Source organism: Schistocerca serialis, chromosome 8 (assembly GCF_023864345.2).
Source record: "Schistocerca serialis cubense isolate TAMUIC-IGC-003099 chromosome 8, iqSchSeri2.2, whole genome shotgun sequence".
NCBI classification, from domain to species: domain Eukaryota; kingdom Metazoa; phylum Arthropoda; class Insecta; order Orthoptera; family Acrididae; genus Schistocerca; species Schistocerca serialis.
In genome coordinates this window covers 595,605,010-595,893,367 of record NC_064645.1, presented here as the reverse complement: position 1 = coordinate 595,893,367, position 288,358 = coordinate 595,605,010, and the positions used below count along the sequence as shown (strand labels likewise).

Genomic DNA, 288,358 nt, shown 5'->3' with positions numbered 1-288,358 from the left:
TTCAACACTCCCAGCAAGACTTCAGCTCCATGATAAATTAGACTGATGGTCCTATGCTCTTCACATTTTTTAGTGTTTCTCTTGTTCTCTATTGGTATCAAAACTGTAGCAAGAAAGTCCTCAGGCCATTCCCTTTTGTCATATCTCTCGCTAAAGAGGTAGACTATTTCTTTTCTTGTCTTGTTTCCCAGACTCTTCAACGATTCTGCTGGCATATCATCAATTCTATCTCCTTCAGTGCGTTTTCTACCTCTGCTTCCAAGATGGTGAATCCCTTTCCATCTTCTGGCACATATTGCTCCTCTTCAGCCTTAATTTCGCTTTGTATTTCATCCCCCTAATACAGACATTCAATATATTTTTGCTATCTGTTCACGACTTCCCGTGATTCTTGTGCTAGAATACCATCCACTCTTACTATTTACATGTTATTCCTCTTTCTTTTACGTTCAAAACTATCTCACTAGCCATTCCATACATCGTATTTTCCTCTTTCTCTACTTTCTCTATCTCGTCGCATTTTTGTTTCATAAATTTTCCCTTGCGTCTTCAGTTTCTCCTCTTAATTTAATACTAAGTTCCCTGTACCTTTTCTTCCATTCTTGCATCTTTTTCAGCATGTTTTCTACTATCCATTCTTTCCTGGTAATTTGGCATGCCCTGACTCCTAGTACTTCTTTGGCAGAGTCCATGAGTCCTTCCGTCATTTTTATCTATTTGTCATTAACAGTTTCATCAACACTACCTGCTTCCCTTTTTTCCGTAAAATGTCACAATAACCCAAAAATGTATCCGAAATGTAGAAAAAAGCGCAAATTAATTTCCACATACACATCAATTCACCAGTTTAGTGCCCAAACTTGTAAAGTATGTCCTCCAATGCTAGATTTCCATGCCTAATAAAAACAAACATTTTAAAAAGTAAGCAATAGGATTTTATATTGCAAATCTAACCTGACCAGGCTTGTAACTACAGTCTGTATGTAATGCATTTGGCCTTCTCTTGATGTACGTAACAGTACACCGTCAAATTGAATATATCACATTTAAATTGTTACCAAACGCCATTTTAGCAGGACCAAGATACTGCATCATTCACTAGAAAAAATGTAATCGAGGCTACTGAGTACCAATCACTGCTGTTAGAACAAATGACGCAAACTCACCGAAGGATATTGACTATAAAAGCAGTTTTCAGTCAGCGTGAAGTGACAAGTCTTTCTAAAAGACTGTATTATTTTCCTTAACTTTGAAATCAAAATATTTCAAAAACGTGCAGAATACGCCGGCAACACGAGAATTGTGATGTTTATGGCGAGTATCTAGAACCCAATACAGGTTAATTACACGAAAAAACGGTCTAAGACTCAAATTAACATCTACAGTGCCTCAGTATTCTAAATCAGGTTGGAAAACGTACCAATAACTGTCGAAGTAACATTGTTATATACCATAAGATATTAATTGAAAAGTAAAATACAAAACTTCGAGAACATTCAGTGATAAATTCCGCGATTTGCCTGTGATAGACCGACTAACAGTGACAGACATACATAGCTGCTGACAATAGTCTGAAGAAGGATGTTTCGCCCACTGTTTCAATATAGCACTTCTGTGGCGTGGTTATCAGAGTCAGATTAGTTTATTATAGCCATACACAGATACAATATAGTTAATGGTGTACCAGCATGTCAGCAGACAAACAGTAGAAATGTTGTTCAGCATCACATAGCGACTGTTCTGTAAGTTATTCATTAATTGACAACACATGGGGGCTATTGGCACAAAGTAGTTGTACCCCTAGTGAGCACCCACCACCTACGCAAAGCCATAACTTAGTATTACCCGAACCATTGCAGCTCAAGGTGCATCCATTCCCATGCTAGCAGTACTGGCGAAGTCGCATCATACAAGTGTGGAAAACACATTAGCAGATTGGGTGCTCGAATATATTGTGTGTGGAAGAGAGAGAGAGAGAGACAGAGAGAGAGAAAGCGAGAGAGACAGAGCATCATCATTCACTATCTATTGTCTTGTACTTTGTATATATACATATCTTTAGCAAGCATACCAGCTTATGTCTCAGTAGAAGCATATGCTGGTATGGTGATGGAAACGCTGCTTGTTAACATGAATTTCTAAATATAAAGTCCATACCTTATAGTCGAAACATTGCTATATATGATTTAGACCTTCATTATAGGACTACTTCATATATATATAAAACACATCACAAATTGGTGGGTGGCATGATGAACTGCATATACCTATGTGCATGAAACTACTTAAAAAAAGACATTTAAAGTGCTTTAAAACAGTTACCTATTAAACTGTTAACTGTGAAATTTACATACTGCAAAAGGAAAAACGTATTTGCTGATACACTAACTGTACGTATACAGGGTGAGTCACCTAACGTTACCGATGAATATATTTCGTAAACCACATCAAATACTGACGAACCGATTCCACAGACCGAACGTGAGGAGAGGGGCTAGTGAATTGGTTAATACAAACCATAAAAAAAAATGCACGGAAGTATGTTTATTAACGCAAACCTACGTTTTTTTTAAATGGAACCCGTTAGTTTTGTTAGCACATCTGAACATATAAACAAATACGTAATCAGTGCCGTTTGTTCCATTGTAAAATGTTAATTACATCCGGAGATATTGTAACCTAAGGTTGACGCTTGAGTTCCACTCCTCCGCTGTTCGATCGTGTGTATCAGAGAGCACCCAATTACGTAGGGATCCAAAGGGAACGGTGATGGACCTTAGGTACAGAAGAGACTGGAACAGCACATTACGTCCACATGCTAACACCTTTTTATTGGTCTTTTTCACTGACGCACATGTACATTACCATGAGGGGTGAGGTACACGTACACACGTGGTTTCCGGTTTCAATTACGGTGTGGAATAGAGTGTGTCCCGACATGTCAGGCCAATAGATGTTCAATGTGGTGGCCATCATTTGCTGCACACAATTGCAATCTCTGGCGTAATGAATGTCGTACACGCCGCAGTACAACTGGTGTAATGTCGCCGCAGGCTGCCACAAAACGTTGTTTCATATCCTCTGGGGTTGTATGCACATCACGGTACACATTCTCCTTTAACGTATCCCACAGAAAGAAGTCCAGAGGTGTAAGATCAGGAGAACGGGCTGGCGAATTTATGCGTCCTTCATGTCCTATGAAACGCCCGTCGAACGTGTACCTCACCCCTCATGGTAATGTACATGTGCGTCAGTGAAAAAGACCAATAAAAAGGTGTTAGCATGTGGACGTAATGTGCTGTTCCAGTCTCTTCTGTACCTAAGGTCCATCACCGTTCCCTTTGGATCCCTACGCAATTCGGTCCTCTCCGATACACACGATCGAACAGCGGAGGAGTGGTACTCAAGCGTCAATTTTAAGTTACAATATCTCCGGATGTAATTAACATTTTACAATGCAACAAACGGCACTGATTACGTATTTGTTTATATGTTCAGATGTGCTAACAAAACTAACGGGGTTCCATGTAAAAAAACGTATGTTTGTGTTGAAAAACATACTTCCATGCATTTTTTATGGTTTGTATTAACCAATTACACTAGCCCCTCTCCTCACGTTCGGTCTGAGGAATCGATTCGTCAGTATTTGATGTGGTTTACGAAATATATCCAGCGGTAATGTTAGGTGGCTCACCCTGTATAGGCTCCCAACACACAACACACAAGAAAATGAAAAGTGTAAATTTACTACAAGTAGCAATGTAAAAACATGGATCGAATAGTGCACCCACCACATCTTCAAAGCAAATTTTACAGGGATGACCTTGTTGTTGATCACTAGCACCACTGCAGCTCCACTTTCCTGCTACAATGAATCGTTCACAGCACATGAGAACCGTATGAAAGCAGGCCAATGATGATACCCATCATTTGTATGACATACATGTCTTTATACATGACATCAATAATTACGGTTTCAGTTTCAAAACGCTGTGGAAGGAGAACCAATACTCAGAATGGAGTCAAATTTGAACAGCATATTATTGACGCAGGGGGAAACGCCATGGAAGAAAGAAAGAAACAAAAATTTTACCTATAAATGGTGGTATAAGTATCAGAATATTCACACCAACTGACGTGCAGCACATGGCTGTTCTTGCGACATGTTGGTGAAACTCTTTTACAACTACGGTGATAGTACACAAAGGTATGAAAAAAGGCATTGCTCCGATGGCTGCTAAGGGTCTGAAGAAAATAATTACAAAATTCGTAAAGATAGGTCCTTCTAAAATGTAATGTGGCAAGGGGATAAAACCAGTTGATCCAAGGTCTGTCAAAGTTGTGGGCACAGTATTGCAGGAGGGATCCAGATGCGGTTTGCAAACATGTGGTGCATAGGTAATTGTCTGAACGTTGGACATGCAGGCAAGCACAGTGCATAAAATCCTACAAGACATGCTGCAGTGCTATCCATACGAAATGACTCATGTTCAGGAGTTGCTTCCTGCTGACCTGCCAGCAAGAAAAACTTCCGTTCTGTAATTTTCTGTTAAAATGAAAGTGGACAATAAATGGCCATGACACACTCTGTGGACAGACGAAGCCAATTTCCATCTGCAAGGACATGCCAATACACAGAATCACAGAATATGGGCAACGAATCCGCACGGACGTCAACCAGTAACTTTTCATTCTGCAGGGGTGACTTTGTGGCGTGGATTAATGGCTTCGTTTATGGTAGGGTCACAATTTCATGCAGTATACATATGCCTACTATCCTGTAGATACCCAACAAGCGTGCAGAAGAGGCGCAATACGATGTGGCATGATCTCGACTATGTCTGAAGTAGTGCTGGATGGAATTGACACTAGGAATCCTGCAGCGATATATATATATATATATATATATATATATATATATATATATATATATATATATGCTGAAGCAAATGGCGCAGGCTGGAGGCCACTACAGAATGGATCGGTTAGTTGATCCCCATTTAAATACGTCCACATTGATGTGAATCTTGCTTTTCAACTACTCTGTTATGGAATATTACTATACTACATCGACAATTATAGATATTTCCCCACCAGTGTCATTTCTATAATCACATTATTTCGTCTCCGTTTTTCTGTGTATTACAACAATTGTATCATCGTCTCTGCAGACTGACACCTACAAAGTGATGAAGTACCATACCTCGTAATATTTCCCACCATTAAGTTTAGGCTTTTCTTAATTTAATATGAACGATGTGGCTGAGGACTTAATACTAAGTGTATGTTTCTGCTGAGGCAGCTTTAAGGTTAGTAGAATCACGAATATAATTTCCAATCGTGACTTATAAAATTTTTAGAACACGACAACTTCCATATCTACATCTCATTTGTATGTAATATAGAAAATCATCTTTTTAATACGTGCTGTGTGATTCGTTTAGTGTTAATATCAATGGAGAGTGTCATGCAATGTCTTGCTTTAGGTGCTGGGCGTGTTTCATCCCTCATTGTACTTGCGAAGTGTGAGGAATCTTACTAATAACACCACATTAGATTTAGGTCAAATTTTCATAGAGGTCTTGCTATATTATGATAAGCATGTATTTTAATGTTATACATGGAATGGACGTCAGTAATATTCAATTTTTGTAGCTTCATTACTTTTCAAAAGTGCGAGATGTCTCACGCTAAAGGGTAAGTAGTTTTATTCATTTCGGAGATACCGACTCTGACAATGTCTTTGGAAACGTTATTTCCCTCAGTGTTATCGTCTTTGGTCGTGTGTTTATAAACAGTTGCTTTCATTCTCTGTTTAGCACCTTCTTCTTTACTTCCCTCATAAGAAATCTCTGTTGTACATGTGCATGTGATGGTATAACTGAGAACAGGTATTTTTTTTATTAATTTCAGACCCATAGTTCCCCAAAATGCTGCTGCACAGATTTACTTAGAACATGAATTTAGATACTGTTGCAGCGTAAACATTACATTTTCTGAAGTATTTTAGAATATTCTGGTATTACAGTTGTTTATTGGGGTCTTACAGAGTCTACTAGGTCCGACATACTCGACTGCACTTTTCGTGTAGACGATGTATTTTGCACAAATCTTTGGTACATTGTGAGTACAAAGTTGTGGGAAATAACACAGCCTATAAAGCTATTAAGGTAAATATATGTATTTGAGGACAAGAAATGAAGCAAAGTAATAGTAATTTGTTGCACACTTTTATGGGATTACTATACTTCGCACTTTTCTCCTTCAATTCCATACTTAAGCAACTTCCCCACCCAGTCCACCTGCCCCATTTATATATGCATTTATGAAATGTTAGAGAATTTTTTTCTCTTCTTGAACAGGATTTTAAGATTTTGTTTAATTAAAAGTCATCAATGGTCAATAGATATTAAAATCTAATTTATGGAAACCAAGAGCAGTTATCCATACTGTCAGCAACAATGGACAACCTCAGGAACAATATTTAACTTCAGTAACAATGGTCAACTTGCATCTGTGAAATCAAATAAAATTAAACATTGATATGGCAACAGTTGTAACCTAGTTGTAACCTAGATTCAGTTGGTACTGGCATGTTATTAACAGTTCCTCTTTATCGACTATGTGCTGTCTTGTTGGCCATGTTAGTGTTTCACCAGAATGCATTTTTCGCAACAAAATGATGCTGAAGGTAAGGAAAGGGAAGTTGTGTGTACTTGCAGATGAATTCAAGAGTCAGTTTATCGAAACTGATGCCATCATTCTACATCTACATCTACATCTACATCCATATTCCGCAAGCCACCTAACGGTGTGTGGTGGAGTGTACCTTGAGTAACTCTATCGGTTCTCCCTTCTATTCCAGTCTCAAATTGTTTGCCTATGTGCCGTCTGTGAAGTAGACATTGCTGTCGACTACAAGCATCAAAGAAGCAGAATAAACAAGCAAATCCAGAACAACAAATGTTTAATGAACTTCGAACTTTGAAAGTCGAACCCAAGCAAATTACTCTAATAGATGTGCTTATTTCAGGATCTGAAAAGCAGTGGTCACTGAATGAGTTTACTGCAGACCTTGACATGATATTAATCCAGTCAGGAATTGTAATCCGCAAGATAAACAATCATGCATTTAAATCATTTCTTGAGAAGTACACACAAAGATAAATACCAGTGGAGAGCACTCTGACAAAAAGTTATATACGGAATATGTATGGTAACATCTTGGAGAAAATAAAAAAGGCGGTTGGCAAATAATCATTGTAAACATTGCGCTCTTTGCGCTGACTACTTATTTTGCAGACATTTTAAAATATTTATAATTCTGTTTTTTCCTTTTTTTTAACAGTGGAGCCATCTATTGGTGACAGTGACGAGTGCTCATGGTACAAAAAACTAACTCTCCACGTTTCCACAGTGACACTATATATTAGTGGTAGTAATCACCTCGAAGAAATCATTGTTGTTCTTTACAGAGCAGAGCAGCCACCTGATGGTGACAGAAGCGCTAGTTTTCCACAGTGCAGCCATCTGCTGGCGGCAGGAGCAACTGAGATGTGAAATGGGATTTCAGGTTTTGTGAGACAGTATTTACGGTAAAACTCACTTGCAACAAATACGAATTTCTAATTAATTATTTGCATTTTAGAAGCAAATGGTGATGTTTAATTATTTGTATAGAAATGTGGTATCTACTCATTCCATTATTCCATAGGGAATGATATATAGCTTTGAATGAATTTTATCAGTGTACCTTGTGAGGGGCTCCTCCTCTCCTCTGTTCCCTCTCCATACCCTTAGCATGTGTCCAGATGCGATGGTACTGATGTCATGATTTCCAGAATGACCTTGGAGATAAGTTAGTGCTGATGGTTCCCAGTCATTTCACTCTGTCCCACTCCTCCTCCAACTCCCGCTCCACTGCTTGGCCTTGGCACATTAAGGCCTTGGAGAAGAGGAAGAGCTGATGTAGCTGTCAGTGCAATATAACAAGCGCATTTGTCTCAGCTGTAATATGAAACCACAAATAATAAAGTACACACTTCAGCCAGAAAACAGATAAAAATAAAATTAATGAAGTGGAGGGTAATCCAGTCAAGTCAGTTGACAGTGGAGGTATAATAAAATAAAAAAAGAGAAATATAAAGATGGTAGTACGACATAGGTTTTGAAAGTAAACAGTGGAGAAAGAATTACGTTCAAAAATAAACATAGAACGCAGATGCACAGAATAAACGGTAGAGACAAGATGGAAACAAAATATTTTGAAATGTGGTGTTAGAGAAGAACGTTGACAATTAGGAGGCTTCATAGCACATCTAAGGAAGCAGTAAAAAGCCGGACTGAAGAAAAACTATGCAGCACAATAGTACTGTAATTAGAGATAAACTGATGCGACACATCCGGAAACATCAAAGAATTGTTGAATTGGAAGCAGATTTGTTTATCGAAGTGGATAATGATGATGATGTTTGGTTTCCGGGGCGCTCAACTGCGTGGTTATCAGCGCCTGTACAAATTCCCAACCTTTGCTCAGACCAAGCTCGCCACTTTCACGAATGATGATGAAATGATGATGACAACACAAACACCCAGTCATCTCGAGGCAGGTAAAATACGGAAGTGGTTAGGAAAGTTGAAATTGCAGAGACAAACGAGTAATTGTGTAAAATGAGTAGCTACAAATGTATAATAGTTGCAGATGAAGGAACGGGCTGAATTAAGACCTACATGAAACCAAATGCTATAGCAACTCTGGCTGCGTAGTCTGTGACCAGTCTCAGGTTAGATTTATCGATACTGTGTCGTTATTGTATAATATGAACAACGGTCGTATTAGTCTCCTCACGAATACTGGCTGTTACATCAATGACTAGATACAGTTCTAAAGGGAATAATGTGCTGCATCCTACCTTTCAGATGATTTTCGATTCTGTCGGAAATTTAACAACAATGTAGGGAAAGATAGATTGCTTCGTACCGTAAAGAAGACACGTTAAGTTTCAGACCGGTGTAATTAAAAGACCCGTGCCTGTCTGCAGCTTAACGTGTCTTCTTTACGATACTTAGCAATCTATCTTTCCCTACATTGTTGATATTCCTACGTGGAGATTCCACTGTCTGATTAAGTCGGAAATTTAGTTAGATGACCCATAGGAACGTGTTATCTTTAGGCGGCACTCGTGTGGTAGTGAATAAGAGCAATGTATGGGCCCATGCAGATCCTAGCCATTCTTCGAACTCCCTTGATGGCGTTTCTTACCAACAGCTTTCCTGGCGTCTAGCTGGAAGCAGCCTTGCGGCTGTTTGACAGTATTTGACCGCATGCCCGGCTCTCTGCGAGGTCTTGTCTTGCTGGCTGTTCTGGATGCAGGTAGGTGGTTTGGTAGCCGCGTTGTGGTTGTCGACAGTTTACTGGGACGAGTGGGAGTACGCCATTTGAAGAATGACGTCTCCCCTTTGCCTCTGTGGTTACGGGCTGCGTCTTACGAGTTGTCACAGTTCCAATTTCTGCTGCCCTGGTCGGTGGGTGTGGTCCCACCAGCAGTCCTTAATTCACAAAGGTCTGGCAATGGTGAGTACTTCGTTTCGCATGTGATTAAATGTTTGATGTAGTTAACAAAAACTTTGTTCTTTTGCTGAGCCATTGTCACTGAGATTTGTTTTCGGTTCTCATCAGTTGCTTTGTGTGACCTGAGCTAGTGGCCATTATTTTGGCCTCTGTTTCTAAAGTGTATCATTATCCTTGGTAATCGGAACAGCTGTAATAGGTTTCACACTTTGGTCGCTTCTAGTTCCATTACTACCTGATTAAGCACAGAGATTGATTCTTTAATACTGTGTTTGTGTCTTATTTTGAATGAGCTTGTATTCAGACGTTCATAAAATCTTTTGTATGTAATGCATTCGTATGTTGATTCTTTAAAACTGCATGTGCGTTTTATTCTGAATATTCAGGTGTTCAAATTATTTTGAAACATTGGTATCTTCTATTCTGTTTTCCTTCAAGCTCGAGCACGATAAATGCGCATAGCTCCTTTGGTTGAAGTTTATTATGCACAGGCCCGAGATCCGTGTGCGAACTATAAATTACTTCTGTTATACAATTTTAATGTCAATTTTGTGTTTTTTTTAAAGCGTTAGCTAAACCAAGGAACCGTGTGATGTGGAGGCAAAGCTCAGACGATAACGTTATGTTGCCTAACGCGTTCGTTCCAGCTGCATGAAATCTTGTTTCTAAACTTTTAAACAGTGCCCATATTTTTAGACCTTTTGTGAATATTCGTTTTAAACATTCATTCTCTTACTGACTACGCGAGTTGAAGGATTGTTTGAGTTAAACGTTATCGAATTTTTCAATTTTTTAAAGTGTTGTAATAAAATATTATTCTAAATAATTGTAAATTGTCTTCTGAGTGCCTCTGAGTCAAGATATTAAATGTACAAGGGCTATTCGGAAAGTAAGGAATGATTGGTCTTGGAATGGGAACCACAATGAAAATCAAAACTGTTTTATTTTCAGCTACTCCTATACATCGCCGCTCCGACTCAGACATTTATCGTAGTATTGCACCACCTTTCCAATACTCCCGTCATAGAAGGCAGCCTCCTGTGCTTTCTGATAATTTTCTACAGTAGACTGCAGCTTGTTGTCTGTGCCAAAATGGTGTCTTCATAACCACAGTTCATTTGAGCAGATACGGAAATCAGAGGGAGGCAAGTCCGTTGTTTATGCTGGATGATCAAACACTTCCGACTGGAAATGCTGCAGGAGCGTCCTCATTGCCCTGGAGAGTGCGGACGGGAAATGCCTTGAAGAAGGAGTTTTTTTTCCTTTATTAAATTTCGATTCCCCCGAAGGGTGTGGGCTGGCAGCAGCTTAGTATGCCGCTCTTCAGCTTACAGACTTTGTTTGAATAAGATGAAGAGAATAAATAATAAAAACAGGCGATAAAATCGGAGACTTAAATAGTAACAGGTATAAAAAATTGTGGAACTTAAAACAAAGAACAAAGGGGAGACGATGCTAATAAAATACATACGAAGCAGACAGGTAAAATAATAGACAGACAATTAAAAAAACACGGTGACAGTCTGGTTTCTGTTCGCAAAAGACCTAAAAGTCACACCCAGCGACAGCATGGTTTCTGCTCACTACACTAGAAAGACGAACAACACTGAATATTCACTGGAACACTGCACTAAAATGTTGGCAAATGTGACATACCACAGCTGAGAGCAGGTGGGTGGGGGTGGGGAGGAAACCGGACAGATGATGGAAAAGTAAAAAAAGGGGGGGGGGGGAAGGAGAGGAAAAGCGAAGGCGGTGGATAGGGGCAAGGAGCCGGTGGAGGATGAGGACCCATATGAGGGGTGAGGGGTACTGGGCAGACGAGACAGGGAGTGGGGAAGGCAGAGGAGGGGAATACAAAAGGACTCAGGGGGGGGGATGGAGGTAGGGAGAGGTTTGACGGGGTGAAAAACAGGATGGAAGGGGGGGGGGGGAAGAGGGAGCCCAGGGAAGGGACAGAGGAAAGGGAGGGGGTGAGAATCAGAGTTGATAGGAGGGATAGATGGAGGAAGAGAGCACATCATCTGGGAGGGGTAGTTGATGGAAGCCACCTTGGGAAAGGAGATGTAGGGTGTAGAGATGGAGGGTAGGGGGGACACAACAGTGGAGGAGTGTCAGGGGGCAGGAATGGAAGAGGAGAGGAGCAACCAGGGGGTGAGGGGGATCAAGGCGGCGGGAGGTGTAGAGTATGCAGATATGTTCGAGGAATAGGAGCAGATGGGGGAAAGGAATGAGGTCATAGAGGATCCGTGTGGGGGACAGGAGGTGTATACAGAATGTGAGGTAAAGTGCATGACACTCAAGGATCTGGAGGGACTTATAGAATTGGAGAGGTGGGGGGGGGGGGGGGCAGATTCCCAGGCCGGACTGGCATAACAGAGGATGGGACAGATTAAAGATTTGTAGGTGTGGAGGATGGTAGAGGGGTGCAACCCCCATGTCCAGCCAGAGAGGAGTTTGGGGAGTTTGAAGAAGGAAATGCATGACAGTTACGTTATGTGGGGTTGCACGAAGTCAAGCGAAATCTTTCGACAGCCACCGATACTTGCCAGGAGACACTATTTTCTAGGCGTCTTTATGCGCTCACTGTGCGCTCAGAACTGAGAAGAGTGACATGACGCCATCTACCAGCATACTAGAGACACTGCCGAATATATCTATGCAAAGCTTCATTGGATTCTCACTGTGGTTTTCATTTCGTGACCGGTCGTTGCTTACTTTCGGAATAGCCGTCGATGTCAGATGTAAGAATTCACATCTGCTAAAAATTGAAAATAAGGAAGAAATAAAGGTCTAAATTTTTGCATTTTGTGCACCCAGGACCTTACAATTTTCAGATCTGTGCTTCGTATCATTTCTGAATCAAATGCTTATTTAAACATCAGAAATGCGTGCACAGCTAGTTTACTGTATCTGTGGCCTGCAGATACGTGTGAATCGCCAGAGGTAGGTGTCGCATGATAGGAGCCCATACTAATTACTGAGAAGAAGGTTTGTAGCTCCTGGTAAAAAGGAATACAAGAATGAGTATTACGCAGTGTTCTGTCGAAAACAGGTGTATTACAGGACGGTATCTCTGTGCAACAATTATACTTTCCTTTCTGTAGATTGGTGTGACCTTTGTTCCTATCCCACGGAGCCTGCCGTTTCGGTAAAGACTTGGGTTAGCCTGAACATTGTCATTTCTGTCTTTTTTTTTTTTTCGTTTTAGCGAAATCTTCGTGTCTAATGTGAGGTGAGCCCCATAGCTGTTCGACAGTGCTTCAGATTCTGGCATCATCATCTGTTTGGGACATTCCTTGAGGGCTTATATGAGTATTTTGTAGCCTTCGGCAGTAACTAAAATAGCCTAGCCTTGATTGTCACGCTTTCCACTCGACTCAAAACCATACATCTAGAGTAATTTCTTGGAATAATGTTACTGACTGTGATCTTCAACGTAACACCACGAGCAAGTCTGGTTGTTATTACCTTGTGACAATCGTTGGAACGAACGAAGTATGTGTTCAGAACTAAGTCGGCTGGCCTAGTCTGTTACGAGGTGTGTAGTGATTTGCTGCTGCTACTATCCCCTGCTGTGAACTGCTGCTGCAACTATCTAATAAGCATACTGAATAAATTTTCCAAGCGTACATTCGCTGAGTGCATGTGACTCTCCGTCTCATTCCTTGCCATTTCTCTAAACGGCACCACCATTCGCTCTGCTTTCATCCACCATCCCGTCCCTATCTGCATCTGATTTGACCTGACAGAGAATTTAGACGGCTTTCTGACAACAGAAGTGTTTCGCAGTAGCTCAGGTTTGCAGTTAGTTTACAATTTACTAGCAGCACCGAAATGTATACAGGACTCTCCCATTAAACCACTTCTCTCACGCATAACATCTAGCCCTGTCACTAACATTACACTAACAGTCAAACGAGAAGGCATGCTGGAGACCAGTCGTGTTGGAGACCAGTTTACTGAACAGAGGAAACAGAATCTGCGGGAACATGCCGGTTACTGCGCTACATTATGGCTGCTTTCAAGCTACCCACGAATTTCAGCCAACATATTGCGAGTTCGGAAACGACATCGCAGTGTGGTTCAATTCTAATTGAATCCAAGGGGCAAATATCGCGAAACTGTACTAAACGAGGAAACTTAAGTAGAAACACTGACAGATAAAACCGAAAATTCAACAGCGAACAAAAAGCAGGATTTAGGTCAGAACGTGTGTTGTTAAGCACAAGTTATGCAGAATTGTTTTAGAGAAAGAAGCAATAAATGTTCAGGACGTCCTGATTGTAAATCCGTTCTACAAAATGTTATCATACTCTACATTTTTGTTACGACAATAAGTGTACAGGATTATAATAATATACAGTAATAATCAAAATAATTTTGTACTAGGGGAAACAATTTTTTGCAACAATATTCCACGCAATCATTTGTAAAGTACATAAATGGAGTTTAGAAGCATCGATTAAGGACGAAATATGTACACAGGACGTTCATAGACTATCGGAATATCACTACCTCCAGACACATTAGGAATAAATGAATATTCGAAACAAGATACTAATATCGAAATTGGTGAAATGCTCGAATACTGTATGCAATTGTATCTTCCAAAATTTTTAAAAATGAACAATATGTCTCTATATCCAACACATTGGTATACAGTCAAAAACTGATAACGAAGTGAAGTCATGGCCAGCACATTGTCACTGCATAAAGGAAATTCAGATGCACAATTTGAATACACACGTCAAAAATGTTTTGCATCACCTCGGTTCCGAGAGTTCTGGAACTTGCACAGAAAATTGGAATAGAGATCAACATAAACACAATTTCCACCCTTTTTAATGCTCATGATAACCACACATTGAATGTTGTACCACCATACAGCGAAACCTTCGGAGGTGGTCGTCCAGATTCCTGTACACATCAGTACCTCTAATGCCCAGTAGCACATCCTCTTGCATTGATGCATGCCTGTATTCGTCATGACATACTATCTACAAGTTCATCAAGGCACTGTTTGTACAGTTTGTCCCAATCGTCTACGGCGATTCTGCATAGATCCCTCAGAGTGGTTGGTGGGTCACGTCGTCCATAAACAGCCATTTCAATCTATCCCAGGCATGTTCGATGGGGTTCGAGTCTGGAGAACATGCTGGCCACTCCAGTCGAGCGATGTCGTTATCCTGAAAGAAATCATTCACAAGATGTGCACGATGGGGGCGAGAATTGTCGTCCATGAAGGCGAATGCTTCGCCAACATGCTACTGATATGGTTGCACTATCGGTCGGAGGATGGCATTCACGTATCGTAGAGCCGCTACAGCGCCTTCTATGACCACCAACGGCGTACGTCGGCCCCACATAATGCCACCCCAAAACAGCAACGAACCTTCATCTTTCTGCTCTCGCTGGACAGGTGTCTAAGGCGTTTAGCCTGACCGGGTTACCTCCAAATTCGTCTCCAACCATTGTCTGGTTGAAGGCATACGAGACAGTCATCGGTGAAGAGAACATGATGGCACTCCTGAGCGGTCCATTCGGCATGTTGTTGTGCCATTCTTTACCGCACTGCATGGTGTAGTGGTTGCAAAGATGGACCTCGCCAACGATGTCGGGAGTGAAGTAGCGCATCGTGCAGCCTATTGCACACAGTTTGAGTCGTAACACGACGTCCTGTGGCTGCACGAAAAGCATTACTCAACATGGTGACGTTGCTGTCAGGGTTCCTCCAAGCCAAAATCCTTAGGTAGCGGTCATGCACTGCAGTAGTAGCCCTTGGGCGGCCTGAGCGAGGCATGTCATCGACAGTTCCCGTCTCTCTGTATCTCCACCATGTCCGAACCACATCGCTTTGGTTCGCTCCGAGACTCCTGGACATTTCCTGGCACAAGGTAACAATGCAGACACGATCGAACCGTGGTACTGACTGTCTAGACATGGTTGAACTATAGACAACGAGCCGTGTATTTCTTTCCTGATGGAGTGACTGGAACTGATCGGTTGTCGGACCCCCTCCATCTCATAGGCGCTGCTCACGAATGGTTGTTTACATCTTTGGGCGGGATTAGTGACGTTTCTGAACAGTCAAAGGGACTGTATCTGTGATACAATATCCACATTCAACGTCTATTTTCAGGAGTTCTAGGAACCGGGGTGAAGCAAAACTTTTGTTAGTGTGTGTATATTTATTAATCAGTTTAACAACTTGCAGCTTTTACACAAGATAACACAAGCATGATATTCAGTGCCTAATTTCTCAAAATGTAGAAACTTAATTTCTAACACAATAAAGCACTAAAAAGAAAATATGCCCCTATGAATTTCAACAAATTTGTAATAATAGCGGGGAAACAAATATTATACGAAAAATACGAGGGCTATCCACAAAGTACATTACGTTTTGTAATTAAAAATAAATAAAGTATTGGAATTTTTTTATTATATACAGATGAAAGCCACACTTCAATACTACTTTTCTACATAGTTGCCATTTAAATTAAGGCACTCATCGTAGCGGTGGACGAGCTTGGAAATTCCTTCGTCGTAAAATTCGGCCGCCTGCGCCTTCAACCACGTGGTTACCTCTTCTTGAAGCTGTGCGCCGTCATCAAAACGCTGCATAGGCAACCACTTCTTCATTGCTGGGAATAAGTGGAAGTCGCTCGGTGCCAGGTCGGGACTGTACGGCGGATGAGGAAACAACTCCCACTTAAAAGATCCGAGAACTTCACGAGTGCCATTTGCCGTGTGGGCCCGCGCGTTGTCGTGAATCAGCAAGATCTTTGAGCCCAACTTTCCCCTGCGCTTGTTTTGTATTGCTCTTCTGAGGTTGTGCAGACTTTGGCAATACTTTTGAGAGTTTATTGTAGTGCCTCTTTCCAGGAAATCCACAAAAATCGTATTTCTACCGGGTTACTGATTAACCACGTGGTTGAAGGCGCAGGCGGCCGAATTTTACGACGAAGGAATTTCCAAGCTCGTCCATCGCTACGATAAGTGCCTTAATTTAAATGGCAACTATGTAGAAAAGTAGTATTGAAGTGTAGCTTTCATCTGTATATAATAACAAAAATTTCCAGTACTTTATCTATTTTTAATTCCAAAACGTAACGTACTTTGTGGATAGCCCTCGTAGTAACACAACGTTAAAGGAGAACAAAAGGAGTCATGTTAATCAATTTTAGCCTAAAAGACAATCTCCAAAAGCTGAATCCCTAACTAACACTAAACAAGCAGAGTGAAAACCAGTAACAGAATCAGTGGGATAGAGATATCATCTGGTTGGCACAATAAGTGAGGAAAACAAAACAGAGACTGCCGTCAAAAAGGAAAGATTAAAATATGACTGAACACAACCACAGTAAAATAATATTTTCCGTTTTTAGCACACTAGGTTCTACAGCTTCCTCACCGAAGCTGGTACTTAATTTGGCCAGCACTGATAGACTCGTCTGCCTCTTTTCCCGTCGTTACTGGAAACACACTGCAACTAACACCACTACATTCCTGTCCGTGGTGCATTCCCTGGATCTACGAAGGCTAGCTCTGTCCACTGCTGTCCATCAGAACAACGTCCTGTGTTGAAGCAAGCCACCATCTGCCCAGACCACCTTAGTGCAGTATTCCACGACTTCCTGCTTTGCTATGTTCAGCCGGCTGCAGTGGAAGTTGATAGCTATGTAGCCTTCTGGCCGACTAGCTTCCAGCTGCTTCCACTCAACGAAGGCTTCACTCTGACGTCAGCAGCTACCCTTTCCTACATGCAGGATGTTCATTTTAACTGAAGACATTGAAACATCTCGAAAACTACACATCGGATCAAAAACGATTGTAACTCCAATTTGTTTGTCTCGAAGGGGGACATCCAATAATACCATACTCGACACCCCACCCCAGCCGGTGCATGGTGGCCGGGGAGGGGGGGGGGGGGGGAGGGGCAACTTCGAAACCTTCAATCGGAAATTCCATTTTTTATTGCTGATTACCATTCTACGGCAAAATATTCATCCGTTTTGTTTGAAGCATTTTCGTCGTTTCACCACAGATGGCGTTGTAATTGGAGGAATAGAAATGGGAACACAATCTCAATTTACGACATTTTACTTAATGGCCCTTGAATATTCATCATCACGTGGGACCCCAACTTCTTCTTGCGAGGGTAGGACAGGCCATTATTTCATAGCTTTTGATTGGAAACCCATTCACAACACTGTATTTCTCCAAAATATTGAGCAGGGGACTACTCGAAGCGCCACTGCGGTCGTCGCTCGAGGTGAACGCTACTCTACTATTTCTTGTTCGAACGTAGTACCACCAATTTAGATACACTTTGTGATCCGCTACTCAAATGACCGTACACGGGACAGAGCATATCTGAGGGAATATGTCTTCACGATGTGTTGGTAAATGCAGGTACAATTTATCTTTTAAATATCCACACAGAAAGGAATTCAGCTAAGTCAATTCCGGCGACCCAGCAGCCAATCAATAGAGTCACCTCTGCCGATCCACTGACCAGTGTAAACACGGTCTAATACCTCCTGTGCTTCTATTGCGTAATGCACTGGGCTGACTAACCTCCAGGGCAACATCCTGCAGTAGTACCGGTAGCTCCTGTTCCAAAAACATTCGATATTTGCATTCATTCAAGGTACCGTCGATAAAATATGGACGAACGTATTTGTTCCCCGTGATTCCACACCGTGCGTCAACCCACCATGGACGCTGATGGTCAACTTGCCGTAACCAGTGGGAGTGTCTACACTCCAGTAACGCATGTTATGTGAGTTAGCGCTCCTATGGTTTGTGAATGTAAACAAATCGAAAACAGAACTTCGGCTAAGAATGTGGGGAACGTTTGCAATTGTTGTCACAAAACACTAACCAGTTATTGAAATCGGCGCCATGACGTTCTTGATGCTGAAACAAGTGGTATTCTTGGTACTTACGACGCTGCACTGATGTGCCAATACTACCTATGGACATATCAGATTTTCGGTGTAACTACCAGGCGCTTATCCATGAGCTGATGATGATGTTTGGTCTGTGGGGCACTCAACTGCGCGGTCATCAGCGCCCATACAAAGTCCCAATTTTCACACAGTCCAATTTTTTTAACATTACAATCAAGCCAGTGTCAGGAATGATGATGATGACGATGATGATGATGAAATGATGGGAACAACACAAACACCCAGTCCCAGGCAGAGAAAATCCCCAACATCACCAGGCATCGAACCTGGCACGTATGATCCGTCTAGATATACACGATTAATAATGCTGATGATTGTATAGTACGCCATCTTTCTCAAGCGAGCCTGGCAACTGATTTTGTGGTCAGCCAGAAAGAGACGGAGTACATATTGACCTTACTTTCCAGTCTACACGGCCAAATTTTGGTCCAGCCCACTGAAAGAAATGTTGCTTTTCTCTTTCTAATTAGAGGGATCAGCCTATGATCATAAATGAAGGTATAAAGTTGTAGTTAAAACATATATTGAGTAAAGTATCTCACTTAAGACACTTTAAAAGTTACTATATTCATTTGACAGTAAATCTTTCTATGTTAAACAGTACTTTTATCGGTTCACAGGCGACCTCTGTGGTACGTTCCTACTAGATTGTCTTTCGTCCTGACTACTAATACTGAAATAAATGTTCAAAATAAATGCTCGCCACAAAAGTGGAAATAATAGTCACTATTTGCCACGCGGATCTGTAATTATCACGGACGGCACAATAACAGTTACTTTAGCGAATTCTAAGCGATCCAGGACGGTGTGCAGTCCTCGCGAGTTCACTATCCGTTATACTCATTTTATCACAGTTGGTCTCTGACTTCATCCGAGGAACAGCGCGATCCGACGTTTAACAGACGTGTATCTTACAGCGGCTGAGTGCGAAGTGAACCTTTTTCCTGCCTCTCGGGCTGTATTTGTATATGTGCCGCAGCGGACGGCCGAGGGAATATCTGTTACCTACTGCCTTAACACACGGCAGCAGCCTCAGAACGACCAATTTCTCGGACACATACTCTTTAAATAACATAGTTCTGAATTAATTTAAAATCTTCTGAATTTTTACATGTATTTAGGTAAGTTGTTGAAAAGCACAGAAAAAGTTTCAGCCCGCTTGAATAAAATCTTTGCCTTCTAGAATTTTTATCGTGGTACTAATGGTAGATCATTACCTCTGACCTATACCTTTAGTAGAACTTGTATTGGATGTTATCAGTCTTACAGTTATAAATTTGGTACAGCTCTATTATTTAGTAGGATTTACGATGTGCTGAAACGAAAACTTTCTATCATTAAAATTGCACATACTTAATCTACTAAAAATGGGTACATTTTAGTTGCAAATTTGGTTTTCATTAAATTACTCAAAAACTATAAGAGGTAGCTCAAAGTGGTCTTTTAGTTATTATTTCTAGGGTGAACTGAAGAACAAAACAAATTTGTACGTTTCTAAGTCCAATTCTTAGCGCCTTCCATTTTTCTTAAAAACGTGGATTCCGGTTTTAATTTTCATTCTTTTACTTTGAAACTTGCAGCAGTTATTTATGAACTCCATAGGCACATTTTGACCAAATTCTGGCGTTCTAGCTTAATTATTTAGCGCCACTTACTTTCTTTCTTAAAACTGCATTTCTACGGAAATTATTAGTTTAATTGCAATAATGTATATGTTGACAAAGTTTTAAACGGAAATTTTGACTTTTAAATTTATACCTAATTATGGTGCAATACTTGTGCGCTATGCGCAAACGCGTCAAAGTGACATGGCGCTACTAGCAGTGAACTGGGTTGAGTCCCGGCACACTCCCTCGTCTCTGTATCTCACACACGATACAGCGCTTGTTTCGCTTCACTGGGACTCCGTGATCCAGAGGCAGTTACGCCAGCCACTAGACCACGAGCAGTGGATTATCTTTGGGTTGTGGTTCACTACCATCAGTTTAGTTATTTCATTAACTGCTCCTACAAAATGTTTGCTTGGTTTCCTTTTACTGCTCTGTACGCTGCCATCAAACATAAACCCATTCACAACCTTGCTAAAGAAAGAACGAGAGCTAATTTTCTCTGGAAAACAAGGGAACAGCAGCCTCAACATTTCTCCTACATTCTCCGTGAACCAGGGTCATTCCAGTTTTTTCTGCTGGGCTTGAAACATTCATCGCCAACTTGCACGTCTGCTCTCCAAATGGTATCTAGGTGTGCAGACAATAAACACTGCGCAAGTATTGTAATGTTTAGAGCCGCTATCTGTTCTACGTCTGCACGATGCGTGAGCTTCGATCGCAGTGTACTACCCGTTGCGATACGTCTTAGTTCGTTACACAGCTATGGTGGCGCGTCGAGTAATCCGTGATCGATATGTTGGAGGAATAAAACATTGTGATTGGGATTATAAGTTATGAAATACTGGCCTCTCCTACCCTCGCACCATGGAAGTGGTGTCCAACGTGCCATTCATACTCAAGGCTCAATTCGTAGCGTGTCGTAAATTGCGATTGTGTACCCATCTGTATTCCTCAGGTTACAGCGCCATCTGTGGTAAAACGGAGAAAATGCTTCAGACGAGACGTATTTAGATTTTGCTGTAGAATCGTAATTTACAATAAAAAACGTGGGTTCCCAATGCCAATGAAGAATTTGTCCACAACGTCACCCACACACTGGGTGGTGTGGTGGGTCGAGTGTGGTGGTATTGTTGGATGTCCCCCAACCCACCGTTGACACAAGAAATTTGTATGAGATGCGTAGTTTTGGAGATATTTCAATGTCTCCCTTTAAAATGAGCACGCTGCATATGGAGCCGCTGCCAAGGACAACTCCCTCAGCAGGCCATCTCGGGACATTAACCAGCCCGGCCAGCACACCATACATAGCCTGGCGCTAAACTTGAAGACTCTCCCGCAACTATCCTCAGCGCCTGATGCTGGTTTCAAGATGATGTTGCTTCGCGATAAAAAGGTGAGACCCTACTGCGCTTGCATTCGAAAATGATTCCCGCCGGTTTGACACCTTGGCAGACAAAAAGCAAATCACTGCCCTCATTTCCCCCTTGTTGCAGATCGACAATGGAGCTGTTGTATTTCACGGTCTGCTACACTACAACGGTTAACGCGGGAATAAGAGAGAAATGTTGTGTAGAATTGTTGCAGACGACGGACTTCAGCCCTTCGGCGAGAAATGCAAAAGTCCTTTTCTTTTTGAGTTCCCCTCGTAAAACAGACTGTAAAATAGAAGTCGTAACAGCAACAGAAGTCAAAATCACCCTTAGTAAATACAAAAAAAAAAGTTAGACGTAATACTGTCCGCTTGTACTTGTAGGACCACTGGACGTATATATTCACGAACTTGCTGACAGAATTTTGCAGAAACCTAACGATTGCACCGTCTAAGCGAGTGAAGGGGTTAGTGATAAATATGCAAAAAAGCTGGCGTGTTTGATAGCAAAGGGAGTAAGCCTGAAAATATGTGAAGAAAAGTGAGTTTGTTAACTTTAAGAGGCTGGGAAATCTGGTTGGGATTAATTTTACTGAAAGTGACAAACTATAGTAAATGAAGGAATAAATTTTAATATAATTCAAAAATTAGGCAATAACCATCAAAACTTTAATCACAAATACAAAAATCGGATTACAATTGGAACAATTGCCAATTTGCAAGCAAAATAAAATCACAGCCAAAAATGTAATTGTACATAATCAGGAAAAAATTGACAAAACTTTATAATATAGCTTAAATAATAATTAGAAGAAACTGCCTAAAGACATTAATAAGAAGTTGGAAAGAGAAGATTAAAAGGGAATTAAAGCTGAAAAAGGAAACAGTCTTGTAATTATCAGAGAGCAGACTGACTCCTATTTATGTGAGCTATGTGTTAGCTGTACTTTCTGTACCCTGTCTGCTAGGTTTAACTGGAACATATTATTATCTTCCAGATTTTCAGTACAATATTATGATCAGCAGTATCAAAATCCTTAGAAAGATCTAAAAATATGCCTATTACGCACCCATCTTTCTCAAGAGCATTAAGTACCACTTTTATGAATTCTACCATGCCTGACTCTGTATTTCAACCGCTTTGGAAGCCAAACTGTGATTCACTTAAAGGGTATTAATTATTGAAATAATTCATTAATATACATGTTATTAGTCTGTATTTCATAACTGATTCTATTATTTGTGAAAATAGTGACAACAGGAAAGTGGACCAGTAATTTCTTCATCATCTGCATTACTTTCTTTAGCAGAGATCCAAGTCTTACATGTTTTAAATGCTCTGGAAATGTTCCAGATGTGAATGATACATTTAACGGAGTCTGTGTACTCTGTATGTATTGTTACATTATATACAATCTAAGCCTACTGATAGTTAAATTTTTAGTTTTTATATGGTTTTTCTAACTTCATGCTCCGTGATTGGTAGTAACATCATTTTACTTAGTGCGTAATTATTTACAGGTGATAATTTGGGTACTGGGAATTTTTGTTATTTCTCTTCATATCTGTAAAATGCTCATTCTCATAGTTCTCTAGGTGGTGTGAATCGTTTATTAATTTAATGTGCCTCCCTTTTCTTTATGTTCTCCATCGATTTTTGCCTGATCCGTATTTTTAAAAGATAAGATACAGATTTTCGAAAATATTTATTCAGAGCTCTAAAACTTCTGTAGTTCTGTAATGCGTCCTATCAGTATAAAGGCTAATAGAAAAGTGAGAGAGATCCAAACAGGAAAACTTTTCACTTAGTTCCTAAAACAAAAAAGTAATACAATTGATCGAAATGGTCCACAGGCAGACTGCCATTATATCTTTGAAATACTATATTTGAAATAATAATTACTTTTCATAATAGTAATGTACGTAATTTATTTAGATTTGGAAGCATTTACAGTAAATAAACAATCAAGTGCACATTTTTGTGGTTTTAGTCGTTTTTACGACGTTAAATTTACATGAAATTTCATGGCTCTGTCCACGCAATGCTTCAAGAAGTTAAATTAGCCAAATCGCTTATAGGCTGAAAAACTAACGAGCCAGAATATAGATCTGTCCATGAATTCGAAGACAGTGCTGAAGATCCTTAGTTCACAGCTTTGGTGAGGCGGGACGCACAGAGCGTCTGATCATAAATTACTGCAATGACTACGTACAGGGTAGTAGCAGATCCTGGAAAGATCATGGGAGCAAGCCAACATGTTCGCTTTAACACCAGTTTATGGACAGGAACAGTGCACGTCGTAGGACAATATACTTAATTGGACAAATTAACAGGTTCTATTTATTAACAATTTCAGCACGACAAATTATTCGTGCTGGTATGGAGGTTACTATTTGCAGAAAGACAACAAATATGTTATGTGCACGACGAAGCACAGCACCATTTGATGAGACCAGTAGTTTTAATCAATGATGAATTGGTCGAGGTCGTCCCGTAGCAGGGTTTTGTTTCACCGGACGTAGATGCCGTACATTTCACACTAGTGGAGAATCTGAAGGCATTTGTGCTTTCCACGCTCATAGATAACGGTCAGAAATTGCAAGTGAGTGTCTCCCACACATGTGACCAAATCCGAAGGCCGCCAGGTATGCTTGCGTAAGTCGAGAAAGAGTTTGAGATGAAGGGCGAAAGGTTGTCAATGAACGCGCCGTAATCACATTGAGAAGAGCTACAGCTTCAAGAGAGAGATGTTTATCATTCATCAAAGGATACAATGACTAAAATTTTTAAAAATGGTTTCCAGACGTATTTACAGACTTTTTGCTGTTTTTAACCAATGCTATCTTCTTTTAAAATATAGGATTATTTCTTTAAATACCTTATACTACACAAAAGAGCAGTGACTACAAAAAATACAAATGATTGTGAAGATGAACCCAGTTAGACTATGTCCCATATGTTTTGTTTATGCCACGAAGAATGGCTTTATGTGGGATTAATAGAAAGAACGTGCTTATAAATGGTAATGCCTGTTATCCGCTTCGACTGTACTCGTGTGTAGATTAGATAGAGCAAAATATGAAGGAAATAGTGTCCCAAGAACATAAACTAGAAACTAGAACAGTATAGCACCACCACTGTTTTCCAAATTGGGAACGCCGTTACCGTCCATACACAACCTAACACCGGCTCCGACTGTTTGGTCATCGACACGTATGCCGCACGCTCGTCTATCCAAACAAATAATATACATATGGAGAAAAACCGTGCTTAAAATCTGTATAATTAAAAACATCATCTAGAACCGCTTCATCAATTAGTATCTAATCGACAAGACTGTCTTCGGCTTATTTGGTGAGGCTCAGGACATTTCGAACACAAATAATAAGTTTGTGTCGATAAGTGGCAGACAAAGAAGGAGCACATGACTATTTAAAGAAATAACCATCAGCATGCTGTGTTTTACGTAAGTCTTTATCGGCTATAAAGACCAATTCTCGAACCCCAAGCTCTCCAACAGTGTTGATAGAGAGCTTAAACCTAATGATATCTTGAGGTAGCTAAAGAATACATCATATTCGTTAGAGCATGATAACACAGAAATGAAGAAGAAACTGCTTCAGAAATGCTGCCTTTATGTCCCTAATCTACTTTCCAGCAGTGAAAAGAACGTGTCGGTAATGTGGAAAAAATTCCCCAAATAAAGTCAAAACATTTTTGCACGCGTGAAACGTAATGACTACTGTCGTTCTGGTTTTACGGGCTGCAGCTGTTAGGAAACTGATAGGCTTTAAGTGAGTCTCATTAAGCAAGGTTTTGGAAATGTTTGTTTAGAGATTTGGACCTCTTGCAGCTAAGTCTTGGGTCAAGTATTATCTCTCCGGTGAAATGCGCCACCTCACTAAACGGCGATTACATTTTCAGCGCTACAAGACAGTGCGCTACCAACCCAGTCTTACGAATTTGGTATGTGGCTTTGTTTCTGTTATCTGACCCGAAGAAGACTGGAAGGATTGAAATGTTTGTCGAATGGAGAGAGTATATATCCTGTAAAATAATAACTGGATTGAGATGAATGAAAGTAATGTTGAGATACAATTTTTAATTTTTGTACAATATATTATTTGATATGTGTTAGTAAACACATCAGCCCAAGGACGCTGTCAGAGAGGAAGTTAACTATTTAGGAAATAACCCACTTCCCTTAGCAGAATAAGAGATCATGCAAACCTTTACAACATTTTAAGTTCAGGATTATGTAAACGTATAGAAGGACGGAGTCAGTGGGATCAATAAAAGCACGACATATTCGGTTTTAAGAAGAACAGCTCTGAACTTCGTAACTTTCGATGTAAAAAGAATTTCTGTTGCTAAACATTACATAAAACTCATACATTTATGAACCGTGAATACAGTTACGATTATGTATATCCAGAAAATGAAAAATACTACTTCATTAGAAACTGCACTCAATATGATTAAAAACTTACGTGCGTCCCAGGCTTTCACGTCTTTTTGCGCGTGCGTTGTGGACATGGACATCGTAATTGCAGAAACATTGTCCTGAATTCTGAAAAATATGAAACATTCTAAAGTGAAATTATTATTTGGAATAATGTTCCTGCGATTGCGCAATACCTGAGGGAAGAATAACTACAAAAATATGCCTAATGATTTGGTATTAATGATAAAAATTAGTTAGCTGAATCTAGCCATTAGCAATGACGACAGCTGAGTTTCCTGACTGAGGTGCTAAAAAGCCAAATTTCTATTCTTATTTGTGGGTTATAGTTTCCTCCCCAAGAATTAGCCTAACAGAAATAGGATGATTCTTCAGTTGTGATGCAATATTTCGCAAATTAGAGGTCAGGTCCGTTATAAATGAAAGTGCATAACCAATTACATAGACTCAACTTCATTCACCATCAACCTGCTATTGCATTTCTAATGATCAAACCGAATCCATACCTTAGGCAGTGACCTCTTTCAGGTATCTGAAACTTCTGACATCCCACATTTTTGCCAATAATGGGATTCTAGCTAACTATCCGTCTTCGAACATCCAGGAGGGATCGAAAACGTGGCAGAAAATCGAGGTCTCGACTAGGAAACAGAAACATATTCAGAAGTTAAATATTATGTATTGGACAAAATCCATTTGCGTTTATTCTACAACAAATTGAACTCACACACTCGAGTAGCCGAAAAGGTTTCGAAATTGATAGAAGTGACGAGTTCGCGAATATACATTGAAATAAAAAGAGTCTTAACCTCAAGAAGGAATTGTGTGACGTAAACGCAAGTTGGTATACATGTTTCCACATCTGAAGGATGATGTCTGCTCGAATTTTGCGCCACGTCGCATAAGAGTGGCGCTAGTAGGATGCAATTCTGGTATGCGTTAGGTACATCCTTTAACGGTCGTGAGCTTCAGTTATCTTTGAGACTGGACGTGGTAAGTTGATGTTAATCAAGAACGCCTTTAAGGCGACAAGACGCCTTCATCAGCACCTCACTCAGCTTGAAGGAGGTCGTGTAAGAGGGTTACGAGAAGATGGATGTTCCATCTGCGATATTTCTGAAGTATTTGTCAGGAATGTAGCCACTGTACATAATTTTTGGCAGTGGTGGTCACCAGAATATACGGTCGCAAGAAAATCGGGCTCCGGATGGCCTCGTTGCACTACCGAGAGGGAAGACAATCGTGTTTGAAGTGTGGCTCTAGCGGATCGTACTGCATCTGCAACAGTAATTAGCACCACAGTGACACAAATCACTTGCTACAAGGACAGCTTGGAGCCAGATCCCATGCAAGGTGCATTCCACTGACTCCAAACTACAACCATTTGCGGCTTCAGTGGTGTCAAGCTAGAGCTCATTGGAGGGCAAGCTGAGGTCTGTGTTCTGATGAAAATTGGTTCTGCTTCGGTGCGGTGGCTGTGTGTTGGTTAGAAGGAGACCAGTTGAAGGCCTGTGAGCTACACACACTGGACCTACACCTGGAGTTATGGTCCCTGGCGCGATTTCATATGAGAGCAGTAGCACTCTCGTGGTTATCCCATGCAACCTGAGTGCAAATCTGTACATAAGTCTTGTGATTCGACCTGTTGTGCTGCCATTTGTGAACAGTATTCCAGGATGTGTTTTCCAACATGATAATGCTGGCCCATATAATGCTGTTGTAACCCAGCAACCTCTACAGAATGTCGACACATTGCATTGCCTGCTCGATCAGCATGGATCTGTCTCCAATGGAGTACATAATGGATGTTATCGGCAGCCAGCTCCAGCGTCATCCACAACCAGCAGCAACCGACCCTGTATTGACCAAGCAAGTTCAAAAGGCACGGAACTCCATCCCACAAATTGACATCCGGCACCTGTACAGGCATGCATTCAACATTCTAGGGGCTACAACGGTTATCAGCATTTCACATTTGCAATGGCTTATCTCACATATACTTTAACCTGTGAACTTTTGTAGTTTTAATCACTTATATATGATACCCCCGGAATTTCATTACACTACGTTAATAATTCTTTGGTTTGCGACTCTTTGAGTCAGTTGATATTTCCTGACGTGAAATGCTGCTACCAGCCAAATACTTGCATGCAAGTATTTAATAAAGAGGCATTGTATAATGCCCTGCCAGCATCTAGGTAATTAGAGATGAAGCTCTAATGGATAATAACGTGAGAGCTAATTACTGTAGAACACCTTCAAGAGAGAAAAGCCTTGTGAAGACTCATCTAGTTTTAGAAACTCTAAGAAGAATTATAATGAAGTGCGTAAAGGAAGCCAACAAGGAAAACAGTAATATTTGTTTCGTCGATAAAACCGCCGTTTCTTGCTGTAACTGTAATTTATTTCTCACGTACCCGTTTCACCTTTTTTTATACTAAGGCTTCTTCAATGGGACCTAGAACGATACAATGTTTTTTGATACGTGTTATTTTTAGATTATCAAGCAGTTCACAACTCATATTTTTATGTAAATGAGTAATTACCTATAGTCTATTGGCATCTGCGTTTCCTCTCATCTGGTCTGGAAATCTGCATTACCACTTCATTTCCGAAACATAATCACATTTTTATGTTCCTGAACTTTTTCTTTCACAATTTGCACCATATTTACTCTTATTTTAGTGGTGCATTCTTGCCCTTTTGCCACTAGTTACAGGTATTTCTTCGAAAACTGTACTTTTAAACATGTAAATATTGTCAGTATGCAATGTGTTTAATTCCGTTTGGTTTGGTTACCTATATGTTGCCCACCTAACGAGGTGTATGTTGAAAACTAACATCTGTTCGTGATATGATGTTAATGCCTCTGCGTGTGTTTGTGTGTGTATGCGAGAGAGAGAAAGAGAGAGAGAGAGAGAGAGAGAGAGAGAGAGAGAGAGAGAGAGAGAGAGATAGAGAGAGAGCTAAGGAATGTGAATATGTTTTTGTGCGTGTGCGTGTGCGTTTGTGGGCAAACGGGGAGCTGGGGTGTGGTGTTCGAGGTTTGAGTTGTAGCGTGTTGAATATGCATGTAGTAGCTGTTAGAGAGAGGTTGAAAGCTTTCGTGATCAGGTGATTTGAGTTTTGGTTTAAATGTTCTGTAGAGAGGTTCATGGACAAGTGAGTGAGAATGGTGTTGGGTTGTATTATTACTATTGTTATTATTATTATTAATATCATTATTGTCTTCTTTGGGAATGTTACTCTATTATTTTGTTTATAAGTGTAAACAACGAACTGTTTCGCATGTGTACTTGATTCTTCAACAGTGTTATCTTTAGTTGGTGATTAATTTGTGATTATGTTCTCTTAGTATTCTGCAAATGTGGAGAGGTTTGTCCCGTACTTCCGAGGTCTCATGTGTTCTTTGTATTTGGCATCATATGTTCTGCCTTTTTGTCCTACGTATCTGCCATCACAAGTGTTAAACTGTAGTTGTTATATACCTGCTGCCTCATATGTCTGTTTTTTGTAATTTTTGGGGCGTATTTTTGTATAGAGTTGTCTGTTGTGTACGCTACGTTTATTCCATGTCTTTTGAAAATTTTGGTGATTTTCGTGTGAGTTTGTGTCTGTATGTCATTGTCTACCATATTTTGTTTTCTTTCACATTTTTCTAATTATTTTGTGTAGCTGTTATGATACTGAGTGTTCTTGTTTGACTTGTTGAGGTGTTGTCTGTGGTTTGTTTGCTTTCTGATTTTAATTTAGTTTTAATTTTGTTGTTCAACTTTATGACTTTGTTGCTGTTGTAACCATTGTTTTGTGCTATCTGCATCATTATGTTAAGTTCTTTTTGGTGGTTTTCTTTGGTGAGTGGCACTGTGTTGAGTCTATGGAACATGTGTCGAAACGCTGCTTGCTTTTGTGATTGTGGGTGGTTCGAGTATTGGGGAGTCATAACGTCCATTTCTGTGGGTTTGCGTTAAATTTTGAACATATGCTTATTTATTTTAATTGATATATCCAGAAACGATGGCGACACAAAAAAACTTGTTAAGGAAAACAGTAGTTCGTAAGTTTAAAAGTAGTTCACACAGAATTTCTTCATTTAAACCTAGCTTGGCGTTTGCTCCAATAGCCATAGAAGTACTCTACTTCACTGGCTTGTCTCAGTCTCCGTGTTATTCTTCGACAGATAAAGGAGAGACTGACCAAAGAAAATAAAGCACTAGTGCAACACGTAAATTCAACATGAGCGTTATCAAAGAATCACACTTCGGAGCACTAAGAGATTCTTCCGCCTGCACGTGTGCACATCTGCGCTTGTAATGTGCCAATGTGGTCAGAACCTCGAGTTGGACGCAAACGTCAAGAGCCTTCATTCGCGATGAGGCCGTTGGTTTCCGACGCAAGGACACGTAGTCTTCGGTGTCACGAAGCCACCTGGCTTTCCCAGCACTGTTGTAAGAAGAGTGGTCACCATGTGAAAACCAACTCGCGCTTCTGGAAGCACAAACCAAGGCAAGCAGGTAGATGCACTATTTCTTATCCTCCAAAATGCGTTTGACTCAATTTACAGAAATGATAATTTGTGGCTTCAGTGAGGATACCTAGAGTGCTCCAGCGAGCAAGTTAACAGGAATTCGTGGTAGGGCTTGGCTCAGAGCATGACATCATTCATTATTTGCCAAGTGATTCATATTTATTAAACAATTTTCTTTCGTAAAAAAACACAATGAAATAATCTCTTAGAAATAAGGAAATGATATCTGGCTAACACAATGGTTTTAAATTGCAGACCCATCGTTTAAAACGGTCCTGACAAATTTAAAGCAAAATTTTTGAAGATCCGCGCAGAGACAGCAGAGACAGTAGCTGACGCATTAGGTAGCAGCAGGGCGCTCGTAAAATAAGCATCATACCACAAAAGATCCTTAGAAACGCCAACAGGTCAATTAGTACGGTAACACACTTTCAGCAAATCCACGTCTAAACAACCAATCCAGAATGAGGTACAACAACCCAAGCAAATGCCAATTAACAGATTAAACTAAGAATTTCGAGGACGGTATAGTTTAAACACTTGCAAGAACCAAGAATAAACATGTTAACATAACCAAACTACAAACATAGTTTAACCAAATTATAAGTAACCATCTGAACTTCCTTTCCGGGTTGAATTGCTGGTGCCGGTGGAGTGGCTGAGTGGTTCTAGGCGCTACAATCTGGAACCGCGCGACCGCTACGGTCGCAGGTTCGAATCCTGCCTCGGGCATGGATGTGTGTGACGTCCTTAGGTTCGTTACGTTTAAGTAGTTCTAAGTTCTAGGGGACTGATGACCTCAGAAGTTAAGTCCCATAGTGCTCAGAGCCATTTGAACCATTTTTGAAATGCCGGTTCTGTCAGTAAGAAAAGGTCAGATACCAGTACAAAACACACAGCTGACCCAAACAGTCTCCAAGAGTCAGGAAAGGAAAGTCGCCTTCCAACACCCATGGCAGCCAACAGCTCTTCGGCAGTGCACCGGGTATATTAATAGATCTAGCCAGATCATGATGTAAAACATAATTAAAAGAGCACATTTATAATAAATGTCCATCAGAGCACCACTGTTTGCACAGACGGTGACAATAATAATGTTAGGCGTCATTTGGCAAGGAGAAACATTATTAAATTGACACAATAAAAAAACTAAGACCACAAGCGCCTCATCCGGTGATCACAATTAGGTTACTTTTCAGGACAGAAACACAGGATACTCAGCGAACAAAGAGGTTGGCACACTCAGACAGTGTGTGTAAGCGATACAGACTGCACTACTGTGGATGCAATCTTCCCGGAAAATACAAATTCACAACTCAGGGCAGAATCATGATAATATAAGGACGGCAGTAACAACACAGTCTGCTGCGCCGCTATACTAGATCACACAAAGCGGCCCGACTGGAAAAGCGGTGCCGTTTCAGAGCACGGAAATCAGCCACTCGTGTAGCAACGCTTCCCTCACAGCGAATCAGTCAAGACACCGACCACTGGCACCTGACAAACACTTTTCCTCCAATCGACTTTCTTCCTTCTCGACCCCATGTCACTGTGCACGACACGACCGCCTCAGCAAAATTTCAAACCAATAGACGCGGCGCAAGACTTGCCACCTGGCGACCAGAGGGAAAACAAATGAGAGAGTTCGAGTCTCGATCGGGCACACAGTTTTAATCTGCCAGGAAGTTTCATATCAGCGCACACTCCGCTGCAGAGTGAAAATCTCATTCTGGAAACGAGAGATACGATCTACAGATCGTAATTGATACGAGACAGCGCAGCTCACCTTGGTAGTCAGAAGTCATTGGTAGGAGTAAAAGTGCAGGCATGACCCTTACTTGTTAATGAGTTGCCAACAATGTTAATATATACCTCGGAGTTACTGTAGTTAATGGCTTTACCTAAGATTACACATCTGTGTGCAAAAGTTCAGCATGATGCTAACTTTCGCATTATATCTCGCTGGGTGAAACTTGGACCGTACATAGAAAGAACCGCTACAGTACAATACGGAAGGTATCTGAAAGAAATTCAGAGTCAGACGAATATAGGAGACACTTTAACTAAAAACCAATTACTACACCGAGGTCCACTGCGATTTGCTGGATGGTCATTCGTGCCTGTAGATGTGATCGATGGGATTTGAGCAACAGGTATGGGCTGGTCAGTCCTCCCGTCGAATATCCTGTCATTCCAGGAGCTCCCCCTGCCCCGCTGTACGACGTGGTAGCACACTGTCATCCATAAAAACGAACTGAGGACCAAATACAGTGAAGCGCCAAAGAAACTGGTGTAGGCATGAGTATTCAAATACAGAGAGAGGTAAACAGGCAGAATACGGCGCGGTGGTCCGCAGCGCCTACAGGGTGTTACAAAAAGGTACTGCCACACTTTCAGGAAACATTCCTCACACACAAATAAAGAAAAGATGTTATGTGGACATGTGTCCGGAAACGCTTAATTTCCATGTTAGAGCTCATTTTAGTTTCGTCAGTATGTACTGTACTTCCTCGATTCACCGCCAGTTGGCCCAATTGAAGGAAAGTAATGTTGACTTCGGTGCTTGTTTTGACATGCGACTCATTGCTCTACAGTACTAGCATCAAGCACATCAGTACGTAGCATCAACAGGTTAATGTTCATCACGAACGTGGTTTTGCAGTCAGTGCAATGTTTACAAATGCGGAGTTGGCAGATACCCATCTGATGTATGGATCAGCACGGGTCAATAGCCGTGGCGCGGTACGTTTGTATCGAGACAGATTTCCAGAACGAAGGTGTCCCGACAGGAAGATGTTCGAAGTAATTGATCGGCGTCTTAGGGAGCACGGAACATTCCAGCCTATGACTCGCAACTGGGGAAGACCTAGAACGACGAGGACACCTGCAATGGACTAGGCAATTCCCGGTGCAGTTGACGAAACCCTAATGTCAGCGTCAGAGAAGTTGCTACTGCACAAGCTAACGTTGACCACGTCACTGTATGGAGAGATCTGCGGGAGAACCAGTTGATTCCGTACCATGTACAGCGTCTGCAGGCACTATCAGCAGCTGGTTGCCTTCACGGGTACACTTCTGCGAATGGTTCATTCAACAATGTGTCAATCCTCATTTCAGTGCAAATGTTGTCTTTACGGATGAGGTTTCATTCCAACGTGATCAAATTGTAAATTTTCACAATTAACATGTGTGGGCTGACGAGAATCCACACGCAATTGTGCAATCACGTCATCAACACAGATTTTCTGTGAACATTTGGGTAGGCATTGTTGGTGATGTCTTGATTGGGCCCCATGTTCTTCCACCTACGCTCAATGGAGCACGTTATCATGATTTCATACGGCATACTCTACCTGTGCTGCTACAACATGTGCCTTTACAAGTACGACACAACATGTGGTTCATGCACGATGGAGCTCCTGCACATTTCAGTCGAAGTGTTCGTACGCTTCTCAACAACAGATTCGGTGACCGATGGATTGTCAGAGGCGGACCAATTCCATGGCCTCCACGCTCTCCTGACCTCAACCCTCTTGACTTTCATTTATGGGGACATTTGAAAGCTCTTGTCTACGCAACCCAGGTACCAAATGTAGAGACTCTTCGTGCTCGTATTGTGGACGGCATCAGGGATTCCATGCGACGGAGGGTGGATGCATGTATCCTCGCTAACGGAGGACATTTTGAACATTTCCTGTAACAAAGTGTTTGAAGGCCCTCTGGTACGTTCTGTTGCTGTGTGTTTCCATTCCATGATTAATGTGATTTGAAGAGAAGTAATAAAATGAGCTCTAACATGGAAAGTAAGCGTATCCGGACACATGTCCACATAACATATTTTCTTTCTTTGTGTGTGAGGAATGTTTCTTGAAAGTTTGGCCGTACCTTTTTGTAACACCCTGTATATAAGACAAGCGTCTGGCGCAGTTCTTAGATCGGTTACTGCTGCTACGATGTCAGACTATCGACATTTAAATGAGTTTGAACGAGGTGTTGTAGTGAGCGCATGAACAATGGAACACAGCATCTCCAAGGTAGCGATGAAGTGGGGATTTTCCTGTACGACCATTTCAGAAGTGTACCGTGAGTATCAGAAATGCGGTAAAACATCAAATCAGCGACATCGCTGCGGCCAGAAAAGATTCTGTAAGAACAGTACCAACGACAAGAGAATCGCCCCCAGGGGCTCAGCATTCATTTGCTGAGTACGGGCTTGGCGACCCCGGGGTCCTGAGCTGGGGACTGGTCAGCGCCGCCAGTCTCCTGTCACCGTAAACCCCGGACATGCTTCAGCGACCACCGCATGGCACGGCGGTGGAATGTTGTGTGCTGCGGGGAATGGTAATCTTGGCTTGATCGCCTGGATTGCGAGGAAGGCCAACCTCTGTAAAAACCCCTCAATCTTACGGTGTGCTCCGCGCCTATAAGATGCATGGCTGTTGGGGTGGAACAGTCGCAAGCGGGCAACCCCTGGGGCACCTGCCGCACCCCAGTTGTATAAGGCTTACTCAGGCACGCGGGGCTCTGTCTGAGTGGACCTTTAGTTCCCTACCTGCTCGTGGGACCGCAATGGACCCTTCGACCTCTACATTTCCCCCTACCAATTGGTTTGGGTGGGCCACTGGTAGGAAAACACACCCCATCGAAAAAGCGACTTCGTGCTACGAGTCCTCCAGCGCCTGCTGTTGCTAGAGATTTATCAGACTGTCGTAACAGAGCACATGCTGATAATCAGAACGTGTTTTTGATTATTAAACGGAAGGAGGGTAGCTTTGAGAGGGTTTCTCCCTTTTACATCCACAAGGGTCTTGAGGGAATTGCAGGAACACTGAAATCTGTGAAGCGACTGCGCAATGGGACTCTGTTAGTTGAGACTTCTAGTTCCCGTCAAGTCGCTTCTCTTCGGAAAGCAACCTGTCTCGGAGAGTACGCTATTGAGACCGAGCTCCACTCCACTTTGAATTATAGTAAGGGTGTTGTGACATGAAGGGACTTGGTGGATATCCCCACAGACGAGTTAAAATCTGAGTAGGCTGACGAAGGTATTGTTGACGTACAGCATATTATGAAACGAGTTGATGGGGACCTCGTCAAATCCGACTCGTTTATTCTCACGTTCAGTTGACCGAGACTCCCAGAGCATGTTAAAGCGGGGTTCTTACGTTTGCCAGTACGGCCATATTTCCCTAACCCAATGCGCTGTCTTAAATGTCAGCGCTTTGGGCGTACTACGTTGGGGTGCAATGGGATAGCCACTTGTGGTAAATGTGGTCAGCCTGCCCATGAAGGAGCCGATTGTTCATCGCCTGTGGCGTGCGTGAATTGCTCTGGGAGTCACCCTGTCTGGAGCCGGGTCTGCCCCATCTATTTCGATGAACGGAAGATACAGGAGATTAAAACATCTAAGCGCATCCCCTATGCTGAGGCCAAGAAGCTCTTTAAGGCCATGCAACTTTCTGTGTTTTCAACATCTTTCGCTTCCGCTCTAAAAAAACCGTTACAAATCGCCACTGTTGCTACGCAAACGGAGGTTGCTAGTGTTAGCACTAATACCTGCGTTTGCCAGTGCACTTGTGCTGCTGCGGTTGTTTTGTAACCTGCAGCTCTCCCCGCAACGTCGGACAAGGCCGTGGTTGTTGACATTGGGGTACTTCCTGCCTCTCCCCATATGGCGTTTTCTGCCCAGTCGAGTACAGCTCCAGCTGTTGACAAGGCTCTGCATTCAAAGCCCCCCAAGACAAAGACGCCGAAGGTGAAGGTTTTGCCACCTCAGGAGACTAGTCAGGGTCGATATGATGAGGCCATCGTACTGTCTGACATCTCCCATAGGTCGTCATCGGAGCTGATGGACATTGATGTCACCCGGTGGCGATCTTCTCGCCCCAGGAATAGATCTCCGGCCACTATGGGCTCTCCTCCAAAGCACAGAGGCAGGGTGAAAGTTCAGCCACCCTGATCACTGGCTCCCACATTACAGTGGAACCTGAATGGGTTCAGGACGCATGTGGACGAATTACAACTCCTTGTACGAAAGTGCCCTTTGTGCTTATGTCTCCAAGAGACACATTTTCGGGCCACTGATGCTCCTTCTTTACGGGGCTATACCGTACATCGAAAAGATGATCTGACGGGGGAAAGGGCAAAGGGTGGTGTTGCGGTTTTTGTCCGTGACATGCACCCCTCATCTGAGCTCCCTCTCGTTACAGACTTGCAAGCAGTTGCAGTTGACCTTCTTGTGGGTCAGAGGCTCACAGTCTGTTCAGTTTACTTACCACCTCAGGATGCGATAGACTCTGCGGCTCTCACAGACCGTATTAGCCAACTCCCCCACTCATTTCGTCTTCTGGGGGACTTCAATGCTCATAATGTCTTATGGGGCTCTCCGACTACTTGCCCCAGGGGTCGCATTCTGGAAAGCCCCATGATGTCTGAAGAACTGTGCATCCTCAACTCCGGTGCTCCCACTCATTTCTGTACTGCTTCCGGGTCTTCATCGGCTATTGACCTTTCCTTTTGCTCTCCAGCACTCGCGGATTCTGCTCTGTGGGAGGTTGCTGCTGACCTCCATTCTAGTGACCACTTCCCCCTTTGGATTCGCCTCCTGGATGAGGCTTTGGCGTTACCAGTGCCACCCCAGTGGCACCTCTGCAGAGCTGACTGGACACTTTTCAGCCAACTGGCTGTTTTGGAACACCGTGCCAGCGTCCACGAATGGGTAGACCATGTTACAGCCGTGGTCTCCCATGCTGCTGAATTGTCAATCCCACGGTCATCCGGTCATCCCAAGAGGCGCCCTGTCCCTTGGTGGACCACTGAGTGCCGCTCAGCCATCCGAGCCCGCCGTGCAGCTCTGCGCCGCTTCAAGTGCCGTCCCTCAGCTGACAATCTTGCGGCCTTTCGGGTGGCAAGGGCCAAAGCGCGGCGAGTGATTAAAGAGAGCAAATGACGGTCATGGGAATCGTTCCTGAACTCCATCTCCCGCTCCACTAGTTCTACGAAAGTATGGGAAGCCATCAGGAGGATTTCCGGGAAACTCAGTCAACTACCTGTCACGGCATTGCTGCATCAAGGATGTCTCCTCACGGCGCTGAGAGTCATTGCCCAGACACTGGCCATGCATTTTGCGGAATCTACCGCCACTATTAACTGTGATCCAGATTTCTGCCGCTACCGCACTGCAATGGAGAGGGGTCACTTGGACTTCCGGTCTCCAAATTCTGAACCCTACAACTGCCCCTTCACAATGTGGGAACTGGATTCGGCGCTGTCTGTGGCTTATGATACTGCGCCTGGTCATGATCATATCCGGTACAGCATGCTGCGGCACTTGTTGCTGCCATCGAAGGAGGTTCTCCTGAATTGTTTTAATATGATATGGTTATCCGGCACGTACCCTGACTCGTGGAGGGAGGCGATTTTGATTCCCCTCCTCAAACCGGGGAAGGACCGAACGCATCCCAGTAGTTATCGAAGTATTGCTTTGAGAAGCTGTGTCGGGAAGAGGTTGGAACGCATGGTCAACCGTCGCCTGGTTTGTCTGCTCGAGACCAGGCAGCTCCTTAGCCTCTCTCAGTGTGGCTTTCTGAGATGTCGTTCCACTATAGACAACTTGACCCTGATAGAGGCGGCCATCCAGCAGGCCTTCCTACGTAACCAGCATTGTCTAGGTGTATTCTTTGACATTAATAAGGCGTATGACACTACTTGGCGCCGCCTTATCCTGAATCAACTCTATGAGTGGGGCTTTCGTGGCTGTCTCCCCATCTTCATTCGGTCCTTTCTTTCCCACCGCCTCTTTCGATATCGGGTTGGTAATGTGCTATCTGATTTGTACGTGCAGGAGAATGGTGTTCCTCAGGGAAGCGTTTTAAGTGTCACCATCTTTGCCTTCGCCATTAACAGTATCAAGTCCACTATCCGGAGTCCTGCCCAGTGCTCCTTGTTTCTGGACGATTTTGCTGTTTTCTGTTCTTCCTCCAGTCTTGTCACTGCTAGTCGGCAGTTGCAGCTTACGATAAAGCGCTTAGAGGCATGGACTGCGAAGACGGGTTTTACCTTTTCTGCAGACAAATGTGTGTGTGTTCATTTTAATCGTTCTCGACGTCTTTTTACCTCCCCTGAATTGCGTCTGAGGGACACCGTTCTTCCTTTTAGAGACACTGTGAGGTTCCTGGGACTCACTTTTGATTCCAAGTTGTCGTGATTGCCTCACCTTAAAGGCACTGAATATTTTGAAGTGTCTGAGCCATCGGTCCTGGGGAGCAGATCGGGCACGTCTGCTGCAGTTTTATAGGGCTTTCGTCCGATCGCGTCTTGACTATGGTTGCACCGTGTATGGGTCAGCAAGGCCTTCGTATCTGAAGATTCTTGACGCAGTACACCATGAGGGTATCAGGCTGGCCACTGGTGCCTTCCGTACCAGTCCGATACCCAGACTGAGTGCTGAGGCAGGAGAACCGCCGCTCGCCATCCGGCGGAAACTCCTCATGGTGCGACGGGTGTGTCAATTCCTTGCATGTCCTACCTCCCCTGCATACTCTACCGTTGCCCGACCGCCTATGGAACGTCTATTTTCCAGTCGTCCCAGGGCAACGAGACAATTTGGAATTCGTGCCAAGCATTTGCTTGAGTCCCTTGGAGCGTGTGGCCCCCCAACGACAAGGTTTTACCCGCCTGCCTCCCTGGTTGCTCCAGAGGCCCAGCGTCCTTTTAGACTTGTCGGAGTACCGGAGGAGCTGCACTCCTGCGTTTGTTTTTACCTCCTTATTTTCCGATATTTTACATCAGCATCCCGACCGTGTACCAGTATTTACGGATGGCTCTAAACAGGGGGACTCTGTTGGTTGTGCTGTTGTTTTCCCTGCGGCGTTTACCATCTTTGATGCCGAATTGTTTGCGATCTTGCGGGCATTGGAGCAGATGAGATGTGTTCCCAGTCTTAAGTTCCTCATCTGTTCTGACTCCCTGAGTGCCCTTCAGACCAGCGGATACGGTCGTCCAGAACATCCATGATGCCCTACTCCACCTGCAACGGCAGGGGAAGGAGGTTTCCTTCTGCTGGGTGCCGGGGCACATGGGTATTAGGGGAAACGAACTGGCGGATGTGGCTGCCAAAGATGCATGTTCCCTCCCTCAAGTTGTTGAATGTGCCGTCACCCTCTATGCTGTTACCTCCCTCCTGTGTTTTCGTGTTATGCGTCAATGGGAAGATGAGTGGCTGGCAGTCGGTGACAATAAGCTGCGTCTGGTCAAGGCCACCACGCGGCCATGGCGTACGTCCTACCAGTCGTGCAGACGGGATGAGGTTCTCCTCACCCGCCTCCGCATCGGGCACAGTCACTTAACACATGGTTTTTTACTCCGGCGGGAGGACCTCCCAATCTGCAGTGCTTGTGGCGTCCAGATTACTGTCCGCCACATTTTACTTGACTGTCTTTTATTCTCTGGCCAGAGGGCGGTGGTTTCGTTGCCACCGGATTTGTCCTCTATTTTGCAAGACGACGCAACGACTGTGGTTAAGGTCTTACGGTTTTGTGTCCTGTCCAATTTGTTGGCTCGGATTTTAGGGAGAGGGTTTTAATGTGCTGCTGGGTGACTGGCTCACCCAGGTTTTAGGTAAGAGGTCCGCCAGTCACGAATACTTCCTTGTTTCCCTTCGGTTTCTGTTCTCCTTTCCTTGTGTTTCCTTTCCTTTTTTAGTGCGTTTCTTCTCCTCTTGTTTTGCCTCTGTATGTGAGGATTTGGAACTGCGTCAGGTCTGTGTCTTCTAGCCGTTCTCCTTGTTCGCTGTCCGTCTTAGTCCCTTCACTGCATGTGTTCCTGTTTTTATGCATTTGGGCGCTGATGACCGCACTGTTTAGCGCCCGTAAACCTCAATCACACACACACACAACGACAAGAGAATCGTTCAACGAGACAGAAGTGCAATCCTTCCGGAAATTGCTGCAGATTTCAATTCCGGGACATCAACAAGTGTGAGCATGCGAACCATTCAACGAACCATCATCTATATGGGCTTTCGGAGACGAGTGTCAACTCATGTACCCTTCATGACTGCACGACGCAAAGCTTTTCGCCTCACCTGGGCCCATCAATACCGACATTGGATCGTTGATGACTAGAAACATGTTGCCTTGTCGGTCGAGTCTCGTTTCAAATTGTATCGAGCGGATGGCCGTGTACGGGTATGGAGACAACGTCAAGAGTGCATGGGCCTGCATGTCAGCCGGGGATTATTCAAGACGGTGGAGGCCCTGTAATGGTGTGGGGGGTGTGCAGTTAGAGTGATGTGGGACCACTGATACATCTACATACGATCCTGAGAGCTGAAAAGTAGGTAACCATCCTGACTGGTCACTTGCATCCATTCGTGTCTATTGTGCATTCCGACGGACTTGGGCTTTTCCAGCACGACAATGCGACACCCCACACATCCAGAATTGCTACAAAGTGGCTCCATGAGTACTCTTTTCAGTTTAAACACTTCTGCTGGCCAACAAACTCCCCAAACATGAACATTATTGTGCATATCTGGTATGCCTCGCAACGTGCTGTTCAGAAGAGATCTTCAGTCTCTCGTATTCTCCATCTAGCACTACTTCAGACATTAGTAAAGCATGCCACATCGTGCTGCGGCACTTCTGCGTCCTTGCGGGGGCTCTACACGTCATTAGGCAGGTATAACAGTTTCTTTGGCTGTTTAGTGTACACTCCTGAAAAGATAGACATGGGGAATTTTCACTCATGGGTGTACCATGTTCAGAGACTTGAAAGTCACTACACCCATGCAGCATTATGCCTTCCCACACCACAACACGTGCACCACCACAACGGTCATGTTCAGCAGGTTCCTGGGTGCATTATTTGTTCCCACCTCTCAATATATGAGGATACGTCCAGAATCGGTACCCAGAGTGGATTTTCTCTCATCTGAGAAGAGCACGTGATCCTATTCCTCGCTAGCCAACCACTATTTCCCGCGCACCATCGGAAATGTTGCCACCAATGTGAGGGCGTCAACGGAAAGCAACGGGGCAAAGAGACGACCTATAGGCAGTCACCGTGTCACTGTAGAACGTGAGAATGCGTGTCTTGGGGTACTGTTGAATGTGGCTGCAGATGCACCCACTGTTTGACGTGGGTCCCTTCTTGCCTGTTGCACAATTTAGCGGTCATCTGCTGCTGCAGTTGACCAAAGTCAGCTGCCTCCTCTTGTTCGGGTAGCAGTGCTAGTAGTTCAGAACGCTACCTATGCACGAGGAACAATGCTATGAACAATACCAAACTCAATGAATATTCATGTCACACCGTCCTTCTTCCAGTTTCGCGGTGATTCTTCGCAGTGAAACTCATCCGTATGTCGCCTCTGGGAAATATTGTAATGAGGAACACCACCATAGTCCTCTGTAACTGCTCGCTGATTGACACAGACTGTCTTTCCCGTTCTTTTAACTGCCTCGCACTGCGTGGTCAGCCACCTTTGGCGCTATGGGCACGCTGATTTCGCGCCAGGTTTTCGTGTACGACTTGGGGGCCCTTGGCGATATTCTCCCTCACTTTCATTATTTACACAGACTTGTTAATGCATTCAGTTGTTTTATGTATCTCGTGCTTGGGCTTTGCAAGGCAGTGTAGTATTATCTGAAGAAGAGCATGGTAAGATGCGAACTGTTGCGAAGTTTGACGGCTTTTTTTGAGTATTCATAAATACAAAATGGTTCATTTCATTAAGTGCATAAAAGTAGTATCCTATGGTTACTGTGCCAACGAGTCGTAATTGGAAGCAGCCAACTCATCGAAATCGAGATCTATCAAAGGGAAGCAGTGGTTGAGAAGGGAGTGAGACAGGGCTATCCCGGGTCTTATTCAATCCGTATTTTGAGCAACCAGTAAAGAAAAGAAAAGAAAAATTTGGAGAAGGAATTAAAATCTATGGAGAGGCAATGAAAACTTCGAGATTTGCCGACGACATTGTAATTCTGTGAGAGACAGCAAAGTATCAGGAAGAGCAGTTGAAGGGAGTGGACAGTGTCCTGGAAGGATGATACAAGATGAACATCAACAAAAGCAAAACGAGAATAATGGAATGTAGTCCAATTAAGTCGGGTGAAGCTGAGGGAATTAGAGTAGGAAAGAGACACTTAAAGTAGTAAAGGAGTTTTGCTATTTGGGGAGCAAAATAACTGAGGACGGTCGAAGTAGAGAGGATATAAAACGTAGACTAGATATGGCAAGGAGAGCGTTTTTGAAGAAGAGAAATTTATTAACATCGAGTATAGATTTAAGTGTCAGGAAGTCTTTTACTGAAAGTATTTGTATGCAATGTAGCCAAGGAAGTGAAACATGGATGATATATAGTTTAGACAAGAAGAGAATAGAAGCTTTCTAAATGTAATACTACAGAAGAACGCTGAAGATAGATGGGTAAATCACGTAACTAATGAGCAGGTACTGAATAGAATTGGAGAGAAGAGGAATTTGTGGCACAACTTGACTCGAAGAATGAGTCGGTCGGTAGGACACATCTGAGGCATCAAGGGATCACCATTTTAGTATTGGAGGGAAACGTGGAGAGCAAATATCGTAGAGGGAGACCAAGAGATGAATACACTAAGCAGATTCATAGGGATGAAGGTTGCAGTAGTTACTCGGAGATTAAGCTTGCGCAACATAGAGTAGCATGGATTGCAGCATCAAACCAGTCTTTGGACTGAAGACCACAACAACAACAACAATTTGTATGGATATGGAATGGAATCGTCACTTATGCTCAGTCGTAAGTAAGGCTCTGGAAGATTATGTTTCACTGGTAGGATTCAAAGTTAATGCAGTCACTCTAAAAATGGGGCGCATTTGCTCACAACACATTTGTGCGACCCATATTAGAGTATTTATTGAAATATGTGGGACCTCACTGCAGTTAAATAGGTCACATGTTCGAGTCCGGAAGGGTCATATATTTTTAAAGTTTTACACAAAATACGAAAATTGCGTTAGCACGAACTGAATTTAGCGGTAGTTTCGATTGTGGACTGTATTACCTATAGCTTCACACTAGTCGTAGTCAGAGAAATAGACAGCGGAGGATAAACGCATTTACTTTGAGAACAATCAATTCATTTTTTTGGAAAACATTGCTAGTAGTGAAGATATTACTATACACCCACAGTACAACGAGTTGTAGGACGATGATTCTATACGGAGAGATATAAAGCATGCACAATATGCAGATGACCCAGAGCTTGGGGGCTGTGATGATTGTGAATGAAAAGAACGTTGGCATCTGAAGCACACTTAATTCGTCTTTATGTAAGACAATGAAACTCCAAAAGTTCAAACAATTAGCATCATATTTGGACAGTACGAAGATAAAATCATTGTTTCTAATAAAGTAAAAGTGTGCGGTCACATTAACTAGAAGATAGGTTTTTGGAAGTGATGTGTGTGAACAGCGATTTCAAATGTAAGCGGATTTAAACAGCAAGGAAAACACAATAATATTCTGTTTCTGATCGTTGTGGTGAAGTTTTGTCATTGTGGTTTGGTTTTTATATTTTACAAATGAGTTAAAATGTTATGTTGGGTTAGATTCAAACCAGAGGTGTATTGATATCAACACGTTAAATTCGACGGTCTATCGCTCTTTTTTTTGCGGAGGGCAGATAACCCTCTGACCGAACAAGCGCTGGTTGTAACTGCTACCGAAAAATTGAGTGTAGTTGGGTAAATCTGCAATTTTCACTAGGAGTACAATTTCGTTGAGGAACGCTATCCTTTTTTGCAACAGTGGAAGAGTGTATCTTGGAGTTAAGTTAATGTTAACTTCACAATGGAACACAATTTTAATTAAGTTAGTGAACTTGTCTGTCGACGTAGTGGCAATTTGCCGGTACAGTGCAATCACATTTTATGCGTCTGCTCGTTCCCTGGAACATTCAAGAACAACTTTTCAGGAGATATTAGAGATTTATTTGCACAGTATGGTACTATTATTTGTAAACCACTTTCCAAAACAAGACAGCACTGTGAATTAGCATTATGACAGTAGGAGGAGCGAGATAGCCAGTGTCGTCACAGGCATCACACGACTGGAATGGAGGGTTTTAGCGGTATTTCGTATTATTTGAATTTAATTTCCGTTTTTGTAGAAGAATACTGAAATTCAACACGAAGAAAAGCATATTAGGAGCATAAAATAACGTAATTAATCATTTAAGACAGTTTACAGGAAACAGTCAAATACCCTATTCCGTAGTCCCTATTCCGTAGTTTTGAGAGAGTTTAAGATGTTTCAGGGAGCAGGGAAAAGAGTGTCCGTTGTTGCACATATTGCCGCTCTAAATGAATGGAGCATAAACACATCATTTCCGCAAGGTTTCTACTGTCAGCGTTCACAAAATTCCGGTCTATTGTTATTTAAATGCCGTAACTGCGTTTTAAATATCTAAATAGATAAACTGTTTGCAGAGAAAGAACGCAAAAACCGCATAACTCCTACTAACACTCCTATAACAGTCGTATAGCTTCGTGTTACTCCTAGTTTGCCAAGTCACCACAGCATCAGCCAATAGAAGAGCGTTTTCGATCAGGTGACCAGATCTTGATATTGAATGATTTTCAAGCTTTAATTACATAAAAGTGACAGAAATATTGTGAGAAAATTGACCATGAATACTGTTTAAATGTTATAATCAATCAGAAAAACATCAATCCAAACCATTTCTTTTACATATGAAAATAGCCTATTATAAATGGTGTCCCTCTCAGAAGCCCATTTATTTTGGTGCCAAATGGCAAATTATATTTGACTGAACTACGTTTGGGGCATGAAGACAGTATGACTAGTATGTAAAAGTGAAAAAAAATCCTGTCCAACTTAAAAAAAGATATCACACAGTTTGCTGATGAATGTTATTTATTTGGATTTTGTTTGTAAGGTTTTTTGCGGCATTAAAAAAGCAGCCTGTAATGAATGATAACGAGGTAATCGAACATTTTAGTGTGCCTGTAGTAGTTTTTTATTTAAATTCCATGGAATGTACCGAGTTGGTTACTATGCGTCACCTGCAGTATTGCTACCACTCCGATATGTAACGCAATGAAAATAACTAATTACCATCTATCCATCTAGATCACCGCATATAAGGTTTAGCGAGTAAGTTCAATAAAGCAGTCCCCTACAGAGCAGCTTTTGTCACTATAAAATACGTGTACTCCGATCCTCCAAAATATGTTAACATGATTGGATTTACATAAAACACAGAACTGAAAGTCTGTATTCGATTAATCCAGAGGTACCCACAGGAGTAAGAGTTATTCTTATATCACAAAGATCAGAAAATTTGAAGCAAAATGTAAGTAATGTCAGAACAATGTGTGCAGTCGAAATTTATCTGAAAATATATTTTGTGAGCCAAAGCCGTTACGGTCTTCACGAACTTGTTATCAAATTTGCACACACAAACGATCTGTTATGCACAGCATTGGTATATAATTTGAACTATTATCACAAGCATTTCATCTTACAGGTATACGAGATGACGTAGTGAACAGACCATTAAGAGCGAGGAAAAATTTCAAAAGGCAACATTTCTATAAAACTTGCGGGCCGAGATGAGTAATATATGGTTCTTACAAGTTTATAGCTAGAAGTTAATAAGAACACTGCATTTGTTGCAGCACAAATGTAAGGCTCATTGGTATGTAGCCAGAAAACAGGAAATTAATATTGTGTAAGATATGTTTACAAAATGCGTTTCTTCAGTTTTCCACTATTACTTATAACGAACTTGAAGAGCTGACACGAGAAGAAAAATTTTCATTCAAGGCGTTTGACCCTGTTTCCTTCATGTTATTAGGAAGACCAACTTGAAACGCGTGTTCTAAGGACAAATAGTGAAGCTGACAGATTACTGAAGCATCTGTGGAGTTCTCTTCACCAAAATGTGCAGCTGACAGCCTTTACCAAACTACAGTTTGCTTATGTCACAGATCAGGTTTCTCTGGAAGAGAGATTATCTGGTAACACTAAGAAACCTCCCATTAGGATGAAGTACATCTGTATCTAAATAGATCTTCTGTAAGCTACCGTATGATTCGTGACAGAGAGTACCCTGTACTGTGTTCCAGTCGCAAATAGAGTGAAGGATAACCGAGTGTCTATAAGCTTCCTCATAAAACCTTATCTCTCTAATCTTGTCTTCGTGGTCCTCGCGCGCAGTATATGTTAGCGACAGTAGACTCGTTGGGCAGTCAGCTTCAAATACCGGTTATGTTATTTCTCTCTATAGTGTTTCTCACAAATAATGTCGGCTTCCCACCAGGGATTCCCATTTGAGTGCCCGAAGCGCCTCCGTAACATTTACGTGTTGTTCGAATCTAACGGTGACTTTTCTAGTAGCCTCAGAATTGATTCCGATGTTTTCCTTTAATCTGACGTCGTGCGGATCCTAGACACTTCAGCAGTACTCAAGAACAGGTCGTTCCGTCTTTGCAACGTTACGCCCAGATATTTAAACGACTTCAGTGTGTCAAGCTGGACACTAGTAATACTGTATCCGAACATTACAGGTTTGTTCTTTCTGCCCACCCCCATTAACGTACCTCTTTCCATGTATAGAGGTAACTGCCGTTCCTCATACCAACCAGAAATTATATCTAAGTCGTCTTGTGTCTTCCTATAGTCACTCAACTTCCACACCTTACCAGACACCAGCGTAGACTGCTGCCCAACCCGTCCGTCAAATAATGATGCGAGAATTTCTGCCACGTGTTAGTAACCACTAGAGGAGTAGTGCTACTACCTGGGAAAAATGGGTTAACCAAGTAGCAGAAAGTAATCTTTTTGTCCCACATGTCTTGTTTGTCGATAGGTCTCAACGTTGAAGCAGATAACGGTACCACTTCGAGTGCGTTACATCTAAAAGACGGTGCTGTGGCTTGGGAATCTGACAAGTTTTCTTCAACTCTGCGCATGTTGCATGGAATTCGTTGTGGTCTGTAACCGTACCACAAAATTTATAAGATATCACTGTTTATAAACTGGTACTGTTTTATAAATTTATACCGTTTATGTAGGCCAGCGCTGCCGTGCGCAAGTCGTCTTTTGCCGGGAGCCATGTGGTAAACTACAGTTATTAGCTAGGAGGCGAAGGCAGTGGAGAAAAAAAAAAAAAAGTTGCGAGGGTTAATTGAAATTGATGGGAAAAATGATCTGAATACGTTGCGCTTCCTTGACCTACTTAATTCTGAATAGCTATCCTTTTGCCGCATCGTTATATCTGTAAGTTGCAAGGAACCAGCTGGAAGTGGTTCATTGACATTTAGCGATGTAGAATAAAATGCCAACGAGGTGTGCACTATTTAATGGAAAGTATCTGGCTACTAGAAGCCACTAGATGTCATGGGATGTGGACCCGGCAGTGTTCAAGAAGGGGACTATTGCGTTTTCAGTAGAGAAGTAATAACAGCAGAATGGGTCCGTCAGGAGAGTTCATCGACATCAAACGTGGACTGGTCGTTGGATGTCATCTGAGTAACAAATTTATCAGACACATTTAAGTCCTTTTAAAGCTGCCGAGTCGACTGTTGTTGACTTTGAAGTAGAAGCTTGAAGACACAATCGTAACTAAACCAACACCATGCAGACCTGACGCACTGACGGACGTGGACCATCAAGCACTGCGGAAGGTGGTTGTAAAAAATCGCATGAAACCAGTGGAAGGAATCACTTGTTGAGTTTCAGAGCGCTACGAGCAGACCAGCTAGCACAGTGACTGTGCGTAGCGAGTTACAAAGGATGGGGAACAATGGTCTATCAGCTGTTCGTAAGCAACATATCTGTAGTCAGTGTTAAGCAATGCTTCAGGTCATGTAGAGAGCGACGCCACTGAACAATGGCTGGAAATAGTGATTTGGAGTGATGAATCACAGTATAACATTTGGCAGTCTGGTGGAAGGATATGGGTTTGGCGAATGCCTGGAGAACGTTACCTGGGATTACGTGAGGTGCTAACAGTGGAAGACGGAGAAGGCAATGTTACAGTATGGGATGTTTTTCGTGGTTATGACGTAGTTCCATGATTTCGCTTAAGAAAGTGCGGAAGACCATGGATGCGTTAACTAAATTTTCCGTCGGTGCCTCGCACAACATGATATAAACACATTTTACAGGACAACATTTTGCGAGACGATGATTGTATTACACTGAAGAGACAAACAAAATAGTACAGCTGCTTAATATCGTCTAGGCCCCGCGAGAGCACGCAGAAGCGTGGCGTGGAGTCGACTAATGTCTGAAGTAGTGCTGGAGGTATTTAAACCATTAATCCTGCAGTCTCTCCATAAATCCGCAAGACGACATTCTCACTTCAGGCAATGAGCAGACCACAATCAAAAACCTCGCTGCTCAACTGAACGGATCTTTTGGTAGTGCTGACTCACTCGTCCACCAGTTGGGGTACTCAAAGGTGTGTACCCGATGGGTTCCTCGCCGCCCAACAGCAGACAGTAAAGAACAACAAAGGACCAGCTGGGCGGAATTTATTGTGCGTTACAAGGCTTATCATTACAGCTTTTAGTCGAACATCGTCACAGGCTATGAAACATGGGTTCATCACTTCGAACGGAAAACAAAATAGCAATACATGAAGTGGCGCCACTTCACCTCTACTCCGAAGAAAAAGTTAAAATCCGTAATCTCAGCCGGTAAAGTCAAGACGACGGTCTTCTGGGACTCTGAAATGTTATTCCTGTTTGATGTTCTCCCTCATATGGCAACGACCAATTCTGAAGTGTGTTGTACTACCCTCAGGATACTGGAGAAAATGCAAGCAAATTTATGCTTTTCCATGACAACGCAAGGCATCAACCCAGTTTGAGCACCAAAGAGGAGCTCTGGAATGTTCTTCCTCATTCACGCTACGGCCCAGATCTCGCACCTTCCGATTTCCTTTTGGCCCAATGAAGGATGTGCTCTACGGGAAGCAATACGTGCATGATGCGGAGGTTACTGGCGCCGCAAGACGTTGGCTCTGACGTCAACCATTAAAGTGGTACAATGCGAAAATAGAGGCCCTCCCAATAATGTGGTGCAAGGCTACACTGAAGGGAGACTATTTTGTCTAAAATTAGGTTTTGTAGCCAAAAGAGTGGGGAATAATATGGTCTATTGGATTCTTGAATAAAATCAGTCTGCTTTCAGAAAAAAGTGTTACATTCCATCTACATCTACATCTACATTTATACTCCGCAAGCCACCCAACGGTGTGTGGCGGAGGGCACTTCACGTGCCACTGTCATTACCTCCCTTTCCTGTTCCAGTCGCGTATGGTTCGCGTATTGAACGCTCTCATATAAGAAGACTGAAAACTGCATAAGGACGTTCTCGCTGCTACCGTCCTAGTAGAAGACCTGCAGTATTGGGACAATGTTTACATGGATTCTTAACAAACCTATACATCTGAATCTTCATAATGTGTCTGTTTATTAGCAGCAACTGCCAACTGTCCTTTCCTACTTTTGATGTCACATAACAAGTGGCATATAGATGGCAAGATTGACTGATTTATACGTTCATATCGCTAAGGCGCCACCCAAAGTCGCCGGTGCGGCAGTTGTGCTTCCTCCCCCTCCTCTTGTGGCAAGAAGGCGCAGGCTACGGCAAGAGACAAAGCGAGAGTGGGACAGGCAAATGGCTCTCGGAGGACGTCCGACGAGGAAGTCAGAGAAGCTGTGCCCATGTGAATGCCATTATGCCCAAGATAACGTTGAAGGGCATGGACAGACACCGAGGTCAAGAGTCTGGAACCGGAGAGAGGTGACCACAAGTTGCAGAGGGGGACGCAGCGTGCTGCTGCTGGTCTGGAAGATGGCGGTGCTTGGGAGCAAGTACGTGCTGCGAATCTGTGGTGGCTGTGTTCATCATCCCAACTTGTTTCGATAAGTGGCGAAGTTTCGTTTCTATTTTTAAGAGAGCTATGTTATGCTGCTCTGAAAGGGGATTCCGCAATTGTGCATCAGCTAAATAGCGACGGATGGAAACTGTTAAATTAACTGAAATACTGAACTGTACTGTTTGAGCCTTGGCTTTAGCTTGCGGAATTGCATGATAACTCCATCCTGTTCAAAATGGCTCTGAGCACTATGGGACTTAACTTCTGAGGGCATCAGTCCCCTAGAACTTAGAAGTACCTAAACTTAATTAACCTAAGGACATCACACACATCCATGCCCGAGGCAGGATTCCAACCCGTGACCGTAGCGGTCGCACGGCTCCAGACTGTAACGTCTCCGTCCCTGCCACCTCAGCGCTGCTCACTGGGAGCTACAAGGTGGCCCGTGGTGTGCTTCCTCGCTGACGTGGCTAACATCACGGCGACAAGAAGCACCTGCAACCTGTCGTCCGAAACTCCAGCCCTCGCCTTGGGATGCATCTGGCGTGTGTTGGGAGCCAAAATGACTGTCCACAGTAGGGAGCCACGGCGTGGCCCGCCACTGGCTTGCTGTGGACACAGTATTGGCCTCAGAGGGTCGAACCAGTGACCTACCGTGGACTGGAACGTTGGCTCCCAATCTGCTGCTGCGTGTAATCAGTGGTGAATTGAGCCTTGCCGTCCAGGAGAGCTGTCACACTTAAAGCCTTGTTAGTGAACCGGCGCCTATTTATATGCTGCTGTGCGCCTCTGTTTTGCTAATGTGCCGCTCCGAGTCATGTACTCATAACACCTAGGTAGGCCAGTGGGCCACTTCTGCCTGTAACTTGTGCCATGCAAACCGCTGCGTGTTGTCTTTTCAGCGGGTCTGCGGTCCTGTGGCCTCCATTCTAATTCACAACCGCTGGTAAGCGTAACTTACTGTCAATCGGTCTGTGCCTGGCTGTAACTTGTACGCTTAGACATATTGCACTGAAGTTAACCTCTTCCCATCTTGACCGGTGGTGCCGCAACACCTGCTAATGAAGCAATGTTTTGATATAAATATATGGGCTGTGAATCCTAAGCTGTAGGCATATGTTCTGTCATGTTCAGGCAAGATGGCATGTTTAGGCCAAGGTGGCTGAGTTTTCTGTTAAGGGTTTATCATCCCCCTTAATGAAAAGTTTATTGAATAGTCAGTTACTTGCAAGTTCATGCGCAGTTAACTGTCACAAGCGTGCTCCTTCTGATACATGCATGATTGACTTTCCTTGTGATGCTCTGTGTATTTATACACTATTGGCCATTAAAACTGCTACACCAAGAAGAAATCCAGATGATAAACGGGTATTCATTGGACAAATATATATTACTAGAACTGAAGTGTGATTACATTTTTACGCAATTTGGGTGAATAGATCCTCAGAAATCAGTACCCAGAACAACCACCTCTGGCCATTATAAGGGCCTTGATACGCCTGGGCATTGAGTCAAACAGAGCTTGGATGGTGTATACAGGTACAGCTGCCTATGCACCTTCAACACTATACCACAGTTCACCAAGAGTAGTGACTGGCGTATTGTGACGAGCCAGTTGCTCGGCCACCATTGACCAGACGTTTTGAATTAGTGAGAGATCTGGAGAATGTGCTGTCCAGGGCAGCAGTCGAACATCTTCTGTATACAGCAAGACCCGTACAGGACCAGCAACATGCGGTCGTGCATTATCCTGCTGAAATGTAGGTTTCGCAGAGATCGAATGAAGGGTAGAGCCACGGGTCGTAACACATCTGAAATGTAACGTGCACTGTTCAAAGTGCGGTCAATGCGAACAAGAGGTGACCGAGACGTGTAACCAATGGCACCCCATACCATCACGCCGGGTGATATGCCAGTATGGCGATGACGAATACACGCTTCCAATGTGCGTTCACCGCAATGTCGTCAAACACGCATGCGACCATCATGATGCTGTAAACAGAACCTGGATTCATCCGAAAACATGACGTTTTGCCATTCGTGCACCCAGGTTCGTCATTGAGTACACCATTATAGGCGCTCCAGTCTGCGATGCAGCCTCAGGGGTAACCACAGCCAAGGACTCCGAGCTGATAGTCCATGCTGCTGCAAACGTCGTCGAACTGTTCGTGCAGATGGTTGTTGTCTTGCAAGTCCCCATCTGTTGACTCAGGGATCGAGACGTGGCTGCATGATCCGTTACAGCCATGCGGATAAGATGCCTGTCATCTCGACTGCTAGTGATACGAGGCCGTTGGGATCCAGCTTGGCGATCCGTTATTACCCTCCAGAACCCACAGATTCCATATTCTGCTAACAGTCATTGGATCTCGACCAACGCGAGAAGCAATGTCGCGATACGATAAACCGCAATCGCGATAGGCTACAATCCGACCTTACCAAAGCCGCAAACGTGATGGTACGAATTTCTCCTCCTCCCACGAGGCATCACAACAACTTTTCACAACGCTGGTCAACTGCTGTTTGTGTATGAGAAATCGGTTGGAAAATTTTCTCATGTCAGCAGGTTGTAAGTGTCGCCACCGGCGCCAACCTTGTGTGAATGCTCTGAAAAGCTAATCATTTGCATATCACAGCATCTTCTTCCTGTTGGATAAATTTCGCATCTGTAGCATGTCATCTTCGTCGTGTAGCAATTTTACTTGCCAGTAGTGTACTTGTTTCTTTTGTTGTATAGTTCTGAGCTGTTATTTGTGAGTACTAAGTTAAGCTGACAAAGGACCTGTGTGGACCAGTGGGTTCTGTACTAGCTGTTCTGAATGTGTTGTATTCAGCAGGCATAACTGGTCAGGCACTGGTATTGTAAACAATTTGCCGCGAAATAGTTTGCCTTTCCCAGTTGTCAAGAGTTTGCAGTACAAGAAATGATGGTTAACAATTTTTTATTCAGGGCATATTTGGATTGTAATGTCCCAGTAATAGCAATGCCTTGGTTGTATTTGAGTTGTGAAGTACAGTAAGGTTCATTAAAAAATGTTAGGTCACCGGCCATGCATAATTGTTGTAGAGTGTTACATAGGTTAGCATATCAACTATTTCCCAAGTAAATTTAGATAATTCAGTAATGCATAACAATCTCTTCTTTTGCTGCAAATTTTTATGGGCCTTTTTCTCTATTCAGGTTGTTTAATGAAATGGACTACCCTTACACACAAACACCTATGACCGCCACCTACTTTCAGGTTGTTTAAGTACCTAGTATCGCCCTCTGCTTTTGCTTAAAATGTCTAAGAGCTTTTGGCTGTTGTTCATGACTCTTTGTTTTAGAACTTAGCGACTGTGTAGAAGCTGTTACTGGTGTAAATTGTTCCTTCACAGCTGCATTTTCATTTGTGGTAAGAATTTAAATGTTTGTGGCCGCTTATATTTTGAATATTTTAATTACGAAATATCACTTGACATTGTTTAGTGCTGTGCTCAAATTACCACCGTGTGTTGCACGTGGTACTGTTAGTGATAAATAAAATTATTTAACTTTATTTAATGAGTCCGTTCCAGTGGAGTTCCACGCATGGAACCTTGCATCCTATCTGCATTTACAATTGAAAAACGTCATATATTACTACACATTAAAGAAGTTGTAACGTCTCCGCTCTAGCGTACGTTAACTCTTTAAAGCCTGTACTATGATAAGTTGACGGGCTTCACCTTATAGGAAAGGATTTTAGTAAATATGTTGACCGCGTGTACCTAAATGGAAGCAAAACCGGACTTATACCCCGTCAGTAACAACAATGATACGTCAAGCAAGTATAAGTGCAACTACACGTTAGGATGGACAAGAAACATACACCGCAGATGTTACTAATGGTTAATAATGCGGTCGCCAGCCGAATTAGGCATTGAGTGAGTTTTTCCCTTGTTCAAGTGGATGTACGTACAAGCATAACCACACGTAGTAATACTGTATTATATGGTGAATTTTAGAACCAGAAAAATCAACTGAACTAAAATTTTCCCTTTCTGTACTAATTTGAACAACCTATAAACACACAACATTACACTACAATGATTACTACGAACTGCGTTTTGCCTATTGATCCGACTGAAATCGGACATAGGTCACCCTAGAAATAGCACTTTTGACATACACACATACAATGTCAATTTTAATAATGGTAAGACACTGATAAATTTTGGTTTTATCTTGACTTTAACTTTGCTGGTCAAATCAGTGCAACCACTTCAGAATTTAAATGAATAGAAAAGAAAAGAGTGAAAGAAGGGGGGAGGGGACCCTGAAACTGTTATGATCACAGTGTTGAAACCATTGACTATTGGAAACATTAAATACTCAAGATTAAACAATTTATGCATTATTATTCTTATTGTCCAATTACTTCCTCAGTTAACTACCATTATTTTTGTCTCAAATTAATTAAGCTTCCTTACTAAGCCAATTCCAAATTTATCTTAGTACTCTGTCAGACCTTTGCTCTTTACTCATATTTTCATTAACAATAAAGCTCATTAAGATTCATTCTAGCATAAATAGGACTGCAGTTAATTCTTATTAACATAAACTTTAAATCTTCATTTCGGGACACTCGGATTGCACAACATGTGGAAAGGACCCTGTCTAGGTGAGTGATTAGGATAATTCATTGATAGAATAATTCTGGTAAAAGTTAAGTTATTATTGAACTGTCAGGAACAAAATTAACACTGGTCCACACGAATACAATTCTAAAGATTCAACCTGTGCGAGTCGATGCGGCGGTTGGCGGGCGGCGAGATGGCGAGGCGCACAGCACACATACAATCACAGCTATGGCTTTTGTTGTAGCGGCACTTTGCTTCTTCTTGGCGTCGTAATCCTTTTCAATCCAGTGCCATTAGAATATAGCCATGCTGTATAGTCGTCGGACACGGGACATCCGAGGCTCAATGGAACCTCTTTTTCCAGGATAGCCTCCTCGATCCGGTACGTGTTCCTCAGACCGATGCCCAACTCCGACTGGTTTTACTGAGCCCGTTATACCGTGCCGCGCCCGTGTGCATTTTCCCGCGCTCGCCTGCCATCACCCTTCACCGCTCCCCTACAGATAGGGTATTCACCAAAGGTTTTACATTCCACATATCTTAATACATTGCCTACACATGGACCAGGCACACAAATACAACTTTCACATCTTACAATAGTTTCAACATTAGTTACACTTCAATTTTGTTATAACATTGCTTGAGATTTTACATAAATATTAAAATTTACATCGAAAATTGTTTACAGTTTCTTCAACATATTGACATGAAAAGAAAAGAAATGGAATCAGAACATCGATTATATTAATTTATCGAAATTCAGAAGAAAAATGTATTATAATTACTATAGTATAGTGTTGTTGTTGTTACACATGCCCCTGTTTCCAGTAAATTTCACGAAGTGCAAATTGGCTGGGAACACTGAACTTTATATTTATACAGGGGTTCTGAATCTTTAAGTGAATGTCCAAAAAAATTTATACCACATACTCCCTTTCACTCACATTATATAGGTCTATATTTTTTTACATATCAAGAACATTTACTTGTTATTTATTTAAGTGCCTTTTGCACAGTCCAACCTCCCATCACAACATTATTAAAATAGCAAATTACTCATTTTTACTAAATTTTTCAAAGAAATAAATTCAAAATCTGAAACATAAACATTTAACTACAAAAGCAAATGCAAATATCTATATACACTATAAGACAATTTTTTGCTGCTTGCATTGAATGGCAGTCCATTTTCTTATTTACTAATAAACACACAAAAAATATAGAAAATTACTACACATATTTGCTGCCTATTATTCAGATTTGGGCAGTCCTTTTCACATCATATTATCACATCACCTGTACCACACTTACAATTCTCCATTGATTATTTATCTGCCCTCATTGGTGTTTGGCAGTCCTTTATATTATGACTCATATACTGTTCACTTTGGTTTTTGGCATTTACCCTTTCCTTTTCAGTCCTTTTCTCCATACCTTCTTACATTTATAGTGCATTTGGTAATCTGAAACTCACATAACTACATTAGCATACTAATATTTGTATACATATATTTACAGAGATTAATTACATTTTGAATAAAATAGTTTCAGCATAGGGTACAGCACATTTACTGCAAGTCGCTTTCTGAGTATCCTTATGTCACTCATTTCTAGGAACATACAGTTTCAGGTCTACAATATTTCTTACCCCTTAATGGTCTTTTGGATTTTGGGTGGATCAGGTAGTAAGCATTGTCGTGTGGAATGTTCTGTATTATATATGGTCCATTATAAATATATTTAAATTTTGAAATTTCATGGTTTAGTTCACTAGACTTTTCGTGGGTTTTTAAAAGAATATAATCTCCAATTTTAAATTTTGAAACTTTTAAATTTATATCGTGTCTTTTTGATCTAGATTCAGCTTTTTGCTTTGCCCTTTTTATCACCAATTCTTTCTTTTGATCCAATCCCAAACTTGTACAAGGTGGAAACTCTAGTTTTTCTTCAATTAAACTTTTACTACTTCTGCCTAACAAAGTTTCTTCCGGAGGAAATCCTGTAGTTTCATGATGCAGTGTGTTCATGACATTCTCAAAATCCGATATAAACCTGCCCCAGGCTCTATGATTGTGCCTGCAGTATGTTCTACACAATCTCCCGATTTCTCGCATGTACCTTTCAACCGGGTTGCTAGCAGGATGATGAGCTGAGATATATTTAACCTCCACACCATTTCTCTCCATTCCTTCTTTCCAAATATTGGATATGAACTGGGGTCCATTGTCAGATAGTACTGCTTTGGGTTTCCCGATGGTCCTAAAGTATTCGACCATCCTATTAAATACAGCTTTTGCTGTTGCTTTTTTCAAGGGGTATAATTTCACAAATTTTGAAAATATTTCCAATATCACCAAAATATATGCACAATTTCCCGAAGTCTTTGGGAGGGGACCATATAAATCTACCGATAATAAGTCTAGGGTGTCTTCAGGCAACGTACTTTGCATTGGTCCCCTACTAGTTTTGTTCGGCACTTTGGCTTTTTGACAGACATCACATGACTTAATTCGTTCCTTTACCTTCTTACTTATACTACCAGTAATCACTACTACATTATTCAATTTATCCAAACATTTATTTGGCCCACTATGCCCCAATGCTAAATGAAAATAGTCCATGACCTCGGTATCAAACTGGTGTGGCCAACATACTCTCCATTCCTCAGTGGCTAAATCTTTCCTCCTATATAAAATGCCTTTAAAGATTTTGTAATACTTCTTAATTTGAGGATACTGTACACTGTCAAAATTTACCTTCGCTGATTTCCAGGTTGAATCCTCATTCTGATGGTATCTCATATTTTTACATATCTGTTCCATTTTCCTCTTTCCTGAAACCTCTTTCATATACCTTATCTGAAAAGTACCCTCTTCACCATTTTCATTTGGCAATTCACTCATACCATTAGGCAATCGAGATAAAGCATCTACCACATAATTCTCAGTACCTTTAACATAGCAAATCTCGTAATCAAATTGTTGCAGGTACAAAGCCCAACGAGTTAGCCTGCCATTAAGTAAACGACAATCCTTAAGAAAAGTTAAAGCTTTATGGTCAGTATGTATGATGAGTTTATGGCCCCACAAATAATTTCTGAATTTCTTTAACCCCCATATTATGGCTAAAGCTTCCTTTTCCGATATAGTGTAGTTTCTCTCGTATTTTATTAGAGTTCTACTTGCAAACGCGATAGTCCTGTGTTCGATTTCTTTGCCATCACTGATTTCTTGGAAAACTTCTATACCAATTCCATAAGCACTGCTGTCAGTACTCATAAGGAAAGGTTTTGACAGTATAGGGTGATGCAAAATATTGTCATTCAAAAGTTCGCTTTTTAATTCTTCGAAATCTCTCATACACCCTTCAGTCCACACAAAAGCACTATTTTTCTTAAGTAGATTATTCAAATGAGGACTATTAAAAACTTGCCCCTTGACGAATTTTCTATAGAAGCTACATAAACCCAAAAAGGCTTTCAACTGTTTTCTATTTCTAGGAGCTGGACACTCTGCTATTGCACTTAACTTTTCCGGGTCCTTGCCAATACCGGTCGTAGTAATAATGTGCCCCAGAAACTTTATCTCCGATTTCACAAATTCACATTTCTTCCACTTAAGCGTCATGCCCCCTGCTTGTAGAGCAACAAAAACTTTCCGCAATAACTCGCAATGCTCTTGCCATGCTTCTGTAGCAATCAGTAAATTATCTACATAAATGGTTAGCCGGGAACTCAGTTCTCTCCCTAATACAAAGTCCAGTGCCCTAATAAATACTGCCACAGAAGTGCTAAGCCCAAATGGCACTACTTTATACTGATAGCATTTCCCGGCGAATAGAAAAGCGGTATATTTACGGGATTCTTTACTTAATGGGATTTGCCAGTATCCGGCTGTCATATCCAGACTGGTTAAATACTTCACGTTATAAAATTTTTGGAGCGTTTCGCCCAGATTTTCAGGTCTGTCTATTTCCTTCTTTACAATTTTGTTCAAAGTCCTGGCGTCGATAACTACTCTCACTCCCCCATCCTTTTTGTTCACAATGATAAGGGGACTATTATATTCGCTGCTACTCCGTTCGATTACACCCCATTCTATCATTTTATCTATTTCCACTTGAACAGCCTGCCTCTTTGATATGGGTATCGAAAACGGTCTTACAAAGAAAGGTTTATGCTCTATTGTCTCAAACTGGTATTCAAAGTTCTTAACTAGGCCAGGTTTGTCCGAAAATACGGTGCTGTTACTATCTAAAATACCAAGCAATATTGTTTTCTGTTCGGGAGATATTCCCTTCAAATTTTCCACCATTCCTTTAAAATTATGCCCCTGCTTGTCACTCTCGTCAATTAACCTCTGGACATGGTACACCTCATACTTGTTTGTCAAACCATCATTCCCTTGGTCGATCTCCAACAATAAAGAATCAATTTCTGAATCGAACACCTTCCCATTTTCCTCAAATTTTAATTCCAAATTCCTAGATGCATTATTAATTTTGATCACTTCCTGGCTACAATCAATAATAACCTTTTCTTTATCCAACCAATCTATTCCCAGAATCATTTCATTACTCAAGTCTGGCACAACCAAAAAATCGTGTTCAAAGTTTTGTCCTTTTATACTAAATTCAACCAAAATCTGGTTCTTTACTGGCTTGCTAGTCTTGCCCGTAGCACCAACAATTTTTACACCCGTCACTGACATAATTACTAGTCCAGGCTTATCACAAATGTGTTCGAAAAACGACTGGGAGATTGCACTTATCTGAGATCCAGTATCAAAAAGTACTTGCAATTTCACATTATAAATTTCAACTGGTATTACAGTTTGTTTCACCGTCGAATGTTTTTCATTGTTGTGATCCTCCCTAAGCAAATCCGGGTCGACGATAACATCGTCCCAAGATATGCTTTTAACATTCACCCCACATATATCTGGCGGTTTCTTTGGTTCCGGGAGTTCAAAATCATTAATTACTTGAACTCTTTGTAAAATAGACCCTGAGTCGTCAGGTGGCTCTTTCTTTCTTTGTTCAGTCTCAACATCTAGGTTTTGTTTTGAAACTTCGTCATCATTAGTTACAATATCTCAATTAGCTGTATCCCTCTTATTTTCGCTATTACCGAAATATTCGTCATCTGAACTATCGTCAGAATCCGACCCTTCTGGATCGCTTTCAGGTTCTAACATAAACGCTTTTCTGAGACAGGCACTAAGTTCTCCCTCTACATTTTGGTTAGGCTTTAATTTTAATTCAATATCCTCTTTCGGCAAAACGGCCTCATCATCAGCTTTACTCACATCTACTGTTAATTCATATTTCGTGTAATCCTCGTGGACTTCAATTACTTTTAGGTAATCACCTGCCTCTTCCTCACGGTGCCTTTCAGTAGCAGCTTTTACTGTTGGTGGATCATTAACAGAAGTTACTCCCTCGTCAATGCTAAGGATTTCGTCCTCCAATTCCTCCCTATTTTTCACCTTCGTCCTGTCGGCAGCACGCTTACTTTGCGCGGCGCTATTTACTCTCTCCTCTTCAAACTCGGGCCACGTCACCTTATCGACGTCCCTTCTATCTCCTTTTCCACTAACTAATTTATTTGCCTCATACTCCTTCTTAAAATCCTCCCACTCACATTGCTTTAGGCCCTTGTACAGATCGTCGATCTGCACACACCAATCAGTTACTTCTGCTAGATCATTCTCGCCATTTACTTTTTTGCTAACACTGCTAACCGCGCCTCTCTGTGTCTCCACCGTTTCATCTACTATTTCCATCGCCACGGAATTACCACTCGTAATGTATGCACCAGTACTTACGGCAGTACTCGTATCTAATTCTGCCGCATTGCTATCTGTTTCTCTCTGAACAGCTGTTTTGCTAGGCTGGGCCGTTGGCCTCTGATGCTCCACTCGCCTGTTAACATGTAGCGCTCTGCGCGGCAATGATGACTCATTTAAGCCCGCACCTGACGCTTTTTTCGCAACAACACGTTGCGTCGTTCCACGCCTGTCTCTAACCTGTCTCATAATGTAACTGTCAATTCGGTAACCTTTCTTAAATCGGGGCCGGTATATATTGTCCACTTCCGTTTGGCCCGCAACGTGGCCTAATCAAAAGGTGATCGCCACTTTGGTTGCAACTGGTATACAATCTGATATTCTCCTTAACAGTCCTCGGACGAACAGCTCTGAAACTATACACTCAAATCGTGCTTCACGGAACAGGTACATAAATCGCGTCAGGGGGACTCGATTTAAATAGTGGAGTCATTGAAGTAATGTGGAAACTGAGCAATTTACGTGATGTCCGAAACGGCATGATCACTGCTTGCCACCATGGTTAACATGACTGAGCAAGGCAAAATGGAGCTATCCAAAACCCATACCTAGCCAAGTGGGATCCACCAAGCTCCATAGATGTCAGCGGTGAACGACGACAGCAGAGAGGTGTGCTGGCGAACAGATGTGTAACTGTTGAGCAACTAATCACACAGATGAACCAAGTGGCAACCAACAGTGTCTCCTCATCGACCGTTCAGCGACAATTGCTGCTTATGGGCCTCCGCAGCATGCACCTTTTTCATGTCCGCATGCTGACTGCAGTTCATCGGCGACGAGGTCTGGAATTTGCACGCCATTACCGCAAATGGACGTCCACTGATTGCAGTCTGGTGACATTTTTAGATGAATCTTGCATGCTCCATCGAACAGATGGCTAATATTCTGCAACAATCGTTGGAAGAGTCCAGCAAAGAAATGAGTGTGTTATGGTCTGTAGAATGTTTTAATGGCATTCCCTAGAAATTCTTATTCTATATTCTGGAAGGCATTATCGATCAACACAAGTGTCTATGTCCAGTACTACATACAGTGCGGTTTTCTTCGGCATGATAGCATCTACCAGCAGGACAACTGAACGTGTCACACAGCTCACAGTGTACATGCGTGGTTCAAAGAACACCAGGCTGGGTGTACAGTAATTCTCCGGCCACCAAACTAATCAGATTTAAACCCAATCGACAATCCGTGGGACTACCCGATCGCACCGTTGGCATGGATCAACTACCAAGAAACCAAACGCAGCTGATCACGGCACTGAAACCTATATTTCCCCACATCCCTGTCAGTACCTTCCACAACCTCGCTGACTCTTCCTGCACATTTTGCAAGATGGTTCAAATGACTGTGAGCACTACGGGACTTAACGTCTGTCGTCATCAGTCCCCTAAAACTTAGAACTACTTAAACCTAACTAACCTAAGGGCATCACACACATCCATGCCCGAGGCAAGATTCGAACCTGCGACCGTAGCAGTCGCGCAGTTCCAGACGGAGCGCCTAGAACCGCTAGACCACTGCGGCTGGCAACACATTTTGCAGAGGTTCGCGCTGCACAAGAGAGCTATTCAGACATTTGGTAGGTGATCACTGGACAGTGTATAATGCTGAAGCTTAATGAACTTCTGGAATGTAACTGAATTTATGAAAATCATTTCGGTTCTAGAAAGAAAGATATAGTTATAAATAGCATCCCTCAGTAATCAAAATAATTGAAAAACATGCAGTATGTACATGGAGTGACTTTGCTCGAGCATTAGGCAATTGATATATATATATATATATATATATATATATATATATATATATATATATATATATATATATATATATATATATATACTGGGGGTGATTGAAATGAAATGGAAAGAAAACAAGGATTTCTTGTCAGACGAGTATAAGATATTAACAACAATACCAGAAAATGGAATAATTAGTGTAAGACTCCTTTTTTTCAATAGGAAGGTGCTGTGAATAGTTCAGTGATAGTGTTCACCTTGTCCGAATCGACAGCAAACCAACGCCGACAACAATTTATCATGTGCACATGCAGACATCCTAAGCACAAAATGAATAGGTAAGTAAGGTATATGAGAATATTGGACCGTAATTCAGAATGTAAAGGAAGACGAAAAATCAAACTGTCATGTAGGATTGGAATGCGATTATGGGAGAAGGGTAGAATAAACGTTTGGGGAGGAATATGGGCTTGGTAGTAGGAATAAGAGAGGAGTAAAGCTAACTGAGTTCTGCAATAAACGTTGGCTGGTAACAGCGAAAACTATGTTCAGTTTCAGGGAAGGAGGAGGTATATCTGGTAAAGGCCGGGAGTCAGTTACATTACTTCACGGTCAGGCAGAGATTCCGAAATCAGGTATTGGACTATAAGGTGTGCCCAGGAGCAGATATAGACTCAGTTCACAATTTCGAAATGATGGAGAGTAGGCTGAAGTTTAAGAGACTAGTCAGGAAGAAGCAAGGTGCAAAGAAGCAGGATACGAAAATGCTAAACAATGGAGATATACCCTTGAAGCTCTCTGAGGTTGTAGATACTGCTATAATGAATAGCTCACTAGGGAGCTGAAATGAAGACGAATGGACAGTCACAGAAACTGGAAACAAAAATATAGCTACAAAGAAGATAACAGGGAAACCATGGGTAACAGAGAAAATACTGCAGTTGATCTACTAAGAAGGAAGTATGAAAACGCTCAGGAAAATTCAGCAGTATAGGAATACAAGTTACTTTGGAAGAAATAAGTAATCAGTGCAGGGAAGCTAAGGCGATAAGGCTGTATGAAACACGTGAAGAAATCGAAAAGTTGGTGTTTATTGAAAAGAATTATTCAAAAAACAGCCTCTGGTGAAATTAAAAGCAAGACCGGTAAAATTAAGGCTGCAATGGGAATTCCACTGTTAAATCCAGAGCAGGGAGCAAATATGCGGAAAAAGAACATTGAAGAAATCTATGAGGTGAGGGCTTGTCTGATGACCTGATAAAAGAAGAAACAAGAATCGACAGGGAGGAGATATGGGATCCAGAATTTGAATTTGAATTTGAATTTAAAAGAGGTTTAGAAGACTTAAGATCAAATAAGACAGAAGTGGTATACAATATTCCTCTGCATTTCTAAAGTAACTGGAACAGCAGCAACAAAACGACTATTCACTTTCGTGTGCAGAATGCACGAGAGTGGCAATATGCCATCAGACTTCCGAAAAAACGTCGTCCACACAATTTCCAAGACTGGAAGAGACAACAAGTGCGACAGTTACCGCACAATCAGCTTAATCGTTCATGTGTCCAAGTTGCTTGGAAGAATAATACACAAAACAACCGAAAAGAAACCTGAGAATCTGTTTGGTGACTATCAGCTTGGCCTTAGGAAAGGTAATGGTAACAGAGAGATGGGTCTCACGATGCTGTTTATAATGGAAGTGTTATGCCGGAGCCAAGGTAGCCCCTGAGGGCCGGCAACCCATATTACACCACAGAGGACGAGGTTGTCTATGTCCAAGGCGTACCAAATGTTCCTTGGTAAACACCCGAAATTTACATACAAGACAATGGAAACAGACATTTCGAGAACTACTTCCTGGAGGGAAGCTCGAGCCACGGACTGCAGGAAGTATCACTATGCCAAAACCGGAATGGCTGGAGACAGCTATTTAGGGGCTAGAACCAGCCCCGAAGTTCAGTTCACTCCGGATGCTGACGTCGTGTACTTTGACTGCTGAAGATTACATCTTCGTCTTTGAATTGGTCTCTTACTAATGTGTGTGTGTGTGTGTGTGTGTGTGTGTGTGTGTGTGTTACCACGATCTTTTGTGGAAAATTAGAAATGAACTTTTGTTTGCCTCACATTTAGGAGACTTTTACTGCCATCGTTATTGTTACCTTTCGTTTGTTGTTCAGCCATCAACCTTGTGAACTTACATCAATAAAAGTTTTGTTTGTGCAAAACTGCGAATTGTCAGTCACAACAGGAAGCGAGACTGATGAGAAATCAAGAGATGTTCATCGGATCTGTGGACCTGGAAAAAGCGTTCGACATTGTAAAATTATGCAAGACGTTCGCAGTTCTGAAAAAACTAATGGTAAGCTATAGAGACAGAAGAGTAATAGACAATATATACAAGAACCAAGAGCGAAAAATAAGACTAGAAGATATCGAACGAAGTCCTCGGGCTAAAAAGGAGGTAAGGCAGGGTTGTAGTCTTTTGCCCTGCTTTTCAATCTATACAATGAAGAAGCAATGAAGGGTAGAAAAGAAACGTTCAAGAATTGCGTTAAAATTCAAGGTGAGAGAATATCTGTGATAAGATTGTCTGATGACACAGCTATCATCACTGAAAATGAAGCAGAATTGCAAGATGCGTTGAATGTAATGAACAATTTAATGAGAACAGATTTAGATTGTAAATCGAAGAAAGACGAAAGTAATGAGAAGCAATAGAAAAACGAACAGCGAGAAAGAAGTGTTGGGAATCAAGTTAAGGAACTCTGATACCTATGAAGTAGAATTACCCATGATAGACAGAGCAAGCATGACATAAAATGCCGACTAGCAGTGTACGAAAGGGAATTCCTGGCTCAGATAAAACTGCAGGTACACACTTAGACCTCCATTTTGGGAAAAAAATTCTGATAATGTACGTTTAGAACACAGCTTTGTATGGCTATAAGACATGGACTGTGGGAAAACCGAAACAGAACAGAAGCATTTGAGATGTGGCGCTGCAGAGGAATGTTTAAATGAGGAGGACTGGTGAGGTAAGGAACGAGGAGGTTCTTCACATTATAACATGTGTGAGACTGGTTCTGATGTATGTTACTATCACAGTTGCACATTGACGCTCTGTGAGTGTTTTAAGAATTTGTGTTGAACCGATGGCCTGCAAGGTAGGAAGATACCAGCTCACCATGAAGAGTTAGAAGAGTGCTGCAATACGGACTGTGATATAGGCAATCAATGATCTCGAAGTCAGTTCCACTAGACCCCTTGTAAAGGAAACACTATCGCTAACAGAAATTAGTGTAAGGGTTCAGGCGTAACTACATGTTAGCAAAAAAGAGAGCAAGAGAAAATGAAAATCTTAGATTTTCGTTACTAAGGTTTATGTTTTACTCTAAGTATGACTTCATGACATGTCAGCCATAATTCTAATACGTACAGGATGGTAAAATATTGATATTGAATGTTCACAACTGAGAAGCGAAGTTCCTGACTATTCTTAGGTTCTTTAATAGTTAGATGGTTGATGAACATGTTTGGGGGTGGATAAAATACAAACAAATTAAATACAGTTGGGACCAAAGACATTAATTAAGCTGAAATGCACAATTAAAGAAACCGAATAATGGATAGGGGTTGGTGAAGAATAATGAGAAAGAAGTACACAATTACAACAATTCAATAACTTCAGAGTATAAAGCACTCTCCAGTGAGTGATCAGTTCCTTTTGTTAAATCAGATACCTCACATTTCTGCTTCAGTTAAGTCCAACAATCGTGAATATGTTTAACTACAAGTCATTGCTGAATGTACGAAGAAATAGGAGAGACGGAGACGTCCAAAATTCAGAAGGTAAATTGAGTATCACTTGCTGACATAGCGCGAGCGCGGTTATCTACCTTTCGTCGGCGGCGGCAGTGGCTGCTATCGGCGCGAGCTGTGAGCCTGAGAATCGATTCTAAATCTCTCTCGACTGTTAAACACCAGTCTGATACATTTCCTACGTCTTTGATGAAGCCGAGGCACTAGTTGTTTATTGGCATGGTACACGCTATTTTCCCTGGAATAGCGCATATGTCGTTGCCCTGAAACCGCTCGCAAGCTTGCTAGGAGACTCTGCAGTTTGACTCCTTCAGATTTAAGACGATCCTGTGAACAAGTGCTCACATAATTACTCTCGCAATCGTCTCAGCACGGTGCAAGTCGCCTTGCTCAAACACTCGACAATTTTCTGCAAGGGAAGTGTGAATTGCTGTGTCTGCAATTTTCCTATGTCAGAGCTGGTGGCCACGCTTTATCTTTGTGGCCAGTCAGAGCGTTCGTACTTATCATAGCTCCACCAACTACAGTTTCTGTAGCCTATTGCAGGCGTCGTTTGTTTCGCAGGGCAGATTTAACTTCTGCTACATAATACTGAAATAAACAGTTTCTTACCACGTGGGCTTTTACGCAGGTGACTGCAGTGAGCTACCACTGTTTTGAGTTGGATTTCTCTGGAGGTTTATCTGTCATCTCCAGCTGTGTTCCTTAGAAAGGCTTTCCAAAGAGCCGTCATTAAAAGGGCAGCTTTTTCCGACGGCCTACGCAATGGCTCCGGCATCTCATTGTGTCCGCTGGATGTCCCGCTGTGAAGCTTTCTGCCTGCGCGAGACAGACATCGCCGTTGTAAAATTTTCTTTTGCTCAGAACTCCTTCTCATAGCACGGGTCTGGGAAATTCCATGGGTGCAATTACTAGTGTGAGTGTTAGTGGTTTATATTGACGAAATGTTGGTTTGTTTATCCGATCTGAAAAAATAAAATTCATACATTTTCTTGCAACTATGTAGTCTGACATATAAATTTAACCGGAATTGTTTCAGGAATTCAGTGTAAGGTGCGTTATTTGTTTGACACCTTGTAGCATTACCGGCGAGTAAAGAAGTGTGCTGACAAGAAGAAGTGAGAGGATGATAGGACATAGGTTATCACACCAGGTAATAAACTTCATGGTACTAGAAGGAGCTCTTGAGGGTGAAAACTGTCAAGGAAGAGTGATTGGAATACATGCAGCACATAATTGAGGACATAGGCTACAAGTGCTACTTTGAAATGAGAAAGTTGGCACAGGACGAGGAAGCGTAATGGGTTCTATCAATTAATAAGTCTTCGAGCCACTCACCTATGTAGGAACCTATTCCATATGCTCAAATCTTCGTTTACAGTCTGCAATGCTGCAACATGTCAAAGGCTTTCCTGAAATCTAGATACATGGAATCTGCCTGTTGCCCTTTATCTGTAGTTTGCAGTTTATCAAGCGGGAAAAAAGCAAACCGAGTTTCCCACGAGCGATGCTTTCTAAAACAGTGCTGATTTGTGGACGTAAGGTTTTCGGGATCAGGAAAATCTCTATATATAAAAGGCAATGTCCTGACTGACTGACTAACTAGTTATCGTCCAGGTCAAACTGTAACGATAGAAACTTGAGATTTGGACAAGGCTTCAATCTTACACTGTAGGCATTGTTTAAGAAGAGATACTTCGAAATTACAGCCCTGAGGGGGTGAAATAGGGGATGAAGGTTTTTTTCTGAAAAACGTCGCTGTTAAAGCAATTTTGAAGCTAGACCTACGAAGTTGGTATTTGGTTCTTTGATCAGAAAAAGGGAAATACGTGTTTTAGCATTTTTTGAAATTTAACCTTATAGGGTGGAATAGTAGGTGAAATATCTATTTGGAAATACATCATTATTAAAGAAATACTGAAGTATTTTTAGAGCTACATCTATGAACATTGTTATTTGACTTCTCGGTTACAAATAAAATAATACTAATATGAAACTTCCTGGCAGATTAAAACTGTGTGCCCGACCGAGACTCGAACTCGGGACCTTTGCCTTTCGCGGGCAAGTGCTCTACCAACTGAGCTACCGAAGCACGACTCACGGCTGGTACTCACAGCTTTACTTCTGCCAGTACCTCGTCTCCTACCTTCCAAACTTCACAGAAGCTCTCCTGCGAACCTTGCAGAACTAGCACTCCTGAAAGAAAGGATATTGCGGAGACATGGCTTAGCCACAGCCTGGGGGATGTTTCCAGAATGAGATTTTCACTCTGCAGCGGAGTGTGCGCTGATATGAAACTACCTGGCAGATTAAAACTGTGTGCCCGACCGAGACTCGAACTCGGGACCTTTGCCTTTCGCGGGCAAGTGCTCTACCAACTGAGCTACCGAAGCACGACTCACGGCTGGTACTCACAGCTTTTTCTTCTGCCAGTACCTCGTCTCCTACCTTCCAAACTTTACAGAAGCTCTCCTGCGAACCTTGCAGAACTAGTACTCCGCTGCAGAGTGAAAATCTCATTCTGGAAACATCCCCCAGGCTGTGGCTAAGCCATGTCTCCGCAATATCCTTTCTTTCAGGAGTGCTAGTTCTGCAAGGTTCGCAGGAGAGCTTCTGTAAAGTTTGGAAGGTAGGAGACGAGGTACTGGCAGAAGTAAAGCTGTGAGTACCAGCCGTGAGTCGTGCTTCGGTAGCTCAGTTCAGTCTGCTTTCGGCTGCGGTGGGGCGAGGACGTCCGCTGCGCCTCGCCGTGCGCGACCGTGAGCGCTTGCTTGTGTTTACCTTCTCGCGGCGCGAGTTGTATTTGTTCCAAGTTCAGTGCGATTATGGCACACACATGGCGCCACGATACGATCAAAATTACTTTCCAACCAGATCACGCGCGTCCTCGAGCCTATGAAATCGAACAGTTCATACGCGACGATCTACGTTTAGATCCGGCGACTGTCGTCGGAGTACATTTTTCTATAACGGCGAGCGTGGTTTATGTTAAAATGACCAGTGCAGAGGTCTGCGCGACAGTGGTTTCTAAATACTCGAACTCTCTCCGATTCAAACATGCTGACGGGCATATCGGTGCAGTGACGGTGGATCATGCAGGCATGGGCCTAAGGACTGTAAGAGTTTTTGAGCTCCCCTTCGAGGTCCCAGAGGAAGTTGTCAAGGACGCCTTCCGACCATATGGCAATGTTATCAGCCACGTTGCAGAAAAGTGGCAAACTTTCTCGACGTATAAGGTCTACAATGGTGTGCGCCAAATTAAACTTGAGCTCAAGAAACATGTGCCGTCCTATTTGAACATCGGTGGCTGCCGTGCAATCATCATGTACGACGGTCAACCGCGTACCTGTTCCGGATGTGGGCAGGAAGGCCATGTTCGATCGAGCTGCTTACAACGTAGAATTACGCAGATACCAGTGGGAGACTCCGTTTCCCCGACGGGGACGACAATCCTGCCCCTCACGTACGCTCAGACGACGATGCGCACCATAGTTGAGGACGAAACGGGCGATCAGACACATCCATCGACGCCAGAAGTACCACGGGAGGAAGAGGAAGGACCCTCGGTGCCAACCCATATGTCGCCCCCTCCACAGCAACAACAGCAGCAAAAGTCCCACGGACTCCAGACGCAACATAACATTCAGAACGCGATGGACGTGGACGCGAACATTGTCCCGACCGCGGCTTTCCTAGCGGAAGGTGATACGACGCTGGATTGTCTCCCACATTCGGATACGGATGTCCACGTTCGAAAGCAACGTTCGCCCCGACGACGCAAGCGACGTCGGCGGACCCCGTCTGACGATTGCCTCCTACACACGGCCGGTCAAGAAGGTGACATCTCATCAGACAGCATGGATGCTGCCCCTGCTGAGGATCTAAGTGGTGTAGACGGTTCACTTGCCCATACTACGAGTGCCCAGTTACTTCTTGCACCACAAACGCGGCAGGTCGCGTCGATGGATGGCGATCCGTCTACCTCTACCAAAGACGACGTACGTGAGAGAGATTTAGGTGCCGATCAGCCACACAGCATCGTGTTGCACCCACTGTGGTCGGACGATGTTGAGGAACTTCCTGAAGAGGGCACAGGTGACAGGGGAGGGGGCGGCATTGGGGATGCCACTACTAGCGTGAAAGACTCATAATTTGCAACGGGTTTGGTGGGTCCGGCATCTCTTGCGGTTAGCTTTTATTGCCATGGCGTCTACCCTAGGTGAAGAGGCTAGGCAGCACACCTTTCGCCTTGCCACAATCAATATCAACGCGATAAGGGCACCACACAAACTGACAATGCTACATCGCATGCTTGATGCGGCGGACATCGACGTGGCCCTCTTACAGGAAGTGTGTGTCGCTAGTTTCCCTGACTTCTACGGATATACCGCCCACATCTCCCACGCCTCTTCTACCGATTGTGGTGTGGCTGTTCTGCTACGGGACGGTTTGGCGGCTACGGACGAACTGTACCTACCGAGTGCAAGAGCCATGGCAGTAACTGTCAACGGTGTACGACTCATCAATGTATATGCCCCTTCAGGATCAGGGAGACGGAGAGATCGAGCCCGCTTTTTTTCGGAAGATGTTACGCGTCTATTCATGGGCCACATAGACGATATGGTGATCGGAGGAGATTTTAACTGTACATTATCTCCATCTGATCAGCAGCCACATCACGTCCCGTGTGCGGAATTGGAAATGCTAGTGCGTGACCTCCACCTGATTGACACGTGGCGCCACATCCATGGCCCAGCTCCTGGTTACACCCATTATACAAGCCATTCATCAAGTCGGTTGGACAGGATTTACGTCACGAGCACCCTTTCGACGGCGACGAGAGGAGCAGAGCTCTGGCCCGCTGCATTCACCGACCACACAGCCTATATTTGCACCATTGCCCTCAAACCTGCACATGTGTGGCGCAGTAGGCCTCCCTGGCAACTGAGCGTCGCCCATCTGGACGAGCCGGCATGTAAAGGTGCTGTCGAAGAGTCGTGGAACGCGTCCTTACGGCGTCGTGGTCGGTACCGATCGACCCTCAGTTGGTGGATTGAGTGTGCGAAGCCTGCTCTTCGACGCACCTTCATGACTTACGGCCGGGAAGCAGCGGCATGGAGGAGGAGCACGGAAAACTTTTATTACACCGTCCTACGGGAATGTCTTGCTATGGAGCCCTCACCTGACAGGCAGATCACAGTCAATCGCGCGAAAGCGCAGCTCGTCTCCTTAGCACGCTATCATTTACAAGGCGCTGTTATACGGTCGCGTGCTCCAGACATGATACAATCAGAAAGGCCATCTATGCACCACGTGCTCATAGAACGCAGGAGGCGCCGTAGGGCACTGGTAACCGACATGATAACCGACGACGGTCGATATGTGGTAGAACAAGCAGATATAGCAGAAGCCTTCTATGGGCATTACGCTCAACTTTATTCAGCAGTGCTCCCTGATATGGCGACGGTAGACACCGTTTCAGCACATGTCCACGGTACAGTTCCACCAGACATGGTACCGACTTTACTGGGAGAAGTGACAGAAGAGGAAGTGCTCCACGCCATTGGTAAAGGTGCTCCCCATAAATCACCAGGAATCGATGGGTTACCATTAGAGTTCTATCGAGCCTTTAAACAACTGTTGCTACCGTGTTTGATTGAAATTTGCCAGGAATTGATGTCCCCGGGTATAACATTGCCTGCACCATTCTTGGAAGGTCTGATTGTCCCCATCCATAAGCCGAAGGGACGGAATCATGTCCGCGACTATCGTCCCTTAACGTTATTGAACAGCGACTTCAAGATCTTTTCGAGGCTGCTATCAGAACGTATTCGCGGCACACTATTGCACGTCTTGTCCGGCGATCAGACGTCCTTGGGGGGACCCAACAACATCAGAACTGCGTTATGTCGTTACAGAGATCTCATCTCCCTTGCACGGGTGAGACGTTTGCCGGCAGCCCTCGTGTCTATCGACTTTAGCCAGGCTTTTGACCGTGTGGGCCACACTTTCCTCACGGCCGTTCTACGGCGCATGGAATACCCCGACCCCTTTATCACAGTGTTGACACGCCTACTACATGGTGCAACTTCTCGAGTTCTTGTCAATGGAAGACTGACGGCACCCATGCCGATCCGCCGATCAGTACGACAGGGATGTCCATTATCAACATTGTTATTTGCATTGGCCTTAGAACCCTTGTTGTGTGGTCTCCGAGACAGGCTCACTGGGATACAGTTCGGCGGCTCCATCTATCGCTGCACCGCATATGCGGATGATTTGATGATCGTCATACGAGGAGCTGACGATATGGCCGCAGCTTTGGACTGGATTGGAACCTACGGTACAGCTTCTGGTAGCCAAATCAACGTTGACAAGTCCGTCGCCTTGAGCATCGGGATTGGGCTACCGCCGGAACACATTGCCCCCTTACGCTTCAGTGATACTGTACGCTGCTTGGGCTTAGATTTCATGAACGACATGCGACGCGCGACGACGCTCAATTATCGACGCCTTCTTCACCAAATTAGGGCCGGAATTGCAAATCAGCGGTTGCGATCCCTCAACATCGTTCAGCGGGCGTATTATGCCAATGTATACCTTGCGTCCCGCATACCGCATGTCGCCCAAACGCTACCCATTCCGAAGCCCTTGGCTCGTAGCATTATGGCAGCGCTGGGATACTTCGTCACCACTGGGATGTTACTGAAGATCAGATACGTATCTCTTACCCTCCCCAAGGACAAAGGTGGTCTCGGCCTAGTTAACGTCCATGATAGGGCCATTGCCCTCTATGTTAGCTCACATTTATGTCTGCTGCGCCGTTGTCCTACGAGCCTCACGAGTCTGCTTCTGACGGCACTACGACCTGCTTCACTAAGAGCGCCGGTGCCACTACAGGACATCCCGGCGCCCCTCTTTTATATAGGACGTTTCTATTTAGAACAAAGTTATTGCAGTGTAGCGCTCACGACACCACAAATGGCCACAACTCGACGCCTATATCATGACATGCTGCAACGCCGCCCCCTAAATGTGGTCGAACTAAAATATCCTGACGTACGGTGGCGCGTGGTGTGGAAGACTGTACACGATGCCATGCTTGATTCCGATGTTGTTTCTCAATGGTACGTCGTCGTTAATGGGCAGCTCGTGACGCAAGAACGTCTCTACAATATCCACATGACAGAGTCTCCCAATTGTGTGGGTTGTAATACAGTAGATTCTGACGAGCACCGCCTCAGCTGTGGAGAGGCGGAACCGGTTTCGCACCTAGTGCGGCAGATGCTGGCTTATCTCTTGCGAGTTAGGCCGGAGCATATATCTGCACGCACGTTATTGTTTCCGGATGAGACATTTTATCCCAAGACTCGAACCAACTCCGTCACCTGGATACGTGGACATGCCGTCCATTACCTCTGTCGTGACGGACACAAGGATTTCCTTGACTTCTGGCTCTATTTGCAAGAAAGACATCATGCTATTTCCGGGCATACCAGATATCGACAGTGCTTCGCAAATTACCTATGGAGTGCCTTTCACAGCCCGCCGTGTAGCTGGAATGTTCCAGGCAGTGGCAGATGAGGTCAGAACGAACTGCAAACGACCATATATTGAACGATCTTATCAGTGGGCGCAGTCGCTGGGAAGCCTCACTACGACGTGGTAGCTTTCTTTTCATGCTATTTATGTCTCATATCTTCGATGGCGTCTTCATTCTGTTTTAGTTTTCCAGGCTTGGTTAACTGTGACTGTTCGCACATTGTAAAAAAAAAAAAAAAACGTGGGCAGGAGACCTGCTTTCAAATCCAAATAAATACACAAGACCAAAAAAAAAAAAAAAAAAAAAAAAAAAAAAAAAAAAAAAAAAAAAAAAAGTTGGTAGAGCACTTGCCCGCGAAAGGCTAAGGTCCCGAGTTCGAGTCTCGGTCGGGCACACAGTTTTAATCTGCCAGGAAGTTTCATATCAGCGCACACTCCGCTGCAGAGTGAAAATCTCATTCTGGAAAATAATACTAGTTTCAGTGTTCTTGGAAACTGAACCCCTAAGAGAGTGAAACAGGGGATCAGATTCTTTTATGAAAATGTTTTAGTGTGAATGCATTTTTAAAGCTAAATTTATGAAAAATGAAATTTTGCATCTCAATTAGAGGGAGAAAAATTGTGTTCCACTATTTATGGAAATTCAACCTCTAAGAGGGTGAAATATGGAGTGAGACGTTATGGAATTATTTCACTGCGAAAGCATTTTTAAACCTAGATCTTTGAAAATTGATGATTGGTTCTCAGAGATATAAAGTACGAGTTTCATTGTTTTCGGAAATTCAGTCCCTAAGGGGATGAAACAGGGTGAGACTGATTAACTGACCCGTCATCGACCAGCCAAACCACTAAGAATAGAAACTTGAAGTTAGGGGAGAGCGGATATTGTGCTGTAGGCGTCATTTAAGAAAGGATTGTCCGAAATTCCACTCCCTAAGTGGATGAAATAGGGGATGAAAGGCTTTTTGAAAGTATGTTGATATTAAGTGAATTTCGAAGTTAAAACTACGAAAACAGGTATTTGGTTTATCAGCCAGAAAATAAAAAATACGTGTTTCAACATTTTTGAAAGTTCATCCACTAAGCGTGTAAAATATTGGGTGAAAGGTTTTTGGGAAGTTACAAACGAACTACTAAATGTTTCTTAAGGCTACATCTGTGACGACTTCACAGTCAAAAATTAAAAAAAAATGTGTTTCAGTATTTCTGGAAATTCAGCCCCTAAGGGACTGCTATAGGGGATGAAAATTTTTAAGAACATATTTAGTTACATTCAAAAACTTTTAAAGATAAATTTGTGAAAATGATTATTTCATTTCTCGGTTAGATGTAAAAAAATATTTGTCAGGGGATGAAATTAGCCATAGAAATGTCTCCAAAATGCATGGTTACCAAAAAATTCTGACTCCAGCTACCATATCGCTTGCTGGTGAGAAATACATTCGGAGAAGATCATGCTTATCTAGCCTTAATTTATGTGACGAACTTTGAAGGTGTTGAGGCTTGTGAACAAGATAAAAATTCGATTAAATAAAAGCAAATAAATCTCTACAGGCTATGCAGTCTGCGCGAGCGAAGCGGCGGGCGCTGAGCTAGCTTATTGTATTCGAACTGAGAATACGTTCAAGGATTCTTCAGCAAACCGATGTTAGGGATACTGGTCTGTAATATCGGGGGCTCTGTTCTTTTACTGTTCTTATATACAGAAGTCACCTGCGCTTTTTTACTGTCGCTTGGGACTTGGTGCTGGGCGAGAGATTCGCAATAAACGCAAGCTAAGTACGGTGTCAGTGCCGTGGCGCACTCTGTGTAAAACCAAAATGGTATACCATCCAGATCTGGCGACTCATTTGTTTTCAACTCTTTCAGTTTTTTCTCTACTTCAGTGATGCTTGTTACTACGGCGTCCACTCGGGAGTGTGTCCGATGGTCAAACGACAGTATTGTCGGCTTTCGTACGTGAACTATTCTTCAAAGGCGAAATTTGCAATTTCGGCTTTCGTTTTGCTATCTACATCATCCACATCAGACTGGTCAACGAGTGACTGGATAAAGTCCTTAGACCCGTCTAACGATTTTGCGTAAGACGAGAACTTTCTCGGGTTCTCGGCCGAACCTTTTGCTAACAAATGACGGTGATCATTGCTGTAGGCTTCGTGCATAGATCTTTCCACAGAAGCAAAAATCTCTACTACCCCTTGCCTTTCGCCATTTGCGCGTTCTCTTATGAGTCGAGAGTACAACAGACATTGATTCCTCAGCATTTTCCGAATTTAGTTGTTAAAGCATGGTGGGTCTCTTCTATCCTTAATCCACTTACTAGTTACCCAGCTCTTCAGACCACGATTAACTACCTATTTAAACTTAGCCCGTAATTCCTCAACGTCCAGCTTACTGGAGATGAGAGACGCTAACAAATGCTCATCTCCTCTTTCTAACAGAAACACTCTCCTAGACTTCTTCACTGATTTACTGCCTTTCGTAACCATACATGCTATAATGACATCAAGATCAGTAATCCATGTCTCTACACGACGCTATCTGTAACGTCAGGCCTGTTGGTAGCTGCAACATCTATTTCCATTGCATGTGGACTGCAGAACTAGCTGCTCAAGACAGTTTTCAGAAAACATATTCAAAAGTACTTCCCAACACTGTGTGTTTATAGCTCATCCACAATGAATCCATAGACGTCCCGGTCTGTATCCATTAGTCGCCTCCAACTAGTACTGTACGATCTGGGTATTCACACGCTATTGACCGTAGACTTTTTTTAAATGACTCTAGAACTGTCACAGATCTTGATTTCACCTAGATCTGTTATACGTAACTCTCACATTCAACTTAAATATTAATTCTGTCAACTACAATGACCACTCTCCCTCCAATGGATTCTAATCTGTCTTACCGATATAAATTCCATGACTTAAGTTTCTTTCGGTGTCTACTCCCGGTTGTCAGGCCGTGTGGCGGGTAATTGTCAAGTTAATACCCCACCCCTGTACAGTGAGAACTAACATCCCAAAGGTGTTCGGGCTCACATGCGGTACCTCTTCATCGAAATGTCTTTGCTCAAACTCGTGTAGAGGTTGAACCGCACATGTCACATTACACCCTCTAAATTAGACGTCTGTGACCCTTTGGTTAAATTTCCTGGCTGATGGCAAGTTCACGAAATTGTATGAAGTTAATATGACATATATTAATGACACGTAAATGATGCTGGACACACAGTTGCGATTTCGTTAGAATAATGTTTATTCAGAAAGCAAACTAATAGCGAAAGTGGTCTTATTTAGAATTACTATTACATTCGAGCGCATATCCATGTGACACCATTCGATCATTCACAATCTCATCGCGAATTACGAGTCCAATACTCCACCTCGTTAACTACGCGGAAAGTTAAGCGTTCAAACCAGGCGCGAGGCAGTTCGCCGCTCAGAGAGTAAGTCCCGTGATACCACACAACGCGAAATTTTCTAACTCGTTTCACTTCCTAGCTACCTAAAGACCGACCGTCCGCTTTCGCGTCCCCACCAGCACTGTACCCTTTGGTGTCTAGACTCACTCCGCTGTCCGATTTCGCGACTGCACCAGCGCTGTCCCCTCTGCCCATCCCCGGCCGCGTTTCCCGCACGCCGAATATCCTCGCTCAACTGACTAGGGCAGTTTCCCTTCCTGAAGCCGTCCATCTGATTGGCCACAGCTTATTCTTCACTACTTTACATTTTAACATGTTTAAATAATCAAAGCTTGACCACTTTCACGTTCTAAATAAAGTAACAATAATATCCATTACATAATAAACGTTAAACTCTTTAAATAAAACCAATGCAATTTCCTTCTTAGCTTAGAATACCATGGCGAGTAGCCTTGCACCAATGTGCTTTCTGATAAATAAAGAAAGAAGATGTAACTATTATCCACTTAAATTATACTATTACCTAATGATTCAGTAAGGTGTCATGCTGTCATCGTTCAATGTGTTTTGTGTGGAGGAAATGATGATCTGATGCTTCACTGAAATACTGATTATTTAAATTTACTATATATTTCAAACAAATAATGTTACCGAGTTGATATTTACAGCATTTGTCGTTTTAATGATGAGCTTCTTTATAAAATGTCGATCGTTAAGATTTACCAAAGCGTTCAGACTTTTGCATTCAGGTCTTTGTTACAAAACTTGTTAATTTCACTTTAACAGTAAATTCTAAACTATTCTAGATAGGATCAATATTCAAGTTTTATTGGGATCACCATGAAAATTTATGAAGGATGGCAGATTAAATTTACTGTAGCTTCATTCCCTGAAATACTACAGAATTAAATAGTTTTCATAGATGTTTCCCTTTATGGCCGATCTTAGGTCCACCATATTTAACACTGCTACGTCTCCCTGGCCGCAAACGGCTTCTACAGGGTTTCCCTATGACGTAGGTTCTCGTCTGTCTCACTAGCACATTACAGCGCTCAGGCCTCATTCAGCACAATAGACGCCTGTGAATTTCCCCATCTCGTGGAAAGTCTGTGCTCTATGTGGCACATGGTCCTGGACGACAGGGTTCGTTTCATAATTCCTGAAGTCTGAATCTTTCGGCCATATATTTAAATGAGAGCGAAATGCTCGTTAACTCACATCAGGGTGTAGCCAGACACATCTTCGCTTTCCATTAGGGCCTAAAATCTCGTTGATTGGAGTATAATTGGCTTCAGTGATGATCCCTGCTTCGAACTGAGCCCCGATAACCAGCGAAGGTGTGTCTATTGCAGCTGCGGATAGTGCGTATGTGATCACCGATCCTCATGTCAAGTTTCTCGCTATTCTCATTTCCGCTACATCTTATCACTTTCAACTTTCTTCGATTTACTCTCAATATATATTCTACAGTCACTAGACTGTTCATTCCATTGAGCAGATGTAATTAATCTCCACTTCCACACAGGACTGCCATGTCGTCAGCGAATCTTGACCTTGAAGTGTAATTCCACTACATTTATATTACCCGTCTCTCCCCATAACGTGTCCCTATTTTGCTCATCATTTCGAACATCTTACACCATTCTACATTGTCGAACGCTTTTTCCGGGTCGACAAATTCTATGAGCGTCTCTTGATTTTTCGTAAGTCTTACTTCCATTATCAACCACAACGTCGAAATTGCCTCTCTCGTGCCTTTACCTTTTTCTAAAGCCAACTGATCGCCAGCTAACACATCCTCAATTTTTTTTACATTCTTCTACATGTTATTCTTGTTAGCAACTTGAATGCATGAGCTGTTAATCTGACTGTGCGATAATTCTTGCATCTGTCAGTTTTTGCAGACTTCGGAATTGTGTGGACGACATTTTTCCAAAAGTCAAATGGTATGTTTCCAGACTCATACATTCTACGCACAAACGACAATAGTAGTTTTGTTCCTATTTTCCCAATAATTTTAGAAATTCTGATGGAATGTCGTCCATCCTTTCTGCCCTTTTTGACCTTAAGACTTCCAGGGCTCTTTTAAATTCTGATTCTAATACTGGATCCCTATCGACTCCTATTTCTCCTTCTGTCACGTCATCCGACAAGTCTTTCTCTCATAGAGTCCTTCAATGTACTCTTTCCACCTATCTGCTCTCTCCTCTGCATTTAACAGCAGAACTACCGTTGCACTCTCAATGTTACCACCTTTTCTTTTAATTTTACCGGACGTTGTTTCGACTTTACTACAAGCTGAGTCAGCCATTTAAAGATGCATTTCTTTTTCCATTTCTATACACTTTTCAAGTAGCTCTTTCGCCTTATTTTACTGCACTTCCTATTTACGTCATTCCTGAGTAACCTGTATTGCTGTACTCGTGAATTTCCCTAAACATTTTTGTACTTTCTTCTGTCATCGATCAACTGAAGTATTTTTTTGTTACCGATAGTTTATTCGCATTTACCTTCTTGCACGTTTTCTTTTCTTCCCAACTGCTGTGATTTCCCTTTTTTAAGATGTCCATTCCTCTACAACTGAACTTCCTACTAAGCTATTCCTTATCGGAGTCTCTACAGCCTTAGAAAATTTCAAGCGTCTCTCTTCATTCCTTAGTACTTAATTAACCCACTTTTTTGGACATTGATTCTTCCTGACCAGTCTCTTGAACTTCAGCCTACTGTTCATCACTAATTAGTTGCGATCTGAGTTTATATCTGCTCCTGTATACGGATGAAAGTCCAATATCTGATTTCGGAATCTCTGCCTAACCGAAACGCAATCTAACTGAAATCTTTCCAAGTACACGTCCTCCTCTTGTGAATATTTCATAGAGTGTTTGCTATTACTAGCTGAAATCTATTGCGGAACTCAATTCGTCTTTTTCCTCTGTCATTCCTACTACCAAGCCCATTTTCTCCCTCAACCCTTTCGTCTACTTCTCGTCCTATAACCGCATTCCAGGCCCCCATGACTATTATATTTTCGTCTAGTTTTACGTACTGAATTACCCGTTCAATAACCTCACACTTTCTCTATCCCTTCGTCTTCCGCTTGTGACGCAGACATCTTTAGCTGAGCTGTGGTTGTCGGTGATGCTCTTGATTCTGATGAGAACAACCCTATCACTGAACTGTTCACAGTAAGTCACTGCCTGCCATATATTCGTATATAACGAATCCTACTTCCGTTATATCATTTTCTGTTGCTGTTGTTATTACCCTACAGTCATGTGACCAGAGATTCTTGTCTTCTTTCCATTTCAGATCACTGACTTCCACTATAGTCTATCTAGATCGTGCCTTAGCATTTCGCTTTTCAGATCTTCTAGCTTCCCTACTACGTTCAAACTCCTGACATTCTACAGGGTGATTATAAGTTTCAAACCGCTATAGAAATAACACTACTGGTCAGAATGACGTCAAATTGCAACGGCATATTATCTGAGAAGGGGAAAGACGTAAGTCAGAAGAAAAATAAATAGCTACGAAATTTAGCAATAGCAATAGCATAGCAAAAGCATCATAATAGTAGTGGCCGACTACAAATGACAAATGAATCATACAACAATACCAAAGGTGTACATTTGACGTTAAACAAACTGTACTACGCAGTGTGCATGGGTGTACAGGTGTGATACTGTTAGTTACGTAAGCACGGCAAGGTCATATAACATCGTATAGGAAAAACCTCTTTTTAACTGTCCTCAGGCTGAAAACCTCATAAAAAGCATCACTCACACCGGTTTTTAATTGTCCAGAGGCCAAAAACCCGCATAAAAAGCATCAATCACACCGGTTTTTTATTGTTTCTGAAGCCTAAAACCGCATTAAAAGTATCAATCGTTTTTTTAATTGTCCTGAGGCCAAAACCCGCATAAAAAGCAAGAGTCGAAATCAAGTCGGATTATTAATTTGCGTGTGACTGGCACAAAACATGCTCAGTATCCTGTCCACCGTTCTGTAACAAGTGCAAATGGAGAAACAGCATGTTCCACAACTAATCAAAGTGTTTCTTGGGTCACTTTCAGAATGTGTTGAGCAATGCGTGCGTTCAATGCAGCTAAGTTAGCAGTCGGAACATTGAATACAACATCTTTCAGCTAGCCTTACAGCTAGAAGTTACACGGATTAAGATCAGGTGATCGGGACGGCCAGGCTGCAGGGAAACGGCGGCTGATAATTCTAGCATTTCCGAAATGGCATGTCAGCCGCTGCTTAGCTGGATTTTCAATGTGTGGAGGTGCGCCATCTTGCATGAAAATGATCCCATTCACTCATCAACATTGTTGGAGAGCTCAAATGACGTCTTTGCGCAAAAGACACTCATAGTGCTTACCAGTGACGGTACAGGTAACAGGACCGGAAGCATCTGTCTCTAGGAAAAAATATGGACCTATGATAAATGATGCCGTAAACCCTCACCACACAGCGACCTTTTCAGGATGAAGTGGTACTGGTTGATTTGCGAGTGATTTTCCGTTACCCATATTCGACAATTCTGTGGATTGACATTTCCTGTCAGGTGAAAGTGGCCCTAGTCTGTCCACAAAATCTTCCACGGCCAATGATTGTCCACTTCCATGCGAGCAATAAATTCTAAAGCAAAGGTCTCTCTTGCTGGCAGGTCAACGGGAAGGAACTCGTGCACATCGGTAATTTTGAATGGATAGCAAAGAAGGATGTTTCGTAGGAGTTTACGCACCGTGCTCACGGGTATGTCCAATGTTCGGGCAATTCTCCATGCACTACACGTTTTCACACCACCAATCGTCTCCTCCTGCATTGCTGTGGCCACTGCTTCTACTGATGTCGAATCAATTCGTTCCCTCCTCATACCAGGTTGCACATCAAATGAAACCATCTTTTCGAATTTCCGGATCATTTTCTCCAGACTCACGGCCGTCATCGGACCAACCCCTTATTTCAAACCATTCAATGTCCGGAACTTCCGTAGGCCGATGTGTACACAGTCATCATTCTTGTAATACGGCTTTAAAAGCAGAGCGCGAACATGCATTGAGACAATCATGGTGAACTTCGCAGACGCGAAAGGATTTTAGCCGCGTACCCGGCGTATTTATGCCAACTTCAGTGGGTCGTGCGCATGACAGGTGTTTTCATTTACGTATTCTGACACACACAGCGCCATCTATTTTTTTTTCTGCCTTACGTTTTCGCCCTTCTCCGATAATATTCCGTTGCAATTTAACGTCATTCTGACCAGTGGTGTTACTTCTACAGCGTTTTGAAAGTTTAATTATAATCACCTTGTATGTAACGATTCGTAGAACGTTATCCTTTTGTTGGTTATTCAATCTTCTTGTCACTCCCGGACATCCAAATCAGGTGCTAGTCCGAAATCTTTTGCCAATGGAGAGCTCATCATGACACTTTTCAGTTGCAGGCTACATGTCCTATGGACACACATTATGTATTTTTAATGAGTGGCTTCTATTGCCTTCTGCATCCTCATGCCGTTGGTCATTGTTATTCTTCCACCTTTAGGGCAGTTTCCCGGCCAAAATCCATCATCAATGGTGGGCAAAGGCTTCCGGCATGGGAAATCACCCTCAGTCAGCCAACTCCCTTGTCAAAGAGGGTGGATTAGCGAACAGTGCCTCTCTACAGGCTGTTAACGAACGCCCAAATAGACTACTTCAGCAATACACCCAATACGATGTCCTGCACTGTGAGGGTTCATCAGAGACATGAGTAGCACAGGGATGTGAGACAGAGCCGCTCTTCTTCTCAACATACATAAATGATGTGACAGATAGGACGGGGCAGTAGTTCGTGATTGTTTGCTGATGACAGCTGCCTGAGACAGTCACGACAATTCAAATATATAGGCTTGGCTGCAAACAATATGAAATGGGAGTCGGTCAAATAGTCAAATAGTAGATTTCGGTATATTATGAGAATTTTAAGAAAGCGTAGTCCATCAAGATATTGCGTAAATCAAACTAATGTGACCCTTTTCAGAATAATACTCGAGTGTTTAGGAACCCCACCATGCAGATTAAAGGAAGAATCGAAGCAAAGAGAGTATTCCACTCAACATTGTCAAAAGCTTTCTCTAAGTCTACAATTGCTACGTTTCTAGCATTTGTAGACTTAGCAAAAGCTTTTCACAATGTTGTCTGGAATACTCTCTTTCAAATTCTGAAGGTGGCAGGGGTAAAATACAGGGAGCGAAAGGCTATTTACAATTTGTACGGAAACCAGATGGCAGTTATAAGAGTCTAGGGACATGAAGGGGAAGCAGTGGTTGGGAAGGGAGTGAGACAGGGTTGTAGTCTCTCCCCGATGTTATTCAATCTATATATCGAGCAAGCAGTGAAGGAAAGAAAAGAAAAATTCGGAGTAGGTATTAAAATCCAGGGAGAAGAAACAAAAACTTTGAGGTTCGCCGATGACATTGTAATTCTGTCAGAGACAGCAAAGGACTTGGAAGAGCAGTTGAACGGAATGGATAGTGTCTTGAAAGGAGGATATAAGATGAACATCAACAAAAGCAAAACGTTGATAATGGAATTTAGTCGAATTAAGTTGGGTGATGCTGAGGGAATTAGATTAGGAAATGAGACACTTAAAGTAGTAAAGGAGTTTTGCTATTTGGGGAGCAAAATACCTGATGACGGTCGATGTAGAGTGGATGTAAAATGTAGACTGGCAATGACAAGGAAATTGTTTCTGAAGAAGAGAAATTTGTTAACATCGAGTATAGATTTAAGTGTCAGAAAGTCGTTTCTGAAAGTATTTGTATGGGGTGTAGCCATGTATGGAAGTGAAACATGGACGATAAATAGTTTAGACAACAAGAGAATAGAAGCTTTCGAAATGTGGTGCTACAGAAGAATGCTGAAGATTAGATGGGTAGATGACATAACTAATGAAGAGGTGTTGAACAGGATTGAGGAGAAGAGAAGTTTGTGGCACAACTTGACTAGAACAAGGGCTCGGTTGGTAGGGCATGTTCTGAGGCACCAAGGGATCACAAATTTAGCATTGGAGGGCAGCGTGGAGGGTAAAAATCGTATAGGGAGACCAAGAGATGAATACACTAAGCAGATTTAGAAGGATGTTGGTTGCGGTAGGTACTGGGAGATGAAGAAGCTTGCACAGGATAGAGTAGCATGGACAGCTGCATCAAACCAGTCTCAGGACTGAAGACCACAACAACAACAACAACAACGAAGCAATTCAGAGACGTGTTGCTAGATTTTTTACCGGCAGGTTCCATCAACACTCGAGTAATACTGGGGTCTCCAAATCAGATGGAAATCCCTGGAAGTTGTCTATACCCCGAAAATATAGAGAACCAGCATTTTTGCATTACGATTGTGATGCCGCCAACGAACGTTTCGCTTAAAGGCCGCGAAGACAAGACAAGATAAGAGAAATTAGTTCTCCTGCGGGGCCATATCATAGTCGCTTTTTCCACGATCCATTCTCGAGTTAGCTGGCCCCTGTGGCCGAGCGGTTCTAGGCGCTTCAGTCCGGAACCGCGCTGCTGCTACGGTCGCAGGTTCGAATCCTGCCTCGGACATGGATATGTGTGATGTTCGTACGCTAGTTAGGTTTAAGTAGTTCTAAGTCTAGGGGACTGATGACCTCAGATGTTAAGTCCCATAGGGGTTAGAGCCATTCTCAAGTGAAACAGGAAAGGAAATGATTCGTAGTGGTACGCGGTATCCTCCACCATGCACCGCACGTATTCAGTTGTAGATGTCGAGGTAAATGTGACTGGTGGACTCAACTAGCGAGTCCTGTATTTAGAATCCGTTACTGTTTAAATTTGCTGAGACTCTGTAACAGTAAGCTATCGCTCTTACTAATCGTATCCGACAACGAATGTTTCACTTTTCGTTGGATCTTGTCTGCCTCTGCTATTAAACGAAGTTCGTAAAGCTCTGAAACTGACTGGATATAAGAAGAACACGAACGAGTGTTTGTGAGCCGTTACTTTGTGGATGAATTAAACTTCCATGAGGTTCTTCTGTCATCTGTTTCTGTGTGGTTAGCCTGCGGTAGAACGCTTCGGCTACGTCTAGGTATTTATCGCAAATGGTGTACTAAAATAAAGGGAAGTCTCAGTCTGTTTATGCAAAATCTGTCCATACAATGATTGTGTATCCTGTGGAGATCATCCAGCAAGCCACCTATAGTATTCTGGAGATGCAACTTTCCTACAGACAGCAGCGTTATTCGTGATCAGCCACACGGCTAATGTGTTTATCGAACTGCTATGGAATAAGAGCTATATCCTATAGCAAATACAGCAGATAAAATTAGTGCTACACGTCGAAAAACTAAAAAATATACGAGGAAAATAAAGGGAAAGTAATTGTATGTCACGATACGATGTGAACCTTGATAAACACATATTTCAAGAGTTTGGCGTTTGCATAACGCATAAACACTCCTCAACCCATTGTATATTAAGCTATAATGTGGTGCCACGTACAATTTATAAGAAAAATTTCAAGTAAAAAAGTAGCCCATGAAATGCAAATTTGTCACAGTACATTATGGTATGACGTTTTACACTGGGTACTAAAAGATATAAGTTGTAAACAAATTTGAATACAATCAACCAAATATTACACCCAAAATAAAATGATCCATTTAGTGAGGAAACATACACAGTTGTATGCGAAGTGAAACGAGAAAGAGGGCGCATGTGGGGGTTCTTTTACCACGTAACATTTGAAAAATTAGAAACACTTGTCAACTGATACCACAGTTTCACGCTTCATACAAGTGCTACTCACTAAACAGTCTATGATTCACTCTCCATGCCATGTTGCTGTCATGATGATATACGACAATTTATCGTGGTAAAGGAGATTAATCGGGAAACCACGGTAATTACCTAAAGATCCTATAGTGATTTACTGCACTGTCGATTACTGTGTCTTCAATTTAACGACTCCACAGCGGCTCTCATCCTCAACCCAAGGCACTCCTATGGTGAGAGTGCACTTATGAAACCTTGGCCCTTATCTCAGTAGGTTATCAGTTTCTTCCCAAACCATTTATTCCTCACGAAAGTCAGTGTACGAATTGAAAAAGTCGAAGTGAAATAATTAAGTGGAAGAAGATCACTAGTTCAAAGGCTATGTCCTTCGGAGTTTGTCTTTAAGAAATAAAATGGCTATCACTGCTCAATTTAGATGTCATGCTGAAAGAGATGTTTAATTCTTCTGATATAAACGGATGCAACTGCAATGGCCACACCATTCCTGGTGTTGTCTATAAAGAGGCAGTCCTATGAAATTATCTTTTTTACTTTGGGAGCCGGCCGGGGTGGCCGATCGATTCTAGGCGCTACAGTCTGGAACCGCGCGACCGCTACGGTTCTAGGGACTAATGACCTCAGAAGTTAAGTCTCATAGTTCTCAGAGCCATTTGAACCATTTCTTACTTTGGGAGTGTTTTCTAAACTATTTCAGTACGTCTGATTTCAGAGGTAGGGGAAGGTAGCGTAAGGTGGCGATTCTAAGATAAATCGAGTTTTCAGCAAAACATGGTTACTGCTGATGGAAAAAATTCCATCACTAAAAAATTATTAATTTAGAGTATTGAAATTTTGGGAATACATTTGTCTAGGTAGCATATTTAAGTGATTAAGATTGCAAGAATGCAGGGTAACGTAAGCGCGAGATACGCCATTGCAAATGCGAAATGCTGGTACGTTAATAACGGCTGTAACCAACAGAATATTAAATGGAAGCACGAATCCTGCGTGTATTGTGTTGTACATGTGTCGAACCTCAGTTTGTGTGATGGGGTTACATGTCTGTTGCACTTGGTTGGTCAATACGGCGGTAGTTAATGCTGTTTGTCGATGAAGCTGGAGTTGTGTTCCAATGATGTACCGCATGTACTCGGTCGGAGACAGATCAGGTGATCGTGCAGGCCAAGGCAACACGTCGAAATTCTACAGACCATGTTGCGGTACAACAGTGGTATTGTATTGTATGTTAACCAGGGACCCAGGAACGACGGAGAGGCTCCGTTCCCGCCGCAGCCGCAATGGTCCGCAACCCCACTACGACTACCGGAGTCCACTTCACCCCTCCGCCGCCCCACACCGAACCCAGCGTTATTGTGCTGTTCGGCCTCGGTGGACACACCAGGAAACGTCTCACACCAGGCGAGTGAAACCCCAAGGAATGCGTGATAGGGTAATGGTGGTGTACGCGTACGTGGAGAACTTGTTTGCACAGCAATCGCCGACATAGTGTAACTGAGGCGGAATCAGGGGAACCAGCCCGCATTCGCCAAGGTAGATGGAAAACTGCCTAAAAAACTATCCATAGACTGGCCTGTTCAACGCACCTCGACACTAATGCGGCGGGCGGATTCGTGATGGGGACCAGGCGCCCCACGCCAACCGGGCGGGCACAACAGTGGTAGGTGGGTGAGCATCATTATCCTCTTGGGACACATCCCTTGAATACTGTTCATGAACGGCAGTACAACAGGCTGACGTACACACTTGCAGTCGCGGCGCCTGCGATAACCATGAGCGTGCTACTGCAGTCAGACGAAATCGCACCCTGGACCAGAGCTCAAGATGTAGGCCCAGTGTGTCGAGCTATCAGGCAGGCTGCTTGCACACGTTCAACTGGCCTTTTACTAACCAATACACAACTATCACTGGCGCCGAGGCAGATCCAGCTTTCATCGTAATACACAATGCCCTCCAGTGAACTCTCTTTTGACACCATTGAAGTCTCCAATGCCGATGGTTTGGAGTCAGTAGAATGCGCGGTGCAGGGGATCTGGATCCAACTGCCCTTGAAGTAAGCGATTTGTAATAGTTCGTTGTGTCACTGTGGAGATAACTGATGCTCCAGTTTCTGCTGCAGTTACACTACTATGCGCCGGAAACATACGCCGACCACGATGGTGCTCCCTCTCGGTAGTGCCATGTGCCCGTCCAGAGCTCTGTCTTCTTGCGATCGTACACTCTCTTGACCATCCCTCCCGGCAATCATGTACAATGGCTACATTCTTCAAAAATCTGTCTGCAATATCACAAATGAACATCCAGTCTCTCGAAGCCCTCTTACACGATCTAGTTCAAACTCGGTGTGTCTTTGTCGCCTTAGAGGTATTCTTGACTAACATCAACTCACACCATCCCATCTCAACGGTAATAAACGATCACGACCGTTAAAGCGTGTACACTACTGTCCATTAAAAGTGCTACACCTCGAAGATGACGTGCTACAGACGCGAAATTTAAGCTACAGGGCGAAGACGCTGTGATATGCAAATGATTAGTTTTTCAGAGCAATCACACAAGGTTGGCGCCGGTGGCGACCCGCACAACGTGCTGACATGAGAAAGGTTTCCAACCCACTTCTTATACACAAACAGCAGTGGACTTGCGTTGCCTGGTGAAACGTTGTTGTGATGCCTCGTGTAAGGAGACGACATGTGGACCATCACGTTCCCGACTTTGATAAAGGTCGGATTGTAGCCTATCGCGATTGCAGTTTATCGTATCGCCACATTGCTGCTCGCGTTAGTCGAGATCCAATGACTGTTAGCAGACTATGGAATCGGTGGGTTCAGGAAGGAAATACGGAACGCCGTGCTGGATCCCAACGGCCTCGTATCACTAGCAGTCGAGATGACAGGCATCTTGTCCGCATGGCAGTAAAGGATCGTCCAGCCACGTCTCGATCCCTGAGTCAACAGAAAGGAACGTTTGTAAGACAACAACCATCTACACGAACAGTTCGACGACGTTTGCAGTAGCATGGACTATCAGCTCGGAGACCATGGCTGCGGTTACCCTTGACGCTGCATCACAGACAGGAGCGCCTGCGATTGTGTACTCAACGACTAACCTGGGTGCATCAACGGCTAAACGTCATTTTTTTCGGATGATTCCAGGTTCTGGTTACAGCATCATGATGGTCGCATCCGTGTTTGGCGACATCGCGGTGAACGCACATTGGAAGTGTGTATTCGTCATCGCCATACTGGCGTATCACCCGGTGTGTTGGTATGGGGTGCCATTGGTTACACCTCTCTGTCACCTCTTGTTCGTACTGACGACACACTGAACAGTGTACGTTATATTTCAGATGTATTACGACCCGTGGCTCTACCCTTCATTCGATCCCAGCAAAACCCTACATTTCAGCAGGATAATGCACGACCGCATGTTGCAGATCCTGTACGGGCCTTTCTGGATACAGAAAATGTTCGACTGCTGCCCTGGCCAGCACATTCTCCAGATCTCTCACCAACTGAAAACGTCTGGTCAATGGTGGTCGAGCAACTGGCTCGTCGCAATACGCCAGTCACTACTCTAGATGAACTGTGGTATCGTGTTGAAGTTGCATGGGCAGCTGTGTCTGTACACGCCATCCAAGCTCTGTTTTACCCAATGCCCAGGCGTATCAAGGCCGTTATTACGGCCAGAGATGGTTGTTCTGGGTACTGATTTCTCAGGATCTATACACCCAAATTGCATGAAAACGTGATCATATGACAGTTCTAGTATAATATATTTGTCCGATGAATACCCGTTTATCATCTTCTTGGTGTAGCAATTTTAATGGCCGGTAGTGTATTTAAAGAAAACCTGATTTGCATCCTTCTGCGACTGGTGGTTAACTGGAATAGACATTGTCTTTTAGATGTAGAAGCACGCTTACCATCTTTCTTTTATGTCACACAACTCCTTCCTGGTTTTGCAGTGGTTCTTACCGTTGGTGTATTTTTAAATGGCCATTTCGCGCTAGATTGCTCGGGCTACTTCTATGTATTTTACGGCTGTTGCTGTTTCAAGACATTTATCGTTAACGGTGTAATAAAAAGTAATCGATCTCTCTGTCTACTTATGTCAAATCTGTCTTTTCAACAACTGTCGATCCTGTCCACATTTTCCAGCAAGTCCGCAGCTCGTGGTCGTGCGGTAGCGTTCTCGCTTCCCACGCGCGGGTTCCCGGGTTCGATTCCCAGCGGGGTCAGGGATTTTCTCTTCCTCGTGATGACTGGGTGTTGTGTGGTGTCCTTAGTTTAGTTAGGTTTAAGTAGTTCTAAATTCTAGGGGACTGATGACCATAGAGGTTAAGTCCCATAGTGCTCAGAGCTATTTGAACCAATTTTTTTCTTCCAGCAAGTCACAACAGTCTTCTGGCGTTGCAGGTTTTCTACAGACAGCAGTATGGTTCGTTATGAGCCACAAAGTTGATGTGTTTATTGAAGTATTGTGGTTTAAGAGTTTCATCGTAAGCAAATGCAACAGGTAAAATTACCGTTACGCGCTGAAAAAAGTACATATAGTGGGAAACTAGATAAAAAGTAATAGTATGTGGTAATATAAATCTTACAATTTGTTGTTGAGCAAGGATAACAGGAATTCATGCAAGGGCTGCACCCAAGGTGGTAAAATCATTCATTACTTACCAATTGATTTACATTTATTAAACAATTTAAAAAAGGCAACAACAGAATGCACAATTAAATAATCTTTTATAAATCATCAGTTCTTAAAACAGTGAAGGAATGCTTTAAATTCGATGGAACACAAAGCCTTAACAACGACAGCAAAATTCTTAAGCAAGTATGAGACACTAAATTTCCCAGGTTAACACAATGTTTTTATATTACCTACCCAAGATTTACTACGGTCCTTTAGGATACCTGACAGAATTTTTGAAGGTTAAATGTTACACTAGATTAGCACAAATTTACTAACAGGTAAACTGTATATACCAATTTAAATGTCCCAAGCTAACAGAACGGTTTTAAATTACAGACCAATATTTAACACACTCCTTCGAGAGAGCTGGCAAATTTAAGCAAATACAACTGCCAGCGATGGGCCCGGCTAATTAGGGAAAACTTGATACAGAAAGGGCACTATACCAAAGGCAAAAAATACTCGAACTCTGAAAGGAAAAAAATGGAAATGAGCGGATGGCATCATTGGCCGGGAGGCCCCTTTCAGAGAAGTTCGGCCGCAAAGTCCAAGACTTATTTGAGTCGACGCCACATTGGGCTACTTATGTTCCGGTGATAGGGATGAAATGATGAAGGGGACAACACAACACCCACTCCCCGAGCGGCGAAAATCTCCAAACCGGCCGGGAGTCGAACCCGGTCCCACTTGCATGGGAGGCGAGCACGTTACCACATTTTCTTTTTTTCTTAATATCCTATTTTGTTCGCTCTTGTTCGTTGCATCTGCTTGGGGCGGACGTTTTAAGACACCCGTTAAGTTCGTCGTTGATAGATTAACTAAGTTTTTATTACACAGGGCAGCTAACCCTCTGACCGAACACGGTGAGCTAACACTCAGCTAAGCAGGCGGACACACTGAAATGATTTAGGCCCGACGCGAAGCAGAGAAGAAAAGGCTTAAGAAGCAGTCACCGTGCCGCACAGCAGCTACACACAGGGTAACGGCAGCGGAGAATCCCAAATGCCGCCCAACAGTATCGTGCCACCGGTGTGCTCACCCTTACCAGGCCGTGCCTGTTCCACGCAAAGACTGCAGATACAGTAGCTGACTCATCGGTCAACAGCAGGGCGCTCGTAAAATAAGCCTGTTGCGACATGAAGAAGTCTAGGAATACCAACAGGTCAATTAGTACTTCCACGAAACAGCTGCTTGAAAAAGCGATCCAGAATAACGTACAACACTTGGCAAACGGCAGTTAACAGACAAAACTAAGAATTTCAAGTACAGCACAATCCGAACACTGTCGAGAACCAAGAATAAGTTCATAATATAACCAAGCTAAAAACATAGTTAAAGTAGATTTCAAATAATTTTTAACTCTTCTTTCGGATTAAAGTCCTGGTTCTATTAGTAATATAACGGTCAGATACCCGTACGAGAAGGCCCACAGAGCCAATCAGGCTTCAAGAACCAGCTAAGGAATCTCGTCTTACAACGTCCAAAGGTGCCTACATGGAAATTTTCACTGCTCTCTGGCAGCGCTCCGAGTTTACTAGTAGATCTGCCGAGATCAGACTCCAAAACATAATTAAAGAGCACATGCATCACAAATGTTCATAACAGCACCTGTGACCGCCGTCACGTTCCCACTGCTTGTACAGACGGTGACCATAATAATGTTAAGCATTACATGGCAAGAAGAAACACTATTAAGGGAGAAAATACTCCGCTACCGGAGGTATCTTAAAACCAAACAGCAAAAAGCTGTCACCACAATCGTCAGACGCGAGGATCACAACTAACAAGGGGAGGCCGCCAATTGTGAAATTCAGATTCGATTCATACTGCGCATAATAAAAGCTCATGGCCAGAGGTGTAATGTGGCAAAGCACCAAGATGCACTTCTCAGCCGTTGTCGAGAAAATCGACAGTTACAAGAAACCGTTGCGGTGAAATACTCTCTACGACTAATGATTTTCTACAGCGTCATAGCGCAGCGGTAAGCGCTGGGGTTCGTAATTCGAAGCTCGCCGGATCGAATCTCGCGCCATGCAATATTTTTTATTATTAGTTTTTTGCAATTCAAATATATAAACTATTAATGAATTGCTTATGCATGTTGCTGAAGGCGGATCGCTCTCCAATTGTACCGCCTCCATTTTTCCGTTTGTTTAACAGGGTGTACCAAAGCTGTCCCGTCCGCACTGATTTTCGACGATGTTATAAGTTGCGCTAGGGACCGCATCTACCTTCTTTCGAAGTTAGCAGGCAACTACGCTGTTATGGGGCGGCTCGTTTCGGCCCATTCAACATCTGTCCTTCAAGTGTAACGAGCGAGTAACGGAGTTTATATTTCATACCTGCCACAGCAAGTTTGGGTTCGTGGGGTCTCTATTCTAAATCTAACGTTTGACTTACACTATACGTATTCGTTTCTACGTCTTCCGTTAACTATACGTGGTTAACATTATGAAGACAATTAATAACATTTGTGAAATACAACTTTGTTTGCCGAAAACATAATGATGTTCGAAGTCGCCAGTTTTTCCACGACAAACGACTTTCAACAACTTATTATATGCATAATTGTTGCAACTGATTGCCGGGAATTATATATATATATATATATATATATATATATATATATATATATGAATTACAAAAAACATATACTAAAAAAAGAAATTGCATGGAGCGAGATTCGATCCGGCGACCTTCGGATGACGAACCCGAGCGCTTACCGCTGCACCACCGCGCTGTAGAAAATTACTAATCGTAGAGAGTATTTCACCTCAACGGTTTCTTTTAACTGTCGATTTTCTCGAGAAGTGCATCTTGGTGCTTTGCCACATTACACCTCTGGCCATGAGCTTTTATTATGCGCAGTATGAATCGAATCTGAATTTCACAATTGGCGGCCTCCCCTTGTAAGTTACTTTTCAGGAAAGCCACACAGGGCGCTCAGTGAACATAGAGTTTGGCTGGTTCATACAGTATCTATGAGCGATACACATCAAACTAAAGCCGGCCGGTGTGGCCGTGCGGTTAAAGGCGCTTCAGTCTGGAACCGCGTGACCGCTACGGTCGCAGGTTCGAATCCTGCCTCGGGCATGGATGTGTGTGATGTCCTTAGGTTAGTTAGGTTTAATTAGTTCTAAGTTCTAGGCGACTGATGACCTCAGAAGTTAAGTCGCATAGTGCTCAGAGCCAGCCATCAAACTAACGGCGGATCCAAACTTCCCGGAAAGCACAAATACACAACTCAGGGAAAAATCATGTGAGTCAGGGCAGTAACAATAGCGCCCGCTAATTCTACAAAACTAGATCGCACATCACGGCTCGATAGCAGGGAAGAGGTATCCTTTCAGTGCGCCGGAATCAGATAATGATAATGAAGGTCTTTTCCGTTGCAACGGTTGCCTCATTCAAGACACCGACCACCAGCGAGTGACAACACTCGTTTCCCCCAACCGACTCCCTTCCTCCTCGTTCCCAGTGACTGCCCGTTCTACACTCCCCCGCCTCGCAAACATTTCCAACTAGAAGACGTGGCGCAATAGCGCCGCCCGCCGGCCAGTGGGAAAACGAACCACAGATTCGATCAACACCGCAGTCGATATGAGGCGACACTGCTCGTTTGTGACCTCTATAAACGCATACTTCAAGAGTATGAGCTTTGTATAACCACGAAACACTTCTCAACTGACCGTCAACTAAACTGCCACCTGTTGCTACGTACAGTTCTCGACAAAAATTTCAGTAAAAAACACAGCCCATGAAATGCAAATTTGTCTCTCACTGAGTAGGTAAAAGCCACGGTACCTTACACTGTGTCGTCGTTTTACACTTGTTACTAAAGAATGAAAGTCGTGAACAAATATGAATGCAATCAACCATATTTTACCCCCCCCCCCCCAAAAAAAAAAAAAATACGATCAACTTAGGGAAAAATGAGATGTAGAGGGTTCTTTTACCACGTAACATCATAAAATTAGAAGCACTTGTCAAGTGATACCACAGTCACACGCTTCATACAAGTGCTATTCATTGAACAGACTTTGATTGTGTTACCTTGCTATCATGATGATATACGATAATTTACCGTGGTAAAGGAGATTCGCCGGGAAACCACGATAATTATGACAAGAAGTTATCGTGATCCATTACTCTGCTGATAACTCCGTTCTGAATAGGACGGCTCCACAAATCTCTCTTACGCAACATTAGGCATTCCCATGGTGAGAATGTTCTTATGAAAACTTCGAAATTACCTGAATATGTTACCATTTCATTCCCAAACCAGTCATTCGTTATCTGGAACTCAAAATCAGATCACAGTTTGCAAAAGGCGAAGTGAAATAATTAAACGTAAGAGGAGCACTAGTTAAAGGAGAATCTCCTTCGCAAATTGTCTTTAAGGAATAAAATGGCTATCACTGCTCAGTATAGCTGTCATTGTGAAAAAGCTGCTTAATCCCATTGATGAAAACATAGTCAACTGCAAAGCCCACGCCACGCCTGGTGGCAGCTATATACACTATGTGATCAAAAAGTATCCGAACAACCCCAAAAACATACCTTTTCCATTTTATGTGCATTTTGCTGTCACCTGCTGCCAGGTACTTCATATTAGCGACTTAAGTAGTCATTCGACATCGTGAGAGAGCAGAATGGGGAGCTCCCCGGAACTCGCAGACTTCGAACATGGACTGGTGATTGGGTGATACTTGTGTCATACGTCCGTACTCGAGATTTCCACGACCCTAAACATCCCTATGTCCACTGTTTCCGATGTGATAGTGAAGTGGAAAGGTGAAGGGACACAAACAGCACAAAAGCGTACTGCCCGACCTCGTCTGTTGACTGACAGAGACCGCCGACGGTTGAAGAGGGTCATAATGTGTAATAGGCAGACATCTATCCAGACCATCACACAGGAATTCCATACTGTATCAGGACCCACTGCTAGTACTATGACAGTTAGGCGAGATGTGAGAAAACTTGGATTTCATGGTCGAGCGGCTGCTCGTAAGCCACCCATCACGCCGGTAAATGCTCACCGACGCCTCGCTTGGTGTAAGGAGCATAAACATTGGTCGATTGAACCGTGGAAAACGTTGCGTGGAGTGACGAATCACGTCATACAATGTAGCGATCCAGTGGTAGGGTGTTGGTATGATGAATTCCCAGTGAACGTCATCTGCCAGCGTGTGTAGTGCCAAAAGTAAAATGCGGCGGCGATGGTGTTATGGTGTGGTCGAGCTTTTCACGGAGGGGGCTTGCACCCCTTGTTGTTTTGCGTGGCACTCTCACAGCACAGGCCAACATTGATGTTCCCTGCTTCCCATTGTTGAAGAGCTATTCGGGGATGGCGATTGCATCTTTCAACACGATCGAGCACCTGTTCATAATGCACGGCCTTAGGTGGAGTAGTTACACGACAATAACATCCCTGTAATGGACTGACCTGCACAGAGTCCTGACATGAATCCTATAGAACAGCTTTGGGATGTTTTGGAACGCCGACTTCGTGCCAGGCCTCACCGACCATAGTCGATACCTCTGCTCAGTGCAGCACTCCGCGAAACTTTCCAGCACCTGATGGAATGTATGCCTGCGAGAGTGGAGGCTGTCATCAAGGCTAAGCTTGGGCCAACACCATGCTGAATTCCAGCGTTATCGATGGAGGGCTCCACGAAATTGTAAGTCATTTTCAGCCAGGTGTCCGGATACTTTGAGAGTTTTCGAAACTACTCCAATACCACTGACTTCAGGGGTAGGCGAAGATGCGGTAAAGTGACGACTCTAAGGGAAGTTGAATTTTCACCAACACACGATTATTGATGGAAGTTCCCGTTTCCTTAGTTTAAATCTACATATTATAAGATATTACACTGAATATTGATAAGTGAAAAAATATGTAATGGAAAGGACCTATATGCATTTTCTAACGCCTTACATAGAGACCACTTTTCTCAACCTAACGGGGCAAGTGGTCAATGTGAAGGGATGGTCTCTATCGCTGAAATAACCGGTTGTCAGTTGTATCGTTTCTTTTTCCAAGCCAGTCTAACTTGAATGTTAAAATCTGCTCAAAAGAAACTATTCCTGAAGTAGCTGAATTTCGGTTTTTTTATCCCATTCTTTCCCGTAGTAAACGTTAGAAATCGATCGAAAAATGGAAGATTTTGCTTCTCTCAGTTTCACGCTGCCCGGAATCAAAATATTATTCACGCAAATAAAAGAAAACTTAGTCCATTCACCATCCGCTGCCTTTCTCGAAAAGTGATGAGTGACTGACTACTACATAATATCATCAGTTTTCTCCTACTGACTAATTCTTTCAAACCCTTCTCAAACACCATGTAATCGACGATACCATTATTTCGGCCTTACGAATGGTCAGTGGTATAGGGTGTAAAATGAGGTGGAGGAACTCTGTTTTTCCTGTTAATTAGTCCGTTTTCAAGGGCTACAAGAAGATGAAGGCAAGCCAGCAAATAGTTGCTTTCTACTCTCATTGTATACTACGAATGAATTGTAAAGTTTTTAATTTATAGGTGTTACCACAATTTCGTCTCTTTTTTTGTTATTTGATGGAAATGACAGACGAAGTTTTAATATTTTAAAGCAAATAGATAACTGTACTTCACTGCTACGTCACATCGTCAAAATATTTTCCGACTAAGGTTGGTGCCATTCTGCAATACAACGGATGTCCGGTGGCAACGGCAGGAAAGTACCACGTAGATCATGTGGGGGCGCATCTTGCACACTGCACGTACGCGCGCACCTTAAGGCACGACACATATCATCCGGGACATTATTGTCTCAGCAATGCCGTACCAGTTTTTATGCCACGTGTTTGACGCTCGTTTCTGTCGGCATTGTTGTCAAAATAGCACTGATCTCCTTTCCCATTTTCGGCAATAAATCAATATTTCAAACCAATGCAGATATTACGAAAAAAAATTATACTTTCCTTAGAAGAGGTTTAGTCAAAAACAAAAATTTTTGTGCTACTGCTATGGCCAATTGATATTTCGCTTTTTTACTCGCTTATTAGTAAAAAATTAATAACAGCTGTTAAAATTGAGACCAAACAAACATCGAAAAATACCGATTATTGAGAACTAAAATATCGGTATCGGATATAGCCGGCCGGTTTACCCGTCCGTGCAATGCCGACATCCGTACTCCAAAAATGGGCCGTAACCGTCTGGACTGAATCAACGCCACCAACTTGACGCCTTCGTTTAAGCGCAAACACTTTGCTGCTATTGTAGCGAATTGTCAGCAGTTTCGTCCACATTACAAGTATGATGAGAAGAATCATATTTTTTCTTGCACTGCTTGAAGAGTATCAAGAAATCTGGGTACGTTGACCTATTTGTAAGCTTGCTCTCTAGGCATTGAGCAAACCTTCTTGAAATCAATATTAGGGTCGCGTTATGTCTGCCATGTCCTACTGCTTGTTAAAACAATGCGCTGTTTTTTTCAATTCTGCCAACTCTCCGTAGATAATTCACTGTAAATCCATAAAATCGCTTCTTCATTTTAAATGAAGGATTCCTTATTTTTTTGAACATACTGCAGAAGCTTCGCATTATATTTTTACCGCCTACTGCATCTCTAATTTCTCTTAGAACTCTTCTAATCAGCGTACAACGTGGAAAATGACATTATTTTGCTCCTGTACAAGAAGACATCTCATCATTCTTCAGTACCTTAAAAGTACTTAACACTGCAACAGGTTCTCACGTTTTTTGCTCTGATTTCTGGATATATTTTCTAGACGTCTTCGTGCCCTAGCATCTGAAAGAATTCAAATGGTTCAAATGGCTCTGAGCACTATGAGATTTAACATCTGAGGTCATCGGTCCCCTATAACTTAGAACTACTTAAACCTAACTAACCTAAGGACATCACACACATCCATGCAGGAGGTAGGATTCGAACCTGCGACCGTAGCGGTAGCGCGGTTCCGGACTGAAGCGCCTAGAACCGCTCAGCCAAATCGGTCGGCTTTGAAAGAATACCGAGCAGCAGTAGCAGATTGTATTCAACCTGACTGTAGTATGAGGCCAAATATAACAGAACATAGATTTTCTAGATAAAATTGATCAGTTAACTCAAAATCGTCACAAAGGTATTGAATGACGGATGCTGCCTTTGTATGTAAAAGGATTTAGATGTCTATCTGTAGTACTGTGTTTAGTATGTACAAGTGTCTAGCTCTTACTGGGAAAAACGGTTTAAAAATGAACTGTCGGGAAAAGTGGCCAACAGTGGCCCGCTTGGCCAATTTTCCGGAAGAGTAATGAGGTCACTTTCTCCTTTCAGACGCCATGTCAGCACTAGTGGTTCACAGATGTAAATCCCAAACTGATAGAAGCAACAAGAATCTATATTCTTAAGTCAAAATATGTTGTTTGAACACCGATATTGCAAATCTATGTTTAAGTGACGTAACAAGAAAAATAGGACTGACTTACTTATCATACGACAGAAAACTAGAAAACACAAAAATCTACGAAGCAAGCTTCCTCTCCCAAACTCAATAAAAATAATAACGGTGTAGTTCAGAAATAGTTTCACTACTTCTCGGCAGCCAGAGGCACTGTTCCGTGCAATGGCCACTTTACCCTCCATATTACAGTCCCTGACCACCTTAACCCACATTACCTGTGGGGTTCTGCCCATTCGACGCTTATAGGGTGCCTAAAGGGCTCTGCATTCGCGGAATGCTATACAACAATTCAGGCAAATAACATTAATAGTTTTTATTACAAATAAGAAATTGGCAGTGCTTAACTTTGAATTTACAACGGTGTCGCAAGCGATGGGGGACATGCAATCAATCATAATCTATGCAAACAAACAAGGTCTGTGTTAGCAATTGGTGTGGATCACACGTCACTGCTGTCGTAGTGCTCTCCTAGTACTGTGCTACTACTGTGCGAATACTGTCCGGGCGAGGGTGGCAGGAGCGGAGCTTATGCTCTCTTCGGCTAGAAGGCGCTCCTGTCGTGGTGCTGTCCTTGTCAGGGGGCTACTGGCTGGTGTCGTCTCACCGCCTTCTCTGGTCTTGCGTTCTTCGTCTTCGTTCCGGCGCTTGTCGATACGCCGGAATATTTCCCTGTATACCGTTAAAGAGAATTTTAATATGGAAGATAGAGTATGAAACCTAATTGATTTTCACAATGAAGTACCTACGAGCATCGGTACAGTTGTTTTTGTTTAGTGTGACACAATATGCCAAGAATAACTATACAACGTATTTTACCAGTCAGTAAAAATAGGGTGCGACAGACTTCACGTCACAGCGCTCAGTACACACATTTCAACGTTAGATGAGTCCATTGGATGCTGCTGCCATAAAATCTGTCTGTGCGGGATCAATGCTCTCTGTTACGCTGTCGTTGCCATCAGTCTCATCTCCGCCGGATTTGAGTCGGTAAGCAGTCAGGACCTTGGCTACGTAACACTGTGCACTGCCTCGAACACAAGCCCACCAGGACGTCACCATTAGCAGTAAAAGTACTACAATTTTCTTCTTGTTATCTGTCGAAGCCGTTCCTTCATCTCTTCGTCCGTCTGGAAAAGACAGCAACCATTCCACCACGTGACAGCCCCGGCTGCACTGACAGTTGGCACCATTCCGCACACTAGTTCGTCGAGGCCCTTGGACTTGGCTCCATCCGGAACTGTCTTCTTCTGTGTCATTCCACGAACTCACCCCTTCCGATTCACTCCGGGAACTGACTCTTTCCGAGTCACTCCAGGAACTGACTCCTCCCCTTGGTCCACCTCCAAGCACAGCCAGCCTTGACCATCGTTCCAGCCCTCCGAAAACCGTGTTCAGTGTCGACGACGCGATGCAGGCACCACCCACTACGGACACAGCGCTTGCTTCCAAGAGATGCTCCCTGTTCCAGTGGATCCAGTCGACTCCCAGTCACCGTCTACGTCTGTTCCCAGTTCGGCAGCGGTGATGTTCGCATCTACTACACTGGTGGAGAAAAGTATAAAAGTAGGGTTTCTATGAATGTAATATACATCTTCATCTACATCTACATTTATACTCCGAAAGCCAAGCAACGGTGTGTGGCGGAGGGCACTTTACGTGCCGTACCAGATCGGTCTGAAGGAGGAGATAGAGAAGATCCAAAGAAGAGCGGCGCGTTTCGTCACAGGGTAATTTGGTAACCGTGATAGCGTTACGGAGATGTTTAATAAACTCAAGTGGCAGACTCTGCAAGAGAGGCGCTCTGCATCGCGGTGTAGCTTGCTCGCCAGGTTTAGAGAGGGTGCGTTTCTGGATGAGGTATCAAATATATTGCTTCCCCCTACTTATACCTCCCGAGGAGATCACGAATGTAAAATTAGAGAGATTAGAGCGCGCACGGAGGCTTTCAGTCAGTCGTTCTTCCCGCGAACCATACGCGACTGGAACAGGAAAGGGAGATAATGACAGTGGCACGTAAAGTGCCCTCCGCCACACACCGTTGGGTGGCTTGCGGAGTATAAATGTAGATGTAGATGTAGGTGTCATTACCTCCCTTTCCTGTTCCAGTCGCGTATGGTTCGCGGGAAGAACGACTGCCGGAAAGCCTCCGTGCGCGCTCGAATCTCTCTAATTTTACATTCGTCATTTCCTCGGGAGGTATAAGTAGGGGGAAGCAATATATTCGATACGTCGTCCGGAAATGCACCCTCTCGAAACCTGAACAGCAAGCTACACCGTGACGCAGAGCACCTCTCTTGCAGAGTCTGCCACTTGAGTTTCCTAAACATCGCCGTAACGCTATCATGCTTACCAAATAAACCTGTGACGAAACGCGCCGCTCTTCTTTGGATCTTCTCTATCTCCTCCGTCAACCCGACCTGGTACGGAACCCACACTGATGAGCAATACTCAAGTATAGGTCGAACGAGTGTTTTGTAAGCCATCTCCTTTGTTGGTGGACTACATTTTCTAACGACTCTCCTAATGAATCTCAACCTGGCACCCGCCTTACCAACAATTAATTTTACATGATCATTCCACTTCAAATCGTTCCGCACGCATACTCCCAAATATTTTACAGAAGTAAGTGCTACCAGTATTTGTTCCGCTATCATGTAATCATACAATAAAGGATCCTTCTTTCTATGTATTAGCAATACGTTACATTTGTCTATGTTACGGGTCAGTTGCCACTCCCTGCACCAAGTGTCTATCGGCTGTAGATCTTCCTGCATTTCGCTGCAATTTTCTAATGCTGCAACTTCTCTGTATACTGCAGCATTATCCGCGAAAAGCCGCATGAAACTTCCGACACTATCTACTAGGTCATTTATATATATTGTGGAAAGCAATGGTCCAATAACACTCCCCTGTGGCACGCCAGAGGTTACTTTAACGTCTGTAGACGTCTCTCCATTGAGAACAACATGCTGTGTTCTGCTTGCTAAAACCTCTTCAATCCAGCCACGCAGCTGGTCTGATATTTCGTAGGCTCTTACTTTGTTTATCAGTCGATAGTGCGGAACTGTATCCAGCGCCTTCCGGAAGTCAAGGAAAATGGCATCTACCTGGGAGCCTGTATCTAATATTTTCTGGGTCTCATGAACAAGTAAAGCGAGTTGGGTCTCACACCATCGCTGTTTCCGGAATCCATGTTGATTCCTACAGAGTAGACTCTGGGTTTCCAGAAACGACACGATACGCGAGAAAAAAACATATTCTAAAATTCTACAACTAATTGGCGTCAGAGATATAGGTCTATAGTTTTGTGCATCTCCTAGGATTTTCTGTCGAGTCGGTACATAGAATTTTACTTTCGAATTCACTAAACGCTTCACGCATAGCCCTCCTTACGCTAACTTTGACATCGTTTAGCTTCTGTTTGTCTGAGAGGTTTTGGCTGCGTTTAAATTTGCAGTGAAGATCTCTTTGCTTCCGAAGTAGTTTCCTAGCTTTTTTGTTGAACCAGGGACTACCTGTGCTCTTTTCCAATCATTTGGAACCTTCAGTTGCTCTAGAGATTTGCGGTACACGGCTGTTAGAAGGGGGGCAATTTCTTTCGCGCATTCTGTCTGGAATGGAATTGGTATCCCGTCAGGTCCAGTGGACTTTCCTCCGTTGAACGATTCCAGTTGCTTTTCTATTCCTTGGACACTTCTTTCGATGTCAGTCATTTTTTCGTTTGTGCGAGGATTTAGAGAAGGAACTGCAGTGCGGTCTTCCTCTGTGAAATAGCTTTGGGAAAAGGTGTTTAGTATTTCAGCTTTAAACGTGTCATCCTCTGTTTCAATGCCATCATCATCCCGGAGTGTCTGGATATGCTGTTTCGAGCCACTTACTATTTTACGTAAGACCAGAACCTCCTAGGATTTTCTGTCGAGTCGGTACATAGAATTTTACTTTCGAATTCACTAAACGCTTCACGCATAGCCCTCCTTACGCTAACTTTGACATCGTTTAGCTTCTGTTTGTCTGAGAGGTTTTGGCTGCGTTTAAATTTGCAGTGAAGATCTCTTTGCTTCCGAAGTAGTTTCCTAACTTTTTTGTTGAACCACGGTGGGTTTTCCCCGTCCCTCACAGTTTTACTCGGCACGTACCTGTCTAACACGCGTTTTACGGTTGCCCTGAACTTTTTCCATAAACACTCAACATCGTCAGTGTCGGAACAGAAATTTTCGTTTTGATCTGTTAGGTAGTCTGAAATCTGCCTTCTATTACTCTTGCTAAACAGATAAACCTTCCTCCCTTTTTTTATATTCCTATTTACTGCCATATTCAGGGATGCTGCTACGGCCTTATGATCACTGTTTCCCTGTTCTTCGCTTACAGAGTCGAAAAGTTCGGGTCTGTTTGTTATCAGTAGGTCGAAGATGTTGTCTCCACGAGTCGGTTCTCTGTTTGATTGCTCGAGGTAATTTTCGGATAGTGCACTCAGTATAATGTCACTCGATGCTCTGTCCCTACCACCCGTCCTAAACATCCGAGTGTCCCAGTCTATATCTGGTAAATTGAAATCTCCACGTAAGACTATAACATGCTGAGAAAATTTATGTGAAATGTATTCCAGATTTTCTCTCAGTTGTTCTGTTACTAATGCTGCTGGGTCGGGAGGTCTGTAAAAGGAGCCAATTATTAACCTAGCTCGGTTGTTGAGTGTAACCTCCACCCATAATAATTGACAGGAACTATCCACTTCTACATCACTACAGGGAAAACTACTACTAACAGCGACAAACACGCCACCACCTGTTGCATGCAATCTATCCTTTCTAAACACCGTCTGTGCCTTTTTAAAAATTTCGGCAGAATTTATCTCTGGCTTCAGCCAGCTTTCCGTACCTATAACGATTTCAGCTTCGGTGCTTTCTATCAGCGCTTGAAGTTCCGGTACTTCACCAATGCAGCTTCGACAGTTTACAATTACAATACCGATTGCTGCTTGGTCCCCGCATATCCTGACTTTGCCCGGCACTTTTTGAGGCTGTTGCCCTTTCTGTACTTGCCCGAGGCCATCTAACCTAAAAAACCGCCCTGTCCACGCCACACAACCCTGATACCCGTGTAGCCGCTTGTTGCGTGTAGTGGACTCCTGACCTATCCAGCGGAACCCGAAACCCCACCACCCTATGGGCGCAAGTGGAGGAATGTGCAGCCCACATGGTCGCAGAAACGTCTCAGCCTCTGATTCAGACCCTCCACTCGGCTCTGTACCAAAGGTCCGCAGTCAGTCCTGTCGACGATGCTGCAGATGGTGAGGTGCTTTCATCCCACTAGCGAGACTGGCAGTCTCCACCAAATCAGATAGCCGCCGGAAGCCAGAGAGGATTTCCTCCGATCCATAGCGACACACATCATTGGTGCCGACATGAGCGACCACCTGCAGATGGGTGCACCCTGTACTCTTCATAGCATCCGGACGGACCCTTTTCCACATCTGGAATGACTCCTCCCAGTATGCACACTGAGTGCACATTGGTTTTCTTCCCCTCTCTTGCTGTCACATCCCTACGGGGCCCCATTACGCGCCGGACGCTGGAGCTCCCAACTACCAGCAAGCCCACCCTTTGCAACTGCCTGGATCTTGCAGACTGAGGGGCAACCTCTGGAATGGGACAAGCAGCCATGTGCGACTGAAGATCAGTATCAGCCAGAGACAGAGCCTGAAACTGGTTCGTCAGACAAACTGGAGAGGCCTTCCGTTCAGCCCTCTGGAATGTCTTTCGCCCCCTGCCAAACCTGGAAACGACCTCCCACTCTACCTCAGGTGAGGGGTCAGCCTCAATGTGAGCAGTATCCCGGGCAGCCACAGCCGTAGTCCGATCGGGGGATGCGTGGGACGAGCTTGCCGTCCCCGACAAACCCCCATCCGGACCCCCACAGCGATGACCGAAGCCAACACTGCCTGAAGCTGGGAGTGAAGTGATGCCAACTCAGCCCGCATCCGATTACAGCAGTTGCAGTCCCTATCCATGCTAAAAGCTGTTTTGCAAATAACGTCTGTGCTAATCTACAAAGAGCACAAACAATTCGACACAAAATTTAAATGGTTATTAAAATACAAGATTGCCTAGTAAATGAAGTAATGCTGCTACTTGCGCACTGCTGACACACTGCTCGGCGGCAGAAGGAGACTACGTGATTTTACACTATTCAGGTACTACTGCGCGATGTTACAACTCTCAAGTACTGTAATACGCCCGAAATTTATGAATTAAACAATGCAAGTACCCAAAAACACGCAAAGAAATTAAGAATTAAACGATGTAACAAATAAGTGAGCTAAGAGTATACGACTTGCTGCTGGCAGCTGCTTATCCAACGGCGGCAGGGAGCATACATGTATCGACTTCATTATGAAAGACATAAAAAGTCATGACAGAATCAAATGGTTCAAATGGCTCTGAGCACTTTGGGACTTAACATCTATGGTCATCAGTCCCCTAGAACTTAGAACTACTTAAACCAAACCAACCTAAGGACATCACACAACACCCAGTCATCACGACTCATGACGGAATCACATAGTGTTTTTCATAACACGACTAACAGAATAAGGCATTTGCATTTCCTAATTGGAAACTGGTACAAGGGCGTTCACTTTCCTGGTGTGTTATTGCGATGTTAGATCTTTGGCCAATCTCCGTTCGAATCCTGCCTCGGACATGGGTGTGTGTGATGTCCTTAGGTTAGTTAGGTTTAAGTAGTTCTAAGTTCTAGGGGACTGATGACCTCAGAAGTTAAGTCCCATAGTGCTCAGAGCCATTTCAACCATTTTGAACCAATCTCCATTCTTCCTCATTACCTCAAAAATTCTCTTCGGCATTAGTATTGTTAGAGTTTCTAGTTCTTGCAGTGAAATTGTCCACAATCATATTGTTATTTCAGCTCACATTCGGACTCAAATTGCCTTCTATTACGATAAACACGCCTTGAAAGCATTCCTCAAAGATTTTCCACGCAGTTCAAATCAGTACTACGAGCAGGCCAGGGCAAGAAACCTAGCTTCATCTTCAGACCACTTCTTTGTTGTAGCCAAAACCTGTCCAGATGCGTTATCTTGTTGGAACACTAGACTTTCGCCCCATAAGTCCTCATCCATTCTAATTCATTCTGTCTCTAACATCTCTGTTTACATATTTTAGTTCATTCGCCCAAGCAAAGCGTGATTCAACTTTACTGCAGAAGACTGCCCAAATCATACGACTTCCGCCACCAAAATTTCTGCTCATTTTTACCTGCTGCTCTGTTCTCGTATCATGTCTATCATAATGAAATCCATGCGGAGCATCTAAATTAAACTTTGCCCGCATCTCGCGGTCGTGCGGTAGCGTTCTCGCTTCCCACGCCCGGGTTCCCGGGTTCGATTCCCGGCGGGGTCAGGGATTTTCTCTGCCTCGTGATGGCTGGGTGTTGTGTGCTGTCCTTAGGTTAGTTAGGTTTAAGTAGTTCTACGTTCTAGGGGACTGATGACCATAGATGTTAAGTCCCATAGTGCTCAGAGCCATTTTTAAATTAAACTTCTTCCCATCACTGAAAAACAGTTTTTTCCCAGTCTGAAGTCTATGACATTTATTTTTTCCAGCACACTCCAATCTGGCCGCTTGATGTCTGGGTGTTATAGAAAATTCCTGCAGTCGTTTCAGGAAAGGAAGATGTCTGTTATTTGCAAAAAAATCATCGTATACATCTGGCAGTTACTGACAACTGCAAATAAGCATCAAGTTGAGAAGAACGGCAGTTTGTACTCTTTACTCTGTGCAAAAGAAACCGTTTCGATGCCTCAAATAATTTTCTACGTTGTCCATTTTTTCGATTATGTCAATATTGTGCGCCCAGTCTGACGAAATTATTAATCACTGTACTTGAACGGTTCAACTTCTTGGTGATTTGATGATGAGACAGTCCCATTTCCTTGTACTCACAGACTTTTGCTTTTTCACCACATGGTAACTGTTTCCCACGTGGCAGTATCACAAGTGCGTTTTTTTTTTACACATTAAGCACTATCACTAACTACATCTGTTTCCTATTTGCAGTAAAGGCAAATAAGAACACCACACAGAAGGGACTGCCTTTATTCTGAGTTCCACTCTCTTCCAAATGAATTGTTGATGTTCTGTAATATACTGTACTACTGACATCAACTGCGTGCGATACCATCTGACTGAATTTATCAGTATGCTGCATCTCATACTACAGCATATACACTCTGCACAAGTATTCCAAACAACAATGTTAAAAGTCCTACAAGTATTCACGCCTTTATACTGAACTCCACTTCTGAATTTCGTGAATAGTTCCGTCCACTTGCCGCGACACTAGCGCGACACACAACTTGCGAGGAACTTCTTGAGTCGGGGAAAATCAGGTGTGTAGTTTTAGATGGTACACTGGTTAGAATCGCGGTGGAGAATGGGAACGAGAATGTAACTGCTTTTAATTTAGGTTAAATATCTGAAAGCCTTCTGTATACGAACGTGTATTTGTTGTTATGTGTGCAGATTTAACTCGGCATTTGCGGTACAACTATGACGCCGCCAATCGACGAATCACTCATTAATGCACTGAATCAGTGCCAAATTAATTGTATCACTGTCGAAAGTGCAAGTGCGAGTCAATGTTCTGGCGTAGTTCCAACTCGTTCGCAGACTCTTACAGAGAGTCGTTATGTCTCGCTAATGCTAGTGATTCGGTGATACATGGCCAATTCGGAAAGTAAGCTGTATTGTTAGCCACATTGAAACTATAGTGAAAATACTATGAAGCTTTGCACAGATATGGGGGCATAGAAGGATGTGCTACGATTACTTGCCTCTCTTCGCGTATCGACCAGACGAAAATCTTGAAAGCTACAGAAACTTCCAAAAAACAATTGCAACAATTATATTTTCGTAGAAGTCGTCTTAGTGATGTGGAATATTGCACATAAAGTACTTTGTACCACTTGAAACCTTACTTTCACTATCTTTCGACTTGAATTGTAAACAGATTTGTTGCTGTCAATTTTGTACTTGCCTTGTAACATTTTTAGCAATGTTATATTTTACTCATAAATTTCAGAACTCTGAAAATTTCTCGTTTATTTCTCCGTTTCATCGCATTCATCTGACGGTTACTAAAATCAGTTTACCTTGTGTAAAGCGTTTTATGCGTCTGGAACTATTATGTAAGTATTCTAACGTAGGTACTATCACTCTTCTCTGTATTGCTTTACGTAGCTGCACAATTGCTTCTTCGGTGTCATCAAATTTCCTTAAGTTAAACTGTGCGTCGTATATCCTCTCCTCGCTTTCATTCCCTGGTCGTCACCATAAAATTAAAAAAAAAAGAAATCGTATTTTGATATGTAAAACTGATCATCATGACATCTCACATATATCTATGCTTTCGTTCTTTAGCAATGAAAACTTAGTGTCCTTCAATAAATCAAATCAGTCTCCGATTTCGAAAGATTACATGCTAGAAGAATGAATATCGTTCTTATTTTCTGACCATCACTCACTTCCTAATTGGCTGTATTGAAGCATGATACTAATGATCAACTGAAATGCTAGCTACTGCCTTACGTTTTCATTCTGTACCCGCTAACATTCCCGGCAGGCTACTAATAGTTTACAGTGAAACAAAATTGAATCTTACGCATTCACCAGATATAATTTTTACGCATAATGTCTGTTCTATCGAAAATACGATATCAGGATTTTCAGACAGGCTGACGTGAATAAAAATTGGGTTCATATGGATAAGAAACGCTAAACGCATATCAGTCGTTCATACTCTACATCTAAAGAAAGCGTTTCAACTGTTGGAGGAGACTTTAGTGTGGGACCAAACGCTTATTGTGAAGAACTGCTAAATATTGATGTTTGGGTTCCACACATCATCTACATTACAGTACTTGGAGACTACGTTGCTAGCATCTGTTTTCTGTTCTTTATACAGTTTTGGGGTATCGTAAAGGCATTGTAAGACAAAGAAAACGCTGCACCACAAAATAATTAACCGAATGTGACAGAATTCGGTAGATTCGATGTACATGCACAGATGAACAAATGATTACAATTTCAAAAGAAAAAATGGATGATTGATTCAAGAGAAAGAGCTCCACAGATTGAGCAAGTCAAGGTAGCAAGTCCACGGTAGGGTTTGGAAAGCACGAAGACAAGGAGAAGAAACTCTCGCCATGTGTGACCGGGCATTACCTTGCTGAAATGTAAGCCGAGAATGGCTCGCCATGGAGGGAAACAAAACGGGACAAATCGTTGACGTTCCCCCAGTGCGTAATGATGCTGCGCATGCCAACCAAAGAGGCCCTCACAAGCTGCGACCTGGTCGTGGATTAAACAGTGACCCGAGTATATAATAAATTTCCTTTCCTTCACGTCTATGGCCACAATGTTTTTGACAACAGACTACCAGTTTCGGCCTATGATGACCATCTTCAGATGTGTTTTAATAAAAATATGTCCTAATACACTGCCACTGTGGCTCCAGTATATTAGGACACGTTTCTATAAAACAGATCTGAAGATTGTCATTAGAGACCGAAACCGGTGGTCTGATGGCGAAAAGTTTGTGACCATAGAGGTGAAGTAAAGGAAATTTATTCAAAGAGGTCCCGTTATAAAAACAAGTGACAGTCCGGACCACCACTCCCTACTATCCAGTTGTATTTCAGGCGACAGTGAGGAGACATATCTTCGACCGGGACACTCACTGGTTGGAGTATAACTGTCTTCAGTGATGAGTCCCGGTTCGAATTGACCCTCGATGGCCAGCGGTCTTCGGCCTGGAATCTCGCTGACTGGAGTATAATTGTCTTCATTGACGAAGCCCGCGTCGAACAGAGTCCCGATGACCGATGAAGACGTGTTTGGAGACGTCATATGGCCTGACAACTGGGAGTGGTGGTCTGGGACGCCATTTTTTACATAGCAGGACCCCTTTGGTTGTCATCCGTGTCACCTTTACAGCACAGCGGTAAGTCAACGATATTCTACAACCCGTCTTGTTGCTATTCATGCAGCAAGATAATGTGCGGCCGCAAAAGGAGTGAGTTTCTACTGCATGTCCTCGTGTTTGCGAAGCCCTACCTCGGCCACCAAGGTCGCCTGAGCTGCCCTCAGCTGAGAATTTTGGAGGATTAATGGTGGGGACTTTCAACCAGCTCGGTATTTTGACGACCTAAGGCGCCAGTCGAACAATATTAGGTTCGATATCCCTTAGACGGACATCCCCCAATGCCAAGTCGAATAGCTACTTGCATATGCGCCAGAGATGCACCGACACATTAGTGACCTTCTCAGTTTGTGAAGCTCTTTCCCTTGAATAAATCATCAAATATTTCTATGCATGTACATCTCCGATTTCCGTCCCATTCGGATAATTCCTTCACGTAGAGTATTTTTTGCTTTTTTTCTTGTCCTTATCTCACGAGAACGAAGTTTCCATTCTATCTCGAGTGCAATGGGTCAGAGAAAAGTAAACGCTGGGAAAAACGAGAACTATCTGTAGAGATAAGAGATGAGCACTTCTTACTGATAAACCCTAGAGTAGTTTTTTTTTAACTTAAATTTATCTCTTTCTCAATCAGTGTATCGACACGAGAGCTGATACGCGTCACCACACATTGCTATATAAAGACAACAGCGCTAGTTGGTACAGTAGTCACGAGGCATCTTCTGTTCTCGTCACGGCACAGATATGACGTCACTTGTTTCCTCAGTATTTCTGCTAGTCGTCGCCCTGGCTGGCTACACGGTGAGTTCAGACATTGCGCCGTTGTCCAGCAAAGGGTACATAGTTCATTTTAACAGAATATTCCGTCGGTTCTTGGTAGAACAACATTATAATAATAAATGAAAAGCACCAGTTTGCTTTTGTTCTACAATATTACTTTTATTGCTAACCGGTTTACGCCTTACAAGGCCATCTTTATATAAATGTCTGAAGATGGCCTTGTAAGCCGAGAACCGGTTAGCAATAAAAGTAATATTGTAGAACAAAAGCAAATGGGTACATAGTTCATTGTTTCGTTTAATACAATCTTATTTTCTTATTCCTGTCAAGTTCAACGCATTATCTACACTAGCTGTAATAAATTACACGTATAAGATGGACACGAATTTTCTTTAACTTGTCGGATTCACCTGTAAAACATCTATTATCCATACGTTCCAATGCATTTTCACTTCAGATTGCATCATTCCTGACCATTTTAATTTTCGTCTTTTTTACGATATTTCAGAGAGCTACAGGTTTTTGTGTTTCTCCACTGTCTACAAGTCAGTTTCATGCAGGTGTTTCTTCCGGATGAACAGCTTCAGGAAAGGACTGACAGTTAATCCTCATTACTGTCGACATTTTGCCATTCACTACTGAATGATCGCCTCGCTCAGTAAGTGTAGAGGTCTCGCTCTGTGCACATCTACGTTGTTTCTGGATCACCTACCAATAGTTGGTCGTCTTCAGCTATCGCTTGGAATCGAGAAAGGTGCAACAGCGGTAAGACACTGGGCTCGCATCGGGAGGACGGCAGCTCTAAACCCTGTCGGGTCATCCAGGTTTAGGTAATCCGTGATTTATATAAATCACTTAAGCCACATGCTGGATGGTTTCTTCGTAAGGACATGGCCAATTGTCCTTCGCTATTCTTTCTCACACCGAGCCTGTGTTCAATCACTTACGACCTTGCCGTCGACGGGAAGTCAAGCTATAAGCTTCCTTCTATTCTCATTGATATGTATGTCAACCAGTAGGTGGGCTAGATGTTCCGTCTATATTCAGTAAATTTTCACTATACTTATAACTATATATTCAACCTCAGTCTCTTTCCCAGTCCGTTTTTTGTTACTCTGTTCTGTTGGTAATTCAAAATACGCATTTCTCTACAGAATGTCCAGAAGGCCTCACTTATTTAATAATTTTCACACTACTTGTTCATGCGTCAGCACCGTAAGTTACAGGTGTTTGCCATTCCCGATAAAGCTGAAACTTTATTCCAAAAACGTACAGAGTGGTTCATGGATGTGGAACCACTCACCTAAAAGCCATTAAGATGGATAAATGAAGTCACTTAGTTTAAGTCTGATGGGGAGGAAACGTATGAGGCTATGTTACCAAAGTTTCGGCCATTTTGGTAACCACTACCTTGGATACAACTCGTAATTTCCGTACTGAAGAAGCGATTCATTTTCCATATCAAACACGTAGGGATTTACTCGAGCAAAACGATGGTGTCTTTGACAGAGTATTGCTTTCCTCAATATCGAGTTTCTTCGCGTTTTGTACCAAACAAAGCAACTGCTGGTGATAACTCATAAAGGCTGCAGTATGTGCTCGACTCGACATGTTGGCCAGCACGTTGTAAGGTTTTTACTATCCACTTCGCACGCTGCTCAAGGTCACTTATCAAAACATATCTGGCAATGCTGCGACTATCCACTGCTAGATGTGTGCAGGGTTTATGATCTTCACTGCATACACAGCTTCACATGGCGTCAAAAACAGCAATCTAATTAAATCGGAGGAACACTGCGGACTCTAGACCTCGACGACCTGTAAATGTGCGCTCAAAATTTTTGATATTGAGCTACTACTGACCCCAGTTCCCTGAGAGAAGCGATGAGCACTGTGCTCTGGACTGTTCCTGAAGGACGCCGGAACAGCTATTCATGTGGTTTCATGTGTAGCCGTTTTAGACCACCCAACCTTCAGGTTACCGCGACAGAACCTGTTTTATGCAGTTTCTCGAGAAGTTCCATGACCGTATTGCGGATAAAGGCTGCTCTGTTTTGGTCACATCAGTTTTAACTCATCTACTTTAACACGGGCGCTCCTAAACCCTTATATTTGTACGACCTCAGTGCGCTCGGCTTGGATTAACACGATCAGCTTCACGTCACCCGTAAGGAAGAAGTATCAGTTATGACTCGAGAATAAATGAAGCTATGCACAAATAAAAGGCGTCACTATTTTTTATCGTGTTATTCACTGTTTGATATGAAAATCTACGAGTTGCATACAACATGGTGAGTTACTAAATGGCCATTGTTCTGTTTAGCCACCTGTGTCTGTTTTAGAAGGCCGGTTCCACGCCTGTGGACGACCATGTATTTCGTTTTACAGCTGGTACTCCAGGAAAATATTTAACCACAGTGTAATATTGAGGTATGGTCTCTAACTCTGTGTTCATATTTTTGTAGGTGGGGCAATACGCAACTGTGCAGACAACGTACGGAGCTCTGCGGGGCGTGGCTAACACCACACTCAACGGAACGTCGTACTACCAGTTCTCTGGCATCCCATTTGCAGCGCCCCCTCTCGGTGAACTTCGCTTCAAGGTGAGAACCAAGTCCTTTAGAATACTGAGTGGCACATTGCATAGTGGGTGTGCTATAGTGAGTTGGTGGTTCTGTGATTGATATCAAAATCGAGAATGTGAGGCTTACAGTTATTCGCCTACCTAGGACGCCCGATTAGAGAAACCACATTTCGTCCCAAACGCGCTCTTATATTCTACTGAGGAAATAAAAGAAATTTCACACCAGCAACAAGTATGAGGTGCTTTTGCGCAAACAAACAAAAATGTGTGTGAAATCTTATGGGGCTTAACTGCTAAGGTCATCAGTCCCTATCCTTACACACTACTTAACCTAAATTATCCTAAGAACAAACTCACACACCCATGCCCGAGGGAGGACTCGAACCTCCGCCGGGACCAGCCGCACAGTCCATGACTGCAGCGCCCTAGACTGCTCGGCTAATCCCGCGCGGCTTTGCGCAAACTAATCTTCTGCAATCCATGCTGCTACAGGATCTAAATGACAGAATAGTATTACATGGCACGAATGCTCTTCCTGTGTCCCTCTGAAGTGCTTTCAGAAAATGAGGCCGAATCCGGGGGAAAGAAACTTCCAGTCAAATTTACCGCATCGCATACTTGGGGGTGTGGAGGATAATATTTCTTCATGACATTACTTGTCAGTATGGCTTATATCAAGGGGACTGTACGCTACGTACAGGGACGACGTGTCTATTACTAGCATCATACGTGTTTTTATAGTCCAGTGAATCTATTGTTACTGAGCACTTAATTGCTACTAGGCACTGGATAAGGACAGTAATGTAATCTAGGCCTTCACGTCAAGTTTCTAGAACAATGATATCAAGAAAACTCTAGGAATACGGCTAGAAGATAATGCAATCATTGTGTTGGTTTTTGCTGATTTAAAACGTGATTCTCAACCTTCTCCCAAGGAAGACTTCTGAGCGTAATTTTACAGCAGTTGATTTTTTGATAATTGGAAAGCACTGCCTTCAGCAAAAGGTATTGGTCCTTTGTAACAGAATATTGCAGCTATTTTCAATTCTGTTCGTATACATCTATGGATAATATATGAGATGAATACGATCCCCCTCCCCCCCCCCCTGCCTCTCTCTCTCTCTCTCTCTCTCTCTCTCTCAGTAACGGTAATGGCTGACGTGCAGGAAGCTCCACCCAGATGTCTCGTATTCACTGCACGTATGATGACGAGTTTCCCATCAGGGAAATAAATGGAAGGACAAAGTCAATTTAAGCAGGATTCATACTCAAAATTTAATACATCATTCAGTAATAGCTCCCTCTTTACAATTTGATTTAGATGTTGCATAGTCTGTGTTTACAGAGAGCTACCAGAGTTTTTGGGGCATATGTTACTGACAGTTAATTTCATTTGTAGTCGAGCTTTTATTTTAATAGACCGCTTCAGCCTCACGCTACATCATCTTACATGCACTTGAGACTTGCTGAATATGGCCTTGTATGTAGCCGAAACTGGACCTTTTTTAAAAATTAAAAATGAGTTCTTACGACTGGGACTGCTGCTACTGACACCGCATTGTAGTCAGCGCAGCGGTGAAACATCAGGCTAAAGCTTCTGTGAACGACTACACAGGTAATTAATACATCGATTCTTTCTTGGTTGATAATCCATGTTTGATTGCGTGTTATACTTCATCACAGAGTGTCTCGCTCAAAATTTTCTTTCTGTAATTTATGTTTTTTCTATTTTTAGGTAATGTGCGTGAAGATTTACCTTCTTTTCATTTTGTTTGATGGTTTTCCTGCGTACGATAAACCGTCTGCCTTAATCTCATCTTCTTCATTCACTCTCGAACGCAAGTTTCATCTAATTCCATCGAATATACAACAGAAGACGCGCTTTATATACATCTTTTCGTAATAAATTTCTTACTGCTGTTTCTTGTTTTTCAAGGAAATGAAATAAAATTTATGTAGTATGCAGACACAACGTCCATGAGTTGTGGTTTACCTTTCAGCGTAATATCCATCCTGTTAGACAATTTTCTTAATATTTCCACAAAGCGGATGGGAAAAATCCTTGTCTCTGTTTTCCGGCTACTGGAGAATGTAAAATTTCTGTCTCGGCATTTCCAAAGCGTCGGCGACGTTTCACGTGCTTTAGTGGTAAGGACAGACGGTAGGCCTGTACGAAATGTAGTCTTGTCAAAACCATACATGTCAAGATAACGTGGTAGTGTATGTGTATGAATTATACTCTGAAGTGCCAAAGAAACTAGTAGAGGCATGCGTATTCAAATACAAAGGAATGTAAAAGCCGCGTGGGGGAGACGCACTGTTTGAGGCGCCAAGTCACGGATTGTGCAACTCCTCCCGCCAGCATGCCTCCCTCACGCTCGTGTGTGTGTGTGTTGTTCTTAGCATACGATAGTTGAAGTTAGTTTAAGTAGTGTGTGAGTCTAGGGACCGATGACCTTAGTAGTTTGGTCCCTTAGGAATTTACACATATTTGCACATTTATGGGGTATATAAACAGTCAGAATACGGGGCTGCTGTCGACAACGCCTAAATAAGACAACAAGTGTCTGGCGCAGTTGTTACATCGTTTACTGCTGCTACAATGGCAGCTTTTCAATATTTAAGTGAGTCTAAACGTGGTGTCATACTCGGCGCACGAACGACGAGACACAGCATCTCCGATGTAGCGTTGAAGTAGAGATCTTCCCGTAATACCATTTCACGAGTGTACCGTGGATATCAGGAATCCGGCAAAACTTCAAATCTCTGACATCGCTGCGAGGAGAGAAAGATCCTGCAAAAACGAGACCAACGACGACTGAAGAGAATCGTTCAACGTGACAGAAGCCCAAACCTTCCGCAAATTGCTGCAGATTTCCATGGTGGGCCATCAACAAGTGTCAGCGTGCGAACCATTCACTGAAATATCATCGATACGGGCTTTCAGAGACGTTGGCCCATTCGTGTAACTTTGATGACTGTATGACACAAACTTTACACCTCGCCTGGGACCGTCAAAACCGACATTGCAATGTTGATGACTGTTAGCATGTTGCCTGGTCGGACGAGTCTCGTTTCAAATTGTATCGAGCGGATGGACGTGCATGGGTATGGAGACAATCTCATAAATCCATGGACCCTGTATGTCAGCAGAGGACTGTTCAAGCTGTTGGAGGCTCTGTAATGGTGTGGGGTGTGTGCAGTTGGAGTGATGTGGGACTCCTGATACGCCCAGATACGACTCTGACAGGTGACACGTACTTAAGCACTCTGTCTAATCACCTGCATCCATTCATCTCCATTGCTCATTCCGACGGACTTTGGATATTTCAGCAGGACAATGCGACACCCCACACGTCCAGAATTGCTACAGAGTGGCTCCAGGAACACTCTTCTGAGTTTAAACACTTCCAATGGCCACCAAACTCCCCAGATATGAACGTTATTGTATATATCCGGGATGCCTTTCAACGTGCTGTTCGGAAGAGATCTCCACCCCCTTGTACTCTTACGGATTTATGCACAGCCCTGCAGGATTCATGGTGTCAGTTCCCTGAAGTACTACTGCAGACCTTAGTCGAATCCGTGCCACGGCTCATCTCCTTGTTTACGGGGTCGTACACGATATTAGTCAGGTGTACCAGTTTATCTGGGTCTTCAGTGTACAGTATAAGAGCAATCAACCATTGGTAATTTGTTTGAAACTAAACTTATTGATCAAGAACTGGAGACCACGCTGCACAGCATGTGCCTTCATCTGGGTGCGATATGTAGTGGCATGGAGTCAGTACTTAGCTCTTCCGGTCGTTGTCGACTTTCCAAACCTTGGAGCTTCGACTTCCACTTAAGTAGTTCTGTGTTGGCATCATGAAGCTGAGTGCATCCCATTCCATTACTTCTTCCAAAGAAAAATCCTTGTCAGTGCCAGGAATTGTACGTAGGTTCTGCACATGAAAATCGGACTTGCTGACCACTCGGCTCACGTGGCGTGTAAAGTAAAAGTAAAGCTAACTCACTCTTTGATATTTGTTGATACTTCCATTTATCAACTTCTTCGAGGTAGTTTCCGTGGTTTCAGTTAGAACTATAGTGTATAGGCTGCAGTTTTCTTAAACACACGCACTGTTTGGATGAGACCAGGCAGCAAGCTCTTTTAAGAATATTTGACGGGGACTACAAGTTAGTCGACAAAATGTTATGTAAAGAAATAGAATAGTTTACTTTTTAACGCCTGTAACAATTTTCATTCATTTGTTAATAGATTTAACTTCTTTCTTTCTCCTTATCAACACTTGTTAGCGTTATGTTTCGATGAGATAAAACGCAACAATATTCTACCTTTTGTTGATTATGGAGCACGTAATTGCACCCGGGATTTCGGAAATTAGCGTTTACCCAGTGCTTAAAGGTTGTTTAATTCGTTTTCAGTAAGAATTGTTTAGTTGGAAATTTTAGAGGAAATACACAAGTAACAATCTTGTCGAGGATGTGTGACTCTCAAGTCAGCGTAAATAATTGATTTATAAAGTTTTTTTCTTAAAAATCTGAAAAGTAAGAGTGCTGGCCGTATTAAAAATATGTCAAGACTTGTCATCCATATCTTTAGGTCTCGTTGCGGCGGCGCGGTTTCTTTCGTCCATTACCTGCTCCTACCTGTGAACACGTTGCAGCAGATCGCTGTTAGAAAAGCCGAGCAGAAACCTACCGTACTGCAGCTCGCATCAGGCTGAATGCAACGTTACTATTCTAAGAACCGGAAAAGGTCTTAATTTTGAATGAAAAGTAGAAATACTGGCAAAACTTCGGTACATTCTGAACATTGAGATGTACACGTTCACTGCCAAGCCGGTGCTAATCTTAACACAGTCACGCACAAACCTTTTCATTCACGTTAGCAAGTTTATGGCAACGTATTTCCCGAAATCTGAACAGCTACTAAACAAGGATTCTTCTTCAATGAAAATGCTCGCCATACTATTAAGTTTAGCGGTGTCTAATGCACTCAGGTTTTTAAGCACCGATCTGCTCAATATACCACACGGAATTACTGTCTTTTCTCATACACAAAATTACTTAAAATCCGTAAATTCTGAAAAAAAACACAGGAATAAATATGCCTTCACCTTAAAACACTTTTGAAACATGTAGCACAAATAAAACCGGCAAATTACAACATCATTGGTAGCTCATACTACACACAACCGTACCATCGAAAGGCTGGGCTCCGAATCCCTTAGACTGCTGTAAGCATTCTATATCACCAAGAGGAAGAACACTCCGTTGTGATCGGTCTATCTTCTTTAAGGCCAATAGAAAAACATTATTCTCCCGCTTTATTCCGCACTTTTCATGATTAACCAATCGACAAATAACACACTTTCGAACTGTACTTTTTCCCGAAATAAATATTAAAAATTCTGATATTCTGTTTATACTTAACGTAATTAATATTTTCATTTGCACTCGAATTAGCTTTCCATTTACCTTAAACTTATTTAACACATTATGATACAAAATTCCCCGTAGTTTGTATTCACATTCTCTTAAAACTTCGTATAGCGTTCATCAGTAGAACAATGATCTACATGTTTACTTTAGACCACATTCACGCATCAGTCAGAATACTAAAAGCATATGCAACACTGTACAAACATAAATAAACAAAAAAGCCTTCAAGAAATCAACAGAACAATTCCAAAATATTTATCTTGGCCTGTTTCTTAAATGTTTATGTGCATTACTGGACGCTGGTGGTCAAAATTTTTAACTACATTATAGTTCTTTCTGTTTAGCCCTGTCCGCTACTACCCTCTAGCAAATGAAAATTAGAACTACGTACACGACTGAATCCGCTTCAGACCATCTGTCAGTCTGCACGCATGAGTCATTCTGCCGATACACAGGCTCTAAACGGGTGCGATATGAAGCGCCACACCTCACCGAGAGTCTGGTTCTTCAGTGTCATGCGAGAGGGCAAGGTCATTTGACGTGGAAACTATGTACAGACATTCTCAATTTTTCATCGGGGGACTATTGTGTACTGCAGACCAGATTTTTAAACTTTCTCTAAAAAGAATCGTGAAGGCCACCATGACCATATCATCCTTAGCCGACGAAACACAATCACCGTTACTTCTCCTGAGGGGTGCATGGTATTTTCCTTGGTGATATTTCATGACGCCACCAACCGCCTTTGCACCTCAGGTTCAAAACTACGAACCGACGTCTCCGATCTTCTACTCTGCGTAATATAAGAGATTAGCTGTTGCTTTTTCCGTCTTTCACTCTGATCGGTCAGCATTTCCGGTAATCTACACGCGCAAACTATGGAATATCCCAGTCGTCATTTGGCAATCGGATTAACTCTACCAGTGAAATGTCAACAACACATCTACACTCCTGGAAATTGAAATAAGAACACCGTGAATTCATTGTCCCAGGAAGGGGAAACTTTATTGACACATTCCTGGGGTCAGATACATCACATGATCACACTGACAGAACCACAGGCACATAGACACAGGCAACAGAGCATGCACAATGTCGGCACTAGTACAGTGTATATCCACCTTTCGCAGCAATGCAGGCTGCTATTCTCCCATGGAGACGGTCGTAGAGATGCTGGATTTAGTCCTGTGGAACGGCTTGCCATGCCATTTCCACCTGGCGCCTCAGTTGGACCAGCGTTCGTGCTGGACGTGCAGGCCGCGTGAGACGACGCTTCATCCAGTCCCAAACATGCTCAATGGGGGACAGATCCGGAGATCTTGCTGGCCAGGGTAGTTGACTTACACCTTCTAGAGCACGTTGGGTGGCACGGGATACATGCGGACGTGCATTGTCCTGTTGGAACAGCAAGTTCCCTTGCCGGTCTAGGAATGGTAGAACGATGGGTTCGATGACGGTTTGGATGTACCGTGCACTATTCAGTGTCCCCTCGACGATCACCAGTGGTGTACGGCCAGTGTAGGAGATCGCTCCCCACACCATGATGCCGGGTGTTGGCCCTGTGTGCCTCGGTCGTATGCAGTCCTGATTGTGGCGCTCACCTGCACGGCGCCAAACACGCATACGACCATCATTGGCACCAAGGCAGAAGCGACTCTCATCGCTGAAGACGACACGTCTCCATTCGTCCCTCCATTCACGCCTGTCGCGACACCACTAGAGGCGGGCTGCGCAATGTTGGGGCGTGAGCGGAAGACGGCCTAACGGTGTGCGGGACCGTAGCCCAGCTTCATGGAGACGGTTGCGAATGGTCCTCGCCGATACCCCAGGAGCAACAGTGTCCCTAATTTGCTGGGAAGTGGCGGTGCGGTCCCCTACGGCACTGCGTAGGATCCTACGGTCTTGGCGTGCATCCGTGCGTCGCTGCGGTCCGGTCCCAGGTCGACGGGCACGTGCACCTTCCGCCGACCACTGGCGACAACATCGATGTACTGTGGAGACCTCACGCCCCACGTGTTGAGCAATTCGGCGGTACGTCCACCCGGCCTCCCGCATGCCCACTATACGCCCTCGCTCAAAGTCCGTCAACTGCACATACAGTTCACGTCCACGCTGTCGCGGCATGCTACCAGTGTTAAAGACTGCGATGGAGCTCCGTATGCCACGGCAAACTGGCTGACACTGACGGCGGCGGTGCACAAATGCTGCGCAGCTAGCGCCATTCGACGGCCAACACCGCGGTTCCTGGTGTGTCCGCTGTGCCGTGCGTGTGATCATTGCTTGTACAGCCCTCTCGCAGTGTCCGGAGCAAGTATGGTGGGTCTGACACACTGGTGTCAATGTGTTCTTTTTTCCATTTGCAGGAGTGTATTATACGATATACACTGTGGTGCAAAAAGTCGTGGGATACCTCCTAACATGGTGTCGAATCTCTTTTTACCCGGTGTAGTGCAGCTACTCGCCGTGGCATGGGTTCAACAAGTCGTTGGAAGTCCCCTGCAGACATATTGAGCCTTACGGCGTCTATATCCGCCCGTAATTGAGGTAGTGTTATCTGTGCAGAGTATTGCGCACGAACTAGCCTCTCGATAAAGCCCTATAAATGTCCTATGGGATTCGTGTCGGGTTATCTGGGTGGCCTAATCATTCGCTTGAATTGTCCAGAATGATGTCCAAAACCAATGGCGAACATTTCTGGCCCGGTGACATGGCCCATTGTCAAAATGGCTCAAATGGCTCTCAGCACTATGGGACTTAACATCTATGGTCATCAGTCCCCTAGAACTTAGAACTACTTAAACCTAACTAACGTAAGGACATCACACAATACCCAGCCATCACGAGGCAGATAAAATCCCTGACCCCGCCGGGAATCTAACCCGGGAACCGGAGCGTGGGAAGCGAGAACATGCACTGTCATTTCCATCCTTGTTGGCGAACATGAAGCCCATCCATTACCGAAAATGATCTAGAGGTATCCGAATACAACAGTTTCAGCTGGACCAATGGGCCAAGTCCATTCCATGTAAACACAGCCCACACGATTATGGAGCCACCACCAGCTTGGACCGTATCTTGTTGACGACGTGGATCCATGGCTGCGTCTAGTCTGTGCCACGCTCGAATCCTACAATCAGCTCTTACAACTCAAATCGGGACTCAACTGACCAGGTAACGGCTTTCCAGTCGTCTAGGTCCACCCAATACGTTAATGAGTACAGCAGAACACTACAGGTGATGTCATGTAATAACAAAAGCACGTCGGCCATCTTCTACCTTTGCCCATTAATACCAAATTTCGCCGTTTTGACATAAGGGATACGATTCTCGTACGTCCCACACTGATGTTCAAAAGTTCAAATGTGTGGGAATTTCTAAGGGACCAAACTGCTGAGGTCATCGGTCCCTAGGCTTATACACTACTTAAACTAACTTTAACTTATGCTAAGAACAACACCGACAGCCATGCCCGAAGGAGGACTCGTCGACCCTCCGGCGTTGGGGCCGCGCACTCTGTGACATGGCGCCCAATACCACGCGGCCTCTCAGCGCGGCCCAACACTTATTTCTGCGTTTACTTCGCGCAGGGTTGCTTGCCTGTAAGCACCGAAAAATCTGCGTAAACGCTGCTTCTCTCGATTATTAAGCGAAGACCGTCGCCCAATGCGTTGTCCCTAGTGAGAGATAACGCTTGGAATTTGGTATTCTCGACACACTATTCGCACTGGGATTTCGGAATGTTGAACTCCCTAACGATTTCAGAAACGGCATGTCCCATGTTTCTACTTCCAACTACCATTCCGCGTTCAAAGTCTGTTACTTCCAGTTGTGCGGCCATAATCGTCTCGGAAACCGTTTCAAATGAACCACTTGAGTGCCAATGACATCTCCGCCAATGCACTTCTCGTATATTTTTTTGTACGCGATACTACCATTAATCTATGTATATGCGTATTCGCATGACTGCTGTCACGTCAGAAAAAATGTATCTGGGCAGTAGTGCGGTGGATACGTGCACATTAAACGCTATGTTTTCTGCTACAAGGAAGATACAGGGCGTATGCTCTCTCTTATCAAAAAAGTACATGCCATCTCACCGTGGTTGGCACAAATAGTGTCTAGCATAGTACGGTTGCTATGTGGAACTACAAGAATGTTAGATCGGTCTCCGCGCTTTTGATCAGAGGACAACATTCACTTCCAGTTGCATACAGTGAAAAATCCAACGACATGTGCTGCTTTTTCCAGACTTTAATGTCAGTTCGAGTTTTATCCTCAGAATTCAAGTCGTTATTCATTATGTATGGAGCAACGGCAACCTGTTTGCCGATGATACAAACATTGCAATAAATAGCAAATCAAGTGTAGTCTTAGAAAGATCAGCAAATAAAATATTTGTGGACATTAATCATTGGTTCCTAGCCAATTCTTTGTCACTAAACTTTGAAAAAACACACTACATGCAGTTCAGAACTTGTAAGGGGTGTCCCAAGAGTATATGTCTAACATTCGATAACAAGAAGATACAAGAAGTGAACAGTGTTAAATTCTTGGGATTACAGCTTGATAATAAATTCAACTGGGAGGAGCACACCACAGAACTGCTGAAGCCTCTTAACAAATCTCTGTTTGCAATGCGAATTTTGTCAGACATAGGGGATATAAAAATGAAAAAGCTGGCATACTATGCTTACTTTCATTCCATAATGTCATATGGGATTATTTTTTGGGGTAATTCATCAAGCCAAGCTAAAGTTTTCCGGGCACAAAAACGTGCAGTAAGAGTTGTATGTGGTGTGAGCTCAAGAACATCCTGCAGAAGGCTGTTTAGGGAACTAGGGATACTAACTACTGCTTTCCAATATATTTATTCCTTAATGAAATTTGTCATTAAAAATATATCACTTTTTCAAACCAACAGCTCAATTCATGTAATCAATACTAGAAATAAGAATAATCTTCACAAGGATTTAAAGTCACTTAGTCTTGTACAAAAAGGTGTGCATTATTCAGGAACACACATTTTCAATAACTTGCCAGCAGCCATAAAAAGCTTAACAACCAATGAAATTCAGTTTAAGAGAAGCCTAAAGGATTTATTGGCGGCCAACTCCTTCAACTCCATTGATGAATTTCTTAGTAAAACCAACTGATTTGAATATAAGTTCAACATAACTTCTGCACAGTTTCAGTGCAGTAATGTGTTCATTGAAAATTTGTGTGTGTGTGTGTGTGTGTGTGTGTGTGTGTGTATGTGTGTGTGTAAGTATAATATAAGTACAACATAACTTCTGCACAATTTCAGTGCAGTAATGTGTTCATTGAAAATTTGTGTGTGTGTGTGTGTGTGTGTGTGTGTGTGTGTGTGTGTGTGTGTAAGTATAATCCAACTTCTGCACTATTTCAGTGCAGTAATGTGTTCATTGTAAATAAGTATTACAGTAGTTGTATTACATGTTTATTACCTTATAAATAAATAAAAAACTTTTTTATTTTAAATTCAGTGCATTAGTATTTGTAAAATGACTCTTAGTGTTCATTAAAAAATGACGATCGTTCCACTTGGGACCTGTGGAATGGTACATTAGCTTATTTGTTTTAGTTGTAAATATTTGTCATGTATTGTTGTTTTTCTGACATGTTCCACATCCTGGAGGACCTCCTCACTACGGATCAATTGGAATGAAAGTAAATCTAATCTAATCTAAACAGCCGCCACAGCCGCCAGCTGCCTGGGAAGGAGTGAGGGACGCTGTGGAGGAGGTTGGCACCACCTGTTACCAGGACCGAGATGGCTACCTGTTCGGAGAGGAGGACTGCCTCTACCTCAACGTCTACACCCCTCAGGTACGCTCGCCACCTGCTGACTTTCCTCTGTGTTCACGAACCCAGCAAACTCTTGAGGTGAAGCAAGTGTTAGATTTACTAAATGTCGCATTATAACAACTGTGTCTTACGTCAGTCTGTAGGCTTTGATGATAGTTATCATCGAAGGTAAAATCTTCTACTTTGCTACGCCAAATCATATTTCTCTTCAAATTTCTTCTTCACAGGTGACGTTTCGACTCATCTGGTGGCATCTTTTTCTGTAAATTGGCTTTTCAATTTCGGAGAAAAAATCTGAAGATGAGCATGACGTCGCCTAAGAACCGACAATATTTTCCCTTCTATTGTTTTTTAGCTTACAGTAACTTAAACATATGCAATGGTCAAAAACTGTTTTTAATTCACCTACATTCCATTTGGTGTTATGTGAATAGAGAATAATTTATAATTACACTGCACAAGGCACGTGTGACAGAGTCACGTTCGTAAATTTCAGACGCGGTTGCGTGTGACTGTCATGGGGAATTAAAACGTATTTTTTCAAACTCAAAACGGCCAGAGAGGCCTTTCACATCTGAAAGATAATGTCTATTCAAATTTCGCATCAGTCGCATAAGAGTAAGGCTAGTAGCGCCACCATGAGGATGAAAAATCAGGTTTGCTGTAAGTACACGCTGTAACGGTCGTGAGCGATAGTTACCTTTGAGGTTATACGTGGTGAGTTGATGTTCGTCAAGATTGCCTTTAAAGCGACAAAGACACCATTATTAGCACATCACTGAGTTTGAGTGAGGTCGTGTTATAGGGCTACGAGAATTTGATTGTTCATTCTGCGAAATTGCATAAAGACTTTGCAAGGACGTAGTCACTATACACGGTTGCTGGCAGCGGTGGTCATGAGAATGTACGGTCAGATGAAGACCGAGCTCTAGACGACCATATGGCCCTACCAAGAGGGAAGACTGTCATGCTCGGTGCATTGTACTGGAACTGAAGCTACAGTTGGCACCAGAGTGACATAACGAGCTGTTACCTATCGTTTACTTCAAGGACAGCTCCAAACCAGGTGCGCTGCAGCGTGCAATCCACTGATCGCCAACCACCGCCATTTTCTCCGTCAGTGGTGTCAAGCGAGAGCTCACAGGAGGGCAGGGTGGAGGTCTGTTGTGTTTTCCGACGAGAGCTGGTTCCGCCTCGGTGCCAGTGATGGCCGTGTGCTGGTTAGTAAGAGGACAGTTGAGGGCCAGCAACCAAATTGTCTGCGTGCTAGTTACACTGGACCTACAACTACAGTTAGGGTCAGTGGTGTGATTTTGTATGACAGCAGGAGCACTTTTCGTGGTTATCCCATGCACCCTGACTGCAAATTTGCACATCAATCTGGTGATTCGACCTATTGTGCTGCCATTCGTGACAGCATTCGAGGGGGTGTTTGCCAACAGAATAATACTGGCCCACATACCACGTTTGTAACCCTACTTGCTCTACACAGCGTCAACATGTTGTCTTGGTCCGCTCGATCACAAGATCTGTCTCCAGTCGAGCACATATAAGGGCTTATTTCAATAGTGGTACAAGTCCATTTTTGTTCATATTAAGATGCAGAGTCCTAAAGTTAAATGAGCGCTGAAAAATCTGCAGTTGAGATACCAGAAATGTTCAAACGTATAGCTTCTTGCTAGAGATGAACCTTTAGTTCTGTTTGCTTGGATAATTAATTTCAGAAGCGTTATAGGCAGAAAAGTGTAGCTAATGGACTTGTACCACTGTTGAAATAAGCCCTTCATATGGAACATCAACGGACAACTCCAGCGCCATGTACAACCAGCCTTCGCCGTCCCTGTACGGACCAACTAAGTGCAACAGGCATCTAACTTCAACCCACAAACTGTTATCTGGCACCTGTACAACACAAAGCATGCACGTTTGCGTCCTAGCATTCGATATTCTGGCGGTTACGGTAGTTATTAATGTACCAGCATTTCACATTTGAAATGGTTTATCTCGCGCTTACATGAACCTCTGATCTTGCAATGATAATCACTTAAATATATTACCTATACACAGGTATTTTCGAAATTTCAATTCTCAGATAAATTTTTCGGGTTTTAGGTAACTGTCTCCGTTAACCTGCTCATGCGTTACTACTTCTCACTGATGGGTTGGAGAAAGTGAGCACACTCAGAGGTCTTAACTGCTGAGGAAACTGATAATGACAGCTGTCGAGAGCTCGAGAATTTTATGTCACTTGATGAGACTTCAAAACCGAGAACATTTTATCTAATGATCATATTAGTTTTTAATACATATCGTAAATACAATAAACTTGGTTGCTTTAAAAACCTTCAGTACTACGGTTGTATTTCTGTATATGACAGGTGTCGGAGGACGCGCTGCTACCGGTCATGGTCTGGATCTTTGGGGGTCACTTCACCGGTGGCAGCATCTCTAAGGAAGACTGGGGACCCGACTTCTTGCTGGACCAGGGAGTCGTTGTCGTCCTCCTCAACTACCGACTAGGGGTCCTGGGTAAGTCCCACTCTGCACACCAACTGTGTCGCCAAATAAATACTACGAGGGCGTGCTGAAAAGTAATGCCTTCGAATTTTCGCCAAATACGTACTATGAACGAGGACCCAAAACTATCGCCTCCAAATTTTTTATGCGAAAACTCTTATAGTTTTTTAAATAAGAGAACCGTTATTAACATTCTACATCTTTGTAGAGCTATACCGCCAGGAGTCTCTGAACTGTAGCGTATAAAGGGTGGTGTGTAACGTAACTATGTCGGTGCGTGAGAAACATCTTTCTGTAATCGAGCTTCAAATTCGAAGAGTTCGACTGCACATGGAGCACCCTATCCTTCAGCGTGACAATACCAGACCATGCATGAGCGCTGCGACATCTGACGCCTTGTGTTCACTTTCATCGATCTCCCTCCATGCAGTAAAGATGTGTCCCCATCTGATATTCATCTGTTTCCCAAACCTAAAAAAAAAGAAGTCTTCGCGGACTTAACTTTCTCACTTTGATAGTGGTATCAGTGACAGCTATGGTGAGCTTGTGGCTCCGTCAACAAGATCGAACACTATACAGTGACGGAATCAACTGACTGGTCACTCGTTGGGAGAAATGTGTTCGTTGCCATTGTGACTATGTTGAGAAACAAATATGTAGACCTGTAGAATAAAGATGTAGAATGTCAATAACTTCTGTTCCACTTAAAAAGCTTTAAGAGTTTTGACATTAAAGTTCGGAGGCATTATTCTTCAGCACGGCTTGGTAGATACGACGCTATACTACGGGTACGCACCTAATAGTATCACGGTAATTGTAATGCCTGAATTTATTATGTTAGCTATAAATTAGCATTACACATAATTAGTTGATCTGTTTACTCACAAACAAGTGGTGTAAATAAACTTATGTGTCCCCAATTAATATACAACTCTGGAATGTAAATTTAGATCTTAGAAGGAAATTAGCCTATTCGTTGTAGAAGATTACTGTTCGCCGAGGATCAAATTGTATACTAAAAGTATCTCTTCAACGTTTCTGTCTATGGACAGAGAGTAGGAAATATTGTTGATAATAGGTGAGATTATTGTCTGCATGTATTAGATTTGGCATTCTACCGTAATAATGATTAAATCTCTTAGTTGCGTGGTGTGATAACACCTCCTTAACCTATGACGTAACTCTTTCTGTTTAGCTTTACGCTCTTTTGTTTTCTTTTTGTTACTACTCGTATTTCTTAATCAGTGATTGGCGCTCACTTGAGCAACTTTCATCCCTGCTGCCAGCTCACTTTCGGGCGCTGCAAAGTGAATGAGGATAGGAACAGGCCACTGTATCTTATCTTCTCGTAGTAGCTGCGAGATAGAGCGGCCGCAAACAGGGGAGTGGCCGCTTCTTTCCACCATACTTAACAAAAAACTACTGACTCTTACACAACAATAGTGTGGACTACGTCCTTACTTTAAAACCTGCATTTGTATATATCTACATAAAGCAACGGACTATTTGGCCCGTTCCGTCTTCTTCAAAATTGGTTCAAAAATGTTCAAATGTGTGTGAAATCCTATGGGACTCAACTGCTAAGGTCATCAGTCCCTAAACCTACACACTACTTAACCGAAATTATTCTAAGGACAAACAGAGACACCCATGCCCGAGGGAGGACTCGAACCTCCGCTGGGACCAGCCGCACAGTACGTGACTGCAGCGCCGTAGACCGCTCAGCTAATCCCGCGTGGCTCAAAATTGGTCAAGCCATCTCCTCACTGATCTTCCTAAAGGTCTTTCGCTTTTTGGTTTACGTTGTTTTATGGCTTTAATGATTCTTGCATCTGGCATAAGCTATGTGTGTTCTTCCCTCGTAACTGATATTGTGTTATTATGTTAATTATATTTACATATTAATTTCACCACGGATGTCGTCATTTTTCTTTTTATCCATCAAAGTAAATTCAGCCACGTATCTAAGGAAATTCATGTCATATGTTTCTATTCCCTTCTCTGCTCTCTTTTTAAGAGTCGTGTTTTCGCTTCCACACAGCATTAAGCGTTTCATAAATTATTAGGGAGGAGGAAAAATAATGTGCAGGCAAAGTAATTTCTAGATTTCTTCCGCCAATCTCAGCAGAACTATCAGAAAAGAATGTGGGCCAATATAAGTGGAAGTGCATGCCGTCCTTTCTTTGTTTTTGGCAGGTCTAACACTGCAAATGAAAATTTCTATGCCCATAAATATTAGAAGTTGCTCCATCTCGGATTGCAGACTACAATAACAGATTATGCCACGTGATGCCCAAGCTTCAAGATCAGAACGAACTATACTCGTAAAAAATTCGTGTTCTTCAGGATATGGATTAAAGTGTAGTGGGTATTAAGGTTCTACAGTTCATTTATTTACGGTGTGTCCACTGCTGTGATCAGAACAGAATATGTTACACATAATTTGTAATTCAAGTAGAGCGGTGACATTCTTACAGACAGCGTGCGCTCATTGTTTTGAAGACCTATCAAAAACCGTAGGCTTGTTAATGTAAACGTTCAGTGAACATCCCTCTCTAACCGGACCTAGGTACATGACCGCACAATCACTCTGTATGACTTATCTGTCATAGTTTCCAGTCAGATTCAAGTGAATTTACAAAAAATGGTTCAAATGGCTCTGAGCACTATGGGACTTAACATCTATGGTCATCAGTCCCCTAGAACTTAGAACTACTTATACCTAACTAACCTAAGGACATCACACAACACCCAGCCATCAGTGAATTTACATATTACTTAAGTTTTACGTAGAGCCTGTATTTGAATTCTTTTTTTTTTTTTTGCCATCCCCGATATCATGAAATGAAATAATCGTGATAGCCTAGAGTCAAAATTGTCATCTCCACTGCTCCATTCTCCTCTATGGTAACTATTGCTGTATGTAGTATTATACACCGTCCGCCCAAAAAGTTACGAGACTGATTTTATCCTTGACGTGCAAGCAATATCGGCGCAGTAACTACTGTGGCAGTTTGAACTAATGATTCTAACACTAGATGTGGTATCGACCCGGCAATGTTAAGTAGTGGACGAGCGACAATAGCCTGTGAACGTTGGTATGACACAACTCACAATAGAGCAACATCTCAAAATCAAGTATTTAAGACATTCTCCGGAATTTCTGAAGACGAAAAAAGTGAGTTCACAGTTTGTCTCGCACACCTTGACTCCGTAACCAAAACAATGACCCGCGAACAACAAAAAATGGTTCAAATGGCTCTGAGCACTATGGAACTCAACTGCTGTGGTCATTAGTCCCCTAGAACTTAGAACTACTTAAACCTAACTAACCTAAGGACATCACACACACCCATGCCCGAGGCAGGATTCGAACCTGCGACCGTAGCAGCAGCGCGGCTCCGGACTGGAGCGCCTAGAACCGCACGGCCACCGCGGCCGGCCGCGACCAACAGACACTACTTGATCGAAACGAGAAACGCAATCGTATCTTTTCTGGAAAGAATCACCACGGGTGACAACAATCGGCGCTATCGATATGGATCTAACACAAAACGACGAAATGCAGAAATTGACATAAAGGGGCAGCCCTTGGATGAGCAAGAGGACATTCAAACCAATGTAACGTACGAGCTGAACAACACGACAGAAGGGTTTTCTGACTGTTTCACGTGGTTAGTTGAACGTTGTGTGAGGTGTACTCAAGTCGGAGCAGACCATATAGAACACCCGAAAGATTAAAATCACCATTTTAACTTTTCTCTGTTTCTGACTAATCGAGTCTTGAAACTTTATGGACTGGGGGGTTACATATCGTGATGTACTGTAAGTAGCCTGTTTGTATGTTGGCAGCCCTATAGACTGTATTAATATCACTGACAGCGCTTTGCGCCCTCGGCAAGAGATTCTATGGTTGGACGGAGAGTTGTTAGCGAGTGGATAGGGAAGCGTATAGGCATGATATTCTTAGTGGAGGCTCTGTGTTGGTAAGACATGCATTGTAAAGTGAGATGAAATGATGTGTTTATAAGAAGATATCTAAGGAAATGTATGATGATGGATATTTGGTTGATAATGTTTGGGCAGTGGAATTATTGACAACTACGTATTTTTTGGAACTGGATATCGCATGAATAAGATAATATTTTCTAAATACGTCCTTGTGAAACTACCTCCTTAATTCTTTTTATTAAACACTGACCTGCAGAATTTTCCGTGACAAAGACAGCTCAAACTTAACCTATTCATTTATTATCCACAATATACAAGCCCAACGCTATTTGACTGCTATACATTGACTACATGACTGCCAATAATTAACACAAAAGAATGGCCGTGAATTGCAAAAAATCCTAACAATAATACGAATCCAAAAAATACGAAATTAAAGAAACATGAAACAACCTCCAGCTCTTCTTAATTCCTTAAATTCATCTTAATCACGAATTCCAACAGTGCAAACACTAGTCTTTTTCATAAGTCACTTACCTCACAAAAAATCTTCATAACACGAACTACAGCAATTACAGCAAATAGGAACTACAGCCAGCTAAATAAAAAGATTCTGCTATAGACTCTAACTACTTAGGAGGCATATGGCTAACGAAATGAAGATTTTGTTGACGACAAAAAATGTATTTAGAAAATTTTACCTTATTCATGTTACATCCAGTTCCAAAAAATTATATAGTTGTCAATAATTCCACTGCCCAAACACTATCAACCAAACATCCATCATCATACATTTCCTTAGGTTCAAATGGTTGAAATGGCTCTGAGCACTATGGGATTTAACTTCTGAGGTCATCAGTCCCCTAGAACGTAGAACTACTTAAATCTAACTAAACTGAGGACATCACACACATCCATGCCAGAGGCAGGATTCGAACCTGCGATCGTAGTGGTCGCGTGGTTCCAGACCGTAGCGCCTAGAACCGCTCGGCCAACCCGGCCGGCACATTTCCTTACGTATTTTCCTATAAACACATCATTTCATCTCACTTTAAAATGCATGTCTTATCAATACAGAGTCCCCACTAAGAATATCATGTACATACACTTCCCTATCCTTTGGCTAACTACTGTTCGTCCAACTACAGAATCTCTTGTCGCTGTCAGCGATGTTAACACAGTCTATAGCGTTGCCAACATACAAACAGGCTACTTACAGTGCGTTTAACTTCCACTCACCGATATAACATAAAGCAGTCTATTTATTTTCTAAATAAGTTCAATAATGCTACACTGGTATTGTTACCTAGTACGATGTGCGCTTCGTTCCTTAGTTAATTTCGTCTTTCTCCGTATGCAGCAAACCAACTATTAGTTTCGAACTTTATTTCTGGCATTGTTCTATGTGTTTAATTTCACTTCAACGTATTTAGAGACGTACACTCACAAGAAATGAAGCACCCAGAAGGGAAGGAGGAAACGAAGAAATGAATTCACGTGGTGGGAGGGTATGTGATGATACTTCAGCAAACATCGAGGCAAATGTATAAATATTTTGGCGGTATGAAGTCATTTATTAGTATTAGGTTTTACCCTCTTTCGCCTGTGTGCACGTTCTGATTCGTTTGGGAAAGGTGTCATAATGCCTCTACTGAGCCAAAGAAGCTCGGGCCTTGATTTCCCTGATACTGGCGCCGGAACGGAGCTGACGACGGAACTTGTCTGACACACGCTCTGTCAGGGTCAGATCTGGGATGTTGCTGCCCACGGGAGTACGTCAACATACGAAAACAGTTCACAGACACGTGTTACATATGCGGACGAGCATTGCCCAGTTGAAATACGGCGCTGCAGCACTGTTACATGAGAGGCAGGTCTTCAAGACCCAGGATTTCCGTGACGTATTGTTGTACCGTTAGAATTGCTTCAATCATTACGAGCCATGACCGAAAGTCGTACTCGACGTCTCCCCACACACTGACGCATGGAGTAACACCGCTGGGTCTCTTCAAAACGGATGAAGATTGGACCCTTTCCCTATGTATCCATCGTACTACCCGTTGACGGTCAATTGGGATAGTGCAGTACTGTGATTTGTCCACGAACGCAGTGCGACCGCGTTATAAACAGTCCATGATTGCCGATCACGGCACCACGGCATCCCAGGGAGTCGATTACTGGGGCTCGGATGGCAGGTGAAGATGTAAAGGTGTTAGAGTGTGCCTGGTGCACAATACAGCGATCTTCCCGTGGTGGTCAGACGTGATTGACCGGAAGCTTGACATCAACTATGTCTGTCTGCCCTCACTTTCCCATGCAGCCCAACATCTTGTTACTGTCACATCCGAATGCCCCATAAATGTAGAAGTAGCATGATTTGACCTTCCGATCAAATGGAGACCCATAATTAGGTCCCTTTCACACTTTGCAAGATGATTATATTGCTTTCTAAAGCGACATCTTCGTGCCCTTACAGTGCTCATTCAACATCCAACGTTGTTCACGCTCCTTATATATCCTACCAGGCTTGGTAACAACTTAACACAAAGAACACTGCAGCACTCTGGTGGACATTCTAGATGTCACAGAGAATTTCAACTCCGATCATATACATACCAGCAAATGGCTTGTACAAGTTACATTTTACATTGATATCAGACCTTATATTCTGGGTGCTTCACCTTTTCTGTTAGGCGGTTTATTCACTTTTGACATATTATTCATTAACTCTAATTTCAGAATCGAGTTTAAGGAGTTTCATTTTTATATCCTAGTATTCGCATGTTTAACTCGTTTTCTCCAAATGAAACAACCGTTAAAGATGACATCTCCTCGGCGAATTGTGTAAATTTGCGACTAATTCCTTATTAAAATAGAGCTATGTTGTAGCAGTACAGCTTTTCTTGACGAAGGCGTTATATATCTGTGTCCCTTTCCTTATGGAAACCTCCTAGCTACGACCATCTTACGTAATGTAACTGAGTGATGAGAGAGACGGGGCACTGGACTAGTATTAGAGAGGGTGGCGGTCCAAACCCTTATCCAGCCCCCCACGCTTACTCTAACTCACTCGAGGGAAATGGGTGGCTAATTTGGAGACGCTTTTGATGATTTCCTTCGCCATCCTCTTCCAACCCGAGGTCTGTTGGGTCTCTTATGACTGACTCTTATGAGTGACTGTAGGAGGATACAAGATGACTCAGACCAAATTCGTAGTTGGTGCGATGGACTGCAGATAGCGCTAAATGTAGAAAAATGTAAGTCAGTGCAGACGAGTAGGAAAAACAAACCCATCATGTTCCAGTACAACATTAGTAGGCTTCTGTTTGACTCAGTCACATCGACTAAGTATCTAGGCGACACGTTGCAAAGCAATATGAAATGGAATGGGCTTGTAAGAATTGTAGTGAAGGCGAATAGTAGATTTCCCTTTTTTTTAGGAAAGTCTGGTTCATCTGTAAAGGAGGAGGCATGTGAGACACTCGTACGACCCATTTCTGCGTACTGTTTGAGTCTTTGAGATATTCACCAGCTCGGATTATAGGAAGACATCGAAGCAATTCGGAAGCAGATACTAAATTTGTTACGGTACGTTCTAGCAACACGCAAGTATTACGGAGATGCTTTGGGAAGGAATGAAAATCGCTAGAGGGAAGGAGACGCTTTTTTTGAGTAGCAGTATTGAGAAAATTTAGAGAGCAGGCATTTGAGGTTGACTGCAGAATGATTCTTCTGCCGCCAACATAAATTCGCGTAAGGACCATCAAGAGACTAGATTCACTAGGACTCTTAGGGAGGCATATAGACAGTCGCTCCTCAGTTGCTCTGTTTGCGAGTGGAACAGGAGAGGAAGTTACTCCTAGTGCTACAGGGTTCCCTCCGCCACGCACCGTACAGTGGCTTGCGAAGTACGAATGTAGATGCAGATGCAGATGTATACCTAGTCACCGACGAGGCGTTAAATCCTAATATTCTATCCTACCAACGGAGTCTTGCCTCCAGCTTCTTTGTCTTACCCAATTTCAAAGTTAAGTAATCGACTATTTTCCCTTCTGCTACTTCGCATGAGCTCCACTTAAGTTACTTTCACCTCACGTTCCACTATGTAGATTTAGGTTTACCGTGAATTGCCTAAATCACTCAAGGCAAATGCCGACGTAGCCCCTACGAAATGGCACGGCCGATTTCCTTTCCCATAATTACAAAACCCAGTCCGACAATCTGCTCCATCTTAAACAATATCGTTGCCGATGGGAAGTTAAACTATCATCTCACTTCCGTGCTTGCTTCTTTCCTTATTTTTATCTTAACCCATGTTTCACGCTATGACGCCCATTCCACGTGACCCGTCTTACTTGCTTTGCATTTTCCACAAGAATTCACATGTAATCAGCTATCTGTGAAACTTCATGCTTATCGTCTTCTAATTTTTTTCTCTGTTCAGAGTGTATTTTGCAGCTTTGATCAGGTTTTGGATTTGGGTCTTGACTTCACGCGAGATGTTTTATGTGCTGTGCAGGACTGCTGAGTTTGAGTGACCCCATCGCCATGGGCAACAACGTTTTCAAGGACCAGGTGGCTGGCTTACAGTGGGTGCAGAGCAACATCCGCGCATTTGGTGGCGACCCGGACAAGGTGACGCTGTTCGGACAGAGTTCCGGCGGCATCAGCGTCGAGATGCACATGTACTCGCCGCTCTCCAGAGGTATGCATCTAGTGTCGTCTTACAGATTGAGCTAATTCTTTGCTGGTTCATCTGACAGTCAACCCGGTCTAGTTTTATGGAGATTTGCATAGCGTTGGTCGCTTTTCGCATCTTCCAGGGAGAGTGTCACGAATGCATCTTATTATGTTTGACTTCTTTAGTGCATCAGAGGGCAATATCTTAAAAACTCAGATTTAACTTACTTGCATTTAAGAGAAAATTCGTATTTCATATTAAAAGACTGCTTTAGGACGTATAGACACCGATAGACAGTAATGAAAAGAGACATTCTTATTGGTGTGCTGTACTTTTACTGTAATGAGAGAAGCCACAATTTAAATTTTTGCATTTATTTTTTTACTAAAGCAGATTTACTTCTCTAATACTCTCTGTAATTCACATTACCAGGTAATCACAGAGTTTCTAGATAGTCTGTTTTTTTTCTGTTATTAAACTGCTAGTAGGGCCATTCCAAATCGTTATTCGCCCTTTAAAGTATTCCTTTTTCCTCATTCTTAATGCTTTAGCGGGTCCGTGTGTTACAATTTCCTTAATAGTATTCAGTTCATAGAACAGATCTCCTCCTCTATTTTATATCAAATTTTTACATACCGAAATACAATACTGGCCATTAAAATTGCTACACCACGAAGATGACGTGCCACAGACGCGAAATTTAACCGACAGGAAGAAGATGCTGTGATATGCAAATGATTAGCTTTTCAGAGCATTCACAAAAGGTTGGCGCCGGTGGCGACGCCTACAACGTGCTGACATGAGGAAAGTTTCCAACCGATTTCTCATACATAAACAGCAGTTGACCGGCGTCGCCTGGTGAAACGGTGCTGTGATGCCTCGTGTAAGGAGGAGAAATGCGTACCATCCCGTTTCAGACTTTGATAAAGGTCGGATTGTAGCCTATCGCGATTGCGGTTTATCGTATCGCGACATTGCTACTCGTGTTGGTCGAGATCCAATGACTGTTAGCAGAATTTGGAATCGGTGGGTTCAGGAGGGTAATACGGAACGCCGTGCTGGATCACAACGGCCTCGTATCACTAGGAGTCGAGATGCCATTCATCTTATCCGCATGGCTGTAACGGATCGTGCAGCCACATCACGATCCCTGAGGCAACAGATGGGGACGTTTGCAAGACAACAGCCATCTGGACGAACAGCTCGACGACGTTTGCAGCAGCATGGACTATCAGCTCGGAGACCATTGCTGCGGTTAACCTTGACGCTGCGTCACAGACAGGATTGCCTACGATTGTGTACTCAACGACGAACCTTGGTGCACGAATGGCAAAACGTCATTTTTTCAGATGAATCCAGGTTCTGTTGACAGCATCATGATGGTCGCATCCGTGTCTGGCGACATCGCGGTGAACGCACATTGGAAGCGTGTAGTCGTCATCGCCATACTGGCGTATCACCCGGCCTGATGGTATGGGGTACCATTGATTACACGTCTCGGTCACCTCTAGTTCGCATTGACGGCTATCCTGATTTAGGTTTTCCGCGATTCCAGTAAACTGCTTCAGGGAAATACTGGGTGATTCCCAGCCTTTCCTAATCCGATGGGACAAATAACCACGCTGTTTGGTCCCTTTCCCCAAACCAACCAACTAACAAAATAATGGACGGACGATGCGGCTGATAGTAGTCGGATTTGGGCGCGTTGCGCGTTGCCCGTTCGCCCTCCGTATAAACTATTCGCACCCAATATGCCGCAATCGCGTAGTAGCCACACCACCGCGCCATCGCCCTAAAAGCCCACCACCCTAGTCGGCACTGCGGCTCTCATTGTTAATCCGCCGGGCGGATGTATTCTGTGGCCAGCGTCCCTCCATGAATCACGGAAGCGGTGTGCTAACGCGCCCAGTTATCCAGGCGGGTCATTTTATTCTCACCTCTGATCACCAAAATCGTCCTCAGACAATCGATTTCAGTCAGTTGCAGCCGTCTACAAAGCAGTTCAGAAAATACCATCCATGTGGCTCTCTTAAATAGGTCATCACTGACATAAACCGAAGGTCTGGCCACAATTTTAGTGGTCATGGACGGGAGTAAAAGAAACGAATTGTAAACTATGATATCAAAGTAGTTTTGCTTAGTAGTTTGTTGCGCTTAGACATCCTGCATTGTTTCTAATGAACGGAGAACAAATTAACAGCTCCCAAGAGGGCTAGTCTAAACTTGATGAGTTTCAGTTTCTTACAAAGCATCGATATTTTTTTTTTTTTTTGTGCCCTTAGATGTACCTTTCAAGACAAAAAACTTCAAATATGTTACCATCTGATTTTTATTTGAATGACTGATACAGCCTGATGCTGTCATTTGTTTGTACACTACTGACCAATTTAACTCTTAGACCGGTTACAAACTACTTGGTAAACTGGAGTAGTAGGAATTCGTTCATTAACAATCGGTTAAAAGATAAACACATTAGAAACCAGGTGATAAGTTGTGCTAGGATTAATAAGAAAATACTGCACTACAAATCAGCGATGATACTTGCTGAACACTACATTACAAAAAGAATGAAGTACCAGGAAAGGGAGGAGGAAACTAAATGGAATCCGACGGGTTGACAAGTTATGTTATGTTACTCCAATGATTGTAGCATCGAGTGAAATTTCCAAAAAATTTGGGCTGTACTAGCCCACGTTATCAGCATGCATGCAGTGATTCGGTTGGCAAGGGTCTCACAAAGCCGTTAAATTCTCTCCTTCCGCAAGCTAGCCCACAACTTAGTAACTGGCCCTCCACATCACAGACGCTCACACAAGGATGGCGATGACGTACAGTAAGATCCATAACGTCTCTCCAGGACAGAATCACTTCACGCAAACAGTACATAGGAACTCGTGCCATGCGTGAACAAGCATAGTCGTGTTGAAAAATGACGTAATGGTGCTGCATGTAAGAGATAACACATGTTGTTGTTGTTGTTGTTGTTGTTGTTGTCTTCAGTCCTGAGACTGGTTTGATGCAGCTCTCCATGCTACTCTATCCTGTGCAAGCTTCTTCATCTTCCAGTACCTACTGCAATCTACATCCTTCTGAATCTGCTTAGTGTATTCATCTCTTGGTCTCCCTCTACGATTTTTACCCTCCACGCTGCCCTCCAATACTAAATTGGTGACCCCTTGATGCCTCAGAACATGTCCTACCAACCGATCCCGTCTTCTGGTCAAGTTGTGCCACAAACTTCTCTTCTCCCCAATCTTATTCAATACTTCCTCATTAGTTATGTGATCTACCCATCTAATCTTCAGCATTCTTCTGTAGCACCACATTTCGAATGCTTCTATTCTCTTCTTGTCCAAACTATTTATCGTCCATACATGGCTACACTCCATACAAATACTTTCAGAAATGGCTTCCTGACACTTAAATCTATACTCGATGTTAACAAATTTCTCTTATTCAGAAAAGCATTCCTTGCCATTGCCAGTTAACACATAAGGGCCCAAAATCTCTGCGGCGTACAGTTGTACCGTGACAATTCCCTGTCACTACCCAATCGTGACATGAAGTCATATCTGACAGTTTCTCACACAACGACGTCAGGAGTAACACCACTTTGCTTCTCCAAAGCAAGAAAAGAATGAGATCTCTCACTACGTCTGCACCATCGTCGACAACAGTGGTTACCTAGGGTAGTGCAGAACTGTGATTCGTCACAGGAGACAGTGAGACGCCATTCATCACAGTCCACGATTGCCGATCAGAGTCCCGATACAGACGCAGCCGTTTGTGCTGTTAATGAGACCCAGAAAATATTAGATACAGGCTCCCAGGTAGATGCCATTTTCCTTGACTTCCGGAGGGCGTTCGATACAGTTCCGCACTGTCGCCTGATAAACAAAGTAAGAGCCTACGGAATATCCGACGAGCTGTGCGGCTATATTGAAGAGTTTTTAGCAAACAGAACACAACATGTTGTTCTCAATGGAGAGACGTCTACAGACGTTAAAGTAACCTCTGGCGTTCCACAGGGGAGTGTTATGGGAACATTGCTTTTCACAATATATGTAAATGGCCTAGTAGATAGTGTCGGAAGTTCCGTGCGGCTTTTCGCGGATGATGCTGTAGTATACAGAGAAGTTGCAGCATTAGAAAATTGCAGCGAAATGCAGGAAGATCTGCAGCGGATAGGCACTTGCTGCAGGGAGTGGCAACTGACCCTTAACATAGACAAATGTAATGTATTGCGGATACTTAGAAAGAAGGATCCTTTATAGTATGATTATATGATAGCGGAACAAACACTGGTAGCAGTTAATTCTGTAAAATATCTGGGAGCATGCGTACGGATCGATTTGAAGTGGAATGAAAATATAAAATTAATTGTTGGTAAGGTGGGTGCCAGGTTGAGATTCATTGGGAGAGTCCTTAGAAAATGTAGTCCATCAGCAAAGGAGGTGGCTTACAAAACACTCGTTCGACCTATGCTTGAGCGTTGCTCATCAGTGTAGGATCCGTATCAGGTCGGGTTGTCAGAGGTGATAGAGAAGATCCAAAGAAGAGAGGCGCGTTTCGTCACAGGGTTATCTGGCAAGCGTGATAGCATTACGGAGATGTTTAGCAAACTCAAGTGGCAGACTCTGCAAGAGAGGCGCTCTGCGTCGTGGTGTAGCTTGCTCGCCAGGTTTCGAGAGGATGCTTTTCTGGATGAGGCATCGAATATATTGCTTCCCCCTACTTATATCTCCCGAGGAGATCACGAATGTGCGCATGGAGTCTTTCCGGCAGTCGTTCTTCCCGCGAACCATACGAGACTGGAGCAGGAAACGGAGGTAATGACAGTGGCACGTAAAGTGCCCTCCGCCCCCACACCGTTGGTTGGCTTGCGGAGTGTAAATGTAGATGTAGATGTGTTAACGCCAGCCTGCACATGGTACAGTAATTCCATTGGCCGCCTGCTGCAGATCTCCGGCCAAAGGTACTCGATGACACAGAATGTTGGAGAGATTGCATTACTTGTTATCGGATGGCAGACGTGAAGGACTGCGGTGTGCTTCATGCACGGTAGGACGATCCTTCCTTGTGGTGGTCAGAAGTGTTCGACTGGAGCCTTGATAACGAATGTATCTGCTCTCACCTTCCTGTGTTCAACATCGGGTCATCGTCTCAACCAAATGCCCTGCAAATATGGCCAATGCACGATTCGACCAGCTGGCCAAATGCAAACTCACAATGAGGCCCCTTTTAGACACTGTGAGGTGGGAATAATGCTGAATCACGAGTACCTGTGTCCTTCAGTGACCAATCAGCATCTGAAGCTGGTCACACCTCCTGTACATCCTGCCACGGCTGATAATAAATCTAAACATGAACAACCTTAATGGACCCTGGTGACCGTTCTACTCGCCACACAGAGACTTGCAACTGGTAACTCATTTACCCGATGACGGTGTCTCTGTGTACAGCGTGGCACTGGTATCCCACCATGTCTTCTATGTGCCTCACGTCCTTTGTTAGGCAACACTGTCAAGTTTGTGAGCGAAATTTTCGCCGTTGTCGTTAAGTTTCACTAGCTTCATTAATACCACTGCAAACATTTAAAATTACATGTACCTCAATATACTGCCCCACTGGACTAACACTTCACGACTGGGCGATCGTTAATGTGGCATGGCACGACGAAAACGCTATTACAAAGACATTACAGTGGTTTAATGTGCCGTAGCTGAATTATCGTACTTTTAAGCGACTGGTAGGTGGGATGCATTGGGTTGCTGCCGCTTCCGTTTATCACGATATTAGAAAATGATCTAAGTTCTAAAATATACAGTAGTGCACAAATAACAAATGATAGCTGTGGTGCCACCGCCAGACACCACACTTGCTAGGTGGTAGCTTTAAATCGGCCGCGGTCCATTAGTACATGTCCGCGTGTCGCCACTGTTAGTGATCGCAGACCGAGCGCCACGACACGGCAGGTCTCGAGAGACGGACTAGCACTCGCCCCAGTTGTACGGACGACGTAGCTAGCGATGCACACTGACGAAGCCTCGCTCATTTGCAGAGCAGATAGTTAGAATAGCCTTCAGCTAAGTGAATGGCTACGACCTAGCAAGGCGCCATTAGTAGTTTATTGCCTGAATCTACAGAGTCTCACTTGTATCATCAATAGCGATGTACAACAAGGATGGATTTAAGTTAAGTATTCCAGCAGCTACGTACTTTTCTTTATAGCATTCATTACGTATCCTGTTTCAGACCTATCTCTAGGCTGCGTGAGTTAACGCGTGCCTTTCGGCTACTTCCGAGTGGCGTGGCTGTTAACCTACGCCACAACAATAGCTTCAGGTGGTAATATATTAATCGACGTGTCAAAGCTGTGGACCAAGCCCACTGAAGGTCATTGAGTATTTTTGTATCATTCGTAAGATTCTTACGTGAGATGTTGAAGACGGGTGACTTTCATCTGCGTCTGAGCCGGAGCCACCATAGCTCTGACTGACTACTCAGGGACGTCGTGTGACTTCCCACTGCCCTCTTTTTGTCGCAACGTGGCACTTGCTTTCAGAGAGTGTAGGCAGCCTTTTGTGGTTGCTGCAGGGCTGTTCCGGGCGGCCATCTCTCAGAGTGGCTCGGCCCTCGGCGGAGACCACATTGCTGACACGAACCGCGAGATCGCCTTCTGTATCGGCGCGGAGCTGGGCCTGCAGACAGAGGATCCTCAGGAGCTGCTCAGCTTCCTGCAGTCGGAGGAGATTTCCTCGCTATACACCACGGTAGGCCACTGACAGCTATTCCCGTAGCTCCGCACTAGGTAACCCAAAATTCTCTGAAGAATCTAACACCCATATACAGTTTCAGGTCACTTTACAATTGAGTTATTGAGGTAAATATTTAATGTTAAGCATGTAAGCGAGAGCAGTTACAGAAATTTAAGATTATATGTAGAGTGTGTTGGGAGTCCATAACTCCTCTCATTTACAGATACTGGGTAATTTGGGTATTTTAGTGCAGGGATTTACGCACCCTCAAGAAAGGTTCATAGTTTCTGACTATAATACATGTCTTAATGCGTTAAACATTTCACATAAGGTCACACTGAGATGACAAAGTCACGGGACAACTCCCATTGTCGTGTCGGACCTCCTTTTTCCCGTCTTAGTGCAGTAACTCGACGTAGCATGGACCCAACACACTGCTGGAAGCCCCTTAATGAATATTGAGCCATGCCGCATCTATAGCCATCCATTACTGCGAGAGTGTTGCCGGTGTACGATTACGACCACGAACTGACCTTTCCATTATGCTCCTCAAATTTCGATGGAATTCATGTCGTGAGATCCCTGTGGCCAAACCATTCCCTCATATTGTCCAGAATGTTCTTCAACCCATTCGCGAACACCATATAAATTTCAGCGTTGTTTGGGAACATGAAGTGTATGAAGGTCTGCAAACTGTTCCCAGGTAGTCAGACAGAATCATTTCCAGTGAATTATCGGTTTAGCTGGACCGGGGGACTCAGACCATTCCATATAAACACAGCCTTAAGCATTATGGAGCCACGATCAGCTTGCACAGTGCCTTGTTGACAGCTTCGGTGCATAGCTTCGTGACGTCTGCGCCACATTAGAACCATACCATCAGCTTTTACCAACTGAGATCCAAACTCATCTGACCAGGCCACACCAGTCGTCTAGGGTCCAACCGATATGGTCACGCTCCCAGGAGAGGAGCTTCAGGCGATGATGTGCTGTTAGCAAAGGCAGTCGCGTCGGTCGTTTGCTGCCTAAGCCAATTATCACCAAATTTGCCTCACTGTGCTAACGGGTACGTACGTCGTACGTCCCCCATTGATTTCTGCATTAATTTCAGTGTTGATTTTTGTTACCACTGACAACTCTGCGCAAACACCACTTCTCTCAGTTGTCCGTGCTGTAAGGTAATACCTGAAATTTGCTATAATCGGCGCATCTTGACACTCTGTATCTCGGGATATTGAATACCCTAACGATTTCTGAAATGGAATGTCCCATGTTTCGTTCCAACTTCCCTCTGCATTCAAAGTCTGTTTAATTCCCGTAGTGGGACCATAATCACGTCGGAAATGTTTTCACGTGAATCACCAGAGTAAAAATGACAGCTCCACCAATTCACTGTCTTTTTATACCTTGTGTACTTGATACTGCCGCCTTGTGTATATGTGTTTATTCAAAAAAATGGCTCTGAGCACTATGGGACCCAACTGCTGAGGTCATCAGTCCCCTAGAACTTAGAACTAGTTAAACCTAACTAACCTAAGGACATCACACAGATCCATGCCTGAGGCAGGATTCGGACCTGCGACCGTAGCGGTCTCGCGGGTCCAGACTGCAGCGCTAGAACCGCGCGGCCACTTCGGCCGGCATATGTGCTTATTATACGATTACTTCTGCTACCTCAGTGTGTACTAGTTAATGAGTGAGTTATGAGACTATTTAAAATTTTCATATCTGGACAGTTTTGACACGACATTTTGAAATTCAAATTTTTGTTACCTGTAAGCCTTTAGTAAATTTGACCGTATTATTGTTCCTCGGCCTAGTCACTTACTAGTACAAGTTACTGTAACAGTGTTCGCTTTTTCTAACCCAAACGGAAATAAAGGGGCATACTACTGTAGATAGCTCATGCAATTTTGTTGATACCATCTTCTTTTGAGGAGGAACAAATTCTTATTGGTGTTCAATACTTAAATACTGGGACTGCTACCGCGTTTGTGATGCATAAATGACATTCAGTCTCTCACTGGCAGGGCAGTACTCTATGCTGATCACTCATCTGCAAGACTGTAAGGGATATTAGCAAATATGAAGCTCCTTCACTTGATGAAAAAAGAAGCAAAAATCTACTCCATGTTTCGAAATACAGACAGACTTAATACCTCGACGGATATAAATTACTCGCTATTGAAGGAAACGCAAATGCCAAAAGGCCAATTAGAACTCAGAGAAAATGACGTTTTTTAAAGACGTTTCTAGCTTGGTGCAGTTGTATATCAAGAGAAGCTTTCCACGGCGCACTGTGTAGATCTAAGTTAACCACGTGGGTCACCAACCTTCGCTAGAAGTTGACATCTGAAAGACATGTACAACAACAGAATTTATGTTAAACATTCAAAAATTGTCGATCATTTCTCGGTAAAGAGCCTATAACTTAGGGACGAAAAATGCTAGTTACATGTGGATCAGAAATGTAACTCAGGAGACATATTAAAGATATTCTTAAATGATTGGGACATTCAGAAGTTACATATAATTGCTGATTTTGGGGAGGAGGGGACGAAACAGCGAGATCATCGGTCCCATCAGAAGAGGGAAGGTTTGGGGAAGGAAATCGGCCGTGCCCTTTCAAAGGAACCATCCCGGCATTTGCCTGAAGCGGTGTAGGGAAATAATGGAAAATTTAAATCTGGATGGCCAGTCACGTGTTTGAACCGTCGTCCTCCCGAATGCTGATTTAAGCAAAAGCGCTTACTTTTCATTCTTCCATTTATCAGTGTCTTGTGGAATATTTTTTGAGATAATTCTAGAAAGTGACACAGAATATTCATTGACCAGAAACATGCTGTCCCTCATGCTCTATAATTCATGTAGGTTGCTCAATAGGGGAAAAAAGCACGTTAAAGAGAGTCTAACAGTAGAGCTTATGTCTAATGAGGCTTCTTTGATAAGAATCGTATACAGTTTAAAGTTAATGCCAGCATTTTCAAATATAGCGCTAGTACCAAAAGTAGCCTCCACTATTCATAATTTTGTCCTGCACTTGAAGAGAGAGCAGCAATAAAAATATTTGACCGCCTCCCTTGTGGACAAAGATTGTTGAAGACAATGAAAATTTTGGAAATGAGTTGCTTGACAATATATTCTACTGACCTAGAGTTACGGATGGATAAAATCGATATGTGTTTGTATTACTTTTGTGAACTTTTTGGTATATTAAGATTTAAAGATAAGGAATAATTATTTAAATGAGCAGCCTCTAACCATGTTTTCACAGAAATATTCAACAAGTCTGATTGGTTTTCTTATACATCTATCAGAGAATACGAATTCGCAGTAAATCGCTGTATTTTTGTTCTGCTGTTCAAATGACGGCTAGTTCTCAGAGGTTTCCTCTGTGGTGTTGATCTTTTACGCTGTGCCGTAATACCGTTGTATTAGCATTTTCCACTGAGTTGAGAACCTTGCATTCGTTACAAGAATGATAGGTATTTCCTCTTAGATTTCCGAATAAATCATTTTTAATGAACGAGAATTAAGTAATAATTATTGGCATAACAATTATTTTGAAAATTAGTCAGACATTGGAAGTAGGTAAAAAATAATTATACAACATCTAACAAAATACAAATAAACTATGGAACATCACTGAACCACATTCAAAGATTCGTGCTGTAACAGTCTACCGTAAGAGCAGAGAATTGAGTAGTGGCAATGAATCGAAGAAATCACAAATTTATTTTTTTTAATACTGCCCAACGCGTCTCATTCCGTTCATCTCAGCATCTGATCGCTACCGATGTCCAGAGGTCGATGGTGGTCAGAGTAGCATCACGAAGATACGATACATGCAGCAATATTAGTGATAAAACAACAGTAAAAATGGAAGCGTTACGTTCTCTGTCATCAACAAAACACAGCCATTTTTTGCTCATTATCTCGACGAAACACAACGCTAGGAGGTTGTTGATAAAGGTGATAAAAGGGAAATATACAGGGTGTTTCAAAAATGACCAGTATATTTGAAACGGCAATAAAAACTAAACGAGCAGCGATAGAAATACACCGTTTGTTGCAATATGCTTGGGACAACAGTACATTTTCAGGCGAACAAACTTTCGAAATTACAGTAGTTACAATTTTCGACAACAGATGGCGCTGCAAGTGATGTGAAAGATATAGAAGACAACGCAGTCTGTGGGTGCGCCATTCTGTACGTCGTCTTTCTGCTGTAAGCGTGTGCTGTTCACAACGTGCAAGTGTGCTGTAGACAACATGGTTTATTCCTTAGAACAGAGGATTTTTCTGGTGTTGGAATTCCACTGCCTAGAACACAGTGTTGTTGCAACAAGACGAAGTTTTCAACGGAGGTTTAATGTAACCAAAGGACCGAAAAGCGATACAATAAAGGATCTGTTTGAAAAATTTCAACGGACTGGGAACGTGACGGATGAACGTGCTGGAAAGGCAGGGCAACCGCGTACGGCAACCACAGAGGGCAACGCGCAGCTAGTGCAGCAGGTGATCCAACAGTGGCCTCGGGTTTCCGTTCGCCGTGTTGCAGCTGCGGTCCAAATGACGCCAACGTCCACGTATCGTCTCATGCGCCAGAGTTTACTCCTCTATCCATACAAAATTCAAACGCGGCAACCCCTCAGCGCCGCTACCATTGCTGCACGAGAGACATTCGCTAACGATATAGTGCACAGGATTGATGACGGCGATATGCATGTGGGCAGCATTTGGTTTACTGACGAAGCTTATTTTTATCTGGACGGCTTCGTCAATAAACAGAACTGGCGCATATGGGGAACCGAAAAGAACGATTACTGCATCACGCTATCTGGACATTCTTCGTGAATTTGTGGCTGTACAAACTGCCTTAGACGACACTGCGAACACCTCGTGGTTTATGCAAGATGGTGCCCAGCCACATCGCACGGCCGACGTCTTTAATTTCCTGAATGCATATTTCGATGATCGTGTGATTGTTTTGGGCTATCCGAAACATACAGGAGGCGGCGTGGATTGGCGTCCCTATTCGCCAGACATGAACCCCTGTGACTTCTTTCTGTGTGGACACTTGAAAGACCAAGTGTACCGCCAGAATCCAGAAACAATTGAACAGCTGAAGCAGTACATCTCATCTGCATGTGAAGCCTTTCCGCCAGACACGTTGTCAAAGGTTTCGGGTAATTTCATTCAGAGACTACGCCATATTATTGCTACGCATGGTGGATATGTGGAAAATATCGTATTATAGAGTTTCCCAGACCGCAGCGCCATCTGTTGTTGAAAATTGTAACTACTGTAATTTCGTAAGTTTGTCTGCCTGAAAATGTACTGTTGTCCCAAGCATATTGCTTGGGACAAACGGTGTATTTCTATCGCTGCTCGTTTAGTTTTTATTGTCGTTTCAAATATACCGGTCTTTTTGAAACACCCTGTATAAATAAATAGCCTCGCGGAGTGGCCGCACGGTTTGAGGCGCCTTGTCATGGACTGCGCGGCCTCCCGCCAGAGACTCGAGTCCTCCCTCGGGCATGGGGTGTGTCTGTTATTCTTAGCATAAGTTATTTTAAGTAGTGCGTAAGTCTATGGACCGATGACCTCAGCAGTTTGGTGCCTTAGGAATTCACACACATTTGGACATTTTTATAAACAAATAAATGAAGTATTTCCACATGTTCAGTGAGATAGACTAGTATATATATTTAAGAAATATTTTGACGGGTAACTTGTAGTCATAATCAGATTGTCTAAACGTTCGCTTCTGGACTCGTCCAGTGACCGGACCGTCACAGTATCATAACAAGAAATGTCGAAGCTGATGTTAGCTTATTTACCACCAGAAGAACGTAGTGCTTGGTACAGGATGGATATTGTTCCCATGAGTCATCCACTTTATTTTTACGTCTTTTTGTGTGTTTCAGAGTTGTGGAGTGGGTTTCATGATCGCCATAGAGCCTGAAGCAGAGGGGGCATTCATGACGGCGGACCACAGCAGGCTCGGAGCGTGGGCTGTTGCGGGCAACTATACTCCTATGCCACTCCTTACCGGTGTCACCACTGGCGAGTACAACTTGCAGCTGCAGAATGGTAAGTGTCACAACCTGTTGTTCAGGTGACTCAAGACTAAGAAATAAAGACTTGAAAGTGCTGATGAAACAACACACTCTGTTATCGACAATAGTAAGGTAACCGCGGATGACAACGAAAGAGGTCCCACTATGACATAAAGGGCACATACTCCGCAAGCCACCGTACGGTGCGTGGTAGAGGGTACCTTATAGTCATTTTATTTCTCATTCCATTCGCAAATAGAGCAAGGTAAAAACGACTATCTATATGCCTCGGTATGAGCCCTAATTTCTCGTGTCTTCCCTTCGTGATCCTTACGCGCAGTGTATGTTGGAGACTACAGAGTCGTTATGCAGTCAACTTCAAATGCCGATTCCCCAAATTTTCGCCATATGTTCCTCGAAAAGAATGTCGCTTTCCTTTCAGAGATTCTCATTTCAGTTCCCGAAGTATCTCCGTAGCACTTGCTGTTCGAACTTATCGGTAACAAATGTTGCACTCTGCCTCTGAATTGCTTCGGTGTCTTGCTTCAATTCGATCTGATATGGCTCTCAACTACTTGAGCAGTACTCAAGAATAACTAGCAGCAGCGTTCTATATGAGGTCTGATTTACAGATGAACCACACTTTCCTAAAATTCTCCCAATAAACCGGTCAATCACTAGTCTTCGCCATCACAATTCTCACATATTCGTTCCATTTAATATCGTTTTACAACGTTACGCTCAGATAATTAAATGATGCGTGAAGCAGGACACTTCTAATGTTGTATTCGAACATTACAAGCTTTTTCCCTACTCATGCCCATTTTCCACTTTTAGAGCCAGCTGCCATTCATCACACCAATTGCAGATTTTGTCTAAGTCATCTTGTACCTTCCACCAGTCACTCAACTCCGACGCGTTACCGTAGACCACAGAATCATCAGCAAACAACCGTAAATTGCTTCCCACCCAGATTCGGCTAATCATATATGTATATACGTAAGCAACAGCGGTCCTATAACACTTCCGTGGGATACTCTGACGATACCCCTGTCTCTGATGAACATTCGTCGTCAAGGACTTCATGCTGGGTTCTGTAACTTCGAGCCACTCACACACCTTTGAACGTATTCCATATGGGCGTACCTTCGTTAATTGCCTGCAATGGGGCACCCTGTCAAATGCTTTGTGGAAACATAAAAAAATGGAATCAACTCGTTGCCCTTCATCTGCAGTTTACAACATATCATGTGCGAAAAGGGCACACTGTGTTTCGCAAGAACGACACTTTCTAAAACCATGCAACTTCATCGACGTACGCTTCTCAGTATTAATAAAATTTATTATATTCGAACTGCGAACGTGTTCAAAGATTCTGCTGCAAAACAAAATTAGGGAGCTTTCACACTTACCAACAATAGCAGGAAACTCTTGCGTTTGATGATGATGAGGAAAGTTCCCTGGAATACAAAATAACTACAATAATTATATAGATATTCCTACTTGTGAGTGTAAAATGTGCTTCCATCAATAGTAATTGCTTTTGTTACATAAAATCGCTGAAAGTTACGCGGTTCAGTTTTTCTTACATAGAAAATGCAATTTGCATTTTTTAAGCACAGAAAATACGCAGTGGATTAACACTGAACGATATGCGGTTCCAGTCATGCGCAAAACATATAAACACACGAAGAAGAAACAAAGAGAAGTTGTCGGCTCCCAGTTCCTCTCTCATACATTCATTTCTCTGCCAATGTTACCAATACGTGATTTACGTACATTACCAAAACTACTGAACAGTAGGATTGACAGAGAGCAAAACTATTTGCAGACCTGATTTCCTCAGTGTATCAGTCGCTAGTGGAGCATAAAGAAAGGAAGTAAGGTAAAACGAAAATTACCCATCGCTGAGAGTAGGTGTAGAAGAACAGGGAGTTAGAATGTAACTTACTGACTACGCGATTCTCGTAGTGTACTTTTTCTTCTTACAGATGCGGGAGGCGAGCCCACCATCGCCGAATCTGTGCTGGAACAGCTGAACTCGGACTTCGAGGCGGCCATCGACTTCGTCCTGCGCCTGGGTGACATTGAGTCCAAGCGGCAGGCGGCGACCGCCCTCAGGCAGTACTACTTCGGCAACGTCACCAACATCACGGCTGACAACACCGTCCAATACGCAGCTGTGAGTACACACGTACCGCAACCAACTAAACAAGAATTTCGAACTTAAACTGGGTCGCATGATTAATGCTTTCGCTTCGTTTTTCTCTCAGATGATGACGGACCTGAACAACGGAGAGCCGGCAGACACGACGGTGCGACTGCTGAGCACCACCATGACGCAGCCCATCTTCTACTACCAGTACGACTACACGGGGAAAAGTCCGGTCGAATTGCCTGGTGAGTGAGGGGCAGAGGTGGTTCATTTGTCGCTGACACACGAGTGTACTATCGAAATCTTGCATGGCAATAACTCAACTCTAACTCCTCCCGAACAGGCCATGCAGGCCCAAAGGTACCGACCGGCCGCCGTGTCATCCTCAGCCCACAGGCGCCACTGGATGCGGACCGCTCTTCCGGCCGTATGTCAGTTTCCGAGACCGGAGCCGCTACTTCTCAGTCAAGTAGCTCCTCAGTTTGCCTCACAAGGGCTGAGTGTACCCCGCCGACAGTGCTCGACATACCGGATGGTCACCCAACCAACTGCTAGCCCGGCCCGACAGCGCTTAACTTTGGAGATCTGACGGTAGCCGGTGTTACCACTGCGGCAAGGCCATTGGCATGGCAATAACTTAATCGCTCAAAAAATGTTTGGCACTACCCTCAGTGAAAGGTTCCTTTCTTAGGCCTCAGAAATCATGAAATTTCATTTGCGATCCTTGTGGGATCTTCCGCACACGTTGCTTATAGGGTGCCTAGAGGCTGTTGCATTCTCGGAAAGCTACACAACAATTCAAACAAAAACATTAGTAGTTTTATTTCTAGAAAGCAAACTGACGATACTTAACTTTTATTACAGCAAATGTCGCTAGCGAGAGACGACATGGAAACAGAAACGTTCTTACTACGCATAAAGTCCAAGTAAGCACTTGATACGAATCACGACAATCTGATAGCGTAGCACTAACCCCGCTGCAGATTGGGGCCATCTGAGTGGCCGAGGCTGGCAGGAGCGACGCGTATATTCATTTGTTCCCGCTGTCGGTCTTGGCGCGGCGCGATCCAATTCCAGCCGGCCGAAGTGGCCGTGCGGTTAAAGGCGCTGCAGTCTGGAACCGCAAGACCGCTACGGTCGCAGGTTCGAATCCTGCCTCGGGCATGGATGTTTGTGATGTCCATAGGTTAGTGAGGTTTAACTAGTTCTAAGTTCTAGGGGACTAATGACCTCAGCAGTTGAGTCCCATAGTGCTCAGAGCCATTTTGATCCAATTCCGCGCACCATTGGCCTACGTTTCCTCACCGCCTTTTCTGTGCTTACGTTCCGCATCTTCTTTCCGACTCTTGTGGTTACGCCAGAACAATCCTGGCCGGATTCTACACACTCCAAGCGACAATCAGTGATCGATACGCATTGCGCAACGTACTGCTCCTCGGTATTGTTAAACTGTCAAATCGGTATAAATAATGATTGCCAGCTTCGCTGTGATTGTGATATGGTGTTAACATTGTCTTTCATTTCAATCAATAATTAAAGAACGCCGTATTGGCGTGAACAGACCGACGTCATTAAAGCAGTTAACTGCTCCCGTGAGACAGAAATCTTTGAAGGTATTGATCCTGTGCTTGACCTCCGCAGTCAACAACATTCGGCATATGGCCGCTGTTTACCACTTACGGCTCGCTCGTACACTAAGCAGTACTTCATCGGGCATGGTGCCCAAAGAAATTGGGCAAGAGAAGAACTCGAATGGAATCTACATCCACGGTATTGTCGTGTGACTAGGGCCTCCCGTCAAGTAGACCGTTCGCCGTGTGCAAGTCTTTCGACTTGACGCCACTCTGGGAACTTTCGCGTCGGTGGTAATGAAATTATGATGATTAGGACAACACAACGCCCAGTCTCTGAGCGGAGAAAATCTCCGAACGAGCCGGGAATCGAATCCGGGCCCTTGGGATTGACATTATGTTGCACTGACCACTCAGCTACCGGGGGATGGTAGAATAATAATGAGACAACAGCAGTACTAAGATATAGGAAATATGGTTATTTTTTAAGAAGCTTAACTACGCATAAATCAAGGAGAGGGTATGAGACATTTTCATTGTGAGTTACCGTCATACCCTTGACTGTTTTGAGAAGCAGCAGCAGTATTCCCTTCAATAGGCCGAAAGGCGTGAGAAGATTTGTGACGAATTACATGTATTAGCCTTTTGAGGCAGAGGCGTTCGTCGATAGAATATTAATGTTCCGGAACAGAAGTCCGTATTTAAATCCCAACATCAGTTTCAAGCTAGGAGTCAATACGATTTTTCATGTGTATTTTAGCAGACAGTATGCAATGCTCACGAAGCAGGTTGGATTACGTAGATTACTTTCGATATGAGAGAATGTCGTCCCTGAAGATAGAAGACGTTTTTCAGCAGATCCAAGAATACGTATAAATACCACAGATCATTGCTGCTGAAGACTTTAAAGCGATCAAATATAAAGAAGAAAATTCTTATTCTTCAGGTGCCACGCACACTGCAGACCTGGACTCCATCTGGCGGGCGCCCGACCAAAACCTGGACCCTAACTCTGACGAACAGAAGGTGCGCACCACGGTCGTCAAGCTCTGGACAAACTTCGCCAAGTACCTGTGAGTATTCGCTGACACGCTGGCTGCATAACTTTTGTTGACTAAGTACGGCGTTACCACACTTTGAGGAGGCTCCTGTTGTGGACTGGCAAGACAGCCAATCCACTATGACAGGAAGCCGAAAGGCACGCGTTTAAGCCCACGCAGGCTGGCGTGAGGTCTGAAACAGGTAAAGTAATTGAGACTAGCAAATAAAGTACGTAGCTGCTGGAATATTTAACTTTAATCCATAATTGGTGACCATCGCTCTTGACAGTACATGTTTTAGAGCATCAATAGCAACTGATAATGGCGCCTTGCTAGGTCGCAGCATCTGACGTAGCTGAAAGCTATGCTAACTATCGTCTGGGCAAATGAGAGCGTAATTTGTTAGTGAACCATCGCTAGCAAAGTCGGCTGTACAACTGGGGCGAGTGCTAGGAAGTCACTCTAGACCTGCCGTGTGGCGGCGCGCGGTCTGCAATAACTGATAGTGGTGACACGCGGGTCCGACGTATACTAACGGACCGCGGCCGATTTAAAGGCTACCACCTAGCAAGTGTGGTGTCTGGCGGTGACACCACATTCCTACCCCGCAAATCGGCGGACGGTTGTGGTACAAGGCTTCCGCCCGCCGTGGGGAGGACCACATGTTGACGTATGCGACGAGGTGGGGAGCCTAACAACAGGCGAGGCAGTGCCATCCGCACCCTGCCATTCGGTCCAAGGGGAGCTAGGAAACGCCTGAAAACCTAGTCCAGGGTGCACGCCAACATGAGGTGTATGCGCCCGTAGAGAGACAGGAGGGGCCGAAGGGTCGACCTCCATCGGGTCGGGGAACCCGACGGGCGAAGACGACATATGGTCCGGAGCGGGCAAGAGTTCTATGGCGGATGACAGCTGGTCACGAGAAGCGATCTTCGGCGCGTGACCCAGGGAGGCGACCGGCAGGTGCAGCGACGCGTCCACTGCGGGCGGCGCCGGCGGGAGAACAGGCGGCGGCGGCGGCGGCGGCGGCGGCGGCGGCGCGTCGCCATGGGGCAAAATGGAAGGCAGCGTCGGTAACACCTGGGGCTGAGGCGAGCCAGTAGATGGGTCCCAGGGCGCTGACCGGACGGCGCCGTCGCTGAAAGCAGACGGGGAGCGGCAGAACCCGTGCGACGACAGAGGCGCAGCTGATTGAGATGCCGACGCATCTCACCAGAGGCCCCCAAAACCAGATACATAGCGCGGCCGAGGCAGCGAAGAATGCGCCCTGCGAGCCAACGCCGTGAACCTCGATAGTTGCGATAGTATACAACGTCGCCTGGGGCAAAAGCAGGTGTCTGCCGCTGCACAGGAACCTGATGCGGCGGATGTAGCAAAGACATCAAGGTGCGATGAGGGCGACCGTGCAACAACTCAGCCGGCGAGCGACCATCTCGGGGCTGAGAGCGATACGAGGACAAAAAGAGCAACAACGCGTCCTCCCGAGAACGCGACTCTTTTAACTTCAACATCTGTGACTTGAAAGTCCGGACAAATCGTTCAGCGGCACCGTTTGACTGAGGCGAAAACGCCGCGGACGTCAGATGTTGAATACCTGTGGCCGTGCAGAATGACTGAAATTCTGCGGACATGAATTGTGGGCCATTGTCGGAAACAATACTCTGTGGAAGACCTTCAATGCAAAAGATAGCAGATAACGCCTGGATGGTGGTAGAAGACGTCGTGGAAGACATCCGGACAACAAAAGGAAAATTACTGAATGAATCTACAACAACCAACCATCGAGCATTCCAAAACGGACCAGCAAAATCGATGTGTAAGCGTTGCCAAGGGGAAGTGGCTTTTAGCCATGCATAGAATTTCCGCGGTGGTGCGGATTGTTGTTCGGCACACGCCTTGCAAGAAGAGCACATATGCGTAATCGCAGCATCGATTCCGAACCAAGTACAGTGCTGACGAGCAAGTTGTTTCGTTCGCACTGTACCCCAATGTCCTTGGTGGAGAAGCCGTACGACAGAGGACTGTAACGAACGTGGGACCACGACCCTGGACTGATCATTATCAGAACGCAACAGCAAAACACCACGTCGTACAAAAAGTCTCTCCTTGTGAGCAAAAAATCGGCGAACCAACGGATCTCGGATCCGTGACTTTGACAAGGGCCATTGAGTAGCAACGAAACGCAGAACGGTAGCAAGGACAGGGTCGGCAGCTGTGGCTGTAGCTACACGACGAAAATCAATCGGAAACGATTCGACCACGTCATCGGTTTCCGAATCAATGAACATGCACGCAAGTTCGGAGGAATCGAATGCTCTGTCCTCAGCAACAGGCAAACGGGACAACGCATCGGCGTTTCCGTGCTTAGCAGTGGACCGATACAAGATATCGTAGCGGTACTGCGAGAGGAAAATAGACCAGCGAATGAATTTCTGCGCTGTACGTGGAGGTACAGGCTTGGTCGGATGGAAAAGCGATTTCAAAGGTTTCTGGTCTGTGATGATGGTAAAGTGACGACCAAACAAGAAATCATGAAACTTAGTAACACCAAATACGAGAGCCAATGCTTCTTTCTCGATCTGTGAATAATTTCTTTGCGCCAACGAGAGCAATTTGGATGCAAAGGCAATAGGGCGATCGTGCGAACCATCTTTGTGCGCAAGCACAGCACCGATCCCCAAATCCGATGCATCCACCATCAACAAAAGGGGCTTCCGGGGATCGAATGGCGTAAGGCAAGTATTGGAAAGCAACGCCGATTTCAACTGGTGAAAGGCGCGTTCGCATTCCGTCGTCCAGACGAACGGAACGCCTTTACGGCGTAAGCGATGAAGCGGAGCTGAAATGGAAGAGGCGTGGCGCACAGAGCGATGATAATAATTTATTTTTCCCAGCACAATCTGTAGCTGCTTCAAATTCTGCGGCGAAGGCAAGTCTTGTATGGCACGGAGGTGCTCTGGACTGGGATGTATGCCTTGGGCATTGAGTACATGTCCCAAATATGGTAAGTCACGAGCAAAAAACACACATTTGTCCTTCCGGAAGCGAAGACCATTTTGTCGCAATACCTGAAATAATGTTCTGAGATTGGCTAAATGTTCTTCTTCCGTCTTTCCGGAGATCACAATATCGTCCAGATAGTTTGCTGCAGTAGGGACCGACGCACAAACAGTTTGTAGATATTGCTGAAACAATGCAGGGGTGGATGCACACCCGAATGGCAGTCGTTTGAATCGGGACAAACCAAGATGCGTGTTAACCACCAAAACGCGCTGGGATTCTTCGTCCACCGGTATTTGCAAGTACGCATCTGCTAGGTCCAATTTCGAGAAATATTTACCTGGGCGCAGTTTGTCAAAAAGACCTTCCGGGCGTGGTAAAGGAAAAGTGGCAGTCACTAGTTGTGGATTCACTGTTGTCTTGAAGTCCACACAAAGTCTCAATTTTCCCGAAGGTTTTTGCAAAATTACTAAGGGTGATGCCCAGAGAGAAGCCTGCACACGTTCAATCACACCTTGTGATTCCAAATCGTTTAAGGTTCTTGCGACCTCATCACGCAAAGCGTGGGGAACATTGCGCGCTCTGAAAAATTTCGGTTGCGCGTTTACTTTCAGTTCCAAATGTGCTTTATAGTTCTTAGCGCAACCAAGGCCTGGTGCAAAAATGTCTGCAAACTCTTCACATAGACGAGAAACACTGTCTGAAGGCACAGTCTGGTTCACTGATAGGACCTGATTGACTACAGACAAGTTAAACAACTGAAACAAATCGAAACAAAACAAGATCACTGCAGAAGAAGAACGAAGGACATCCCTTGTATGTTGCAAGAAGGCTGCACTGTCCTAACACAGGGAGCCCGTGACCTGAATAAGTCGTTAGCTTAACATTTGCGGCATGCAACGGAGGTGTGCCCAGCAGTGTGTACGCGTCCCGATTGATTAGTGAAACTGCAGCTCCTGTATCGACCTGGAATGGGATCACGTTGCCATTAATGTCCAAGTCGACAAAAAGTTTATTGTCCTGCTGACGACAAGAGCGACTGTTTCGTGCAACATGAACTGACACTGGTACAAAATCACGTGTGACATGACGGGATTTCCTGCGACGTCGACGCACACTATTTGTGGGACGAACACAGTCACTGTTAGAGAGATGGCACTGGGCGGAGTGGAATGAACTACAAGAATTTCCATGGGCGAAATGTCGCGAGCCTGAGTATCCTTGGTTCGATTCCGATTCCGGCGTGAAGCAAAGGGCCAGGAATGGTTGTGAGTGTCCGATCTGAGCTTTTTCTGGCAAACACTTTGAACATGTCCCTTTTTATTACAGAAAACGCAAATAGCTTGGCGTGACGGGCAATTCTCACGCGAATGTCTAGTAGCACACCGCGGGCATGATTTCACTGCATTTGCTTGCCGATGCGGGATACGTGGCTGAGAACCAGGCGACTGTTTACTGTTCCGTGCAGCTTGCCCGACGGGCCAGTTAACATGACACACGGGTGGCGAAGTTGCAAATGATTCCTGAGCAAAGTCAAGTGTGTCCTGCCGATCCAATATGTCCATCACTTGTTGAATGGAGGGATTGAGTAGTTTCAAAATCTGTTCCCGTATACGAACATCAGAAACGTTCTGTGCAATAGCATCACGTACCATAGTGTCTGAATAAGGGAGTCCACATTCACACTCAAAAGCACAATCCCTAGTAAGGCCTTGCAAGGTAGCACCCCAATCCCGATTAGTCTGACCTGCCGTACGTTTTGTACGAAAGAACGTATACCGTTTGGCAACTACATTGACTGATTCTTTGAAATATGCGTCTAATGCAGACAAAATTTCTTCGCAGGACAGTGTTGCTACGTCGCGTCGGGGAAACAATTTGACTATCACACGGTACGTGGACACTGCGACGCACGATAATAAGAAAGGCTGCCGCTCATTACCTTGAATTCTGTAGGCGGCGAGATGGAATCCAAATTGGCGTGACCACTCTGTCCAGCTTTCCAGTGCCACATCAAAAGGACGAAAAGGTGGTGCAACTGCGTGTTGTGGCTGCGTGAGCGGTGGAGCGGCGGCTGCCGCATCGTTGTGCATTGCACGTTGACCCTTGACGAGCTGTCCAAGGGCATCCAGTAAGGCCTGCGTCTGCTGGTTCTGTAAGCGATAAAATTCGGACAGTACATCTGGAGATTGTGGCGAAGCCATTACACAAGTAAATGACGGCGGTATAGTTACGAACGCGATTTGGCCTCGTCGCCAAACTGTTGTGGACTGGCAAGACAGCCAATCCACTATGACAGGAACCCGAAAGGCACGCGTTTAAGCTCACGCAGGCTGGCGTGAGGTCTGAAACAGGTAAAGTAATTGAGACTAGCAAATAAAGTACGTAGCTGCTGGAATACTTAAATTTAATCCATAACTGGTGAACATCGCTCTTGACAGTACATGTTTTACAGCATCAATAGCAACTTATAGTGGCGCCTTGCTAGGTCGTAGCAAATGACGTAGCTGAAAGCTATGCTAACTATCTTCTGGGCAAATGAGAGCGTAATTTGTCAGTGAAACATCGCTAGCAAAGTCGGCTGTACAACTGGGGCGAGTGCTAGGAAGTCACTCTAGACCTGCCGTGTGGCGGCGCTCGGTCTGCAATCACTGATAGTGGTGACACGCGGGTCCGACGTATACTAACGGACCGCGGCCGATTTAAAGGCTACCACCTAGCAAGTGTGGTGTCTGGCGGTGACAACACAGCACCCACTGTCTAGGGGTGCATCCAGGACTAGTAATCAAAATGTACTCGTCCCGGGTCGAATCTCGCCACTGTTTAAATTCTGAATAAAAATCATTAGCAATGGAGGCCGAGTACTTCTTGTATAAGAAGTCATTCTCGTTTTGCCGACAACTTTGTCAAAGCGGGTGGAGGGCCGACAGAGGTTCAGGGCACTCTCTTGTCCTTGCGGTGGGGAACTGTCCATAAAGGCATAAGAATCAGCAATGATCCACCGCATGAAGATGCAGAAGGGAATGGAAACCACTGCACTAAGGACATATAACGTGAACCCACAGGACATGTGACATGTAATTGAGAAAGTGTCATGATGATCCCTCCAATAGCAAAAGTTTCCAGATCAGTCCCACATTCGGATCTCCGGAAGTATGCTGTCAAGAGCAGGTGACCATGACAAAAACATTGAATAACCAACGGAAGGATAACGTTCTACGAGTCTGGGCGTGGAACGTCAAAACCTTGAACGTGGTAGCGGAGATAGAAAGTCTGTAAACGGAAGTGCAGAGGCTCAATCTAGATATAGTGGTGATCATTAACGCGAAATAGAACGGAGGCAAGGATTCTTGGTTAGACGAGTGTAGGGTTATATTAACAGCAACAGGAAACGGTATAAAGGGAGCAGGATTCGTTATTAATAGGAGGGTATGGTGGAGAGTGAGTTACTGTGAACAGTTCAGTAATACGGTTGTTTTCAACAGAATCGATAACAAATCGAGAGCGACAACAGTTAATGAGTTATACATGCCAACGTCGCAAGCAAAGGATGAATAGATACAGAAAGTGTATGGGAATACTGAGCAGCTAATTCAGCACCTTAAGGTAGATTGAAATTTAACAGTCACAAAGAACTGGAATGAGTTTGTAGGGGAGGAGAAGTGGCAAAGTTTATGCGAGAATATCGACATGGTCCTAGAAGTGAGAAAGGAGAAAGACTGAGTTCTGCAACAAATACCGAATACCCTGTTCAGGAATCATAAGATGAGGAGGATACTTGGAAAACGACGGGAGATCACGGGAATATTTTAGCTAGTCAGGTAGATAGTCCGAAATCGGATACTTGGTTGTAAGGCGTTCCCAGGAGCAAATATAGACACTGATCACAATTTAGTAATGATGAAGGACACGCTGAAGATTACGAGACTAGTCAGGGAGAGTCGACGCCCAAGGAAGTGGGATACGGAGCTATTAAATAATGAAGAGATATGTTTAACGTTCTCTGAGGCAATAGATACTGCGATAATGAATAGGCCAACAGGCAGTTCAGTTGAAGAGAAATGGCATTTCTAAAAAAGACAATCACAGTAGTTGGAAAGAAAAACGTACATACAAGCTAGGCAGCCGCGGAGGAACCATGGATAATAGAACAAATACTTGATCGATGGAATAAGGAAGTACAAAATTGTTCAGGGAAGTTCAGAAATACAGTAATCAAGTCACAGGAACGAAATATGTAGAAATTGCACGGCACCTAAGACGAAAGGTCTTCTTAGGAAAAGAAAGGTTTGCCGGAAGGACTGCTCATCCAACAGTAAAGTCAAAACAGCCTTCGGTAAAATTGAAAGCGAGGGCGATAACGTTCAGATGTCAATGGGAGTAACAATTTTAAATGCAGGGGACAGAGCGGATAGGTGGAAACAATTTATTCAACGCCTCTTACAGGGAGAGGACTTGCCTGGCGTGCTAGAAGAAACAGGTTTCCACAGGAAAGGGTGGGGGATCTAGTACATAATCAGAATTTACAAAGATTTTGATGGCATGAGATCAAATAAGGCAGAAGGGACAGATAACATTTCATTGGATTTTCTGAAATCACTCGGGGTGGTAGAAACAAAACGACTCGTCACTTTGGGGTGCAAAATATATCAGACTGGCGATATACTATCAGAGTTTCGGAATAATATCATGCACACAATTCCGAAGACTGCAAGAGCTGGCAAGTATGAGAATCATAGCACAATCAGATTAACTGCTCATGCTGACAATAATAGTACACAGAAGAATAGAAAATAGAATTGAGGGTGTGTCGATGACGATCAGTTTGACTTAGGAAAGGTAAAGGCACAAGAGAGCAGTTCTGCCGTTGCAGTTGATAATTGAAGCAACGCTGAAGAAAAATCGAGACACGTTCATAGGATCTACCGACCTCGAAACAGTGTTCGACAATGTAAAATCGTGCAAGATGTTAGAAATTCTAAGAAAAACAGATGTAAGCTATAGGCAAGACGGGAATATGCACAACGAACAAGAATCATTACGGAACAACGAAGTGCTCCGATTAAAAATGGTGTAAGACAGGAATGTAGTCTTTCGCCCCTGGTGTCTATTATATACGTCGAAGAAGGAATGGCGAAAGTAAATGAATGGTTCAACAGGAGTTGGATTCGAACTCAAGGTGAAGGGAATCAGTAATAAGATCCGCTGTTCACATTGGTATGCTGTGCGCAAGTGAATAAGAATCACTGGATTAGTTGAATGGAATGAACACTGTAATGAGTACGGAGTGTGGAGTGAGAGTAAACCGGAGGAAGATGAAATTAATGCGTAGTATCAGAAATAAGAGCAGTGAGTAATATAAGATCAGGACTGGGGATTGTGAAGTAGACGAAGCTAAGAAATACTGGTATGTAGGAAGCCCATGACGGGCGGAGCAAGGAGGACGTAATAAGCAGACTAGCACTGGCAAAAATGGGATTCTGACCAAGAGGGGCCTACTGGGATCAAACATACACCTTAATTTGAGAAAGGAATTTCTGAGAATGTACATTTGAAACACAACATTGTGTGGTAGCGGAACACGGACTGTGACAAAACTGAAACAGAAGAGAATCAAAGCATTTGAGACGTGGTGCTACAGACGAATGTTGAAAATCAGGTGGACATAAGTTTAGGAATGAAGATGTTTTCCGCAGAATCGGCGAGGAGAGGAATGTATGTAAAACACTGACAAGCAGAACCGACTCGTGGAGATAACATCTAGGACCTACTGATAACAAACAGTCCCGAACACTTCGACTCTGTATGAGCAGAACAGGGAATCAGTGATCATAAGGCCGTTGCAGCATCCCTGAATATGGAAGTTAATAGGAATACAAAAAAAGGGAGGAAAGTTTATCTGTTTAGCAAGAGTAATAGAGGGCAGATTTCAGACTACCTATCAGATCAAAACGAAAATTTCTGTTCCGACACTGACAATGTTGAGTGCTTATGGAATAAGTTCAAGGCAATCGTAAAATGCGTTTTAGACAGGTACGTGCCGAGTAAAACTGTGAGGGATGGGAAAAACCCACCGTGGTACAACAACAAAGTTAGGAAACTATTGCGAAAGCAAAGAGAGCTTCACTCCAAGTTTAAACGCAGCCAAAACCTCTCAGACAAACAGAAGCTAAACGATGTCAAAGTTAGCGTAAGGAGGGCTATGCGTGAAGCGTTCAGTGAATTCGAAAGTAAAATGCTATGTACCGACTTGACAGAAAATCCTCGGAAGTTCTGGTCTTACGTTAAATCAGTAAGTGGCTCGAAACAGCATATCCAGACACTCCGGGATGATGATGGCATTGAAACAGAGGATGACACGCGTAAAGCTGAAATACTAAACACCTTTTTCGAAAGCTGTTTCACAGAGGAAGACCGCACTGCAGTTCCTTCTCTAAATCCTCGCACAAACGAAAAAATGACTGACATCGAAACAAGTGTCCAAGGAATAGAAAAGCAACTGGAATCGCTCAACAGAGGAAAGTCCACTGGACCTGACGGGATACCAATTCGATTCTACACAGAGTACGCGAAAGAACTTGCCCCCCTTCTAACAGCCGTGTACCGCAAGTCTCTAGAGGAACGGAAGGTTCCAAATGATTGGAAAAGAGCACAGGTAGTCCCAGTCTTCAAGAAGGGTAGTCGAGCAGATGCGCAAAACTATAGACCTATATCTCTGACGTCGATCTGTTGTAGATTTTTAGAACATGTTTTTTGCTCGAGTATCATGTCGTTTTTGGAAACCCAGAATCTACTATGTAGGAATCAACATGGATTCCGGTAACAGCGATAGTGTGAGACCCAACTCGCTTTATTTGTTCATGAGACCCAGAAAATATTAGATACAGGCTCCCAGGTAGATGCTATTTTTCTTGACTTCCGGAAGGCTTTCGATACAGTTCTGCACTGTCGCCTGATAAAGTAACATCCTACGGAATATCTGACCAGCTGTGTGGCTGGACTGAAGAGTTTTTAGCAAACAGAACACAGCATGTTGTTATCAATGGAGATACGTCTGCAGACATTAAAGTAACCTCTGGCGTGCCACAGGGTAGTGTTATGGGACCATTGATTTTCACAATATATATAAATGACCTAGTAGATAGTGTCGGAAGTTCCATGCGGCTTTCCGCGGATGATGCTGTAGTATACAAAGAAGTTGCAGCATTAGAAAATTGTAGCGAAATGCAGGAAGATCTGCAGCGGATAGGCACTTGGTGCAGGGAGTGGCCACTGATCCGTAACATAGACAAATGTAATGTATTGCGAATACATAGAAAGAAGGATCCTTTATTGTATGATTATATGATATCGGAATAAAATTGTAAGGTGGTAATGTATGAAGCAGGCTATATCTGAAAGCTGTGCTTGTCATTCTGGTCACTTTTTATATTTCTCACTCTTTACTCTCTCTTACCCTTCCTTGGAGTTTTATTTTCTTTTAAAATTAGTGTCTTGACTGCCGAACTTAAGACACAGATTTCCTGTCTCTCGATGCTTGTTAAGCCGTATGCTCTGACTTCTAAGTTCTGATGCTTGCAGGAATCCCAGCCCTGAGGATGATCCTGTGATTGAGGGTGGCTGGCCTACCTACAACCTGGAAACCAAGTACTTCCTCAACATTGACGTCAACTCTACCGTCCAACAAAACAGGAACGCTGAGCGGATGGACTTCGTACACTCAGTGATTCCTCCTTACTACTGAAACTCGCTGTGATTAAAAAACTGTTGACTACATGTCGCATTATTTAAATACCGAATGTTAATTACAGGCTGGATGTATTGTACTGTAGGAATACTGTATTAATAAAGTATTATAAATTAACAACCGTGTAGCATTTACATAATACTTGCTTGTGAACGTGAGCAGAGCAATGACCTAAAATGATGGATAGTATGTATTTACTTATCCCTCACTGTATAAGCTGTAAACTCTGAATGGTGCCTATTCTCCAAGTCTGCAGGAGCAAGCACTGGCGCTTCAAAGTCGAAAGTATGTTACCTTCTTTGTTCACTTCCGTTGTTTCGTCGTGCCACTTTCACCGTACCTTTCGAACGTCTGCATCAGCTGATGAAATGCCAGAAAGATGCGTATATCCCCTCTAGTATCTTGTGGGTATTATTGTCAATGCACTCGGCGTCTATTGTTTGCAATGCCTTGCTGGAACTTGCAGAGTCTACGAAATATTTGGAAAATGGGGTTAGACAAAGAAAGTGTAATCGGATGCTTAAAGATTCAAGCATCCGACCACAAGACCGATCTTCATATATGGAATGGAAAATTGTGTTTGTGAGGAACTGACGGTTATCAGAATTAATAAAGGGAGCCGAACCACAACCTGTTAACTAAGTTGACAATATGTTGACATGCCTCCAGTAGGAAAAGTCAAAATTCTTTGTGAAAAACTGCATTGCCTAGTTGATCAATTTGATGCAAAGAAGCCACTGAGTCATAACTGCACCCTATCTAATTGCTTTAACTGAGCCCTTAAACCTCACTCACAAATTATCCCACAGAATACTCGAGACTTGCTGTGGCTCCTCACTCACCGAATGTCTGACTTCTTGGCTTCCTCTGCTCGCCAGTTTTGTTTATTTACCCCCCACCCTGCCCTTTATGACACTGAATTTTCCATCTCATCATCTTTGACATTGCTGGGCTCAGTTTGCAATATCACCTAATGTACTACCGAGACTGGTTAACAACACCTACCAACCTTCCTACAATGAAATTTCCGCTCTTCCAAGTCGGTAAGAGCCTGGGCGGCAGCTGGTGAATAGTACGGGAGTTTCCGAGTAATTTTGGTGCTGGCTTCTTGGGGCAAAACCTAGCGAGGACTGTACATTCGCTAGTGGATTTCATTGCGGATTTGCTCATAAACATGGCTCAGAACCCCTTCAAGTGTTTATTTGCAGACTTGAGTTGCCGAGACGGCTGCTAGCAACAACAAAGGCAGTTTTTTGTAATTTTCCAAGCCACTGGGACTCAGAACTGTGTTTCTGCTGCTGGGACGAAAAGTAAGGGGAAGGCAGCTGCAAAACTCATTGCCGAAATGACTATCGCAATCGCGAACCCTGTCAGCAACAAAACAACATGGAGAGGGCTCCATAAGCGTGGTACTGCACGGTGAGCTGGAATTCCAAAACCACTCATCTTCTGTGCAAATGACTTCAACATGAAAAAGTTCGTTTTACTGCCAAGGATTGTGTCATCATTTTGGTTGATTCGATCCATCCCATGACGAAATATTTTCTCCCCAGTGGCACTACTCTTTCCAAGACTAGAGGGTCCTTGCATTAATAGCACAAGGTTTTTGTGGATGAATTTCCGTCTGTCCCCTTATCACCACATCTCAATACGATTGGGTTTTTGTAGTGTACTTCGGAGAGAAGTGTGCTTGATCGCTGCCCACCTCTTTTATCTTTACCTGAACCTTCCACTTCTTTGCGGGAAGAATGGTGTAAAATACTCTCTAAAACCATGCAGAACACGTACTTATCTATTCCAAGACGACTGGAAGCTGCTTTAAACCCCGATCGATTTTCTACATCGTGTTAGGCAGGATAATACGTTTCGTATTTGGAGCTTTCTTATTCTGCCGAACCGCTGTACGTTTCTTTTCTGATAAGTATTCAGTCCCCTTTCGCACCTCATCTGGCCCGTTACACTACCCGATCTTACTCACATGGAAAATTTCTGGAACTATTTGGGAAAGTAAGTGAAACGTAGAGATCATATCTGCAATTTGGCTTCTCTACGGAACCTAATATCCTCAGAGTGGCTTGATATGTCACATGTGAATAAATTGTTGGGATTCTCTCATCACCGAAATGAGGCTATTATGAAGAACTAGAGCTGATGTTGAACGGAACTGGCATTATACACAGGCGTTTACACTTATACGACCGGATACGCTCAGTGGGTTGCTTCTTACAACATAAGTCAGCTCCGTCTGTGACATTTTCTGTCACCGTTTTGTGCTTCTGCTAGTAACAGGCCTGGGCAAGGTCCTGCTTCCTCCAAAATGGTTCAAATGTCTCTAAGCACTATGGGACTTAACATCTGAGGTCATCAGTTTCATAGACTTAGATCTACTTAAACGTAACTAACCTAAGGTCATCACACACAGCCATGTCCGAGGCAGTATTCGAACCTGCGACCGTAGCAGCAGCGCGATTATAGACTAAAGCACCTAGAACCGCTCGGCCACAGCGGCCGGCTCCTGCTTCCTGACAGGGCTTGTAGAAAATATTCAGATCAGGTGCGGGGAAAGTACTACTATTGTGGGAAGGTCGCCAACTATTACTCCTGCGTAGTAAGTTCCGGCCGCAAATCTTTCTGAGGAATTATGGAACGATCGGGCTGTCATCTCCAGAATGGGTGAAGCCCTTTTACCATACACGTCAGAAGCTGCTTTTGGCGTGCACAACAGCCCACATGCATGGCCAAGTATGGCAAAGATTGGGCAGGAATGCCTTTACACAGGTTGCCCCAGGAGGAATGGTCAATATTGAGGGATATGACAGGAACGATCATTCGAAGCAGAAACATCTTGTGAAAATGGGCTACAAAGTGCTTGCTTAAGAGCTATGAGCACTTCTTTGCCTTCGATGCAGTGAAACATATCTCTTCTACTGCAAGCTCTTAGCTTGAGAGGTGTTAGTACGGACCAAAAGAAAAAAATAATTTCTAGTAAATATAGTCTCTAATATACATACACTAAGAGCTAAGACAACTTGTTCATCTTCGCTATTGTGGAACACATCTCGTCTGCTGGACAAGTGCTTATAGCTGTTCAAGAATGCGTTTTGTAGACCATTTTTACTACAGCTTTTTGCTTCGAAGGATGGTTCCTGACATACTCTTGAATATTGACGATTCCTTCTGGAATACACAGTAGAAGGGAGAGTGTGTGTTTGTTTTCTAGTGGGAAAAGATGTTGAACAACAGCAACGAAAGTCGGCAAATCAAATAATTGGCGAGGCAAAGAACTGTGCTCCACAGTCAGCTGTATAGCCCCATACTTGGTAAATTTTGGAGAATAGTGTTGTGAATCGTTTGTGACATCGGCTGGGAAGTACAAGACCCTAGTACCCTCCCGGATAACCGAGCGCTTTGAGCCGCTGCTTCTGGGGAGAACCTGATCCACCGGATCGAATCCGCTGGCCAGATTAACAAAGAGGGCTGGTACGCGAGACAGCTTGGATGAGGATTTCAGGCTGTTTCCCACGTACCACTAGGCGTATACTGGGCTGGCACCCTTGTTGCGCCACAGGTGAACGCAAGGAAGACGTTTAGAAAAAGTTCTCGTACTTGATACTCTGCATACAGATAGCTACACAGATTTCGTCCTGGGGTAGGGGATGAATAAAAACTGATGACCTTATCTGTTTCATTTTTGTACATGCACCTTCAACTTCAGATGCGTGGTGGGACAACAGCTGCTGAAGATATGAGAAATAATGATAGTACGGTCAGCCCTGTGTCGGCTTCTAACTGTTTACATGCGACTGTGTCGGTGGTGTAATACACCTCCATCAGGCAAATTTCGGTTCTATAAGCAATTGTACACATTGCCACAAAAGGAAATAAAAATAGGCTTCCACAGACCAACTCATTGCCTGATGTGACCAATGCGACCCGTCAGCCGACTACTCTGATTAGTCTCTTCAAATCCATAATCAGCGGCAGCAACAAGAACTTATTGTTGCGTGTTATCATTTTGGAGACGTGGGGCAACGCAGGCATACGATCGCTGTCACGTTCACACCTGCTGCCACTGCCTTGGGGTTCGTGATAGTTTAACATCTGTCTGGAACACTCAGAGTGTCTTAGACGTGCCGTTCAATGTCAGGAGGGTGGTGACCCCTTACGCAAGCAGGCGGCCAGTCCCAGTGGAAGTTAGGCTGAGACGGATCTGACAGATCTCATACACCGCCCTAATTTTCTTTTCTCTGTTGTCTTTCTGTGCCACGAGCGTGTCGGAAGGGAGTCGCTTCTTTATTACATTACTAGTAATTGTGCACCTAAATAATTCCCACCTTTTTGTCCTATCATTTAACATGTTGTACGTGGATGTGAGTTTTGTAAGAGTAGCCAATACCTGTCTGCTACTGCAGTTTTGCCAATAACTGTGGTGGAAGCAGAAAGCCTGACATACTAGCTACGTCTTCAGGGCAGGTGTATAACAAGCAGAAGGAGATAGGTTGGTCGCTAACTACTGTAGCTGCCTCCCCCTCTCCCCCCCCCCCCCCCCTCCTCCTACCATCCGATAGGTTCAGCTGAAGAGGTAAGCGCACTTGGCCTAGGCAAGGCACTTTACTGCCACTGGTACTGGATGAGGACACTCCACTAATGGAGGCATAGGAATCATTTAGAGTGTGAATTTTATTTTCAGTTCCTTTGGTAATCAGGAGTAATTATGCCAGTTATGAATAATTGTGTAGGTATTCAACATTATTGTTGAACATCAGAAATGAATACTGTGTGTGAGTGAGTTAGGCTCCACCTGTGGGTTACGATAAAGAGACTATATTTTCCCAATACAGGTAGTACATTTAATGTATGGGATAATTTTAGTAAGTGTAATAGCGAGAGGCGTGAAGCTGAAATTTAGACTTTCCGCGCGTTTTCGGAACATGTAAGTCAGTGGTTTTTTACTGTTTCATTGGCACGTGGAAAGTGGTAGGATTTAAGTCTATTTCTTGCTAGTTTTCATTAAATGTGTACACCTTCAGTGAGTATGGTCCATCCACAACACAGTGAGCCCAAAACGTGTTCGTCTAGCTGCATATTGTGTAAAAAAGTAAGTCTGTGGCTTGCGAAAAGAAGCGAATACAAAATATCAAGAGCTAATCTTATGGAAGTGTCCTAGTTCAAGCCGGCCGAGGTGGCCGAACGGTTGTAGGCGCTACAGACTGGAACCGCGCGACCGCTACGGTCGCAGGTTTGAATCCTGCCTCGGGCATGGATGTGTGTGATGTCCTTAGGTTAGTTAGGTTTAAGTAGTTCTAAGTTCTAGGGGACTGATGACCTCAGAAGTTAAGTCCCATAGTGCTCAGAGCCATTTGAACCATTTGAATTTGTCTTAGTTCATAAATATTATTGAAAAACAAGGTACATAATGCTTTCGTGCGATAACAAGGTTAACAAAATAGGAAATTTCATATAAAAGCTCCTTCATAAAGTACTGGTCCATTACCTGAAGCCGGCCGCGGTGGTCTAGCGGTTCTAGGCGCGCAGTCCGGAACCGCGCGACTGCTACGGTCACAGGTTCGAATCCTGCATGGCTGTGTGTGATGTCCTTAGGTTAGTTAGGTTTATGTAGTTCTAAGTTCTAGGGGACTGATGACCACAGATGTTAAGTCCCATAGTGCTCAGAGCCATTTGAATCATTTGAACCATTACCTGAAAGTGCCTAAAACTCGCACCCATAATTGAAACCTTAATGCTGACACACTGCACAGTCTTGCGACAACTGTTCGCTACCAGTCTGACACATGCTGTTTTGAGCGACGCTAGGGCTGTGAGACGGCATTATTTTAAAGGAAATTTATTCTTTGTTTCCTTAATCAGTGAAAATTCTCTTACGAGATCGCTTATGTAGGTGGTAGACCTAGAACGACGGTCCAGTCGATAATATATCGCTTTTGCGTAACCAAAACATTAAGAAACCAGCCACAGACCGGACGTCCTCACTCACGACCCGAAGCAAACGTGAGATTTGTCGTGAGGGAAATCATACAACCAGCGCTCCTGTGGTGGATGAGCCGTTAGAATCGAGGAGCAATAAAGTCTGTGGTAACACAGTCGAAAATAGCTGCAAGAAGTACAGATATAATATTCGGGGAGCTCACAAGAAATTTTAGGTCGGTGACCAGAACCGGAAGAAACGTCTTGATTTTTCCTAGGAACATAGATTCAAGAAGGGAGTGTTCTGGAACAGAGTTATGTTTCTCGACGAATGGAAATATAGCATATTGGTGTCGTTTGGTTGGCGACTGGTGTCGCATAATACAAACACGTAGATGCTGAATTAGAAAGTTGTGACCACGGTGAAAAACGGTGGGAAGTTCCCTGATGGTGTGTGGGTGTACGAGTGTGTGTGTTCCGTCATCGATCTTCTGCCTGATGTGATGCGGCCCGCCACGAATTCCTCTCCTGTGCTAATCTCTTCATCTCAGAATAGCACTTGCAGATGAAAAGCTACATTTTATGCAGGTTGCGAAGGGTCTCAATATCGGTAACAACGTCTTAAGGTAAAATCGAAGTGCTAGTACCGAAAGAATAGTTCTACAGGGAAATTACGTGTTTCAACAAGATATCGACCCAAAGCATAAAGTTATAAATACGAGGATGTGTTTCCTATACAGCAGGCCGAAATAACTCAACACTCCTTCTTAGAGGCCAGATTTTAACCTCATTGAACACTTTTGGAATGTCCTTTAAGAGAAAAATCAGAAGAAATACATATTTTTACTACGAAATACTTAACAGAAGTTCTTCAAGATGAGTGGGACAATATTCCATCCCCTATGACAGCAAGTACGTCAGCTGCATGTCCAGAGGACTGAGTGTACCAATAGCTACAAATAGAAAACCTCACTAAATATTAATTTTTCTAATTTAAAGCAAGTTTTCAGGCTCCAAATGTGAAAATAAATAAATAAAAATAATAAAAATTAAAAAAAGTAGTGGACGAATACTTTAGGAAGTAGCTTTTGTATGAAGTTTTCTATTTTGTTTACCTTGCTATCGTTACGTATGTTCTTTCTACATCTACGTCTACATCCATACTCCGCAAGTCACCTAACGGTGTGTGGCGGAGGGTACCTTGAGTACCTCTATCGGTTCTCCCATCTATTCCGGTCTCGTATTGTTCGTGGAAAGAACGATTATCGGTATGCCTCTGTGTGGGCTCTAATCTCTCTTATTCTATCCTCACGGTCTCTTCGCGAGATATACTTAGGAGGGAGCAACATACTGCTTGACTCCTCGGTGAAGGTATGTTCTCGAAACTTCAACAAAAGCCCCTACCGAGCTACTGAGCGTCTCTCCTGCAGAGTCTTCCACTGGAATTTATCTATCATCTCGGTAACGCTTTCGCGATTACTAAATGATCCTGTAACGAAGGGCGCTGCTTTCCGTTAGATCTTCTCTATCTCTTCTATCAACCCTATCTGGTACGGATCCCACACTGCTGAGCAGTATTCAAGCATTGAGCTAACAAGCGTACTGTAACCTACTTCCTTTATTTTCGGATTGCATTTCCTTAGGATTCTTCCAATGAATCTCAGTCTGGCATCTGCTTTACCGACGATCAACATTATATGATCATTCCATTTTAAATCACTCCTAATGCGTACTCCCAGATAATTTATGGTATTAACTGCTTCCAGTTGCTGACCTGCTATTTTGTAGCTAAGTGATATGGGATCTTTCTTTCTATGTATTCGCAGCACATTACACTTGTCTACATTGAGATTGAATTGCCATTCCTTGCACCATGCGTCAATTCGCTGCAGATCCTCCTGCATTTCAGTACAATTTTCCATTGTTACAACCTCTCGATATACCACAGCATCATCCGCAAACAGCCTCAGTGAACTTGAGATGTCATCCACAAAGTCATTTACGTATATTGTGAATAGTAGCGGTCCTACGACACTCCCCTGCGGCACACCTGAAATCACTCTTACTTCGGAAGACTTCTCTCCATTGAGAGTGACATGCTGCGTTCTGTTATCTAGGAACTCTTCAATCCAATAACACAATTGGTCTGATAGTCCATATGCTCTTACTTTGTTCATTAAACGACTGCGGGGAACTGTATCGAACGCCTTGCGGAAGGCAAGAATCACGGCATCTACCCTGGAACCCGTGTCTATGGCCCTCCGAGTCTCGTGAACGAATAGCGCGAGCTGGGTTTCACACGACCGTCTTTTTCGAAACCCATGCTGATTCCTATAGAGTAGATTTCTAGTCTCCAGAAAAGTCATTATACTCGAACCCTTTGTTGCGTTTTTCAGTAAAATTGATTTACTGAAGTACTTTCCACGGGATTTGATCTTCAGATTTTGTATTCTCTTTTTTTCACGTGCCACAGACTTACATAAAAATGGACTGCTAGACGAATACTTTTTGGACGCACTGTATATTTCAAATTCATGTTGAATTGTTCTTTCGCAAACTCATGATCACAGCGCACTCCTGCAGATATCGATGAGCGGTTCGGAAACAGCCCTGCGGCAGTGACTCCCCAGCTCCGATCGCTGCCTGCGCAGAGTGCGTTGGGTGTTGCAGCAGAGACCGAACTCCTCTCGCTGCCCTCTGGCGCCGAATCTCGAGCCACGTACAGTCAGACACTAATGACGGATTGTTCTCTGTGGCAGGCCGGACCGACATCCTGTGCCGCCGCTTACTTTACACACAGCCGCAGAAAATTACAGTGAGTGAGTGGCGAGACCGGGTGCGCGGGAGGGAACGAGAGAGAGAAAGAGAGGGAGAGCGAAACAGATCCGTCGACCAGTGTGTGCTGGGCGCCTCCTGAGTCCATTTAGCTTCCAGTTTTCAAAACAAACCGTCGTAATCACGCAACGCGGAGAACGCCCCGAGCTGCAGCAACAAAATGTTTTGCGTGCGCGGGAAGCTGCATCTGTTGGCGAACGGCGCCGCCGGTTTTCTGCTCTCTGTGCACAAACTGCGCGGCCCGCCGGCTGCCCCAGTGGCTCGCCAGTGTCAAACAGCCCCGCCGGCTGAGCTGCCGGCAAAAGCAAACAAAAGAGCCGCGCTTACAGCAGCGCGAAATAACGCGCGAATGAGTCAGCTGGACAACTGAAATCTGGCGTAAATGCCTCCCTTGACGCGGTGGAATAATACGTAGCGTTGTTTGTCTTCAGACTTAGTGGACGAAGTACTGGATGATTCAAAAGCAACTTAATACGTCTAAAATCAATAACACTAAAAACTTAAGCAGTGGCGGTGAATGTCTTCAGATGTGGTGGAGGAAATACTGAATTACCCGTAAGAAGTTGGCAGTAGCTGTCTTTGCGTTTTTACCGTGCAGGATGCACCTGTAGACCCTCGAGAATCTTTCGGAATCGACACAGAAGGTACTGCTGCTACAAACATAATGGGGGAAACGAAAAATTAATAATTCGAGTAATATTTGAGTAGTAGCACAATCTGCTTTCATCGTCATGTAGTAGAATCTGCGTTCATCGTCTTAGATGCGGCGAAGTAAGTAATTGCTGAGTCGAAAAGCTTCTCGATATTCGCAAATCAGGAACTGAGAAGAGTTGGGTGACAAAGGTCATGGGATACCGACCAATATAGTGTTGGGCATCATTTTGCCCTATGTAATGTATCAACATGGAAGTCTCCTGTAAAAAAATTGAGTCATGCTGTCTCTATAGCCGTCCATAATTGCGAAAGTGTTTTGCAGGGTTTTGTACATGAACTCTGTTATGTCCTGCAAATCGGGAATCTGGGTGCTCAGATCATTTGCTAAAATCGTCCAGAATGTTCTGACATGACGCACTGTGACCCATAAAAACTCCATCGCTGTTTTCGAATTTGAAATCCATGAATGGCTGCACAAGGTCTCCAAGCAGCTGAAAATAACCATTTATAGCCAGTCATCAGTTTAGTTAGACCAGACGATCCAGTCCATTCCATACAAACACAGGCTCTTATGCAGCCACCACCGTGTTGCACAGAGTTTTGTTGACAATTTGGGTTCTTGGCTTTATGCTTCATGAGGTCTGCGCCACAGTGGAACCGTAACATCACCTCATACGGTCTGAAATAGGAAGTCGTCTGACCGGACCGCGGTTTCGTTTTAAATATTATATACCCTTTTTTGTAGTCGGCGCTATCACAAATGGCTCTGAGCACTATGGGACTTAACATCTGCGGTCATCAGTCCCCTAGAACGTAGAAGTACTTAAACCTAACTAACCTAAGGACATCACACACATCCATGTCCGAAGCAGGATTCGAATCTGCGACCGTAGCGGTCGCGCGGTTCCAGACTAAAGCGCCTAGAACAACCCGGCCACAACGGGCGGCGGCACTACCACAAAACACCTTTTTTGTGTCTTTTGTTAACCAGTGATGTAGCGCACTGGAGCAGCCACGGCCAATACTTGGAAAGGGAATGGTTCAAATGCCCTCCCGTCTCAAGATTTAAGTTTTCCGTTTTTCCATAAAAGCTTAAGGTGCCTGCAGGGATTGTCCCCTAGAAACAATACGGCCGATTTCCGTCCACAGTCTGAGTCTGTGCACTGTGTGTGATCAACTCGTCGTTGAGGAGATTTTAAAACTTAATCTTCCTTTATTTACATTTGGTAATGTAAATGTCTTAAGGACAAATTTTAGAAATGGAGGAGGATGTAAGTGAAGATGAAATGGGAGATATGACACTGCTTGAAGAGTTTGACAGAGCACTGAGAGACCTAAGTCGAAACAAGTCCACGGGAGTAGACAACATTCCATTAGATCGACTGACAGCTTTGGGAGAGCCAGTCCTGACAAAACTCTACCATCTGGTGAGCAAGATGTATGAGACAGGGGAAATATCCTCAGACTTCAAGCTGAATTTAATAATTCCAATCCCAAAAAAGCAGGCGTTGACAGATGTGAAAATTACCTACTATCAGTTTAATAAGCCACTGCTGCAAAATACTAACACGAATTCTTTATAGACGAATGGAAAAACTGTTGGAAGCCGACCTCGGGGAAGATTAGTTTGGATTCCGTATAAATGTTGGAACACGTGAGGCAATACTGACCCTACGACTCATCTTAGAAAATAGATTAAGGAAAGGCAAACCTCGTTTCTAGCATTTGTAGACATAGAGAAAGCTTTCGACAATGTTGACTCGAATACTCTCTTTTAAATTCTGATGGTGGCAGGGGTAAAATACAGGGAGCGAAAGGCTATTTACAATTTGTACAGAAACCAGATGGCAGTTATAAGAATCGAGAGAAATGAAAGGGAAGCAGTGGTTGGAAAGGGAGTGAGACAGAATTGTAGCCTATCCCCGATGTTATTCAATCTGTATACTGAGCAAGCAGTAAAGGAAGCAAAAGAAAAATTCGGAGTGGAAATTAAAATCCATAGAGAAGAAATACAAACTTTGAGGTTCGCCGATGACATTGTAATTCTGTCAGAGACAGCAAAGGACCTGGAAGAGCAACTGAACGGAATGGGCAGTGTCTTGAATGGAGGATATAAGATGAACATCAACAAAAGCAAAACTAGGATAATGGAATGTAGTCGAGTTAAATCGGGTGATGCGTCGGGAATTGGATTAGGAAATGAGACGCTTAAAGTAGTTAATGAGTATTGTTATTTGGGGAGCAAATTGTATGGAGTGTAGCCATGTATGGAAGTGAAACATGGATGATAAATAGTTTAGACAAAAAGAGAATAGAAGCTTTCGAAATGTGGTGCTACAGAATGATGCTGAAGATTAGATGGGTAGATCACATAACTAATGAGGAAATACTGAATAGAATTGGGGAGAAGAGAAATTTGTGACACAACTTGACTAGAAGAAGGTATCGGTTGGTAGGGCATATTCTGAGGCATTAAGGGATCACCAATTTAGTATTGGAGGGCAGCGTGGAGGGTAAAAATCGTAGAGGGATACCAAGAGATGAATACACTAAACAGATTCAGAAGGATGTAGGTTGCAGTAGGTACTAGGAGATGAAGAACCTTGCACAGGATAGAGAAACATGGAGAGCTGCATCAAACCAGTCTCAGGACTGAAGACCACAAAACCAACAATGTAAATTAAATGTTCGACCTGTTAAACGGTACATACACACATGGTACAAGGATCTGGATTTGGAAAGCAACTGCCCTGGACTTGTCAAATGACATTAAATAATTTTGTTTTGCTAACAATTTCGCGTACAAGATACGTTGATACTTTGAGCTCGAAATCAAACAATTTAAACTGATTTTTTATGGTTAAAATATTCAAGACAACTACTAATACTGATCTTTAAAATTCTACCGCAAATAAAAAGAAATGGCTATAAAATTACAGTTTAAATAACAATTGATACGTTTTACATACCCACTGAATTATAAAACAGTGGGCTTTAAACAACAACCAAAGGAAGTTAAAATGTTATTCATCCAAAAGGAGGAGAACAGAGACACTTGTTACCTAAGCAAGTCGAACACGGGTAGCGGCGATACATTTTTGCATTAAAGTATAGCTCATTTAATTAAATAACATGAATATGGTAGAAGTCCCATGTCAATTTACAACATACAGAGGATAAAATACATTTATTTGAATTTACTTTAGCAACGGTTGATATGCCACTGTACGTAATATTCAAGAACAATAGTGCACTTCCAACGGCCTAAGTTACTTTAACTACATCAGCCAGGATGGATTATACTCGACAATTTAAATACAGCGAAGGCATTAAGAAAATGCTCACAATAGTCTGTTACTGAAACATTACAATCAAAACATGAACTGAACATATATTTTTGTTTAAAATTATTTCTTGCAGTAGCAAACTTCCAGCATCTGATAGAGGCAATTTCATTCACGGAAAGTTCTTTTAAAAACCATCGCGCGACCAGTGGGGTCTGGCCGATACAACGTATTCAGAAACAGCATCTGGTAGAAAAACTACTGGTCTGCACAGGTTCCTTGCCAACTTAGTATATACAAATAACAGCTTGAACTCTCAAGAAACAAAAACAAAAAATAGCAAGAATAAACACATACGTCGACCAATGAGAGTGCAATAACGCTTGTATCAAGAAGTACATCCTTGTGACGGTTTAGTGCACATGAACAACTAAGTAAATGACTCATTAATAAAACTCCACACTGGTCGTTGTGACCAAGCGGTTCTAGGCTCTTCAGTCCGGAATCGCGCTGCTGCTACTGTCGCTGGTTCGAACCCTGCCTCGGGCATGGATGTGTGTGATGTTCTTACGTTAGCTAGGTTTAAGTAGATCTAACTCTAGGGGACTGATGACCGGCCGGCCGGGTGGCCGTGCAGTTCTAGGCGCTACAGTCTGGAACCGCGCGACCGCTACGGTCTCAGGTTCGAATCCTGCCTCGGGCATGGATGTGTGTGATGTCCTTAGGTTAGTTATGTTTTAGTAGTTCTAAGTTCTAGTGTACTGATGACCTCAGATCTTAAGTCCCATAGTGCTCAGAGCCATTTGAACCATCTGATAAATCCTTAAGAAAAACCATAGCCTGCTTAGACAAGTCCGAACTTGACAGGACGTATGCCTACAGTTCAATATTTACAGTAGATATCTTTAAACCCACAGATTGCTCCCTTAGCAAAGCATACATTTACATGTAACTCCGCCGGCCGGTGTGGCCGAGTGGTTCTAGGCGCTACAGTCTGGAACCGCGCGACCGCTGCGGTCGCAGGTTCGAATCCTGCCTCAGGCATGGCTGTGTGTGATGTCCTTAGGTTAGCTAGGTTTAAGTATTACTAAGTTCTAGGGGACTGATGACCTCAGAAGTTAAGTCTCATAGTGCTCAGAGCCATTTGATTCACATGAAACTCCGTAAGGCAGTACCGCGGCTCAGACAATACAATTTAAGAACAGTTAAAGAATAAGCTCCGACGAACCGTTTCTTTCAAGCTGATGCGCGACCATTGAGTGTCCTTTATCTCAGAATAACGTAGCTGTGTTTAAAACACAAACGGAAGCTTACCATTTATCCGAACAGATTGTGAGGATGAAGGCAGCCACTGCGGCATCCCAGCCTGATGCGGTACTTGCTTCCTCGAATCACTACTTTCCAGGCCAACAACAACAGCACGCTGTGCTCTTAATGGTAACTCTTGGCTACCTCTCGCTTGTCTCAGAATGTTAAGCCGTCGGCACAGGCGACGAGGCACCTAACATTGACGTGCACGCAGGCGGGATATCCAGCGCCACGAAGAGATGCGTCGGCACACGGGACGAGCTGGCCAACGTGATTTTGCGCTCTCAGCGCTCTCCAGCGGAGTTGTAGGCCTTATTTGGTTCGCAAACAATACAGTTTGTTCTCGAAAAAAATAGCGCGTAAAATTCCTGCATTAGCTCTATTAAAACGCACTTTTCCTCCCCTGCCCGTATGCTAGTCGTGTTATTCTGTCTGTGGTACGCATACATTGTGGTGTCACCGCCAGACACCACACTTGCTAGGTGGTAGCCTTTAAATCGGCCGCGGTCCGTTAGTATACGTCGGACCCGCGTGTCGCCACTGTCAGTGATAGCAGACCGAGTGCCACCACACGACAGGTCTAGAGAGACGTACTAGCACTCGCCCAGTTGTACAGCCGACTTTGCTAGCGAAGCTACACTGACCGATACGCTCTCATTTGCCGAGACGACAGTTAGCATAGCCTTCAGCTACGTCATTTGCTACGACCTAGCAAGGCGCCATAGCAGTTGATAATTAATATTATGAAGCATGTACCGTAACGAGAGATGTTCTACAATTGTGGATTAAAGTTAAGTATTACATCATCTACGTACTTTATTTACAATTCTCAAGATATTGTCCTGTTCCAGACTTCACGCCAGTCAGCGTGTAATTAAACGCGTGCATTTCGGCCTCCTCTAGAAACACAGTGTTGGCTCTTCTGCCAACACTACATACGTAAAAACTTCAGTATCCGCGAACATGTAATAAGACATAAATGGAAGGTACTCGTCCATATCAGTGACGACGTCAGCTTATAAATTTCATCAAATCGTATAAACTCACTCCAGACAGACAACGCACTTATTTTTCGCAAGATTTAATATTACAGAAATTATATTTAATAATTTCGTAAGAAAGTCCTGTAACCTTTTGTAAAACATGAAAGTGAAGAAAAAAGTAGATAAAACAGATCTCGAACCCTATATCGATGTAATCTCGACATTGTAACATGCTGCCTCTACACACAAATCTTTTTAAAGATATGACTAGCCGACAATGAGATGGTATAAATGAGGTGACAGCTAATTGCTGAAGTCAGTTATAGGAATAAGATTCAATCTTTAACAGAAGGAAATGGAAAAAGATTTCACAACGTCCTCCATTCGAGAGGCACCTTAACTGTCACCCCGTACTGATGGCAGTTAAGCGAGCCATACTTTTTTCTTCTGCACTCTGAGTTTCCTCTGGACTATTGCTCCGTTAGAACACCCTTGGGATTTTATCTTACAGACTTCTATTGTGGATTTAATCGGGGACGTGTTATTAATTCACACTTCATGATAACAGATCCTAACAAGAACGAAACATTTCCATGAATCCTTAATGTGCCGTTGCCTTAAAATGGCTAACTATGATAACACGCGATTTATAATGCGATAGTAACTAAGTACGAAAATTATTTAAGCACCAATATGAAATCTCCCGTAGTTTTATTACAAAAAATCCCACCAGTAACGTTTCGTTCTGGAGACATTAAATGTGCTGGTGTTTAGAAACAGCATATATTCGTGGAGTGTAAGGTACAACGTGAAACACACCGAACATGGGCTTCTACCGAACAAGACGAGTCTTGCTTTCTGCTGGCCAGAAGCTTTCTACTTCTGACGTAGGGAGTGTTCTTTCTTCGTATTTGTTCTACTGTACGTGACCCGCCGCTGAAATGTTGCGAACCTATTTTATGTTTCAAGTGCCGAAATGGCTCCACAAAGTGAAATAGCGGTAAGTGACGGCGTAAAAGTCGCAGAGCGTCACGTCAGCAGTAGCTAACTCATTCCGTGTTCCCACGGCTCTAGCTTCGCTGCCTATCTATGCCTGTCAACGTCAATATGGACGTGACAGCAGTACTCCCGGACTTCATCGCCCGACGTCTCCCAAGGTCCACCTGCCCTCCACCGTTCACGTGCACCGCCTTCGAATCGTCTTTTACCGTGGCGAACGCCCTATCGCCACGCCGGCAGGAAGCGCAAATGCCCAACCAGAAATGTTGGGTATCGAAGCGTCGACACAAAGGCACCAGTAAAAATTCATAAATAGCACAGAGATCCTTGGGTTGTTTTTGTAAACTGGCTCTTAAAATATGTAGCTGAAATAATTCAACGGAGTTTTGTCTTTTGTTATTGAAAGCTAAGGAAAAGTAATTCATTGAATAATTTGAAACAGCAAAGTTGTTCTGGCAGTCTGGATAGCTTGGAGACATTTTATATGTGCGATTACGTCCATGAAATGCTCCCTCATCAGCCAGTTTTCTAGACGAGTTTTATAATTGACTGAGCGTCCTTGAGCTCGACAGGGAGAGGCCGCATAGCAAAGGGTGTTTTTTTAAGACAATAAAATCGATGGATAACAGAAGTATGATGCTTTGTTGTGCGTCTTTTGCATATTTTACATTGTTTACCCCTGGAAGATATTGTTTTCGGAACGTCTTAGAAACTAACTGGAGACGGTGTAGTGACGGCGTTAATTTTTCAGTCTAGTGATCCGATCTGAGAGGTGAAGCGCCTCAGTACGCCTCTACAAGGAAGGGCAAGGAAGGTTCGGGCATTCGTTAATGCATATTTGAATTAAAATTTATTAAGATTGTAAAATTCCATATAAGTCAGCAAATACCAGGATGGTTCCCAAAGGGAAATTAAAAGCATGGCACAACAAAACTTTAGGTATGATGATATTTACCAAATATTAATTGCATCAATAAACATTTGAGAGTAAAATTACATAATCGTAACGGTATAGGCTTTAAATAAATTCAAACACCTCTTATAAGCTTTAAGCAGTGCGTGAAATAATGTACACAAACTCAGATTGACGTCAACTCGGCTCATCCAGTGACATTTAAATCAGTTTAAGGACTGTGTTAAGAAAAGACGTATTCAACAACTGTAATAAGAAATTTGAAGCTGAAATTTTTACCAAATGTTCGGAGCAGCCGTTTGGTATCGCAAGCGGTTCGCACCCGACAGTACAACCCGTGACACTCCAAAAGAACACGGCCCAGTAGATCAAATTAACTGCTTCTAAAACATGCGCAAGGCTATCATTACAAACGCAATAAAATTAAAACACGCAATACAGCGAGGCAACAAATAGCTAAATCTCACACTATGTGGATGAGGTTTGTGGATCAACTGCACTCCTTTCTCCAACACCAGTCTAATTTGCAATATAGGAAAGGAAAAGTGTAAATAAAAAAATACAAAAAGAAAAATCATGGTACCAGGGGACAGGACAGAGATCTACAATAAGTTAACATAATTTTTCTTCATTTACAAGAGGTAGAAATTTTTCTGTTTGTAGAACCCTCGCTGCCGGCCTTGAACAGACAGTGCCATAAATACGTGCAGATATCAGGTTGGACCAGCTCCATAAGGCTGGCCGTGAGAACACGGATGGAGCGTTAACGGTCACACTGAACTTTGCACTTTACATTAGGGCAAAATTTTCTAAATGTAGGCTTGTATGCCCTTATCCACTTGTCCCACCAAAGGACAAATTCAGTAAAAAGCTGGCATGTTAAGTATAAGGACGTTTTACACGAGAGGCTAAACCTTGTCAAACAAATCAGAGGCCAGCAAGATCATTATCAGCGGGCATCGACTTCTATGAGAGGTCGGCCCTGCTAACGAGCGTTACTCAAGTGAAGGACGCCAAGCTGTTATAATAGGCCTTACTGAAGTTACAACAGCACTGCTGCCACCACTGCTAAATGTAAGGAAGATCTTTGAGCTCCTCACCAGGCATTAATGGAGAGACGTAAACATGCAGCTTGCGGTCCCGTGGTGCCACGTAGAGCAGAACTCAGGCACAGACGGCGGTTTGCAGCACCAGTCCTCGGGCCGCGGTGGAAAAGACCCCACTTCGCACGATACAATTAACTACGACGGGGACGTAGAACACACCCCCGCCGTCGAAAGTGCAGCTGACAATCCCGGGCCACTAGGTGCTTCGCACACCGCACAAGGTTATCAGCTAAGAACAACCTGCCTCGTCGGCGGGCTTTCTGAGATAGTGTGGGCTTGCCAGAGACCTCTTAGAAGCCGTCCGTCGAAGCCCTATAGGGAGAGATAAGCGCACACGAAAGCCTGGCTCTTTAGATCCATTCGCGAAACAGCTCAAGAGGAATTTATTAGTCGTATACAAGTAGTGTCTCGAAGGTCAAATTGCAGTTAGCGTAGTGGGTTGCGCTGTTCGATAAGACTGTAGTAGCTTAGCTGCACATTCGACCAGTGGCTGGCGCGGAGACTTCTAGCACCCTAACTGGGAGCGTTCACATTGTCTGTTTAAAAGTAACTAGACACCTATTAGTGGTCATTAATATGGGTGCGACCACTCTTCGCCTATATGTCGGATGCACCTGTTTTGGTCTGAAAATCTGAGGAGAAAGCAAAACCGGAAAAGGTAAAGAAGATGCACACTGAAATCTGGAGCTCGACATTATAACTCATGCCGCAGGTGTTCCATTAAGCTCAGATGGTGGTTTTGAACAGGTCAGTCCACTGCAGAATGTTCTTGGTCAATAAAATCAGCTACAGTTGTAGTTGCAAATTTCCTTTACATGGAAAAGGGCATGTACACTACCCAGGTTTTAAAACCCTAATTCCACCTTCAAGTGCTACTGTAACAGATAATGAAGACTAATTAGGACATTAAGCCTAAATTAACGAACGTTGGAATGGCGGTAAACCATCCCTAGAGCGTAACTTAAATGCGTACAACAAAACCGTAGAAGACATGCACAAAAATGAACAAATTTATGAAATAGTATGAGAAAGTCGGTGTAAATGAAGCATGTATGATGCAGGATTGACCTGTAAGACTCGAGGTAAACAGGGCTTAATCGAAAAAAAGAATCTAATCTGTAAACATGCACACCTAGAAGGAACAATACAACCTGATAACCTATTAAGAGTGGCCAGAGATGTGGCATATACTTAAGAAAGCCAACAGAATTGCGTAAGTACCATTATAAACATCCAAAATGCCTACTTGGTTTATATATGTGTGGTGTCATTTCTTCGGACGTGTCTGAAAGAAGAGAAATAATTTAAATATCTTCAACATTTCCCGGCCCTGTCAGCAATTGTGTAAATATTGATTTTAATTTTAGTAATTAACAGCCTCAGTTGCACTGTTTGTCCAGAATTTACCTAGGTTTCAGTCGGGATAACCCAACCTTCTTCAGAATAGTAGTTACTGTTATTCTGAAGAAGGTTGGGTTATCCCGACTGCAACCTAGGTAAATTCTAGGCAAACAGTGCAACTGAGGCTGTTAATTATTAAAATTAAAAATAAGAGAAACAATTCTTAATCCCGCAGTCGTACACACACGTGATGAAATGATATAGAAATTCTGAAACCGACCGCAATTTGGCATTGTTGCGAGTTCAGTGGAGACTATCGCAAATTTGTGCTGGACGATGACTCGATCTGGATACGTCAGAAAGAATAGTCACCACGAATATATAAATACACAAGTATTGATTGGCATTAAAAAATGTTCAAATGATTCTGAGCACAATTGGACTTAACTTCTGAGGTCATCAGTCCCCTAGAACATAGAACTACTTAAACCTAACTAACCTAAGGACATCACATACATCCACGCTCGAGGCAGGATTCGAACCTGCGACCTTAGCGCTCGCGCGGTTCCAGACTGAAGCGCCTAGAACCGCTCGGCCACTAGGCCGGCTGATGGGTATTAAGATCATTTCCCTGTGTATGCTTTCTAATACCTCCTGAAATCTATAGGGAATCAGCGTGAGGATGAGAGCAATGAGTGTGATGGACAGGGGAAAGGAGGGGAGAGGGACTGTAGAAGTAGTGATTTGACAAGTTGGGAATTTGGCTTGGACGGGATGCGAACTCTGATAGCCGAAATGGTTAAGGCGCCCGCTCCATGAAGCGGAAAAGTCGGGTTTGAGTCCTGCTCTAGCACAAATTATCACTTGTCGCCGGTGAGGTCATTTTTATGTTCAGTTAGGGTCAATGTCAGAATTTCTATTGCATTTCATAATGAAAATGCTTGTTCCCGAACTGCAAAGAGTAACCTACCACATACACGTACAGGCAGCCGGATGTCGAGTACAACCAGCATGAGGACAGCCTACGACACTATAACGCCGAGCCGAATAACTGCTTGCATAGGGGTCACAGGTAGTCCAACGTGTTATCGACTGGTTCAATTCGTCAGGCTGTTTCTCTTGAACAAATCATGCAACTGTTCTGAAATTATAATCAATTGTATGTTTGTACCTGTACATCACATCTGAGCCCACCCAGCTAGCTGCGCAGTCTAATGCGCTGCTTCCCGAGCGGGAAAGGGTTCTGGTCCCTGCCACGAATCCGCCCGGCGGATTAGTGTCGACGTCCGGTGTGCCGGCCAGCCTGTGGATAGTTTTTAAGGATATTTTCCATCTGTCTCGACGAATGCGAGCTGGTTCCCCTTATTCCGCCTCAGTCACACTATGTCGGCGATTGCTGTGCAAACTGTAGTGACTTGGCAAGACAGCCAAGCCACTAGGAGGCAGCCGAAAGGCACGCGTTTAAGCTCACGCAGTCTGGCGTGAGGTCTGGAACAGGTCAGAGAAATAAGACTAGCAAAACAGGAGGTAACTGGTAGAATATTTAACTTTAATCCATAAGTGGTGTACATCGGTCTGACGGTACAGGCATCACAAGTTAAATATCTATTGATAATGGCGCCTTGCTAGGTCGTAGGAAATGACGTAGCTGAAGGCTATGCCAACTATCGTCTCGGCAAATGAGAGCGTATTTGTCTGTGAACCTTTCCTAGCAAAGTCGGCTGTACAACTGGGGCGAGTGCTAGGACGTCTCTCTAGACCTGCCGTGTGGCGGCGCTCGGTCTGCAATCACTGAAAGTGGCGACACGCGGGTCCGGCGTATACTAATGGACCGCGGCCGATTTAAAGGCTACCACCTAGCAAGTGTGGTGTCTGGCGGTGACACCACACAAACACTGTCTCCACATATGCGTACACCATAATTACTCTACCACGCAAACATTTGGGGTTACACTCGTCTGGTATGAGACGTTTCCCGGGAGGAATATATTGCTTCCCCCTACTTATACCTCCCGAGGAGATCACGAATGTAAAATTAGAGAGATTAGAGCGCGCACGGAGGCTTTCAGACAGTCGTTCTTCCCGCGAACCATACGCGACTGGAACAGGAAAGGGAGGTAATGACAGTGGCACGTAAAGTTCCCTCCGCCACACACCGTTGGGTGGCTTGCGGAGTATAAATGTAGATGTAGATGTAGATGTAGGAGGGGGGGGGGGGCTCTACTGGGGGACCGAACCGCACAATAACCATGGGTTCGGCGTGGGGCGGAGGGTGGGGGTGTCTGGACTGCTGTGGACTGTTCTGGAGTTGTGAGCCACAGAGGGCTATGGCGGTTCGAAGCCTCTCTGTCGTTTCTAGGTCCCCAGTTTAATATACAATACATGAAATCTACCGGTTCCTCTCCCATCCGGATAATTACTTCGATGTCCATCTTTCTATTTGTCTTAGAGTGTGTTTTTTGCAATTTCTGACCGTATCATCTCTAGAATGATTAGCCATTTACCTCTGTTTTACTCATATATTATTCTCACCTTGTCACGTGCCATCAAAGTAGACAGGTAGCATTCATTCTCACGGTGCCCAGCGTTCACAATGTTGGGGCTTGTCATTGTAAGTCGACGTTAGCGTTGATTCTGGCCACGGCAACGACTGAGCCTCCACGTGAGGCTACAGAAGCTGCGAAACGGAAAATATCATCTTAAGCTACTCCTGTATGTATGTATGTATTAAATCGAGGACCTAGAAACGACGGAGAGCCATCGTCCCGCCGTAGCCCACAGTGGTTCACAATCCCACAACAGGCCACAGCAGTCCACACACCCCACCACCACCCCACACCGAACCCAGGGTTATTGTGGCGTTCAGCCCTGAGTAGAGCCTGGGAACGTCTCATACCAGACGAGTGTAACCCCAAATGTTTGCGTGGTGGAGTAATTATGGTGTACGCGTACAGGGAAATCGTGTTTGCGCAGCAACCGGCGACACAGTGTAAGTAAGGCGGAAAAAGGGGAACCAGCCCACATTCGGCGAGGTAGATGGAAAAACCGCCTTTAAAACCATCCACAGGCTGGCCATCACATCGGACCTCGACAATAATCCGCCAGGCGGATTCGTGCCGGGGACCGGCACGCCTTACGAGTCGGGAGGCAGTGCATTAGACCGCTCGGCTAGCCGGGTGGGCTCAATCTATGCTTAGTTTACCGCTATTTGCGAAATTCCGTTTTGTACAGTGTCGTGTGCCTTTTCGTCTAGCTATCTCGCTGTTCATTAACGCCGACGCGACACGCAACAATAAGAAACTGTTGCTGGGTTCCTTAGACCTGACCTTCTGTGGCTTCCCAAAGGGCACACTCGGTGTCAATTTCTACCGAGATGCTTCCGTCCTCTTTCACGTTCCGGAGTGGCTCGCATGCCCTCCTACTGTTCCATCACAATAAGTCCCAAAAATGTCTTTCTAGCCTACTACAACTCACTCAAATGAAACAGATACTAATTATGTCTGCTTCTGCACTGTCTCTTGGCTGCAAAAACATAGCTCTTTGGTTGTTCATTATCCGGTATGAAGATTTCCTTACCTAACAGCACTCACTTTATGCAACAGTATGACAAGAGGAACCTGTGAAAAACTAGTAATTTACAACAAAAATATTACTAGAGTCATGTCACCAAACCAAAGAAAGACGAAAGATTTTTATTTTTATTAATAAAAGTATTACTGAGAGAGTATTCAAATTTTTCGCTGTGTACAGAAATCGCAGTTTTCATAGGAGCAAAATGAAGTCTCTTAAAAGACATCATGTTTACGCCAGTGACTGTTAAACATTTTATTTCCACTATTGCTATTTCGGCCGTAGGCCATTATCAAGTGCAGATGTTTTGGCTTTATGCCATGTCTACTTTATAGAAGTTGACACATTTATAAATCGTTGTTATTTGCTGTTATGTGTTAAAATAGTACGTTTTAATGATACCTCAACCTTGAACCACAAGGACAACAAATCTGTCGTACTCGAGATACGTCGTCGAGGGGCATACAATCATGGGCATAAATAAAGAATCTTCAAATCTACGACGCAACATTAAACACGGTGATATTTGTGCGCTAGAAATGCCTTGAAGCTGGGTGTACTGTAATACCGTTATATGTGTCGTCTATGGTATGTACTGTGTTCAGCAAACGCTTTTGGCATCAAACATAAATGTGGCAGGAAGAAATCCCTCTGCCACAGAAAGTAGTTGTTGCTGGTATTTAGGCGGCTTGCTTACGAGCAGCAACTTTAAAATAATTTATTAAGAAAAGATATACATTACGTAACTTGAGTGTTAATATGGTATTGAGCTATGTAATACGAAGTTTGTGTGCACGTATCAATCTTTGAACACTGACGTCCTCTTGAATCCAATAAGTATGACTAATGCAACTGATAGACTGTTAGTATGGCTGTAACGCTGGCGATCGTGGATTCGTCGTGATATCGTCTAGTGGCAAGGTGTTGATGCTGTCGAATTAAGTGATGGTACGTACTCTAAGAACCATGCATCTGCTACACCCGTCTCTGGGGGATGCGTGTTCACATGGGAACTGTATGTGTGTGACATATGGCTGAAGAATAACGCAGTTAGTGACGTATACGCCCTCCATGGCGTCTGACCATGACTAAGTTGCGTCACTCTGGAGGCTGGTATTGCCGTGTAGCGCTTTCCCTATCTATGGCTGTGTCTCGTATCTTCGGGCGATCACAGCAATATGCCTAGTCGCTGCACAGACGTCATCAGTACTGTACACGTTGCGTTATGTTCCATGATAATGTGGTTGTATAGAAAGCCAACTGGGCTTTGGGCTTTATGAAGTATATGTTTGTGTCAGAGTAGATCGAGAGTCCTAAATATAGGGAGAGAAGTTTGCGATTATGGCAGTGATACGGTTTACAGTTACTCCCTCCAGGAATGAAGTTATAACGAATACCAGAGCGTGTGATAAAGCTAGAAGGTATTCGATAGGAACAATAATTTTTCCGGGGCGAATGTAGAATAAAAGGGACTGGCGGAGGCCTCCTGCTCTCTGGCTCAGCTACAACGTAAGTACATGTACCGTGCAGTAATGCTGAAATGCAAGGAATGTTGAGGCACGTGGTCTAAGCCATCTGCCGTTTAGTAAATGAGAGAACGAGACAGACAGCCTAAACCTTCTGCTTTGGAGCAGATGCTGAATGCAAGAGACAAACACGAGTTCTGCTGTGGCACGTAATGAATATCAGACCAGCTTGCTGACGGCAATGGAAAGTTTTAACCAAACAGAAATCGTCATGTCATTCCTACCCGAAAGGAATCTTCAGACGTAAAAGCACGTTCAGCTATACCCCAATAGAGTGTGGTACGACCGATAATTTTCTCCTTTTCTACTTCTTCTTCTGCTGCCAAACCAGGATTAGGCCTTACAGCCAGTTCCGGCCTCACAATCTCTTCCTCGGCCTTCCAACACTTTAATAGGATTGCATTCTATTGCCTTGCGAAGGATTCTCTGAGGTTACACACGCAATATATGCACTTTTCAGTTCTGGTTTCGTTGGATTACTTTTACAGTTATTGGTTGTACCTAAAGTTTTGCATATAGTACTCTGGCTAATGCCATGACTGTATAATTTCTTTTTGGTTTCTCTTGTAGTTTTACCTTTCACTGTTCTTCTCATCGTGCCACATACGTATCGACCAGTGTTAGTTTTTTTATTTATGTTTTCTCTTCTTAAAAAATGTCTTTATCTTCTGCAAACGTTATGTCGAACCCTAGACACTGGAAATGGGACACCTGTTCTACTATCATTTTATTGATGACTATCTTAGTCCTTATAGGATACTTTTCTAAAAACGCTGTTGCTTTTGTTTTTGTTGTTGATATCTGTAAAATGTTATTTCGGCTTATATTATGTGATCTACCTACAGGTATTTCAATTTGTTTTCGCTAATTTGTATGATTATCTAGTCTTCAGCAAAAAACTTTGTGTTTAGAAATTGGCACAAGCGTTATATTTAGAAATTTGCCTGGCCCAATTCTTAAACATTGAGGTATTCTGTTCATCACACATTCCCTGACCAGGTCGTCGATGTACATGTCGGACAGTGTTGCAGACATACTACAGCCTTGCCTTAGGCCTACTCCCTTGCTCACTTCCAGTTCTGGTGTCACCCGTTTGCCAATATCTGCTCCCATTTTACTGTTTTTGTATAACCCTTGACATATTTTTGGGGAAACCTCTTTTCTTCATCACTTACGAGAGTTTTTTCTGTGGTTGCTTGTCCAATGCCTTGTTAAAGTCGATAAATACTAAGTGCTGTGACGCGAATACGACGGGGCGCATGCGGCCGAATGTCTTCTGGCTGAAATATTCAAATGGCGACGGCTGCGCTCGAACCGCGTCAGAGCGTCGAAGTCAGGAGGGAGGCCAGCAGAGGACGACTCTGGGTTCCACGCCGACACTGCAGTCGTCGCGCGCAGCTGGAAGCGGCGTGCCCAGATCGGCACTACGTTCTGCTTCCGCAGCCCAGCTCTGTTGCCAATCAAAACTAAGAAATCCTCCCCGAAGCGAGGATTTAAGTTATCGCTGGAGCAGCAGAAAGCAATGTTAGGGCCACTAATGAAGTGTCAGTTTTGAAATGACCACTCTGCATGAGTCACACATCATAAGCCACCAATGCTGCTACTTAATGTACGAGGTTCATTCAATAATTTAAGAGACAAATTGGTCTGAGGCAAAAACTGTTAGTAGGGCAATTTTGGTACTTTTATGGCTTTCAATTTCCATCACTGGGATGAGTCTTGATCAGCTGATATATCAACATTCTTTTGTTTTGTAATCTCAAAAATACATTTCAAGATAGCGAGTCCGCTTGAAACGTTCACATTAGTTGAACAATGTTCTGTTATTCGTTTTTGACTTGCTGAAGGCGAGAAACCAGTGAATACGTATTGTAGAATGTCTAAAGGTTGTACGAATCGTTAAAATTTTACAAGTGATTGGAGCAGTTCAAAAATGGTCGCGACTCAGTGACTGACGAACACCATTCTGGCCGACCAGTTGCAATTTCAACTCCCTGACTTGAAAGTCGAATTGATGACATTATTCATGCCGACCGCCGTGTGACTGTGGAAACGATAGTTGATAAGGTTCAAGTTAGTACTGGTACAGTTCATAACAGTATCTGTAACAAGCTGAAGTGTCGCAAAACATGTGCAAGCTCGGTCCCAAAGAAGTTGATGCGGCTACACAAGGTAACAAGATTGAGAGTCTCTACAGATCTAAAGGAACGTTATGAAATAGAAGGTGAGCACTTCCTAAAGAAAATTTTAACTTGTGATGAAACTTGGATTCATTTTTATGAGCCAGAATAAAAAAGACAAATCATGGAATGGAAGCACACCAACTCACCTGCAAGAAAAAATTCAAAACCCAAGCATCAGCAGGAAAAGTCATCTTAACGAAGTTTTGGGATTCTGAAGTTCGAGTTTTTTTTGCTTATTTCGAAGAGCAGTGTACAAGGAACAGCCAGTACTACTCGGAATGGCTTTTAAACAAGGTGAAGCCAACCATGAGAGAGAGGCGTCGTGGATCTCAGAGGTGTGATTCTCCAGCAAGACAATACACTTTCTTATATCGTTCAACTAACCCGTGCAACCATCGAAAAAATGGGCTGCGAAGTACTGCCTCGTCCCCCTTACTGTCCTGGTGTAGCACCTACTAATTTTCATTTGTTTGCTGCACTGAAGGAGGCATTACGTGGGAAGAGGTTCCAGGACAATGAGGACGTGAAAAAGTTTGTGGGAAATTGGTTCAAACATCAAGATAAAGAGTTCTTTGCAGCCGGAATAAAAAAGGTTGTAGCCCATTGGAACAAGTGCATAAATGTTAAAGGGGATTATGTTGAAAAGTAGAAAAAATATTGTTTTCCAAAAATAAACCCTTTTTGTCTCCAGACCAATACTGAATGATGCTCGTGTTATCTAGTGCCTGCACCTTTAACATCCACCGTCGGAGGATGGTACTGGACAGTGTCCCACCGCCACACTTTCAACGTGCACTTCAATGACGTCCTTGGAATGGCACCATTTTAGGACAGAACGATTTTTACCTTTCACCAAGAAAGTAAGACCGTGATCAACCGGTAACACTGTGCTTCAGCCTACTACAAAACAAAAGTCAGAAAACAGTGACATCGCCTGGCCGAAGCTGATGACCATCACCAGAGCCGCCGCCACCTCAGCTTTCGTCGTCCAGTCCACCGTTCACAGCCACTCTTGTGACAACGACGTCGCGCTACAGGGTACCGGACACTGCCAGCTAGGCGGGTCTCGACTAGGACAGCATTTCGGGGACTGTAGTCAGGAAATTTAACTTGACGTCACTCGTACTCGTAAAATAACTTAGCGTTAAAGACTAGTGGACTAGAAGCGTTTCAGAACTTAACTTTTGTTTCCACTGTATAGTGTAGCAAGTGACCTCATTCTTCGGAGTAGCAAGAAAAGCGTTACGACATCTAAGTATTACGGAAGTACCGTTTGTTTATTTGGTATTTAATCTGGCAGATTCTCTAAGTACAGAATTCTGTGAATGAACAAGTAGTAATATCAATCGAGCAGGTGTCTCTTGTGTTGGACACAAAACTAGGTGCGTCTCCAAATGGACTTTTCACAATATACATAAGTGAGCTACTGGAAACATCCCAACTTTCATGACGCTTTTGCAGATTATGAAGTTACAAACAGAGGAGCCATAACTCTAGGAAACTCTAGCGAAGTGCAGGAAGACCTGCAGAAGAAGAACCCTGTGGTCATGGATTGGCAACTGGCCCTCGACATAAGAAAAAAAAATGTAATGCAATGTGTGTAAATAGACACAAAGACTCAATATTTTACGTTTACATGATTGCAGAAAGGTCACTGGAAGGAGTCACGTACATTAAATATCGTGGAGGATACATGAGAAGTGGAACGACCTCATAAAACTAATCGCAGGTAATGCCGATGCCAGACTGAGATTCCTTGGAAGAATTTTTAGAAAGCGTACTCCATCCACCAAGCAGGTAGTATACAAAAACCTCGTTCGACCAGTGTGGGATCTGCACCAGATAGGACTTATAAAGGAGTTGAAGATCCGGGTTTATTTAGTAAGGGATGCCGCATTACGGAGATGCTCATACAACACAAGTGTCGGACCCCACAAGGGAAGCTGTGGTTTATTATTGTAGTTGCGTGGGCGTACGTTCTTTGACCAGTCAAACGATGTAGTGCTTCCTTCTATATATATATCGCGACAATGAAGGGAAAATTAGAGAGATTAGTACTTCCACCTACGTTTACCAAAAATCATTCTTGCGGCAGACCATTCAGGGCTGCTGCACCCGAAAGGAGGGAAGTTCCACCGTTTTACAAAATAAGATCTGCCGCACATCATCAAGTGACTTGCGGAATATAGTTTTGTGGACTAGCAAGACAGCCAATCCACTAGGACGGGAGGCCGAAGGGCACGTGTTTAAGCTCACGCAGGATGGCGTGAGGTCTGGAACAGGACAAGGTCTTTATAGTAGCAAAAATAGTACGTAGCTTCTGGAATACTTAACTTTAATCCATAATTGGTGAACATCGGTCTGACGGTACATGCATCACAAGATAAATAGCAAATGATAGTGGCGCCTTGCTAGGTCGTAGCAAATGACGTAGCTGAAGGCTATACTAACTATCGTCTCGGCAAATGAGAGCGTAATTTGTCAGTGAACCATCGCTAGCAAAGTCGGCTGTACAACTGGGGCGAGTGCTAAGAAGTCTCTCTAGACCTGCCGTGTGGCGGCACTCGGTCTGCAATCACTGACAGTGGCGACACGCGGGTCCGACGTATACCAACGGACCGCGGCCGATTTAAAGGCTACCACCTAGCAAGTGTGGTGTCTGGCGGTGACACCACATATAGCTATAGATGTAGGGATCTGTAATTTCAGGTAGTTATGACGCAGTACATTAATACTGTTTAATTTTACCTCAGACTGTTTCTTAAGACTTTTTTCGCATTTTCTACTTTTAACCACATTCGTTTAGAGTAATTTTCGTATCGGCGCTGATAATCTCGTCGTTGGGCGTCCAGAAACCACAGACACACACTCTCACACACTGTGCATTTAGACATTTTTATGCTTTAGACATTCTTATGCTTTCTGACGACGGCACTAGGACGAAGATTTCAGTTAACAAACTTCGATAGTACCAATGTAATAGGAGGAATGTTATACTTCATTTTTAAATTTCTTCTTCGAAAACACAGTACTTCTAGCGAACAGTTTTTGCAGTATTTACCCATTATATTCTTCGACAAATGAAATCGTAGGATTCTGATTTAAAAAAAGGTAGGCAGAAGAGTAGAACGTTAGGGGGCCAACACTTCACCGAGACACTGACACGGCTCAAAGGAGCTTCTCCTCTGCAATCCGAACGGCAGAAGGATTTCACATAAGATAACAGCAGCCAAGTGGAACTTTTTAATGACCTCTTTCACTTTATGAAAGAGGGCCAGCGCCTTTAATTTCGTGCAGTATTCCCCTGGGAAAATTGAACGGAAATGAAATCCCTCACAATCCAGCCCTTCGACAAATGAGACACTACAAACGCAAGCTTGTATTGCAAACATAAGTGACATTAACGAACTCAGTGTCAGATTAGTACAATTAGACCTCATCCATTCCGTTAACTTCACAAAAATATTACGATATTGCAGGACCTGTTTTACTCTGAATTAGGATACAAAGATCATTTGCACATGCCTGAATGTTCAAAGGAACAGGCACTGCGACAACTACACCCGTTATGAAGTAAATGTAATCTCAGTGGCGAGACCGAAGGAACATTGCATCGTAATTAGGAATGACACAGGCATTGAAATGTTGTATTTATCAGGCAACAGAGGCCAAGAGACCTTCCAGGTAAATGTCTCACCTGTACGGAGATGTACGTGATGGATGTAGGAGTTCAGGTCGCAGACGCACGGTTGACTGTCTGGGTCTGGCCGTGAGTCGTGTACGGATAACCAAACGTTAAGGCGACCGCTTGCTATGAGGGGGAAATCCTGGTGCGAGTCCTAGTCCACGTCATTCCATCCTACAGCTGATGGCTGTCCACATTCGCAGTTGTGATTACATTTAAAAATAATATTAGATAATTTTCATTGCATTACACAGATACCCCCAAAGCACCGAAATTTCTCACTCGAATTGAACAGAAAGTCACTAATTTGAGTTTTCAGGGGCACTGCATTATAGTATGTTCATGCAATGTGTGTCCATTTCAGTTAAACGATAGATATCTAAAACACACCATTTCCGGGTTTAATGTTTTCCCCTAAATTTGTTGGCAATGTAACAAAGTAAGATGTACTTCTATCCTGATGAAAGTTTTCACAGGCACTCCGGAGTTTGACAGATGTCACTTACTTTGTAATCATTAAATGGAGTTGTAAATTCATTAAATTCGTTTCCTAAAAAAGGTGATCTGGTATGCCATTTCTCATTAACTAACAGAAAGAGCACGTCAATAGTTACTACACTACTGGCTATTAAAATTGCTACACTAAGAAGAAATGCAGATGATAAACGGGTATTAATTGGACAAATATGTTATACTAGAAATGACACGTGATTACATTTTCACGCAATTTGGGTGCATAGATCTTGAGAAATCAGTACCCAGAACAACCACCTCTGGCCGTAATAACGGCCTTGATACACCTGGGCATTGAGTCAAACAGCTCTTGGATATCACGTACAGGTACAGCTGCCCATGCAGCTTCAACATAATACCAAAGTTCATCAAGAGCAGTGATTGGCATTTAGTGACGAGCCGGTTGCTCGGCCACCATTGACCAGACGTTTTCAGTTGGTGAGAGATCTGAAGAATGTGCTGGCCAGGGCAGCAGTCGAACATTTTCTGTATCCAGAAAGGCCCGTATAGGACCTGCAACATGCGGTCGTGCATTATCCTGCTGAAATGTAGGGTTTCTCAGGGATCGAATGAAGGGTAGAGCCACGGGTCGTAACACATCTGAAATGTAACGTCCACCGATCAAAGTGCTTTCACTGCGAAAAAGAGGTGACCGAGACGTGTAACCAATGGCACCCCATACGCCAGTATGGCGAGGACGAATGCACGCTTCCAATGTGCGTTCACCGCGATGTCCCCAAACACGGATGCGACCATTGTGATGCTTTAAACAGAGTCTGGATTCATCCGAAAAAATGACTTTTTGTCATTCGTGCACTCAGGTTCGTCGTTGAGTACCCCATCGCAGGCGCTCCTATCTGTGACGCAGCGTCAAGGGTAACCGCAGCCATGGTCTCCGAGCTGATAGTCCATGCTGCTACAAACGTCGTCGAACTGTTCGTGCAGATGGTTGTTGTCTTGCAAACGTCCCCATCTATTCACTCAGGGATTGAGACGTGGCTGCACGATCCGTTACAGCCATGCGGATAAGATGGCTGTCATCTCGACTGCTAGTGATACGAGGCCGTTGGGATCCAGCACGGCGTTCCGTATTACCCTCCTGAACCCACCGATTCCATATTCTGCTAACACTCATTGGATCCCGACCAACGTGAGCAGCAATGTCGCGATACGATGAACCGCAATCACGATAGGCTACAATCCGATCTTTATAAAAGTCCGAAACGTGATGGTACGCATTTCTCCTCCTTACACGAGGCATCACAACAACGTTTCACCAGGCAACGCCGGTCAACTGCTGTTTGTGTATGAGAAATCGGTTGGAAACTTTCCTCATATCAGCATGTTGTAGGTGGCACCACCGGTGCCAAACTTGTGTGAATTCTCTGAAAAGCTAATATTTGCATGTCGCAGCATCTTCTTCCTGTCGGTGAAATGTCGCTTCTGTAGTACGTCATCTTCGTGGTGTAGCAATTTTAATGGCCAGTAGTGTACAAGAGTTACTAGAAAGCACTAACAGCCAGCTCATGTGCCATTGTATCCTACTATCTTTGTTATTCTGCTGACGAAGCTGCTTCAGGTGTTGCAGGCGTCCTATTCCAGTCCTCAACTTCATTCCAGTTTCGTTTCTTGAAGCCCTATTGCTCTGTCTTCATGGATGTAGTTGTCTCGGTGAGGTAGGTGGATGGGATAACGAGTACAGCTTCCACTGATACAGCTTACTACGACTGTATGAGCTACAACAGCACTATTATCTACCAGCTATCCAGGGTTGCTACGACATTTATTAGTATCCACCTGTGGGCCCATATAAATTGACCAATACTCACAGTACCTGGAATTATAACCTCGTAACACGATGTAACATATTATAATAGTGGCCGAAAATTGCTTACAACTGATATTCGCAGTTTTTTACTTAATTCTATTTTTCGCTCCCATATCTTGGTTATGTAGTGTCGAAAGTACGAGGGCAGTTCAATAAGTAATGCAACACATTTTTTTTCTGAAACAGGGGTTGTTTTATTCAGCATTGAAATACACCAGGTTATTCCCCAATCTTTTAGCTACACAACACTATTTTTCAACTTAATCTCCATTCAATGCTACGGCCTTACGCCACCTTGAAATGAGGGCCTTACGCCTGCACGGTACCATTCCACTAGTCGATGTCGGAGCCAATGTCGTACTGCATCAATAACTTCTTCACCATCCGCGTAGTGCCTCCCACGGATTGCGTCCTTCATTCGGCCAAACATATGGAAATCCGACGGTGCGAGATCGGGGCTGTAGGGTGCATGAGGAAGAACAGTCCACTGAAGTTTTGTGAGCTCCTCTCGGATGCGAAGACTTGTGTGAGGTCTTGCGTTGTCATGAAGAAGGAGAACTTCGTTCAAATTTTTGTGCCCACGAACACGCTGAAGTCGTTTCTTCAATTTCTGAAGAGTAGCACAATACACTTCAGAGTTGATCGTTTGACCATGGGGAAGGACATCGAACAGAATAACCCCTTCCGCGTCCCAGAAGACTGTAACCATGACTTTACCGGCTGAGGGTATGGCTTTAAACTTTTTCTTGGTAGGGGAGTGGGTGTGGCGCCACTCCATTGATTGCCGTTCGAAGTGATGAACCTATGAACAAGAAATTGTCACCCTCAGCCACATGACGAGCAAGCAATTCCGCACAGATGGTTCTCCTTTGCTCTTTATGGTGTTTGGTTAGACAACGAGGGACCCAGCGGGAACAAACCTTTGAATATCCCAACTGGTGAACAATTGTGACAGCACTACCAACGGAGATGTCAAGTTGACCACTGAGTTGTTTGATGGTGATCCGTCGATTATCTCGAACGAGTGTGTTCGCACGCTCCGCTATTGCAGGAGTCACAGCTGTGCACGGCCGGCCCGCACGCGGGAGATCAGTCTTGCTTAACCTTGCGGCGATGATGACACACGCTTTGCCCAACGACTCACCGTGCTTTTGTCCACTGCCAGATCACCGTAGACATTCTGCAAGCGCCTATGAATATCTGAGATGCCCTGGTTTTCCGCCAAAAGAAACTCGATCACTGCCCGTTGTTTGCAGCGCACATCCGTTACAGACGCCATTTTAACAGCTCCGTACAGCGCTGCCACCTGTCGGAAGTCAATGAAACTATACGAGACGAAGCGGGAATGTTTGAAAATATTCCACAAGAAATTTGCGGTTCTTTCAACCAAAATTGGCCGAGAAAAAAAATGTGTTGCATTACTTATTGAACTGCCCTCGTATTTGGCCAGTACAACAAGAACTAAAAGTTTTTTTGGAACGATGCTTCCACTCCTTTTACGTGAACAAAATCCCTGGTTACAAGTTCGGCACAGGTTGAAGGTTCGGCGCACAACTTTTAGGTGGCTGCAGTTACACAAAGAATGAAAATCCGACGTTTATCGTACTGAAATTAAAAATTCAGCCAGAGGCTTAACATCGTAGTCCAGGCTCACAATGCAAGTCGTCAACAAGAAGAAGGGCAACACAGCTATGTGTTCTAAGCATATAGAGGGTATACTGTACGGTCTTCCTGTCGGTGTGTACCTGCCTTATCTCCCTTTGGAGACCACAGGATAACGTCATACGATGTGAAGTGGCGGAGGCGAGCTTGCCTCCTGCCTGTTGTTGTATTCTCGTTGACTGCTGCATGTATATGTAATCAGCTAATTATGAACAAAACTGTGAATATCGGTTGCAAGCAATTTTCGGCCATTACTCAACTATGTTACATCCAGTTTTGTTTTGGACACGTTGTATAGGATTACAGGTTGAAAGTAAAAAACTTCGTAGCAACCCTGCATAGGTGGAAAACAATAGTGCTGTTGTAGCTCAAGTATGCGTCTATCGTTGGGCACCTTGTCCACCCATATGTACACTCCTGGAAATGGAAAAAAAAAAACACATTGACACCGGTGTGTCAGACCCACCATACTTGCTCCGGACACTGCGAGAGGGCTGTACAAGCAATGATCACACGCACGGCACAGCGGACACACCAGGAACCGCGGTGTTGGCCGTCGAATGGCGCTAGCTGCGCAGCATTTGTGCACCGCCGCCGTCAGTGTCAGCCAGTTTGCCGTGGCATACGGAGCTCCATCGCAGTCTTTAACACTGGTAGCATGCCACGACAGCGTGGACGTGAACCGTACGTGCAGTTGACGGACTTTGAGCGAGGGCGTATAGTGGGCATGCGGGAGGCCGGGTGGACGTACCGCCGAATTGCTCAACACGTGGGGCGTGAGGTCTCCACAGTACATCGATGTTGTCGCCAGTGGTCGGCGGAAGGTGCACGTGCCCGTCGACCTGGGACCGGACCGCAGCGACGCACGGATGCACGCCAAGACCGTAGGATCCTATGCAGTGCCGTAGGGGACCGCACCGCCACTTCCAGGCAAATTAGGGACACTGTTGCTCCTGGGGTATCGGCGAGGACCATTCGCAACCGTCTCCATGAAGCTGGACTACGGTCCCGCACACCGTTAGGCCGTCTTCCGCTCACGCCCCAACATCGTGCAGCCCGCCTCCAGTGGTGTCGCGACAGGCGTGAATGGAGGGACGAATGGAGACGTGTCGTCTTCAGCGATGAGAGTCACTTCTGCCTTGGTGCCAATGATGGTCGTATGCGTGTTTGGCGCCGTGCAGGTGAGCGCCACAATCAGGACTGCATACGACCGAGGCACATAGGGCCAACACCCGGCATCATGGTGTGGGGAGCGATCTCCTACCCTGGCCGTACACCACTGGTGATCGTCGAGGGGACACTGAATAGTGCACGGTACATTCAAACCGTCATCGAACCCATCGTTCTACCATTCCTAGACCGGCAAGGGAACTTGCTGTTCCAACAGGACAATGCACGTCCGCATGTATCCCGTGCCACCCAACGTGCTCTAGAAGGTGTAAGTTAACTACCCTGGCCAGCAAGATCTCCGGATCTGTCCCCCATTGAGCATGTTTGGGACTTGCTCTAGAAGGTGTAAGTTAACTACCCTGGCCAGCAAGATCTCCGGATCTGTCCCCCATTGAGCATGTTTGGGACTGGATGAAGCGTCGTCTCACGCGGTCTGCACGTCCAGCACGAACGCTGGCCCAACTGAGGCGCCAGGTGGAAATGGCATGGCAAGCCGTTCCACAGGACTACATCCAGCATCTCTACGATCGTCTCCATGGGAGAATAGCAGCCTGCATTGCTGCGAAAGGTGGATATACACTGTACTAGTGCCGACATTGTGCATGCTCTGTTGCCTGTGTCTATGTGCCTGTGGTTCTGTCAGTGTGATCATGTGATGTATCTAACCCCAGGAATGTGTCAATAAAGTTTCCCCTTCCTGGGACAATGAATTCACGGTGTTCTTATTTCAATTTCCAGGAGTGTATTATGATTTTCCTCAGCGCGATGCTATCTACCAGCAGGAAAATGCAACATGTCACACAGCTCACCATGTACGTGCGTCGTTTGAAGGACATCAGGATAAGTTTGCCGTACACCCCCGGCCACAAGACTCCGAATTTAATCCCAATCGAGAATCTGTGAGACAATCTCTATCGGACTGTTCGCGCAGTGCTTCAGCCGAGAAACTTAGTGTATCTGGCCGCGAGACTGGAGTTGGTGTGGTTCCACATCCCTGTAGGCACCTTCTAGAACCTCCCTGACACTCCAACTATAGGTGCATTCTTGTGTTGACTCACTTTGCCTCCCAAAATGACACAAAAACGTGCCCCAGACCAAACGCTACCTCCTTCCTCCGGCCTTGACCTTTCCGACGATTCTTGCAGGCTGTTTGTCATTTGTCCGATGGAGCATAAAATGTGGTTCACCTGAAAAGCCCAACTGTGTCGGCTCTGTGGACGTACAGTTTCGGTGTAGGCGTGGAAATTTTGGCCTTCGTTTTCAATGAACAAGCTGTCAGCATGGGTGCATGAACCTGCTGTGGAGGTTGCAACGTTCGTTGAATGGTCGTTGAGGAGGGCTGTTGGTAGCTCCTTGGTTTATCTGACTGGTAAGTCGCCCAACAGCTGCACATTGTTTTGCCGGTACAGACCTCCACAACCGTCGTTCACTCATGTTCCCTGTGGCCCGTCGTGCACCACAGACGGTTCGGCGCCAACTTTGGAAAGCGCCATTTTGCGGTCCACGGCATATTTTAGCCACGGTAGCAAACGAACAGTTTATAAACTAAGCCGTTTGGGAAATTCTTAGACTCTTCATCACACAGTCAATGACCATACCCTCTTGGGAGTCACGTAAAGCACTCCGTTTCTGCATTACGACAATGACTGCACTGTTTTAATCGAGCCCACAAACACTGTTTACATTGTACCGTCTACTGCCAGTGCTTCCACCTGACGCCTATGAGTGGTTACTACTAGTTGACGTCGAATGTAGGCGGATTTCACATTAACATGACTGGGCCGTGTAGCTTTCTTCGGACTTTCGGTGAACTTGAAGGTCTCAACGACTTTGACGACGTGAGGTCTTCGTTGACTCCAAATTGCAGCAAAAAAGTTTCCGAACCTACATCTGAAAGGATACCGGCGGTATTTAAATTTCAGCGTGCTTTCGCATAGAGGAAATGCAAAAGATCTCGAAACTATTTGTGTTTCTCATAGAGAGGATCTTAAGACGTCGAGGGAAGAAGAGCGCAACTTAAATGGTTTGGTATTCCTGAAGAGACGCCAACGATTTTCTGCATTAACAGTTTGCGCAGACGCAACCACTTCAGTAATATAACACGTGCAATAGGAGACGTGTTAGAGATAGTTAGTGGTATTCTCGACTACCTACCGGTAGAATTACACATTCTTGGATATAACTACTGTGGACATACAAGGAAGCTTCAAAAACGGTTGGTGTGTGGTGGTAAGGGGTTAACCTTGTAAGATGTGTATATTTCTATTGTTTATTGTCAAATCACAATTTATTAAAGATGCTTATATTTTATTAATAAGGTTAAGTAGGAATAATTAATATTTGTCATGTTGGAAATACTTGTGGTAGCAGGGAATGTTTGCACCAAAGTATTGTTGACAAGAGAGATCGCAAATTGATATAATTTTAAAAAGGGTGGGAGATACCGTGTATGGATACATTTTAAGAAAAGAACAGGAAAGACCGCGCATTGATACATTTTGTAATGGTAGCAGGTATTGTCTGCACCAGAAAGCAATGTTGGCAGCAGAGACCACATTTTAGCGTTCGTAGGAAGTCAGTAGTATGCGAGAAGTGAGGCGAGTCGGTAGCAGGTCAGAAGCGAGAGGTTGAGAGGAGCGGTGTGCCTGCCAGCCACTAGCTATGATTTACAAGAGATTATAAACGGATGTACAGAGACATCAGCTAACTGTTATAATAAGAGGAACTAATATTACTGAATAAATTTTTTGAGAAACTCAAGACTATTGAAGGTATGTTTGCGCATTGCTAGTTGTAAGATTATTGTAAAAAGTAAGTCCCATTTGAAGGTTTGTAAAATCATTTCATTCAGAATATAATTAACTTTTTCCAGCAATATTGCATTTCTAATTATAATCCATCCCAAAAACCATCAGCGTAAAACTTTCCAAAATTTTATTGTTGTCAAGAAAAAGTTTAAATGTGAATTACGTAACTTCAGTCAAATTAATCAAAGAATAACGTCAGCTTTGCTAATAAAGAATAACGTCAGATTTGGTAATAAATACAGCCACTAATTATGAAAGCTCACCAGCAGCTAATAGAATATAGTAAAACAGAGTAAGTATATTCATTCCGCAGTTCGATGTAGCAGTCAGATGGCGATCCAGTAACAGTAAGAAAGGTAAGGAATAGTTTTGGGTTATTGCAGATAACGACTGAGGGCCACGACAACGACACATTCTATGTTTCGTCGAAATAATCAGAAAATCATTTTTAATAAGCAGCAATAAAATTTGTATGCGAAGACACAGAAAGAGAATAAATTTCAAAGGGAAGATTTCATTTGTTATTACTAAGCAAGAGATAGAGATCCTAAGAAGAGGTTACATAATTTGTTGTAAAAGGGAAGGTTATCAATAACACAAGAGGTATAGAGGAGACGGGAAGGCTTCAACCTGCTTGACAAGGCGTGTGTGCACCCCAACATTTTGTATGCAGCAAATAAAGACCTCCCAGTACGTCACGTTGTGGAATGAGTTTTCGCTGATATCTGTGCAAGAAGGGATATTGGTACAGGTCAACGAATTGCAGCATTTTCAGTTTACAAAACCTCATATGGTAATGTTAAAATGGATCTGGGAAAGATTTTCAGCCAAGACATGAACGCCACACGTTATGCATTAAAGAAGAAGAAGACGATGAAGAAGCAGAAGAAGACGAAGAAGAAGAAGTAGCAACAGTCGAAGCGGGGGTGTTTAACAAATTGTATCCAGTCAGCTATACATGCAACTGAAAGCGGTCTGAAGCAGAAAGCAGGGTTTGTAGTGGGACGCGAAATTGAAGCGTCACCCATCCACTAGTGTCAGCCCAGTTTGCAGGTGAATATAAGATTAATTTAGTGGTTTGTTTATGTATTTTTGTAATTGTTGTGAATTATCTAAAGTTTTGTATTTATTTTTTATGTTTCATGTACGGAGAGGGCGGCGCAACGAGCGGAGACAGCTTCTTCACTGCCGGGGCCAGAGAGAAAATTGCTGGCCACTATACGTCGCGGGTCGACAGCCAGAGAGCAACAGAAGATCCTCAAACCGAGTTGTTGCGTCGTGCTTTTAAAAACTGATAAAATAAGAATTTGTAATGTTTCTACAACAATGACGTCATAGAAAGTTTAATCACGTTGTAAGCGTTCAGTTCTATCTTGTCAAGGCTCATGTTCACGTCTATATGTAGGAAGATAATAAACTAGTGGATGCTACTAAAGTTTAAATACGTGTTCCGAGAATTTATTTATGGAGAATTATGTCAATGAATTACCAATTTATTTGACAAGATTATTATTTTTGACAACGTTCATCGCGAGTTTGAGTCTCGAAAGTTTATTTAATGTGGTTCTAATATCTATTAAAGCAGATAACTTGCATTAATATAATTTCTAAGATGAAACAAACGACATCTAAATTGAAAAAAGTTTGCGCAAACCAATTGGACTGGGTGGCGTAATTCTGCGCATACGACTCAGATGACGATGTTTTACAGTTTCGTTCAAGAACCATTCAGAGACAATTTAAAAAGAATTTAAATAATTTTGAAGTGTGTTGTAACTGACTTAGGTGACGAAGTCTGCACATGGTCATATGTCAAAAGAAAGTCATTTACACAAAACTTCCGTCGTTACACTACAGGTTCTGCCAATGCCCAAGACGTCAGTCAGGTGGAGTTATCCATTCCTCATCTCAGCAGTTGATCCACTGGCTGTTGGTGCTGCGGCTATTGCTAGGGCAGTCAAGAACGCGCAGAACTCCCTGGAACAACTAGAGGAAGCAAGATGACATAAATGAATGATGGAGGCAGCAGCCATCGGGAAAGAGTTATACTTGAAACCAAACGACAAAGTACTATGTGACATCATAAATAAAAAAAAGAGCCCTTAAGCTATTCTATCAGATAGGGCGCTTACAAATATAGGTCTACTTAGGTCTGTCAGAAAGTAATTCAGGGATATTGGTACAGGTCAACACATTGCAGCATTTTTCAGTTGACAAAACCACATATGGTAACGTAAAGATGGGTTTGGGAGGAATTTTCAGCCAATCGAGGACTGTGTGGAAATCCCAATAACGTGGAATTCTGTATTTATATGTTGTTGAGGAACCTGGAACTCACTTGGTGGTATATGTTTAAAATAATAAGTATAAGGTCTACTGTTTCGATTCATTGATGACCTGCAGCATCCAGAAAAATTATAGCGATACTGCACCAGAAGAAGACTTGAATTCTACAATTTTCAACCCTATCAAGACCTTAACACTTAACTGTGTAAGTATCTGTATATCATATTCGTCCTGGAGTTTAGTAGAAGGATATACAGGATGGTCCATTGATCGTGATCGGGCCAGATATCTCGCAAAATAAGCGTCAAGCAAAAAAATTACAAAGAACGAAGGGCGAAACCAGATGGCGCTATGGTTGGCGCGCTAGATGGCGCTGCCATAGATCAAACGGATATCAGCTGCGTTTTTTAAATAGGAACCCCCATTTTTTATTACATATTCGTGTAGTACGTAAAGAAATATTAATGTTTTAGTTGGACCATTTTTTTCGCTTTGTGATAGACTTCGCTGTAATTGACACAAACATATGGCTCGCAATTTTAGGTAACAATTTGGTAACAGGTAAGTTTTTTAAATTACAATACAGAGCGTAGGTACGTTTGAACATTTTATTTCGGTTGTTCCAATGTGATACATGTACCTTTGTGAACTTATCATTTCTGAGAACGCATGCTGTTACAGCGTGATTACCTGTAAATACCACATTAATGCAATAAATGCTCAAAATGATGTTCGACAACCTCAGTGCATTTGGCAATGCGTGTAACGACATTCCTCTCAACAGCGAGCAGTTCGCCTTCCGTAATTTTGCACATGGATTGACAATGCGCTGACGCATGTTGTGAGGTGTTATCGATGGATCACGATGGCAAATATCGTTCAACTTTCCCCACAGAAAGAAATCCGGGGACGTCAGATCCGGTGAACGTGCGGGCCATGGTATGGTGCTTCGACGACAAATCCACCTGTCATGAAATATGGCATTCAATACCGCTTCAACCGCACGTGAGCTATGTGCCGGACATCCATCATGTTGGAAGTACATCGTCATTCTATCATGCAGTGAAACAGCTTGTAGTAACATCGGTAGAACATTACGTTTGAAATCAGCATACATTGCACCAGTTAGGTTGACATCGATAAAATGGGGGCCAATTATTCTTCCTCCCATAACGCCGCACCATACTTTAACCCGCCAAAGTCGCAGATGTTCCACTTGTCGCAGCCATCGTGAATTTTTCGTTGCCTAATAGTGCATATTATGCCGGTTTACGTTACCGCTGTTGGTGAATGACGCTTCGTCACTAAATAGAACGCGTGAAAAAATCTGTTATCGTACCGTAATTTCTCTTGTGCCTAGTGGCAGAACTGTACACGACGTTCAAAGTCGTCGCCATGCAATTCCTGGTGCATAGAAATATGGTACGGGTGCAATCGATGTTAAATGTAGCATTTTCAGAACCGACGTTTTTGAGATTCCCGATTCTCGCGCAATTTGTCTGCTACTGATGTGCGGATTAGCCGCGACAGCAGCTAAAACACCTACTTGGGCATCATCATTTGTTGTAGGTCGTGGCTGACGTTTCACATGTGGCTGATCACTTCCTGTTTCCTTAAATAACGTAACCACCTGGTGAACGGTCCGGACACTTGGATGATGTCGTCCAGGATACCGAGCAGCATACATAGCACACGCTCGTTGGGCATTTTGATCACAATAGCCATACATCAACACGATATCGACCCTTTCCGCAATTGGTAAACGGTCCATTTTAACACGGGTTATATATCACAAAGCAAATACCTTCCGCACTGGCGGAATGTTACGCGACACCACGTACTTACACGTTTGCGACTATTACAGCGCCATCTATCAAAAAGCGAAAAATGTGGTCCAACTAAAACATTCATATTTATTTCCGTACTACACGAATATGTAATAAAAATGGGGGTTCCTATTTAATAAACGCAGTTGATATCCGTTTGACCTATGGCAGTGCCATCTAGTTGGCCAATCATAGCGCCATCTGGCTTCCCCCTTCAAGCTAGACGAGTTTCGTTCTTGTTAGTTTTATCGTTTGATGCTTATTTCGTGAGATATTTGGCCCGGTCACTATCAATGGACCACCCTGTGTAAGGAGGTGTACTAAGCATCCATTCACTAGTGGAGGTTCAGATGTAATGTCGTATACTATGACTTTAAACAAAGATTGTCAATATCACGTGCGAATTACTTCCCAAAATTTGATTTAAGCATTGGAGATTGGAGTTTTACGATAATACAGCCGGAGACATACAACAGAATCCCAAACATCAGAGAGGCTACCAATAAAATCCATCTGGAAAGTAATGGTAAAGAGGAAGTATTAAAAACAGAGCCGGATGCATACGATATTGACGACTTAAACGATGTTTCAGAACCGTCTGAAAAAGGGGTTGGGCTGCGTGCTAACATCAGTACATTTCAGTCTGAAATAAGGATAGTGAATGTAACGATTGACTGTAACAAGAAAGCTTCAGTATCATGAGTGCTGGGTCTCGTAAAGGGACAAGTTTTGAAGAAGGATCGTAGTAAATATTAAAAATCTGGTGAGACTATGGGTATACTCCCCGTCAGTACAACATTTGTTGAGTGTAATATTGCAACAAACAGCTATTTGAGCGGTAGATCCATTCATACAATTTTTCGGATTCTTTCCCTCAATCGGATCAGGGTATAAGATTGTTGAGACTCCTACCAACGTTACCTGTCTTTCAGAAACAACTCATATGTTGGATAGTTTGGAGCTACATATCGTGAACCAGAATAATGAACTTGTTGACTTACACGATGAGGTAATCATTGTAGGACTTCAAGACAGGACGGACGTAGGGTATAAAACCAGAGCACTGAACCCAGAGTACAGCACTTTGCAACAGAAACACAAGGTGATAACACATTCAGACAATGAGTTTCTTAAATCCGATGGCCTGAAACCCTACACTGACGTCACTCAATATAACTGTCTTGAAATAATATGATGAGCGAATTATACGCCAGGAATACTTCTCACAAAAACCTTATGCTTCAACGACATTTAACAAGAACGATTAGGTTTGTTAACCAGCATGCAAAATTTTCATATATTTAGATGACGGATTTCAGAAAGAGGATGGTACTGCTACAGTGCATCGAAGCTTGCACGAAATGCTTTAGTATTCCTGTTTCAGGCGATACATATGTTCTTAACAGAGTTGAGATCGACCGTACACATAGTGTCAGCTCTTGAAACATACGTCTCTGCAGCGCCGTCAGATTTAAGTGCAAGTTGGTTCATAGATGAGTCACTGGGTAGAGCAGAGGAAGAGTATAAGCGATTTATTGCAACCATACCTCTAAAAACTCCCAAAAGAATATGCGGCCAGTTATTGGTGATACTAAACAGGAACTTATACCGATATGGGATGGAAATGATAACAATTCACTCATTGAAGGATCCCAAGAGGAGAACGAAAACATTATTAGTAAAATAATATGAAAAATTCTCCAAATCACTGCAGTGGATGAGGAGCATTTGAAGCTTTCAAAAGCTCCTAATGCTGGTTCATATCTACCGTTAAATTTCCATTCATGGGACCTTCCTGAATACCCACTGCTACTGAAAGCAACCAGACTAACGTGCGCTATTAAAATCTCAGTCCAACTGGAGACACCCAGATTCATCATGCTTGCGTTTCAGACCGATATTTATATTCAATTTTAGAAAATGTACAGTCTAGCATTTGAGATGTAGGCCAGGTTCTGCTTTCCTTTGTATGAAGGTGTAGAAGAGGACTGATGCGTACTCAGTCTACGGAAATTCTAGAAACAGGCACTGCTCAAAACAGAATGACATAGTTAAATCTGGATCGACAGATGCACAAACTGAATCTGAAGCTCCACCAAATTTTTCAGAAGGCACTGAGTTAATAGCACTCACAGAAGATGCCGGTGTAATAGAGACATTTTCAGCAACCATCATATCACTGAAACCTTTCAAGGATATGAAGTGTGCTAAAACATGGAGTAGTCCAATGTCCTTAACATGTTTCCTTTCGTCCATGAAATTCCCTGGGACGATCCTGATATACCCCATAAAAATATGGTAACATTGCTTCGATAATTCGACTAGACAGATACCATCACCTGTGTCAAAGGCAAAGAGAAGAGTACATGGATTTGCAAATTCTACAGATATGGAGTTATTCGAGACCTGGAATTCTACTGGTGCCCTGCCCTCCATCTGCTCAAGAAGACGTATGGATATTAACAAAGTAGTGTTGTGTCAGCTTCTCAAAACGTAATATTACTTTGAAGTTGGATGAAAAATAAATGAATTTTTCTCACATTGTGTACTTTTAGTGATTTTGCCCTGCTCCCACTTCGATACAGGTATAGCTACTGTACATATGTAGTATACAGCTTTGTCCAGATACTAGGTCTGTGATTTTCTTTAAGCACAGGTGATGCAGTTTTAGACATGTTTCCCATATGTCTTTGGAAGATGACACAGTCACTTACCACCTGCTCCCGTAACCCAATATGTGCAGCACAATAGGTAAAATCCCATGCAACCTTTCTATATATTTTGCTGTTCTCCATTTTGAACTTAATCTCCTTAATACCACTCAAATGCAGACCTGATGTCATGTGTGCATCAAACACATCGTTTATATGGGTACAATGCATTGGGATAGGTTTTTTGTGAACAACAACAGAAAATATGCATTGTAATCAATTCCTCTATTCAGTTCTCTTAGACACAGATACATTTAAGTTATTGGTTGTTTAAGAAAAGTCACATCTCCTTCAGACATAGATGAAAAGGATGATAAATTCAATTTTGTTCTTAAAAAATTTTCACACGGCATTTTTTCAGTGTAGTTGTACACTTTCCATGCTTTTTCTGTTATTACTACTATAACATGAAAAACTCACAGTCCACCCTACAGTAGCACTGGGTGGATCCAGTTGAGGTTAAAATATTTACAATGTCGAAGAACTGGGTAGGAGAGGGAACTATTTATCTACACTAAAAACTAATTAGACTTGGAAGGCTAGCAGCAGGTGAATCTTAAGAACTATTGTATTAAGAAGTGTATATTATCGTCAGCACATATGACATGGAAGGTACATATTTACTAGTGTACTTTGTACACATTTTCATCAGCACTCACGCTGTGGATATGAACGAGGGTTGAAACTTTAATAGTGGCAACTATTTATTTAGAGTTCGTACAAATCAGATATGTGTTTCAAAGTTTTACTGACCAGCATTGTGTATAACCCGTTGCCAGCGATGTGGAAGTCGTAGGATACTCTTAGCAGTGCCAGTTGTGTTGACAGTTCGAGCGGAGCGGTCTATTGCCCTACGAATTTGTTGCAGTTCTGAAGCGAATGCCGTGAAATGTTTCCTTCAGTTTAGAAATCGAGTTGAACTCACGAGGGTTTAAGTCAGGGGAGTGCAGCAGGTTGTGCAGCACTTAGCACCCCCATCAGTCAAACAAATCAGTAACAGCTTGCACTGTACGTGCTCGAACATTGTCTTGCAAAATTATGGTCAGGTCCTGCAGAAAGCGTAATCACTTTTGTCTCTATGCTGTTCATTTTTGGAACACAGTCTATCAAAATCAGTGCTCTGGATTCTGTTTAATTTTTCTGTTGCAAGCCAGGATTGACCACACAAAACAAAACTCTTCCTTTTTATTTTGGACATTAATATATATCTTCTTATTAGCTACATCTTCTTATTAGCTGTATCAATAGGAAGCCTGATATATTTGGACCTCCATTTAATGGATCACAGACACGTGAGTAGATGTTGGGGTCTAATGTTCGGGTGAGTGATTTACCTTTACCTCTAACTTCCATCTCGGAAAGCCTGGCCTGTGTAAAACTCAAGGTGAATTCAACGAACCAAAATATGAATGGGGTACACGGAGATGGAGATACAACGTCATTTCCTCCAAATATATACAACGCTTGTCTCCTCAACAGCAGAGTCCTGTTTTGTAGGGTGCGTTAGTTCACAGCACAGCATTGCGCTACACTTTATGGCAGGGTACCGCAGATCGTTAACAAGTTGGAGGGGCTACATCTGAGTGAGGCAAATTTCCAGAAAGCTGATTGGAACTCGATACCCGCCCTCCGATTTCTCTCTGTGGGTAACGAGATGCGCTCCTTAAATGTATCTTCAATGTCTTTGTAGTTTGATTTCAGTGCAGTGTTACTGACCTGGTTTTTGTCAATATAGGACAGGGGAGAAACTTGCTGCTAGCCACAGGATCACTTCTGCTATCGCTGTTAGGGGTATACTGCAACCATCCTGTCAGTAAAGCTGTCTGTGGGGCGGAGTAACGAGGTATGTGACGTGATTGTTGTTGTAGAATTTTAGAACATGTTTTTTGCTCGAGTATCATGTCGTTTTTGGAAACCCAGAATCTGCTATGTAGAAATCAACATGGATTCCGGAAACAGCGATCGTGTGAGACCCAACTCGCTTTATTTGTTCATGAGACCCAGAAAATATTAGATACAGGCTCCGAGGTAGATGCTATTATTCTTGACTTCCGGAAGGCGTTCGATATAGTTCCGCACTGTCGCCTGATAAACAAAGTAAGAGCCTACGGAATATCAGACCAGCTGTGTGGCTGGATTGAAGAGTTTTTAGCAAACAGAACACAGCATGTTGTTATCAATGGAGAGACGTCTACAGACGTTAAAGTAACCTCTGGCGTGCCACAGGGGAGTGTTATGGGACCATTGCTTTTCACAATATATATAAATGACCTAGTAGATAGTGTCGGAAGTTCCATGCGGCTTTTCGCGGATGATGCTGTAGTATACAGAGAAGTTGCAGCATTAGAAAATTGTAGCGAAATGCAGGAAGATCTGCAGCGGATAGGCACTTGGAGCAGGGAGTGGCAACTGTCCCTTAACATAGACAAATGTAATGTATTGCGAATACATAGAAAGAAGGATCCTTTATTGTATGATTATATGATAGCGGAACAAACACTGGTAGCAGTTACTTCTGTAAAATATCTGGGAGTATTCGTGTGGAATGATCATATAAAATTAGTTGTTGGTAAGGCGGGTGCCAGGTTGAGATTCATTGGGAGAGTCATTAGAAAATGTAGTCCATCAACAAAGGAGGTGGCTTACAAAACACTCGTTCGACCTATACTTGAGTATTGCTCATCAGTGTGGGATCCGTACCAGATCGTGTTGACGGAGGAGATAGAGAAGATCCAAAGAAGAGCGGCGCGTTTCGTCACAGGGTTATTTGGTAACCGTGATAGCGTTACGGAGATGTTTAATAAACTCAAGTGGCAGACTCTGCAAGAGAGGCGCTCTGTATCGCGGTGTAGATTGCTCGCCAGGTTTCGAGAGGGTGCGTTTCTGGATGAGGTATCGAATATATTGCTTCCCCCTACTTATACCTCCCGAGGAGATCACGAATGTAAAATTAGAGAGATTAGAGCGCGCACGGAGACTTTCAGACAGTCGTTCTTCCCGCGAACCATACGCGACTGGAACAGGAAAGGGAGGTAATGACAGTGGCACGTAAAGTGCCCTCCGCCACACACCGTTGGGTGGCTTGCGGAGTATATATGTAGATGTAGATGTAGATGTAGATGCACCATCCTTGCGAAGACACCGGCAGTGAGGTGCAGCCGCCTGTTCTGATACATCAGGCCAGAGCGAGCATCTGCTCTGTGTACATGACTGATGTTTAGGGGGCACAAGGTGTGTCAGTGACTCGCAGCCTGATTCAGTTGGTGGCGGTTTCTTAATGGCAGGAAGGAAGGATGGATGCCCATGGCTAGTGGAGAGATGGCGCAGGTGTGACGGCAGAAGCAGTGGTTATGGTAAGGCGGCTTTTCCTTGTGGGAGATTTGGACCTGAGATGGACACGCTACGATGTCACCCTCACGGATCCTTGCACCCTTGCCGCTGTGTACTGCGGTGATGGTGGTACTGGTGGTACTGGCTCCACCCGAAACATTTGACGCATTAGCTGTAGAGAAAGAGTAACGAAAAAATAAGTACATCATTCCAGACACTAATTAAACTTGCCTGCTGAAAAAAAAAAAATACTGATTGTATGCAGTACTACAAAAATAAAGAAACATCAGAATGACTGTATAAACTACTGATATCTGTTTGCATCCATGATGAAGCTATAGCCCCAAGATCGTCAGGTATCACTTCCACGCACACCAGCATCTCGGACTCTAAATTCTTACATTCATGGAGCTGGAGCTCCCAGTCTATCTCCTCCACCCACCCACTCTGGCATGGAATCAACGATCCAGCTCCTCGCAATGCAGTGACAACCCATTGGAACAGTAAAAAAAAAAAGTGACTAGAATATATACTTAAATGACAGCCAAGATGGTAAATCATCAATCGCTGGATGCCACTCTGCAATCACCAGGGGTTGTGTAGCGTAATCCAAAGACTTTTAGCCTTGTTGCCTTTTAGCCTCCAGCTTCTGGTTCACCTCCTACAGCACTTGTGGTATATATGCTGCAACAAGAACAATAATGATAAGTAATGCTGTGTAGTAGTAACACACATTCAAACCAACAAATTTTGAACACACTGATAAAAACACGTACGTGGAAACCTTGCTTAACGTGCACCTCTCGTAACGCACAATTCGCATAACGAGCAAAAAATAAATAAATAAAATGTGACTCGCTTAACGAGCGAAGTTTCGCATAACGAGTGAGGACGATATAGTGTGACGTCACCAGCCTTTCGAGAGCGACGGGGAAACGTTCAACAATATGAACTCCTTTCACTGTCGACAGCGGCGTAAGAAAAATTTCTTTAGTATGTACTGCAGTCTGGCTACAGCGCTCTTTCTGCTCCCATCTTAGTGCAGCTTGTAATCACACATTTTTCTAAAATTGTGTGCACACAATGTTTTTTGTGTGTGCATATTTTAATAACCTTCGTAGATATGTCCCCAAAGGTAAAGCCGCCAGAAGACGACCATAAAAGAAAGAAAATAACCTCAGAAATAAAACGTAAAATCATTGACAAACGTGAACGCGGTATGGGCGTTGCTGATTTAACACGCATATACAGGGCTATTACAAATAATTGAAGCGATTTCATAAATTCACTGTAGCTCCATTCATTGACATATGGTCACGACACACTACAGATACGTAGAAAAACTCATCCGGCTGAAGCCGCACTTCAGGTTTCTGCCGCCAGAGCGCTCAAGAGCGCAGTGAGACAAAATGGCGACAGGAGCCGAGAAAGCATATGTCGTGCTTGAAATGCACTCACATCAGTCAGTCATAACAGTGCAACGACACTTCAGGACGAAGTTCAACAAAGATCCACCAACTGGTAACTCCATTCGGCGAATCTTTAAAGCTTCTGCATGCCTCTGTAAGGGGAAATCAACGGGTCGGCCTGCAGTGAGCGAAGAAACGGTTTAACGTGTGCGGGCAAGTTTCACGCGTAGCCCGCGGAAGTCGACGAATAAAGCAAGCAGGGAGCTAAACGTACCACAGCCAACGGTTTGGAAAATCTTACGGAAAAGGCTAAAGCAGAAGCCTTACCGTTTACAATTGCTACAAGCCCTGACACCCGATGACAAAGTCAAACGCTTTGAATTTTCGGCGCGGTTGCAACAGCTCATGGAAGAGGATGCGTTCAGTGCGAAACTTGTTTTCAGTGATGAAGCAACATTTTTTATTAATGGTGAAGTGAACAGACACAATGTGCGAATCTGGGCGGTAGAGAATCCTCACGCATTCGTGCAGCAATTTCGCAATTCACCAAAAGTGAACGTGTTTTGTGCAATCTCACGGTTTAAAGTTTACGGCCCCTTTTTCTTCTGCGAAAAAAACGTTACAGGACACGTGTATCTGGAAATGCTGGAAAATTGGCTCATGCCACAACTGGAGACCGATGTTTGGCATTTCTTCGGCATTTCTTAAACAGGAGATTGGAAAACCGATGGATCGGTCATGGTGGAGATCATGATCAGCAATTCATGTCATGGCCTCCACGCTCTCCAGACCTAACCCCATGCGATTTCTTTCTGTGTGGTTATGTGAAAGATTCAGTGTTTAAACCTCCTCTACCAAGAACCGTGCCAGAACTGCGAGCTCGCATCAATGATGCTTTTGAACTCATTGATGGGGACATCCTGCACCGAGTGTAGGAGGAACTTGATTATTGGCTTGATGTCTGCTGAATCACTAAAGGGGCACATATCGAACATTTGTGAATGCCTAAAAACACTTTTTGAGTTTTTGTATGTGTGTGCAAAGCATTGTGAAAATATCTCAAATAATAAAGTTATTGTAGAGCTGTGAAATCGCTTCAATCATTTATAATAACCCTGTACTTTCACGATCCTCAAGAACAAGGTCCTGATTACGGAGATACATGCTTCAAGGGAGTGACGTGAGTATCTAGAGAACGGTTTCGTATTCCGGACGATGACGGAAGGTTGCTCCTTACGTGGATAAATGAAAAGCAATTGCTAGGCGACACCATTTGTGAGAAGGCGAGAATGATTTTTACCAACATCGTTAAGAAGAGGCCAGAATCATCAGCGGCCGAGATGTGTTTAAGGGCTTTAAGGGAAGCAGTGAGTGGTTCGAGAAGTTTAAGGGAAGAACAGGCCTCCAAAGCTTTGTGACGCACGGCGAAGCAGGAAGCGCCGACACAAAGGCAGCAGAGTACTTCCTCAGCAACTTCAAGATACTCGCAGGTTCTGAGGGTTATCTGCCGCAACAGGTTTTTAATTCTGACGAGACGGGTTTTTTCTGTAAAAAGATGCCGAACCATACCTTTATAACAGCAGAGAAGAATGACTGCCGAGTCACAAGCCAATGAAAGACCGTCTTACACTACTATCATGTGCGGATGCAACTGGCGATTCGAAAATTAAACCTCTGCTTGTTTACCATTCAGAAACTCCACGAACCTTCAGTGAAGTACAGAAGAACAAGTTAAATGTGATGTGGAGATGCAGCAAAAAGGCCTGGGTGACGCATAATCTTTTTCATGGTTGGATCAATGAAGCTTTGGTCCTTCGGTGAAAAATTATTTGCTTGATATGAATCTGCCACTATGAAGTGGCAAATTCATTCTTGTATGTTATGAGAATTACTCTTTACCATTCTCCAGGCCTACAAGACGATCACCTTGAAGAATTTCAATTCATCAAAATCTAATTTCTGCCTTCCAACGCCACTCCATTACTCCAGACTATGGACCAGCAGATCATTTCTAACTTAAAGGAAGCCTTACAGTAAAGCACTCTTCGAGCAATGCTTTCAGTTGACTGAAGCTACCAATCTCACTCTCAGAGACTTTTGGAAATATCACTTCAACGTAGTTGCCTGCATCTAGGCGATAGAAAAGGCGTGGGAAGGGGTAACCAAGAGAACTCTCACTTCTGCTTGGAAGAAGGTTTGGTCACAGTTCACGCTGGCCGGGGTGGCCGAGCGGTTCTAGGCGCTACAGTCTGGGACCACGCGGCCGCTACGGTCGCAGGGTCGAATCCTGCCTCGGGCATGGATGTGTGTGATGTCCTTAGGTTAGTTAGGTTTAAGTAGTTCTAAGTTCTAGGGGACTGATGACCTCAGAAGTTAAGTCCCATAGTGCTCAGAGCCATTTGAACCATTTTTTTTGGTCAGAGTGCGATGTCGAATTTGACTCTGGGGCATTTGAGTCAGTATCTGTGGAGCCTGTATTTAACGAAATTGAGTCTTTGGCCAACAGCATACGACTAGAATGGATAACAATAATATCGATAAGCTCGCGGAAGATCACAGCCAAGTAATGACCACCGAAGAGCTAATGAAGTTGTAGTGTGTTTCACAGCAGGAAGTTGTGGAGAGGGTTTTCTTCAGATAGGAGGAGGAGGCTAAAACAGCAAAGCCGTAATCTTCTGGCCCAATAAGAGAAATAGTGAAAGCATGGAAATCAGTTGCATTATACATTGAATATCGTCGCCCCAATAAAGCATTGATTAAGCGTGACCAAAAATTTTTAGACGGTAATGCTGTGTCGCGTTTTCGCCAAGTGTCGAAACGTCGGGAAAGCGAATGATATAGATACCTTCCTCGTAAAAAAAAAAAAAATAAATAAATAAAAATTGTTATGTATCGTGAATAATAAAGTACATAGTACTGTATGTATTATTTTCTTTGAATAAGTGGCAAGAGTAAGATAAAACTTTTAGTATTTTTTCTACATGGAATGCATTATCGTGCTTTCCAATAATTTACACAAGATAAATTGTTTCGCTTAGTCAGTGTTTCACTCTATGAGTGAAATGAAATGATCGTATGGCATTGTTGGCCGGGAGTACGCATTCGGGGGTGTTCGGCGGCCGTATTGCAAATCCTTTTGAATAAGATTGTGAAACGAATTATGGTCACATTGTGATGTTTCACTGTTAATAGGTGGCGCCGTTGGCGCCAGTCGCTTATCTGTATTCATGTAAGATATCTGCGATCGACTCTGTATCGTGTGACGCGGTGTTCCTCTTTGGTCGCCTTTCGGCTATTTAAGCACACGTCGCTGTGCGGAGATGGCTGGTTTTGGTCGGTTGGTTGGCGCTCCGGTGTGCAGTCTGGTCGTCGGCGGTCGCATGCTCTGCCTCTTCCTGTCACGTGGGGAGTGGTGGCGAGGACGGAGAAGTGCTTGCGGTCGGGAGAGTGTACTGCGTCTATTGAGAGTGTGATGGCCTCTTCTGTGCTCCTAAACGACATGAACCTGGGAAAGTGCTTTTGGAGTGTATCAGTGTGCATCCGGATACGCTACTGAGTCAAGCGATGGGAATTATTCAGATTTTTAAAGTCCTGAAGTATATATGTACGTTGAATTTTGTGCTGTTTGCAGTTAACGGCTCTCTCACTGTTTGGACGACCATGTTACTGTATCTGTTTCATGTTGATCACTGGCGCACAACTTATTGAACAGTGGTTTGCCTGTTCTGGACGCACTTGAGATAATGGCAATGATTGTATATATGTAAGTGGATGCCTGTGCACTCAGAAATAACCACAGGTTTGGTTTTCTGGCACTTCCTTCTGCCTTTTGCTATTAAATGTAATCCACCTATAGTGGCATTTCTTGTAAAGTTAAGAGATTTATGACATTGTTTTCCGTCTTGTGTATAATTATTATTTAGGATTATAAGAGAGAGTATCTGTTTTGGTTAGTACACATTTTGCAGTGTACTCATTGTGATTGTTTATGTATAGTGGTTCTTGTGCAAAGGCAGTGTATACTGTCGTTGTAGACAAAGATCGGAAGAAATTTAATTTGGCTGCAAAGAGTAATTGTATTATGGTTTAGAATTCCTCTGTTTTAAGGATTGTGTTGCTCTGGATACTGCCCGGTTGCTGTGTTTCAGCAGAGCGCGTCGTCCGTTGTAGCCGGTCAGTTAACTGGGGGACGACGCCTTGGCGGTAGACAGTGAACTCTAACCGATAGCGCGGTCGCTGTGTTTATCAGCAGACTCCAGTTCTTCGGAGAATTTGAGTATTTTATTGTTTGTTCTTGGTGACGCCGAGGCGTCCGTCTTTCCTTCTTCACCGTTCACTTCAGCTGTCATTCAGGCTCGATGTGAGTTGTAGTTCCCGCGCATCCCTGATGTGCCATTACTTATCACTGAAATTTTGTAGTAACTGAAACATGCCATTCATTGAACTGGGCTTTAAATACCTTATTCCGAAAGAGAAATTGTGCGTTGTTTTTGTTGTTATATCTTAAAAGTGTCATGCTCCTGGGGGAGTTTTTCTCAGTAAACCATTTCTTGTTTGTATGGTTCTTAAGATTTATGTAAAGAGGATTTTGAAATTATTTATTGTTTATGGTGGGCTTTGCCGACTGTAGACATTTTGTCTGTTTAGTAATGTTCCAAATTATAGGGAGATTATGTATATCTTTCTGGGGTAACCGCAGTTTGCAGTTGTCATGCAACTGTTAAATAAAATCTGTAGGAAATTACAAGCTACAGTTTGTGTTTGAATGGTTATTATTGCCTTGTCTTTATTGCGTTGAAGTATCGTTGTGTGTGTCCCAAGTCTCACATGTACAGCAGATTTTTTTAATAAGTACTTACATGGCAATCCCTACAAGTAGGATGGCAGAGACACTTCCTACTGCCACTGGCGCTGCTGGTGGTTGCTGTTGCTCCTGAGTGCTTGATCTTCATTCAGCTAAAGATGGGGCTGATGAGCTAACAACAAATTTGTTAGCAGACTAGAAAAAAATAAGGGACAATGTGTGTTCGTGTGTGCAGGTGTTCCAGGAATCCCTTTACTCATTGTCTGTGTTTTTCAAGTGTGCAGTAGTTTCATAAATCCTTTCAGTCTTCTTCAGTGTTGATGATGCCACTTAAAAGAACATTACGAGCAGCTAGTCAACAAAGCAATCTGCAAACAAAACAGGGACTTGGGAAAATTCTGGTTTGCTGGTGCCAACACATTTGGAGTAGGCAGATCTGCTGGCATGTATTTTGCTATTGTTCACATGTTTAGAACCACATTCACAGAACGGTCAACGATTTGACAGGAAGCCATTTGGTATTTACCACCAGTTCTGGAGACCACCGATGAATAAAAAGCAAGTTGCCATCAGTGCACATCTCCTGGAGTTTATGAGGCCCACTATGGGTGGTCAGGGCAGTTTGCATGAACAATAGACCACCTCAATTGACCGAGCAGTAACTAGGTGGCTCAAGCAGACCACTGTGGCAAGAGGAGACCCTATGGTATACTAATACCGTGTGCATAACAGACACCGTGCTATGACCTCATTCAGCAGCTGGGTTGGGGTTGGGTTGTTTGGGGAAGGAGACCAGACAGCGAGGTCATCGGACTCATCGGATTAGGGAAGGATGGGGAAGGAAGTCGGCCGTGCCCTTTCAGAGGAACCATCTCTGCATTTGCCTGGAGTGATTTAGGGAAATCACGGAAAACCAAAATCAGGATGGCCGGACGCGGGATTGAACCGTCGTCCTCCCGAATGCGAGTCCAGTGTCTAACCACTGCGCCACCTCGCTCGGTCAGCAGCTGGTAGTGGCAGTGAGCAGATGGGAGAGTTGTGCTCTCCACTCTGCCACCTCCCACAGAAGGTGCAATTATTATTATTACGTGCGATCTTAAGACTCCATCTGCAGTATGTAGTAGTATCTCGGTGATGTCATTTACAATAAACAGCTGTATTGGGGCACCATGTTTTGCAATATGTTTAGTTCTGAGTATTGGATCTGTAACTGTACATATAGATGTTTGTATTTTTTTAAATAGTTTACTACTGATAGTATGTGCAGTGTAATTACATAATTAGGGCCTGTAGTTGTTGATCCTTCATCAGGGCAATTCTTGCAACTTACAAAAATGATGAAATAAAGAGAATATGCTACATCCTACCACACCAACATATACACAAATTGGGTTTTTATAAATAGAGAACATCTTCATATTATTATAGTGTCTACAATGTAATCTGTATTTGAATTTAAGGCATAAATTTTATTTACCACGAAAATTTGAATTGCCTGTCAAAATTTGAATTTCGCTGCAAGAGGGGGGGGATGAAGAATGGCAGGTGGAGGGGGGGTGAGGAGTGTGGAGAGAGGGAATGAAGATTTACCAGGAGGACAGGAGGATATCACAGATGGTAACAAATGGGGATTAATTGATCAATTTAATTAATTAATTAATTAATTTTGTATCAATTTGATATCAAAATTGTATCAGAACTGTCTTTATGCCGCTACAAGCACTTGAAGATGGTATCAGTGTCCAGAAAGCTGGTTAGTGTACATGCCTTTAACAGATAATGTAACTTTGTAATTACAATTTCAGTGGTTATTGTTCAGTATGAATACTCCTGAAATAGAATAGCCTACTCACAATGGTACACTTATGGAATTAGTTAAATGTCGATTTTCTCCAGATTCCAGTCTCCAACATCTTTATGTTCTCTGGTTTCGGCTCTTGGGGTATAATGGGTTGCTGTTCCTCCACAGACTTTCAGACATTCCATTGAAAGTGTCCTTAGCAGCAGTTAATCCACCGTAAGTGTGAAAGGCGGTTATGTCAAATATTAATGTCACTAATAGGTGACCAGATACTTTTGTACATGGATTTTAAATGCACTCAGCTTAGCTGTTGGGATTCTCCATACTAGTCGCTGGTCGAATGTGCAGATAAATTACTACAGTCCTATCAAACAGTCACTTCCAGTCGTCTGATGTACAAACTGTTGACCAACTTATCGTTTCACGCTTCCAACTGAACCCTCCAAGGCGAGGTCATCCCATGTGTGCTGTCACTGAGAATTGTGGTTCCTTCTGGACACTGAGAGCTGCGTGCTGTGTCAGTGAAGGCACCAAGCTTTTGTGCACCATTGAGCTCACACCTGACTTAAATTAGGAAGGGAACCATCAGCACCAGCTGGTGTTATGCCTCAGAACACCACTGCAGCAGTATGCATTACCCACTACTAATAACCTCAACCGGCTCTGCTGCTATCATTCGACTGCTGTGTGAAAAGGAACCAACAATAAAGTGAGTTCCTCTTGAGAAAGCATTGTTGAGTCCATCTCACAACGGTAGTTCAGAACTCAACTCCCAGAAGTGCCTACCTTGCAACTTATGATGCAGTTATCGGACATTGATCCAGCAAAACTGTCAAGTACAAGCGCAGTGGACAAGGATTATCGAGATTTGACCATGGATAAAAGGACACTTGTTGGCTAGTTGAGTCAGATATGTTTCCTGTAACATAACATTGATGATCATACTGGATATGCCATCATTCAGGTGATCAGCTGTTCTAAATATCCACTGCGCCACAGACGGCAACACAACAGCTGTGGACTATGTCAAAATTGCTGTGGACAGCCGGCATCTCTTCATGTTTGATGTGGTCTCTGATGGCGATGACATCTTCAAGTAGGATAACTGACCATGTCACCTGACCAAAGTCGTACTGTGGTAGTTTAGGGAGCTTGAAAATCGATTCACGTCGTTCTCTTAGGCACCCAATTCGCGTGATCAGAACGCAACGGAACACATTTGGGCTGGTATCAGGAAGTAGCTCCACCCTCGCATACCACTGACCATAATCTACGAGAATTGCATGACCCGTGCTGCATACGTCTTTCGCCACATACCTCCGGAAACCTACCAAGTACTCATCTAACAATGCCACGCCGAATCGCTGCCGTATTGCACGTCACAGGTATACGAATAAGCATATGGACACAGTGCTTTGACCTGTAAGTTTATTGTTCACATACGTACAAGGAAACATTTGATGGTTGACCCCAATTAATTAGCAGCAATATTACAGAATTTAATCAGACTAAATAAAGACTGAAGTCTCTAGACAGGGTTAAAATGGACACAACTCTTACATGGCTAATAAACTCCTTGTAGTAACACAGTTACATTGATAAGTTTCTCAGACAAGATCATTATTCTGGAAAACAAACGCTGCAAACAGACACTACACAATTACCAACTGGTTCTAATTACCTCCACAGACAATTACATCCAAGTGAAAAGTGAATAATATTTCAAAGTTGAAATTGGAAAAAAGACACAAGAACATCACATTTACGGTTTCCATGGAGTTTACTGTCTTCGCTGTAGTGCCTCTTCCTGTCGAGCACATTCAAACTCAGTAAATTACAAAACACGTCTAGAAAACCGGCAGATTAAGCAGAATTCTATGAACCAGAACATACAAGCGAAAGTCATGTACACTATCCAAGTTGGCACAATAGCTTCTCTGTTAAGGGGAACCACTCACGACTTGATGTACTCAAAAAATTCGAAAAATTACGTCTGCCTCAAAGAGCCTACGATTAAACTCACATGTCTGCAAGGGCTGCCAATCTACTGGTTGATTTTTGAATATTCCAGCCACTCCACGAAATTGTTTCAACGTTTGGCCCACACATACCCTCAAACCCAGGAGCAGAATTTAGGCATTTTCCTTCATCATTTTCTACTCTTGATAATAGCAGTTCTCAGCAAGGCGGCATCTCAAAAAGTTAGTTACAACAAATGCCAGAAAAGAATTGACATTATGGGAAAGTCATTAGTCATTACTCTACCTTAGTAGAAGCAGACAACAACCCATTATGAGGGGTTATGGGAAGGCAGGACCTTCATCTCCAGCATGGACGAAGACACTGTTCAACAGATACTGGAAATCGACTTTGGCGCCCACGTGCCTGGTCAGGTATTCTATACTACAACATTTCTGCACAAATGCCTTTACAGAATTGTATTCTTAATGAATGTGTGTTTTTCATGCAGGGAAAGAGGTTGTTACACAACAGAAATGAAATTTACTGAGGCATTTTTCGACCGGCAAGACAAAGATTGAACTGGACACTCAGATGTGTTGTGATACCTAGAGGCAATTTTGGAGAATGTTGATGTTCGACACTTTGTTCCAAGGCCTTAGACGATCCATTTGCAGATCTGCTAGGAAGCACAAGATCTTGCATTTGTGCACAACCATCCGACGGACGCAGAGCCCAATGTAGGTGACATATACATACAGCAGCTACCGACTTCATGCCTGTTGGCTGAAAGTGCTACTGTACTGAGCATGCGGTTGTCTGTGTGCAACGTCACATTTTTACGTACTATTGTTAGCTCCGGTAGGCTAACCACTTGGTTGTGTGATTTGGTGCCTGAATGGGTTTCGGAACAGGGCATTGGTTTCCAGAAATACCGAACCGATTTGGGGATCACGCACCAGTTATTGCCGTAAATCACTGCAAACGCTCCCTCATCTTCATATAGAAACTGTATAATTAATAAATGAAGCGCCAGAGTACTCTTGCAGTACAGCGATTTTTTAATTACATAAAGGTGAACATAAACAGTTACAACCATGAGAAATTTCTTCTTCTTCTTCCTCCCTTTTTTTAAAAAAAAACAGGAAGTTTCTTGCTGTTGTGACTGTTCATGCCCATTTTTAAGTAATAAAAAGCTGCTGTAATCGAAGAGAAATGTTCTCAAAAATTACTGATTCCTTACCAAGACAGTATGATGTCTGAAGATGGTCCAAAATAGACCGAAACCAGCAATCTCACAAAAAAGAAGCTTCTGGGCGGTTGTGACTGTCGATGTTCCTTTTTAAGCTGTAGGGAATGACAACAAGGAAGGACTTCCGAAGTGGCTCATAGTACGGCTGCAAGAGACAGTTAATTGTGATACAAAAGAATGTAGTGAGCACGATATGTAACACATGACAGGAAAATGTACTTGATAATTGCTCGAAGTCGGAACTAGTTATGAGCACGATTTTAATAAAGCACAATTGTCTGCAATGGGCAATGTATTCTTTTATTATTTTACGCAGTTAATTGCTACACACCATAAGAACTGGGTGTCCAAGTGTTGCAAATGCAGCAGAATGACATCATACGGAGAGAGAAAGATGTCGTCATTATGATGACCACGCAGAGTGGAGTAAGAAGGCAAAAGTAAGATGCAAGGATGACTGTTCAGTACACTGGCTTTTCAGCTGCAACAAGGGCGACAAGAGCAGCTGAGCTGACAAGAAAAGCTGGCCGAGTGACATCACTGCCGCCTCTCAGTGGCTCAGCAAATGGAGCAGACCTGAATAAATATTAATCGTGCTCTGGTGGGGGACCTGTTCAGTTTGCTCCCATCCAGGTTGGAGGCTGGAACTATGACGATCTATCTGCAGCTCGTTTTGCTGTCTACTATCTTTTATGGAGCAGCGAGTCCCACGTGGGATACAAAACTGCCATCATCTGAGTCTTTTGATAGGAAGCTGTGGGCAGCATCATCCAGTGGGCATCCTGTTGGCCTAACTACCAGGTCCAGGGAGAAAACCATCATCACTTCTGTTCCCAAGGACAGAGTTAGATGCAACCGTTTTTCTGTCGGCTGGCCAATTGGTGTATAATAAAACAGTGAACAGTCCATTAAGGACAAATCGATCTGTCTCACCCAGTGATCTGTTCAATGGATTATCTCAATATTTGATCTCAAGCATGCCCCGAAGATTGCCTGAGTTGTAACATGTTTGTATTAAAAAAATGAATCCCCTACTAGCATTAAAATTCAAGATATTTTTACAGGTAACTTTTGAAAGAATTATATATTGGCAAACTGTAGACTTATTACTGAATATGAGTAGCGACATACAATAGTGTGTTAATCGTCACTTCTAATAAACACTTATCATTGCAAATTGGTCTGAGCAAACTCAATCAAAACTCTTTTAAATCAATCAACGAATTATTTTTAATTAATGTTTAACGGCAGACGCCGGAACACCGTTGAATTACTGCATGCCATTCTATCCACAAAACACAAAATATATTAGCAGTCTAAGATAATTTATGTCAGTTAATGTCTCTGAAGCATTTTAACTTTTATATCTTTTACTTTTCGTGGTACTGATTTGGAATGTGACTACCGCCTACGTTCGTCATCAACGCGCAATAATAGCTCACAGACGGGCAGATGGCTGTACTAGAAGTATGGGGTATATAAAGCGTGTCGGGGTGGGGGCTGCAGAAATAAGTGCAGTCATTGTCATTAGGGGAAAGAGAACAATTTATATAACATCCAGACAGGCATGATCATCGCTTTCATACCAAAGAAAAAAGCATTTCCGAAAAGGCTAAGTCTGTAAACCGTTCGCTTGCAACCGTGGTTAAAGTGTACTACGCATGGCAAAATGGCTCTATGCAAATCTGCCGTTGAGGCAACTGGTGCATCAAGGGCCATAGACTACCGAAGTGAACGACATCTCCGGTGAGGTCTACAAGCGAATAAACGTGCAACTATCGCGCAGCTGACCGCCCAGACGTACCAGGAAGCTACTACCACTGTCTACTCAACGAATGTTCAGCAAACGTTGCTGTGTATGAGCCTTCGCACCAGGTGCCCCGTTCAAGCACCCATTCTGACTGCTGTCCGTCGTCAGCGAAAGGTGGAATTTGCACACCAGTACCAGAAAATGGTTCAAATGGCTCTGAGCACTATGGGACTCAACTGCTGTGGTCATAAGTCCCCTAGAACTTAGAACTACTTAAACCCAACTAACCTAAGGACATCACACACATTCATGCCCGAGGCAGGATTCGAATCTGCGATCGTAGTGATCGTGCGGTTCCAGACTGTAGCGCCTTTAACCGCTCGGCCACTCCGACCGGCCCAGTACCACAACTGGGCGTCCATCGAGTGCAGCATACTGCCATATCAGATGAATCACGTTTCATGCTCCATCGGGCGGATGGTCATTGGCGTGTACGGCGTGAAATGTCTGAAAGCAAACACCCTGCATGTATCATGTTCTAGGATATCTTTTCTTGACGTCACCTAGGTGATGTCGTTATTCAAGAAGATACATTGGATGAACACAAGGAATAATCTATCCCTGGACCGAGCGAGGTGGCGCAGTGGTTAGACACTGGACTCGCATTCGGGAGGACGATAGTTCAATCCCGCGTCCGGCCATCCTGATTTAGGTTTTCCGTGATTTCCCTAAATCGCTCCAGGCAAATGCCGGGATGGTTCCTTTGAAAGGGCACGGCTGACCTCCTTCCCTAATCCGATGAGACCGATGACCTCGCTGTCTGGTCTCCTTCCCCAAACAACCCAACCCAATCTATCCCTGGGGGACCCTTCCTATCCCTACAAGCAGTTTGTGTTTCCCTGGCACGGTGGCGTATACGGTCAGGACAATGCAAAGTGTCACACGGCTTGAAGTTACGTGCGTGGCTCGAAGAGTTCCAGCATGAGTTTACTGTACTCCCCTGGCCACCAAACACCGGGCTTTAAATACCGTCGAGTATCTATGCGACCACACCGACCGGGCTGTTCGCACCACGGATCCTCTACTGAGAAACGTTCCGCAGCTCGCCTCAGCAGTGGAGTTGGCACGGCTCCACATCCAAGTCGGCACTTTCTTGAACCTCAGTCACTTTCTTCCTGCACTTCTCGCGGCGGTCCTCTCTGAAAGTGGTTGTCTTTCAGCTTTCTACAGGTGATTACATTAATGTGTCACGAGCGGTTATTATGTGCTCTGACTCTGAGCTACTCTTCCAACAAATACTATAACCTTTAAGTGGCAGTTTATAAAAATTTCTAGAGTAACACTGTGCTCTATGAAGCTTCGGGATTGCAGCTGGATAATAACGACTTCCTGCCTCGTTATTTCGGGTGGCAACCATTCAGTCATCTTCAATTACTGAGATGCAGCTTTAATAAGGCTGGAATCTACAGAATATCTCGTCAGCGTGGCTAACGGTAGCACTGTTAAGGCCACTAATGAAGCGTTAGTGTTGACCTGATCATTCGATAGGTATCGACCATCATAAAGCACCACTGTTTATGCGTAATGTAGTTCGTGGTTAGTTAATATTTGCCTGCGACCTGAACTTCCACCGTCGGAGGGTGGTATGGGAATTCAAGTCCCACAGCCATACCTCCAACGTGCGCTCTAGTGATGTCTTTGGAATGACATCATTGTCGAAAGGAACAGTCTTACTATCCACCAAGACAGTAAGACCGTGAGCCACTTGTGAAGCTATATTTCAACCTCCGACAAAAAAAAAAAAAAAAAAAAAATGTCGTGGAAAAACACTCACCTGAAGATGAAGTATCGTGGTAGGCAGTCGACATTATCCGGCTGCAATCTCCAAACTTTATGGAATATTCTTTAAGCTGGGAAGATTTCAAGAATCATAACTCTCAGCTAATTATGTATTTTCATATTATCGAGTATAAAAGACGGAAAATTAATGTTTAACGTCCCATGCATGATGACCTTTCAGGTAGTTTACATGCTCGGACTGTGGAATGAAATCACTGCATGACTTCAAGGGAACCATGTCTGCATTCCCCTTAGCCTTTTGTATAGAAGGCAGAAAAGAATTTGGAAGACAGAAGGGTATTTGTACCGGTGCTTTTCAAGTATTAGTTGTGTCTGCATTAATGTGCCGTATCATACTGACTTGTGATGTTGCTGGTTACAAAAAAGAAAATAGTATTCAACAACTTTAGTGTAATTCTTTATGAAGGGCGCAAAATGGCTACTTGTCTGTATTTTGGGATGTCAAATTCACACTGTTCTCGTGTTATTGTTACATTTAGGTCACCCATTGGTCCCCAGAGCAAATTTTATTCTCCACTCTTATTGAATGCATTTTCATTTATTTTTGACGATCCGGGACTTCTGCTGTAAATGATTAGGGAGTTCTGCTGTATATATGTAGCCAAACAACACAATTGCTGGTGCATCACGATTTCTGATTTTTGTCATTCGGAGATACCTTCAACTCACTTATTAATTGACCTGCCCAGTTATCTGTGCTGTCTAACGCACTGCTTCCCTGGCGGGAAGGCGGGGCGGTCCCCGGCACGAACCCGCCCGGTGGATTAGTGTCGAGGTCCTGTGTGCCGAACAGCCTGTGGATGGTTTTTAAGGTGGTTTTCCAGCTGCCTTGACCAATGCGGACTGGTTCCCCTTATTCTGCCCCAGTTAATGTCGACGATTTCTGCGCAGACACTCTCTCCACGTACGCGTACACCACAATTACTCTACCACGCAAACATTGGTGTTACACTCGTGTGGTGTAAGATGTTCCCGAGGTTGTCCACTGGGGACCGAACAGCGCAATAACTCTGGGTTCGGTGTGGGGCGGCGGTGGGGTGAGTGGACTGCTGCAGCCTGTTGTGGGGTTTTGAACCACTGAGGGCTACGGCGGGGACGAAGCCTCTCCGGCGTTTCTAGGTCCCCAGTTCCATACAATACAGTACTCTTATTAATTACTTCGCTGCATAAAAAAGAACCGACGCAAGATTCTGATACAGCTGTACTAGAAATATTCCTTGAGTTGCTCGTTTTTAATTTTATCATTAACTTAAAAGCACCAGTACCTTATCTGATATATTACAAAAACAAACGATCCCAGTAGTAATACCGCTCAAAACACTGATCCATGAAGTTTTCAGTTTGTCCTTCCACAGTGTGAATGCGTTCGGATCACCCAATACTTCTTCCACTATATTTGAAGACAAACAAAGCTACGTGTTATCCGACCAGGACAAGGAGGGCATTTGCACCAGTCTTCAGTCGTCCAGCTGACTCAGCCGCGTGATATTTCGCCCTGGGCGGTGCGCTGCTGTGTGTGTGGCGCTTGCCGTCGCGGTGCTCTCATGTCGGCGGCAGCTCAGACGGGGCAGCGCGGAAGTTTGACACTAGCGACAGAGATAGAGCCAGCCGGCGATGCGACAGTGGACCGGATAGTTTGTGCACAGAGAGCAGAAAACAAGCGGGCGCCGTTCGCCCATTCGCGAGCAGATGCAGCTTCCCGCGCACGCAAAACATTTTGTTGCTGCAGCTCAGAGCGTTTCCCGCGGCACATCTTTGCGACAGTCTGTTTTGAAAAGCTAAACGGACTCAGGAGGCGCCTAGCACACGCTGGTCGACGGATCTGTTTCTCTCTCTCTCTCTCGTCGCCTTGCCCACACCCGGTCTCGCCACTCACTCACTGTGCTTTCCTGCGGCTGTGTGTAAAGTAAGCGGCAGCGCAGTGTGTTGGTCCAGCCTGCCACAGAGAACAATGCGTCGTTAGTGTCCGACCGTACGTGGCTCGAGATTCGTCGCTAGAGGGTAGCGAGTGGAGTTTCCGTGTCTGCTGCAACAGGACACGCACTCTGCAGAGACAGTGGTAGGAGTAGGGGAGACCCTGCCGTAGGGTTGATTCCGAACGTCACAGTGCTGTAGTGCACTGTGATCATCAATTTGCAAATGAAGAATCTGGCGCGAATCTGGAATGTATAGTGGGTACGAATAGTATTCGTCTAGCTGTTTTTCTTTCTTTTGTTTTTTTGTGAGAGTGAAAAAGTTAAATCTGTGCCACTAGAAAAGAGGTGAATACAAACTATGAAAAACCACTCCTTTGGAATGTGTCACAGTAAATCGTGCTTATTTAAAAACGAGGCACGAAATACTGAGTGTCCATAAAGTCCCTTTACAACTTCCAAATTTCATTACAGCGGCAGTTATTCAAATATTTTAACAAAATGTCTTTCACTGTAATCACTGTTTACTAAAGTTTTTAGATGTACTAAAACTTTCTTTCACATACTCTGTTGATGGAAGGCGCTGAACCTCTATAAAACGGCAACTCCCCAATAGAAGGCACATTGTGTGTCCTGGTTTACTGAGACAAAATCGGATGTTGAGACTCAACGAAACTTCAGAACGAAGTATGGAAGAGATCCACCATCGCGCCCTTCAATCCGTGCGTGGCACAAAATATTTATCGAGACAGGGACAGCGTTGGATAAAGGGAGGAGCGGGTTACCAAGAACATCCGAGGGAAACATCGATCGCGTTTTAAACGTCTTCACTCGTTCATCTACGAAGTCCATCCACACCACTACCAGACAGTTGCCACTACCACGTTCAGCTGTGCATAAGGTCCTCCACAAGAACTTACGGATGTACGCTTGCAGTGTGCAACTGTTACAGACACTGGAGCCAAATGACAAGCCAAAACGGACAGAGTTTGCACTCAGCATTCTGGAACGCCTTTCGGAGGATGAATCATTCCGGAAGCGAGTTGGTTTCAGTGACGAGGCAAGTTTTCATGTTTCTGGGACTTTAAGCAGACAGAGTGCGAGAATCGAGGATATCTGAACACCCCCATGTGACTAGGGAGCTTCACCGGGATTGTCCAAAAGTGAATGTGTAGTGTGGAATCATGTGCAACCGAATGATTGGTCCATTTTTCTTCAACGAGTCAACGAGTTTACCTCGACCGTCTGACCGAATATGCAACACCACAACTGATTGACTTACAACGAAGTGTCATTTTCCAGCAAGATGGTGCACCACCACATTGGGGACTGCATGTTCGTCGGTTCCTCATTGAAACATTTCCAGGTAGATGGATTGGAAGGGCTGCACCAATTCCTTGGCCACCGCGTTCGCCAGATATCACTCCCTTGGACTTTTTTTTATGGGAGTATGTAAAAGATAACGTGCATCAAACACGGATAACGGACATTTGCTGACTTGAAGCAGAGGATTCGTAATGCCATTGCCACAATTGATGACGCTATGCTACAGCGAACATGGCAGGAAATCGAGTACTGTCTTGATATGCTTCGTGCAACTAAAGGCGCCCATATAGAGGGCTATTGAAAACTGTCAAAAAACTTCTATAAACACTGGTTACAATAAAAGAAATGTTGTAAAAATATTTTAACAACTGCTGTTGTAATAAAATTTTGAAGTTTTAAATTGACTTTATGGACACCCCGTACATTCATATCGATAACTAGATTAACAACATAGATAATTTCACACAACATTTATTTCATAAAGTATTCGTCCACTAATGGTTTCCGATATTTACACCCTTGAACGTGCTTTAAATGACAACTTGCTGTCATGAAGTCCTCTGGGCATAGGGCTGACGACGTTTGCTGTACAGAGCATGGAATGTTGTCCCATAACAATCTGGCCCCGGTGAAACCCAGAGAGATCGCACGCCTTCCCATTCTGCACAAGGACAGCGCGCTCACTGATGCTATATGCACTGTGCGTGCCTGCCTAGCAACCATTCCTCGCCAGGTGACGTTGCTATCGCCTGGGCAGGTTTATATAGATAGTAGGAAGGTGGTCGTAATGTTCTGGCTGGTCAGTATGCAGATAGACGAGTACTGTTTGGACTCACTGCATTTTGGATAGCACTCACACACTGAACGCGCAAACATTTATTGAAAACTGGTAGAAAGAGACTTAAATTCTAACAGTGTCCATGTGGCAGTGAGGTTGCACACAGCCACTGTCTTCCAAGTTCCGAAAACGAGTAAATAACCTAAAATTCAACCTCACACCTTTCACTATTAAACTTAATAAATTTACCCTACATAATGAGAATAATTGAATTGTACTACCTATATGGGACATTAACGTCTCTTTGTCCTACCCGACACGTGGAGCCTAAATCACTCACACAAGAGCAGTTTTCCTTACGAAAAACTTAACAACAAACGTCAGATACCCACACAAAATTACAGTAATTATCATGATTACCCCTGATTACTAAAAGAACTGAGAATAAAAAGGATTAAAATTCACACTCTCATTATTGCGAATACCTCAATCCATGGATTGTCACACCAGCCAAAGCGCTCACAGCTTCTGCTGACCCTGTAATGGGGGCAGCCACCGAAGGAGTGTACCATAGTTTTCTGCCAAACTTCCTGCTTCTATCTGCTACGTATCTGTACTAATAACCTAGCTACATCTCTCTGTCTTTCTTCTTCCATTACAAATACTGACAAAACAGCAGTAGCAGACAACAGCCATTGGATGCGCTTACGGAATTTCACAGTCACTCGTTTTAATGCAGCGCGGTTTGGCCGCGCGGTCTTAGGCGCCATCTAACGGATTGCGCTGCCCCTTCCGCCGGCGGATCGTATCCTCCCTTGGGCATCGGTGTGTGTGTGTGTGTGTTGTTCTTAGCGTAAGTTAGTTTCAGTAGTGTCTAATCTAGGGATCGATAACCTTCTGCAGTTTGGTTCCTTAGGAATCCACAAACATTTGAATTGGTTTTAAGCAAGCACAACAGGCTAAATGTTAGGACAAAGATATTGGAATGATTTACGTTCACAATTAACATTAAGGTAATAAAGAAAAGAAGGGAAGCACATCCTTCCGAATGTCTCGTGGCACAAAAAAAGCTAGAGATCAAGAAAATCAGGAGATCGATGTACGAGATGGATTTCATGGATCCCTCTCATCCTTACTTCCACTCAGGCAGACCGCCTACATAAGTTTTTAGAAAACCTCTCTTCTTGCACTCTATTCTTGCATAAGAGGCCGCCACGCCTCTGACATCGATGGCATGCCTAAAACATTTTAAATATTCCAGAGAGAAATAAAGCTGTATCACTGTACATTCTCTGACTGTCGGTGTGAACGTGATAGCTGTTGTACGTCTGTAGTGGTCATAATGAGCTAGAAGTCTCTGAAAAGCTAAATCGTAAGAGTGAGGTTTTGCTACTACTGCTGGTTATGAGTCTGAAGACACTAATCAGCGCAGGTGGTTGATGGCCCGTGTTGGTCACATTACACATGAGCAGGTCTGCAGAAGCCGATTTTTATTCTTCTTTATAGCATTGCGTACACTTGGTTGTAGAACCACAATTTGCCAATAGAGGGGCCTGACGACGGTGTGTAAAACCACCGAAACGATCGTATTTAGACAGTTAGGAACATAAGTACGGCTGACGGATAGTCACCAGCTGTGGCCTCAGTAGCCACCTGAGGTTGAGGGTGGATGTACAAAATTAAACATCTAATTCACCCCCGGTCCCTGGTTAGCATCTGCATTTCTGTTCAGGCACGCTTTACTCGCTGTGTTTACACATTGTCCAACCGCAGTAAGTTGCACCTGCACATACTAAGACTGTCCCAAAATCCATAAAGGTACCGTTTGACTGAAGTGTGATGCGTGTGCCATTTAAAGACTGAATGATAGCAGAAACACACTTCTGAGCCTCAAGCACCTGGAGCATTACAAACAAGTAACTTTGTTGCTTGCAGCGGTCTCGACAACTCAGGTACGCAAATAAACACTTGAAGGCGTTGTTAGACGTTTTTATGAGAAAAACCAGAATGAAATCCTGAAAAGAATGTGCAATCCACGCTAGGTATTGCCACAAGATCCCAACATGAAAATGACTCAGGAGTTCCCGTACTCCTCACCAGCTGCCGCCGTGGCTTTTACTACTTGAGAAGAGCGCATATTTTGTGACCCTGTCGGAAGACTGGTAGATATGGTTAACAAGTGTCGATACTCCATAGCGTGAAACTACAAACTGAGATCACCAATGGCAGAGATGATGAGATGGGAAACTCAGTACCCTTAAGGACAGACTGGGAGTAAATGAACATGTCTGCTGGTGCAGTCACGAGGTCAGACAGTCAGTGAGTGAGGATAATAAATGAAGATTGAAGGAGACAGGAGTCATAGCAGAACTCAAGTATTCAATGGGATGATTGGTGACTCAGATGTGAGGCCTCGGCGAAAGCAATCTGTTAGAGAGCACTTAGGACTGAGTGGCTACTTTTTCATCAGACTGCTCATTCAGGCATCACAGTTAGTGACATGAGTGCTATTATGGACAAACAATTCTGGCTTTTGCTGCTGGAGGCATGTCAGGATTTGTCAACCAAGTTTACAGACTATCAGTCGGCTCCCTGATTCATTCCGATAATCGTCAGTTTTCCACATTTTCCATGCTTTGTAGGATAATTGGACTTGTGGCTAGATGCTCGTACCTTGAAGCATATGCCTGCAGTTTCCAACTTTTACGTACACTCCGTGCCGCCAAGTAGCCCCCACAAACAATAGACCCCGAGTATGGGTGGGCAGTAATACCGTGATGGTCCTGGATGGCCTCTACATGGAGAAAGGTTAGGCAGGAAGTGCGAAGTTAAGCTGCCAAGGGTGATCCTCAAACCCGGTTCAAAATGGCTCTGAGCACTATGGGACTTAACATCTATGGTCATCAGTCCCCTAGAACTTAGAACTACTTGAACCTAACTAACCTAAGGACATCACACAACACCCAGTCATCACGAGGCAGAGAAAATCCCTTACCCCACTCAAACCCGCTGGACATGAAAGTTGAAGAGTAAATGCTGTCAACAAGACCCACACGACACTTACGGATATCAACAAATCCTGTAGACAATACATCAGCTGCACACGCCTCGCTATAATTTCTAACCCACCCCCGTGCCCCTAACTTGCCCATTGCCCAACTACAGGGTCGTTTCCGCGACCAGACAATTCGGTTCTACTACTATATTTGTGTTTTCATCTATGACTGATAACTATAATAAACGTAAATGATTTCATGTATTTTACTGAAGGAGAGAGAACTGTATACTGCAAGGAAACTGACAGGTTATACCCTACCTAAGTGTGTCTGTTGGAAGTACCTGACGCACACAAGTTTTCCAAATGTTACAATGATAAGCGATATAGTGGAAGTCATACCACAAGACCATGGAAGAGGATAGAAAAGGTAACAGACTTCCTACTTGGAAGAGTCAGTGTTTGCTGCTGTATACTTGGAGACTAGACGCGTTTCTTACTATGTGCTTCCGCTCTAACTAACTTCCCGTGACCGCCAGTGTGTCAGAGATACGTTCGATTATAACAATAAAACTTGTAAAGTGCTGTAACACATAACACAATATTAGTAATTTTTATTTACAACACTACTTAGTACTTCCCTTCAGCTTAACTCCCAAGAAATTTCATTTTAATGAAATCGGCATCTGCAAATCAATGTGATAGAGTGCAGCAGCCACTAAGTGATGAAGAGTTTGCCACAGCAGAGAAACTAGTGAAGTCAGAAGACTGATGATTCAGAAAACAAAACAAAAAGAAAATGCCTAGGAGAGTCAGTAAATCGCTTAATTCTTCTACTTCCTTCCACCATCTGAAGTGATGTAGCGCCACCATACACATCGTAGGCAACAAGAAACTTCCGTTTAGCGGTCACTGATGTTTGGAGCTTCTACAGGAAGCATATATCGTACCCAGTACTGCCGTTATCATCGAGAGCCATAAAGAGGCCAGAAGACTGTGTACTGTAATATCGAAACCGGATCTGTACAAATAAAACCAGTAAATACACCTGACGGTGTTATCATTACTCAGTATAAGAATCGTGGAAGGCCAGTGCTGGTTCCAAGAAAATACAAGAACACAAGAAGCAATACCGACCCTACGACTTATTTTAGAAGACAGAAAAAAGGCAATCTTCATTTATAACACTGGTGTATTTAGAGAAAATCTTGATAACGTTGGACACTGAAATTTTGATCGTGGCAAGGACAGATAATAGAGAGACAAACGTTATATCCATCTTACACAGGACAATAGTAAAAAATGTTGAAGGACGTGAAGGTGTGGTAGCAGTTAAGAAAGAAGCCAAACAATATTACATTGAGGAATCAGTAAAGGAAATCGAATACAAATTTCGAAAGAGTATTAAAGTTATGGGACAAAAAATAAAGAAAATTAGCATCAGCAGAAGAGCGCTATAATCCTGTCAGAAACAGGAAAGAACTTGGAAGGTCGGCTTAACGGAATGGCTAGTGTCTAGAAAAGAGAATGTAAGACTAACATCAACAAAAGTAAGACGAGAGTAACGGAGTGTAGTTGTATTAAATTAGATGATGCTGAGTGAAACTGACTATAACTGAGACATGAAAACCAGTACATGAACTTTGCAATTTGTTTAACATCTAGACGTCTTCTCTGAAAGTATTTGACAGAAGTGAAACCTTGTAAAGAAGTGCAGTGATAAAGGATACATGTAAATAGATTGATTGGATAACTAAAGAGGAAGCAATGAATCGAATTTAAAGCCTCACTTAACTAAACCAAGGACTCGGTTATATGAGACGCCCTGAGGCACAAGGGTTTCATCAATCCGGCTATGATGGTAAGACGTTCAACTGGACGTAGGTTATCGTAGTTCTGCAGAGATGGAGACACTTTTACGACAGACTAGCATGGCGAGTTGCATCAAAACAATCTTCGGTCAAGCTACAACTGCGTTTAAGAAAGTTGATAGGATTCACGATAAAGATCCTCGTAAAAAGTTTCGTTCTCTAATTTGTGTTTATATCAATGACAAAGAATACATTAAACTCGCTATTTAATAAAACTCGCTTAAAAGTTACTCGTGTTTCGTATTTAATGGTTCAAATGGTTCTGAGCACCATGGGACTTAACTGCTGGAGTCATCAGTCCCCTAGAACTTAGAACTACTTAAACCTAACTAACCTAAGGACATCACACACATCCATGGCCGAGGCAAGGCACAACGGCCGGCAATGCAGAATAGGTTTTCAACATTTTGCGTGATGAATGTATACTATGTAGGATATTTTTTAGTTAACTAGCAATTGCTGCCTCATATACATCCACTAATGAGGTCAAGATCTCGTAAGCGCTGCTGTACTGAATGTATGCTAGTGCAGTTAGGTAATTTGTTGACTCAAAATGGCTCTGAGCACTCTGGGACTTAACTTCTGAGATCATCAGTCCCCTAGAACGTAGAACTACTTAAACCTAACAAACCTAAGGACATCACACACATCCATGCCCGAGGCAGGATTCGAACCTGCGACCGTAGCGGTCACGCGGTTCCAGACTGTAGTGCATAGAACCGCTCGGCCACTGCGGCCGGCGGGTAATTTGTTCACACAAAATTCTGTTGAACGATGGCTAGCATCATTTCAGCATTTTAGCCTGGAGGCTCTTTGTTTCCTTTTACCAGCGTACTTTCAACACTGGAAACTAATACCATGCGTCAGAATATGCTGTCACGGACAAGAAAAAATTAAATGAAGTTCCTATATTTCAAAAATTAGTACTACAACTATGGAAAATCTCGATTATAATAATGACATTATTACGAAAGGTATAGATTGTTGCTCACCATATAGAAATGCTTAGTCAGAGACAGACACAACATAAAAAGTTTGCTACACATTTGAACTTTCGGCCAAAAGACCTTCTTCTAAAATAGGGAATACACACACATTCGTGCAAGCACAGCTCACACATACATAACCACTGGCTCTGGGCTCTGAGCCTATTCTAATGATTCAAAATTAACTTACCCATGAGCTAGAGACCTGAAACTTTCAACATAGCCCATAACTGGATGACAATGCAATAATGAAGCTCTTTTTTATCTCGTTTGCGTACTTTAACACTGTAATTTCTTGACGAGAAGGGACTTGAAATATTCAACGTAGATCAAAACTGGATGAGAATGAAATGTTTGTTTTCTGTCTGACGTGTGACGGCGGGTACTTTGCCCAACAGTACAATTTTCCAATGAGACAGAGAGTTGAAACAGGCAACGTAGATCAGAAGTTGATGACAATGGAATATTATCTGATTATTTGGTCTGGTGTGTGGCAGAGGGTACATAGTGTACCACTGTTTTCTCTCCCATTTCCTGTTCCTGTTGCGATTGGGTCAGGGCAGGAACGACTGCAACTAAGCCTCATTGTGATTTCAAACCTATTTTTCTTGCTCTACGTTCTTATCGAGAGATAGATGCGGGAGGAAACGATAAACTGTTTGTCTCAGACATATATAAGCGAAAATAAACCTGAAATATACTGCATTATTGTGGCGTCATCAAAATGTTTGAAATCAATTGGAAAATGGCACACAGACTACGGTGTAAGCTGAAAATAAGTATCTCAATAAAAATTAGTATTTAATATACAACCTTTTTAAATCGAACTAAAAAACATTAAATAATTTCTTATAGTTCCATACAGATTCTTAAGCACATCCAGTTAGTCTGGAGAATCTATGATTGCGATTTAATAGTACTTATGAAAATACTTGTAGTATCCAAAATGAAAAGCGTGGGGTGCAACCGATGTATAACTAACATATGAATGGTTCGTCTTCTGACTATTCCATACATAATGCGATCCACATTTTCCGTTTTAAATTTACAAGTATTTTCATCTACATGAAAAATTCACAATTGCAAGTTTTCAAGATTATCTGTGTGGGATCATAAATTTGGATAGGCCCAAGAGAAGTTATTTTATACTTTTTCGTCCGATTTAAAAACATGAACTATTAAAAATTGATTTTATTGTAATACTTATTCTGTGATTCTTACTCTTCCGATTTCAATAATTTTCAGTCGATTTGAAACATTCTAATGAGATCACTACAGAAACGTGTGATATGTTTTAGGCTTATTTCTCTGTCTCTTCACCTAAGTCAACCAAATTAGTGCATTCTACTACACATATTTTGCGATAAATTCCATTTTCCTCGTTTCTCGGTTCTTCGTAACTTTCAAAGGTTATTACGATTTAGGTGGAAATCAGCAACGCACACTTGGTTGCGCGTGCGAGTGCATTCCAGCCCGAGTGTTACTTCTGTTTGAGATATTTTTTTAGCCTTAACTGTAAATCACGTATAATTCAATGGGATCTACGACGAGCGCACAGAGTTACAAATGGGACACGCATAAAAGCAGATTCAAGGACAGCACATTGATTTCCACCTCACTGCCAATGTGATCAATAAAAGCTCTCTGTCCTACTGTACTTGAGATTATTTTCACCAGACTCAGTGTAGATGGTGAAATCAAACACACGAACTGCTGAGGGTCGGTTCTTGTCATTCCGTCCCATGTGGTCCAGTTACGGTATGAGACGTTACTATTGTTACTCTGTATCCCACCACATTTCCAAATGAAGTAATCGGTAGTTTTTGGTACCTTAAGGAAGGAATGAAAGCTAAGCAAATCAATTACTAGCTCCCATACAACGGTTACGGTTTTAGCAAATTGCCATCTGAGTTACAGAATTTTAATACATTAGGGACTTATGCCTACAGATGTAACATCAGACAACTACTCCTACTCGTCCTTAGTACGAGGTATGCACCACAGCGCACCTCACAATTCGTTAAGAAGACGAAGGCCGGTGACTCGGCATTTAGTACATTTGCCACCGGCGTCTCTCTTTCTTTGGGCACCGTTTACGAGTATATTGCCAGTAATCCGTTTCCATTTCGAAGTGGCTTCAAACTATTAAGGCAGTGAGTTTGTAGAAAGACGTGGGGTGGGCACAAATACGTCAAGTGAGCACCCTGGTGTGAACCATAGGTCGTCCTTATGGTGTCAGCTGACGTGAAGAACAGAGAAAGTAAACCGAAGAGAACGAGAAAAACGTACCACTTGGGAAGCATATAAAGTAGCATTCTGTTCCATTACATCAAGTGTATTGTTCGTGCAACGGTCCTAAATACACACTGAAACCCTTCACTCTTCACAAGATGTATGTAACATACTAGTCATCTTAAAACTCTGTATGTGGCTCTTTTACTTATCAATACAAGAGCCCATAACGCCACTGAGACATACTCATTGATTTCTTTCGTAAATAGGTTGATTCTGTGTGTATCATTTTACTACCCAAATTATTTTTGAACTAATACTTACATTTTAGAGAAATTCTACATGATCAGAGATTTTGACTTTGTAGTGGTTTCATCTGCATACTGTATACTGTCTAGAGTAAGAAGTCTTTGTAGGGCCAACACCCTATTCACATTTCAAACTTTCTGACTGCTCAGCAGTCCACAGTAGACACGCTATAATTCTGTTAAATTAATGTGCAGCTTCAGCTCAACTTTACGTGATTTTTGTATTTTCTCCGTAGATGTTCCAGAGGATTTTGGGCTTGTTCTGCCTCCTATCTGGGAGGCAGTCAGACGATGATAGAAGCCGATGTAGTAGGAAAACTAGAGGTGAGGAACACCAAGATGTGTTGGAAAAAAACAAGAATCAGTGTATTAGTAGCAGCCGTTTCCTACTTATTCAGACCATTAACAATACATGACAGTTTACTGTAAACGACTTCTGGAGTTAGCAAATCTATTTTATAGTTGCGATCCGTATATCATGGAAGAACAGTCCCAACCAAAGTAACTGTGGATCGATTGCCTACACATTCGTTTAATGAGAACCCTTCATACAGGAAGAAGGTTACATGGAACATTAACAGTCAAAAACAATTTATGTTCGCTAGGTTATGTTTGACTTTTGATATCTTATGAAAATTTTGGAACTCACGAGAATAATTTTATAAGAATGTGCTGCATGTGGAGAAATGTGTCCTTAAACTGGCCTGTGGGGTTCCATACTCTGCAGTCGTGTAGTTTACAGCACGTACAACGTTTGATAATACAGCCCTTAATCGCTGTGGAAGGTTCCATCAAAATTCTGGTATAATTATTGTAGAAATTACATCGCGTCGTACTGACACATGATAGGACACTTAAACTGACTAATCAAATTATGCCGATTTTGTTTGTCACAAAGATGTTCTGGGCAGGTAAGAGCTTTGCTCGAGCTTTTCTAGTGAATAGTACTGCTTTGTTCCTAATCACTATGCGCTATGGTCACACTCTGCATCGAGCTAGAGCAGAATACAGCAAACAACGTGGGGCGTTGTTTTAATCAACAGAATCGCTTAAGGTTCAGTTTCCAGTCCGGCAATCCAGATTAGTATTTCGAGGACTTCCTGAAGTTCCATCATTTACGAGCCTACCCGATTCTTTGGAGAAGGACACAGCTGATATCATTCCCCAACCTGAGCCTTTATAATTGACGGGACTTTTACCTTAATCGTCCTTCGTTCCACTGTTGTACAGAACACGCAATATTCCAACCTTTCTCTGCAGTATGGGAAATTCCATGGTTCGTAATGTTTGACAGAAACAAGAATTTATTCAGCATTGACTAGACCAAAATCAGGAATACGGTCTTCCCTGAATGTCACAACACTATCAGGGAACTTCCGATGGTAGGCCAACCACCTTGTCCACAAAATCATCCACCGTCCCCTCCCCCCAACTCTCAGTGCAACAAAGAGTACGTAGACCTCCATGCCATAATACCTTCTTTCGGCGCTCCACAGTCTACTGACGCCATCGTAGACACAGCTTCAAGAGACATCTCCCAGTCGGCTGTGTGATTACTCAACACCAATTTGGACTACTCTATGATTTTTCACGTTATCATGCCACTAACCCCCGTACATGACATTTACTGAAACAGGAATGTCTCACCAGTGATTCGTTTGTGTACAGGGAGAACGCGATTCCACTGACAGCATTTCTGAGATCGTTCGTTTATATGTTCTGAGTATTTCTGTGTTTGAGACGCCTTGTCATTGGTGGATAATGTAACAACGATCTACTCAGTTTCTTACACCACTTACATCATTTCTCTGAAAACACCTTCACAACAGTGAGAAAGGCTGTAGTATGCAATCACCGAAAGGTACAACACAAACTGCAACAACCTCTAGATACGTAAGTATTATGACGTGGTTGCAGCCCATGTGCGAATAATGCCGAATAGCTTCTTTGTGCCGCTCTTATGCTGCGTTCAGTGAAACCTATTATACTGCGTTCCTTGAAATGATACGCGAGGTCAGGTCTGCCAATTTTCCGTCATTAAAGCTATCTTTAGTACTGTGAATCACTACTGAAGTACAACTGAAACTGCGTAGGAAAGACACCTGAGACAGAACCGAGCAGTACAGAAGGCGAAGAGTGAAGTGGGTAATACTGTAGCCAGTAGCAAATATAGCGAGGAATGATGATGATGATGTTTGGTTTGCGGGCCGCGGTCATGAGCGCCCGTACAAAGTCGCAATTTTCACACAGTCCAATTTTTACAAATCCAATCTAGCCACTGTGACGAATGATGATGATGATGAAATGACAAGGACAACAAAAACACCCAGTCCCCAGGCAGAGAAAATCCCGACCGTCTATGGCACAACGGCCTCATCCGCAAACTCAGCGACGCGGGATTCCCCGACGGGCTGCTGCGTCTAATACACTCATACCTCACAGACAGGAGCTTCAACACTGACGTGCAGGGAAAACAATCAACACGACACGGTATACACGCGGGAGTACCCCAGGGAAGCATCCTAGGGCCACTACTGTTTAACCTCTACATAAACGATCTCCCAACCACACACAACACAATGATGGCAATCTAGGCGGATGACACCGCCATCCTCGCGCAAGATTGGAAACCATCAAACATTACGTCACGCCTACAGACTGCACTCAGAGTGGCCGAGCCTTGGTTGGAGAAATGGCGTGTTAGAGTAAACGTCGACAAGTGCGAAGCCTTTCTGTTCACTAGAAGACCGAAGCAACTGCGCAAACACCGCCACTGCAGACCAATAACTCTACATGCACGCCCAGTACGTTTCCGCGAGAAAGTCAAATACCTCGGTGTCTGGCTGGACCGGAAATTACTCTGGGGGGACCACATACAACACATGACCAACCGAGCTAGCGCGAGGCTCAAACAGATCTATCCTATGCTCAAAAGGCGTAGCACACTGAACAGAAGGGTGTCGAGGTCCATGTACATGACACTTATCCGACCCCTGATGACGTACGCAGCTCCTGTCTGGGGATACGCTGCGCCTACACGCCTGCGCCGTCTGCAGCTCATACAAAACAAAGTACTCAAAATCATAAGCAATGCTCCACGATACACACGCATCGCGGACCTGCACCGGGAATACCGACTTGAGACTCTCGCGGAGGTAATCCACAAACTCACTACAAGACTATACAGAAACTCCAGACATTCGCAGAACCCGTTTATTCTGAATCTGGGGAACTACGACCATAACCATAGATGGAAACATAAAAGACCAAAAGACATACTTGCAAGGACATAACATCTATGGCCAAGCATACGCAAACATAACGGCACAGGCGAACCCCTGTTAATCAGACGCATTTACTGGATATCCAGCTGAAATACACTGCCGAATAACTGGCACCACACAGGGAAGCCGTACCGTACACTGCATGCAAACAAGCTCCACACATCCCCCACACAGTGAGATGATCTATGGCCGATCTCCCACTACTGTATAACGATCTTGATTGTTCCAGGAATGTAGCAGCTGCAGCAACTGGGACACATCGCCATCGCTTGTCACGGTAATGATGCATGATACCTATACTAACAAATCCAACGTTGCATGAGCTATCGCAGCTAGTAAGCCACTACTGCTCTTACTACCCATCCCACTGTCGCATAGGTTTTATTCCCACGGCACGAGCCATGGCACTTTTTTCCCTCTGCTCTTCAAAGCGCTACCCTCACTCGCGTTTCGTCCACTATCTATCACCTGATGGACCGTGTTAATGCGTAGCCTTACCCAGACGCACGGACAACATCACAGCCCAGCATCCTGTGATTCACTTACTAGACAACTAACATGTTTACGGAGGTGACAGTAGAACTTTTGGTTTGGTCACCACGTTGGTGCGGGCGTGGAGGAGCCCCATCTCTATTTAAAAAAAAAAAAAAAAACGGCTGGCAATCGAACCTGGTACCCCGTGGTTGAGAGGCAGCAATATAGCGAGTATGGGAACGTATTTGTTTCGAAATATAACAAATGGGTTGCACTACAGACATGTACGCTCCTCCTGATACATATTCTGTGCAACAGAGATAGAAAGATCAATGGTGCTTAGGTGTAAATGTAAATGCAATATCCCTGCTACGAGCCACCGGAAATCACAGAGCTCTTACATGAAAATATTCAGAAAATACACCTGAACAATCTTCTGTTCTCTTTTACTTTAGACTTTATCCTGTTTTGGTTACGGACGATGCTATAAATGTGAGTTGTTAGATAACAGTTGCAGGTAGTAGTGAATGAGTTAGATTACGTCTAACTAAGGCTGGAAGATAATATGTATAATCCTTGTCACCGTTAATGAATATGTTTGAAGGTCATTCCTTTATTTCACATCGCGCACAGAATATAGAAAGTTCTTCTCTCTTAATGTACACTTTGTCCATCTAAATCACTCCACAGAATTTTCGCTACTGATGTTGCATAGTGAAAGTTTTAAGTCCTTTGCTGTGAAGAATTGCTTTTATTTTCAGGTTAGTTTTGACGACCGTCGAGATCCATCAGCCACCAGTGACGGAGGATAGGAGGACATCCAGCCGATCCCTCGCCTCCTGAGAGCTTGTCGGAGGTGCTGGGTGGAGAAAGTAGGGGCGCAGACCAGTATTTGCTCAAATGGTGCGCGAGGACACCAGCTCACCACCCGTCATATTCATGACGAGGACATCGCCTCGATGTCTCTTCCTGGGAGAGGTTATTGGAGGTGCTGAGTGGAGAAAGTCAGTCATAAGACTGTTTCGTGTATGCAAAGTTGACAGGGACACCGGATCACTAAACAATAATCACAATCATGAGGAACTAAGGACAGTGGATAAGAACGCAAGTCCACCAACGCCTCAAAATTGGAGAGAGTGTTAGAGGTGCTATAGAGAGAAAGTCATGGCCAAAACTGTTGTGTGTCTGCAAAGTGTAGGTGGGCACCGGCCTACTAGTCAATAAAATTATTTTTAGGGAACTGAAGACATTGAATGAGGAGGACATTCCACCATGCCTCATCGTTGGAGTGGGTGTTAGATGTGCTGGACAGAGAAAGTTAGGGCTGAGACTATTATGTGTATGCACAGTGGATGGGACATCGACTCACAGATAACTGAATAAATTACTAAATGAATAAGTAAAACATCTTTGAAATTCTTTCGTTATGTGTCTCCATGTGAAAGAATATTAATTAGACTTTAATCTCAATCAACTCCAATTGAACGGATACTGGAATAAATATTATTACTTTAACTAATCTGGCATGATTCTCTCTGTCATTGCAAATGTGACTCCGTACAGACGAATATTTGACAATGATACATTTTTAGTTGTTCATCTCCCTCAGTATTATTATAATGGACTACCACAATTATCAGTACAGAGTATATCCTTCTTTAACACAGAAAAGAAAAAAATCATTAGCTCATTTGGTTCACAACTAGTTACCAGATACATTACAGAGAATTTCTGTTTTATCTTCCTATTTTAATGACTTTCTTCGATTGGTGCTCTGTGCAATAGCATTTTTACATAAATACATCTTCTTCTGAGAACACAGATGAAATATCCGTATAACATTATGACACAGCAATGGCCGAAATAATCTCATTCTTTCGATTGCCTATGGCATAAATGAAGATGGATGACAAACAATCTGAACACAATTAAAGTATTCGAGGAAGTCAGTCGTGGCAATAATTAGCTAAAAATGTCTCATGCACTCCTCTGAACTAAACGGATACGGCCCTGGAGATAATGAAATTAATATTCAATAAAACAGTTAATAATATGGTTCTGATATTAATGTGAGGCTAATTGCTGCAACAGTTGCATTTGTTTATAGTGTATGACTTCAATTCTGACACAATAGTTAAAGTTGACTGTTAGTCACTCCTGAATAATGATTGGTAAACGTAGTTTCTGGTTGTAAAGTATTGAATGAAACTGACACTATTACTCAAGGCTTATCACACTGACACTGAATTATAGGGTCGATTTAATTCATTTGTGGTAAGGTAAAAACTAAGTAGTTACACATGGTAACCAGCAATGTAGCAAACGGTGTACTATATTGGGCCTATTAGAAAATCTAGATGGGAAAATAGTCACACAGCATCAATGTTGACAATACATGTGTTGTTGTAAAGAAGCTTGGTCCTACAAACAAACTAGAGGTGTTACACATAATTAGCAGCTCTTTAGTGAACAGTGAAATCCACTTAGTGTTCTAACTGAATTGCTAAATACGCAATAAGCACAATCAAAGTGTGTACACACAAAAATATTAACGTCACAAGACAAAAGTTTTAAACAATGTGTAAGCATCAGAAATATGTACGTATTGCCCTTGAGACAATTCGCGAGACCCCTCGCCTTATCGATATGCTCAGCTGCACAGCTTTATCGTCTCTTCCACATAACTGATTTGATTATCCTTAAGTAGTATTAGGAGACCGTTTACTCGTTCCTTACTGGGTACAATTTCTTCAAGCTCTACCAACCTGAATAATTTGTATTTTTTATCGTCTTGAGTTTCGGATTGGAAGATTAGATGTGGTGGCTTTTCATTCTCCTCATCACGCAGTCTACGTATCGGGGCTTCTTCCCCTGCATACATCGTATGTAGACGTTTCCTAAGAGGGTTAGAACGTCAAACGGGCCGACTTGGAAGAGCACCACATGACATTTTAATTTACACTGTCTATACTTTTCCAAATAAGTTCATAAAACTTTGTCGGCATGACCAGGAAGGATTCAGGATTCACGCTTATAGTAATGGAAGTTGTAAAACATAACAAAATATTTTCTTCATTTCAAATTTTGTCATTTTTCACTTGTCTTTGCTGCATTTGTTGTTGTAGTACACTTTTCTTCTTTACTTCATAAGTAAGAAATTTTTCATTGAATTTTGCACAGCATACAAACCTTACTTACAGGTGTATGAAACTCTAGAATTTTCCAAATCTATTAAAAACTGTGGTAAAAATTGTGATAATTGACCATAAAATTTGAGTTGTTTCAAAACATGAAGTTTAAAATGTCACAGCTCATTCATTTTTTCATAAATTAAATAAATTCTAGAGTCTCATACCGCCAGTCTTCTCAGTCAGAATTATGAGACCAGGGCCATCTGATGCGACGTGATGAGATGCTGACCGGTTGATTTTCCTGTTAAATAATCGCCATCCTGAAAGCTGAGACAACGTGATAAAGGTCTGTTTCCCTATTTCCTGTCTCTTGTTCCCATAGAGGTAGAAGGGCTCTGATTACCATCTGAGAGAGTACTTTGGAAGTATCAGGTTCTTTCTTTCTTCACTGCGGCGCTAGGAGAGGGAAAGAGTTGAGCCCATCACCCAAGTGGGTTTTCACGTCCAGGGAAAGATCCCCAGTATTGATATTATAGCAGCTGACTGGATCTGGGGCCGTGCTGGATAGACGAACGAAGAAAAAACAGAGGAATCTGTGACTAAACCAGGAACCTGTGCGGTCGAAGTCCAGTCTCTACCTGCTACACCTCCCCAGCCATACTATTGGTACTGAAAGATTTATGCACTAGTTGAAACAGTAGTAGATCACAGTTGGTTGGATATATTGCAATTGGAGCATCGTTTAATGAAAATGCAACAAAAATTATGTGTTTCTTCGGAATATTCGGGCTTTATACGCCTTTGCATGCTGAACTCAAGAGTTTTACACAATCTCTGCGTTATTCAGAAAAGCACGCGAAGGTAACATGATTAATTCAGACGTTTCCATGTGAGTAATTAAAGAAATCGACCATTGTATACATTACGCTAAATTAATTACGTTAAAAATTTGATTCAAACATAACTCTTACACGCATAGTAGTTTGGTAATCAGTCGATGTGACGGATACAACGATGTAATTGTTTATTTTAGGCTGTTAAAATTCTCAAAACTTTTATGTAAAATTTGCACAACAGTCACTTCCATAGTTTGTAACTGCTCGAATAGACGATGGCATATTAAGGCCAGACAATGAAATTTAAATAGGTCGAATGTGGAAAATAATTTTTGCAGTCGAAAATTTTTGTACTGTGGTAGAAAGGAGTGTCATGAGCTACATCCTAGAAATCCTGACCGTTTGGGGCTGGGGGTGCGCTTAGTTTTTGCGCTGGGTGCGACAGAAAACGAAAATATCAAGCTTGTTTTTTTAAGACCAGGTATAACATTGCAGAGTACATAGAACGACATTGATGAGGACAGATGTATCACGCTATACATATAGAATGTTGGGAGAATAGGTACAGATTTTTTTCAGTAGAGACTGAGATCAGTGTGCTGCATAGTCTTATATCAGTATTTATTTCATCTGAATACTAATAATGATAGCCATTAAGAGTAGTTTGTTTTTAGTTTGGTTAGTACCTCCAAGTAGAGGATGACAGTTACTGAACTATATGAAAAAAAGGCTAATTAGTTACAAACTACGGCGTGCACACACTTTATTTAACATGTAAACGTCACTACAGATATTCGGATTTAGGTTATGATATGTTCAATATGCGTGCCATCATTGACGATGATATGGCGCAGACGAATAGCGAAATTCTGCATGTCCCACTGAAGTGTCGAAACATCGATGCCGTCGATGACCTCATGAATGGCTGTTTTCATCTCAGCAATGGTTTTGAGGTTATTGCTGGGCACCTTGTATTTAATTTTGCCCACCAAAAGAGTCGCATGTGTTCAGATCCGGAGAATATGGCGTCCAATCGAGCCATATCCCAGTGGTCTCTTGGTATCCCGGAGGCAGAATGTGGTCCCCAAAGTGCTCCTCTAGGATCTTCACTCTCCTGCTTCGATGGGATCGAGCTCTGTCTTGGACGAACCACATCTTCTCGAAATTAGGGTCTCTTTGGATAATGGGGATGAAATCATCTTTCGAAACCATCACGTACCGTTCGGTAGTCACTGTGCCATCAGCGAATATCGCACCAATTTTCCGTGACTGTACATTGCACACCACACAGTAACCCCCTGTGGGTGAAGAGACTACTCGATCGCCAGTTGCGGATTCTCAGTCCTCAAAATGCACCAGTTTTGCTTATTGACGAACCCAACCAAATGAAAGTGAGCTTAATCGCTAAAACAAAACATACAGTGCTTACTAATTCCCATCATTCCCGCGGCCAACCGTGCAGTTTGAACACCTTAACGCAAACCCTTCAGAAGTTATGACAATCTTATTTCATATAGTTCAATAACTGTCACCCAGTACATGCGGAAAGAGTAAGCCATTTTTGCATATTTTCCCCTGGGCTGAAGGTCAGGTGTTGTAGCTAGATGCATTGATGCAGAATGGCTAGTCTATAGCGACAGGCGTAGTAATATTAGTTGTGCAGTTATGACTGTGCAGAAAACACCAGGTGATACTTTTGTGATAAGACTGTTAGAGGCAAAAGAAAATAAAGGACACTGAAGTGCAATGATATTAACGTACCAACGATCACAACATCTGCACTTCTCTACCTTAAGGCTTAAATGGGCACTCTGCAGCCTGGACAACACACTTCCTTCACATGTCCTTCAATTGTCCTTGAAAAATTTATTACATAATCTAAATACTCGAGACAAACAGTAAGCTTTGATAATACGTCAGCGAATTTCCTGAAAAGTTGCAGGCGCGTTCCTAAAAATTATTATACAGGGTATTACAAACATTCCTCACACATAAAGAAAGAAAATATGTTATGTGGACATGTGTCCGGAAACGCTTGCTTTCCATGTTAGAGCTCATTTTATTATTCCTCTTCAAATCACATTAATCATGGAATGGAAACACACAGCAACAGAACGTACCAGCGTGACTTCAAACACTCTGTTACAGGAAATGTTCAAAATGTCCTCCGTTAGCGAGGATACATGCATCCACACTCCGTCGCATGGAATCACTGATGCGCTGATGCAGCCCTGGAGAATGGCGTATTGTATCACAGCCGTCCACAACACGAGCACGAAGTCTCTACATTTGGTACCGGGGTTGCGTAGACGAGAGCTTTCAAATGCCCCAATAAATGAAAGTCAAGAGGGTTGAGGTCAGGAGAGCGTGGACGCCATGGAATTGGTCCGCCTCTACCAATCCATCGGTCACCGAATCTGTTGTTGAGAAGCGTACGAACACTTCGACTGAAATGTGCAGGAGCTCCATCGCGCATGAACCACATGTTACGTCCTACTTGTAAAGGCACATGTTCTAGCAGCACAGGTAGAGTATCCCGTATGAAATCATGATAACGTGCTCCATTGAGCGTAGGTGGAAGAACATGGGGCCCAATCAAGACATCACCAACAATGCCTGCCCAAACGTTCACAGAAAATCTGTGTTGATGACGTGATTGCACAATTCCGTGCGGATTCTCGTCAGCCCACACATGTTGATTGTGAAAATTTACAATTTGATCACGTTGGAATGAAGCCTCATCCGTAAAGAGAACATTTGCAGTGAAATGAGGATTGACACATTGTTGGATGAACCATTCGCAGAAGTGTACCCGTGGAGGCCAATCAGCTGCTGATAGTGCCTGCACACGCTGTACATGGTACGGAAACAACCGGTTCTCCTGTAGCACTCTCCATACAGTGACGTGGTCAACGTTACCTTGTACAGCAGCAACTTCTCGGACGCTGACATTAGGGTTATCGTCAACTGCACGTAGAATTGACTCGTCCATTGCAGGGGTCCTCGTCGTTCTAGGTATTCCCCAGTCGCGAGTCATAGGCTGGAATGTTCCGTGATCCCTAAGACGCCGATCAATTGCTTCGAACGTCTTCCTGTCGGGACACCTTCGTTCTGGAAATCTGTCTCGATACAAACGTACGGCGCCACGGCCATTACCCCGGGCTAATCCATACATCAAATGGGCATCTGCCAACTCCGCATTTGTAAACAGTGCACTGACTGCAAAACCACGTTCGTGATGAACATTAACCTGTTGATGCTACGTACTGATGTGCTTGATGCTAGTACTGTAGAGCAATGAGTCGCATGTCAACACAAGCACCGAAGTCAACATTACCTTCCTTCAGTTGGGCCAACTGGCGGTGAATCGAGGAAGCACAGTACATACTGACGACACTAAAATGAGCTCTAACATGGAAATTAAGCATTTCCGGACACATGTCCACATAACATCTTCTCTTTATTTGTGTGTGAGGAATGTTTCCTGAAAGTTTGGCCGTACCTTTTTGTAACACCCTGTATAATCTTAATACTCGAGACAAACAATGGGTTTTAATAATGGTCAGCGGATCCCTGAAAAGTTGCAGGCACTTTCCTTAGACCAAAAGGCATAGGGAGAAGCACATACAGTCTGGAAGGATCCAAAAAAGGAAACACAGAAGGGTCTTTGGCCGATATTGTGGCGCAATTGCAATTTAGTGGTAATTAGAGCACACGTCAAGGATCGAAAAATATCAGTACTTTCCTAATCTCTACGGTGTGTCGTCGATACAGGGTAGATGGTATATATCACGGGTCAATAATATCGGATTTACTCCTCTCATATAGGTAGGCAGGTGACAGGTTTTCTCTCCATTGGCTGCCTTTCTTGGTACCATGAAGATTGGTGATGACCAGGCGCTGGCAGAAGATTGAATTATCCCTGGAGCCAAGGGTTCATGAACAGTTTCCTCAACAACAGATTGTGGCTGAAATGGTGGGCTGTATGGTTTCTTAGGGATTGGCTATTGATCTAGTGCTCCCAGTAGGGATTTCAAAAAAGTCGAATGTGTGTGCAATCTTACGGGACTTAACTGCTAAGGTCATCAGTCCCTAAGCTTACACATTACTTGACCTAAATTATCCCAAGGACAAACACACACACCCATCCCCGAGGGAGGACTCGAACCTCCGCCAGGGATTTCATGCTGTACTGTATCATTGGCGGGAAATACTGCCGTTCCTTGCATAGGTGCGCAGAAGAGTGTGTCAAAGATTCTATTCTGACTTAGGTAATGTACTAACTTCTTTTGTAACTGAGTCATTAATAAAGGCATAACTGCACAAACCTTCCTCACTAGCAACTACTTCCCGCTACTATGCTTAAACTGCTTCTCACATTGAACGACTACTCTACTGGAATTACTTCTTTTCCACTAGCTTAACCACTCGTTGTTCCAAATATGATCCGTACGTCTCAATGACTAAAATTTAACAACACACACCAGTAACGGAATCTTCACCCCTACTGCTTCCGCTTTGCTAATGCTTCTTATGACATGGGTTTACAGCTGGTGGAGAAAAGTGTTCTAACTACGTGGATGAACCAGAAAGCCTGATGTTAGCGGTATCTGAGTTTCGACTTCAGTCCTAAGAAGTTTTCCCACACCTCCCAATGTCGCTAGCTTTTTACGCCGAAGTACATTGTTCTGTCAGAGCCTACGGTGGATGCCTTACACTACAGATTCCTCGTGACTGAGGTACATGCTTACTGTCCCGGATTCCCCGTTACTGCTTACTGTCCAAATAGGAAGTTGTCTCACTGAAAAGCAAACTTGCCACCTTATAATCAATCACAGCCTTAAAACAGTTTAGGAAGTTGTTTCCTAAAATTACAACAAAATCCCGCCTGTGTCTCCGCAACACTCCCATATGGAACTGATATTGTCTCCCATCAGTCTGCAAATCTATCGGACAGATACGTAAAGGAGCTACTATCTCCTCACCTACACAACGTATGTTATAACACAGCACCTGAGTACACTGTGAAACAAATAAAACAATAATCTCCCTTTGATATTTCTATTTTTCGCAGGGTTCATTGTTCAGGTAGGGAGGGTGGCAGGGCCTACTGTACATTCGCGTTTCCCCATTGCTACATGTCATTCCGTCTATTACTTTGCGCCTATGAGTTTACAGGCAGCCACAGTTGCATGGCCTGTACAACGACATTTCGTTCAACGAGGACAACGACATCCTCAATTCATATGGTTCGTTGTTTCATAAAGCTGAGGGTTTCTATTATTTACAAAAACATGGCGAGGTTCTTCCCGCGACGAGGGGATCACGTAAATCATCCAGCCACAGCAGAGTCAGTGGTGAGGCAGGGAATGCCTCCTTAACTTTAGTCGCAACCAGGGGGTTTAGTGAGAAAATACATACATCTCTTACTTCGGCTTCTTCAAGTAGACCATCATTTTAAGTGGCACCTTTGCCCAGTGCATATGTGCAGCATAACACAGATTGTATTATACTTCTTGGATCAGGGCGACATTATCTACACTACTGGCCATTAAAAATGCTACACCAAGAAGAAATGCAGATGATAAACGGGTATTCATTCGGCAAAAATATTATACTAGAACTGACATGTGGCTACATTTTCACGCAATTTGGGTTCATAGATCCTGAGAAATCAGTACCCAGAACATCCACCTCTGGCGGTAATAACGGCCTTGATACACCTGGGCATTGAGTCAAACAGCTCTTGGACATCACGTACAGGTACAGCTGCCCATGCAGCTTCAACATAATACCAAAGTTCATCAAGAGTAGTGATTGGCATTTAGTGACGAGCCAGTTGCACGGGCACCATTGACCAGACGTTTTCAATTGGTGAGAGATCTGGAGAATGTGCTGGCTAGGGCAGCAGTCGAGCATTTTCTGTATCCAGAAAGGCCCGTACAGGACCTGCAACATGCGGTCGTGCATTATCCTGCTGAAATGTAGGGTTTCGCAGGGATCGAATGAAGGGTGGAGCCACGGGTCGTAACACATCTGAAATGTTACGTCCACTGTTCAAAGTGCTGTCAATGCGAACAAGAGGTGACCGAGACGTGTAACCAATGGCACCCCATACCATCACACCGGGTGATACGCCAGTATGGCGATGGCGAATAAACGCTTCCAATGTGCGTTCACCGCGATATCGCCAAACACGGATGCGACCATCATGATGCTGTAAACGGAACCTGAATTCATCCGAAAAAATGACGGTTTTGCCATTCGTGCACGCAGGTTCGGCATTGAGTGCACCATCGCAGGCGCTCCTGTCTGTGATGAAGCATCAAGGGTAACCGCACCCATGGTCTCCAAGCTGATAGTCCATGCTACTGCAAACGTCGTCGAACTCTTCGTGCATATGGTGGTTGTCTTGCAAACGTCCTCATATGTTGACTCAGGGACCGAGACGTGGCTGCATGATCCGTTACAGCCGTGCAGATAAGAAGCCTGCCATGTCGACTGGTAGTGATGAGAGGCCGTTGGGTTCCAGCACAGCGTTCCGTATTACCCTCCTGAACCCACCGAATCCATATTCTGCTAACAGTCATTGGATCTCGAACAACACGAGCAGTAATGTCGCGATACGATGAACCGCAATCGAGATAGGCTTCAATCCGACCTTTATCAAAGTCGGAAACGTGATGGTATGCATTTCTCCTCCTTACACGAGGCATCACAACAACGTTTTACCAGGCAACGCCGGTCAACTGCTGTTTGTGTATGAGAAATCGGTTGGAAACTTTCCTCATGTCAGCACGTTGTAGGTTGCCCCTCCCCACCCCCCCTCCCCACCCGCGGCAACCTTGTGTGAATGCCCTGAAAAGCTAATCATTTGCATATCACAGCATTATCTTCCTGTCGGTTGAATTTCGCGTCTGTAGCACGTCATCTTCGTTGTGTAGCAACTTTAATGGCCAGTAGTGTATCTTGCTATTACCGAGAGCAGCGATTTCCCGCCGTTGCAGCAGCCAATTCGCCACAGGGCTCGTTTCAGGCATGGTTTCAAAGCTATTGGTCAAATGCTAAGGACCGATAAAGTTACAAAGGAAATGAACCTCTCAACATTCAACTAAAATAAAAATCTTCTTAGGAAGTCGACCACCGGTGGCAGTGCTCTGAAATAATTCCAAGTGAAGTAAGTGTGAAAGCGCCGGGAATGAAATATTACTTTCCAGTTGCAGGTGGACGAATCGGGTGGCGTCGATAAGGTCAGCAGCACAGCACATGGTGTCGGAAACGATAGATCAGTCGGCGTCGGCGTCGGCATGGACCCCCAGAGGGCGATGTGATGATGGTGAGTAGCGTCATCAACCCCCCCCCCCCCCCCAAATGTCAGCGGCTTTAGCTAGGAGCACGCTGGGTTAGTCGACGCAGCACCGTGGCGTGTGTTGTGGGTAGCGCACAGGCAGCGACTGCAGGACCTAAGAAACTGTCGTCGCGACAAGGAAGGATATTGCTTCGTGTAGTAATGGCCAAATCAGGATGTAGGCCTGTTGTGGGCGCCCTACTGTGTTAGGAGATTTCTCGAGTTGAAAATCATAAGAAGAAAATTTAACTGTCACATCTGGAATTTATTGTCTCCAAGCCCAAAAACTATCGGACAGATGTAATGTGTGTCAGGAGACTGCTGCAGCCAAATGGCTAAAATGTTTCAAATGGCCAGAGCACTATGGGACTTAACATCTATGGTCATCAGTCCCCTATAACTTAGAACTACTTAAACCTAACTAACCTAAGGACATCACACAACACCCAGTCATCACGAGGCAGAGAAAATCCCTGACCCTGCCGGTAATCGAACCCGGGAACCCCGACGCGGGAAGCGAGAACACTACCGCACGACCACGAGCTGCGGACTGCTGCAGCCATACGAGGGCATAGGTCCTAGGAGAGGAATTAGGAAACACTAATAACCCGGAGGAGAGATCGTTGGCGAAAGTGCGACCACGTCTTCAGGACGCTCCTCGCTTGCTTGCTCTATGTCCTCCACGTGTCGATTTCCAGTTATCCTATTGGCTGGTGGACGGGCAACTTTAGGTGACTAGCAGCAACATCTTCGGGAAAGAGTCCCCTCTCAGGGGCACCTCCTGTGGAAACGCGACCCATTTGAAATGAGCGTCGGCACTGAGCATTTAGTAACATACGGTACGCACCAGCCCATCTCCGGGCGCTGTTTCGTCATTGGTAGTTCGCCTGCTTAGCTGGGTGGTAACATACTCGGCTCCCATGCAAGCGGCCCGGGTTCGATTCCCGGCCGGGTTGGAGATTTTCTCCGCTCTTTGATTGGGTCTTGTGTTGTCCTTATCATCATGTCATCCTCATTACAAGGGCGCAAGTAGCCCAGTGTGGCGTCGACTGAAATAAGCCTTGCACTTGGCGGCCGAACTTCCCCCTTGGGGCCTCCCGGCCAACGATGCCGTACGCTCATTTCATTTCGTTTCGTCATGGGAATTTAAAACATTATCGTAAGACACAATGGAAATTCCTTGGAAATACCTCGCAGTTGGTCAGCTCGCCAAACACACTTAGTTCCAGTAGCATGAGATTTGCAACTGCAAGAGAAAACATCAATATTTTCGATGTGAACTGTTATGTAATTTCTGATTAATGCTACTATATGAAATTATTACTGTTATTATCAAACTTATCACATTATCATTTTTTAATTTTGTCTTAGAATGTCTGTGTTTCTCTAACGATAAAGTTTGGTTTACTTACTTTGTAACCAACGATCAAATTGCCTTTCGTTTGTGATTTTTCAGCTAATCTTTAAAATGTTTCTCTTGCCGATTCCAATGGCCGCTGGTGACTTGGTGTTAACAGTCGTACAAAATGGTACGAGTTTATCCCCACTTTACATCACATTTTTAGCGTAGGCTTTCTGACAAATCATCCGAAAGACGCTGTCCACGAAACAGCTGGTTTAAAGCCGTTTCTTCCACAACTTAACAGTTAGAATGCGTACAACAAGTGAAAATGCAGCATTGGTAATTCAAACTGTTACTTTCTATTTTTCAAATGGAAGTAACTTCTTCAGAAAAAATGGCCGTTACATCTGTAAATCTTCCAAACACTATGATAAAATGTAAGTAACATGTAATTAGACGTATAGACAAGGGAAAGACGAAAGAGATACCTTTTGTACAGATGATATCTATCTCTTGGACATTCTAATGACTTGGAATAGATACAAGGGAAGTGGAGAGTACTTTTCTAACGTTTCCACAACAGAACGGACCACCGGCTTCAATGGTTGATTGGGATAAAAAAAAAGTATAGCACAACGCAGGACAAACAGTGTAGCTCATTCCAGTGGAAACTTCCACTAGAAGAAGCTCTTGGGAACAAATGGAACTTCGTAAACCAGAAACAGACGATGCAACTTCAACGATTGGAAAGAGATAGCGTTGCACGGCGATGAAATATACACTCCTGGAAATTGAAATAAGAACACCGTGAATTCATTGTCCCAGGAAGGGGAAACTTCATTGACACATTCCTGGGGTCAGATACATCACATGATCACACTGACAGAACCACAGGCACATAGACACAGGCAACAGAGCATGCACAATGTCGGCACTAGTACAGTGTATATCCACCTTTCGCAGCAATGCAGGCTGCTATTCTCCCATGGAGACGATCGTAGAGATGCTGGATGTAGTCCTGTGGAACGGCTTGCCATGCCATTTCCACCTGGAGCCTCAGTTGGACCAGCGTTCGTGCTGGACGTGCAGACCGCGTGAGACGACGCTTCATCCAGTCCCAAACATGCTCAATTGGGGACAGATCCGGAGATCTTGCTGGCCAGGGTAGTTGACTTACACCTTCTAGAGCACGTTGGGTGGCACGGGATACATGCGGACGTGCATTGTCCTGTTGGAACAGCAAGTTCCCTTGCCGGTCTAGGAATGGTAGAACGATGGGTTCGATGACGGTTTGGATGTACCGTGCACTATTCAGTGTCCCCTCGACGATCACCAGTGGTGTACGGCCAGTGTAGGAGATCGCTCCCCACACAATGATGCCGGGTGTTGGCCGTGTATGCCTCGGTCGTATGCAGTCCTGATTGTGGCGCTCACCTGCACGGCGCGAAACACGCATACGACCATCATTGGCACCAAGGCAGAAGCGACTCTCATCGCTGAAGACGACACGTCTCCATTCGTCCCTCCATTCACGCCTGTCGCGACACCACTGGAGGCGGGCTGCACGATGTTGGGGCGTGAGCGGAAGACGGCCTAACGGTGTGCGGGACCGTAGCCCAGCTTCATGGAGACGGTTGCGAATGGTCCTCGCCGATACCCCAGGAGCTACAGTGTCCCTAATTTGCTGGGAAGTGGCGGTGCGGTCCCCTACGGCACTGCGTAGGATCCTACGGTCTTGGTGTGCATCCGTGCGTCGCTGCGGTCCGGTGCCAGGTCGACGGGCACGTGCACCTTCCGCCGACCACTGGCGACAACATCGATGTACTGTGGAGACCTCACGCCCCACGTGTTGAGCAATTCGGCGGTACGTCCACCCGCCCTCCCGCATGCCCACTATACGCCCTCGCTCAAAGTCCGTCAACTGCACATACGGTTCACGTCCACGCTGTCGCGGCATGCTACCAGTGTTAAAGACTGCGATGGAGTTCCGTATGCCACGGCAAACTGGCAGACACTGACGGCGGCGGTGCACAAATGCTGCGCAGCTAGCGCCATTCGACGGCCAACACCGCGGTTCCTGGTGTGTCCGCTGTGCCGTGCGTGTGATCATTGCTTGTACAGCCCTCTCGCAGTGTCCGGAGCAAGTATGGTGGGTCTGACACACCGGTGTCAATGTGTTCTTTTTTCCATTTCCAGGAGTGTAGTTCCCATGATTCACAGCTCTTGAAAAGGTTGATAGTAGTGGTTATAGTAACTTTTCAAGCAAATAATAATTCCTGGGAATCCCTGAGATTCCATCATCTCTAGTATAAGAACAAGTCATGGATATTTTCCCAACAGTGGAGAATTGAGGTATTTTCGACAACATTTGTCCACATGGTGCATACACGGTAAGGCAATGTTGTGCAGTCTTGCTCTTATTTTTAACATGATGCATTCCAAAAGGTTTAGAGAATCCTGGACAAAACATACAAATAGTATTTTTCACCACAGGTAGCAACGAAACGCATGAGGATGTGAGGTTTACTATTCTTGGATTTCTTGTACACTAGCTTTCTTCGCAGCGACATTATTGAGATAACTACACAGAACTTCTGGAGTTGCGTGGTTGCCGAAGGGTACCTCTTCATATACCATGAGCTGGATGTCATAGTAGCTGGTTGCCAAAGACCGTTTTCACATACAAGATATACTTCTTTCAAGATTAGTTTCATTTATTTTACTGGATAATAACTCTTTAAGCTGAGTGTATACATTTCTTTTTTCATCGGAATCAGGTTAGATGCTTTATAATTTCATATTGATTGTTCAACTAAAATACTTTCACAACATTGATCTGGAAATCAGAGAGCTTGTTGCTTCCGTTTTACAACTGTCCGTGGAATACACCTCCTGAATGTATGACTATCCTTATTTGATGTTGATGTTCATACAGCAGTTAGGACGACAACACAAGATATGCTGCAGGAAGAGCAAGAAAATAAGTCACCCGCGAGTGTGCCGCCTGCGTTAAAGAGATTTTTCTCCCTTTGCAAACATCGAGTTCTCGTATTTTTTATTTATTGCTACTAAAGCTTTCATCGTGACGATTCCAGTTACCGCCGAACTCCTCATCAACATGAACGATTGTCCTGATTACAACAGTGGAACTGGAAAAAGTCAAAAAACGGTAATATGTATAAAGATATTAAAAACTCATCCACGAATGGCCTCACAAAAGATGAAGCTGGAAAGAGATTTTTTTCAGAGATCGTTGCTGGAAAAGAAAAAAAGAAGCTCAGATGCATTCACATCTACATCTATTCGCCAATTCAAATTTAAGTACCTAACAGTGGATTCACAGAACCACGTTCATGCTCTTTGTGTACCATTCTACTATCGAACAGTCCGCGGAAAGAACGAACGCTTAAAGCTTTCGGGGAGAGCTGAGATGTGTCTTATTATTTTAATAATCATCGTCGCTGTCTCTCTAGGTGGACGCGAACAACGTATTTCGGATTCGGAGAGATACTTGGTGATATAAATTTCATAAGAGATCCTGGCGAAACGGAAAACGGCTTTGTTTTAACAATTGACAACCCAATTCGCGTATTGGACACCAGTGTCGTCGTAACTGCCGTCTGCTTCACGTCTGCTGTGCAGCGAGCTACCTTAATTTAAGTATAACTGTATTTTTCTTACTTGTCACTTCTTCTTCCGTGTGTACTTGCTTTTAGGAAGCTTTAATTGTCGGGTGCTATTAATAGTGTTCCATAGATTTCGTGTTTGTTTTGAATACAGTCAGAGAGAGTCCCTTTAGTCAGCCATAGTGCCAGTAGTGTCAGTGTCGTCGTAACTGCCGTCTGCTTCACGTCTGCTGTGCAGCGAGCTACCTTAATTTAAGTATTAACTGTATTTTTCTTACTTGTGACTTCTTCTTCCGTGTGTATTTGCTTTTAGGAAGCTTTAATTGTCGAGTGCTATTAATAGTTCCATAGATTTCGTGTTTGTTTTGAATACAGTCAGAGAGAGTCCCTTTAGTCAACCATAGTGCCAGTAGTGCTAGTGTTTGTTTTCAATACAGTCCAGAGACAGGTAGTGCTATTTTCATTGTTTTCTACAAGAAGTGGCTAGCAACCACAGTTTAGTGAATAAACAGCCGCCTTTAGTGAATTAGCAGTCTAGTTAAAGGTTCATTAACTCTCTTCAGTAAATTGATTCCCTAGGATGGATAGGATGTGTGACTGCTGTGTACGGACGCAGGAGGAGCTGGCCACTGTTCGCGAACAGCTGAGCGTGTTGATGGCCGCGGTCAGCCGTCTTCAGGCTGCTGCCTCGGAGTGTAGCGGCAGTGGGGAGTCTGGTGCGTCGCAAGGTACACCCCAGGTGTTACATGCTTCACCCACTGTCCCTGCTGTCGAGGCATCTTCGCGTGTACTGGGCGTGGTTGGGCCACCCTCTCCCCAAGGGGGAGGGTCAATGTGGAGGCTGGCCGTGTGGCATCGCCCGCTCTGCCTGTGAGTGGACATGTGGCTGCTCCTTCAGCAAGGTCCGAGCAGGCACACGGGGGAGGGGTTTATTAGTTATTGGGAGCTCCAACGTTAGGCACGTGATGGAGCCCCTTAGGGAAATAGCGGGAAGGTCGGGGAAGAAGGCCAGTGTTCACTCTGTCTGCTTGCCGGGGGGTCTCATCCGAGATGTGGAGGAGGCCCTACCGGCGGCGATAGAGAGCACTGGGTGCACCCGACTGCAAATTGTTGCTCATGTCGGCACCAATGACTCCTGCCGTCTGAGTTCAGAGGTCATCCTCAGTTCGTACAGGCGGTTGGCGGAATTGGTGAAGGCGGAAAGCCTCGCTCGCCGAAATACTAAATGTCTTTTTCCAAAGTTGTTTCACAGAGGAAGATTGCACTGTAGTTCCTTCTCTAGATTGTCGCACAGATGACAAAATGGTAGATATCGAAATAGACGACAGAGGGATAGAGAAACAATTAAAATCGCTCAAAAGAGGAAAGGCCTCTGGACCTGATGGGATACCAGTTCAATTTTACACAGAGTACGCGAAGGAACTTGCCCCCCTTCTTGCAGCGGTGTACCGTAGGTCTCTAGAAGAGCGTAGCGTATCAAAGGATTGGAGAAGGGCGCAGGTCATCCCCGTTTTCAAGAAGGGACGTCGAGCAGGTGTGCAGAACTATAGACCTATATCTCTAACGTCGATCAGTTGTAGAATTTTGGAACACGTATTGTGTTCGAGTATAATGACTTTTCTGGAGACTAGAAATCTACTCTGTAGGAATCAGCATGGGTTTCGAAAAAGACGGTCATGTGAAACCCAGCTCGCGCTATTCGTCCACGAGACTCAGAGGACCATAGACACGGGTTCACAGGTAGATGCCGTGTTTCTTGACTTCCGCAAGGCGTTCGATACAGTTCCCCACAGTCGTTTAATGAACAAAGTAAGAGCATATGGACTATCAGACCAATTCTGTGATTGGATTGAGGAGTTCCTAGATAACAGGACGCAGCAAGTCATTCTCAATGGAGAGAAGTCTTCCGAAGTAAGAGTGATTTCAGGTGTGCCGCAGGGGAGTGTCATAGGACCGTTGCTATTCACAATATACATAAATGACCTTGTGGATGACATCGGAAGTTCACTGAGGCTTTTTGCAGATGATGCTGTGGTGTATCGAGAGGTTGTAACAATGGAAAATTGTACTGAAATGCAGGAGGATCTGCAGCGAATTGACGCATGGTGCAGGGAATGGCAATTGAATCTCAATGTAGACAAGTGTAATGTGCTGCGAATACATAGAAAGATAGATCCCTTATTATATATCTACAAAAGAGCAGGTCAGCAACTGGCAGCAGTTAATTCCATAAATTATCTGGGAGTACGCATTAGGAGTGATTTAAAATGGAATGATCATATAATGTTGATCGTCGGTAAAGCAGATGCCAGACTGAGATTCATTGGAAGAAACCTAAGGAAATGCAATCCGAAAGCAAAGGAAGTAGGTTACAGTACGCTTGTTCGCCCACTGCTTGAATACTGCTCAGCAGTGTGGGATCCGTACCAGATACGGTTGATAGAAGATATAAAGAAGATCCAACGGAGAGCAGCGCGCTTCGTTACAGTATCATTTAGTAATCGCGAAAGCGTTACGGAGATGATAGATAAACTCCAGTGGAAGACTCTGCAGGAGAGACGCTCAGTAGCTCGGTACGGGCTTTTGTCAAAATTTCGAGAACATACATTCACCGAAGAGTCAAGCAGCATATTGCTCCCTCCTACGTATATCTCGCGAAGAGACCATGAGGATAAAATCAGAGAGATTAGAGCCCACACAGAGGCATACCGACAATCCTTCTTTCCACGAACAATACGAGACTGGAATAGAAGGGAGAACCGATAGAGGTACTCAAGGTACCCTCCGCCACACACCGTCAGGTGGCTTGCGGAGTATGGATGTAGATGTAGATGTAGGTGTTTCACCATAATACAAAAAGAGCAGTTCTTCTTTCAACTAAATCATTTCTATGAACATCGCTCACACCATGTATCTGAATAGTGGAATTTGTTGATAGAAACGTGTTTCTGATACAGACTTTTTGTCCATTCATAAAAACCACTGTTTTTTTAAAAAATTTCACGTTTTCAGAAAATTGTGGAAACGTATTTTTAAAGTTTGGATTGAATATTTTGAAGATCTGCATTCATGACCTTAATGTGTCATCCGCAAATTTTTCTAACAGTAAAATGGTGCAGATGAATAGCATGCCAGTTTTGAACAGAAGTAATCAGTGTCCAATAGTTTCCCCGTTAGACAGGTATTTTGCCGACCACCAGACTGGTACAGAATATGGCTGTGTGGAGCAAACTTCCACATTTAAGAAAATTACTTATAGCTAGTAGCTAATCTGATAAATAATCGTGTTATCTTTTTTATCGCAGAGGAGGTGAAAATGGTATATGTCTTCTCCTCTGCAAATGCATTTCTTTGTCATTAAGCTTTAACATATTATTTAGCTCTTCAGACGTTATTTTCAAAAGTGTGCTTTCATTTACTCATGAAGTCGCAATTTGTTATAGGCATAGTAGAAGGAATGTAACGTACCCATCCGCTAATTTTCATCAGTCATTTGTTAACTTTCCGTGATAATTAACAAAATCATTTCATTATTTGAGTGTTTTCTGCATATTCCAAATACGAGCAGACATACCAAGTGGGTGCAAACTCTCGCGTCTGTCTCTTTCGTACTACCACATAATGTTTTGCGTTGTAAGGGATCAAAGGTGTATGCATGTGGTCTTAGTAGAGAGGACAATTCGCTTACGGTACATAGTAGTTACTATCGCATACGCATTTCGAACCCGTTTTGAACCGGAGCCTCACCTCCTGCATGAATTCCTCCTCTGTTAACTCGTCTTTTTATTGGAAGTATCGGCTTTTGGAACTAAAGTGACTCCTTCAAACAATAGTACGTTTTCTTAGACTCTTTAAACTCCTGAACGATTTGCACTCCATCCTAATTCTTTGAGCATCTGAAAGAAGCATCTGATACTCCAACGAACCGCAGATACAGGTCCACTCACGGCATACGCCTACATATCTCAAAAATTTCGTACTAAATGTCTGATGCAAATATATTTCGTCGGGCTAAAAGTTCAGGGTTATCTAATCTTCGTAAAATGCAGATATTTCGTATTTGTTCATATGCATACTTAGTCATTACTGTAAGTCCACAACTATTTACAAAATGATCTAAGTGAACAGTGAGGCAAGCCTAAGCTACGAGTTGTAGTAATCGAAAAATATAAGAAAGATGCTAGGTCGACTTATTACACAATTCTTCTCCCACCCGCATATAGCAGCTCTCGGTTACAATAACTTATATGAGAACGTTAGCGTCATTCCTAAACTTCCCATTAAAGAGAAAATTCCTTTGTATAGTATTACTCAGAAGAAAATAATAAATCTGTGTGCGAACTTTTACATTCAGTCCACTGTTGGAATTTACTAATTCATTTAATTGTACTTGTACATTTGTAGACTATTATTCCGAACAATTGTGAGCGTAACACGCAAGTAACGTATTACGAATGGTTAGCAAGGAGCCGTGGTAAAGTCAGAAGCGGTCCTCGTTCGTTAGCTTTGGTCCCAAGCGAATTTGTCAACAATGATATCTCGCGTGTCATGATGCGAGCAGTTGCGGGGCAACATTGCGATTGCAAATCGTGTTGCGTAAACATATTGTCTGTGCTTTCGTGATTTTTCTTGAGCAGTTCTCTGTGCCGTAGTGTTTATTGTTGTGCGAGACAAGCGCGTTAATTGAACATCAGAATTGCTTGTCGAGACCAGCCTTCAGGTGGAAGCTCGCACGAAGCCAGCGTTGGGTGCGACGCTGTACGGAACGGTAAGTGACCTGTCAACATCTTCTCCTGGTCTTGTCTTACCCACACTAACATTGTTTGCCGTTGATGTCGTCCGTAAACTACTAATGCTGAAAGCTTTGGCATAAAATGTTAAATCAGAGATATTTAGCTTTATGTAGAAGTTTAGTCGTACTAGCTACATTACTACCGATCAAGAAAATATCAATTTCAGTGCTCCACGACGACAATCAAACTAAAAGAATATGTTTACAAAATCTTGAGTCGTGGTTTTGTATTTTCACGTATCATGCAGTGTTATTAGCTTCCAATAAACGTTGATTAGGTTTTCTTTTGTATTATCATGCGGTTTTATCGGTTGTGTTCCAACGCTGATGTGCATGGTATTAGCAAACTGCATACCAATACGTTATAGTTGGTGTGCAGATTATCAAGGTTCTTGATTTATTTCTTAGTCCAGTTAACGAATATTGTAATAGGTCACATCGAGGAAAAAAATCGTATGCTTGCAAATTTTTGTACATTGGTTAGTAGGGAGTGCAATGAACAATACATTGAAAATACAGGCCGGTAAGATGTCAGCTAGTCGGTGTAGTGGGGCATGGAGGTTACCTTTTTGTTATTCTTAAATAACTAGAAATCCGCGGCTTCAACAAAAATGTCTCCCTACATGGAATCAAGATACAATAAATTTCTAAACAAATGCTCCTATTAATTTTTGTCCAGGACTAGGCCTAATTTCTAAGTGTTGCAGCAGATGGAAAAGTAGTATGTATTCCTTTCTGCAGCTGCGACGGGGTTTGGAGAGAGGGGGGAGTATATGTGGTACATGTGTCAGGGAACGCAGGTTGCTGGCATGTGCTCTCTTCGTAGATCTACAAACTGAAGTATGACCTGTTGATTCTCTACTGTCTCTCTACCCTACTATGTGACAAGAAGCAACTACAGAGCATTTCAGGAAGTTACACCGTTCCCTCTGCTGCTCTCCTAATGAATTACTGGCGAGGCAGTGCGCAGACATGATCAAGGCGGTGTTTATTTTCCACAAAGTGTGTTGACTTTACATGGAATACAGATGTGCGTTAGTAATAATACGATAGCAAGAAAAGCATTTGGTATGAGTTCGACCTAATTTCTGCAGAAGGAAATCTGATTTTTAGGCATCCTGTACAACCGTTGTAGTGCAATTCGGGGAAAGGCGCCTTCCTCTACCCCAAGCGCTGGTCGCTATTCAGTAGCCGGTCTTACGTCCCTGCCATTTATCGTCCGTTTCTCTTTTCTGTGTAAGCAAAATAATTTCACTTCTCGATACTGAAGAAAAAAAAGTGTTTCTGTAATTTTTCGTGTTTCCAGAAAATTGTGCAAATTTTTATATGGATAATTTGTTTCAGAAGGTTATTTTTAAGAAGCGTGTTGGTGACCTGGATGTGTCTTCCTTAAGTTTTATTGTTACAGTACAAAAGGAAATGGGCGCCTGTGGAAGGCAATTAATCAGTGTGTCTACTACACCATTTATCTGTTGTGTGCCAGCCGCCATATTTACAGATTATTGGTTCTTTCCCATAGATACGCATTTTTGCATTCTGCATGTTGATAATAACATATTTTGATTAGTTTTGTATTGTTGTATCGCTTATGTCTTGTGATTTAGCTTCCTCAAATTTTCTAGCTCTTCTGACGTTATGTTCATAAGTACACACTATTTTTTCGTAATGTCTCACTGTTTGGGGGAAGAATAGAAGCAGTAATTTTCCATTAATTTTGATACAATACTTTCCCGTTGTTATATATAAATTCATCCCATTCTGTCCGTGTTTTCCTAATATTTCATTTCGCTCATTTTTATTTCTATTTAGTTGTTTTTCTTACACCTTTCTGAAATTGTTGTTCTCTTGTGTGAAGTCTCACGTCTGTAACACTTCCGTAACATGTTCTACGTTCGAAGCACTTAAACCTGTGTGTATATGGTCATTACTAATGATTTTAAATCACTTGGGGGACCTAGTATTTCCTACCGCAAATGCAAATCAACTCTGTCTTACAACACCGCTTCACCTACTGAAATTAATTCACAATCGTACTGGATTTGTGGTTTTCACAAACTACACATGCCCTTTGATAACATATCATCTATTTCTTAGTCTTTTTCGACAGGCGCTTTGTTCGAATTCCATCTTAATTTTATTCAAGCTCTGAAACGATACATCTTCACAACCTAACGAACATCACACACATTCAGTGTGGAAGCTCATAAATCTCAAAAATTCCTGGTAAATGTCTGATGAAGTATACTTAAATCCAACTAAATGCTCTGTATTATTCAAACTTCACAAGATTCGTATGTTTGGAATCAGTTAATGAATATTTATCTTCATCACCTCACAGCTCATTACAAAATCAACGAAGGTACCAGCTTGCTCAAAGAGATCTGTTGCAGTCATCAAACAAATACAGTTATTGGTGTAAGTCTGCTATTCGTTTTTGAAGCAAGCTTATACACTTCTGCAGGCATCTGCGTGTAACTGCTCACACATATATCGACGTTTATCACATTATCTTCATTTCGAGACTTTTCTATAAAACATTATTCTTTTACCTTACTGTACAGGTGAATTATAAAAGTGAGAGCAAGATTAATTTCGAATTAACGTGCTCTGTGATAAAAGCTAGATATTTTCCTATTAATGGAATTTTTACTTTTGTACTGCAGTATTCTAGGATATTATGATTTCGACAGGCCGTATTTGGTATGGTTGATAAAGAGATATGTAACAACCGGAAGCGATTGTCACTCTTTAGTCTAGGTCCCAGACGAATTTGTCAACAATGAAATGTAGCACATGACGCCTGCAGTTGCATAGCAAAATTGCTATTGAGAATCGTGTTGCGTAAACATATTGTCTGTGCTTACGTGGTTTTCCTTCAGCAGTTCTTTGTGCTTTAGATTCTTTTCTTGTGCTAGACAAGCACATTAACTGACAATCTGAACTGCATGTCGAGAACAGTCTTCACACAAAAGAACGCATAACACCAGCGTTGGGTGGGACGCAGTACGGAACCGTAAGTGACTAGGTTACATCTCGTCTTGGTCTTCTCTAACCCACACTAACTCATTTGCTGTTGACGTTGACTGTAAATCACTACTGCTGAACGCTGTGGTTCCCCATTAAATGGGAAGTAGTTAGCTTTATTTGCATGTGTAATCTTACCAGCTACGTTTACCGAAAAAAACGAACATTTATGGTGATTCCAGTTTATGTTGAATACTTCGAGAGCAGTTTTACAAAGTCGATGGACATGATTTCGGTACATAGTGTACCCTGATGAGATTTTTGTATTCTATAAATTCCGATAATTTTTTGTTTCCATTGTCAAGCGGGTTTAATGGCTATGGACCAATATTATTCTGTATAGTGTATGTATTATCAAGGTACTTTATTTATTTATTCGTGACTGACCAGCTACTGGTGTACATACTCAACATGATTTTGCTGGTTCTGGATTATGGGCATAGCCAGCTGGGTAAAGAGGGATGAGTAACTAGCTTTCCTCCATAGAGAGGTATTAGCATCCTGTCTCGCGAAACAGAGACATGTAGAGATTCATCACCTAGGAAAACGTAACCTGAACTGCGCACTGACTAGCGGCATGTTCCGCGAAATCTCTTCGCGATTCCAAACTTCACTGCAAAGCTAATATCAGTCGGCTACACTCTCTGCCCTTATCACGCCACTCCTTGCCAACATTCGAGGAAGCACTTGTTGTGTAGAGGAAATACTTGCACTTTACCACGTTGAGCATGTGTTAATTAATGAAAATGCTTGGATCATTCAAAATACTGATTATACAATGGAATTTTTAAAGACTTGTTGCCCAGCTACTAGTGTTTTTTCCGGGTTGTATGATGGTGGCCCATGAAACATGTTTGTTGGAGGAGCTTCGTCCAGAGCTGCATTGGACATTCCCAGAGACTCTGTTGAGTGTTGCGGACAAAAGAGGTCAGTCGACAAAACGTGGTGGAACGAGGAGCACCAGATCAGTTACTCAAAGCAGACCTGAACGAAACGTCAGGAACAAAAAATACAACGTGCCACCACCACGCAACTCACAACATTCACCAGTGGGTTTTGATCAATATGATTTTTCACTTCAGGGAAGGTCGATCTTCTAATGCTAGTATCTTCTTGTGTAGGGAAACTGCTAGAGAAGTAGAAAGAATTTTACTTAGAGACGTAGTAACTTATGTAAATCATGGAAATCTTTTGATAAACGCTCTTGCTGTTTATAGAGAAAAGAGGGTTGTCAACTTCTCTAATCATCTCTGTTGAAGCTTTTTACAAAAAGAAACATTGTAATCCGAGATGGAGACAATTTGTGTAAATAAGTACTAACAACACAGGTAGTGAGACAAGAATGCCGCCTGCACCGAGAACTTTGTAACCTTTACGTAGATGACCTAGTTAGGGCTCGGAAACAAAGTATCACTTACGGGGTAAAGATTATCAGGGAAGAATATGTTACTACTCGTATATAAAGATGGTCAAATGATGAGATTTTGACACTGAAATGAGTAACAAGATCGTAAAATTAACGCAATCTCAGGAACAACTGGAAATATGCTAGAAAAGCAAACCGTGGGAGATACATGGTAGCAGTTTACCAAGTCTTATCAGTACCGAATACGTTGTATGGATCTTAATGCAGCTTAAAGAGGATTTGAGCAGGTCTCAAGTTGTGGAAATAAGATACCTCCCTACTGTTTAAGGGTGCACGAGGCAGTATTGAAACGTAGACATCATTCAATGCACAAGAAAATAGACTTAAACAGTGAAGCTGAAGTCGTAGTATTCTCAGCACTGACTTTCGGGGCAGCCATCCAAGCACGTCTGTCGGTTTCTATCCCTCTCTCTCTCTCTCTCTCTCTCGCTCTCTCTCTCTCTCTCTTTCTCTCTCTCTCACTGTCATTCTCTCTCTTTTACATTTATACAAAATTGGTTACAGTATAAAATGTTCATCGTTGGGGACACATTTTTTTTACGAGAAACACTAAGTCCAGAAATTATTTATTTTGTTAATAAAGGAATTGACGCCCACAATCATAGGTATGGGATCGAATATGTAAGCTGGACATACTAGTCACACGTTTAGCTGTTTCGGAGCCATACAGTTGATTTGACATCTGAATATATAATTCATGAATATGTATGTTCTTACTTGTGCTGCTTTCCCCGTTTCATATGATATTTCTGTAGCATCACATCCCCATAAAGGCGCCATTTTTCACCAAATTACAGTTAGGTTGCTTCCTTGTCTGTCTGTCTGTTAGCTACTCATAACTGAATGACAAAGCAATGTTAACTCTCTCTTGCGTGTGGCGTGTAACGGAGGGTACTTTGCTTAACAGTGCCATTTCCCAGTGAGCTAAAGATTTGAAACTTTTAACGTAGCTCAGAAGTCGATGTCAATGGAATATTATCTCGTTATCTTGTCTGGTGTGTGGCGGAGGGTACATTACGTACCACTGCAATTTCCTGTTCCTGCCGCGAATGAGTTGCGGGAAGAGCGATTGCCAGTAAGCGTCCTTGTGATTTCAAACCTCTGAACTTTTTCATTCACGGTGTTATCGCGAGTCAGTCGCAGAAGGAAACGATAAACTGGTGGTCTCAGGTGAAAAGAACGGAAATAAACCTGAAATATGCCGCACTATTGTGATCTTATCAAAACGTTAGAAAATCGATTGAAAAATGCCACACACACTACAGTACAAGCAAAAAATATTTATATGAATACAAATTTGTAATACATCAAGTTTTTAAATCGAACTAAAAGGAATTAAATAATTTATCATAACGCTATGGAGGTTCCTAAGCACATACAGATAGTCTTGAGAATTTGTGGTGATAATTTTATAAGACATATGAAAATACTTGTAATATCTGAAATGAAAAACGTGGGGTTCAAGTGACATATAATTGACACATACCCCATATTGTATGCGCTCCAGGTTTTTTGTTTTAAAGTTACAAGTATTTTGGTATACATTAAAGATTCACAGCCAGAAGTTTTAGTGATTGTGTGAGTGGGTTTAGGAATCTGTATAGGTGTATGATAAATTATTTTATACTTCTCATACTGATTAAAATCATTATATTTTAAAAATTTATTTTATTTAAATAATTATTTGTGGTTCTTACTCTAACGACTGTGAAACTTTTCGATCGTTTTCAAACATTCTGAGGTCACAATAGAGACCTGTGGAGCACTACAGGTTTAGTTTTGTTTCTCTTCACCTAAGTCAACGAGTAGTTGATTACATTCTCCTACATGTATATAGCGGTGGATCCCATTTTCTAGGTTTATCGGTTGTTCTTAACGTTTAAGTATTACTGCTGTTAGGTAGACGTCAGCACCTCATATTTAGTTGCGGGTACGCGTGCATTGATGTGAGCCCAGTCATTATTTTCATTTGACAGATATTTTTATTGAATTAACCGCAAACCCCATATCATTCAATGGGTGCTGGGACAAACACGCAGACTTACAAGTGAAACACGCCTAGAAGCAGATTCTAGGTCAGCATTTTGAGTTTCTCGTCATTGTCAATGTGAGCAGTACGCTATTTCACTTGAGACTCGTTTCAACAGGCCACAGTGTAGATACATTAATCGAAAGATACACGCTACTAAAGGTCGGTTCTTCTCATTCCGTCCACATGTGGTCCAATTACGGTATGACACGAAACTATTTTTAATGTGTATCCCCTATATCTTGGAATGAAGTGATACTTTGTTTTTGGCAGATTCTGGAAGGAATTAAAGGTAAGCAACTAGTCACTAGTTTAAATACAATAATTATGCTGTAAAAATTTTTTATCTGATTCAGGGAAGTTTTAGAGCTTGTTGTGACTTACGCCTACGGGATGAAACATCAGACAACAGAAAAGGAAACTGTGCACACCGTCTAGATGGTGGTAGAATTGTACCACAATGTGGCAGCAAACCACAATTTTGATTTCAGATGCGAAATTACATCTTTCTCCTGATGAAGGGTATCTAATGGAACTACAAAAATCAATTAATATGGATAAACGGTATTCTGAACCCATCTATAGCCGTACAAAGCAAAAATGGCACACTCCTACTTCACTTAACTATTCTTTCTCGTCAGTAGTACAAGATACGCACCACGGCCCACGATGTCGTTCATCTTGTGTAATTGCAGATTCCCTTGTTATGTCCGTGTCTGCTACGAAAACAGGACGAGGAATTCCGCCTTATGCAACACACTTTTTTTCCTTTTTTCTGTTTTGTTTCACCCAGACATGTTTCAGCACTATCTGTGCTAACTTCTATTTTCTAACTTACATGATGCAATTGGACATTTATTTTGGTAGCTATTCTGCTACACAATCTACTACTTCTCATGGTTTTGATATTGTTTGGCTTCCTCATATGTTGCTGGCGAGGTAAATAGGCTGATTTCTTGACCTATGGTCGCTGGACACTGCACTTTCTCCGATTTTTCACTACATAGGAAGAGTTTCCGCCGCCATTGAGCCACTTTCTCCGGTTTTTCAAAACATAGGAAGAGTTTTCGCCGCCATTGCAACATATGAGAAAGCACCACAATATCAAAACCATGAGAAGTTGTGGATAGTGCAGCAGAATAGCTATCAAAATACAGTCCAATAGCACCATGTCAGTTAGAAAAAAAAAAAAAAAAAAAAAAAACACTGAAGATAGCACTAAAAGTGCGGAAACACGGCTGCGTAAAACAAAACATTCCTCATCGAACGACGTAGTTCGTTAAGAAAAGGGAGGTCGGTGGCTCGAAATTTGGTACTTTTACCACCGGTGTCGAAGTTACTCCAAACTATTAAGACGAAGAGTGTGTCGAAATCTGTGGGGAGGGCACAAATACGTCAGGCGACACGCCGTGGTATGAACCATAGATTGTCCTAGTGGCGACAGTTGACGTGAGCAACAGAGAAAGAAACCGAGGAGAATGAGTAAAGCATACCATGTGGGTAACCATAACGCAGAATTCTGTACCGTGACTCCATTGCATTGTTCGTACGTTCCTAACTGCACAGTTGATCGCCTCGCTCTTCATATGATGTATCTAACACAACAGTTATCCGGAAACTGGTGGTGTGGCTCTTCTACTCGGCGAAATAAGTCCCCACAACGCCACTGAGCCTCAGTTATTGATACTTTTCTTAAAGCAGGTTGAGTCTGCTTGTATCGTGTTACTACCTAAAACGGATACCCAGGACAGAGTTTATAAATTAATTGTGAACGAGTATGTTTATTTCGAAGAACTCCTACATTATCAGTCACTTTGACGCTATAGTGGTTCCATATGAGTACTGATTAGACTGAGAAGTTTTCGTAGTGCCATCTCATTATTCTCATTCCAAATCTTCTGAGTGCCCAGCACTCAACAGTGGACACGCTGTAATTCTAATAGATTAGTGCGTAATCCCATTTATATTTTCTTCGCAGATGTTCCGGAGGATTTTGGGCGTGTTCTGCCTCCCATCTGGGAGGAAGTCAGATGATGCCAGTTATGAAGATTTGGCTGGCAAGCCAGAGGTGAGGAACGCCTAGATGTATTGAAAAAATGATAATGGAGCAGTAATTTTCTACTTAGTAAGACCATTAACAATACATCACAGATTACTGTAACGACTTACTCGTAATTATGAACAGCATACTTCGGAAAAACTGCTACTTGCGTACGTTAGTGTTAACGTGCTTGTAGTGCTAATGAGAGGAACTGTCGATCGATTGCTTAGACATTCGTTCAATGAGGTCCCTTCGAACAGAAAGAAATTAGTCTTATTAAAAAAAGTTGAACACAACATTAATAGCCAAAAATGACTTACATTCTCGTGGTTTTTGCTGCCTTTTCTTGTCTTATGGAAGTTTTAGTGCTTACGACAAGATTTTCACAGTAATGTCGGCATGTGGAGAAACACCTCCTTAAGCTGGTCTCTGGTGGTTCAGAAGTCTGCAGTCGTATAGTTTACAGCAGTTACAACGCATGCTATAACAGTGTCAAATCATTGAGGAAGGTTACCTCTAAATTCTGGAACAATTGTTGTAGAAATTATATCGTACTACATCCACGCATTGTAGTATATTTCGACAAACTAACTAGTCAAATTACATTTTCATTTCTCACACACATTTTCTGCTCCGGTAAGTCTTCGAATTAGGTTATCCAGTCAACAGAAATGCTTTGCTCTTAATCATTGTCCCTTATTGACGCACTCTCCATCGTGCTAGAGTAGGAAACACCGAACAACATGGCGCGGTAGTTGAAACAATGCAATTAGATAAGGTTCAAATCGCCGTCCAGCACTCCAGTTTTAGTATATCCATGACTTCCTCAAATAATTTAACGTCCGCGCCTTCCCATCTTCTTAAAGAAGGACACGGCTGATATCATTGGTCATCATTCCCCAATCTGAGCTTCTCAAATTACCCCGTTATCCTGCTTTGCTTAGGTAGCACATTATGAGTTTGAGTTGTTAGATGTCAATTGGAGGTAATTTAATGACTATTTTACCTGCTTGTTTCTGTTCATGTGGTCATATGTCAGAGTCTATTGGAAGTAATTTTTCTGCAGGAATTTATTGAGTGAAATAGGAGTGGTGGCATTTTAACCCTGTCTCGCCTTTCAGAGTGATGATGGTGACCTAAACGTTATTTGTAGCAGTACAGAGAATTAAAGCTGCTAATAGTTGCCACTACATCGTATTATACTGAAAAAGCTAATTTATGCATAACTTCGCTTGAATCGCTACACTATTTTCCACATACTTTCGATCCACACATAAGGTGAAATTAACAGACATTATTACCTAATGACCATCTGGGAAACAATTCCAGATTGTGATCTCAAAGCTCAATCTTGTAGCCCATTTTCTCAAATTTCAAACGCTGCCGCATTTCATAACTCTAATACCACTATAATTTTAAATTTATGGCCCGAATGAACACTCATATAATGTCAGATTTTAGATCGTCTGTAGCAACAAAAATCGAAAACCAATAAATGAATGAATTTTGACGGTGGAAATAAATCTCCCACAGAGGATGGGCGCCGCGCGTTGGCGGCTGCGCTCAGACGTGGACGAGTTGGTGCTGCTGGCAGCGCAGGCGGAGAAGACCCGGCCACAGCCTGCTGCTGTTGATGGAGCCTGCGGCGAAGTCATCGGGAAGGTAAGGCGGCGCTGAAGGCACAACTTCGTTGGTAACAAACTAGGAATGAATGAGTTAGAATACTTTCTACCTAATGCTAGGAGATCTATGATCCTTTTCACTGTTCACCAACATGTCTGAAGCCCCATTTCTTGATTTCATACTATACACAAAATATAAACTGTTGTCCTCTCTTAGTGACAGACTTTGCTTGAAAACCATTCTAGTGAATTTTTGCCATTGATGCATGACGTAAATTTTAATTATTTTAATGTGAATTACTGCTCTTCTGTGCAGGTGAACGATGGCTGGGTAGTTCTGACGGCCGCCGAGGTCCACGAGCCACCAGTGACGGAGTGTGAGGAGGACATCCCTCCGATCCCTCACCGCCGGAGGGGGTGTCGGAGGTGCTGGGAAGAGAGAGTCGGGACGAAGGCTGCTGTGGGACCAGATGGTGGGCGGCGACGTCGGCTCACTACCCGCTAAACCTGTCAATGACGAGGACATCACGTCGATGTCTGTTCGTCAGAGAGGATGTTGGGGGTGTTGAGTGGAGAAAATCAGTGATACGACTCTTTGTGTGTGGAAAGTGGACAAAGACACCGGCTCTTTACCCAATAAAAGTATTTACTAGGAACTGGGAACAGTGTATTAGAAGGATAACTCAAAAGTTCCTCAATGTTGGTAAGGGTGTTGCAAGTACTGGACAGAGAAATTCAGGGCTAAGACTGTTGTGTGTCTGCGAAGAGACTGGGGTCACTCGCTAACTAGTCAATAAATACATTCAAGTGCAACCAAGAACAGTGGACGATTAGGACATCACGCCAATGTCTCATCGTTGAAGAGGGTGTTGAACGAACAGGGCGGTAAAAGTCAGGGATAACAGCGTTGTGTGTGTGCCAAGTGGACAGGGACACCGGCTAACTAAAAAAAATAACGTATTACTGACAAACTGAGGGCAAAAGATAAGAAGACCAACTCACTAACGTTTCAATGTTGGAAAGAGTGTTGCAAGTCCTGGACGGAAAAAGTCAAGGCTAAAAGTGTTGTTTTCGGCCAAAGTGGACAGTGTCAACGGCTTGCTAGCCACTAAACATATTAATGATTAACTGAGAACAGTGGATGAGGAGCACATACCACCGATTCCTCATCATTCGATGTACTGAATGGAGAACGGCAAGGATGAGTCAGTGATGTGCCTGGACAGTGGATGGGGTCACCGGCTCGCAAATAACTACACTGAATATATTACTAAATGAAAGAATAAAATATCACTGAACGTCTGACTTAATATATCTCCATATAAAACAATATTAATTGAGCTTTAATCTGTCTCAAATCCAATTAAACAGATGCAGATTAAAAATTATTACTTTAAACAAAGTTGCTTCATTTTCTTTCTCTTTTGAAGTTATGTGACTGCATACAGACTAATATTTGAGGTGTTACCTTTTTTGATCATTTCCCACAGCAATATTATACATAGGCTATCACAATGATCAGTACGGTGTAGATACATCTTCACAACTAGCCTCCAGATAAATTACAGAGATTTTCTATTTTATCTTAGTATTTTTGTGACTTCTTTCCACTGGTGCTCTGTGAAATAGCTTTTTTATATAAAAGCATGTTATCCTCACTTAGCGGCATATAGAATTACCATATAACCTTATGCCGCAGCAATGGCCGATAGCGTGTCATTCGCTCGAATGCCTACGACAGAAGCGAAGGCAGAGGGCGAACGATCTGAACACTATTAAAACATTCTGGGACGCAAGTCATAGCAAAGATAAGCTGAAAATTCTCTTGCTCTCCTCTGTACTGAAGGAATAAGAGTCTGCATTAAACGAAAGATTCAGATTTTACAGTGACACTAAGGACAACAACAATCATATTTGTTGTTCGAATAGAACTTCAATTATGACACAATAGATGAAGATCTCTATACTCTGTTAGTCACTCTTGCAAAATTTTTGGTAAATGTAATATCTGGTTTTAAAGTGTTGAATGAGACTGTCAGTCTTAGTCATAGCTAATTACACTGACGCCGAATTCTACGGTCCACTTAGATATATTTGTGGCATAGGGAAATGACGGAATCGTTACACGTAGTAACCAACAATGCATCAAGTGGTGTACTCCATACTGGACCTATCTGAACGTTTAGATGAAAAAATAGTCACACATAATCTGTACTTGACACTACACAAAATTGGTCCTATGGAAAAAATGAAGGCGTCACACATGTGCAACAGGTCTCTGGTAAGTGGTTAAATTTACTTAGCGTATCTAACTGAATTACTAAATACACGAAAATCATAAGCAAAGTACGTAAAAATATTTACGTTATATGGTAAAAGTTTTAAACAGTGTGTAAGCGTGAGAAATATGTTAGTACTGTCCTACGCAGAACTCGTGGGAATCCTCACCTTATCATTAGGCTTAACTGCATAACCTTATTGTCTCTTGCACACATATGACGTAATTGCCCTTAAGAAGAAGTAGGAGACCTTTTACGTGTTCTTATTAGACAGTTTTACCTCAGCCTCTATCGACCCGAGTACTTTGAACCTTTTGGCCTCTTGAGCTTCGCAATGAACGACTGGATGTCGTGTGGTTTTATCCTTCTGAGTACCCATAGTGTATATATATTTCTTAAGGCTCCCATGATCAGTCAAAACATGAGTTTGATCTGTCTCCTCTTCAACTTCAGTTTTACAGAGCTTCCCTTGAAACATGACTTCGGCAGCATTAGCTTGACATATTCTTCTTTTTGGTTCTTAGTCCAGTATTCCATGTGCTGCCTTCTGATCCGGCAACGTAGTAGTCATTTTACTACAGCCTTAGTGGCCGTTAGGACAGTAAATGGATACTGCCTTTCCTCTACAGAAATACAGACGCTTGGCTGAAAGTGCCCTGAACAGAGCTTAAGCCGTCATGAAGTCGAAGGCTAGAACACACTACATTAATATCCACTAAGATATGTCCAGATACTTTTGATCACGTAGTGTATAGTTTTTTGTTTATAATGGTTTCGATAATAAAGAATTTTTAACGAAGATGAATTTGATAGTAACTCAGTTTAGTTAATTTAAATGATACTTGTTCTGAGGAGTTTATCTATGATATATTAAAGAGCCAAATCTAATTTGGGATTCAACTACTAAATAGGTGCTACTCTCTTTGGGTGGTTAAGGAAATGCAGAAAACCCGACCACCGATCATCACACGCTTGGAGTTCAATCGTAGACGAAACACTAATCAACGAATTGTGTGCACAAAAAAAATAATGAACCAAGTACCGTGAAAAGAACAGCACAACTGACGAAAAATCCTATCACAGAACCGTGGAACATGGATGGTGGTTCGTCGTTTCCATGACTGTGAGAGACATCCGGCGCAGCGGTTTGACACTGGCGAGCTAGAGAGACAGCTGGCGGACCGGGCTGTTTATACGTACACTGAGGTTGCAAGTTCATGCCGCTACCATTACACCAAAAAGAGCCGGCAAGGAGCATGCACAAAGGCAGAAGCTACGTTAGCGATCTCTGTCGAGTGATGATCTCTCTTCGAATACTCTTCCATCAATGGCGTACAGGTGGATGCGTTATGTGATGCTGCATGAGTGCTTTCTGTCGGAATGGCTCAGTTACAATTCAGATGTCAAAATTTATAAAATTGAATGTTAGGTGACGTTTCATTGATCGTAAAATCTGTTCTTTTCGAAGAAATCAGACAAATCATCGAGTCCCACACCTTACCAAGCTGAAAGCCGCCATCGCGATTAATAAAATGCAGCAGCATAATATGGCTGAAATCTACAGAATACCTGGCCAGCGTGGCAAAGCGTACATTGGTCAGTGCCACGCACAGTGTATGAAAGATGTGTTGAACACGATCGCCATACTCGCGTTTCGCAGTCCAGTAAGTGAGCCATAGCGGAGCATTGTATCTCCACAGGAGATTCCGTGGTCTACTCTGCCACGGAAATCTTGGCTTCGTGGAAATTCGATTACTAAGGAATCGTCGGAAATAAGTTTAGCGCATTATGTTATTAATCGTGATGGTGGCTTCTTGTATTTCCCAACGTGGGCCGCTGATTCTCCAGTGGATTCGATGCTGAATTTTGTCAAGAAGACAGCTAAGAATTTCCTCAAGTGATTGTTTGCATACCCAAGCTATCGAGACAGCTGCTAGCAAAAACGAAGCTACTTGTTTGTCATACTACAGACGTATAGACGTCAGAAGTTGATTCTGCAGTCCGTCACTGTGTAACACTACAAGTATTACACTCCAGTCATACGGTAATTGTCTTTTGGGCAGCCCTACTTCGTCCATGTGCCATTTACTTGCCCTGGTCACAAATATGCAAGCAGTCTGAGTAATGCACGCTTGAACATAAAGGCAAATGCTAGACAAGTTTCCAGCTTGAACTGTTGTATTTGACCACGAGTGGCATCTGTCATGTCCCCAGTACGTTGCAAGTGACATTCGTGTACAGAACAGTGTAGGTGCGAGTGGGCTATGTCAGAAGTAAGTGAGTTCGAATGCGGGGAAATTGTTGTTGCTCATGCGATGGGTACTTCGGTAAAGAAGGCAGCTGAGGTCTCTGTTTCAACAGTGACCGCATCGGAGATTTTCCACCGGAAATATTTTCTTATCGTTTATATATGGCGGGACTTCGGTACCAGCTCGGTGTTCACCTAGTTGTATGTGGTAGGCCGCCTAAAAACCGATCCGTGTAAGGATCGCTTTCCCGTAGCCCGAGGTTACTGGTTAAGTCGCTCGGCTGTACATGTTGTAAGAGGTCCATGATTAAGGAATTTGAGGCTAGTGCACTGGAGCAGATGTAATTTCGATGGATTGCTCGTGCGCTGTCTGCGATATGAAAGCTGTAAGAGAATCTCAGACCAGAGAGCAGTGTTGCCTGCAGTGGGAACTGTGTAGCAGTTGGAGTAAGTAGTAGCTAGCAGTCGTGTGTGTGGAGTAAGCTGGGCCGGTTGTGGCAGCGATGGCGGTGCCTGAGCGTTGTAGTAAAAGGTAAAAGCATCCTCGCACATATGTAGTATTGTTATATCAAGTCCCATGTAAATGTTTTTTTTTTAAATCTCTTAATAATAATCTTTCCTATAAAAATTAACTTCTGTCAATTATTCATTTCAATTTAAAGAATTTACAAATTTCTCCAGTCCATGGTCATCGCGATTATTGTAAAGAAAAATCAGTCGTTTCTTTTATACATGATAAAGCTATCGGCCAGCATTGCACAGGGCTGTGTCAGAAACATTTATTATAAGAGCAGATATATATGCGTTATCCGGCGACCTTATTGAGGTAAGAATTTTCCGTTTATTCAGTATTATCTTTCCGGGGCCATGACGCAGCACTGCTGACGTCCAGATTTACCAGTTTAGATACACAGTCAATTATTGAAGGTTATAAGAGAGCCATAACTTTTTATTGAGAGATTAGTCACATTTTATTATTGATAGGTTACGCAATTTATCTGTTGGGAGGTTACACTAAATGTGAATATTATATAATATTATTTTACTGTGGGGAGTTTACAATGTGGGTTTAAAGACCTAGCGCTTCCCAGCGGATGTCGATGTAATTCGCCTAAGCCTCCATCGGAAAAATGGGTTTTACAATAGTTTTCTCCTAAGTATGCTGTCGACGGGACTATACATCTGACTCGATAACACATTTCTCTGCTTCGCCCTTTATTTTCCTTATTCGTTAGTAAAATTTCGTTGGTATTGTTTAACACATTTTCTCAGCCGAAAACAAATATACACTCTCAGGAAGAATTGTCAGGATTCAAGAGCATGACCGGAAAGATCATTCAAAGCAAACACATGTAGTGAAGGTGGACCTTGTGATGCATACCTTAAGAGCTATGAGCACCTTTTCATCCTCGATACTGTGAAACAGATCTGTTCTGGAGCACGTTCACTGCTTTCCATATTTTGGTTGAAGGTAGTATGGACCAAAATATGATACAGGCCCTAAAACGCACACTCTTAGAGCTACGAGCACTTGTTCAGAAAATGTGTTGCACATTATCGGAGATGATCAACTGCTCAAGGCTCTTAACGGATGCATTTAGAGTCTATGGTTACTGGACGTTCTTTTCTACGACCTCTGTAAATACTGAAGGCAAACAGATTGTAGTTGCACAGATTTGTTTCACAGTGTCTAACAAGAAGATGTGCTCGTAACTCTTGAGGAGTGGGTATTGGATCTCATGTTTACTGGACGATTTTGATTTGAACGATCGTTCCTGTCGTATCCCTGAATATTAACCGTTCCTCCTGGACAACCTACGTACAGGCATTCTTGCAATCTTTGTCATTCCATCCACGAGGTTTGTTTTAAACACCAAATGCAGTATCTGGCATCTGTAGGAAGAGGTATTGGTCCATTCTGGAGACGACGGTACAGACTTTCTATAATTCCCCAGAATGGTTTGTGGTCGGAGCTCCTTGCTCAGTATTGTTATTAGTGGAAGAGCAAACCTGTCAAACAAAATGTCAGATAGCGGTGACTTACAGTACAAGAAGCAGCCCAGTGAGGCAGGAAGTAGACACATCCGGTCAAACAACAATAACCCCCTGGATATATCATGCCAACTCCGTTCAACATCATTTGGAGCTTTGATAATGGCCTCAGTTCGGCGAAGAGGAGATTACAACGGTTTCTTCAAGCATGACATATCGTGTGGATGTCACTCGTTGGTTATTACATTCCGTACAACAAAGAATTTGCGGATATGGTTTTTACGTTCCTCTTGCTTTTCCAAAAAGTTCCATGAAAGGAAGAACGGTTAGTCTAAAGAAAGCAAACTTCCACATTTCAGAAAATTACTTACAGCTAGTAGTTAATCTGATAACCAGTCGTGTTACCTTCTTTATCGCTGAGGAAATGAATAATGGTATATTGCTTTTCCTCTGCAAATGTACTCCTTTGTCATTAAGCATTAACAAATCATGTACCTCTTCAGACGTTATTTTCAAAAGTATGCTTTCATTTACTCATGAAGTCGCAATTTTTTACAGGCATAGTACAAGGAATATAACGTGCCCCTCCGCTAATTTTCATTAATCATTTGTTAACTTCCGGTCACAATTAACAAAATCATTTCATTATTTGAGTGTTTCCTGCATATCACAAATACGAGCAGACATAGGAAGTGGGAGCAAATTGTCGCGTCTGTCTCTTCCGTACTACCACAGGATATTTTGCATTGTAAGGGTTCAAAGGTGTGTGCATGTGGTCTTTACTAGAGAGGACAATTAGCTTATGGTACATAGCAGTTATTAGCGCATACTCATTTTGAAACTGTTTTGAACCAGAGCTTCACCTCCTGCGTGAATTCCTCCTGTGTTAACTGGTCTTTTTATTGGAAGTGTCGGCTTTTGGAACTAAAGTGACTCCTAAAAACAATAGGACTTTTCCTTAGATTCTATAGACTCCTGAACGATTTGTACTGCATCCTAATTCTTTTCAGCATCTGAAAGAAGCATGTGATACACCAACGAGGCACGGATACAAACGAACTCATTACATCCGTCCACAAATTTCAAAAATTTCGTACTAAATGTCTCATGCAAATATATTTCGTCTGGCTAAGAGTTCAGGGTTATCTAATCTTCGGAAAATACGGATATTTGAAATTTGTTCATATCCATAAGTAGTCATTACTGTTAGTCCACAGCTAATTACAAAACGATGTAAGTGAACAGTTAAGTAAGCCTAAGCTACAAGTTGTAGTAATCGAAAAATGAAAGAAAGGCTGTAGGTTGACTGATTACACAATTCTTCTCCCACCTGCGTATAGCAGCTCTTAGGAACAATAACTTATATCAGAGCGTCAGCGTCATTCCTAAACTTCCCGTTACAAAGAAAATTCCTTTGTATAGTATTACTCAGAAGAAGATTATAAATCTGAGGGTGAACTTTTACATTGATTCCACTGTTGGAATTTACAAATTCATTTAATTTTAGATGTACATATGTCGTCTATTATTCTGAACAATTATGAGCGTAACACACAAGTAACGTATTACGAATGGTTAGTAAGGTGCTGTGGTGTAGTCAGAAGCGGTCGTCGTTCATTAGCTTTGGTCCGAAGCGAATTTGTCAACAATGATTTCTCGCATGTCATGATGCGAGCAGTTGCGGGGCAACATTGCGATTGCGAATCTTGTTGCGTAAACATATTGTCTGTGCTTACGTGATTTTTCTTGAGCAGTTCTCTGTGCTGTAGTGTTTATTGTTGTGCGAGACAAGCGCTTCAACTGAACATCTAGATTGCTTGTCGAGACCAGCCTTCAGGTAGAAGCTCGCACGAAGCAAGCGTTGGGTGCGACGCTGTACGGAACGGTAAGTGACCAGTCAGCATCTTCTCTAGGTATTGTGTTAGCCACACTAACATTCTTTGCTATTGATGTCCTCTGTAAACTACTATTGCCGAAAGCTTTGGCATAAAATGCCAAATCAGAGGTATTTAGATTTATGTAGTGTTTAGTCGTACTAGCTACATTACTACCGATCAAGAAAATATCAATTTCAGAGCTCCGAGATGATAATCAAACTAAAAGAATGTGTTTACAAAATCTTGAGTCATGGTATTGTATTTTCACGTATCTTGCTCTTTTCTTAGCTTGCAATAAAAGCTGATTAGGTTTTCTTTTGTATTATCATGCGGGTTTATCGGCTGTGTTCCGACGCTGATGTGCATGGTATCAGCAAACTGCATAACAATACGTTATAGTTAGTGTGCAGATTGTCAAAGTAATTAAATTTCTTTCTTAGTCCAGCCAATGAAGACTGAAATAGGTCTCATCGAGGAAAAAATTCATATGCTTGCAAATTTTTGTACATTGGTTAGTAGGAAGTGCCATGAACTTTACACTGAAAATACAGACCGGTAAGATGCCAGTCGGTGTAGTGGGGCATGGAGGTTACCTTTTTGTTATTCTTAAATAACTCGAAATCCGCGGCTTCAACAGAAATGTCTCTCTGCATGGAATCAAGATAAAATGAATTTCTAAAAAAATGGTCCTATTAATTTTTCTCCAGGACTAGGACTAATCTCTTAGTGTTGCAGCAGATAGATTAGTAATATTTATTGCTTTCTGTGTCTGTGAATGGGGTGGGAGGTGGTGGGGGGGGAGATGGGGGAATATGTCTGGTACATGTGTCAGTCAACGCAGGTTACTGGCATGTGCTCAAGGATTTTTATCTTAGTAGATCTACAAACCGAAGTATGACTTGACTATTATCTACTCTTTCTCTACCCTATTAAGTGACAAGAAGAAACCCAAGAACATTCCAGGAAGTTACACCGAACCCTCCGCTTCTCGCTTAGTGAGTTACTGTCGTGGCAGTACGCAGACATGTACAGGGTGGTGTTTATTTTCCACAAAATGTGTTGACATTACAAAGAATACAAATGTGCGTTAGTAACAATACGAAAGCAAGAAAGGCATTTGGAGGAATTCGACGTAAATCTCTGCAGAAGGAAATCTGATTTTTAGGCATCCTGTACAACAGTTGCAGTACACTTCCGGGAAAGGCGACTTCCTTTACTCCAATCTCTGGTCGCCATTCAGCTTACAGGCAGATCTTACGTCCCTGCCATTTATCGTCCATCTCTCTTTTCTGGGTACGCAAAATAATTTTTACTTCTCGATACTGAAGAAAAAAAAGTGTTTCTGTAATTTTTCGTGTTTCCACAAAACCGTGCAAAATTTTATATCGATAATTTGTTTCAGAAGGTCTCTTTAAGAAGGGTGTTAGAGACGTGGATGCGTCTTCCTTAAGTTTTTTATTACAGTACAAAAGGAAATGGGTGCCCGTGGAATGCAATTAATCAGTGTGTCTACTACACCATTTATCTGTTGTGTGGCAGCCGTAATATTTACAGATTATAGGTTCTTTCCCATAGATATGTATTTTTGCATTCGGAGTGTTGATAATAACATCTTTTGAATAGTTTTGTATTGTTGTATTGCTAATGTGATTTAGCTTCCACAAATTTCCTAGCACTTCTGACGTTTTGTTCAAAAGAACGCTCTATTTATTCGTAATGTCTCACTCTTAGGGGCAAGAATAGAAGCAGTAATTTTCCATTAATTTTGATACAATACTTTCCCGTTGTTAAATCAATTTATCCCACTCTGTCCATGTTTTCCTAATATTTCATTTATCCCTTGTTTATTTGTATTTAGTTGTTTTTCTTTCATGTTCCTGAAATTGCTGTTCTCTTGTGTGAAGTCTAACGTCTGGAACACTTCCGTGACATGTTCTACATTCGAAGTATTTAAAAGTGCGTGTATATGGTCATTACTAATGAAATTAAATCCCTTGGGAGACCTAGTATCTCCAACCGCATATGCAAATCTACTATGTCTTACAACACCGCTTCACCTCCTGAAATTAAGTCGTCATCGTACCGGATTTCTGGTCTCCACGAACTACAAATGCCCTATGATAACATCTCATCTCTGTCTTAGTCTTTTTCGACAGTCGCTTTTTGTTCGAACTCCATCTAAGTTTTGTTCAAGATCTGAAACGATACATCTTCACATTCTAACGAACATCACACACACTCAGTGTGGAAGCTCATAAACCTCAGAACTTCTTTGTAAATGTCTGATGAAATATATTTAAATCCAATTAAACACTCAGTGTTATTCAAACTTCACAAGATGCGTATGTTTGGAATCATCACGACTTCACATATCATTACAAAATGATCGAAGGTACCAGTGTGGTCAAAGAGATATGTTGCAGTCATCGAACATGTATAGATATTGGTGTAAATCCACTGTTCGTTTTTGAAGCAAGCTTATACACTTCTACAGGCATCTACGTGTAGCTGCTCACACATATATCGACTTTTATCACATTATCTTAATTTCGAGACATTTTCTATGAGACATTATTCTTTTATCTTACTTTAAAGGTGAATTATAAATGTGAGAGTGAGAGTTTAATTTCGGTAGTAACGTGTTCTGTTATAAAAGATACAAATTTTATTGTCAATGGAATTTTTATTTTTGTACTGCAGTATTCTAGGATATTACGAACGCGACAGACCGTATTTAGTATGGTTGATAAAGAGGTATGTAACAAGCGGAAGCGATTGTCACTCTTTAGTCTAGGTCGCGGACGATTTTGTCAACAATGAAATGTAGCACGACATGACGCATGCAATTACATAGCAACATTGCTATTGCGAATCGAGTTGCGTAAACATATTGTCTGTGCTTACGTGGTTTTCCTTCAGCAGTTCTTTGTGCTGTAGTGCTTATTCTTGTGCGAGACAAGCTCATTAACTGAATATCTGAACTGCTTGTCGAGAACAGTCTTCAAATAAAAGAACGCATAATACCTGCAGCGGGTGGGACGCAGTACGGAACCGTAAGTGACTAGTGGACATCTCGTCTCGGTCTTCTCTAACCCACACTAATTAATTTGCAGTTGACGTTGACTGTAAACCACTACTGCTGAACGCTGTGGTTCCCCATCAAATCGGTAGGATCTAGTTTTATTTGCATGTGTAATCGTACCAGCTACGTTTTACCGAAAACAATGAGCATTTCTGGTGATCCTGGTTCAAGTTTAATCGTCGAGAGCAGTTTTACAAAGTCGTTGGACATGATTTCGGTAAATACTGTACACTGATGGGTTTTTTGTATTCTATAAATTCCGATAATCTTTTGTATCCATTGTCAAGCAGGTTTAATGGCTATGGACCGATTTTAATATGTATAACGTCTATATTATAAAGGTACTTTATATACACTCCTGGAAATTGAAATAAGAACACCGTGAATTCATTGTCCCAGGAAAAGGAAACTTTATTGACACATTCCTGGGGTCAGATACATCACATGATCACACTGACAGAACCACAGGCACATAGACACAGGCAACAGAGCATGCACAATGACTGCACTAGTACAGTGTATATCCACCTTTCGCAGCAATGCAGGCTGCTATTCTCCCATGGAGACGATCGTAGAGATGCTCGATGTAGTCCTGTGGAACGGCTTGCCATGCCATTTCCACCTGGCGCCTCAGTTGGACCAGCGTTCGTGCTGAACGTCCAGACCGCGTGAGACGACGCTTCATCCAGTCCCAAACATGCTCAATGGGGGACAGATCCGGAGATCTTGCTGGCCAGGGTAGTTGACTTACACCTTCTAGAGCACGTTGGGTGGCACGGGATACATGCGGACGTGCATTGTCCTGTTGGAACAGCAAGTTCCCTTGCCGGTCTAGGAATGGTAGAACGATGGGTTGGATGACGGTTTGGATGTACCGTGCACTATTCAGTGTCCCCTCGACGATCACCAGTGGTGTACGGCCAGTGTAGGAGATCGCTCCCCACACCATGACGCCGGGTGTTGGCCCTGTGTGCCTCGGTCGTATGCAGGCCTGATTGTGGCGCTCACCTGCACGGCGCCAAACACGCATACGACCATCATTGGCACCAAGGCAGAAGCGACTCTCATCGCTGAAGACGACACGTCTCCATTCGTCCCTCCATTCACGCCTGTCGCGACACCACTGGAGGCGGGCTGCACGATGTTGGGGCGTGAGCGGAAGACGGCCTAACGGTGTGCGGGACCGTAGCCCAGCTTCATGGAGACGGTTGCGAATGGTCCTCGCCGATACCCCAGGAGCAACAGTGTCCCTAATTTGCTGGGAAGTGGCGGTGCGGTCCCCTACGGCACTGCGTAGGATCCTACGGTCTTGGCGTGCATCCGTGCGTCGCTGCGGTCCGGTCCAAAGTCGACGGGCACGTGCACCTTCCGCCGACCACTGGTGACAACAACGATGTACTGTGGAGACCTCACGCCCCACGTGTTGAGCAATTCGGCGGTACGTCCACCCGGCCTCCCGCATGCCCACTATACGCCCTCGCTCAAAGTCCGTCAACTGCAAACACGGGTGAGTCCACGCTGTCGCGGCGTGCTACCAGTGTTAAAGACTGCGATGGAGCTCCGTATGCCACGGCAAACTGGCTGACACTGACGGCGGCGGTGCACAAATGCTGCGCAGCTAGCGCCATTCGACGGCCAACACCGCGGTTCCTGGTGTGTCCGCTGTGCCGTGCGTGTGATCATTGCTTGTACAGCCCTCTCGCAGTGTCCGGAGCAAGTATGGTGGGTCTGACACACCGGTGTCAATGTGTTCTTTTTTCCATTT

At 43.3% G+C, this 288,358-nt stretch overlaps 1 protein-coding gene across 1 annotated transcript; it reads left to right on the top strand.

The window, feature by feature from the left end:
- The first annotated feature begins 111,075 nt into the window (after window positions 1–111,075).
- On the top strand, window positions 111,076–275,620 carry LOC126417148 (acylcarnitine hydrolase-like). Its single transcript, XM_050085045.1, has 14 exons — window positions 111,076–111,132; window positions 113,577–113,714; window positions 124,856–124,990; window positions 127,348–127,498; window positions 135,957–136,142; window positions 142,716–142,891; window positions 148,807–148,972; window positions 150,930–151,120; window positions 151,212–151,338; window positions 153,611–153,737; window positions 164,286–164,418; window positions 273,431–273,520; window positions 275,027–275,155; window positions 275,432–275,620. Exons 1-14 carry the CDS (start codon window positions 111,076–111,078, stop codon window positions 275,618–275,620), a joined length of 1,995 nt encoding a protein of 664 aa, XP_049941002.1.
- Window positions 275,621–288,358: the final 12,738 nt, after the last annotated feature.

Excerpts from the sequence above, each read along its gene's own strand:
- LOC126417148 (XM_050085045.1), top strand. The coding sequence starts at position 111,076 with ATGACGTCACTTGTTTCCTCAGTATTTCTGCTAGTCGTCGCCCTGGCT. Across the intron at positions 148,973-150,929 it reads CAACTTGCAGCTGCAGAATG|ATGCGGGAGGCGAGCCCACC; the intron begins GTAAGTGTCACA and ends TTCTTCTTACAG. Across the intron at positions 151,121-151,211 it reads ACACCGTCCAATACGCAGCT|ATGATGACGGACCTGAACAA; the intron begins GTGAGTACACAC and ends TTTTTCTCTCAG.